At 36.8% G+C, this 279,259-nt stretch overlaps 4 protein-coding genes across 9 annotated transcripts; 2 read left to right on the top strand and 2 right to left on the bottom strand.

Annotated features, from left to right (window-relative positions):
* The first annotated feature begins 9,034 nt into the window (after positions 1–9,034).
* Positions 9,035–29,754, top strand: pja2 (praja ring finger ubiquitin ligase 2). 2 transcript variants are annotated; one of them, XM_041231493.1, is made up of 9 exons: positions 9,035–9,138; positions 18,675–18,875; positions 19,366–20,434; positions 21,553–21,735; positions 22,545–22,730; positions 24,204–24,315; positions 24,784–24,898; positions 27,903–28,018; positions 29,232–29,754. In XM_041231493.1, the coding sequence occupies exons 2-9, from the start codon at positions 18,677–18,679 to the stop codon at positions 29,355–29,357; spliced, it is 2,106 nt and encodes a 701-aa protein (XP_041087427.1). In that variant the 5' UTR covers positions 9,035–9,138; positions 18,675–18,676; the 3' UTR covers positions 29,358–29,754. The 2 variants fall into 2 exon arrangements, with proteins under 2 accessions (XP_041087427.1, XP_041087438.1); XM_041231504.1 differs by lacking the exon at positions 9,035–9,138 and adding an exon at positions 11,373–11,895.
* Positions 29,755–51,217: 21,463 nt separating this feature from the next.
* Positions 51,218–156,929, bottom strand: fer (fer (fps/fes related) tyrosine kinase). 4 transcript variants are annotated; one of them, XM_041231452.1, is made up of 20 exons: positions 156,568–156,921; positions 134,746–135,017; positions 132,348–132,521; positions 131,048–131,147; positions 129,691–129,711; positions 127,559–127,742; positions 125,218–125,355; positions 124,571–124,690; positions 123,011–123,133; positions 122,297–122,489; positions 108,896–108,991; positions 105,604–105,807; positions 104,143–104,265; positions 94,737–94,793; positions 93,460–93,575; positions 92,879–92,973; positions 89,666–89,789; positions 54,702–54,856; positions 52,590–52,712; positions 51,218–52,182 (listed from the first exon to the last, which is right to left on the bottom strand). In XM_041231452.1, exons 2-20 carry the CDS (start codon positions 134,953–134,955, stop codon positions 52,046–52,048), a joined length of 2,493 nt encoding a protein of 830 aa, XP_041087386.1. In that variant the 5' UTR covers positions 134,956–135,017; positions 156,568–156,921; the 3' UTR covers positions 51,218–52,045. The 4 variants fall into 4 exon arrangements, with proteins under 4 accessions (XP_041087386.1, XP_041087394.1, XP_041087404.1 ...); XM_041231460.1 differs by having other exon boundaries at positions 134,746–135,012; XM_041231470.1 differs by lacking the exon at positions 129,691–129,711 and having other exon boundaries at positions 156,568–156,920.
* A 6,568-nt stretch (positions 156,930–163,497) lies between these two features.
* LOC121301817 (atrial natriuretic peptide receptor 2) lies at positions 163,498–217,361 on the top strand. Of its 2 annotated transcripts, none has more exons than XM_041231431.1 (22): positions 163,498–164,541; positions 174,956–175,143; positions 178,346–178,459; positions 181,303–181,438; positions 183,306–183,400; positions 183,939–184,074; positions 184,879–184,963; positions 193,390–193,510; positions 196,511–196,585; positions 197,070–197,147; positions 197,630–197,734; positions 203,808–203,879; positions 205,106–205,265; positions 205,454–205,609; positions 208,018–208,186; positions 209,584–209,730; positions 213,145–213,268; positions 214,519–214,587; positions 214,671–214,845; positions 215,648–215,746; positions 216,004–216,095; positions 216,951–217,361. In XM_041231431.1, exons 1-22 carry the CDS (start codon positions 163,833–163,835, stop codon positions 217,011–217,013), a joined length of 3,168 nt encoding a protein of 1,055 aa, XP_041087365.1. In that variant the 5' UTR covers positions 163,498–163,832; the 3' UTR covers positions 217,014–217,361. The 2 variants fall into 2 exon arrangements, with proteins under 2 accessions (XP_041087365.1, XP_041087373.1); XM_041231439.1 differs by lacking the exon at positions 216,951–217,361 and adding an exon at positions 216,208–216,944.
* Positions 217,362–227,144: 9,783 nt separating this feature from the next.
* spag8 (sperm associated antigen 8) lies at positions 227,145–245,875 on the bottom strand. Its single transcript, XM_041231420.1, has 6 exons — positions 245,646–245,875; positions 241,372–241,546; positions 240,936–240,981; positions 236,036–236,150; positions 235,234–235,296; positions 227,145–227,788 (listed from the first exon to the last, which is right to left on the bottom strand). Exons 1-6 carry the CDS (start codon positions 245,718–245,720, stop codon positions 227,666–227,668), a joined length of 597 nt encoding a protein of 198 aa, XP_041087354.1. The 5' UTR covers positions 245,721–245,875; the 3' UTR covers positions 227,145–227,665.
* Between the last annotated feature and the right edge of the window lie 33,384 nt (positions 245,876–279,259).

The raw sequence follows: 279,259 nt of genomic DNA, 5'->3' as shown, positions 1-279,259 counted from the left end.
ATACAAAATTGGAGGGGGGGGGGGGGGCAGTGGATGCAATCTGTGATACTTTTTTTTTTTACTGTTTCTCCTGTAGTGCAGCAGGCAGGTGTGTGTGTGTGTGTGTGTGTGTGCAAGTGCGTGGCTATGTGAACTTGCCTCATGCACTGAATGCATGCCTGCCACAGGGCTCCTCTGGGTCCCAAATCCTGCTATTACAGACAGGAATTGCAGTAATCACACACCGGCCATGACTTTTGCAGACATTAAAGGTTTGCTGACATTAGGGGATTTAAGATCACAGTTTTGAGCAAAATACGGGAGAAAATCTGTCCCGGGAGATGTCTGGGAGAAGGGTCCAAAATACGGGAGACTCCAGGTGAATACAAGAGAGAGTTAACAGCTCTGAGATAGGGCCATTGTCATTTATATATATATATATATATATATATATATATATATATATATATATATATATATATATATATATATATATATATATATATTCCAATTACAGGTACATAAATGAATGAATCAATACATTATTGAATAAATGAATTAATCAATTGATATGATGTACCCAGATATTTGTATCAAGTTTAAACACAGTGTTTCTATGGTGAACCTTAATTTGGTCCTTTGGCCCATTAAGAGATTTTTACACTTTAATTTTATTAACTTTAACCTGGGAATGTGAATCAAAACTCATCTCAACATTAAAGACTTCTTGTGAAAATGTATGGCATTAAATTGTATGTGTTTTAGTATTACTACTGATTTTTTAAATATTATTTACCAAGGGTAACCATTGCCAGACAATGCAATTTTTAATTTTTTTTTTATTAAAAGACCATTGTTCTGTTTAAATGTCAACATTTAAGGAAATTTAGTTTAGTGTAACGCTGTAAAATCTTCTGCTCAGTTTACATATTTAAATGTGGTACCCAATGTAGTGTAGTTCTAGAGCTTGGGAACAAGGATTTGGCCTTCAGTATAGTTGATAGATTAATTAATTGTCATGAAGAACTTCTTGCTTTTCCCTCCTCTGATAATACAATTGGTCTTTATTTCTCACTTACAGTGGCACCATATGTTTGTTTAGGATTGCTGTTTGGATGCAGTATCCTTCCATGTTTTGAAAACAGACCTCATCATTCTCCTGTGACCTGATTAACAAACAGTCTGGCCAGATGTTCATTCAGCAATAGAGAATCTTTCTTCGTAGCCTTGCATCCAGTTGTCAAATCAAATGCTAGACTTTTGTGATCTGATGGAAATGAGGTATAAAGTGGGTTCACATATTGAGGTCTTAAGTTGCAATTAAAATTACTACTAAAGCAAATAGGTCACTATTTAAAGTTAATTACTAAACTAATATATTCGTTTTTAGTCATTTAAGTATCATTGATTATTAGTGACTAATACCTGTTTTTAAAATGTAAAATGATATCCTAGATAAAAGAGAAAAGCCTACCCATATTATGCACTGCTAGCAAAAGCCAATTTGTCAAATAAAACTCTAGCAAATTTGTCCATGGAGTCATACTGCAATTGTACAGTATCAATAAATGAATGAGTTTATCAATCCTATATATGGCTGCCTTAGCAAATCACTAGATACCCAGAGCAATTATTATCTATTTTCAACTCACTGTATGAACAGCAGATTGAACTTTCAATGAAATATTAGAGGAATATGTGGAAATATTTTAACTTTAGATACTAATACAGTATTAGAAATACCCCCTGGAAATTAGTATTCTTTGAAGTGGAGACTTAAATATATCCGGGGATACTGACATAGCTCTTAGTGGTAAAGGAGCAGATTTTTTTTAAAAGTGTGTTTACATCTCGGTAAAACATCAGCACAGTTCCTATTAGCTTATCTAAGTTGTCCTTCAGCATTACCAGGCTTTTTCCTGGCGCTTCAAAAGCTTTGCACTTATTAGAGATAAGCTGCTGCCTTTGAACTCTGTGTTGGATCATATCATTTAACAAGAATTGTGGCATTAAGTGGCTTTATCAACCTGTGCACAAATGTGAGCTGCTGATCTTTGTTGACTGTACACTGCTCTTCATGTATATGTTTTCTGTATCCAAATGCAAGGTGATCACATGTTAATTATGTTCTCTTCAAAGATCACAGTCTAGCCCTTTTCCTTCCTAGTGCTTCTTTCTTGTACCTTTTATCTGTTGTCTTCTGTTTCACCTGTCTATAAGACTCACATTCTTTATTTGTATTGCTACCTTGGGCCTTTCATTTCGCACAGTTAAACCTGAATTCCAATTCCAGAGAAATTCAGCATTACCCCTACAGGTCACTCCTGTTCTTGGTGGACTGGAACATGTGAGTTTATTTTCTAAAGGTAATTTTATATTGTGACCTGCTGTGAGCTGAACTTTACTGACAGCTTGTGGCTATTCGTCTATTATGAGTTTATACTGAGTTTGAGGTTATTGTTATATTTAGAATCTTGTTTAGATCCTGATGAAGAGCTCTAGTAGATCAAAACATTGATTTGACCTGTTGGCATGGTGTTTTGATACAATTATTTATTTTGGAGCTTATTTATTGTGCGGGTATTTAATTTCTTTATTCTTGTTTTGACTACTTCGTACCCTGCACCTCTTTTGAGTAATGGATGTACATATAGATACCTTTGGGTACTCTACAATACAAAATGATACCCACTCAAAGTCAGGGGAGAAAATCAGTGTGTATCTATATTTGTATAATATATAGTTAATAAGAATAATATAGTTAATCTTATGTGACTTTTTTTTTTACAACTGATAAAACCCACCTGATACAAATTGCTACCTGATAGAAAGAGTTTTGAGATGGCTATATCCCATCAATATCAGGTTCTGCAATATATTATCATGTATATTTACTTGTCCCATGGCCTGTGCTCTTTTTTGACATCCATTCCCTATACACATATTGGGCTAGATTTCAGCTTTTTTTTTTTTTTTATCATTGGCATGATTATCCCAGAAATGCAGCTAATAAAGTTACCATACCACAAGCCTGTCACAGTGCAAGAGCCAATGAGGACGCTGTTTATATTTGAGAGAGTAGGTCCTGAATTATTAAACCCTGCTCTTTATAGGCTTTGATAGGTTAAATAATGTTTGATATTCAATGTGAAAAAATGTAAAAACAAACAAAAACAATCGCTGAAGAAGCAATGTGTCAGCATGGAACAGATAAGGTGACGACTGCCTTGAACTAGTGGGGGGGGAGGGGGGGGGGGTGACATGACTGGAGTCACAAAACGTTTTCAAGGCATGTGAAGTAGAGCAGATGGCTGACAACAGTTACAAGCACTACCACTCTCTAGAGGAAAACGTTTGAATTTGTCATTGGTTTCACCCCTGTTAGCAGTGAGGTGTAGAAGTAATTGACAATGCTGATGACAGCTCTGGTATTTTGTGAAATAAAATAACAAAATACTGTTTGTCAGGATCAACTGAAGGGAGGCTAATTAACACAAACTCAGTGTATAACCAATGACAGTATTTAATCATCCAGCACCACAAACATGTAACACTATAGCGACTCTGATATTGCCCCCTGGTCACTGGCTATATTTGAGCTTAACTTGTTTTGAATAAAATGTCACAGGTAATTTAACTCTTTCTCCTTTTTACTTGCACCTTTTCACAAACCATGCCTGTTAACTCAACAAATTATTCTCATCTCTGATACATAAACATGATCCCTGCAGCAAACCATTTTGCAGTGTTAAATGCTGCAGCTGTGCACAACAGTTGCATCCTATGTCTATAACGATAATTGTATATATATATATTTTTTTTTTTATAAAACTGCACCTCTTCTGAGAGCTAAAGGATATGTGGTGGAAAGCCGTTACAAGCACCTCCATTTACAAAGCTCTACAACACAAGCTAAGCTTACTTCTTACGAACCTGGGAACAATGGTGGCTCGTCACTATAGGCAGGTTAGGCACGACCTTACCATTAATTTGTCCAGTTATTTTTTTTTTCCTAAACGAATACAATGAAACTGCTCTGAATTAATATCATCTTTCATAACGCCTGACCTCCGCAGCTCCACTAGCGCTATTCGCTGCCCTGAACTGGGGGCTATCAGTGGCTAGGCTGAGCGTTGCAACTCCCTTGAGATTTCACGCAAGCGCAATGTATCTAGTAAGGCACGGGGAGGGGTCGGTCTTACTCACGCAAGCAACTATAATGGGCTCCAATTGGACAGTTCCCATGACAACTCTTGGCTTGGTAAGGCACTGAGGGAGAGGTGCCTTACAAGGAAGCTGGCTAGCTTGGGAATGAGCAGACCAGAGGTCATAAGTGTTCTGTTTTGTGCATTTGTTTTGTTGTTTGTATTTTGTTCATTGAGTAGCTAATAAATTTTAACTAATGTGCAGTCTTCAGTTCGTTTTGTTAGGTGACTGGCTGGCTTAGCTAGTTAAACAGAGTTAATCAGGACTGCTGACAGCTAGCTAGCTACATAATCGTGATTCGTGATACCGTTACATTTCTGGAAGCGAGTAGCAGAGGAGTTATAATGCTAATGATCACCCCTGGACAGTTATTTCTTCAGTTTGTTTGAGCCATTATAGCCTTAGGCTATGTCTACACTAAAGTCTGTTTGTGACTGAGAATTAGGCCGAGCCCGCCAAATAAACTAAATCTGTCAAGAAATATCGTTGTGCACTGTCATTTGTAAGGATAACTGCTGATACAGATGTGTTTCATATCCTCATATTTTGAATGAAATATATGTGTGAATTTTGAATGAAAAATGCTCTCTCCATCTAAACACATTTGCTGCCATAACAAATGCATAAAAATGCGCACTCATCCATGCACTTTTTTGTTTGCGTGCTCACTTTGTTCCAAGTGCCTTACCAATGAAAAAAGTCCCCAGCCGCTACTGCCTGGGAGTCTATTTTAATGATCTAAAGAGAGGCAGATCTTTATACCACTGCTCTGTATAAATCAAATATTTAGCAGACACAATTTTTCATTATGTTAATAAGGTGGTAAAAAAAACAACAGGGGGAAAAAAACACCAGAAGCATTAATATTGAGTTATGGTTAAATAGACGCCCTGGCAGTCAATGGAAATGGTCCTTTAGCCATTATATGTGACTGTAGAATTCTCTGTTTTTCAGACTTTTTACCCTTTCAAATCTACACATATTTGACAAGGCTGTGTTTTTGTTTAAGATGTGGTTATTTTATTATTGGTGAACTAAAGCTATTCTGATTGGAACCTTTAACTAGTTTACTTTTGCTTTGAGCTAATGTGTCTTTCAGTGGAAATTGATTACTTTTGAGGTGGGAAATATACACATAACTAGAATAATTAAAGAAAAGAAATAAAAATGGTTTAGAAGTCGTTAGTAATGTGGATGAGGCAGTGAAAATCGTAATTTCACGCCACCCAGAAAGAAAATAAAATAAGGCAACACATTCAATTATTTCTCTGGGAGCCACTCTCCACAGCAAAGCAAAAACACTGAAAACTCCAAACGCAGTCTCTTTGATAACACTATGTAACACAATTTTTGTTCCTGGGTAGTAAGTGTTATTTCCTAATTGCTTATGCCTCAAAAGTATAGAAAATGGCTATTATTCCCCACAAACTTTGCTTTTGTGACCAGGAAAGTGATATTTTGAAATTTACCTATTTCCAAAGAGAAAACGGGCGAATTTGTGTCTTTTCGTTCACATAAAGTCAGAAAAAAAAACAACATATGAATCCAAATTAACATGTATTTATACTAAAGTAATACAAAAATTACTACAAAAGATTTAGAAGTGAGTAGTTTTTCGAGATTTACGATTATACTGTAAATCACTTTCACGAATCAGCCCCCAAATGTAGTCTCCCATCATGCTCTCGTTATACTGTCCTTGGTAGCGACGTTCAAAGTCCAGTATATCCTGGTGGAAGCGCTCGCCTTGCTCCTCCGAGTATGCTCCTATGCTCTTCTTGAATTTATCAAGATGAGCATCAAGGATATGGACTTTGAGGGACATCCTACAGCCCATTGTGCCGTAGTTCTTCACCAGAGTCTCAACCAGCTCCACATAGTTTTCGGCCTTGTGATTGCCCAGGAAGCCCCGAACCACTGCAACAAAGCTGTTCCAAGCTGCTTTCTCCTTACTAGTGAGCTTCTTGGGGAATTCATTGCACTCCAGGATCTTCTTTATCTGTGGTCCGAAGAAGACACCGGCTTTGACCTTTGCCTCAGACCCCTTAGGGAAGAAGTCTTGAAGGAACTTGAAGGCTGCCGACTCCTTATCTAGAGCTCTGACAAATTGTTTCATAAGGCCCAATTTGATGTGCAGTGGTGGCATCAGCACCTTCCGGGGGTCCACCAGTGGCTCCCACTTGACGTTGTTCCTCCCCACAGAGAACTCGGTCCGCTGTGGCCAGTTCCGCCTGTGGTAGTGCGCCTTGGTGTCCCTGCTGTCCCAAAGGCAAAGATAGCAGGGAAACTTGGTAAAACCGCCTTGGAGACCCATCAGGAATGCCACCATTTTGAAGTCTCCTATGACCTCCCAGCCATACTCATCATACTTCAAGGCGTCCAGCAAGGTCTTGATGCTGTTGTAATCCTCTTTGAGGTGCACCGAGTGAGCCAGGGGAAGAGACAGGTACTTGTACCATTATGGAGCAGCACGGCTTTGAGGCTCCTGGATGAGCTGTCAATGAAGAGGCGCCACTCATTCTGGTTACAGGCGATTCCGATTGCTTCGAACAGACTGGTCACATTGTGGCAGAAGCAGAGCCCATCTTGACGGGTGAAGCTGGAAAAAGTTTGGTGACGCTTCCTCTGATCTGCGACTTGCACACTTCATGGCTCTCTTTTCCCCTCTGTACCATCCTACAAAAATACATTTATTTCACCCATGACTAATGTGTAAGAGATTCTCGCAACATTTTTCATATAGATATATTTTTCAATAACATTGAAAATTGTAAAACATTTTAAAATTAAAAACTTTTACAATTTTAAAAATTTTAACAAATTTTATAACATAAAATTCCGAGCAACAATTGTCCATCTTACCTTCCAGAGTTTTTTTGCAGTGCTCGCAGGTGAAATGAGGTGCCCAGGATTTGTCTTGATCCCCGACAGGCATGCCGAAATATGCCTTGTAGGCCTCACACATGTTAGCAGATGCTTCCACGGAGTACTTTTTCGGTCTTGTCTTGATAAATTGGCCGCAGACATAGCAAAATGCGTCTGCCGGATGCTTGCAGCCTCTTGATGCCATCTCAGAAAAATGCAGGTATGTATCCACTTAGGCAGCTGGAATTAAACTGAACTGGTAGGCTTAAGGCCCCTGTATTTATACTACTATTTATATTACTGGAAAGTTCTAGAAAGTTCTAGAAGTTACTCCAAGTTTACTCAGCACTGAATCTATCTGGAATGTTCTGGAAAATAGGTAAATTTCAAAATATCACTGTCCTGGTCACAAAAGCAAAGTTTGTGGGGAATAATAGCCATTTTCTATACTTTTGAGGCATAAGCAATTGTTACACGGTGTAAGCATACACAGACAAAAGTGACAATGTGAATGCTGTAAAAATGAAGGACATGTTTATAATACAGAATGAGCGCAGAGATGCTTACTTTGGCAAGCCAGACTTTAACCCTCATCAGCAGACCTCACTCCTCATAAGGTAAGAATTTTTAAAATTTATATACAGGGTGTTATTTTGTTTATTGTGGTAAAATACTCTAAATCTATTAATACATTTTACATTTGTTCATTACAGAACTATAGTTTTTCAGAGTTTGTGTTCAGTATTAGTTGTTAGATGCAGAGGGATAACTGTGTTGCCCCCACTCCCCCAGGGGGTGAGGGTAATAACTGGGGGGGGGGGGGGGGGGGGGGGGGGGGGGGGGGGGGGGGGGGGGGGGGGGGGTAAACGCTTTTCATTAGTACATTGAAATATTATTTTGAGAATGCACTTTTTATTTTGAGCAAACATCCCATGAAGTGAAAGTATACGCAGTGTATAATCGCAACCATAGTCACCGGAACCTCCTAACAGTAGTTTACAATGGTCACGTGACACATAACCAAAATAAATAAATAAATAAATAAAATCCCTAAACAAACTATCATACCACCATTATCCATCATATTATCCTAGCGTATTATTGGATACAAACCACGGTACTCATGAAATGAAAACCACATATGAAATCTGTTATTTAAAAACTTTAATCCATGTTCGACAATCTGAATACATTGGCCAATTTATAACTACGACATACCCTTATGGTGTAAAAAAAAAGGAATCAATTTCTTGGAATATGGTGACCTACAAGGCCGGATTAATTTATACGGGAAGAGACGCACAGAAACCTGTTTTGGCTTCATTTGTCTCTTTTATGACGGTTAGGCATTTCTTCTTGATTACAGCTAACCTTTTTGGTTTTTCGCGGAAGCAGTCAGCTATGTACATAAACAAATACTCCACACCCCCTTTCTCCTGGAAGAGAACCGCCACTAGTCCTGCGTCAGACTCAGAGCAGTCTGCAGGTAAACTCATTTTTAAAATACCAGGTCCACTCCTGTGGACAAGGGGCCTGACACTGCAACCGTGACATTGTTCGAAATCTTCCCCATTTTTCATTTTTACCGACATGATTCAATTCGAAAGGTCCAACAGTTTTTTTTTTTTTTTTTTTTTTTTAGGTATTTGGAAAAGTTCTCTTGGTTCTCCTACTAATGTTTTGTCCCAATGATAAAACTATGTCTTGTGTGTGTATGCGTATTTTTTTCCTACAATTCTTAATATATTAAATGGAAGAAAAAAAAACAACTTTTAACTATGTATAATAAAACAGTCAATGTGTGATGTAATATGAAAAACAAACCACCTTTTCTGTTTCACTGAATGACCTGTTTGTTTCACACTGACACCGTGACTCACAACATCAAACTAAACAAGCACCCCCAAGACCAACCTCTTTTCATTCCGATTACAGACACGATGCGTTTCTTGGCGTGATTGGTTAAACCTGTATATGCTCCTCCTTCCAGCTGGCGCTGATTGGACAATGGATGCCAGGTGACTCAAAGATGTCTATGACGTTTCCTCTCCTGCTTGGGTTTGTGTTTGATACTGAGCTGGAAAACAGGTAAGATTTGTTTTACACGGTTTAATAGGTAAATAACGTGTAAATGTACACTTCAGGCGGCTTATAATAAACAAGTAAGTTATGACTGAGAGTCTAAATGAGTTTTGTATTTGCCATAAATAAATGTGCCGGTAGTTCTGTGTTAATGCTTGAGGTAAGACGGTAATCAGGCCTAATGTTTATTGTAGTTTTTTTTTTTTTTAATGGTAATGTATTCCTGAACAACAATAATTTTCAGCATGGCGTCCCGAGGCCGTCATTTTTTTTATAGCATATCCCCAATTATTTTAGTTTATAAAATATTTAGTTTAAAATATCATTTCACACTTGCCCGGCTGAGTATTGTCAATGCACAATAGATCTTCGTGATATGAATTGTAAAAAAAGAGCAGTAAAGTGTAGGCATTAATTACATGTGTTTGCAGAGCCTAAAACTTAATGGTGAATATCGTCAATACATAATAAGATGTGTAACAGGATGAGCAGACGGACAACTGTGTCATATATATATATATATATATATATATATATATATATATATATATATATATATACACACACACACACACACACACACACACACACACACACACATCTCCCAAGTATCCCAACCGAATGTTATTTTTTAATGAATTGCACAGCGTTTCTCGGGTATTTGATTAGTTCCACGATAGTTACGTATTTCTTATATTGTTTCATACCGAAGTATTTTTAAACTAGTTTTAATGAAAAAAAAAAGAACGTGTAATAAACGAGCCAACCTATAGCATATATAATCAACATGAAGAATTTAAGATCAAAAAGGCGTATATTCCCAATTTAGCAATGCAATTCAATATTATGAGTTAGTCAGACTTCCAGTACAGTAAAGAAAATGCATGCTGTTTTCAGTTTCTGAGGAAGAAAAGCTAAATATGTAGGTTGACCATATAAGGTCATGTGACTTTTTTAAAGGTTTCTACTGGATAGAGGCAGAACACTGAGATCCTGTCTTCATATTTGGTACACATCTGCATTAGACCCAACCACTCATAGTCACTCAGCATGATTGCAAACATCACATGTTACGTTTGTAACAATAACGTTTAAAAGTGGAGTCTACCGTATATAACTCTGGGGCTTGTGGTAGGAGTATATTCCTGCTATTGTGCTTTTAACCACTTCAACTCCAGATGTAAAAATGAAACCCCTTCCCAGGTACCAGATTTTGAAAATAATGTTTTCAAACCTGTAATTGCTATAAAATGTTAACATATGATGAATAAAACACAAATAAATGACCTAAACTGTGTTTTTCATTAACCCTTTATGCTCCTGTGTACTACATACACATGTTCAATATAGAGATAAAAACACGTTTTTTTTTTTTTTTTTTTTTTTATTTGAACAATGAAAAGAAAAATACTGTTAACAATAATAATCAAACAGTAATTCTAAAATAAAAAAAATCAAACATCAAAACGTGTGTAATTATCGACTTGCTCTGTGCCATTTATTGAAGTGTTCAATACAACAAAACCCGGGGTTGCCTTCGCAACCACTGCACATATTTCTTGTGTCCTTTTGTTTTCATTTCCGTAGCAGACCCTGCATGTTTGTTGGTCTCTGCTTCCCATGTGTTGGAGGGATAGTCACAAATGCATGTACAGGGCTACTTTGCGCAGGCATTGTGATGGATCTGGCTGCCGCAAATGCTTGCTTCATTGCCTTGTACCCAGTAATGTGTTTTGATAGTGTTTCATGACAGCACTGCCATTTCAAACCAAACACCTTCCCGTTTGCAGTTGGCTAACGTGTAATATAGCTGCATTCTCTCTTGTTTGTACAGTCACAAAGGTAAGTGATTAGCTTTTCGGGAACAAAAAGCACTCCAATGGAGAACGCACTCTTTCAAGTTCCACAGGGGGGGTGCACATCTGTGTAAACAGGTGCAAAATCAAATGATGGAGGACTGGTATCATGATAGGGATCAGTAATAAACACCCAGTCCCCTGCTGTTCTTGGCTCCACATCCTCTTCATCATCATCGCTGAGTGATAAGTCAGTATCACTGTCGCTGGTATCGAAATCCTCTGAACCAATTTTGAAATCTTCATCACTCCCATGGTCGCTCTCCACGTACTTTGCCATGTTTAGCTTTAGCTAAAAACTATATAAATTGCAACTAAACAAGTAAAAATAATAATAAAACAAAAATAATAATAATATATCTACAGATAGATTGGAATCTCTACACGACACGCAATTGGATACAAATGTCACCTGACCCTCCCCTGACTTTCATTTCCCATTCCACAGTGCTAGCACTGCCTTAGTGAATGAAACCTGAAACGCTAGACTGAGAAACTGCTCATAGAATAGAATAGGAAACTTGACTTACGCACGTACGACATGGTACTGTAAGAGGGTTTTCGTTTGGCGTACGTGCGTACGTCGTGGTGTTGAAGTGGTTAAGAGTTTTAACCAGTCCCTTGCCTTAATGTAATTACCATTTTGCATTATTCTGTTGCTGCACAGACACTTTCCTTTAACTAGCTTTCATTGAAATTCACTAATTCTTTGGAATGTTAACTTTCCATTGTCTGAATTACTCTTTCCTTAGTTATTTATCATACGTCTCGCAACTAACGACTCTATCTGCTCAATAGAGTAATATGACTTTCTGGAATGAGGAAATCAAGGACAACTGGATGAAAATCAACCGTTTATAAATCTCAGCATTGGAGACAAATAGTCAAAGGAAATATCTTGATGAAGGTACTTGCCAAAACATTTGTCTACTTGATTTAGTTCCTTAAGTTTTATATTAAAAAGAAAAAAAAAAATCCAATAGTGATCAGTTAGACATCACATCACCTGTTATAAGATGGCACTGTAACTGGATTTTTCAAGCATGACTTTAAACATAAACATCCCAAGTATTTCAGTTTTTTGCTGAAAACTGTTCTTGCCTTGATAGTAAGCTTTGGTTTATGATTTGCATTGTAAAACTGGCAGCTATCGGAAATCATAAGTATCCAGGTATTAAACACTTGTGAACGCAGCCGAATGGAAAAGCATATTTAAGTATTTCAGTAGGGAGTTTTGCAGAAATGTCACATTGCGTATGCAAATTTGTGTAATGACAGCTGTTGGAGATATGATGTAAACAAACTTTTCAGAAAAAAAAAAAAAAAAATTCTCATCACATGGATGGACCACAAGCATGAAGTCTATGTATAATGTACATGTCACAGTGATACAGCCTAGGTATTTTACAAAATAAGTCATACAATGTGGTGTTGTCGGCTGTCATGATAAATATTAATAAGCAAACTCATAAAAAACGGCATATGAACGGGACTGCAGACAAGAAGTGTTTAATTTGTTTGATTTTGAAAAAATACATTTTGTTTGGGGACATTTTACTGCAGTGGACTCTAAAGCAATAAAAGACAGTGTAGGGACAATAATCGCCACCTACAATATCATTCAAGCATGTGTCCGCCTTCCCACAGAGAGAGGCCTAGCTGCAAGCCTCGAGCTCTGTTGACTGAGAGTATGCCTTGCACAAGCAGCAGAATTACTGGTAAATCGCATCAAACAATTACAGCTTGCTTCACCAAATGCACTCCACAAAGAAGCAAATAACAAACCTTATGGTTGAAATGATAAACAAAAAAAAAAATACATTGACTATCAACACTGTTGTGTAAGCAATTGTTTATTTATTAATACATAGATTAAAAAATATAGTTTTGTAGTTTAAACTAGACTTTTAGTTTGACATTCAGGGCCCTATTCATAAATGTATTCGCCGACTGCCGTAAAAAAAGCACTTTATGAATGGATATACAGTTGTTCAAGGATGAAAATCCACCTGTTTTTGATGACATCATCAGCATTATTAATGTTCCCTGGGTGGCATTGGTAGCTGTTGCAAAAAGAAAAACAGAAACCTGCTACTGAAACCCAAGTCTGTAGCTGCCAGTCGCAGGCAGTTTGCAAAACCTGATTCCGATGCCCCTATCACGTCTGCCAAAAATCATTATGTCCTGAATAATAATAGTATCTTTATTTTTATATAGTGCCTTTTATAGTGGACCACCATCACCAAGCGCTTAACACTCATCCACAGGATGGAGCACAAGGAGGTTAAGTGACTTGCTCAGGGTAACATAGTGAGTCAGTCAGTGGCAGAGGTATTTTTTAAATAAATACTTTGTATGTTCATTTTGTTGGGCAATGCTGGTAAACACATTTCCATATGCTTTTGTATTCTAAAGGTAAGAATTGACGTCCTGGTTTTTTTATTTATTTGTTTTTCGCGCACATCCTCCCTGTAAAACTATTATGACATTAAGATCATTATTATTATTAAAACTTTTGAAATTTATAGAGTGTTTTAAAAATAATAATAATAATAATAATTATTATTTGGGACGAATTCCGTACCTTAGTCAGAGGGGCGAGTTTATGTTTATGTACACACAGTGGATCGTTTTGTGGGTGAAAAAAGCAAAAACAACTCCCTGTCAATCACTGGTCGAGCTTCGCACTGAGATTCAAGCCATGTTTTTTGCAATACCAAGCAAGGTCGAATTTCCGATGAGTGCATCAGCAGTACTGGTATACTGTATATTGTAATTCTCCATGAAAATAAACCGGTTCACACAGGCAGTATTCGTCCAAATTGTTTATTATGAACAACAGGTAAAATAAATAAAGAAAATTACTTCTGTCGGCTGCAGATCATGGCAAAGAAGAAATAATAATAATAATAATAATAATAATAATAATATAATAATAATAATAATAATAATAAATAACTCACTTCTCAGTCTCTCACTTGTTCTCCACTTCACAGCACTGTTTCAAAATGATTATGCCAGAGAATATGTTCTTGTGTGAGTATATATTTATATAAACATTTTCCTTTATATAATGGTACGGATTTATTATTGTTTTTCAAAATAGGCAGTGCTGCACAGTTATGTCAAACTGTATAACGGAACAAGTCTAGTAATAAAATATGTCTTTGAAAAGATAGTCTGCTGAGGCTGTCGTTAGACTTGACTGTAGAAAGCGTTCAATAACTCCTAGTTATCGGCAGCATTTTGCTGTCGTTCACTCTTATCAATAGCAGGTTAACGTTAGCTCAGGACCGATGAAAACTTCATTCTAATCAGGGAATCGTTAACTTTTCTCTCAATTCGTTAAAAATATGCCTTTGTAGATGAAAATGCATCTGAATTCTCTTCTGAATAGCAACTGCCGTTAAATGGGGGGCTAGGGACGAAATCCGATCATGTAATCCTGTTTTCTCATTTTGACTGGCGTTAACCATTTATGAATAGACCCCTCGGTGATTTAACGTCTACTCTATACTGCGTTGTTTATAAGGCTTCATGTAACAGAGCGTGGACTGTGAGGAATGTGCTGTATTCAATATGATACTGTATGTTACTTAATGTAAACATTTATTTATAGTTGTCCAATGAAGACATAGGCCCCATTTCACACTGGTGCTCCTACCTGGGTCCCGACTGGCCATGTCTCAATCCCACGTATAAAACCACGTACCTGGGTCAGCAGTGAAAAATCACGTAGCCGACCCGCATGACACCGTGTTGCGACCTGGGTAGACCATGCCAGTGTGAAAAGGGCTGTGATTTGAGTCGTCATAATTTGTATGTTATTACGTCTTGTATTATTATGTCTTGTTAATAAAAGGAGCTACTTATTGAAGTGTTGTCAAAGAGTAACTCAGTTGTTATTTTCTTGCTTACTACTGCAATTTTTATATTATATAAGTATTATTTTTGCCAGTGACACATTGCTGTAAAGTATAATGGTGTAATCGTTTTGTAAATTGTATGTATTTTATTATTAAAATACACCACACACTCGATATATCGCAGGTGTCGGTGTCCAGTATATATCCGATATACAGTGCCATGCAAAAGTATTCAGAACCCTGACCAATTCTCTGATATTACTGAATTACAAATGGTACATTGAAATTTCGTTCTGTTTGATATTTTATTTTTAAACACTGAAACTCAGAATCAATTATTGTGAGGTGACATTGGTTTATGTTGGGCAATATTTTTAAGAAAAATAAAAAAACTGAAATATCTTGCTTGCATAAGTATTCAACCCCTGTGCTATGGAAGCTCCCAATTTGCATCGGTGAAAGAAATTGCCCTAACGAGGACGCAATTACCTTACCATTGGCCTCTACCTGTGAACCATTAAAGTTGCTGTCACATTTTCTGGATAAAAACCCCACTGTTGAAGGATCATTGGTAAGGCTGTGAATCTGAAGGAAAATGAAGACCAAAGAGCATTCTACAGAAGTTAGAGAGAAAGTAATACAAATGCATAGATTAGGGAAAGGGTACAAAATAATATCCAAGAGTTTGGATATTCCAGTGAGCACAGTTGGATCAATAATCAGGAAGTGGAAGCTGCATCACGCCACCCAGGCACTGCCAAGAAAAGGCTGTCCCTCAAAACTCAGCGCTCAAACAAGAAGGAGACTTGTGAGAGAAGCCACAGAGAGGCCAACAATCACTTTGAAGGAGCTACAGAGTTCAGTGGCTGGGAGTAGAGTAATGGTGCATCAGTCAACCATATCAAGAGCTCTGCATAATACTGGCCTGTATGGGAGGGTGGCAAGAAAGAAGCTGTTACTCAAAAACTAACTCAACTGAAAGCACGTCTGGAGTTTGCCAGAAAGCATGAGAGTGACCCAGCTGTGATGTGGGAAAAGGTTTTGTGGTCAGATGGGAGACCAAGATAGAGCTTTTTGACCAAAACTCAAATCGCTATGTGTGGCGCAAACCTAACGCTGCCCATGCCTCAAGACACACCATCCCTACAGTGAAGTATGGTGGTGGCAGCATCATGCTGTGGGGATGCTTCTCATCAGCAGGGACTGGACATCCTTGTTACAATTGAAGGAAGAATGGATGGAGCAAAATACAGGAAAACACTGCAAGAGAATCTGCTTCAGTCCGCTAAAAAACTGAAGCTTGGGAGGAAATTCGCCTTTCAGCAGGACAATGATCCCAAGCACAAGGCCAAAGCAACATTGGAGTGGCTCAAGAACAAAAAGGTGAATGTCCTACAGTGGCCCAGTCAAAGTGCTGATCTCAATTCATTGAGAATCTGTGGCAGTATTTGAAAATTGTCATCCAACCAACCTGAACAACCTGGAGCAAATCTGCCAAGAAGAATGGGCCAAAATCACTCCGACACTGTGTGCAAAGCTGGTACATACTTACTCCAAAAGACTTAAAGCTGTTATTGCAGCGAAAGGTGGCTCTACCAAATATTAATGTGTGGGGGTTGAATACTTATGCAAGTAAGATTTCAGTTTTTTATTTTTCTTGAATATTTCCCCATAAAACCAATGTCACCTTAGAATAATTGATTTTGAGTTTCAGTGTTTTAAAAATAAAATATCAAACAGAATGATATTTCAATGTACCATTTGTAATTCAGTAATATTGGTCAGGGGTCTGAATACTTTTGCAAGGCACTTTATATCGAGGGCCACGATATAGTGAGACCCCCCATAGAAAAACAAATACAGTGCAGAGGAAGTTTGTGAACCCCAATGATAATGATGGAAATTCCATAGTTTTACCATGATAGCCTTCTTGAATCAAAACCAATCTTAAATATCCAATAGAGTTTTTATTAACCAATTCCATGTATTTTGAAACAAAATTATGTATGAATTAGACAAACGAATGAGTAATTAAGATTCAGGGTGTGTGAAAAAGTAAGTGAACACCTGGTTTTAACAGCTCAATTAAGGGGATAATTAGAATCAGGTGTTTAAATAATTAGGTATATCTTCAGGGGTGAGTTTGGGAGGCCCCACCCTATATAAAGATCAGAAACTTTGTGAGTTTAGCCTTCACCATACAGGTGTGGAAACATGTCATGCCACGATCAAAATAAATCTCTAAGGACCTCAGAAAAACAGTTATTAATGCTCATCAGTCTAGAAAGGGTTACAAAACCATTTCTAAGGATTTGGGGCTCCACCAATCCACTGTCAGACAGATAGTCTACAAATGGAGAAAGTTCAAGACCACAGTCAGTCTACCCAGGAGCGGTTGTCCTACCAAAATCTCTCCAAGAACAAACTGGAAAATCATCAGGGAAGTCACAAAAAACCCCAGAGTGACATCCAAGGATCTACAGGCTACTCTCTCTTTGGCTAATGTGCGTGTTCATGACTCAACTATCAGAAAAAGACTGAACAAGAATGGTGTTCATGGAAGGATAGCCAGGAGGAAATCACTGCTCTCTAAAAAGAACATTGCTGGAACACTTTTTGGCCTCAATGAGAAACGTTATGTTTGGCAAAAACCAAACATTGCGTTCGAACAGGAGAACCTCATCCCAGCCGTCAAGCATGGTGGTGTGAGTGTGATGGTTTGGGGCTGCTTTGATGCTTCAGGACCTGGGCGGCTTGCCATCATTGACACAAACATGAATTCTGCATTGTATCAAAAGATTCTAAAGGGGAATGTCAGGCCATCCGTCCGTGAGCTGAAGCTGAACCAAAAGTGGATCGTGCAGCAAGACAATGATTCTAAACGTACAAGCAGATCTACAAAAGAATGGGTGCAGAAGAAGAAATTCTGCGTTTTAGAATAACCTAGTCAAAGTCCGGACCTAAACCCCATTGAAATGTTTGGCAGTACCTGAAGCAAGCTGTCCATGCAAGGAAACCCTCAAATGTCACGAGTTGAAGCAGTTCTGTAAGGAGGAATGGGACAAAATTGGATGTGAGAGACTGACCAACAGTTACAGGAAATGCTTAGTTGAAGTCACTGCTGCTCAAGGGGGTGCCAACAGTTACTGAATCTAAAGGTTCTCATTTGTGAATAAATAAATGTTGAAAAAGTATTATGTTTTTGCGTCATTTATTTAATCATATTATCTTTTATTATTAGGACTTAGATTAAGATCTAATAACATTTTAGGTTTGAAATATGTGAAAATCCTAAGGGGTTCACAAACCGTCTTGGCACTGTTGCCTAACAAGTACTGTACAGCCACTCCCTCGTTTTATCGTGTGCGTCAGGGTCCAGTATAAATCCTCTGTTCAACCTGCTTTTTGTCATTTTTAGTATAAAAAGCAGCACACCGTTTTAATTCGTACAGTGGAGGGTAATTGCATATCCTCAACTTCAGTCTCCAATTAATTCCATGAGTCTTTCTCACCTTTCTTAAATGCACAAACCCACTGTATTGAAATAGTTCATTCCCAACAACATAGGAGGCTTGTTGCTAGGGAGCTGATGTCACTGCCTTGTGGCTTTTGCTAATGCGTTGCTGCCACACGTGATCAGCTCGTTGGCTAAAATAAAAACCACTTTATCAATTTCATTTGCTTTGTGTTATTGTGCAATACATGTGTATATGATAACAGTACGATATTAGTGCTTTGTTTTCAATTGTTTTGTATATTGTTGTTTGATGTGCAGTAAATGTACTATTTTTCATTTGTTTTTCTGAATTTTGTCTTATAGAAATGGGTCAAGAAGGAGGCAAGTCAGCCTGGCCCAAACCGGCAGGAGGCTATCAGACAATCACAGGAAAGAGATACGGAAGAAGACATGCTTACATTAGTTTTCGTCCAACCTTGGCCAAACAAGAAAATTCATCCAAAGAGAACAATGGGGAGTGTGGAGGAATGGAGATGAACAGTGTGCCCAAGGAGAATGCTTTATGTGTGTCCCATATACTTGTAATGTATATATCATGTATATGATCAGTTTTATGATCATCTAATGCTGACATGTTATTCAGACCAACATTCTGCGTTCTTTAACAAATGACTGGTATAAACTGTAGGAATTGATTAGATTTGAAAACATTAAAAAATATTTGCTTTCAAGTAAAGAAATCTATGTACCCCGCAGCAGCTTATGTTTGACAGTTTAATCAAGTTGTATTGTTGGTAAAACTAAATGGTGTGTTCAGTCTCTCTTCAGACTGCTTCAAACTCTTACCGTTATAACAATTTAATTGGAAACATTTCTCGTAGAAAAGGGTGTCTGAGTTTTTGTACCACTTCCAATTTGAAATAGGATAGCTACAGTAATAGTGCCAAGCTAATGAAATCTCTCTTTCTAAAGATTTATCGGTTTAAGTGAGAAGAGATCTGTCTTTATAATCTGTAGTTTTAATATGTGTGTATATATATATTTGTTGTTTTAGCATCAACTGGGGCCATCAGCTCAACATTGCACACTATATTCCCTGCAGCAAATAATTCAGTTGTGCCAGAAATTAACGGAGCAACAATATTCAAGGAAGGTTCTGGCAGGAAAAATGCAGTGTCAAAGAAAGGTACTGAAGCTGCTGGTTGCTCGTCTAAAATGTTGTTGGAGGATGAGCAAACTGTGTCCAATAATGCTGAGAATGGTTCCAGACCAAAGAAAAGTTCAGAGGCCTGTGCTTGGCCAACTCTGGAAGATAATGAAACCTGTTCTAGAAGCCCAGCTGGACTGGGTTTTGTAAATATTGACTCTTATGAGTCAGATAGCAGTGGTGGGAAGGAAGATGACTCATCTGTGGACTCATCAATAGGAACGCGTCCTGGACTTCAGAAGCGATTAAACAACATGATTTGTGAGTTAGAGAAAGAATTTGACTATCTCAGTGGTCTACACTCCTACTTGTACACAAAGTCATGTGAGGAAGTTGAACCTGTGCCGAAAAATGGGTGCTGTGGGACAGACCTTGAAGAATCCAATGAAAGCAATAGAATGTTTCAGGGGAGATTGTCTAGGCTAACTGAGGAAAGTTTAGATAAATCTAGCTTATGTGATATGAAACAAAACGAGTTAGATGGTGCTGAGGCAGCCATCACTCCAGTGAGTGATTGCAGTATTGAACTCTTTGATGGTAACAGTGACCAGGGGTCATTGTCTTCAGAGATGGTGGTGAGACCAAAAGTAAGGAAGCAAAATGGTGAAGACAACCTAGAGCGAAGGAAGCAGTCCCAGTCAGATGACTCAAAACATGGGACCAGCATACAAAAGAAACATTGGGATGGCCAGTGGAGTTCTAATACACCTTTCTTAATGACTCGCACAGAAAAAGTGAGTAAGGAATCCCGATGTGAATCTGCACATACTGAATCTGCCAGTAAAGGAGCAATGCAAGCTGAAAGAAAAAAGAAAGCAACAGAGTTGCTAAGTTGTAAGCTTGACGAAGAGGATGACCTCTGGGAAGATTTTGAAGAACTCAAAAAATGTTGTGCATCCTTTGGAAAGGATGATAGGTATGTTGATGCAATAAAAAATAAAAAAAAGATTATATGCACACGTTTACATTATCGTAATGTATTTTTATGTCCGGAACAGGCTGTTAAGACCCTTTTAAAAGTCTGCATATATCTAGAGAATTCATGTCCAATTGTGATGAAACATGTTAAGGATGTTTTATTAGCACAAGTTATTGGGTGTATGAGTCAATGGGTATATGGAGGCTATCTGCATATCTTGAATACAACTGAAAAAAATGAATGAGAAGATGCTGACCAAATATAATATAGTACTACTGTATTGTATTTCATTAGAAATGTTTATTTTCTTGACTTGAAAAGGCATACATTCTTAGTAATTCAAAAAGCAACAGACTTTTTAAGTAACTTGAGCCAAAATTCACTTGACATGCAAAAAAATATACCCTAGTTGCTGTTCTGCAGCAATATCAAATATATTTGTATTTATAACCTTTTTGGAGTTTGTTCCCCCTAGTAATACTAAGTGAAGACTTTTGTTAAACACTGTTACTAATGTAGTTTCTATGTTATACAAACTTAGTAGTAAAGGAAATGTCAGTTTCTTACATTGAAAGCATTGCTCCTGAAAATTAAATGAATCCATGTGGATATTCATAAATACTGTACAAATGTGCATAGATATATTCGGACAATATCGAAGACAGAATAACTTGAGACATCATCTACATGTTGTCTTCTGAATTATTCAACCAAACCATAACAATTTTGGTGTTCCAATTTTAACCATTTTTTAATGTGAAAACTAATTTTGACATTTAACTGGCTAGCAAACAGAAATACTTTATTAGCCAATCGCATGACTGTATGTAAAGATCATTGAACACTGCCTTTATCTGATTTGTTTAACACTGGCTTCCCATATTATTGGACACAGGAGACCTGAAATATATACTTTTAAGTCTGTTAGGAAGAGTTTATATTTAATTTACAATTACATTTATTTTGTGTAATTAAGAAATTGTAAAATTTCTTTTTGATGGTCAATGTAGAAGTGATTTAAATTAAAGAGCAAAAGCAAGTTAATAGACCCCTGCAGTTAATGCAAGTCATCATGTGCTACTGTAACACCGCTTAAGATTGTGTTGTTTTTAAAGTTCTGAATGCAGTGAAGGAGAATGGTCTCCTACCTGGACCTCTGATTCTGCTGTGGACAAGGAGCAGTCCTCCAGTGATGAAAGCTGGGAGACCCTCCCTGGATTGGATGAACCAGAACATGAGATTCTGAGCAGCAGCAGTAGCAGCTTGGATGATGTTCCAGAGCTCAACTTTCATTCCGAGTAAGTATGCCTGACCTTTAAGTGTCTGATTGTAATTATTATGCTTTCTGTTTATGCAAACAGAATTGATATCCAGAGAAATGTGTACTTCCCTTCAATTTCGCTATGTGGCAGAAGCAAACCTTGTGGACGGCACAAGACAAGTTTGCTTGTAATGTCGTCAACAATAAGAGACTGCATTTACACAAGGTGCATGTATGTGTTTTTTTTTTTTTTTTAAACATTTTTTTTATAAACAATGCCCAGTTATGTTCCCTCACCACTGCAATTCCTCATACAGGTCTGGAGAACTGAAGGTTCAGTGGGCATCCTCTGATCTCACAACCAAGCTAATTCCTCTTTTACGGCCCTGACGGTTTTGCCTCCCTAACCTGCGGGAGCGCTGGAGCATATGTGACATACTTGGTGGAATCCCCATCGAAGACCAGCTGCTTCACGTAGCCAGGACGCGAACCTGTGCTCTCCTAACTGAATGACTCGCACACCACATGGCATTGCTTTTATCGGATGAATCTCACAAGTTGAATGTTTCTGAACCTAAATACATGTATTGATTTCATTATATTTAAAATGGTCAAGCATACAGTAAATGCATTTGTCAAGTTAGTATTTTTTTATTATTAACTACAGTACCAGGAATGAACAGAAAATAACTGGTTTAAACCATCTTTGATTAATGACAGCTCTGGGCATGTTTAAACATTTTTCCCCCACTGTTGTGCTGTAATCCTAATTGAGACATGCTATTGTTCCATGCATGTGTTTTATGTGCATTTAACATGTTGCTATTTCTGCTGTGATATTTTTAGAGAGCAAGCATCCTTAGAAGAGGGAGAAATCCCTTGGCTTCCCTACCAAGAGGAAACGGATAGCAGCAGTGATGACGATACAGACGGAATGAGCCAGTTTCTTCATCCGGGTCTTTTTATGTTAGATGGGAACAACAATTTTGAAGATGATTCCAGTGTGAGCGAAGATTTTGATGCTGAGTGGAGGTAGGTTCACATTAAAAGGTTCATAATCTCTGAGGCTTTCAATGAAGCTCTGGGGAGAATTGTAAAAGTGATCTATTCAAATCTATTTTGCATAATCTTTTTGCAGAAATACTTCAGAGGATTTGTGTATATTCAATCCTGTTTTCACAATGAAAGGTAGTAGTAGAAGGATACAAAACTGTTATTTTGAAATGTGTGTCAAATTGCTATTATTGTGAAAGCTGAAATATTTATAAAGTCTGAAATTTGGCTATTTAGCTGTTTTTAATATGACTACTAGGTGTTGATATACCTAGTGCAATTTGTTTACAAGCTATTAACCAGATGGGATTTATGACAGTGTGCGCCAGTCAAAGAATTTATATCATGACATGACTGCTACACCCTGTTAGAAAATTGACTTTCCTGCATTTTTTTAATGCAAGACTGAATGTAAAAGTGTATGCGTACATTTGTTTTAAGTACTTGTCCAGAGGACTACTGAGAAACAGACATCAACTAGTCTTCATCAGATTTAATTTGCCTTGCGTGAGCGTGAGTTTCTAACCCTGGTTTAAATTCTGCAGTTTGCTGGTTTTCTTTTTTTTTTCCCTGGTGACTTTCTGTAGCAAAAACATACTAATCTGGTATTTTGTAAGAGAACCTTCTGATGAGTTACAATTGGGCATAACAATGCAGCATATTGTGAAATCTACAGATATCAGCAGGATGTTTGCCAAGCTGCACTGTAATTTTAATTTCTGCCATGACATATAAATCAATGTCATTAATGTTCTGTAATTACAGAATGAATCCCATGCTGTCCAGAAATATTAAATCCAGTGCTACAGTAAAAGGCAGCCTTTTTAGTTTTAATAAAGAATGAGACGTTATCATTATGATTATTTAAAAGTGCTGACTTGTCAGGCTTTAATGTTTTTTTTTTATTACATTTTAGATGTCCAGGGATATGAATTGGAATAATAAGCTACGCTCACACCCTTATTGCAGAAAAGGCATTTTTGCTGAAAGTAACATTCATTTGTCCTATTTTGTCTAAAGTTTCAAAGTGGAACAATTGAAAAGCAGTCCTGACAAACCTTTGGTCTGTCTGTCTTGGAGAATTTCTATTGCTTACTTTTAAAAACAGTGAAAATATGGGCTCCCATTTTGCTACATGTACTGTATGTTTTCTGTAATAAACAGTTATCTGCATACATTAACGTTACACTGTCACAAAATGAGTCTTCTGCTTCCATAAACATTGTACCATTTCCCACAAATTATTGTGTTTGAGTGTTTTGAGTTGACAAGTAAGTAATAAGTATTATGAAAATGAATGACCAGTAATATACAGCTTACCAGCTTCCTTTTTGACTGGCCATAGGAATTGAAGATATGTATTATGGTTTCATCTTTGGCTTGTTAGACTGTTTGTTGAACAGAGAAAGAATATGTAACACACGATTTAAATATTGGATGTCTTTATTGCAGATTACTAGATGAATTTGGTGAAGGTTTTGGAGTGGCTCAAGCTTTTTCCTATGTGGACCCACAGATGCTTACTTATATGGCTCTTGAAGAGCGGTTAGCTCAGGCTATGGAGGTAGGCAAAGTCCTTTTTCAACTGATATTACTGTTATCATACACAAGCATAATCTTTCATTTTTATCCACTATTTGAAAGAATCCCACATTTATATTGGCCTACTCTCGCTGCAAAACTAAACTATTTCAAAATAAATAAACGTATCTGTGGCTATTGCTTATTCTGGCTGGGTATAGTTTTTTTTTCTCCAGAAGGCTTGATGATAAATGTATTCTAAAACCATGCAAAATGCTCTCCTTAATTAACATTGAATGCCAGTAAATCTGTACAAAGGCTTTCACTAACAAAACAGTACAATGCAAAACTACATCTGTTTTTCAATATTGCAAATAGTTTTTTGCACACTGGTGGGTTTGACATTGTATTAATCTATACTTCTGTACTATGCATATTAACTACAAACATGTGGCAGTGTTTATTGGACTAAAAATAATAAGAAAATGATTTTCTCCTCTTCCAACAAAAGGCTGCCCTGGCTCATCTTGAGTCTTTGGCTATTGATGTTGAACAAGCTCACCCCCCAGCCACTGAAGAAATCATTGATCGTCTGCCACAGGTTGCAGTGCTGGAAGATCACCATGGTGAGATGAGAAAACGCACTGTAAACATCAAAAACATTCAGTAATAAATTCAAAGGTTAAACTTTTAAAGAAACTACGTCAAGCAGATAACCATTTTGGTTAGTTTCTTTATAGTTTTTCCTGCGATGTGGAAATATTTGTATAAAGACGTGCTAAACAAAATGGAAGTTTATTTATTTATTTATTTTTTTAGTTTAGGATAAAAAAATTAATGTCAAACAATTCCGTTTTAATCCACTGTGAGTGTTTGTGGTATAGGCTGGGTCAAAAGTCACACAACACTGGCTATGTTTACGACGACTTTCTAGGTTTACGATTTCATCATACCATCATCGTACTGTACCTTTCTAGATTTTTTAAATGTGCCTTCTAAGCGTGGAACTTCTGGACAGGGTAGGCCAGGGCCAGTTTTGTTTGATTTGACATAATTTCATGGGTCAAAATGCATCAAATTCCAAGGACAAATTGAAAGAATCATCATCTTGCTGAGATAAATACACTTCCATATCTTGTCATCCCACTACAAATCTTGTGTTTTGATGTTTCACACAACATCAAAATAACTCAAGGGCCAAGGAAAAATAAAAAAAATAAAGCCACAGAGCTACACCTTTGCTTCCCTGCGGTTGACAAAAGTACATTCTCAAGAATTTCATAGACTTCTCTGCATAATCTTGAAACAGGGTAGTCCTGTTTTGTAATATATGTTTTTTATTCTAGTATAGATTGCAAATTCAATATATAGTTGATGTTAGGGTTGTCAATTAATCGCAGTTAACTTTTGCAATTAACACATTCCTTTATTTGGAGATTAATTTATGTGTGTTAATCACACTCCTCTGTCTTGAACCTCTTCGCATTCTGTATTTCATTCCCTGCAGCACGATTTTAATGTACAGTAGGCAAGCACATGCAACGCAATGATTACAGACTGTGTTTGCTTAGAAAGTTATAGTCCATGAGCCAAAACTCAGAAAGCCCTTCGTTTTTTAATTGAATGTACCTCCCGTCAGACAGGTTTTTTGTGTTAATTTTGTTCCTTAATATATCTATATTCCATTTCTGCCTGTTGTCAAGGTGAATAGTTGTCTGTTTAGATGCAAAATAACCTATTCCTGTGCTTCAGACAGTAGAGTGCTGTCATGATTTATTTGATGTTTTAACTTTTTTTTTAAACTTATTTTTGTATTAATACAACAGGCTTTTATAAGCATCTAGTTTGTTTTGGCGCTGCGCCGATTGCTTCCCTACTTCCCCTGGCAGAGAGGGGCATGTAGGGGAAAAAAAAAAAAATCCTGGTTTGGAGTAAGTGTCTCTTTTTCTGTCACAGCTGATATGTGATGTAACAAAAGAATCATGCCAAACGTAGCACTGCCTGTTTTACACACAATATTATTCTCTAGTGAAATTCAACTCATAATTGCAGGTTCTTTTTTTTTTTTTTTTTTACATGTTGGCGAATAAAAACGTTTTTGGTAAATTAATGCTGACAGTCAATAAATTACCAGGACCTGAAAATGTATCGATTCATCTCAACCTGACAAATACTATGCTTGCAAAAGAAATAATATAGTCATGTATATTAATGTACACGTATGTGTGTGTTTTTATATATACAGTTTTCAAAGAAGTTTAAATTGAATTTAAAACACTGAATGCCCATACCTACAGATTGATTACAGATTGAGATCAAACATTTATGTATTTGTCAAAGTGTTCTATAATATGATCTGTCTAATGATTATTATAATTTTTGTATAAAATTTATTATAAACAATGATTGTGTGTGTGTGTATGTATGTATATATATATATATATATATATATGTATATAATATATATATATATATATTATATACTATATATATTATATATAGATATTATCACAACTGATTTTGACTATTAAGAAAAAATATGCAGTATAATCTGAAATGCATTAAGGCGAGTAATAAACTGACTCCATTGTGATTTAACGTTTGGTTCAAACAATTTAACAGCAAATGCAAGACTTTTTCTGAATCTGTGTAAATAAATGTAAAACTATAGACAGGGCAACAATATTAATCCAGAAACAGGAGAACAGATTTTTTTATGATGGGTTGTTTTTTTGAATAATAATAATAATAATATTAATGCAACGACAATACAATACAAATTTCACTTGTACAGCACTCTTCATGCAAGCATTCCAGGGCGCTTTACAAAAGAAATATAAAAAAAAATCTTGTGTCTAATATATAAATTATATATAATCCAGCTACAAATAAACAGACCCAAACAAATATGTTTTCATACAGGATTTAAAAGATTCAATTGTGCTAGCATTGCTATATGAATCCGGAGCAAGTGCCAACGAATAGGGGCATTATAACTAAATGCCTAGGCTCTGACAGAGTTCAAACAAATTTTGGGGACTGTCAGAAGATTGGCATTTTCCGAGCTTGGGGAATGAACAGGGGCATATGGGGTCAGCAGTTCTTGAAGAAAAGAAGGTCCAAGACCGCGTAAGGCCATATAGGTGATAAGACTAACTTTAAAATAAAAATGATAATATCAGCATCAGTAATAAAAGAACTGCATGAGGTGGATGCGGTAATTGTATCAATTAAATATGTGATTTAAAACCAAGATTAAAAAATGTAATCATGAGATTAATCGCAATTAATTTTTTTAATCGCTTGACAGTCCTAGTTGATAAACGCACACCTTCATACTGTTGCTGGTGAACTGCTGAAGTCCCAGCAGCAAGCTGAACACTCCATGTAGCTCCGTCAATAAAGCCTTATCTTGCAGTCCTTAAGATAATAGCATCAAATCCTGCTGTTAAAGTATAATAATACCAAGTTGCTTATTATGATTTATATTAGTTGTAACCGCTGTTTTGAAAATTGAATTGATTTGGTGTTCAGAATCCAGTCTGTTGTAAATGTAAATGAGATCATTTAAAATGGCTATTATCAGCATGTTATACTTGATTTAACCGTCAGTCTGTTTGCATTTTTCAGGCCAGGAACAGTGTTGCGCCATCTGCTGCTGTGAATATATGAAAGATGAAATCGCAACAGAACTTCCCTGTCGTCATGTATTTCATAAATCCTGTGTGACCCGATGGTTACAAAAGGTACAGTATTTTGAAAAGTAATGGGCTTTTGAAAAAGATCTTTTGCTAGCTGCAGCAAAAATGATTAACTGTAAACATCTTAACACAATCCAGTGTTTCACCAAATTATACATGTTAAGGCAAAACACTTTTGGTAGAATGCCTTATCTTAATTTTAATATCCCCACAGCAGACCTTTTTTTAAAGACTGAATTATTTTTGAAGTACAGTATAGTTCAAAGGAAGCTTTAAAATTAGTATTTTGAAATCTATAGGTGATCCCACTCTTCGCAATTAACATGACAAACATTACAAGACTAATTAGTACAGTGCTCACCCTTTATAACGCTGTAGTGGGGAGCCATCGTTACAAGACCGTGCTATTTGTGTTCCGCATTATAACGAGTATAAAAGGGCTACTGTAATGGCATTATGGAGCAAATGGGAGTCGCAACCCTACCGTGTTATAACCGATTCCGCACTATAATGAGGCGTGTTATAATGGGTGAGCACTCTGTATTTAGTAAATTTGTAAAAAAAATTATCATGATTTTATTATTCCTGAGTAGAACTTAGTTTGTGGTTGTTGAATGAACATATTTTGGTTGCAAAGAACAGAAAAAATAGGTAATAAAAAACAATTAATTTGATTGAAATATCAAAATTAATTCTAATCTATGTAGAATGTCCAATCAAAGGACTGTCTTAAAGTGGCCATTTTAACAACTGTCAACAAGGGATTCTTCTGTGAGCCAATTAGACGGGTCGTTCTTGATTTAGCTGCTAATCTTCACTCCGAGGGAAGTAGCTGGTTTGTCATTACAAAATACTTGCAGAGTTTACAAATCGATTATATTCAGGTGCATTGTTTTTTATTATTATTATTATTATTTTATTATTATTATTATATTATTACTGTTTTTGTCCTATGCCAACATCTCTCTAAAGATAGCTTTCCTTGCCGCATGGTGGAATGGTTTTGCTGATTTGTTAAATTTTTAACCTACAGTCAGAAAATGTGGTCATTCTGTATATAAATACATTTTCTGCCTCCTTTTATGTAAACTACTTTAACAACAGATTAATAATTGTTAGGTATCTTCCATATATTAAGCTTTAAAGAATGGCTTTGAATAAGATAGTTAGGCCCACAGTGGATGTATAATTCAGACTTCTGAAGGTGTGAACCGGTATGTAATGCAACAACTTTATCAAATGTTTTCTATTTCTTCAGTCGGGAACATGTCCGGTGTGCCGCCATGTCCTGTCCCCTGCGCTCCCTGACTGCGCTGTGGCTACAACCTTTGTGTTGGATCACGACACTCCTCCATCCACCCACAGTGCGGCAGGAACACGGTGAAGAACAAAAAACAAAGTTAGATTTAAAAAAAAAAAAAAGAAAAGGAGACTTTATAGTTATTATTATTTCAATGCTAGAAGATAACGAAAACATACAGACTAAGAAACCTCTAATACATGACATGTTTAATCATTGATTTTAGTTTAACAAGTGTGAAATATTTAAAATTGTGAAGTCTCAGTGATAGGCTGCACCTGTTTTCTGAGAAAATATTGTCATACTGTCTTTAACAAGCATTTGTTTATATTTTTGTTTTGTTTAGAAAAAAACAGCAACTTGTAAATGGTTAGATGAATTGGGCTTTTGTGATGCAATCTTACATTGAAATGTTAAAATAAGTTTAGTGCAATAAAGAGTATTACATTTGCTTTTACTAATAAATAAATTCACAGCTCAACACCCGAACAACTGCAGAGTATGTTTTTAAATTATTCACATATGAACCAGTGAACTTAGTAATTTGAAAAAGAGGCTGACTCAAACCCATTAGAGATCCTTTGTTTTCATAACTAACTGGACAATTCACCGTTTTGCTTTCTGATTTTCAGCTGCTGAACTGATCTATTTAAATAAGTGCTTTGCTTATTGTGTTCCTTACCAGTGTACTGGTTTGCTAAATGCTGGGTGTTAAGGCCCCAATGTTCAATAACGGCTGTAACTTTGTTTCTGCAGGTATGTTGTTGTGGATGTTGACATATGTAGTGACATTGTTTTGTTTAAGGATATGAAAATGATAATATAATGAGACCTGAGATCTGATTTGAGAAATAGCAATGAACAATATTGTATCCATATGTAATAGAGATAATAGTATCATTGGGAATTATATTGTAGAGGGCTACCTACAAGGTCACATTTTTGTATGTATTTAAACGTTATATGGCATCTACCCTCTGTGCTTGGACAGCTGGGTTAAGGGTGAAAGTCTTCATCAACAGGCCTTAAAGTTAAATTAAAAAGTAGTGTGTGTGTGTGTGTGTGTATATATATATATATATATATATATATATATATATATATATATATATATATAATATATATATCTATATATAATATATATATATATATATTATATATATATATTTATATATATATGTGTATATATATATATGATATATATATATTTTATATATATATATATAGATGTATATATAGTATCAGACAAATATATTGGCACCCTACCCTTAATATATTAAAAAAAAAATGTTAAATACAAGCATTTAGTGAACATTAACAACCAGTTAGTATGACAAAGCAAAATACCATTTCTGGTAGTTTAACAAATCTATAAAAAATACAGAAGCACAACAATTTTAAATATTTGTTCATGACAAATCAATCCATTTTTATTTTATATTGCATCTTTCATAGTGGACCACCATCACAAAGCGCTTTACAAGATGCAATAACAAGGAGGAAATCCATAATACTTTAAATACAGAGAAATGCATAATACATGATACAGTAAAAACAAAACAATGCATAATACATGATAGTAGCATTAAACATTAAATAGTAGTAGCAACACAGCAGCTAATGGCAGATATCAGGCTTAAAGAGCATGGAAAGCAAGCAAGAACAGGTGGGTCTTGAGAGTTGATTTAAAGTGAGTGACGGTGGGAGCATCACTCCCCAAAGCTGGGAGAGAGTTCCAAAAAGTCCTGTGAAGCTAAACGAGCATTCTCCAAGTGTGGTGCACTTTTGTTTGGGGATAACAAGCAGATCAGAATTGAAGGACCTCAGCTTGCGGGCAGAGACATAGCAGGTCAGTAGGTTGAGGAGGTACTCTGGACCTGTGTGATGAAGGGCATTGTAGGTGAGCAGGAGCGTTTTGAAAATAATCCTGAACTTTACAGGTAGCCAGTGCAGCTGGGCAAGATGGCGGTGATGTGATCAAGTTTTTTACATCCGTTAAGGATCCTGGCAGTGGCATTCTGAACTAGCTGCAGTCGGTTTATGGTGCATGCCAGGAGACCACCATCTAGAGAGTTGCAGTAGTTGAGTCGAAACGAGACAAGTGCATGACAAAGTATCTCCACATCTGGGAGGGAAAGGTAGGGACAGATTTGGAGATGTTTTGAAGATGGTAGAAAGATGATTTGACCATGCAGAAGATGTACAAATCAAAGGAGAGATTGCTGTCAAGAAGTACACCAAGGCTTCGTACTGTGGGGGAAGGCAGTAGCAGACAGTTTCCGAGGTTCAGGGCAGCTATATTTAGATTCTTAAGTTGAGTTTTAGATTGTACTAGGAGTTCAGATTTGCTAGTGTTCAGCTGAGGAAAATTGGCAGACATCCAAGACATCCGAGAGCCGGACCATGGCAGAGGGGTTACCAGGGTCGAGTTTTAAGCAGAGCTGAGTGTTGCCAGCATAGGAGTGAAACATGAGGCTGTGTTGGTGGATGAGGTGACCCAAGGGAAACATGTAGATATTGCAGAGAATGGGCCCAAGAACAGATCCTTGGGGGACACCACAAGTACTGGGTTTGCAACACCACTGCGTCCAGCATAAAAAACAGCGTGCATCTGGATAGGTAACAGGACATCTTAGGAGACAGGTTCCAGAGATTCCAGCATACATCTGAAGGCGGTCAAGAAGAATGCCATGATCTATGGTGTTAAAAGCAGCTGTTAGGTTAAGGAGGACAAGCACAGAGTGAACAAGGTGCTCTCACTCTAAGTTACGCTGCAAGGCCGGGACTGACCCAAAACGGGACTCTGCCTGAAAACAGACCCAAGAAGAGAAAGCAAGCTGCAAGCGAGTCATTACCACAAGCAACAAACTGAGGTGGAGAACGAGACCCAGCTGGAGGACTGTCGTAAAACTTAGAGACTGTTATCAGACAAGAAGTATGGGTCTGCGGTACACCTAAAACCACAGTATCCAAAAGAAACTGCCCTGATACCTGCGTGGCTAAAAGATTCAGCGAAGAGGACAGAGCGGACGAGCGCTGTTATGATCCCTATACTGAGGACTGAAGACTTTGTTGCAGCTGTTTGTTGATTCTATCGAGAATTGAAAGCTTTGTTGCTGAGTTTGATCCCACATGGGATTGAAAACTTTGTTGCTGAGAGGTGAGCATTTTGTACGGAATACTTCAACAGATTGAGTTTCCAAACCAGCAGACCAAAAGTCTAAGCTTCAAAGAACCTGTGAGTATAATTCCAGTTGCATTTTCCTTTCATAGAACTAAATTAATTGTAACACATTCAACACATTGTAACACATTCACATTGAATTGAACTGTTAATTATTTATTTTGTTAAATAACATTTGGTGAAACTTGATGAAGTAACTATAAGAAGTCTACCTCATATTGTTGTATGAAGAATTTCTTTAAAAGTAAACTTGCCATATCCTTAATCTGTATACCTTTGAGTTTAATATGATATATTCTAAGATTGTCTACATCATTTCAGTTGAGGCTCTGCTTGCGTGTGTGTGTGAGAGCAATTTACTAGCTACATCACAGCTTACTTGAGCTGCTGCAGTGGCTGCTTTTGTGTGTGAGGAGACAGGTGGTGTCATATTTCAATTGCCTGCTAGCCAGAATGCAGTGAGAGCTCTGGACTTGTGTTGTGTGCTCAGAGACTAAGATTTACATTCTGACTTTTCTGATTTCTGTTTACTGTGTACTTAAATAAAATACTGCTATTGATTAAACATTCCTTGTGTCTAAGCGTGTGTATGTGTGTTCATAGTAAATCCTCTATCTTTGTTACTAATAAATGATCAATTATTGAATTGTTCCTACAGCATGTAGACCTCGCTGCAAACCACTTTTAAAGAATATTCATTAAACAAACTAACATTTGCGAAAAAATATGAACAAGAATCGGAAGCATTCTTCAACAAATCTCTGGTCCAGTGAGACTAAAATCTAACTTTGCACCAGAAATGCACAACAGTATGATTGGAGAAAAAAAGAAGCCTTTAATGAAACCCTTGTAACTACAGTTAAACGTGGAGGTGGTTCAATCATGATAGGAGGGTGTTTTAGCACTCCAGGGACAAGACATTAATGTGATTGAAGATTAATTGAATGCAGACATGTATCAAAACATTCTACGTAGTAGTAAGTGCAGAGTGCCACTACTTTTGGCTGTGACTATTTAAAAAAAAAAAAAAAAAAATACATATTGGATAGATAGTTAAATTGCATAGTGCTCTCTGGATGATTTGTGTGCAGCCTAAATAAACATGTTGATCATTTCCATACACTACCAATGACACAACTATCCCATACAGAGAAGAATATGCTATATTTTCAATTCTCTTGTTATATCAGGTTTACTAAAAACCTTGACCTGCATCTAAACTCAACAGAGAAGGACCAGTCAGGAGTTAACTTTTTGTACTTTAATGATGTTACAATGATGCCCTTAAGCAGATCACTTTCAACAGCAAAAGAGAAGTCCAATAGGTCTGTGGTACAGATATTTCATAGATTTATTCTTCAGACCTAATACTTTTTGAAGAGCATTGTATAGTCATGAATAAAAATGTACTCAGGTGTTGACATTAATTACAAAGGCTTATTTTTTCACTTATTTTTGCCATTCTATAACTGGCATGCAATTACTACAGAATCAGAAAAGCTGATTTTTACTTATTGTAAAATAGTTTGGTTAAAAACAAAAGTACTGCTGTTTTTTCCTAATCCCTCTGAAATTCAAGACTGGAGGTCCTTTTTCTTCCATGTGGCTCTGCACTGGTAGTGATAAACAAGCAATATAAGTTTTGGGACTTTTGAAATCTTAAAACCTCGCTGCAACAGTGAACAAAAAGGTTATTGAATCCTAGAACTCCACAGGCTTTAAAGATGAACACGTTGTAATTCATGTTAGAAGTTAAATCTTTGTGGGAATGCTCTTGGCTGTTGTCTGGCTCATATAAAAGTCTTCTGGTGTGAAGCTGGAAATCGAAATATACAAATAACTGTGGCCAGAAAGATTGCACCATATCCGATGCCAAATGTGATGTACCAGTATTTCAATTGAAAAATCCAGTCTGTGCTACCAACCAGATGCTCACTCCAACCCACATTTCAGCAATTTGTAAACCTAATCTGATCTACTCCCATACCAAAAATTCTAATAAATGTGGTTACCCAAAAAGAACTAATGCCTAAAAGTTGAGTGTTCGAGCTGAGGGTTGGTTGAGAAGTTCAGTCAACTAACGACTAACTTGTGATGAGCAGCACCTATTTAGCCATTGAAGTTGGTTGGTTTTGACGACTTGTATATTTCTTTAAGTAAATGACTGCAGTTTTAAAACACTGTATTGATTGAATTATATAGAGGATCATTTGTACCTAAATTTAAACACGTATAATAAATATAGTATAATACAGTATGTACATTTTGATTTATATTTATTATGTTGAGGGTTGCTGTGAGAGGTCGGGCTGATTTATATTACGTAGTTGTGTGTGCAAGTACAGTCACTAATTTGTTCTCTTTGTATTGCAAATCACGTCCATGGCTTCCAGAAAAAGTCTATTTGGTGTTAAAAGTAAAGGAGGATCGACCTGTTCAATTTCAGCTTTGAAATTTCACGAGCCATTATTGTTTAGGATGACTGAATGGATTAAATATCAAAGTGGAGATTGGTGCTCACCTTTTTTGAAAGCAAACCCTTTTCACATTTGCATTTGGTGTGAATGGATAGTATTAACTTTAATAATGACAACTGAATGTGAATCATGTTTTTTTTTAGTATTGCTTGACAGTTTTGAAATAGGAAACTTCTAAGTGAAAATTACTGTAATTAAGCACTTTTCCTCATTAATGGAGTTATTGCACTCTGCTGTGATCTCTCAGTAGACAATAATAGTCAAAAGCTTAGTTTTAAAGAGGTAGGATATTATAAATACATAAACAGATGAGCCAGAGAAAGTTTGTCATCTCTAACATTCCCAAATGTGATATCCATATTATTACGCAAATTTACATTTAGAATATAGCTGGAAATTAATCTGGTTTCATCAAATGGTTTTACAATCAATAACATACTGACACATTTGTTTGTCGTCGCCCCCCCCCCCCCATTCTTAAAAGGCAATTTATAATGTAATTGTCCACAATGTACCATGTGCCAGCTGTAATACTATATTAAATTAAACATGATAAAAGAAGCTTTAGTAGTCTTATCAGCTTTCTACTTCATGTTGGTCCACACCTGTTAAAATGATATATTAATGTATATGATCCACTTTTTCTTAATATTTCTTGTCTGACCTGTTCAATATTATGTGAGTTCTTTATAACACCTTGTTTTTGCCAATTTAGACAACTATTTCCTATGAGCATCTGTGGGATGAGATGGAACAAGCTATTTGGAGTAGAGAGCCACTTCCAGCCAACTTGACACAACTGTGGGAAGCACTGGAGTCAACATGGCCAGCATCCCTGTGGAACGCTTTTGACACCTTGTAGAGTCCATGCACCAGTGAATTGAGGCTGTTCTGAGGGCAAAAGGGGGTGCAACTCAATATTAGGAGGGTGTTCCTACTATTTGGTTATCAGTTTACTGTAATAAAAACATGTTTAGAATTATCCTCTAGTGCCCAGGAGTACCCTGGATATTAAGAAATTTTGCATTGCTTGATTATAATTAGTCAATGGAAATGACTTAATATCTGTTGTATTCATTCAAGATCTACTAGATGAATATATTTTTTTCCACAGGACGAACTGAATATGTATTTGCATTTCATAACATGTTGCACAAACAAGTCTCAATATACAGGATGGATCCCAAAGAGCATGTCAAAACAGCTGCAGATTTTGCAAGATTAACACACAGGTGGACGGATGTACAAACCGATTGACACCCCCCGCTATATCCAGAATCTGAAACTCCCAATAGCTAAATAAGTTATTTAATGCTAAATAAGAATATTAGCAAACTTCATCACAATTTATTAAGAGGTTTTCCAGCTTTTGCAACAACGTAAGGGTGACATACAGATGGACAAATATATGGACATACAGACATCCTCATATATCCCAGGAATCTAATACGTTCAACTCATTCATGTCAAAATCTAATAAAACCTGCATTTATTTGATGTTTGTAACTCTGGAAGCATTTCCATTGGAAAAATCCATGCTTATTGAAATACACCATTGATGCTGGGGTTTTAAACCACTTACCAGTATGCATTGAACTGTATTGAAAAAGTCTTTTTGACTGGAGACAATCAATTTGGTCTTTTTACTTGTGCTTCTGTGAATATGAAAAGGATCAAACTGGCTGACTGTACAACCCATTTTTTTTTGTTGAACGAAAGAGAATCTCTAAGGTATCCCTGACAATCTGAATCACCACAGTGAAAAAGTCATCCTGAACTTTAAATATTTACAACTGTCATTGTATTTATTGTGGTCCTGACAGAAAAGATGCATTACAAAACCAAGGTATGTGAAAAACTAAAATAAAAAAAGCTAGTTTGTAGAAATTGAATGATTAAAAAATAAATAAATAAATAAATAATTGGAATTAAAAAAAAATAAAAATCTGTTTTGATTGTAAAATATCAAAACTAAGATCTAAAAGCTATTTTGCAAAAATACGTTTTCAATCTTGTTTTAAAAACAGTAAGAGTCCCAGCTTCCATGACAAGAGAAGGCAGAGCATTCTATAATTTGGGAGCTTTGCAATGTACCCAGGGCGTGGTGATATTTTTAAGCGATAGAGCCTATAGATACAGGCTCTACTGTATGGTAGATGACTGCAACTGGAGTTATGCATCCCGAGCCAAAGACGAGGGCGCTAACGGAAGTCAAGGTCATCTACCACACTGTAGAGCTCGGATTGAGAGGGTTCTATCTCTATTAGAAAATGAGTTATTTCTTTATTTTCTCTTTTAAAAAAAACCCTTTAAAACCTATATTTACTTTGAACTTCTGGTATTTTGTCGGGTAACCTTCCGCTGAGGAAAATAGTCCCTAACATAATTAGAAAAACAACATAGACATAGTGGAAACTGTTTTTATTATTATTATGACATTACCACCAGATAAATTAACTGTAGGGTTGTTGAATAGTCTGTGTAGTATAGAGTTAGACTCGAAACTTGTTGTTGGAGGCGTCATTCAGTCTGGCAGGGAGTGGATTGGCTGGTGCGGAAAGAACTGAAACAGGGTTGGCTGTTTGACTGGCTGGTTTTGAGGGAGGGTGTTGTTTGGATCCAGCTGATGACAGAATTGTGGACCAATTGTCTCTTTCCTGTTTATTTGCTGTCCAGTAGCTGCAAGTTGTGCCTTCATTACGGTTTCGTGTCACAGACATGATTTTGCTTGTCTCTAGACTAGCGGCAGAAAGTGTGTTTAAGTAGCTTTTTATGTTATCAGATTAGTTGCATATTAAAATGTTAAAGGAAAAAGTCTGTATTTATGCGTGGATTGATTTAAAATGTAATTCACAGTTAAGCACTTCAACATTCCAGCGGGCATCTATGCAAAATAGAAGCCTGCTAGATCTGGAAGCTGATTGGCTGTTCATACTCAATCGTTTTCTGAGTTTATCATACACCCTCTCGTGCCTTATTGTTTACACATTCATCCGCAACTTCAATTATCCGCGGCTCCCTAACGAGTTTTGTCTCTGAAATACAGTACATTATTGCCAATGTAGACTCAATGCCTGCATGCGTCTGTCTAACCCATGGAGTAAACACCAAAACAGCAGTTCTGCCAGGATTCATGTCTTAATATGAACAGAACGATTCTGTAAAATGAATTCTCCTGAGGCAGTTACTTAGTGAAGCCCAGCAAACATATTTTGCCTCACTGAAACAATATAATTGACTTTTTCAAGGTTCAAAAGAACGACTTGCAGCAGTGAATTATTTAAACAAATTGTTACCAAAAAATGATTTCTGTGATGCAGTTGCTTTGTTGGACTAAGTCACAAGAAAGTGCCAACTAAATATATGGCTACTAATAAAGATTAGCTTGACTGGAATGGAGGAAAACATTATACCTATCCAAAGCACATCATGTGTGGACCCTGTAAACCAATCTGCAGAAAAAGGTTTGAGATCTCTGGGGAATGTCACAGTGTCACATCGTTCATCACTGATTGATTACAAGTGAAGCACTTTCTGTACCGAATCACTTGATTTTTCATTATAAACATAATTTCCTTCCTTTTCTCTGGTGCAGTTTTAATTACTGTTGAAGCAACCTAGAGATTTTCATATATTTAAGGCACTGTTTCATGTGTTCATTCAATCCCACTACCACCACTCTCAATGTGAGAGTAGGTGGTAGTGTTCTTTTTAATTAAGAGATTTTCATCTGTGTAGAAATTCCTTAAAATACAATTTTATATGTAAGGTCCTAGGCAGACACGTTTTATTTTTTACTCATTACAGGAGGGATAGCTGTGCCAGGACATCGAAATTACTTAGTCACCACATTTATAGACCACCTGCTGCCAAATGAAGCAAAATAGACAATTTGGAGGTCAGCGAGTGAATCTGTGTGGGTGTCCATTGAAGGGCAGACCCATTAAAAAGAAAAAAAATAAATGACTAGAAGCACAGAATTCCACATTTACAATCCAGCTGTAACCAGGCAGAACCCCAGTTTACAGCACAGATAAGGGGCCTGGTCGCTCCCTACTCTTTTTATGTCAGCACATTCTCAATTCCTAATTCATTATATCCATTTTATACATTCCTGCCAGACTGCAAAACAGCTCAACAAACAATATGTCCTGCTTTAAGTATGTCCTATGATTAAGCGATAGTGCCTGTCTATAAAGGCTCTACCACAAGGTAGTTGACTGTAACTGGAGTTTCCCAAGCCGAAGGCGAGTGTGTTAACAAAAGTCAAGGTCAACTACCACACACTTTCATCCAGAGGGCACTATCACCAGTAAAAACCGACTGTTCTCATTATTTTATAAAAACAAAATAAAAAAAAAAAACACTTTAAAATCTAGATTTACCTTGAACTTGTAATGATTCATCATATAATCCTCTGCTGGGAAAAGTTTTAGGAAAATAGTCCAGAAAGTGTCCATAAAGGATTACATACATAATTAGAAATATAGAGCTTATAGTTTATCTGAACAGTGCCAGGTATCTTAATGGAGTGATATTACTAATAGTCTTTTTGTTGTTATTGAAAGATACTGAGCTCCAGTTGAGCTGGCAGGCTGTAATTGGTTGACTGCAATTACAGCTGGACTAATTGTGTTTTTTGTTTAGTATATGCTGTCCAATAGATGTGAACTGAGAGTTCATTATGGCAAGATAGAAGCCTGCTAGAGCTGGAAGCTGACTGGCTGATGGTACGTGTGGCAGTTTGGCTGGAGCGGGGACATCAGAACCAGGAAGTAATGGACACAGTGAGACTGGATTACGAGTGAAGCTGAGCGCAATGGCGGCACACAGCATTTATTAAATAATAAAGACTGTATATAAACAAACACAGCGCAGAACAAAATGCAGAAGGGCCAAAACAAAATACACAAACACAAAACAAAAGTATAAACAAGTACATATTACTAAAGAAATCGCTATAGAGATTATTCACAGACTCACGTCTTTGTCTCTCCTCCGACACTCTTCACCTAATGAGCCTGGAGTGGGTCTTCTATATTCTGTGGCTGGAACCTTAATTACATATTAATCAAATAATTACCTTATTAAGGCTCCAGCCACATTCCCACAAGATTTATACATAAATAAATACATATACACAAGGGATGGCCACCCCGTCACAGTACTGAATAGTTTTCTTGTTATACTTGTTATATGTTCACTTATGTGTTTAGGGCAAAACGCTGGTTGAATTTCTTGCAGAAATTGTCTGATTTCTATAAAGAATCCTTAAAATTCAATAAATAACACAGTGTAACAATTTTTTTTTTTTTTTTTTTTTTTTTTGTTCCTGGGTACTAAGTGTTATTTCCTAATTGCTTATGCCTCAAAAGTATAGAAATGGCTATTATTCCCCACAAACAGTGATATTTCAAAATATCACTATTTCCAATGGGAAAACGGGCAACTGTGTGTCTTTTCGTTCAGATAAAGTCAGAAAAAAACAACATATGAATCCAAATTAACATGTATTATACTAAAGTAATACAAAAATGACTACAAAAGAATTAGAAGTGAGTAGTTTTTCGAGATTTACGATTATACAGTATACAGTATAATCGTAAATCTCGAAAAACTACTCACTTCTAAATCTTTTGTAGTCATTTTTGTAAGATTAAGGTACATAAGATGGCATGAGAATGGTCTGCTCCATCAAAAACACTGTACATTATGTGACGTGTAATGTTTATTAGATTTTTTAACTAAGAAATGGCTGACACTCATTATGGTATTTCAGTATTAAAAGTATATAACAAAATGTAATTAAACATGTTTGGCATTCAGCCAGACAGACAGATGCCTCCACTATACCCGTCATTGGATATATGCATCCCTAGCTGGAAATAACAACATCGGCTTTAGTTGCAATCGTATAAGACCTTCAAGCAAACCACCCCCGCTGAAGAGCAAATGGCTGGAGAAGTAGGGTGGATTATGAAAAGATGCACACTTAAATATGCACTGGCAATCTTCATTAACCCTATTAGCAGTGTACAAACCACTTTAATGTGCTGTGTGTTGAGAATAAATTAAACATGTAGAAGTTTCTGCTTTAAATTCTCCCTATTTTTTATGCTGCAAACGACGAACTAATGGCATTTATTTAAAAAGGTAGATTATCCAGAAAGCGTTTGATTGAGATTGAAGTGCAGGTAAATTGGATATGCTGTTATGTGGAAGGATTAGAGGCTAGCAAGATATTGATTGAGTGAAAGTGGAACTTAATTTAAGAAGACTCTTCAAAATCAATACACTAATTGGTCCTCTTACCTTTAATTGGAGCCTAGCCGGCTATTTCATTTGATATATGCAGTCTGGCTTTAGAATAGCTTTTCATTTATAGTAACAACAGCACCCAAAGCTGTTTAAACAGTTGTACTGTATTTAGGATGGAAATACCAATTGCCAAAATAAAAACTCTCCAAAAACTGGGGGAGTGGTTGTTTCTGTGTCTTTTAGAACCAAGGCAAGCCTTTAAACCAAACAATCAGTGACATCTATAGTTCCTGCAGGCTCCTCTGGAGATTGAGCTGGAAAGTATAATTTGTTACCCGTAGCAGTGAAAGTGTCAGTTGCACTAACATTTATGCCACTGGTTCATTTCAAGGAACTGTAGATAACACTGCAGGCATTAACCAGGGGGCTATATCTTAAGCTGCACAGAATATGAAGTCACTGGCGATTTAGTAAAGGGTGTAAGGGAACTTGTGCATTTCTTCAAATCCTTTGAAACTGGATCAAGATACAAAAGCATTACTTTTTTTGTGAGGTCTGGGTAAACCTTAATTTGGCCTTATGTGAAAATGTGAAAATCCTATTACAGATAGGTTTGCAGCCTTGCTAATTCAGAGGTGGCAGCTGTGCTTGTACAGGTTGACAGGTCTGAAAGGTTGCTGATTGCAGACAGCTGACTGAAGTAGTAACTGTGCTTCTCCTGCTGAGTAGAGGTATGACCATGCCAGGGAGTGTCACTGAGTGGACATTAGGGATTTTCAAAATGCATTTCAGATGCTCTCCGGTGGGACCTCACAGTACACTCTGCTAAAGGTCAGTCATGTATATTCCTAGCATGTTGTGCTGCACAATATTGCATTAAGTATTGAAGGTAATATTGACCTTCCAGAAGCAAGATGAGAGGCTTTAGGGAAGAGGGGGCTCAGCTTTCTGCAGTCAAGCAAAGATCAACAGAATACTTATTTTGGTAGAAGTAAGTCATGATTTTATGTCATTTTTACAAGAATTAAAAAAAAAAAAAAAAATTGAAAATAACGGTAAACAAAATTACCATAATAGAAAAACTAACCAAAGATTATTTACATCATGATGAACTGAGGACTGATTACAGACGTTCAAATAATTAGCTAACTCAGTAAATTCATCACATTTCTCCAGCGGAACTCAACCAGTTTTATACAGCGTAACAGATGGTGAGGAACACCAATCTAATTCTGCTAGGCAGTACAGGCAGATATGTTGCTTGTTGAAACTACAAATCAAATCTTTTTTTTAAGGTAATCCTTTTATTGACACATACATCAGACAGTTGGATTTAGTTTGTAAAGTTACAAAAAAAAAGAAAAAAAAAGGAAAAATCAACACAGAAACAGGCACTACAGAAGGTAAAGCAAAAATAAAGTTTCAAAATGCTGAAGTCAGCCATCTCACTGCACGTGGTCAAAACAAGAAACAAACAGAAATGGCTCGGATGATTGCACATCACAACACTACCCTATTGCTGGTAGCAGGTACGATCTCTCAAGCATGTAGTGTGCTGTACATTCCTCAGATGGGCTCTAGGAACTGCAGTGGGACAGCTCTCAACGGCTCTCAATCAGCAGTTCAGGAAGCAGCCACTCGCGTCCATTCATCATCCAGTCTTTCTGCAGACGGATGCACCACGGTGCCTGTGTTTCAGTGCAGCATGTGGAACCCAGCCTTCCGCAGCTGGAGGAATAACAGTTCCAGACACCTGCTCCTGACTGGCAGGTCACAGGGGGTGGGATGCTCCTGCTATTCCTCATTATCTGAGATGCACAGATGGCTGTTGCAAGGAAGCAGGGTGTCTGATGTTGCTTGCCATCAGTGCCTATCTGTTCTCTTTGCCTGGTTCAGTGATAGGTGTGCCTCCCTTTTAACTGGGATTTACTGATCAAACAACAGTGTATCAGTTCATATTATAATATTTTACTTGTGTGTGACACAAACTGAGCACTGTAAGAGACCAGTGGGTTTGCTCTGTTTCTCATGTAGGTTGTGTTTCAGATGTCTACCCGACACAATTGTCTGTCACAGTCTTTAGACTCAGATTGTGACACTTTTTCCTCTTTCAGCTGCTTGATATTAACTAGAATATAAAGAAACCACAAAGACACAAAATGTGATAATTGTGTCAGTTACAGCACTTATTGAATTCTAATGAAATTGAAAGAGTTTACTTTCCAGGTTGCAATTCGAAAATAAGACAGTAGTAGAAAAAAATAATCACATGAATCCTACATATGTAAACGCCCTTGCACTGTGGTTAGTGGATTTGGACATTGTTGTTGATGAGCTTCTAAGATTTACATTTTGTTAATATATTTAGATATTCAGGACTGTGGAAGGTCAAGCTCACATCTCTGCTTGGTAGCTAATGCACTGTCTGTTGTGCTAAGCAAACAAACACATTCCACATGGGAGGTAATTGGGAAAAAAAAATATTTGTATGTATGTTTCCATTGTTTTACAAGAACGTAAGGGTTTGATTACATCAACCTATATATATATATATCCTGTGTTAGCTTGTGGTGATATACTGATTTCTGCAAAAGGTCAGTTACCATTTCTACTGTGGCAGTTCTCACTTTAGAAAATTGTTGTTAAGTTACTCTGACTCTAATTTAAACATATTATTTTCACTCCATAAATGTTATATATCTATATCTATATCTATATATATATATATATATAGAGAGAGAGAGAGAGAGAGAGAGAGAGAGAGAGAGAGAGACACACACACACACTGTTCTGATTTAAACATGTTGAAACAAACCAGTGGCTGGTTTATCATACCTTTGTAATGCTGAGGAAAGTCCTTATGAATAAGTATACCCCAAAACTACAGTAATCATATCTTTTTGTAATTAGGGGAGCCAAGGTACTTTTATCTGTACTAGAACATACTAAACTGTTTTTACCCAGAATGTTGTCTGATATCCTCCTTACAATATCTACCTGGCACACTGTTTCATACATTGTATGTTTAAACCAGTATTTTCTATGAGATGAACTATTTCCCAGCAGATTAATGCTGGGAGGTAGGGATCTCTTAACTGCCTGTTATGCAAGAAGCACCAGAGTGTCTCCACATAACAATGAATTATTTGTAATCACTGGGGCAGCTGTAAAAAATGAGGTTGGAAGATTGGTAAAGAAATAAAATAATCATTTTAGTACTCAGAAGCAATGTGCAGAGAGTGTCAAGTTTCTTCTTTCCATATATTTACAAACACCCCTTTCGCTTTATTTCATTACACTGTGTGAAGAGCGCTGAAATACCTTCCTAGTACACTCAGACAGAATTGGTAAAAAAATAAACACAGCACAACCAATAACCTTAATCTGGCTATATGATTGCATACTGTTGGATTAAAATAAAGTGACACCACTGGCAGGATATTCACACCATATTAAAGCAGGGCAGGGGTAATTACTTTGGGTGAATACCTCAAGCAGGTGGCAGTAGAATGGATGCAATTACCCAATTTGATATTGTTTACTATGCATACTCTACTGACTGGCCTGTAGAAAAAAAAGACCAGCAGGAGGCTCGCTACGTTGGTTGCAAAACATTCAGTGTCATCTGTACGGTTCAGATGGAACCAGGTTTGATCCCAAAACAACACAGTTTGCTGCTGTTAAAGTTGTGCTTGTGCCCATTGAAGGGTCTGTTGCCCGTGTCTCTCTGTGGCAACACACGTGAAGTCTTGATTGTGAGCACATATTAGAGATCAATACCCTTCTCTGACTATTCTTGCCACTCAGTGAAAGCAGTCCCAAACAGGGATTGTCACCCCATCCTTGTAGCAGCAACACTGGCTCATTCTAGCAATTGTGAAAAAATGACTTTAATAATCTAGTCACACTGCTGCTGGTCATGCAACATACAGGAGGCTCTCTTCAATTATGTCTAATGTTAGTCTTGCCACCTTGAAAGGTCATTTATGACAAAATGATTAAACAAACAACCCAGCTGGTCTCAATTAAGCTGCAAAGTACACTGGTGCTGTGCTGGGTATTGAACGTTTTCTAGCTTCATATCTATACTCTACATTTGAATACTTAGAATGATCACAAAACACTGCATCTTAATCAAGGTCTATTTATCCATGTTAGATGACAATATTTGTTAGACCTATGTTGCTGTATTTGCACTAGTAACATTCATTGAAGAAATTACTCATTAATTATAATTGAATTTGTAGTTAAAACACCTGTTCAGCAGTCATGCTCATTTGTAATCATTTGAAACATTGAGATCATTTGTATGAGCACTGGGTAGTTATCGTCATCATTCAAGAAAAACAAATACAGCACCCCCTTTATTTCCCTGTTTTTAATTTCAACTTTTTTTTTAATACACAATTTGTTAATATTTACATTAATATCCATTTGCTTATCAACAAGGAAATGGCTGCTGAGTTGTACATTTAATCTAAATGATTACACTAGGTTAAAGAAAGTTATTTTTTTCTCACCTTACCTTCCAGATGTCTGATACTGCTTTATTTCCTTGATGAAGTGTATTCTGATGTAATTAATACCAAACAACTTAAAACTTCTTAAAGGGAATCACTTGAAAGATTCATAAGAGTATAGGAACACCCCTATAATGCATTAAAATAGAAGTGAAACTGGGTGGTATGGAATTCAAACAGTATGTTTATGAAAAAAAGATACTGGTTAATATGATTTTTATAAAATATTTGTTTACCTTAAGTTATTTTTGTATAACTGAAGAGTAAAATGCTCACAGAGGACACATCTTGCTCTACAGACAGAAACTGATTAATTTGTGCCAGATCCCAGATCTGGTACCTTTTTGTCTGACAGGCGAGAATTATACAGTTCACAAATAATGAACCTGTATACATAACATGTACAATAAAAACAGCTTTCCTGTTCTATGAATTGAATGACAAAAGTGTGCTATAACCATGGCCATAACTAGACTAGCTATGAGGAGACCAAGGTCATGTCTTCTGTTGTTTTTTTGCATAATCAATGCTGATGCTCCTGTAAAAATTCTAGTAAAGTACAGAAGACTCCTTAATTTTCTCTGTTGGTTTGCTGTGTAACATAGATTTGGAGATGGAATAGTCAGTACCTAGCCGTCATATAAACACTGCAGCTACAGCTTGAAACCTGAGTTTGCCCTTGGTAGAACGCTCGCTCTGATTATGGCCCTGATTATAATATATATATTTTAAGATGCGACATCTAAGTAAGAAAATCATTTGTTTTTTTACACCCCCCAAATGGTGAAAAGTAAAAAAAAAAAACTAGCGTTCTTAACAGTGTTGTTGCTTCTGTTCATCAGATTAGGCTGTCCGCCACTGGTGTTGTTCAAACCTAAAGATTATGTTAAAACACGGCCAAGTGAAGATTGGCATGCAGTTACCGACACCAACAATAAAACACGAAACCCTGATCCACAAACAGATGAGAGCATGAAGTATATATGGGAGCTACTGCAAACCAAGGTCAGTACATCAGGCCTATAAAAAGAAATTCTATCCCTCTTCCTCATTATAAGATCTGGTACCTTTTTGTTTACAAATTAACCTCTGGTCAGAAATAACATAAAACCATTAAATCTAGTTATCCTGGTGAATACTACCTAATGTGAATTCAAAAATGTTTACATACCAGAGGGCAGTTCTAGAATGAGTATTTGGTAATTTATAGGAGTGGAAGGCAAGTGTCTGGCATACACTTAGAAACTTTCAGGCATTGCCCCTCATTTCTGTGCCAATGACTGATGGACAGAGGTCAGCTGGTAGGATTTGCCTCATCTGCTGCCCACGGTCTCAGGTGTTCAGGCTGAATTTGTACCTGGCAAACACATGAAAGGGTGACATACAATTTAATGAGATATCTATTCATATAGGATAAGTTTATATTTAAGTTTCAGGATGCAGAACAAATTAAAGACATAGGCCATGTTGGGAACATTTAAGACAACATTAGAAATATCAGTACCTTAAAAAGATCACTATGTCTGCTTTATGGTCCAGTCAGCACATGTAATAACTGCATTAGAAGGACGGACACTCCTAGCCTGCTGTAGAAGTTTCATATTGCATTAGACCATAATCTGATAAACTCTTGATTTTTCACAAATATCATGAGGACCCTCTGCATCTGCACCTGCAGGTTTTTGTCCCCATTAGGAATTACATTTTAGCCATGTTGGTTTGATAGATGTTTCCCGTTTGCACAGAGTTCACCTCAAGGTTTTATATTGCACTGCTGCTAACAACCATACATTTAAATTGCTCATGCAATGCCAGTCACATTATTTCACATTAGCCACGAATGAGAGACAATTAGTCGAGTAAAGCGAGACAGTCTCAGGCTATAAGACTGAGTTCAGTCAATTTTTCACCTCCTTCCCAGCACAACAAATTATTGTAGCATGCTACTTGCCTACATTGTACCAGATGTCAGTTGCCAGCTAATCAAAGTTCTTGTGTTCGTAAGTTTTGTGCAATAGTATCTGTATTTTAACTGTTGGTTGGTTAGTCAAAAGTATGTTTTAGATTGGCTTGCTACCTGTTTGATGTTTTACTGAGCAGTTTGCATCTATAGCCCCTTTTACACTGACATGCTCTACTCGAGTCGGAACCTACTCAGGTCGGGAACTGGTGTCATGCGGGTCGGCTATGCGATTTTACACTGCTTTTGATAAAGCAGGGTCTATTTGGGTGACAGAAGCAAATATACAATGTGCGAATCAATGCCCCGGAAGAAGTTTGTTACAGACACTTCCATCCAAGCTTCTCTGGATTGAAGAGTTGGCCCAAATGTTGATTGGAGCAAATGTTTCTTCATCCCTGCTCATTTAAGTGAGTGAATGCCAACTTGTTTTACAAATACTAGCTGATGTATTCACATGTTCGAATTGAAAAACATGAATTATGTGACCCAGAACCATAAAAAGATATGATACTGTGACAGAGATTGAATGATTCTTGGTGTAAGATCTCCCTCCCGACCTGCGAGGGCGCTGTGTAAAGGGAACAGAGTACCCCGGACTGGATGGTCCGACAATACGGTACACTAAATCATCGACCCGGAAGGGAAACTATGTGGCATCCGTGGATTGGAGGAGGGGGTGCACTCGTTAACCAAGGGGTCATGGTTGACGGTGTTTAAGGGGTCGCAGTAATGTGCTCTGTTCCTTTGTGAATGGTTAAAATTGCATGACCAAAATGAGAACCTGTGTTGTGAAAACGTGAGAGTTTTGTTTGTTTTGTTTGTCATTAATAATACTGTTTGTTGTTATTTAGATGGCTAACACGATCCGGAGCTGTCGCCAAAGCCCAAAGATACATAATATTATATAAATTAAAAAAAAAAAAAAGTACTTATATTGTTCATTTATTGCGTGCATGTGTAAAAACCTTTTTTTTCTTAGCACAAAATGCAATACTAAATAATCAAATACAGACACATAGAAAGACTATAAATGTGTTTTTATTGCAAGAATACAGTATAAACATGAACCTTAAAAAGACATGTTAACTGTGATTGGTCCATTACAGCCGTCATTACAGAGCAAACACAAACAACATACAATTACACTCAGAATATGGTAGCTTGGGGTTTTATGTGTAAAATCACTATCTTTAAAATATCAGAACAAATAAATAATAATAAAATGAATTACGTTAAACAATTTACAAGTAATGGACAATTCTACCTAAAGTATTTAGGGGCAAAGCACTAAAAGGCTCACACTATTTTCCTTGTACATGCCATAAGGGAGTGGGGAGGTCCATGTTTCCAGTGTTACAAATAAGTTGAGTCAAAATGTGCTCAAAACCTACTATCTGGTACAGACACGCATAACAGATCGAAGCTTCAATAAAGCCATAAACTATAGGCTACTCCTCGGGGCACAAAAGCATTATGTGCTTAAATTGTTTTTGGCAAGGAATCATCCTTCTCGCCTCCATTTTACTGGAGTGATAATAATGCATGTAGCTTTTTTTCCCCCCTCAATTCTGTTTTCTTACAGATGTTTTTTTTTTTTTTAATTATTATTATTTGAACACTTTCAAAATACTGATAAAAATAATGATTTTTTAAATGCAGATACCTATCTTTAAAGTCATCATGTCCACAGAATAAACATCTTAAAAAGCACCAGGCATGGATACATCCATCTAATGTTATTTCATTAATACAAATGAGGGCTGGAAAAGACATCACTCTTCACAAATTACGTGCCAGTGAGAAATAAACAAACAACTACGAACCAGCTAAACTTCTATTTAAACAAATAAAATGAACACCAAGCTCAGTAAAATAATTGGCTAATGTTACGTGATGATTTTTTCTTTTTTTTACTGGTCAGGTTGGACGATTTAAGTCAACGCTTTTTAAGCATATCGCGATATCGGGCTCTGGTACGATATGTATCACAATACACGTGGTTGTCCTGATTGGCTACCTCTATGATGCGTAATAAGATCAAATGGTAATTTAATGACAGACTATTTAGTTAAAAGATACAGATTAAATGCAGTAGGGAGAGTATGCATCCATAACAACTATAAAACACACCTATTCTTCATTCAATTTGGTCTTGGATCACGATACAAATGATACATACTTCTATTACGATACGATATATCATGTAAAGAGAGTATCATGATGCATCGATACACAATGAATCATTATACCCCTACACTAGGCTATATCAAAATCATGATTTTAGTTCAATAAATCAGCAGGAGCATATTAATCACTTGTGTGTTCATTTCTTGGTTTTTTTGCTTTCTTTTTTTCTTAGGGGTAGGGTTAACTGATAGTTGACTTAAACTACAATTCACCAAAATAATGTACTTTAGGATTATATATAGTTCTATAAAACACAGATTGGCTCCTACTGATTTTCTACAACTGCAGCTCCGCAACATATACGAATCAGGACATTTCATGTGCACAGAATTCCCTTTGAAATGTATTAATATAACTATATCTCAATGCCTTTAAAAAAAAATTAATGACCTAGTGTGCAAAACAAAAAGTAAAATATCACTCATCTAATGTTATTTACACAACTAAATGTACAAAATACTAAAACCAAAAAACACCAACATGCTGCACAATATGTTGAGAATACATGCAGTGCAGCATTGAAGGACTTTAAGATGATGTTTTATTGTTCTTAACGTCACCTTGTGTGGGGTGAATGACCCAGGCCAGTCCTGTCCTGTCAGGCATGTTAATGCTAAACAAAGTCACAGACACTTCTCAGTCTCAACATCACTTAAAGTTTTTGATTGTAAAGGTTTCAACTTTGTTTTCTAGGAAGTGTTGAAAAACAGTACATGTTTTAAACAATGTATTTACATATTTGGAAATATCTCCTAGCCCAGCTATCCACATCCAGATATTGCAGGTAACTGGCTCAAAGGTACTTGCAACGTGTTATATAAAAACAAACTCTTTGACATGAACATACAGCAGCAGCTTTGGTCCCTGACATCAATTTATTTCTAAAACTGCTTTCTACTTTTTGAAGTGGTTGGATTTTAATAAAAAGGCAAAAACAAAAAAGGTTAAAATGTTGCACGGCCAAATGCCTTGAAACAGCTATTGCTAACTATGTTTAACAGCTTGCTTATAAAATAACAGCATAATGTTAATAATTATATAACACAGTGTTATTGCTTATCCTTTTTATATCTAAAATGCACAAGGCTAATGTATTCCACGAGTTTAATTATATTTAAACTGTACGACAGACCATTGCTGTGAATGCCAATGCCAATGGTATTCAATAGAACAGCTCTCCGTAAACACACGCCTTACATCAAATGCCTTGCATCAACACTTAAAAAAAGTGGAAACATCTTCTATTGTTTCTATAATACTGCTGAAATGTGTGTTGGATGTTTGGTGTTATGGTAAAGAAGAACTAAAGCATGACACAGACTATATACGGTAATGTAAAAACCAAAAAAAACGTCTGCCTGTCAAGTGAGTTTTTATTTTGTAGAAAACATATGAACATGTATTTCAAAACCTAAAAATGCACCTTGTAAAATACCACGTTTTAAAAAATAAAGTATTAAAAAAAATGTGTTTCACATACTGTACAGGTAGTTCATTTGTATGACATGATGTGCAGATGCTGGGCTTTGGTAAATACTGGTGATAATATACATAAAAAAACAGATTCAGCAAACACTTGATAATTACAGTAACAAAAAGCTAGTTAATCACAGTTACAGACAACAGGATATATTTTGTGCCCTTGCATGAGGGTGTATTTCCTGGCATTGGTTTTGTGATCAAGAAATTACCTAGCCTGTCAAAGGTGCTAACTAGGATTGAATTCCAGAATGACTTGCTTATTGTAAACTTTGGGAAAACAACTCTAAGCAGGGAAATAACTGCATTACCATTTCCCATAAACATCTGGGCCGACGTTATCAATAAATTAGACAATAAAATAACATGCATCAAGGGCTTACCTCAGTTTTAATTCCCCATGCATGAAATACACCCCACTAAAACAGAACACAAATGGCACCTCTGACTTTAGGGATGGCAGAATATTTGGCAGCTGTGTTTAGGCTGTTTTTTTTTTTTTTTTTTTTCCTTTTTATGCCCTCAAATAGTTATAGGCAAACTATGACACTAGCAACTGGATACTAACATTATTACAAATTATTTTAAACCTGTTAATGCAGTATAGCATGATGAGGCAAAAAATCAGTGTTTATTCTGTTTGCCAAGATATAGATTTATATATAAGATAAGAAGTATATATGTTCCTGCCTCTATCTATAGTGTTATTTCTTTTTTAATGATGCAAGTTCCTTTTGTATGTCAACAAACTTGGGACGGTTTTCAGGCTTGTATTCCCAGCATTTCTGCATTGTTTTGTAGACCTCCTCTGGACACTTCTGTGGACAAGTCATTCTGTAACCTAAACAGAAAAGAAAGAAAACTTCAGGATTGTTGAAACATTTGAAATAGAAAAGTTATATAATATGGTTTTGTTTTTATAAAAAACAGCCAAGATCCTGTCCCATAGTTGACTGACCTCTGTTTGATTTCCCTCCTTGCTAAAGTGTTCCAGTTTCAACAAAGAGTATAAACAATCTGTCAGTTGCAAACACATCCTCCATTGCAGCAGCAGCACGCCAGAGGCTATTGCTGTAATCTCATATCTAAGTATCAGGTCTGTTTTGAGAACTTTGGTAACATTCTGCAGAGGGCTGGTGAATCTGACTATTTCCCACAATATGTGGCAAACAAACAAACAAACCTGGTATGAACATCTCAAAGAAAGAGAAAGGACATAAAAATCAGGCCCAGACAAGTACACAGTACCTTTTTCAACTTGCTCCCTGGCTTGCTGGTTTGTCATTCCGGGGTAGGGACAAACTCCTAAACTGAACGTCTCCCAGAGAAGAATGCCATAACTCCACACGTCACTTTCTGAACTGTATCTCCCTAAGAGACAAAAAACTAAATAAACAAGGGAACTGCACAGATTCAGAGTTGTATCTTATGAAGGGCACATAAAAAGTACTGTCAACATGGCCTAACTGTGAATGAAACAAATTTGTGAATTATTGACTTCTGAAATATTGAGGGAGCACTGTATTAAAATGCTCTAGATCACTTTCTATATCATAGGTATTTACATTTTGAAACAGGCACAATCCTACAGGATACTGCATTTCTGCGGGGCGATTGAAAAATTATGCACTGCCTTATAAACTTAAACTTAAATTATAAACTGTTATCTTTGAAAAGTTGCCCTGCTTTAAGGAAACAGGCATGCTGGCAGGGGATAAATTTAAACACCACCCAAGTCCTTTTGCGTGGCAAACTGTGAATGAAAGCAGGCTCCAACAGCTGTGTTCAGTTAGTTTTTGGGATAATAAAAGATCATCACTGACAGTGTTCTAACAGAAAGTTTTGTGACATTAACTGCAGGAAGCAATGAAAGGCATTGCTTTTTTATTATGTAGCTTCTACAATTCTCCCATTCTTAAACGGCCTTGGTTGTCTGCAGACCTTAAAACAACTTAGCTTTTTATAACAAAAGAAACTAAAGGCTTTTCAAAAATAGCTTTATTTTTCTTCCACTGGTTTGTCTTAGGGAAAAAAAAAACACTCTCAACACAGTAGAAACCCCCCAGGTGCTTCAATGTTATTTGCTCGTTGTTCGTGTCTAGATCTCGGATAATCTTCTTCACTATTGCTTTAGCAAGACACATACAAAAAAGAGGAATGAAAGGGTAAGGGTTACAACTGAATGAGCTTAAATGAGTGATATCTTACACTTTCTTACCTCTCATTCACTGTAGTATCACTGCCCTCCCCAATTCTTATTCTGAAGATTGTTAAACTAAATCCATATTATAGTGATTCCCCATTTATTTCCGTATAAGAAAATAAATCCTATGGACGCAACAGCAACTGTCATGTGCCTTCTTACTCTGAGTTTACGTATTTATTTAAATGGTACAATATATTTTGTTTTAAATTGTTTTGAATAACTGTGTATGTCTGGTATTTCCAGTTAGCTGTACATGAAGATGTCATAGATGAATTTTGTTAATATCTGCTAGAACATTTATTGCCTCACAGTAAAAAGTAGGTTACACTAATCTATTTGACATACTCCCAAAAGAGGTTTCTGGAATGCTACTGCCTGCAGCTCCTAAAAAGAGCCTGCTATACCAGCGCCTCCGCTAGGCACGACATTTCATTTCATTTTTTTGGCACAGTTCACATACAACAAAGCAGGTGTTGTGAGGAGGATTTTCAGGATTACATTTCCATTGTGATGCAAAGCACACTTGTGTTGTCTTTTAGGCTGCCTGAGCCTACTGCAGTTTAAAAAAAAAAAAAAAAAAAAACTTGAGCCTGAGAAATAAAATAGGTCTTTGAAAAGATAGTGGATAAAAGTGTTATTTCATACTCCTATTCTATATGATCCCTGTGACAGGGCCAAAGCTGCTGCTGTGAACGGTGTGGAAGGGGGAAGGTTGGCAGGGATGGGGTTAAATCTGTCCCAGCCAACAATCACTGGTCTGGTCATTCTCCAATTAGGTAATTGAGTGCTAATTGGAGAAAGGCCACCTGTATTAAAGGAGGAGAAATCCTTTGTGTTATGGCGGGAGTTTGGCGAGTGTAAGGCTACTCCCCAGCCTCAGGGTACATGTTTGTTTGGTGTTTGTTCTGGTGTTTTGTTTAAACCTTTTATTTTGGCCCTTGAGCCCTTTTCTTTCATTTGTGTGTAATACACGCATACACGCTTAAAGTGCAGCTCCTTATTTTCGAGTCTCTCATTCCTGGCTCTGCCCTGCTACCATCGCAAAACATAACATTCCAGCAACAAACAAATACACACTCAAGAAAGGGTAAAGCTATTGTTTGAATAACCTGTAACAAACAGCTCTTTCAAATGAAACGAAGACCTTCCTTTACCGTAATTTAGGGCCTCTGGAGCCGTCCATTTGATGGGAATCTGTTTCAAGCCGGATGATGAATAAATCCCATCATCCTCTTGCCGAGACATTCCAAAGTCGCTGATCTTCAGCAAGTTATTTTCGCCAACCAGGCAGTTCCTTGCAGCAAGATCCCTGTGTGTGATTGAAGCATAAAAAGAACAATCAGCAAACAACCAAGAACTACTTGAATGGTCTCTCAATTTGTTTTCATATGTGTGCGATTTCTTTTTTTAAATGTTGATCAGGTTTTTAAAGTGCCTGAGACATAAAAACTGAATTCTGTCTGGGTCATCAGAGTGCAATTATTCCCTGATAACATTGCGGTTTTCGTGTGCTGTCATGCAGGTAAAGCAATGAAATTCTGCATCTCGCTAATATACTGTATAATGGGAAATTTTTGGCTGGTATTAAATTTGGTATTTGCTTTCAATTTAAAAAAAACAAAAAAACATTCAAATTCTTATTTACTTAATGAAATCTGTCTTTAAAACAGTATCTCATTTACAAAAACTTGTTACAGCATCTACAATGTCACTGCAGCAACTTGGATAAGAACAAAGGCGGCCTTCTAAAAATGAGTTACAGCATTATTGTTGTATAGTCCTTAATTTTAAGATACTAGTAATTGGAAAGGATTAGTAGCTGCAGTACACTTTAACAATAGGCATTTACTAACTCAGTTTTAAAACGTAGCTCTGGTTCACTAACATAAGAGGAATGATCGCAATAGCATGTAGTAATTGTAGGACAGCCATTGCCACATGTGAAAACTTTAACAATAAAGCCAAAACAAAAATGCTTTAAATTTCAAAGTTAATAGACTACACTGGCAAAAGCAACTCATTTTCATATGATGCACAACTAATTTATTTTAACATATTGCTTAGGGGCGTTGCGATACCTGCACGGTGGGTGTCTTAATAGTATCTACAACGAATCGACAATAACAATCCAAAGCAAATTTGCTTTTGTTACAGACTTTCTAACTAGTCTGGAATAAACTATTTTTGCTGTTACAGTACTTAAATAAACCCTTGCAAAAAAAAATAACACAAAACTGCTTAACATAAAAAAGAACAGTCGTAGAGGTACCACATCAGCAGGAGCAGTTTACACTGCCTCTGAGTTCCTGATCGCATCATAAATTCCATTCATATTCACTTTGACATCCAACACATTATTTCCCTTGCCCAGCGCTTCTTTAACATGTGCTGCATACCAGTGTGTCAGAAGCCAGGATCACTCATTGTATGCCACACCCTGATTGGTGGAGGAATTATTGGTGAGTCAATCAAAACCGCCAATAAAACCAAATTAAATTCCCAGCCAAAATTTCCTGTCATTTTCTTTTTTAATATAATACCCAGTCTAAAGACAAAATGAACAGCCAGTCACTAAGAGCTTTAAATAAATGAAAGTCAGGAGTTGGGAAAATCAAAACCAATACCAGTATTAACCAAAACATAAATCAACTGTAATAATGCAGTTCAACTAAGTATACAGAGATGCAATCAGTAGGACTACCAGCAAATAAAGTTTATACAAAGCAGCGCTGTCTAGAAGAGCTGACAGGCAGTATTGTTGTTTAGGGAGTACCAGGTTTATTTCAAGAGTAAGCTGGATAAATTCCATACAAGACAGTAAACCACATCCATGTGAAGTTCAGATCTACTCAAGTGCAAATAATAATTATCCTATACATTTATTCTCTTAAATGCTATATAAATAAGACAGTTGACTGAAAACAAAAACTGAGAATAAACAGTTATTGGTTGTGAAAGATATGACTGATGGCACATGAACAATTGGCAAAGAGATATGCCCGACATGAACATGATAACCAACAGATACATAATACATTCACATTACAATTGACCCATGGCCTTATCCATTGGAGCTCGATAGCCGCCCCTATGCTTGCCGAGCTGAGATGAATGCAATACAGTGATTAAGAATGGCTCAGTCAGAGGGCAGGACAAGTGGCACCTTCCCCTTAGACAAGGTATGCTGCAGGGTGGGGGCAGGGAGGAGGAGGACCAAACAAAGAAACGACAAGGGTTTGTAGACAGAGAGACCTATTTAACTGGTCAAACTGGTAACATACGAGATTGATGGGTGGAGTATCCTTTCGGAAAAACAAGTTTCCAATTATTTATTTTTTTTAACAGTGCTAAATCTTGTACTCATCTGACATTTTACACGGTAATTTTGTATTCCGTGTAGATTTAGTCGATTAGTTTTGAGTCTATTGCTTGAAACACAAAAGTTTCACCACATAATTCTCACTCTCTATGTATCACTTCAGCCATTCCCTGTACCTGTCTTATATTAAGAAAGCTTGTGCTTATATGGTTGTATGCTTGGTTATGCAGGAGCAAATGTGGCACTTACATAGATCCCAAATCTGCAAGAGAATTGAAGCTCAATAGTTAGATGTGCACTGTACTGTTGAAAACCTATTAAACTTGCCACAAAAGGCAGATTGACATTCATATAAATATGCTACATTGTTCCTTGTTATATTTTATTTGTAGTAAAATGAATTTCCATTTAATTTTTCTTTTTTACTTTGTTTTTCAGAAAAACAATGGTGGTATTTTTTTTTTTTTTTTTTTAATATAAATAATGCATTCTACCTTCCTTCTGATAAACCTTCTTTATCAAACCAGCTGTAATAACCCATTCCCTAACCCCAATACATTTTACTGCACCTCACATTTTGCGTTGGAATAAATAAAACATGACTAAATATAGTATACAGACCTCTTTTATAATAATTCCCTTTATCTGAAATGAACGGCACAAATTCAATTTATTTTCTGTCCTTACAAATGATTCTCCAGTAGCACGGAATACTTTGCTTATCTTTGCCTATTTTTTATATTTCTGCATTTCAGCAGATAAGACTGTAGTTTCTGGATTATTACTTTAGTGCTCCCATACTTTTATTCAAGGTTAGTTTGCCCTTACACATTTATGTACCATTATAGAAAAATAGTACATCTCTGAAGCTTTGCTTTGCTTAAATGGACACCTGGAGTCCATGTACTGTATAACTGTCCCTACTTTCTCCCATCTCTCTAACTTAGCTAGTAGGTATTTTTACAAACCTTTCTGTAAGGGGGTGTTTAAATCTGAAAGATTGCTTCCTAAAAAATGTTTCTACTGTTGCAAATACATTCCATACAGATCAGCCCAGAAACTGTTTACTGCCCTCGCTTCAATAAGGTCTGAATACTAAATCTAGTCTGAATAACTACTTTTACACATTTTTTTTCTTTAAATCAACCAATAAAGTAAAATAAAAAGCAACTTAATATCAATGCTACTTTTTCAGAATCACATGACTCTCGTATAAAAAGCTACAGTTTCATGCCCAAGAGGTACAAGCAAAATATAGACAGTTTTCTTTATGTGACAACAATAAAATACACTGCTTATGACGGTTTTAGCAAATGAGAATACAAATGATAACTTCCAAGCCCAAACATGTACAAATTATGTCAATCAGACATGTGCATTCAAGGATACTGATAATAAATAAATACATAATTTAACGGTAGTCCTTGATTTACTGTAACCAAGGACAGATTTGCACTTGGCCAATACAAACACTCGCCTGTGGCAATAAGCTAGCAATGTGTGAAATGTACCTGTATGTAATAAATCAGTGAGTTCAAATATTAATCTCTTGAATGTCGTAAATTGATGATTTCTCAAGCTGTTCATGATACACGGCATTTGTCATACAGGGCACGACCATAACTTCAAATGAAGCCACGTGAGTGGTAAAATATATTTTCATTTTTTCTCAGGTGAAGCACTTCAACCTCACAAGAACTCTGGTGTAAGCTCCTAAATCCTACTAAAACTACAGTACATCTAGTCCATGTTAAGTAATCCTCTGCTAAAAAAAGGATTTAAAATGACTGCTGTGGAACATCATATTTCAAAAGGTAAAAGTCAAACATTTTCCAGAGTATTCAGAAATAATGCAACCCTCTTAAATGTTTGGCTTACCATAAAGCATGCAACTACAATATTGAATCTTCTTGCCTTCTGTAATCTGGTCAGATAATGATGTGAAGTTGTGTAGCACATCAACAGGAAATGAAGCAAAATATGAATAAATAAAAACTGAATCAATCAGAAGATGAATCTGTTTAGTTCAGAAGGGGCTTTCATTTTTCAGAAGTTTCTTAGATACAGTGGCTTGTGAAAGTATTGACCCCCCTTGGCATTTTTCCTATTTTGTTGCCTTACAACCTGGAATTAAAATGGAATTTTTGGGGGTTTGTATTATTTGATTTACACAACATGCCTACCACTTTGAAGATGCAAAATATTTTTTTATTGTGAAACAAACAAGAAATAAGACAAAAAAACTGAAAAGCGTAAGTAAGTATTCACCCCCCCAAAGTCAATACTTTGTAGAGCCACCTTTTGCAGCAATTACAGCTGCAAGTCTCTTGGGGTATGTATCTATAAGCCTGGCACATCTAGCCACTGGGATTTTTGCCCATTCTTCAAGGCAAAACTGCTCCAGCTTCTTCAAGTTGGATGGGTTCCGCTGGTGTACAGCAATCTTTAAGTCATACCACAGATTCTCACTTGGATTGAGGTCTGGGCTTTGACTAGGCCATTCCAAGACATTTAAATGTTTCCCCTTAACCACTCAAGTGCTGCTTTAGCAGTATGCTTAGGGTCATTGTCCTGCTGGAAGGTGAACCTCCATCCCATTCTCAAATCTCTGGAAGACTGACACAAGCTTCCCTCAAGAATTTCCCTGTATTTAGCACCATCCATCATTCCTTCAATTCTGACCAGTTTCCCAGTCCCTGCCGATGAAAAACACCCCCACAGCATGACGCTGCCACAACCGTGCTTCACTGTGGGGATGGTGTTCTCGGGGTGATGAGAGGTGTTGGGTTTGCGCCAGACATAGCGTTTTCCTTGGTGGCCAAAAAGCTCAATTTTAGTCTCATCTGACCAGAGTGCCTTCTTCCATATGTTTGGGGAGTCTCCCACATGCCTTTTGGCGAACACCAAATGTGTTTGCTTATTTTTTTCTTTAAGCAATGGCTTTTTTCTGGCCACTCTTCCGTAAAGCCCAGCTCTGTGGAGTGTATGGCTTAAAGTGGTTCTATGGACAGATACTCCAATCTCCGCTGTGAAGCTTTGCAGCTCTTTCAGGGTTATCTTTGGTCTCTTTTTTGCCTCTCTGATTAATGCCCTCCTTGCCTGGTCTGTGAGTTTTGGTGGGCGGCCCTCTCTTGCCAGGTTTATTGTGGTGTCATATTCTTTCCATTTTTTAATAATGGCTTTAATGGTGCTCTGTGGGATGTTCAAAGTTTCGGATATTTTTTTATAACCCAACCCTGATCTGTGCTTCTCCACAACTTTGTCCCTGACCTGTCTGGAGAGCTCCTTGGTCTTCATGGTGCCGCTTGCTTGGTGATGTCCCTTGCTTAGTGGTGTTGCAGACTCTGGGGCCTTTCAGAACAGGTGTATATATACTGAGATCATGTGACAGATCATGTGACACTTAGATTGCACACAGGTGGATTTTATTTAACTAATTATGTAACTTCTGAAGGTCAATGGTTGCACCAGATCTTATTTAGAGGCTTAATAGCAAAGGGGGTGAATACATATGCACGCACCACTTTTCCGTTATTTATTTTTTAGAATTTCTTTAAACAAGTTATTTTTTTCATTTCACTTCACCAATTTGGACTATTTTGTGTATGTCCATTACATGAAATCCAAATAAAAATCCATTTTAATTCCAGGTTGTAAGGCAACAAAATAGGAAAAATGCCAAGGGGGGTCAATACTTTCGCAAGCCACTGTACATGCTGACTGTTCTTGGTCAGATTTGACAATGAATTCAAAACTCTTTTCTGAACAGTTGACTTCCTGATGGAGCTTTAACCAGCTGGCACTCCAACACATGTATTAAATATAGAATCCCCCAGGATGACTTACTTTTAAGCAGAAGTAGATTAGTTATCTTTTTGCACAGGAGGAAAACCAATTCCAGAATGTTTTTCCAATATTACAACAGCAAGAGAACATTCAAAGAGGAGGTTAAATGTCTAAGAGATACAAATGGCAAAATCATAGATGAAGAAAAAACATGCCCCACATGTCATCCAGTTCCTATCCAGTTTTAAATAACTTCAGCATAACCAAGGCAGAAGTGTTAAAGGGACTAGGAGCTCTTAAAATATACAAAGCCCCTGGGCTGGATGAGATCCTCCCAATAGTACTCAAAGAAATGAAAGAAGTTATTTACAAACCGCTAACCAAGATCATGCAACAGTCTCTTGACACAGAGGTTGTACCGACAGACCAGAAAATTGCAAACGTAATACTGATCCACAAAAAGGGAAACAAAACTGAACCAGGTAACTACAGACCAATAAGCCTGACTTCTATTATATGCAAACTTATAGATACTATAATAAGATCCAAAATGGAAAATTACCTATATGGTAACAGTATCCTGGGAGACAGTCAACATGGTTTTAGGAAAGGGAGATAGTGTCTAACTAACCTGCTTGATTTTTTTGAGGATGCAACATCGATAATGGATAATTGCAAAGCATATGACATGGTTTATTTAGATTTCCAGAAAGCTTTTGACAAATTTCCGCATAAAAGATTAATTCTCAAACTGAACGCAGTTGGGATTCAAGGAAACACATGTATATGGATTAGGGAGTGGTTAACATGTAGAAAACAGAAAGTACTGATTAGAGGAGAAACCTCAGAATGGAGTGTGGTAACCAGTGGAGTACCACAGGGATCAGTATTATGTCCTCTGCTATTCCTAATCTACAATAATGATTTAGATTCTGGTATAGTAAGCAAACTTGTTAAATTCACAAATGACACAAAAATAGGAGTGGCAACACTGTTGCAGCAGCAAAGGTCATTCAAAATGATCTAGACAAGATTCAGAACTGTGCAGACACATGGCAAATGGCATTTAATAGAGAAATGTGTAAGGAAATAAAAATGTGCATTATAAATATCATATGGGAGATATTGAAATTGGAGAAAGAATCTATGAAAAAGACCTAGGAGTTTTTGTTGACTCAGAAATGTCTTCATCTAGACAATGTGGGGAAGCTATAAAAAAGGCCAACAAGATGCTCGGATACATTGTGAAAAGTGTTGAATTTAAATCAAGGGAAGCAATGTTAAAACTGTACAATGCATTAGTAAGACCTCATCTTGAATATTGTGTTCAGTTCTGGTCGCCTCGCTACAAAAAGGATATTGCTGCTCTAGAAAGAGTGCAAAGAAGAGCGACCAGAATTATTCCGGGCTTAAAAGGAATGTCATATGCAGACAGGCTACAAGAATTGAATCTATTCAGTCTTGAACAAAGAAGACTACGCGGCAACCTAATTCAAGCATTCAAAATTCTAAAAAGTATTGACGATGTCGACCTGAAAAATGAAACAAAAGACCAGGGGTCACAAATGGAGATTAGACAAAGGGGCATTCAGAACAGAAAATAGGAGGCACTTTTTTACACAGAGAAAATCGGGAGGGTCTGGAACCAACTCCTCAGTAAAGTTGTTGAAGTTTCAGTTTCATCCAAAACAGTCCGCTGAGAACTCCACAGAGCGAGATACCATAGTTGGGTTGCAGTGCACAAACTGCTTATCACAGCTGGCAATGCACATTTGCGAGTCCAGTGGTGCAAAGAGCACAGGCAATGGCCTACCGAGCAGTGGAGAAACGTGATATGGTCAGAGGAATCATCCTTCACCATGTTCTTGATAAATGGACAAGTGCACGTGTGGCACCAACCTAAATAATTGTACAACCCTGAGTGCTTGGTTCCAACAGTGAAGGGTTCTGGTGGTTCTGTAATGTTGTGGGGCGCATTTTCTTGGCATGGTTTGCGTGCACTCATTCCCTTAGAAGGCAAGGTCAATGCTAATCACTACTTAACGGTACTGAGTGATCATCTTCACCCCATGTTGCAGCATTTCTTTCCTGCCGGGGGGAGGGGGGGGTGTCTTTCAGGATGACAATGCCCCCATCCACAGAGCATGTGTGGTCACCCAATGGTTTGATGAGCATGTCACTGATGTTATCCATATGTCATGGCCTTCTCAGTCACCAGATCTGAACCCAATCGAGCATCTATGGGATATTTTGGAACGACGCCTGTGACAGCGTTTTCCACCTCCATCAACCAGACGTGAGTTGACTGACTTTCTCGTGGAAGAATGGTGCCGCATCACTCCTGCAGAATTCCAGAGACTGGTAGACTCTATGCCATGGCGCATACAGGCCGCATTGTGGTGGCTCAATGCCCTATTAAGTAACTTTACATTGGTGTTTCCATTTTTTTTGTCTACTACCTGTACTTGGCAAATTCTAGATGGCTTGTTTTATACATTTTATTTAAAATTGGTTTGCAGCAAGGTCTATACACACACAACTCTTCTGTGTTCAGGTTGCCTTTGGGCAGTTTTTTTGTGCACTGTATTGCTTGATGCTTCTCATGGCTGTTGAGCTTGGATTTTTTTTTTTTTTTTTTTTTTTTTGCTGTTCGGACGATTCTCCTACCTGCTGTATCCATCATTTTCTTGAGAAGTCTTTCTTCTTTCAAGTGTTTCTGTTGAATTTGTTCTGCGGTACTTTTTGATTATTTTCTGATTGTGGATTTTGGAAGTCTATATTCCTTTGACACTGTTCTATAGCCATTTCCTTTGTTGCAGTTTGCTATGAGTGCTTTTCTCAAACATGAATCCAACTTCTTTGTCTCAACCGTGTGGTAGATGACTTAGACTTTGATTAGCACGCTCCTCTACGGCTTGGGACGCATAACTCCAGTCGCGGTCATCTACCACACGGTACAGCCCGCATAGACATTGAACCTCTTTCCAATTATATTGATTCTTTCTTGAGACCCCATTTTATCGAATTACCTTCATATCTAGGGATACGGGTGACTTTATTGGTCAGTTATCCAATGTAAGATGACCAATGAAAATGTTATTCTAGCCACACTTGATGTTGTAAGTCTATATACCAATATTCCACATGTTGAGGCCCTCAATACTCTTAAGTTCTTGTTAGGAGAAGTGGCATCCATACACCAACTGCATTTCTACTTGAGATGGCACATATGGTTCTCACTAAAAATGACTTTCTCTTCGAGAAAGATTTTTATCTACACCTGACTATGCCAAACTCTTTATGGGATTTCTTGAATACAGTAATATATATATATATAGACTATATTATATATTATATAGATATATATATATATAATATATATATATATATATATTATAGGATAATATATATATATATATGGACATAATCCTTTCATAAATAACATAATCATGTGGTACCATACCACTGTATGTCTTGATAATGGATCACTATATACCACCTTGTAAACTAAACCGACTGAAAAAAACTGTATTCTACATGCGTCTAGATTTCACTTTGTACCACTCAAAAGGGAACACCCTTATAGTCAATTTTTGCAACTTAAACAAATGTTTTTTAAATCTGAAGATTTTAACACTGAAGCTGGCAAAATGTATGACCAATTTCTACCTAGGAATTACCCAAGGGTTTGGCTAGATAAAGCTCTCTTCAAAGTTCAAAACATAGATATAAATCCTCATGTGAATAAGAACAAAGAATTCTCTTCCATTTCTCACAGTCATGAGATTAAAAACATTATTAAACAACACTGGCATATCTTGTTGATACTATTGCTAGCAAAATATTTCAATCTATGCCCATTTTTACACACTACAGAGGTAGAAATATGCAGGACATTCTTATTAAAGCCGATTCTTTTAAAGATACAGCTAAAAATTTACTGAGGTACAGTCATAAATGAATTCTTTCCATGTCGGATATGTGCAGCTTGTGACAATGCTATTAAAACGAAAACCTTTACAAGTCATGTAACTAAAAAAAAGAACACAAGATTTCACAAGTTATTACCTGCACATTTTATTTTGTATTTTATTTAATTTCCTGCCCTTGTAACTTACAATATGTTAATAGTATTTACATTTTTAAATAGGTAAAGTAGGTAGGTACACATGAATTGAAGTAGTCTACTCAATAGATCTTAATTCAATAAATCAGTAATATGATGTATTTAACTGTTTTCTGCCATTGTTGTTTTTGCTATTTTTCAGTAACTTGTCCTATAATGACATTTTATAATAGTATTTAATAATATATTCCCTCTAATGTCTATAAATATATTAACATATTAACTGGTCTGTGCACATGTTGTTCTGTCTTCAATTGAATGCCTGACCTCTGACATTTACCTTGAATTCAATTAAGACCTTAAATACTCAGGTGTTCTCAATTCATGCGCACTGAGGATAGTCATACGACCGAAACGTTGGCACGTTTGCACTATATCACTTTTTTTACCTGTTCTACAAATTTTTTCACATAATTTTGATTTTGTAGTGGTTTTTTATTGCTACTCTTCAAACAGCAGTGTGTGGATCATTTTGGACTTTTAATTACCTAAAGAGAATAACATATTCTGGGAAAAGTAAGATTGCACTTGTTACAAAGTAGCAAGTGTAAACCTGTCTTCTGTAAATTGACATACTTGTCTGACAAAATAGTCACATTATAGCTGGTACAGTCTCAGGGATTTCAAGAGCAGGGTTTTTAATTACTATTATATTGAACAGTGTTACTACCAAGACACAAACTAGAGAAGTGTTAAAGCAATTTACATAAACACATTTTAAAAACAATTATTTTAAGTTAATTTGTAATTATGAGAGTCTAAATGTAGACATGTTATACATGGATTTACAACGCTGCTGTCAAGCTTTGTTTATGAAATTGACTATACATTTTATTAAATAGCAAAACTACCTCTAGTGTAGCAAATCTTATCCAACGTTTTCTTCTGTGACCGTTTTTAATAAGTCACCATTATTAACTCTCTAAGACAAAGCCACCTACTGTAACACTGCAGCAATGTCCCATGAGAATGCATTTCAGCAGATTTCAGGATAAGCCAGTGTTTTGCATGCTAAGCCTTTCCATTGTTACCAATTAACCTACACTTCACTGACTTTGGGTTGTTTTCCATCAGCGCCCTATAACCTGCAAACCACGGACAGCTGCTTACACTACATAAAGAAAATGATAAATACCACCACTTTAATTATTACACCATCTTTGAACTACCACACTTTGGAATAAATACCTTACATAATTATTACCAAAGGAACTCTAAAATCAGATCCATCCTGTTTGTTTTATTACCTCACAATAATCAGCAATACATGCCTATTTACATTTACAAGCCTTTCACTTACAATGCCATAAAAACCTCTATTGTGCATTATTGGATATGTTTTGTCGGGTGGTGTAATTCAGCTCATGAACTCCTTGGGGTTGGATTCTGTGCGAAGGGGAGTGAACAAGACCTCCGCCCCCAAACTATATTCACAGCACACAAAAAGGGATACATCACCATTTACATTACCATTTGGAAACTGTGAGGTGCATTAACAGGAAAGGAAAGCTATGTCACCTGGAGGTATGCAGAATAACAAGTATAAACTACTTTCCATAATGAGTATGCCGCTTTTACTGAGCATGAGCAATACAGTTCTTCTTTAGGGCACAACCTGTTCACATCCGGTGGCAAAAACACGTTAGAACTTTCTAACGATCATTGTGTCTTTAAGGCACTCGCAGTTTTATCTTCGTCCACGTATCCCTGAATACTCATAAAAGTAATGGTTCTTCTGCAGACTCCTCAACCAACATTGCAGATGTGGATGAGGAACAAAACTCTGACTGAAATGTCCAAAGGTACGCCTTGTTCAAGCTTTTAGATACAAAAGACTCTCCCAGTTATTAGCAACACTTTTTTGTAGTAAAGCTCTAACTTTGGAAATCTGTATGATCTGAATATACAACAAGCGCCAGGGCACAAAAGAAATCCAATTGGAATTGAGAATTCTGCAAGTACATAGATTTCCTGGAGACCAGGTTGCCCTACAAGATCATTTACAAATAAAGTAGTGAAGAACTGATAAACAGTTGTTGTGTAGAACTGGTGATTCAAGTTGGGGAGAACCGGAATTCAGATAATTATTCTGTGATGTTGAATTACTTTTTATTGGACTGCCAATCTACAATCAATGTGGTAACTCTAGTTACTGGGGATAAAGTGGTGCAGATATATTTGCAATTTTTGTGCCAGCTTTTGATTCACATTCACAGTTGAAGTTAGCATAATTAAAGGATATGCTCTGGAGTAAGATAATGTAATTAGCTCTGTGGCACACAGTCAAATAACTCTTGTAGGATAAGGAAATATCACACTAGTCCTGGTGGCAGTGCAAGGACACAAATACTGTATTTATTTTACATAAATCAGCATGTATTTACTACAATAGCTAAATACATTTTCTAGATCCAAAACTGCAGATATGTTAACCTCCAAGCTTTATTTTAAAAAGTCAGATACAGACAAACTGCAGACACCTAAACAACATTAACAAAAAATAAACAAAAAAAGCTACCTCTAACAATAGCTATAGCCACACAGCCAAAGCCCTGCATTAGCCTCTCAGTTTCTCTGTATGGTAACACACGTGTTCTAACCTGCTATCTAAAAGCATACGATTTAGAAGGGAATGTATAGGTAGTTAGGTTGTATTAATATTTCATGAAATAAAAAGTTCAGCCAATGTACCCTAATTATTAAAAAAGAGAAAATAAATCAGCTAAACTGAGGGTCAATCTTAAGTGGACCAAATGTTTGTGGCTGATGTTAAATTATGGTTCCAGGGTGGGTGTTGAGTGCATGCAAAAGACCTGTAACCCTTCATGCCCTCTCGACAAACAAACGCATGTAAAGAGATGGACAGACAGACGGCTTCTTATACAGTGCCTACAGAAAGTCTACACCCCCTTTCAAAATTTTCACCTTTTGTTGCCTTATAGCCTGGAATTAAAATACATTAAAAATTGATTTTTTTTCATTAATCTACACATCCTACCCCACAACTTCCAAGTGAAAAAAATATTCTAGAAATATGTAGAAAATTAAAATTAAAAATAAAAACTGAAATGGCTTGGTTGGATAAGTGTCCACCCCCCTTGTAATAGCAATCCTAAATTGGCTCATGTGTAACCAATCGCCTTCAAAATCACATACCAAGTTAAGTGGCTTCCACCTGTGTTAAATTGGAGTGATTCACATGATTTCAGGATAGATTCAGCAGTTCCTGTAGGTTCCCACTGCTGGGTAGTGCATTTCAAAGCAAAGACTCAACCATGAGCACCAAGAAGCTTTCAAAAAAACTCAGGGAGAAAGCTGTTGAAAGGCACAGATCAGGGGATGGGTATAAAAATATATCAAAGACCTTGAATATCCCTTGGAGCATGGTCAATACGATTATTTAGAAGTGGAAGGTATATGGCACCACCAAGACCCTGCCTAGATCAGCAAGAAGGAGACTGATCAAAGAGGCTACCAAGAGGCCAACGGCAAATTTGAAAGAGCTACAAGCTTTTATGGCCAAGACTGGTCAAAGTGTGCATGTGACAACAATATCCCAAGCACAAATCTGGCCTGTATGGTACGATGTCAAGAAGGAAGCCATTACTCAAGAAAACAAACTTCCGTCCAATAGGCCTTCTAGCACTGGGTAACAAACGAGAGTACAACATTTCTTGATATTTTGCAGCATTCATTGATCCTTCTACAATACAAAGGTCGCCAGTACGAGGAAGAAAAACAAGCCCACGCCATCATACAACCTCCACCATGTTTAACATTGGACATGATTAATTTTCTTTAAATTATTCTCCTCCCTTCCTCCAAACATGTTGTTGCTTTCTTGGTAAAAAAGAAAAAAAAGTTATATTTTGGATTCATCTGACCATAAAATTTGGATGAAGAAATCATCAGGCTTCTTCAAGTATTCAATGGAAAACCTCAATCACTTTCTTTTGTGCATTGTTTTTAACAAAGGTTTGCATCTGGGTTTTCGCCCATGTACATTCCATCTTGTTACGGTATTGTTTAATTGTTCACTTGTGAATTTGTTGACCATTTTCTCTCAATTCTTGCGTCAAACCTTTTGGAGTAATCAAAGGATTTTGCCAGGCTGCTCGAACGAGTCTTCTTCCATGTTTTGCAGAAATATTTCTTCGTCTTCCACACCTGGAGCTAGTTACAGTAGTTCCTGTTCTCCTGTGTTTACCAAGAATAGCCCACACAGTTATCTTCAGTAAACAGAGTATTTCTGTTATTTATCTGGTAGTTTCTTGTTTTTCGTTTAGTTGTGTCACTTCAATTTCGAGATTGTTGCTGTACTCTTAGTTTTAACCATTTTTCAAATTCCCCAATATTTTTCAACACTTGATGATTATGTATTTATTTATTCTAGAATTATCAGGTGGTGGTTTTCAATCATAATTGTCAATAATTAGCAAAGAATGGTTTTCATACGAAATATGTTGGATTGGCCAAATACTTCTGTCAAAGTATGAAATGAGTTTGTGCATATTATGTAATAATGTGTTGTTTTATCATAAAGCTGAACCTCTACTTTAATTTATATCTTTCAATGGAACTAGAAATTGATTTCTTTGTAGTTTCACTCTTATTTATTTTTTAAACTGCCATGGAAACTGTAACAGAAATGCATAATTGTGTATCGTTGGGGTTCAGAAAATCTAAGTTTAACTGTATTGTGTTTAAATAACAGTACACATTCAAGTCACTGGCCTCAAAACTCACAATATAGCAGTGACCGTAGTATTCCAGCTCAGTTAGAGATTGTACTGTTCACTGGTGCCGATATGTACACAAATTGTATTCTGTGTTAAAAAAAAAAAAAAAAAAAAAACTTTTCAAAAGGTATGTTGAAAACACTTCACATAATTGCTAGAATCTGAGTTTTCAATATTCAGGAAGTAGCCCATATTCTAATATACCTACAGTTTATCTTATCAGGATCGGCAAACAAATTTTATAAATCTTGCATCAGTAAAACAGTTATGATGAGGTTGTATAACACACTGGTGAGATCACACTTGGAATGCTGGGTCCAATTCTGGTCAACACTCCACCAAAAGGGATATTGTGTCCCTGGCGTTAGACCAAAGAAAAGCAATCAGACTAATCCCAGGACTTCAAGGACTGAGCTACGAAGAAAGGTTGAAACAACTGAATCTATCTAGCCTGGAACAAAGAAGAATCAGGGGGAACATGACTGAAGTCTTTAAAATCTTAAAAAGGAGTTGACACAACTAACCCAAACCATTACTTTAAGCCACTACAAAAACCAGGACCAGAGGATGCAACTGAAAATTAAATGGAGATAAGACTTAGGCCAGCGATAAGGCACTTCTTCAGAGAATGGTGAGCGTCTGGAATAAGTTGTTGAGACAGAAACAGATCTGTTAAGACCCATCTTTTTTTTTTTTTTTTTTTTTTTAATTTAGTCGTCTCCAATTTAGTGTGCCCAATTATTATCTGCATCCTCGGCTCACCACTCGCAACCCGCCCCCGACATGGGGAATGGCGGCTGGAGCATGTGCCCTCCGAAACGTGCTCCTGCCAATCCGTCATCTTTCGGAATGCGGATCCACAGCGAGGCCACCAGACCTATAGTGCCAGAGGACAACACAGATCTGGAGGCTCCACTACAGAACCACAGGTGCCCTATCGGCCACAGGGGTCGCTAATACGCAGTGAGCCATGGATTTCCCTGCCGACCTAAGCCCTCCCTACCCAAGCAGCGCTCAGCCAATTGTGTGCCACCCCCTAGGAACTCCCGGTCACGGTTGAACCTGCGATCCCCAGGCTATAGGGCACATCCACATGGAGCGCCTTTGCTGGAAGCGTCACTCGGGAGCTCGTCAAGACCCAACTTGACAAAGTTATGAGATCAATCAGCTACTAAGAACCAGTTAGATGGGCCAAATGGCACCCTCTCGTTCATAATATTGTCATGTTATTATGTGTCTAAAAACTACATTTTAACATACATGTTCCCTAAAGAACACAGACAAACAAATAAATAAATACATAAAACAACCTTTAGGAGTAAGTACAGTGCCAAACAAAACAAGATTTGATGAAGCATATGGATTACTAATTAAAAAATGGAATCACTGGAAATACTTAGTATAATTTAAAGGAATGCAGTCTACCATCATGATTAATCTCATAATATGAAAATAAATTCTCTTTTATTTCCACAAACTGTATAAAACCGTTTGTATTTTTAATTTGCTTGTTCAGGTTTCCCATAAATTTGCAGAATGTCAGATGATCAGCAAAAGTGGATTTTATACAAACTAGCCACGTGGTTTTCAAATAACTTGCCTTAAGAAATGTATTTATTTGTTCTATTTTACAGGAAGGGTGTATTGTGTACTGCTGAGGTACATGTAAATTATTTTTCAATCAGCAATTGAAAGGAAATTTTTTCCTCTGTTATACAAGTATTTATTTTTTTCTCAAGAACACATCGTCCATTGTTAAAAGTTTACACGTTTACAAAAATAAAATAAAAAGTGTAAACATGGCCATTATAACTATGAATATTCTAAAAGCCAACTTCCTTGGAAGATTTAAGGCAATCACTTGTAAATGTACATTACTGAACCATTAGATACAGAAACAATTATGCATCGAGAATTAGGGCACTTGCTGGGATTTAAATGGGTGAGAATACGACGGACCACATCTATGACAGTTTCCTCAAAGTACCATGTTTATACAGTAATGATTCATGGGATAAAGCTGGACATTTTAAGTTTAGAGGACAAGTACTGCACTAAATGCAATCCAGTTTAATAGTCCAGGCTTTGACATTTATAATAACACATATCCTGTATATCCCAAAGATCGCAGGAGTCAGACTGTCTGGGTTGTCCTGACCTTTATTTACAATGTAATTGCATCCAGATGCAACTCTTACTGTTGTGCAGACTCAGGTACTACAGACTAACAGAGGCATAATTTCTCCTCTTCAGCATCTAAAAGGATGCAGAAAACAGCATTATAAAGAATTGTATTTGTCTCCATTCATGAAAAGCGAAACATCTCAGTGGTAAGATTTAATCAAAATCTGTTTATCTTGTATGAGACACCGATATAAAATTATGTGCTATAAGGCACTGCTGTGGTTTATGGTTGCAAGTGTCCACAAATACAAGAGTCTGAGCAACATTTTCAGCTTTATCTCTGAGTGAAGAAAAATATAGTATAATTCACAGACTTAGACAAGAAAAGTTTGGGAATGAGGAAAAGTCATTCAGTCCATCAAGGCTTGACCCTCGTGAGTACACCATTTTCCCCTACTGAAAAGTACAGAATCTAGTGTTTTTAAAAATGTTGTCAGTGTTTTATGTATAAGCCTTTCCTGTATAAGACTTTGTCAAAGGCTTTTTTTTTGTGATCAAGTTTTTGTGTGTTTTATTCAAATAAAAAAACAGTGTAGATCTATGTACACCTTGTATACCCCCCCCCACCCCCCCCGTCACCCCTTCTTCGCCGTCCCCTCCCCCGGCAGTCCCCCTCATGCCTCCCAGCCAGCGCTGTACTATCAGTTTCTTTGAAACCTTGAATCATCATCAAGTCTCTCCCAATTATGCTGGATAGTATAGATGTCACTTGGCCCAAAACGAACTGACCTCTGGACATTCCCTGTGCATTAAGGTGCCAGGTGTTTTAACAGAACAGAGGTTACTAAGTGGGTCTGAGGTGATTCCCACAAGGTATCCCTTAAGAGGCATCCAGGATGTCCTGTGGCACACTTTGAAAAGAATTAGCTGATGATTATGATTTTTTGATTCATTCAATATATTATGTCGGCCTGTATTACAATCAATTGGCCCATCCTCTGAGATTAGATCTTTTTCCCATATTTTGGTAATAGCTAGTGGCTTATATGAAGCTTTTAGCAAATGTGAGTATGTCACAGAGACCAGCCCACTAGAGGCAGTTCCTGAGACCCAGTCTATTAGAGGACGTGCTTAAGTTCTGACCCCCAGGGAACCCCATAAACATGCAAAGTGTAGACTAATGTGAGAAACTAATGCTTCCTCGATTTCTCTCCAAGGAACTGCAGACAGTGGATGTACCCATATTTTTTGTGGACATAATGAAAAAAAACAATGGTACAGCTTAAAGTATGGGACTGCTAAGTCACCATCCATTTTGGTGTACTGTAGTGTATTCAGTTTGATTTGTGGGAGCATGCAATTCCACCGAATTTTCCGAATTAAAGAATCAACACAATGGAATCGACACACAATGGAATCGTAGCACTAATAAAATTAATTTGAGGCAGGATATTCCTTTTAAGCAAGTGATTCAGGTGTGTAGAGAGGTGGGCATCACTGTTTTCCTGTATGACCCTACTCGAGGCTTCATTGAGAGGCATCAGGGCAGATTTTGTCCAGTAAATTTTATAGCCCGATAAGTCACTGAATTCATTGAAAGCCGATAACATTAAGGACAGAATTTTGAATATCCACAATATACAACTGTATATCATCTGCATAAAGACATGCCATAGATTGATGATCTAAATTTAATGGGAGTCACTATTGCATTCTGCTGAATGTTCTGCGCTAGAGGTTCAAGAGAAAGAGCAGATAACATAGGCGATAAAGGGCAGCCTTGCCGGATTCCCCTGAGAATATTAAAGGGTTTAGAGTGTAAGCCACCAGTCAAGGCTATAGCAGATGGATTGGCATTGTACGCACCAAATTAATAAAATTGTCACCTAAACCGAATCTCTCTAATACCCTCCATAGAAAATTCCACTTAAGTCTGTCAGATGCCCTCTCTGTATCTAATGATAGGACCGCACAGTAAGTGTTCAAATCTTTGGCTTCATGTACTATATACAGTAGGTGGTGACGAATGTTGTCTGCAGCAAAGGTGCCCCTTCATAAAGCCAGACTATTCAGGGTGAATAAGTTTCCTCATATACTTTTCTAGACTAAAATTCTAGAATACAGCTTTATCAAATTTGGGACAATTTGCACACAACTTCCTTTTTTTAGGAATCAGAGAAATTACAGCAGTATCTAGATCATGATGAAATGAGTGTATTGTGTCCAGCCAGATTGGGCAGAGTATGTCCCAAAACAACAACAGTTCCAACGGGATGCCGTCAAGTCCTGGGGTTTTGCCTTTTTTAGCACTCTCCAGTGCCATTTTTAACTCATCCAGAGAGAGGGCTTTGTCTAATTCTGCTGACTACCTCAGATAGTTTTGGAAGGGTCAGATTTTGCAAGAAATTAGCACATGCCACCTCATTTAACAGAAAAAAAAACAAAAAAACGGAACGTTACACTAGCTCGAGATTCACTTTGCTTCAATTGCAGTCCAAGTAATCAGCTGGGTTTACTGCCGTGAAAATAATATTTTTGTAATATTAACTCCATGCATAATAAATTCTACCTATCGCTGCAATAAATCATTAAGCTCTGCCCTGGCGGCTCGCGGTTTTTCTTCATCAGCTCGGGTGTAATTATTCTTTTGTGTCTGTGTGGCAAAGTGCCCCGCCCCTGGGGTATTTACTTGTGTTGTATGTTACATGTAGTGTGTTAATGTTGGTGTATAATCATGGGTACACGGGATATAAATGCATCTGTGTAACACAAGTGTTTAAAATATATATTTGTATTTAGGCACGGGGATTGCACAACACTTCACATGCAGGTAAAATGTAATAATATGCGAGCACGAGGAATTGCACTTTATTAATTCACATGCAGTTGTACCGAGACTCCAATTGAATGATTGATTAGCAATCGAGCCACGATACAGCTGCATAAAAGCAGCATGTTTTCACTCACTCGGGATTGTGTGTTCATGAGTGGAGAACGGGTGTGGAGAGGAATTAAAAACAAAGAAAGGAAATATAACGAGTGCTGGAAGCACCAGCACCGTAACTGTTTTGTGTTCTGCGTTCGTCCACCCTGTCTGTTAATGTTTATTCGTTTTGTTAGTCTGTTTAATTTTGGCCTCAAGTGCCATGTCCTGTTTTGTTGTGCTGTTTTTTGTTTAAATCTTTTATTTTGTTTATTAAAAACTGAGCGCAACCAAGCGCTCAGCTTCACCAAACTGTACGTCTCTGTCTGTCCTGTGTTATTGTTTCGGCTCTGACGTCACCACCAGCCAGCCTTGTGACAGGACGTCACTGTTTTTTGTTTCTTTGTAATTAAAGCAGTCACAGTACTGCTGTGGATTTCCATCTTTCTCTTTTGGTGAATGTTTGAATCTAAATCAAATGCCAGTCAAGATGTGTTTCGCTAGTGATCTACAGTAACGCTGCAGGACATACAGAAGAGCTTACCTCCATCGCTGTGTAAACTCCTGCTGGATGCTGCTTTACGGGATCTGCTGCAGACACATTTTTAGCCTTTTTAGAGACGTCCATGTTCTTGTTTACAGTGTGTAGTATTTTAATTTCCCGCTTAGATTGCATACAGTGACATGACAATCTCTGCACAGCACTGTGTGCATGGCGAATATTACACACAGGCACACAGCAGAGCTGAACAGTTCTGTTAATGTGATATATTTTTTTCGGGGTTGTGTGTTCGTGAATGGAGAACGGGTGTGGAGAGGAGAAAGTATCAACGTAAAGTAAATCATAATTTCAGCTCACCGTGTTTGTCTGTGTAGTTTGTTTTTGTTTCTCTCTGTTTTGGCTGCCAGTGCTGTGTCCTGTTTTTTTTGTACTGATTTATTTTATAATAAACCGCACAGCAGCACATCCATTTATCATTTCATCTCGCAGTACTGTGTGTTTCTTCTGGTCTGACGTCTCCACTACAGCCGTCATTGTCACAGTATGCTTCAACAATTTTGTCCCATCTTGATTACTGCAACTCCCTCCTGGCCGGCGTCCCTGCCTCTGCTATCCATCTACTCCAGGTCATCCAAAACTTTGCTGCCTGCCTTTACAGGAGAAGCAAAAGAAGACGTATCGTCTCTTATGAATCCTTCTGTAGCCTCCCAAACCATATCTGGGTTGTTCACTGTGCTCCTGTTAATTTCTAAAAATTCTACTTGCTTAATTTTAAACTGGGCAACAAACTCTGGGTTTTGTAGTAAAGTTACATTAAATTGCCATCATGTTGATTTTTGCACTGTAGGACGGAATTGAAATTCACACTGGTACCGTTTCTCTGGTCTCCTGTAGAGAAACTTTCATTCATCCATTGCACCATTTACGGCCTTAGAGACGACTGCCTCAAGGGATTTGTGTTGCTTGGTCAACGCTTGGGAAATGGTGTCAGCAATACAGACCTCTGAAGGACTTTGTGAAGATGGTTTGAAACGCTTCCCAGTGGGGGTTGAAGCCATGTCTCTTATGCTCAGACATTGTGGCAGCGAGGAAAATAGAAGAATCGTTAAAAATCATATAACCTTGAAATTCCCCCCAAAAATAGGGATGGGGGAGGAGTTCTAGTTCACATTGACCATTGCATGTGTAGGTCACATGACCAGTCTGTCAAAGGCTTATGGAAAATCAAGATGCAGTATATCATAAGTGTTGCCATCATCTACACAAGCTGCAACAACCTCAAAAAGCATGACCTCCCTCTTCTGAGCCTGGAAAATCACTGTTGGTTCTGTACCTGCCCCATTTGTGAGATAAGAAAGTTTACAAACGAGAGGAGGCCATTCGGCCCATCTTGCTCGTTTGGTTGTTAGTAGCTTATTAATCCCAAAATCTCATCAAGCAGCTTCTTGAATGATCCCAGGGTGTCAGCTTCAACAACATTACTGGGGAGTTGATTCCAGACCCTCACAATTCTCTGTGTAAAAAAGTGCCTCCTATTTTCTGTTCTGAATGCCCCTTTGTCTAAACTCCATTTGTGACCCCCGGTCCTTGTTTCTTTTTTCAGGCTGAAAAAGTCCCTTGGGTCGACACTGTCAATACCTTTTAGAATTTTGAATGCTTGAATTAGGTCGCCACGTAGTCTTCTTTGTTCAAGACTGAACAGATTCAATTCTTTTAGCCTGTCTGCATATGACATGCCTTTTAAGCCTGGAATAATTCTGGTCGCTCTTCTTTGCACTCTTTCTAGAGTGCAAAGAAGAGTAGACAGAGTAGATCGAGTAGACCCGATCTACTCTGTCAATCACATCTTCAACTCTGGCACCAGCAGTGGTTAAAGTAGGGCGGTATGCGCCGTTATGCATACAGGTAAAAAAAAAAAAAAAAAAAAAAATTGGCTGTATGCCATACCGGCAAAAAATAAAGTCTTACTATTGATGCAAAATACAGATCTTGTTTTCCATCAACAGAATTACCTGAATCAACTTAGTTAACAACTTGAGTTATCATGGGTTGATTGACAGGAATTCCCTCCACTCATTTACAAATAGTCACTGAGACTGACATTCGCTCTAGCCTATCTGAGGCTTTGTTGAGTTCTTCTGTTCTTGTTGGAACTGGTGCAAGTAAAATTCATTTCGTTTTTAGTAGTGAGACACTGAGCCGAGAAATGCCACAAACTGGAGTGTGAACTAGTGTGGTGTGGTTTAATGAAATTATATCAAATTGGTTACCTCTGCTTTTATTTTATTAATTATTACAGTATACTGGTTTTATCTGCCGTGTGTAACAAAAAAACAAACATTTGCATTCCGCCACAAAACCGCCCTGTTTTGTCAAGATTGCAACATGGCTGCATTGTAAAGAAAAGTGCACGGATTAGCTTGCTGCAGTATAGCGGAGAATATCATGTTCTTACAGACAAGTGAATATGTAAGTGAAAAAAAAAAAAAAAACACCTTCAGACATTTTCATATTACTTTGGTGCTTGTAAATCTGTTCTGGAAAAAATCTATCAAATCCTGTTTCAATCACAGCATGTTAACCTGTCCCCAGCATTAAGTCCAGTTAACTGTAATATGCTGCAGTACAAAAGCCTAGTTGTAGAGTATGCAGGTGCACGTGGAGAGAACAGGACAAATCTTTAGCCTTTTAACTGTCAGATTATGCTTAATTATTATGTCTGGATTTTGCTTATGGATAAGGAATTGAATAAGTTGTTTACCTGGTTTTGTCCATTTTGACATATCTGTGTGTTGGTTATTGGAATTTTATGTTTTTACATGTGTGTTGGTGCTTTGTTGATTAGTACAAAGCAATACTATATTTCAACTTTGCCCCCTGCCCCCACGCATACTGGCACTTTTTTTGAACCACTTTAAACGCTAGGCACCAGGGTGACCTATAATATCCATCACAGTGTTAATATAACCAATAACCTAATAAATAAATATATAATTACTTCTAAACAGATTTCCTTGAAGAAACAAAACACCAGACCAAAACCCTTTAAGCACCTTGATATTCTCATTTATAGCTATAGAATGATTATGTCAAATAAACAACCCACTACATCTTTCATAAAGTATCACTAGCACCTCTTCATAATTTACCAGATTAAGCATCTGTTCTTTGCAGAACAGTATATAACCCATTTTACAGGGAAGCTTCACCATCTGTTAGGTTAAACCATCAGGGGAAACTCCACAAAATGTAGGTATAAATTGCAGAATGTTTCATTCTTTAATACTGCTGTTTATTATGTCAGAGAAATAAAGTGATAAATCATTATAATGCAAAGTAGTTGTTGGTTTTGAAAGCAATATCACGAGTCTAGAAAAATGTTATGACCATTAATCTTTATTTAAATCAAAATAATATGTCTATTAAATCAAATAGACAAAATGATGATTATTATTATAAATCATATTTATATAAAATCAGTTAAATGTTTTGTCAATATCACCCATTGATTAATTAAACTAAAACCAACAAAAAAAGGAGAACATGCTTAATGATGAATATATCTCTACATCTTTTTATGTACTCACCCTACCCCAATATTCTTAACCTCTTTCTTCACCCATTTTTTCATTTTGTACAAAATTCTTAAAATTTGTAAAGCATCTTGGTTAAAGGCGCTATAATACATGCTAAATAAATAAATAAATAAATAAATAAATAAATAAAATGTAGGCCCCCCTGATGTAGGCTCTTGTATGTGCTTCTCGGCTGCCTCATTATGCAATGTTGAATGCCTTTCTCTCTGAATTCTCCAACAGCAAAGATCTTTCCCGGGCTGTTAAGCACAATTATGATATGGCTTTTGTTCAGGGTCTCCATTTCAGGATGGAGAAGATGTCCTAATATAGCCTCCTTAATTGTATATTTGCAGATGTAACTGCTAATATACATACTTTTATTAAAATCTCAATGTGTTAAATAACAGTTTAACTGGGGCATGAAATTATAAACATTTTACAATAATACTGCCATAAGGAAGGTTAAATTAAATCATGATAAAAAACTGTGACCCATCCCATATATAAATGATAAACACATTTCTTCCACTTACAGGCACATGTTGGGATTATAGTTTTTAAAGCAGGCAACTGGAGGAAATCAAAATTCCTTTGTCAGGGGCACAGGAGAGGCTGCCACTTCATATCTTAAACATCAATACGTGTAGCAGATTTGCAACAATGATGGAATCAACCTGTTCATTTTTTGTATTTTACACAGTAATGTTTCACCCAGTGAGTGTAGAACTCTTTGTTAATCCTTTAAAAGGGTCGTGATTGTGTAAACGCAAATCATACTGAAGTGTCATTCTGGGCCCGTGATCAGGTAATCACGATAAAAAACACACTTCATTACTTTGTCTTACTGGGCCACTATACTTTGCAGTATAGCTTGTTAATGCATATCATTGGATAGGGCAGGGAATTAATTGCACTGCCTGTTTTTTTTTGTTTTTTTTGCTTGTCTCTGAGATGGTCATTTTCAAAGATAGTTTACAGCAGCACACAGAAACAAATGAGAGGAACCCGTTAAAAAAAAAAAAAAAAAACCTGGAAAAAACACTGTAAATCCGATGTTTGACACTTTTACAATATTTATATATATCAAGAAAGGAGTGGATATAAGCAGATTTCATGAACTGTATTTATTAGGTACGTTGCTTTTTCCTTATTACTGACAATAATGAAATGAAGAACTACCTTATTTATAAATATTACTGCTTATAAAGACAATGCGAATAAATGTTTGTTATGCAATTACAATCACGCAGGTTACAATGTCTATGTAACTTGCCCAAATACCAATATTTTTCAACAAAACTTTTAGGAAGTATTTTAAGGTCCCTCAGGTCATAGAATAACACATTTTATACATGTGTCTCTAAGCAGAACAGATAATAATAAAACAGACTTAGTTTATTTTATTTTTTTAAACAAAAAACTAAATATCATGTTGAAAAAACAAAACAAAACTTTTATGGTTTCTGTAAGTACTTTATAATGTTCCCCAGATTGTTCTGAAAAACAGATACCAATTCCAAGATGATACTGTAAAAAACTAGATTTTTTGTGAATCTGTATACAAAGATTGTCAAATACAGCCAATAAAAACCTTGGTCCTGGGGTAGCATCTCTTTGGAAAACGCTTGGTTCTTTGGTTCTTGTGTGCACAATCACACAACATACATAGGCTTTTGCTGGCTGACAGTGGTAGCAAGCACTCACTATCTTGTGTGCACTTTAAACAGGATTTCAATTTCAGTCTAAGCTGAAAAAATAAAAAAAAAATAATGTAAGCATCACTGCATCCAATTTATGACAGAGGACTAGTACATATGTCAAATTGACACTGACTGCGTGGCTAAAAGGGCAATATGCTCATGACTAGGGCCCTGTGAAAATCGACATTTTACAGGCTGCGCGGAAATCGTGAAATAGCCCAATACTGCAATTTTTACAATATTCTTAAGAAATAAAAATAATTTCATAATTATTTGTATTTCATACATACAAAAAAATGATCACATTAATGGAACTGTACAGCTCTGATGTGTGCCTGTGTGTAATATTCGCCATGCACACAGTGCTGTGCAGAGATTGTCATGTCACTGTATGCAATCTAAGCGGGAAATTAAAATACTACACACTGTAAACAAGAACATGGACGTCTCTAAAAAGGCTAAAAATGTGTCTGCAACAGATCCCATAAAGCAGCATCCAGCAGGAGTTTACACAGCGATGGAGGTAAGCTCTTCTGTATGTCCTGCAATGTTACTGTAGATCACTAGCGAAACACGTCTGTTGACTGGCATTTGATTTAGATTCAAATATTCACCAAAAGAGAAAGGCGGAAATCCACAGCAGTACTGCGACTGCTTTAATTACAAAGAAACAAAAAACAGTGACGTCCTGTCACAAGGCTGGCTGGTGGTGACGTCAGACCCGAAACAATAACACAGGACAGACAGAGACAGAGTTTGGTGAAGCTGAGCGCTTGGTTGCGCTCAGTTTTTAATAAACTAAATAAAAGATTTAAACAAAAAACAGCACAACAAAACAGGACATGGCACTTGAGGCCAAAATTAAACAGACTAACAAAACGAATAGACATTAACAGACAGGGTGGACGAACACAGAACACAAAACAGGTACGGTGCTGGTGCTTCCAGCACTCATTATATTTCCTTTCTTTGTTTTTAATTCTCTCCTCTCCACACCCATTCTCCACTCATGAACACACAACCCCGACTGAGTGAAAACATGCTGCTTTTATGCAGCTGTATCGTGGCTCGATTGCTAATCAATCATTCAATTGGAGTCTCGGTACAACTGCACATGAATTAATAAAGTGCAATTCCTCGTGCTCGCATATTATTACATTTTACCTGCACGTGAAGTGCTGTGCAATCCTCGTGCCTAAATACAAATATACATTTTAAACACTCGTGCTCGTAACCCATATTATATCCCATGTACCAACTACAATACGCCAACATTAACACACTACACGCAACATACAACACAAATAAATAGCCCAGGGGCAGGGCACTTTGCCACACGTCCATATTCCAAAAGTCCACTTATTACATTTTCACCTGACAGGCATTTGTTTGCGCAAATATCCCTTTTGAAAAACTGGACAACCAAAAGTTACGGAAATTGTTCAGACAGTGTAGCAAACAGTGGAGCGATTCCTTCATCAGTCTAGCTGAGACGTGAATACTTACCCAAAGAGCATGACAAGCAGAAGATTATGGAATTGGTAAAACAGTATGGTTACTTGTCAGTGGTCACTGATGAGTCGACTGATGCCTTAGATGAGTATGGGTTACACATTGTATTTGTTTTGCAAGACCTAAATGGTGAGGCATGCACCTGACGTACTAGAGCTGAAAACTGACCTGCAGATACACTTTACCTACAGGCTGTTAATTACAACACCGTTTCACAAGCTATTGTAAAGTGCTTGAATAACTTTGATGTCAGTGCTTTTATATGTATATTTGTTGTTTAAAAAAATAATAATCTGTACATGTAATTTATAACATATTTCCGTGCACATTCCACGAAATACCACATTTCACCCGTGACATTGCCGTGAATTTTAAAGACAATTTCCACAGGTCCTTACTCATGACTGTCAGTAGGAAGTTCAATATTGTGTGATTCTTCATGATGTTATCGCCTTGTAGATATCCTAGCACATGTCTTGAATAGTGTGTCTCTCTACTTCAGCATTTCTCTACCCATTCCAGGCAGCAACAGGTTATCAAATTCTTACAGAGCAGCTTTGCCATCATTTACCACATATCTGTGCCCTAAGATAGGGAATTGTAAAGCAAATTAATAAGAGTAGCAATTGCTGCACATAAGCAGAAAAACTATTTTTCTTTTAGGATGGGTTTCTTTAGTCAGGTAAGAGTAAGAGAGTAAAGTTAAAGCTTTCTCATTAGTATACACCTCATTTTTATATATCCTTCAGTTTTCCTCTTTCCTATTTTTCTCCCTCTCCCCCTTTAAAAAAATCCAATATTTCACATGTGCATGCCACTGCATTGGCTCTAAACATTAGGGGCGTGCAGATTGGGGTCGCACAGTGAACCATAACAGGTGTATGAAAAGATTATTTTAATTTAAATCAATTGAAAGACTACAAGTAAAAACCACGGTGCTCTGCTGAATTAATGATGGAATACAACAAATCCGAGCTCTCATTTAACATGACACCACCAGAACGTCAGTGCATTAGTTTAGGATCATCTTCACCATCATCTCCATTAATAGACAGCAACATCACAAGCATCTGTTAAAATGCCTACAATGTACAATACAACCTACACTGAAAGCACTAGGTCCACTTCATAAAGACAAACATCCCTAATGTGGAAAACAAAGGGCTCGGATAAATGATACATATTTTGGAGCCAAGGTACTCTCTTCCTACCGTTCCTTGTATTTATACTGATACAGTTGTTCCTAAATTAAAACAACATTTTACAGTAAGAGGTTGTGCATGAGCTTTCCAAGGCAGAAAGGGCAGCGTTCAACTGTTTGGTTTAAAATTAATCTGCACTTAGTGAACTGTTTTTAAAAAAAAAAAAAAAAAAAAAAAAAAAAATCTGATTTAGAAAAACTGGTAAAAATAATATGGTTTCCAAAACCTTTGTTTTTGTAATATTACTTACATAATTTGTAATTTGAAATACAAAACTTGTTGTGAATTTTAGTTGACCGAAACGTTTGCAAATGGACAATACTTTTGCAACAGTAAACACACGTACTTACTGTTTCGTGATAAATATTGTATCGTGCTGAACTGTCGAGACACAGTCCTACTAAACATACAGTAATCTTGCTTGATGATTAATTGGCTGGCAGTAATGCCATTTGTTTTACTGTACAGTATTATTTAAGCATGCTTTGAAGTTAATCATCTTTGACAACTAAAGCTGTTATTCCAGGCTAAGAAATGGTGTCTGTCATGTCCCAAGGCTAATATGACAAATAACCTTTATTATATGAAAAGGGGATGAAAAAAAGTATAACCATCACATTTGACCAGACACCACAAATCTATTTTTAGAGTCAGTATCACACCTGAGCCCCCCACAGCCTGTCACCAATTAAGTGTTTTTGCTGTTACTGTACACAATACCAGCTCATTTTAAATGTGACCACAAGTATAGTTATTAGTGCGCTGAACTTAAATTAAAAAAAAAAAAAAAAAAAAAGGTCCTTTGAGAGAATTTAAAATCTGAGATGATACAAATCAATAAAAACAATCCACTGTTTTCAATCTACTTTTATTTTGATAAAATTGTGTTCATCATTTAACCTCCTAGCTGTCCACTATAGATACTGCAAAAAATGCTGAACACAAAGAACAACAATAATACAAACTATAATATATATGATAATAACAATCTTCTCATGAAAAGCAAATGATCAGTGGTTCATCTTTAAATTAAATTTGCCTGACTGAACATAATTAGATTTTCTTTAGACTACAATTTAGAAACTCCCGCAAAGTCATCAACTGTTGCCATGAAAAGGCCTCTGAGCTCACAAAAAAAAAAAAAAAAAAAAAAAAAAAAAAAAAAAATACATAGGAGCAAAACTGCAGTTACTAGGGAAATTAACAAAATATACATGCATACATACATACAAAACTGTTGACCAATATCTAATCTAACAATAAAAAATGTAAAACTGGCAAACTTAAAGACCTGTCTGTCCCCCCCCCCCCCCCCCTTTTCTTATCACTTTAACTTCAGGTAAATAAAGACTGTTGTTTATTTAGCGCAACGACCTTTCCAAGATTACTTTTGGCACCTCTGTTTTTATGAAAAGGGCAAGATTAGTACTGGAAAAACAATCAAGATAAAATGGCAATACTTATCTGAACAGACAAATGGATCAAGAGCAGTGCTCTGAGTTCCAGTATCTTCGAGTACATCTATTTGCACTTTGTTATGGAACCCAGAAATGACAGGGCATAACACATAACTTATTCATCTCGAGTCTGGCCTTATCTCAAAAGAGCTTGTTCGAAAGCAAGACCCATAATCTCAGACAGGATTAAAAGGCAGAATTTGCTGAACAAATGCATCAAATCCCTAAAGCTCGACCACCATACTTCACTGCACCACAAGACAATCAGCTTTGATCAAAACAAAATGGCAAGATTGACTGGGATCAGGGGACGGTTATGCGACCGTCCCGACAATCACTTCATTTATTCGGTTAACCAATTTGTAGTTTAGAAGCACGGTACCATGCAGACATCTTTCCATCTTCATTGGCTGTGTTAATACATTGTTTAAGATGAACTATTTACCAGTTAACTGGGAACCACCAACGTCAACCAATAAAGGAAACTGTTGCAAAGACGACATTCCAGTGGACCAGATTCTGGAGTTTCCTCTATTTTGATTGATTATACATTAACCACATAGTATTGAGAAAGAGGTCTCACTTGATGACCTTTGACATTATTTTTCAAGGGATTTCCAACTAAAAATGTTACAGGGTCGAGCAACCTACCATGGTCAACTTAAACTGGAATGAACCAAAGCTTAGACAGTCAAACAGCATGTTTACATGACATCAAGTTTTCAGAAAACTAATGTATTCTAAAAACTGAAATCGGACAATTTTTTGAAAACTACATGGAAAATTTTCTGAAAACTACACTTTGTGTTTACACGACTTAGAACAGATAATCCAATTACACTTCTGATAAATTTAAATAGATTACATTTTTCAGAAAAAATAGTAGCAGTACACAGTAGTGACCGATGGGAACAGATAGGGCTTTGTTCAGTCTGCAGTAAGATTGTTGCATGAATTAACAAGTATTTTAGCACATTCTTGCAAACTCTTAAGCTGTATTCCAACAGATTATTATCCTGTACATCTCTCTTGTTCTAATTCCCCAGCATGTGCAAACTACCACTCCTTGCAACAGCTCAGTACCTTACATACGGTACTATAAATTCTCAATGCATTTTACCTTGCTAGAATTAATTTGTTGAGCCAACAGTATAGGCAATTTCTGTGATGACTATAGTTATAATAATGCAGTTTTCAAATACTCTATTTAAATGAATAATATAATTATCTGTAACTAAACAAATGTATCAGTGTAAACTGATCAGTGACTCAAATCTGACATCCAGGCAGGCATCCCAGAGTGATGACGTGAAGGCATCCTTGTGCAGTGTCTTGCAGGCATCCCCGAGCAATGATGTGCGGGGAGTCAGGACAAGCTGGGGTGCAGGTTTTGGCCCTTTTCTCATTCACTGCTGCTGGGTGGTTCTTCCCCGTGCTTCCCTCAGCAGCCTGTGCAAGGGCTGCTGAGAACCGCCAGCATCCAGTCCTGGTCCTCCTTCTGGTGAAGGGAGAGGCAGCTCCTGCTCCTCTCCCCCTGATGGTGATGGACGGAGAGAAAGCTCCAGCTCTTCTCCCCCTGATGGTTGGGGAAGTGATACCAGCAGGCATTCATCCTCTGCTAGTGTAAAGGGACCTAGCAGGCGTTCACCCTCTGCTGGTGGAAAGTGACCCAGCAGGCATTCACCCTCTGCTGGTGGAGGTGGCAGAGGCAGAGGCAGCTCCTGCTGTTCTGCTCCTGGCGGTGGAGGCAGAGGCCGATCCTGCTGCTCTGCTCTTGACGGTTGAGGTGGTGGAGACAGAGGCAGCTCCCGCTGCTTCTGCTCCTGACGGTTGAGGTGGTGGAGGTAAAGGAAGCTCCTGCTGCTCCGTTCCTGGTGGTGGAAGAGGCGTGTAGTCTCCTGGCGACAGAGGTGGGAGTGGCGTGTAGTCTCCTGGTGACGGAGGCTCTCCCTCACTTGCAGGGGACTGGTGCAGCTCTCCCTCACTTGCAGGGGACTGGTGCGGCTCTCCCTCACTTGCAGGGGACTGGTGCGGCTCTCCTCGTGCTGGAGACAGCAGCGTTGGCTCCTCTGTCTGGTGCTGGAGACAGTGGTGGGACTTCTCCTGATGAGACCAGAGATGGCGGGACCCCTCATATCTGCAGCCAGGTAGTTGAGCACCATGGCTGCTATGTCTCGGAGGGACACTGGGTGGTGTTGCTGTTCCCAGGTTTCCCAACGCTCCCCATTTCGAGCCCACAGCAGGTTAATCACCTTTGGGAGGTCTCTTTTCATGCCCCCTGAAGGGTCCATCAGCCAGTCCCAGATCTCCCTCAGTGGTGGCCCTCGAGCAAGCGGGGCTATTCCCACTGACGCTGGAGACGGAACCAGCAGGCACTCTCCCTCTGCTGGTAGAGGTGGGAACAGCAGGCATTTTTCCTCTGCTCATCGCAGCCTGAATACAGGTAAGATCACATTATATTTACAAAAAAACTGTTGTAACAGGGAGAGATCTGTGCTGACTCTGCTGGCGTGTTCACGGGCTGCAGGAAGAGGGCGGCAGTCGTCCAACAACCGCCTGTGAGTCATGGCAGTGACACAGGGAGGTGGGAAAGTGGGTGTGTAGACTTTCCCCCTCTCTGAATGGCTGAGAGGCGCGTCTTGGGAGATTGTTAGCCCTATAAATTAACGCTCCGTTGTTTCCTCAGGTCTGCCCACTTAGACGCTACGAGAGTGCGGGAGCACTGATCCAGGACCGGGAATCAGGCGAAACAAAGAGTTTCATAGCGAGACAGAGAGAGCGGGTAACCCTTGGGCAGACCCCGGCGTATTGTGACAGAACAGGCTAGTTAGCCTACAGAGTAGGACGGTGATCCGGGTCGTGCGGGTAGCGATGACCGGGATAACGCTGCCGAGTGCAGCACCTTTTATTTGTAGTTTTATTACTGTTTTATTTTCCACTGTTCTTTTCGCCTTCTGTTTTCATTATTATTTCTTTGAGCACCTGCGAGTGCACTTGCTGTTCACGTACCAGCTGTGGTATTTCCGTGGTGCTGTCTATCATCGTTGATAGGCAGCCCACGGTCAACAGTGCCCTCTGCCGGAAAAAGCAAGAACTGTTTGAAAATAAAACTGGGCACCTGTGTGGTGTTTTCAAGTACACCTGTCTGTCTCCTAGTCAGTGAATTACCCACACCCCTTCCGGTGTGACATGAACAAAAAACATTTATATTTTACACACTATCTTACATACTGTCATATCTATATATATTATATACTTATATAATATATATATATCTATATATAATATATATATAATATATATATACTAAGACCGGGCCCCCTGTCATAGGGGGTGTATTGTTGATGTTAAGACAAAAGGGGGGGTAGGGGCGTTGACTCAAGATGGGTGAAATAACAAGCAATATTACTGTAATATTTTTAACACTAACTAGACAGATTACGTTTACAATTAGGCATGTTTCAAATTCAAAAGGTAAAGCACAGCACACAGTGCTAAATAATCAGGAAGTGCAGTTAACATTTCTTAACACTAGAACCACCGCAGCAGTAATTTTTACAGTTCAACATTTTCACTTTTAAAATGTAAATTACTCTGAGTGTGTGAAAGATCTGTGGTTGTCCGTTCTTGACTTTTCCTAAATGCATGTATTAAATACCCTAATGGCGTTTGAAAGGCAGGATCACAAAAATATAAATAAAGTTATAATCCCTTCTACCTTTGACTGTCTTTTACAATACATGGTTTTATTTTGTGCAACCTACAACATTCTATTTTATTTGTATATACAAGCCTGTTGTTATCTCTACTGGACCTGGCAGCCATCAATTCCTTCGTTTTGTACAAGGAATGCACCAGGGAAAATATCAGTAGGGGAGATTTCATCTTGAAGCCACAGTGCTTTGCAGAAACATTTCGATCAGAAAACTACAAAGCAGCAGGCTGCAGCAGCTCAACCTGGATTCTGTGACACACACACACACACACACAAGAGAAAACATGCTTTCATTTTAAATTAAAACTGACTTTTGTTTTTATAGTTTTTTATGTACATATACCAGTCTACACCTGTTTACACTAGCTTCTTTTTAAATGTTTATTGTATTGTAGTTTTTAATTTTTTAAAGTAGTGCTTTATATGTGGTAAGTTAGAAAATAAAGCCATTTATGTTTAACTGTTCATTTAAATACAGTGTTTTAGCTGTGCAGATGTTTGATATGATGTGCTTGAATACAGCTTTTCAGTTGTATCTGATAGTTTGTGTTTCATTTTAGTATAGATGATGTTTATAATGTAACCGTCATAATGACTGCTTTTAGCTGTGAGTATAACCGTGGCAGTTCTAGTGTTAAATGGTGAAATACAAAGTAAAGGGTTTGCCTGAGAAAAGGGTGCTGCACAAGTCCACTGTAGTGCCATTTTAAATGTTCATAAAACACACATTAACCTTTAAGTTGATTGTTTAAAAAATAAATAAATAAATCAGACTCCCTGTATTGTCGAATCCAAAATGAAAAGTGCTTACAATTTATTCAATCAATGCACAGAGCAACTACTGTTCTGCACAGCCTGTTCTACTCACTTGAAGTGCAAGATTTGAAATCTCAGGCATATATATATATATATATATATATATATATATATATATATATATATATATATATATATATATATAATATCTATATATATTTGTACAAAGTTTCAGTCTTTACTCGTCTCCACAGAGGTGATCTGTGAAAAGTAATATTATCATTTAATTTTGCCAAACAGTCAAGAGTCAACCACGTGCACTTACACCTGATACATATATATATATATATATATATATATATATATATATATATATATATATATATATATATATATATATGAATAAACTTGGTGGAACTTGGCGAAACCAGCTTTATGCTTTGAATATCTGGGAAAACAGGTTTCTGTTTGACTTCAATATAAATGGATAAAAAAACTTGATTCATACCTGACTGAAACTGTATTTTTCTACTGAAATATAAAATCCACATAGTTATGTATACCACAGACCTGGCATTGCACATTAATTCATTTTATATTATGTTACAGAACTTAAACACATATAGAAAGAAGAGACATTTTAAGAAAGCAAAACATTGTTTTAAAGAGATGTTCCTACCTGTGGATACAGTTTTTTAATTCAAGATAAGCCATTCCTAAAGCAGCATCTAAAGCAAATTTCACCAGCTGTTTCGTTTTTAGGTCTTCTTTTTTCTTCCTCAAAAAGGAAAGGAAATCTCCTCCTAAAAAAATAGGCATAAAACAAAGCAAACATGGATCTCTACCAGGAATGCTGGTCTGCAACATAATGATAATCTATACTGAGTCTTGGAGATTGAGGCTAAGGAAAATGTTTCAGTTCATGCAAATTGTATAGTTAGGTAACTTTTAAATAAAAGCAGACGATCTGTTGAAAGCACACACTGAAGGCTATCCTATTCAAAATAACACAAACGATCGGCCACAAATGTAGAATATGTTGGCAAGAAAGTAAGTGTGACATGTGATCTACTAGACCTAGATAAGTTGTGTGTAAAACATTCAGCAACAATTAGGGAAAGCTGAAAGATTCATTGAATGAGTGGGTGTCGGTGCAACTGGCCTGTCCCTCAACCAACTGCACTGACCAAAATGTCCTTCAAGACTAGGTGTAACCCCAGCTGTTCCTGGAATCAGCAGGACACAAGCTGCGGATTGGGTGTTTTACACATTGAAAAATTTGAATTATGTATGATATTTCAATTGAATGCATAAACAATACGCACAGCAATGTTTCTGCACAGCTTGAGTTTCCCTGTTATCAAGCTTCTTGTACAATTGGTTTCCGACATCTCAGTGGTTATTGTGAATATACTGCATGTGGTAGCTGGAGAATAGATCATAGAAATGCTGGGGCAGCTAATTTTAGCCTGCCTGGGAATTACCAGAAACATGTGACCAATAAGTTTGTGTTTACAAAATTAATTTATTTATGTTTTGTTTTTTTTTTAACAAAAAATCCTTTGGAGTTCTCTGCACCCTCTTAGACCCCTTAACCTAACCTAACAATTTAACAACCTGCCAACCGAATTGTTAGAATGTAAAACTATATAATAAATACAATATTCTTGAGTCTGGTTTATATTGCTATAGCAAGGTGTTTAAAAAGGAATCCAATATTACCATTTCTTTATTTGCATTATTTCAGCATTGAATAATTTTACAGTCACCTTTAAGAATTAAGATATCTTTATTAAAGCTATAATGAAAAATAATCTTTATTAAAGCTATAATAAAAAAAAAGTAATCTTTATTAAAGCTATAATGAAAAATAAAATATTTATGCCAGACACACTATTACAATTGTTATATGTAACTAGTTACATTAATAAAGATTCTGTTTTTTTAAAAGCCCATTTAGTTGTTTCACAGAAAAAAAAAAAATGTAAATAAAATCAATTTTACTATTAGCATGTACTCAGTTGTGACTGACATACATGAATGACTTAACAGATATCAATTAAAGTTTTGAAAGGAGAGTAGAAAAGTTGGGTAAAACACTGAAAATCAGAAGCCCTAGAAATACCTCATAGTTTGGTAATTAATTGTTTGTATTGACTCTCTTAAAAATTGCTTTGTTTTTAAATGCTGTTTCTAAAGTATCTTGTAATGTATCTCATGTAAATGTATTAACAATTGCTGATGCATTTTATGCTGTGTGCAGCGCTTTGAGATGCTTTACAGGGAAGACACTATATACAAATAACACTGATTGATTGCTTGAATCCTCTGCATGTTTTATCCACCCAGGTAGCACGGTGTGTCACTGGAGTTAAAATCCTACTGGAATGTCAATTAATGACTGCTCTCGGTGAGTAAACACCTGCTTAACACCAGCTACATCTAGAACAGCTTTCTTTTGTCGTTGTCCTTTCCTTCTTGCACAGCTTTCTAAAAAGAGTATGTAAAAAATGTAGGTTTGGTCTTTGCTAGTCTTGACTATTCCAGCAATACTGCAGAGTTCAAAATCGCCTAACGTGTCACTGATTTCTGTCGGTACATCATATTGAAACTGTGGAACAGTGGCACGCTTCCCAAATTGAAACCAAAGAGCTTTCACCCAAGTGCAGTAGTTCACATTAAATATTAAAGCAACAATAATTTTATTTTGCTTTATGTTAATCTAGACAGCAGACCTGGGGTCAATGTAATGTTTAATTGTAACTGAACATTAGCACACCTGTGGAATTGTAATTATACCATATAATTGATCGATTACAGTTCAATTACACATTTATAGTTTGTCATTCAATCATGTTGAATTGTATTTTCAAACATTTTTGGTGACCCCATTTTTTTTTTTTTTTTAACGTAAGTTATATTGTATGTTTCTGTATTTGTGCCTGTGACAATTGCTTGCTTATTCAGAATAAAAAAAACGTGTTAATGTGTGTTGCTTCTTTTTAGTGTAACTGTAATCATTGCAGCATAATCGTAACTAATTGTAATTGAACAAAACAACAATGCTATTGCAATTACAGCAAACAATTGTGCTGTAATTGTAATTATAATTATGATTAACCCCAGGTCTGCTAGGCAGTCCTGCTATGGTCCAATAGGCAAATTAACTACTCATATTCCAATCTAACCAATTTATTAATTTTCAATCTGATTGCATTTTATTTAGTTTAATGTATTTATGACTTTACTCCATGCACCTAAATACAGCCTGTGATACAAAAAAAAAAAAGGTACAGGACTGGCAATCTGAACTTTGCATTTGGCAACTGTGTTTCCTAGCGAAGAGTGGACACCATTAAAGACGGGGCAGCTCAGGTATTGTAGCGGGAGCTTTACATTTGACCTCCAGCATCAAGACCTCACTGCAGATGGTTAAGGTTTTAACACAGCCTCCTGGGAGCCGTGTGTCTTACTGAAGTGCAATTGCATGCCTCACTGCCATACATACATCAATACTGACCCTGCACCGTGGACCAACAACCTATAAAAACTATGGAGTTGGAAGAATGCATGAAAATAATTCCACACGTCTGACAGATTAATGTTTCTGTAGTCTTCAGTTAACATGGCAAAACAAAATAAACAACAGTCCTGTCTGAACTGTGTTTGGTTTGGTTACAAATAATAAAAAAGATGATTTATAGCTTTAAAGTCATACAACAGCACATACAAAATCAAATGTCAGCTACACATTATCATCTAGTTTTTATCGTATAGGCTGTGCTGAATGATTCTTTGTTTTATTTTATGGGCTGTGCTGAATGATTCTTTGTTTGTTTCAGACCACATTACCTTTCTAAGCACAGACAGTAAACATATTTTAGATCCTTACCTGGAACAAGTTCCATTACAATGTAAATAGGCTGTCTTTGTGTGCAGACTCCTATTAACTTCACAATATTTGGGTGATCGTATTGCTTAAGTATCCTGTTTAAAGACAAGGCGCAGATGATTATTTTTCAAAAAAGAAATCCCACTTTCTGTCTGAATTATCATTAACTCATAATTACACTCAATCTGTAAAATTAATTCAAACATAATAAACATAACAAGCCCAAGGTGTCAAGGTGCAGTTCCTGTGTGACGTACTTTGAATACAATTTAAAGAGAGAACAGTGTAGTTTTTGTATGTGATTTGTCGTATTAGAGCTAGAATGATTTGCAACTGAAAATGGGTGGTCTGGAATGTCCCTAAAAATATTTTTACTTTTATTTAAAAAATGTTTTTTTTTTTTTATTTTGTTATCTTGGTGAATTTGAAAAGTTTTCTTAGACAGTGGATAGCTTTGTTACGATAATCCACTGTAACAAAAACAAATTAATAAAAACAACAACAAAAACTATAAAAAAGAGTTACAGGCAACCCTCTCTCTCACTGCATGCAGCGTTTACCCACATATAATATACACTCACCTTGCTTCTGATAAGAATTTTATTTTTAGCTCCTGTGGTAGATCTTCTTTACATGTTTTTACAGCAACTTGAGTTTTGTCTCTCAATGTTCCTTTGAATACTTCTCCAAAATTACCCTTAAAAACAAACAAACACATACCTGGAAGTATTGCATAAATGCTTGCATATCAACCAATTAATTTTTGCACTGTGGGACAGCATACAGCTATGGTCAAACGTTTTGTATCACCCTATAAATCAAAAAATGTTGCTTCATAAAGTCGAATGAACCCTGGTGAATAATGTCATGTTAACATATTGAATTGAATACCACTTTATAGTTGCACATATACTTAACTAAAAACTGTAAAAAATTCAAAAATGTAACATTTTGAAATCCAACATGAAAAACTGTACTACTATTATAGCTTCCAGTAGACTTAGATGATATAATTTTGTAGTTTCTGTGATTAAAACATCAAAATTATGTTTACATAATTTTTTTCAGTTTTATTTTGTATTATTATTATTATGATGTTTTAATCCTAAAATTTCTGGGTGATGCAAAATGTCTGGCCATAGCACACATACTGTTCACACTGTTAAGGCCTTCCTTTAAATCCTTTATAAAGCACAAAAATAAAAACAAACACACTAACAGGTTTGTTAAAAATTGGAACTGCATACTGTACAACAAAGAATTGCCAAGCTTGTCCTAAGCATCTTGGGCTGGGTTACGTGGTGAGGTAGCACACATTATTTTCTTTCATAGTACACATGGCACTACATGTCTGCAAAGTTTGTTAACAAACTGTGCATAACTGCAAGCTATCCTTCACTGAACACAAAGCAAGCTGGCAAAAAACTGCACTTGCTATTGCTACAGGTATATTTCTTTCTTCATATAAATATGTACAGCATTATAATATCAATGCATTTTGTCTGAGGTGTTCTGCAGGAGTCTGCTAAAGGAGATAACCAACTATTTAAAACACATTTTCTTACCTCTCATTAATGTCTGCTCTCCACGGTATGAAAAGTCGTTAATTTTACATTTGCTTTGATTCAAGTAAATTACTATGTTATTTATTTCAGGACACTTATTGTTTCAGAGTCCTACACCCACTTTCTATGCTTCTATAGTATGTTATGTTTTCTTGGAGATTGCTGATATGCTAATGAAAGGTAAGAAAAACATTTCAATCACTCCTTGAAATACTTTATGTCAATTTTACAACTATGGCAATAGAATAATTGAAATGATTTAACATTTTTGAAATAAAGACTTGAATACATACTTTGCCCAGTAACTCTGCAAGTGTTACATCTTCATGATTGAGAACCCATTTCTTATCCTGTAACAAGGAAAACAAATTATATATATATATCATTTATTATAAACCGGAGTGTAAAAATGTACACACATCATTCAAGACTTTGTAAAACAACCCTACAATTCTCTGACTTGAATGGAATGATGTTTACAAGGTTGTATTGATGAAGTAAACCACCTCTGTGAAGGGGAAAACAACAAGCACTTGCATGGTCAAATAACATTCAACACTGGAGTGTCAACATAGTTCCATTTACTGTTTCAAACATAAATACACCTATTCACTTATGTTAGTACAACAAACTATTCTACTGATCCATCTACTGTAAGCACCACTCATAAAAAGCTTAATTACAAATGGAAAAGTTTGAGTGATTTACCCAAAAAAACATGACTATGAAACTCAAGAGGACGGAATAGTGGGGATCAGCCTGCTCATACTTGGTTGGTCCTTGTTTAGCAGTCATGTAAATGAAGACTGCTTTTCCCAAAAATATAACAAGATACAGAATCATGTTTTTATTTTTAATAGCACTTCAAAAGGGACGGAGACCAAAAACGATGACTAGAAGTATAAATTGAGTTGAATTTATCAGAGTTCACCAATAATAACTAAAAGACACAATATAAGTATTACAAAATACACTGTACTAGGTACTGCAATGGTTTACAATAGTTCTTATTCAATTATACATGAATTTATAATTTAACCCCCCAAAAAATAACATAGCCTTCAATAGCACAGCCATTACAATGTTTTAATAGTCATCATGATGTTGTTCCATATGTGTGTGTGTGTGTGTGTGTGTGTGTGTGTGTGTGTGTGTGTGTAACATCATCTTGAAACAAACGTTCATGAAAGCTTCAAACTCAAACAAGCGTTTCACAACCAAATCACAATCCGGAACCCCTGCATAAGTCCCCTTGAACCTTGTGTCCAGGTTTTTCAAAAGATTGTAAAAGAGAACACTGGGATGAACAGTTCTCAGGAATCAGGACACTACTTTGCATTTTACAGTGTTATCAAACCTACTGAAAGTCACATCAAAATCACTGTATTTGAAGTTTGTTCCAGAATTGCCAACAAGAAACATGCAGCTCTCTGAGGCGTCAGGGAATACAGGAATGTTCTTTTAATTATTTAAGAAATTTAGATTAGTTACCCAACAGCCTCATTTGCCGATGCACAATAGGTCTTGTCTTTTTGTGTCACAGTGTATGTATTACAGGGGAAGTGACAAGTTAGATCAACTTATTAGGCCTAAGTTTATTGTTGTATAAATGCCTGTTATCAGAAATAGAAAGACTCATTATAAGCAAGCTACTTCTTGGTAATAATGTAAATGTGTTTACCATCTGTTACAGTTAAACAGAGCCTCATAATGTACTATTACTCAACATAGAGGATTAGGAATGATTTTTCTTCTACCAGGTGTACTGCAGTGCATAACTTTTACTTTCCCCGGGCATTCTATCTTTAGGCATCTTTCAGCATCTTGCTCACTGCGAGTCGTAAGCCTCAGTTCTGTTGTCAATTCGGAGGCAGCTAAGTTCCAACAGATAGCTCAGCAGGTCTATTACATAGAAAGCAATGAGATAGTTCATAATGACAGCTATGGCGTCTCATTTTCTGTATCACTTAGAAAATTGAGTTTTCCTTTATGGAACTGGAAATGATCTCTAGCCTTGCAATCACATTTCTACATGACAGTATGATCCTTTTTTTTTTTTTTTACAGCAATAAGACAACTCATTACTCCTGACAAAGAGGGAATGGGAGATTCTTCAGAAATTGGGTCCTATCATTGTAACGCAAAATGTATTTTATGAAAAACTGCCTTTCAAATGAAGCTACAATCTTGACTCCTTTCCAAAGTTGTTTAAGCTGTTATATATATATATATGTATTAGTGACATCGAAATTGTGTGTTTTGCGGCTGCTTGCACAGTTTAATATCACTGTTTAATTGACAGTGTTGATTGCTGTATTAATGTATTTAAGCACACCTGCTAATAATCAAGGCAGGTGTATTTAAGCAGGTATGGAAGGCATGTCAGCGTCTGTGTTAAGGCTAAGGCCTGAAAAGACACCTGCGTGGTTCAGACCTGGAAAGGGATGTGGTTCATTCTTGTCAAGTATTGGTTTTGGTGACTGGTAAACGGCTTAGCCGTCTAGTTGTAGTTAGAACTTGGGAAAAGTTTAGTAAGCACTTCTTGGAGGAGTTAGGCTTTTGTTTGTTTTTGTTTTGCATGTATATAAATATAAAGGCACTGTCCTGTTGACACCTCATCAGCTGTGTGATTACTTCTTTTACACCACAAGACAGGGAAAGGGTCCTTAAAAGTGGCTAGCTTACCCCGGTTTGCCACAATATGTACATATCTTCTTTTACTAAGGGCTCAGAAGTATTTATATTATGAATAATAAAGACATTTCTGTGAATGGTTCGCCAGAGTTTGTGAATGTGTTTTTGACACAATTCCCAACACTGCTGTACCTTTTCAAAAAAGAAAATGGTAGCCAGCACTAAAGAAGAATCCACTATCATCAAAAAATACAAAAAAGCTTTTAGTAGTACTCAGTTTTTTCCATCCTATTATGAGAATGAGGGGCAATCAATTTAGTCAAAAAAATAAACAAAAAAAACAAAACAGTAATGCACATTCTTAACAGATATAAGGACAAACATTTCCAAGTTTATGCCCCGATATGTGGGATGTTTACGAAATATCACTTCTGCTACAACACTGCAGTTTTAGGAACATTGTGACTGGTTCTCCATGTCAAGCCACGGCATCATTAAACACAATCAAATCAACACTGATTTGACCTCGTCTCTAAAAGCACGGCTGCTTTGTACTCACAGGCGGTTGGACATAACACTGCTAACACCTTTCTGAAGAGTAAGATTTTTTAAAACTTTTTTTTTTTTTTAATAAATTATTTCATGCCACAAAAAACCCTTTCATGCCACAAAAGATCTTCAGAGCAGGTCAAGGGTAGATGCACCATATGTATAGCTCAGGAATATAAACATGCTCAGTATCAAGTGACACATGTATCCAGATTGATAGCTATAACTTCATTCAGTCATCAGTCTCTCTCAAGCAGAGACTGCATATTGGTTTTGTGATTTTGTATTTGGAACTTACAAAGAGAACAAAAGGCAGTGCTTTGTGTGTGCTTGTCTGTCTATCTATCTGTCTATATATCATTTTTTTTAAACAGTTAAACAGTCCTTGATTCAGTCAAACACTTAAAAAAAAAAAAAAAGTAGAATAAGCATTGAAAGCAAACCTGTGAGAAAATGCATGGTGTCAGAGCTTTGGGTCTATTACCGCAACCTTTCTGTAAAATGTAGAAATCAGCCCATAAAATCAGCCAATAAAGAAACACTGGATGGAACAAAGACAAAAATAATAGGACACCTACTGCTCAATGCATTTACAGTAAAAAGGAATTTTGCTCAAAATGCCTTCTCCTCCACTAGCTTACCTTTTGTTAACAATCAACAAAAAAGACCAAATGTACTGATGAAATGCCATATTTACGAATGAACCCAAGACATTATTTTTTCTGATACTGTCATATTACAACACGTTTTGCTGGTTTGACTCAAATACAAACATGGTTCTTTCTATAAAATATCTTACAGCAGCTAAATTACAGTCCAAATGTTATTTAAATTACATAGACCTTATTTTGTATCAATGTTCTATTTATTTTTAAATCAAATAACCATGACATTACAAAATGAGTCGATTCATTTTATTTTTTTATGTACCTTTGAGTAACTAAATTTTTTTTTTAAATGGAAGCAAACAAATCCAAATAAAAGCATGGCTTGTCACATTTCACTTTCAGTTCATTGTAGCATGTAGCAGTTTGGTTTCACAATTTTTTTAATCTCTTACTTTAGTTCGGGATTAAGAAAAGGATGACTAATTTTATAAAAGGCATTCTGTATTTTAATAATATTTCATTAAAAAAAATCAATCAAAACGCTCAATGAAAATTACTGTACTTTGAAGTTATTTTGACATTAACCACCTTTCTAAAATCGATTAATATTCTGTAATTTGCAAATACAGTGCTCTATGTGTTGTATTAACATTTTGGCCAAGAAAGGGCATTTACTACAGTTTCCGCTTACATAAATGCTGAACTGGATTTTGTTCTGGACCAATATGTTTATCCATATTTTATATTATAAAAATTCACAGTACTATTACACTACATTCACAATGTCCAGTAAGTAGACACAGCCGGACTACCAGGTTGAAATGTGTTGCCATCTACTGACCGAGAAAACATGTTGTTTTCATTTCAAATAGTCAGGACCACGCAACTGAAAAGCCAAAGGTTATCGTGGGTCACACAAGTAAGTTTTTTTTTTTTGCTTGGTAGGCAAAAGGAAGAAATAAGTAAGGTTCAGAAATCAAGATAACCTGGAACTGGCAATAAAGCGGGTCTCGTTGAAAAGAGCTTCAGATTCCAAAGTGTTCACATGGTATGGCGTGCCAAAGAGAGCGTTACATGGAGAAGGAGACAAAAGGTCAAGGCTGGCAAAATCTGAATCTTCCCTTTAATGGGACAGACAGAAAAACATTCCCGGCACAAACAACAACAAAATATTAACAGGAAACACATTTTAGAGGTATGCTGTACCCCAACAATCAATATATATATATATATATATATATATATATATATATATATATATATATATATATATATATATATATATATATATACACACTCACACACACACTTCCAGAATTCCTGTAGATCACAGGAAGGTGCGAGTGATCTTTTGGAAAACAGCAAGGGCATTTCCTTTTGAGTCTTATTCTTGGAGTATCATTAACCTCCGACAGGCTGATGCTCTGCTTACTTACAAGATTACAGAACACCAGCAGTGTTTAGAAGAAAAACACCTTTACTGTATCCTGTATTGTCGGTATCGTCAAGTTATATGTATTTAATATACGGTAATCCTAACTGTTCTGTTATATTTATTCACACATCAGTACCTAATCAATAAACATGTTTTTCAGACTGCCAGAAGAAAGCGCTTCATAGTGTACAGGCTAGAGTGTCTTCAGCTCACCGCAAGCCAGCGACCCCTGTGGTCTGTCTGGGTGCCTGGGGGCTTGCCTGTAAGCTGCCCAGAGCTGCACTGTCCTCTGACGCTGTAGCTCTGAGGTGGCTAAAAAAGAAGCAGTGGGCTGAAGACATGCTCCCGAGTCAGTGAGGGATAGATAAAAAATAATATCTTGTCTATGGTTGGAGTAGCCTTGGCAAAACGCTTTCGCGACTGGTAGTGAATATGCATTAGTAAGGGGTACTGATCCCTGAAAGAGCATTTTTATATGCATAGCTCTCTTGTTTTGTTATGGCTGAATAATTCACAATTAAATGAATTCACAGTTGGACCATGCTGACAATACATTTTAGAAGAACAGTACAGTAGTTTTAATGAACTCTTAATATCTAATTTCCGATCTTCAATTTTGACATGTAACAAAGCAGCGTAGAAAGTACTGTTTCAGAGCTTCTCTATCAAACAGCTTATCACTCATGGAAACAAAAAATAAGTTAGATGGAAATTAAACCAACTGGATGAATACATATTTTACATTTCTACAGTGCTTATCAGATGCCAATAACACTATATATACAAAATGTTAGGGTTTCTGAAACATCACATATTAAATACATGTTACAATAATTGTGGTTAAGAAAATAAGCAGGTTCAAGCCCAAATAAACTCAAATGTAAACATGCAACCGCTTTAATGAACTGCTCATGTCGATGCCAGCAGTTGCTTGACTCGCAATGAAAAAAAATGACCAGTTACTTTTTAAAGAGAAGAGAGAACAAAGCACAAATAACTAAAAAATAAAAAAAATGCTGTTATTGCAGAAGTTCTACAGAGGTTTTAAACACATTTATTGAGAGAGCCACAGTCAACAGTAGAGTTTTATTTCCTAGTCACAAGAAACAATATTGGTGGAGGTTATTTATAAATTCAAGTTGGATATGCCTGCCAAGCATGACCCACTTGTTTTGATAAAGAAGCACTTCAGATTTTAAGGAAACCTCTATGAAGCATCAAAATGCAAAGCATAACACTGAGGTCTATTTAAGTCTAAATAGCAGGGGAATATGAATAATGCTATTTTCTAATACTATTTGAGGTTCTTTTGATCTGCTGCCACAGACCAATGGTTCACTACAAACCCATACTAAATTAGGAATTTTAGTTCATCCCTCTGAATGGGTGATTTCATCCAATAACAATACAAGGAACTTGTAGTCCAATACTTTAGACCAGTGTTTCTCAACAGGGGCGGTACTACACCCCAAGGGGTGATCTGAAGCCAAAGGGGGGCGTTTATATTCAAGAGGACGGGAGCGGGCATTTTAGCTAAAAAAAAAAAAAAAAAAAAAAAAAAAAACGGAGCGCTGTGTTTTATTTCAAAATATTGATTAACTAACTTACACACAATGTGCCAGTGATATACTCACTGACTTATGCACTATAAAGGTTGTGTATCAAGTCAGAAATGTTTGTTGCTATGCAGCAACGTCACTGCCCTTTGTGCTATCCGGTTTGTCATGCAAATGTAATGTGGTCCAATCAGAATGAAGCAGCCATTCCATTTATGCCTGATGCCATGTTACGATACGTCTGAATTTCACAGTTTATTCTTATTGTTATCTGCAAGCGAGTCCCGAAACAAGGGTAGACTACACGCCGCTCCCACCTCCGTCACCAGGAGGCTACACGCTGCTCCCACCTCCGTCGCTTCCACCGCCCGGGGCAGAGCTGCCTCTGCCTCCACCACCTCCACCGGCAGGAGCAGAGCAGCAGGAGCTGCCTCTGCCTCCGCCACCTCCAACGGCGGTCAGCAGGAGCTGGCAGAGGGTGAATGCCTGCTGGGTCCCCATCCACCGGCAGAGGGTGAATGTCTGCTGGGTCCCCGTCCACCAGCAGAGGGTGAATGCCTGCTGGGTCCCCATCCACCAGCAGAGGGTGAATGCTTGCTGGGTCGAGAAGAGGGCCAAAACCAACACCTGAGCTTGTCCTGTTTCTCTTCACGTCTTCGCCCAAGGAGGCCTGCCGCGCTTCGCCCAAGGAGGCCTGCCGCTCTGCATCGCCTGGGGCTGCCTGTTGCTCTGCATCGCCTGGGGCTGCCTGTTGCTCTGCATCGCCTGGGGCTGCCTGTTGCTCTGCATCGCCTGGGGTCGCCGGAACTGCTTCGCCAGGGGTCACCGTCAGCTGCTTGGCCGCAGGGGTCAGTGTGGCCAGAACCCCACCAGAGGGAGCTGCCAGCTATGAACACGAGTTTAAAATTGTTCAAAGTTTTAAAATGTATATTTGTATTTAGGCACGAGAAATGCACAGCACTTCAGGTGCAGGTAAAATGTAATAATATGCGAGCATGGGGAATTGCACTTTATTAATTCATGTGTAGTACTGCGATTCCAATTGAATGATTGATTAGCAATCGAGTCTCGGTACAGCTGCATAAAAGCAGCATGTTTTCACTCACTTGGGGTCGTGTGTTCGGTGAGTGGAGAACGGGATTGGAGACAGAGGTTATAATAATAATAATAATAGTTACATTTCAGCTCACTGTGTTTGTCTGTGTAGTTTGTTTTTGTTTGTCTCTTTATTTTGGCGAAAGTGCAGCGTCTTGTGTGTGTTGTCTTTACAACCTTTTATTGTTTTAACCAATCGCTCAGCTTCACCAAACTCCACCGCTCTGTTGTTTATTTCCTGGTTCCTGTTTCTGGTCTCACGTCACACACTGCAGCCATCTTTCTGACAGAACCTTGTTAACTGCAAATTTCACAAAGTTACAATTAAAAAAACCTTTAACCACATGCAAACAGGCCAGTGTATTTTAGGATCTCAAGCCGAAATACGACCCCATCAGCTTGGGGTTAAATTACTTTTTTAGATAGCTGAAATCGTGTCGTGTTCAGCTTGGGGTTGTCTTGCGAATGATCCCCTCGAGGTGCAGAAGATTCACTTTACCCAAAGCATTTTCATCATTTTATGTAAAAGTGAGATGGAATTATTCTCCAGGGAAAAAATAAAAAAAAAAAAAAAAAAAAAAAAAAAAAAAAAAAACTTTAAACCCCCCATTATTTCCGTCATAAATATTTTGCTTTCATTTATCTAAGTGTGGACATGCCAATTATAGTTATCAAATGTATTTTTGACAGAAATGTATGTTTTAATAAATCAGTTTTACTAAAAACATAATAGTGCTCAGTGCAACCGGATCCCTGATACTTGTATCCAGTTCGTCAGTTCCAAAGCAGGAACCAGTTCGCATATCTGTATTGCTATCCACAGCAGTGCTTACAATGGTACGACAAAATGTTCCTGTCAGGACAGCTGAAGAAGTCAGCACCTCCGGTCAACAAAAACGCTTATTCACTACCAAACATTAACTACTTTAGATGTGTAATGACTGCAGTATAGGATACTGATCTTATGGTTTCGTGTAGGGAGAGGATTATTCATTGTTTTATTAACAATTGACAATAGAGGGCAGTGTCCTGACAGGAGAATTTCTCGTTACCTTTGTAAGGACAGCCTCTCTACACCATGGCTCAAGCAAAGATGATATGTCAGCAATATTCCATAATAGTAAACATTTTATGTATGTAGCTACATGCTGATTATACCAGTGACTGTGGTTTAATTTTTTTTTTTTATGAATCATTTCAATGTAATTCTCAGAACTAGTGGAATTAAATGTAATTTATAATTGATGTTAATTAAATGGCATTGTTATCCGCAATAATTCTTACATGTTTTTTATTTTCTGTGGCAAAGGGGCAATGACTAAGCTCAGCTGATCCTTAGGGGGCATTGTTAAGAAGAAGGTTTAGAAACACTGCTTTAGACATTTGGTCTCCTGCAAACACTTACAGCTAATCATACCAGTGCTCACTGTAAAATAAGAAGCAAAAAAACAAGCCATATTAAACACAATTGCTGGGAAGTTAATCAGAGGGCTGAGGGGCACTGCTGCAAACAGCCTAGACTAAGCTTAATTTAGGCTTAATTTATCTCTTAAGGTAAACTGTATCAAGGTATTTAATATGCAAGAGGTATAAAAGTGGAATAAAACACAGTGCTTCTACATTAATTCACTCGTTGGAGGGTAGTGTATTTTTAATTGCATTGGAGGGCTCATCTACAGTTCTTGAACCATATATTCTAATAGTACACAGCTCAAGTACTGTATGAGTTAGTTGATGAATGTTGTTTTTGAAACATAGTAAAAGTTAATTCAATACAGATTTAAATAACATTCTCTTTAAATCAAATAATCTGCTACCATACCTTGACAACAGGATTCAGTAGCACCACGCCCGACTTCTTTGTAATAACTTGCTTTGTTGTGTAATGGTGTTCTATTAGCTGAGGAATAGTTGGAAAGCCAGTGCCTTCAAATCGATACTGATTCTGAGGAATTTGAGTACAGAAAAAAAAACATGACAAAGCAAATGGGAATAACTTTAACACTGATAAGGAAAAACACAGACATTTTCAGTAGCAAAACAACAACAGATCAGCCAGAAGTAACATTTGTGGGGTTTCATTGTAGAATAAAGAAATAATTTCAATGAATGGGACATTATAAACAGCCTCCGTGAGCAATTATCAAGATCAGAGTTATCAAACATTTATAATGGAATAAGTATTTAATATATCTGAAGAACACTCATGTTTTTTAAACATTACAAGCTTTACTATCAACACAATATTTCTTTTACAGCCTTTTGTTGTTGTAGGTAATGCTTGTACTTACTGGCCAGCAGTGATGTTTACAACTGAAGTGCTAATTCTCTTCTCACAGCCTATAAGGCATATTCTGTAGCGATACTGGCCTATTCTCTACTGCCAATATAAGTGACTAATGGAATAAGGTCATATGTAGGCGACAGCTAGGCATTACCGTTTCCCACAGTGCTTAGGACCTCAGTGACTTCAGTGATGGCAGCATTTCAGTAATTGTAAAAATCAAGCGATCAAAGTCCAAGGGCCTGATTCAGAAAATTTATCAATGGTAAGATCAAATTGTATTATGGTTCACCTGTATTTAGCAAACACCTGTAAATAATACAATTTTAACACCTTCCTAACTTTTTTTTTTGAATTGTATTTACTTTTGTGATCAACATAGAAAATGTATGTTTGCTTAACAATTTCTTTTCGTGAATGTGTTTGTGTACAAAATCTTTAAATTATGTACGGATATTCAAAGCAGTTTTTGATGGATATTAAATATTGAACAGTTTGACGTTGTATAATACCTCCAGGCCAGAACCTCTGCAAAAACAATGAATATAATAATACAATAATAAAGATGGTGTAATGCAGCTGTACTGGTGTTCTTACAACATCCGAGGCCTAATGTGTTTTCCAGATACATGTTTATTGTGCAGAAGTTTTTTTTTTTTATAATAAAGATCAACAAAGCTTTGATATTTCTGTACCTTAGTAAAAGTGTCTTTAGGACCAATTTGCCTTTGTTTGGAAAGCCTCTGGATTCCATCAACCACCTTGTTTCAGGGAGCAGTGGTTGATGTAATCCAGGGTGATTCCCCAACTCTATAAAATGTTCCAGTTCAATTCAGCTAATTGTCCATTTACTGTGAAATTAGGCACATTGCCCACTTTAACGCTGATGATTGACAATGATACCATTCCAATTATTTCCATAAAACACAATAATATACAGAAATACAAAAACATTATTATTTTGATTATGCACCCCCTTGTATCTTGTCCATTACTTACATCTGCATACTGTATGATAAAGTGTCTTCGCTGTCCCTCTGAAAAAACAGAGAGGACATATTCACCCGGTTTGCCATGGCTTTCCCGGACCAAAAAGTCTCCCTGTTGCTTCAACAGCTCCTGAGCTTCTATTCTTGGGATTGCACCATGGTACCAATCCTGCTCTCCTAATGGCTTCTCGCTGGTTGGTATCACATCAAAGAACTGTGGGGGAAAAACCAACACTGCATTTGCATAGTACATTATGTCTTGTGTCTTCTTACAAGGCTCCTCTCCTGACACACAGACAATGACCGAATATCGAAAGCAGTTCAATTACATTAAAAAAACACAACAAAAGAAAACAACCAACAGTAACTTTAACCATTGTTTGAGATCTTCTTGTATTCTACACGATTCAAAGCTAAATGAGATCCATCCTTAGAAAACAACAGACATTTTGGAGCAGATGACTGCAGATAACAGAGGACTGCCATGCCAATTATATTTTAGTTGTACCATAAATTAGTGTACAGTAAAATAAGGGTTTGCTTGTATACCACTGCCAGAGTCTGGACCTCGAAAGGAAAACAAAGACATATTAATAACAGAGCTCTACCAAAATTGTTACACGTGCTGTCTGACAGAAATTGATGGAAATAAGAAATGTGTATCATGTGTTTTGCCTTGAACAACAGAAAATTAACATAGCAGCCCTTAACCTCCTTTTTAAACAGTTTTTGACAGCAAGAAGTAAATTGTCCAGATTAGGGTGTGCACATAAACTAAGCTGCCAAATCTATCTAAGGTGTTGTTCAGATTTGGGAAGGGAGTCGGAGATACAGATGCAGATAGGTAACTCCAAAGCACCCAACATTGGCCCAATTAACAATGGAAATGTAATCTATATTAATCAATGTTTTGTTCTTAACTTCTGTTATGGGAATGTAATAAAGAAGAAACCAAACTCTGAATTTCTTTTTTTTTGTACAACGCTTCCTTTTTTCACATTTATTTGAAATGACATAAGTAAACGTCAGTAATGCTATTACTTTATGAAAATGTGTCTTTTTCCAGTTTGTTTATTGTGTAATACAGTATGCTTCACAATGTCAGGTAAAACACAAACTGCTGTATTATGTACTGTCTCTCGTAAATGAAAACTGTTACTTGTGCAATGTCAATGGCATGGAAAAGATACCAGAACTGTGTGTGTAGCTAATGCAATAAACAGCTAAGTGAATAACTGCATGTAACAGCACGCCCTAACTTGTCATGCTCAATCCACATATGATTTGATTTATTCCAGGATGTTAACTGTTATGCTAAATCTCATTATGAACCCTGATCTAAATGATACACAACTAATTAGAAACCTCTTGCAGCGCATCATTAATGCAACACAGTTTGTAACAAGCACTTGTCTTAAACAGATCAGCTGGAAAAAAAAAAAAAAGTCTTTCTATATAACAGGTGAAAAAAAGCAAACAAGAACATTCATTATTAGCATGTCTTGGTTACAGTTACCCAAAGTAGCTGGTTGAATACAACCGTTAGCAGTATACCAACACAAGCAAAGCAAGAAAATGTATTGAAAACCAGACTGTGAGGTAGCTCTGGCTGCAGATTGTGTTTGCTTACATATTGTCTGCTGAAAGCATGCATGTTCAATTCAGTGCTGCCCAAGTGTAGAGAAATGAGTCTATGCACTTAAAACAATGAAAATATTTTGAACAGATGCATGGGTGATGTGCTATACAGCAACACATAGACTGTGTTACTAATTTTTATTTATTTTTAACTTTAAAACAACATGTCTACCACTCCTCTAGACTTCTACAGAACGACATTAATGGTTCAATTGCCTGTCAAAATGTGCCTTTCTTTTGAACCTCCCACACAGACAACATCAAGCTGTTGATAAGCAAAAAACAGTCAGACCAAAGGCAGTCATGACAGGGAGAGAGGACCTTGACTTGTGCATGACTGACTTCAAAATTAACCCAGCCTCATACTTCCCTTATTCCAACCGCATAAAAACGTCAAAAGCAAACATTCCCAAAAATTCACAATAAGTAGGCTATATAGAGTTGGATGGAAAACTACAGCAACCTGAAATGATACTGTGGCCATTTTTCCTCCTAAGCAATAAACGATATAACAATTCGGGAAAACGTTCATAACCCTGGTTCCCTTAAACAGAAACCTATATGGTAATGTTTATATTTTGTACTTGATAGAAAATGGAGAGACATACATCTTGTGGCAAAAAAATCATGCTTCCTGAAGCAATACACATGGGTACAGTATAAATAGGTTAATTTGGACAATGAGGGTCCTGCACAAATACACAAGTTGTTTACAGAATATAGGTATATAGAAAAACAGTGCAATCCTTTCAATGCATGTAATAGAATGTATGTTTGTGTCCTGGAACACTATATAATTAATAAAGGCATGGATCTGGATCCCAATTTCTACCACATCACTGCTAACAAATATTTCTAACTTGGGAAGCTGGGATCCATTAGTCTCAACTTCAACTTCAAGAGCATAACTGCCTGACTTGGCACATGCATCGGGAGGAAAATAACATTTGAACAAAGTATTTGGCAGGAAAGAATACAAGCTGATGCAGCTCTATTGATATTAGGGTTAAGAGGTTAACCTCCTGTAGTGTTTATGACACACACTACTTTACCTTTACTGTACCCCTTGATTATTTTCAGAAATGCTTTATAAGCCAGATGTGTGGACAAATATACCAAGAAATGACTGCAATACATAAAAGATGGGATACAGTAAAGGTAGTGTGCTACTTGTCAACACTACAGTCTTCTGTAATTATTCAACCCCAAGTCTAACACCAACTGACCAACGTTTCAGCCATATATCTTCTTCAGTGGAGATTCAATGGATGGTTTTCTTATTTATATGGTGGTGTATTTCCTAACCACTCCAACTGTAGACGAAATATTGGCCAACAAAACAGCACCACCTTCTGTACAGCACTACAGCAATATGCAAAATAATGTCATTACTTGTCATTACTATAACATGTGCACTCATGAGTTTCTAACTGAGAATACCATGGCAATTGTGTAAGCTACATTACTTGCAGTTAGAAACAATAAAAGATGTTCCTTCAAAATAATGCCCTTTTAACTTTACAAAATCAGGGAAACCAAAATGGCTCATCAAGCTGAACTGTTCCAGTCACTTTAGCCAATCACTGAATTTGTTCAGCTGTGAATGGAAGCCACTGGGATTTAAAAAAAATAACGTTACTTCAAAGAAATGGTCAGGTACTTACTGAAGATGAACCCAAGACTGATTTTGGAGACCGAATAATCCCAGCAATAGAATGCCGTAAGGTGTCCAACTTCGAGACCTTGTCTTTTCCTTTATCCTGGAGAGAAAAAACAAAAAGATCATGATGTCATGAGGTTGTTTTTTTTATATGACCTGATTTTAAATGTAAACACAGACCCTATATATGGCATCTGTAACCCTCTGCTGATCCATATAGTAGCAGGAGGCCAGGTGCTTGAAAAGGGGAAGGATGAAGCTTGTGTATCTGAAGTTACAACTAACTACCTGAGGATATTTAAACAGTAAGACAACAATGTCTGGTTTCTGCTAAAGTATATTCACAAAGGTATATTATTTTGATGGAAAACTCAATAAAAATAAGTTAGATTTTTCCTCGTCTGCCACAATAATTTATTACAAGCATGGCAATTCAAAATGCATTCAATTTGTGCTCAAACAAATACAGTCGCCACCATTTAGAAACAGGCGTGTTTGTGTTAATGTGATTCCCCCGCAGTAAGCGATGGACAGAATAAACTCCCGCACAATAAAGTGACATTCAATATGTCCTCCAAGAAAGTACAGCAATCAAAACAAACAAGCGTGTATGTGGTTAAACATCTTTATTAAGACACTCATTACACTAATAAAAAAATATGTATTAAAAACTAGGGGTGGGCAATGATATGGAAATTGTACATCGATATCGTGCATGTATTTCGATAGATAATACTGAAGTCTTCCAAAACACAGAAAACTATATCACAATTGCAATATGAAACATATACACATAGATGTTAACAGGTATTTACATAAAGAAAAGCAATAACTTTCTTTAACTTTAGTATGTTAATATCCATGGAGAAAAACAAGGTCTTGTTATATTGTTTTACTATTCTGTGCCATCATCAGCTACCTCAAAACCAAAATATTTCTATACTGTACTTCACTGTGCAGACTAGCCAATCGGAAAGTAATTTAATTTTCTCTAATGCATGACACATCTAAAAGTATTAAGTACGGTGTCATACTGAATGTTGCATTATTTTTAAATGTGTTTTGATGTTTTAAAAGTACATCTCACTTATAATACCGAAAGTTCACCTTTTAAAAATACATTACTAATAGTGTAAGTAATCACATGGAAAAAATGCAATGAACCACTGACGCATGCGTATATCTCAAAATAATCCTAACAGTGCTTAATGCAGCATGCAAATAGCGTTTGGTACCTTGTGAGCACATTCTGAATGGAGGAAAAAAGTATATATATATATATATATAAATTATTTAAGCCAAGTTTCCTGTTTATTATGTTTGTATTTAGTTTGTTTTTAGGTGTGTAACCCTTTAAAAATGACAATCCTGTTTATTAGTTGATGCACTCATTTTTTGAAAACCGGATATAGTTTCTAGGTATTGACAGAGTTCCAAACATGCTTTAGCAAGCGCACTGTATCTAACAGACATTTTATTTACATTGAATTTTCAATCATTTCACTCTTTCCAGCCATGCTTGCTGTTGTAGCCAAAAAGTAAACATGACACTGCGTATAGGTGGTAATCGCTCAGTAACAAGGTGCAAACAGCTGACTGATCAATCTGTCAAGCTTTTACTACAGTAAAGTGCTGCCTTTTGTATTGAAATCTATGCAAATGGCAAGGTAATGAGGTGAAAACAGCTGATTGGTGGATTAGTAAGAGCGATTTCTACAGTATAAGCAGTGCGTTTGTTATTTAAATCTATGCGAATGGCAGATGATGAGACCCAAACAGCTGAGTTTGCCCAAAATATACATCGTGCTTAACCCTTTGCGGTCCTATGTCGGCCCAGGTCTGATATTACAATTTTCCCTTTCCAGTCCGGTGTCATCAAAAAGACGTCAAGCACAAGTCTCTAGTCATTTTTCTCCAGAAAAGGCAGAGAAAACCTTTCAATGGCCGAATGAGACCAATAGGAGCCAAATGAAAACGAAAAAAAGAAAAACAAAGGGCGTATCTCATAGCCCCAATGCATTACAGAGATAACACGGACATAACAAAGGAGGTAGCTGCTTCTGCATCCAGCGCTCAAAGAGTATCACAGACATTTACAGAGCTTTTTGATATGGTATAGTAATAAAATAATGACTTACTGAGGAGTTTGGTGATAAAACGAGTGATCAGGAGAGGATTTATCAGTATGCACGTCTACAAAGAGGTATGTGAAAAATACAGCGAACAAAGGGTGGGGCTTGGCTGTAGCTACAGTCCTTTTGCGATTCAATGCCTTTTAAACCTGTTTTACTCAGAAAAAAAAAAAAGTATTTTAAAACAGCATGTATGAAATAAACAGCGCGTGTGAAAATAAATTGGACCTGACGCTCCTGACGAGCGCTGAAGAGTTAACAAGGTATAAACGATGCCTTTGTAATCTAAATAATTCGGAATGGCAAACGGCAAACGCTATTTGTCCGATATAAACGGCTACCCAAAATAACCCTGTACAGTAAGTGGTGGACACTGTATCATGTGGACATTTAGTCACCAGCCGTTAAATTTAAAACTGTCACCCAATGACCGCCCGTCGGCAGCCTCGCCCGATGAACTTGACTAGCCCCCCCCCCCCCCCCCCCCCCCCCCCCCACACACACACACACAAAGCAAGTGCTTCCCATAGTCGACGAAGCAGCAACTAGAACAAGTAATATATCTGCAGGCATCATTGTTGCTGAAAACTGAATTCATTTACAAAGCAAATCTGGAATCATTCTGGTCTTCCAATATATGTCCAGACAATGACAACTACTGCTCGCTCTGTTTGTGCTCTCCATGTTTGGATCTACTTACACATGTGAAGTGGCTTATTCGACAATTAATCTTTGGAGGACTGCCTACGTATCGTCGTCACGCCTATCCCACCTGGTGTTCTAAAGCTGATCACAGAATGAAAGTGCCATTTTTCTCATTAAATTACGCAATGAAGCTCTAAAAATAAAAATGTATGCTACTTTTGAATTTTGTTTTATGTTATTCTGCGTTACTGTCTATGTAGGAGGGTGTTATTTTTCATTGAATTTGTCATAACATAATGAAGCTTTAAAAAAACAAAATGTTTTGAACTGTGTTCCAGTACCATAGCGAGGCATAAATGTATCATCACAATCAGCAAGTACTGTACTTTGGAATCGATATTGCAAAACACAATTTTCTGCTTATTCACAATATATGAAATCATACGGCAAATCCCCAATGACAGCCCCCTTGTAGTGATATTAAAATGAAGTTCCGCTCTCGCTCAGCCCTTGATACAGCTCTGCCAGGAGGAATCCGCGGCTTTGGCATGTGGGCCGCCATTTGCCGACCACTGCTGTAAATAGATGCTAAAGTACATCACAGAAAATGCACTGCAATGGCTGTTGTAAAACACCTTTTAGCAAACCTTTCATTGTTTTTTTTCCCATTCTGAATAACCATCAGTTGAACAAATGTTTAAATGTAATATATTACTAAATAACTAAAATGAATTAATAAAAACAAATCTTGGGGTTAAACATTAGACCTCCTTCTAGATCCACTGCAGTTCAAAACTGGGCATGTTGGCTCAGAATTACAAGCCTTGCAAGATAACAAACAGGGCCTCCCTCTTGTCTGTTGACAGGTTGAGTTTTAGATCCAGGGATTAAGTGGCTCGTTAAAAACTGCTCATGGCGTCACCACGGATACAGAGGCATCTTTTCGCTTGCGGGCCTGCCAGGACTCATTTCACGCAGCTCAGGTAATGACAAGATAAAGGGGCTTCTTCAGATAAATGAGTCGTGGGGATTAACAGCAGCTAAATGACTTCTTCTAGAATTTACAACTGGAACAATGTGTGCATTCTGATGAGCTTCCCACCAGTACACGCTTGAAATGGGGTTTAACTCTCACATCGCCTAAGCTCAGTAACAGGCTAGTTTGGCTTTTGGGTTTTGAGCCGTCCTCTTTATTAACAGGGTTAGAAATCTGTCAGCACATGCTGTTTTCAGTGGAGTCCTGGGTGTTATTCTTATATAAAAGAATAACATATGGTGAAATCCATCTGTGAATAATCAACATAAAACTGTACTGGTCCTTTTTATCTGAATATTTAAAAAAAAAAGAAAAGAAAAAATAATTTTAAACCACATAGTAATTAAAATGTCTTGCAAACCTGGCTTTCTAAAAACTCTGAAGTACAGCAGACCCTCACTAATATAGACACTGTTTTGCTGTACATTCAGATATGCTGGAACAACATATGCCCCTCAATAATAACCAATTAACTGTGACAGCTGTTCTATTGACAGCAAAGACAGGATGAAAATAAAACGGAAGAGATACAAGTAGCCTGCTAAATCACTAAAATTAAGAACATGATTAGAAGAGGGCATAATAACTCATACGCTACAGAGTTTAAACTAACTGCAAATCCAACGGTTGATACCGACCGATTCTGAATTACGTCTTGAATTGCTTTCTGAAAGAAAAGAAAGTCTGACTCATACCAACAGAAAACAAAAGCAGCAGGTAGACTATGTGTTTTACTTGAAGCCACCCTGTAGCAGGGTAGCGTCACAGCCCAAGCTGTTACCGGCAGGAAGGAGACTCAGAAGCTGGAAAGCTGCAGTTTAAGCACTAGAGCGCACGTTTATTAATCCCACAGGGGGACAAAACAACAACAAACAAACCAATACGGCACGAGGGCCAAAATAAAGAATCAAAACACAAAACTTACAAGCCTGGCTGAACTACGTCTTCACTGGATTTCCTTCTCCAGACACCACCCCAAACAAAGGGTTTTTTCCTCCTTTTTTATACAGGTGGCCATTCCCGGATAAGCACCAATGACCTCATTAGGGGATGATCACATCTGTGACTGTTGGCTGGGACAGGACTTAAGCCCATCCTTGTCACACACCCGTACATTGTAAACTTTTCTAAGTGCATTTAAATATTTGTTATTTCTGTAACGTGTACGGTATATATAAAGTACTGTATCCTCTCAAAGTGTCAATGAGGAACCATGATCTATTTTGCGTTCATTGTTTACTAAGTAGGCTATGCTAAAAAATAAAATAAGCTAAAATAACATTATTGTTTACAGTAATGTAGCAGCATGATATATTTTGTGTTACCAGAAGTCCATAGGCTAAAGTAAAAAGAAAGTGTGCTAGGTATTCATTTGATTGTACTACTGTACTGTATACACTACCAATCGGCCTATTGTACACATTTGTATTTTTACATACTGTAATGTGTATCGTGAACACATTCATGTTATTTCAACGCAGTGATTTAAATTGAGGACTATAAATGTGTGTGATTTTTTATTTTTAACCAGACACCTTGTTATTTCAAACACAAAGTCTGTCTGTTTAGCAAGGGACTGCTGGACAACTTTAGAATTTGCTTTATTGCTGATGCAGTTTTTGGAAACTCACCCTTTTAAACTGCAACAATAAATATTGCATGCAAATTGAAAATGTATCTTAAATGACAATTTCTATTGCCGTTGTGTACTGTATACTGTAAGATGACATATTGTTACTATTTGATTTTAAAGGTTGCAGGCAGTCCTTACAAAGTCAACACAATGCCAACCAGGACCACAGTTGTGAAATGTATGGATTGTGTTCACTGTGGTGTCCAAATTGAGCCTGCATCCAAAACCAATTATCCTAAGTGGAGAGGTACAATACGTCTTGATTACTGTAAAAACCGGTGTATAAGTCGATTTTCTAGGCATTTTTGTGGGGTCCTTAAATGTGTGAGCAACTAATACACCAATGTGACGTATGAGCGGAGTGTCTAATGTGCCGTTTACATCCCCACACCCTCACGGTACGGGTGTATTTACACAAGCAAATACCCGAGCCAAGCCAGAACCAAACCATGAAACTCCAGCCTCGCGACATATCCGAGTCTGGCTCGGGGCCGAAGCAGGCTGTGGGCGGGGTTATTGCATTTCATCATCACGCTCAAGCGTCATGCCAAGAGAAAGTGACAACCCCCAGGACCACAACCGCTAAATGCTTTCCTAACTCCTTACCTTTACACTGTGGGACACATAACAACATACATCTGACTAAAATACAAAATAAAATAACTCCCTCTCTATAATGCACATATAGTGAAGCAAAAATGTAACTTTCAGTGAATTAACCATGCATAAGGCACCATGTAATCAGCACTATATTTTTTACAAAAAAATAAATAAAAAATACTCACTCGTGGGTCATTTTATTTAGCAGTTTTTAAACTATAAATAGCCTGGCTAAACGGCGGTCGGGAGTTCAATTCTGAAACATCTCGTCTCCCAGAGAAAGCTGCAGCTCCTCTCGCAGCAAAAAAGTAAATAGATTAGGAAAGATAACCATGTAATAGGCCTAATATTTATTATAAAATTAATGCCGAATAAGATGTCTGTGTTATAAAGTGCCAGTGGAGCTTTTCTTCAGTTCACATACTGTATCAAAAGGGAGCGACAGAAACAGAAATTAGACTGAGAAGTTGTTTACAGTTTGAACACCGGTACTGTATTTACTGTATCACTAGAAGGGAATAGGGGGACATGCTGTATCCAAGGCGAGTTACAACCAAGAGTATTTGTACAGCGGGAAGTTTAATGCAATTGTAATGCACCGCATGCAACACTAAAATGTTTTGTTTACTGGTTATTAGATGGTGCATATACTTTTTTTTTTTTTTTTTTTTTTTTTTTTTTTTTTTTTTTTTTTTTAACTACAAGGATGACTAACTTGCGTCCGGCATTACAGCAGAGTTCAATGGGGTATTCACACATTTGAAATGTCTGTATCTCCCCTTCTGCACTCCCTGAAGTGATTGATAACTCATCCAAAAGCTAAGAATTGTGAATAGTTAATCACACTAATTATTATTTTTTTTTTTTTTAGGTTTTATTAAAAAAAAAATAAAAAAAAAAAATACTTCTGGAATCCTGTGTGTGTGTGTTTCATTGCGTGCAGGGCAGGAGATGGCGACTGAGGCAAAAAAACCCCTAAGTTTTATTTTTATTTTTTTATTGTTTTACTGTTATTTTAATTATTTGTTTTTACTTTATTTTACATGCTGTTTTGAAAATATGCTTTGCATGCATCTAATGTCTAAATAACTTGGGTGTAACTTCAATATTTTAATTATTATTAGTGTACTTTCCCTATGTTTTCTTAATTTCCTTGTGTGTAAAACAATGGATAATTATTTAAATGTAGTTATTAGTTTTATTATCATTTAGCTATTTTGTATTGGTATTGTCTTTTTTTTTTACCAATACAGAAGCATACTGTATTTGCAAGTTTTTTGCTTTTTGAATAATAAATAAAAACCAAACTCAACATCTTGGATTTTTTTTCCATTTATCTACTCACCATACTCCACACTGTTAAGGGGGGAAAAAAGTTTTCTTGAGAAAAAAATGATATGTTAAAAATACAAAACTGAACTATCATAATTGGATAAGTCTCCACCCCCGAGTTACTACTTGGTGGAAGCACATTTGGCAGCAATTACAGCTGTGTGTCTGTTGGGATAGGTCTCTACCAACTTTGCACACCTAGATTTGGCAAGATTTGACCATTCTTCTTTACTAAACTGTTCAAGCTCTGTCAAGTTCCTTGGGGAGCGTTGATGGACAGCACTCCAAGTCATGCCACAAATTTTTCAATTGGATTTAGGTCGGGGCTCTGACTGGGCCACTCAAGGACATTTACCTTTTTGTTGTTATCCACTCCAGTGTAACTGTGGCTGTGTGCTTTGGGTCGTTGTCATGCTGAAAGGTGAACTTCTATCCCAGTTTCAGCTTTCTTGCAGAGGGCACCAGGTTTTCCTCAAGGACTTCTCTGTACTTTGCTCCATTCATTTTCCCTTCTATAGTGACAAGTGCCCCAGTCCCTGCCAATGAGAAACATCCCCACAACATGATGCTGCCACTACCACGCTTCACAGTAGGGATGGCGTTCTTTGGGTGATGCGCTGTGTTGGGTTTTCGCCAAATATAATGCTTTGCATTTAGGCCAAAAGGTTCAATTTTAGTTTCGTCAGACAGACAGACCACAAAACTTTTTGCCACATGGCTACAGAATTTCCTGAGTGTTTTTTTGCATACTTCAAAACGGGATTCAAGGTGGGCTTTCTTGAGTAATGGCTTCCTTTTTGCCACCCTACCATACAGGCCAGATTTGTGGAGTGCTTGGGATACTGTTGTCAGATGCACACTTTGACCAGTCTTGGCCATAAAAGCCTGTAGCTCTTGCAAAGTTGCCACTGGCCTCTTGGTAGCCTCTCTGATCAGTCTCCTTCTTGCTCGGTTATCCAATTTGGAGGGACAGCCTGATCTAGGCAGGGTCTTGGTGATGCCATACACCTTCCACTTCTTAATAATCATCTTGATCGTGTTGATATTTTCTTACACTCATCCCCTGATCTGTGCCTTTCCCAGGATTACCCTGAAGGCAAATGCAATCCAGTATATATATATATATATATATATATATATATATATATATATATATATATATATATATATATATATATATATATATTATATATAATTTATATATATAGGTTTTTTTGCAGTGCTAATCCAAATAAAAGTACTTGGAGGCTGAAGTTGACATCCAAGGGTATCAAAAGAAAAATCCAACTCCACTCAGACTACTAACTATACACAGTTTTCCCTGGCTGCGGTTGGAAAAGGCTAAGTCGTTTATCCATCAAAACAAAATAAATCAGAAAACACACACTGATCTATACTGGTTGCAGTTTCCAATGTGACAAATGTTGTTCTGACTTGCACAGGTTATCTGACGGATTGTACTGCTACAGGGTTACTTTTCCAACAAATAATTCTCCTTTTCCTCAATTATTAAATGTTCTCCTTTCACCCAGTCGACACACAGGTCTCCAAACCATCTATTCGCCAACAGCGAGCACAAAGAACCCCTTTAAATATGTTCCTTGTTTACCAAACTGCAGTCAGCTTAACTTCAGCTGCTCCTACATTGAGCGGTAACACTTTACTTTAGTGATCAGCTAGAAGTGATTCCAAACAGTCTATAAATATGTCATTAATTATGCTGTTAACAATTACAGAATATGATTACAAATAAGACTATTATGCACTTCTGCCATTGTCTTTTTTGTCAGCCTGTGTTCAGGTCTGTGTCTATGTCTCTTTTTTTACTGCTATCGTTTATAACCACTTATAACAGATCCCTAAACTAAAGTGTTACCCAATGAGCTAATTAACCCTTTGAGAGACAAGTTCAAGTGCCTCCCGACTCCTAGTGGACATTTCTAAGATTACCATTATAAAAACCTGATCGCTTACACACATGTATATAACCAATTACATTGGTACAGTGTATTGTATACATTTATAAGGCTGTTTAGGTACTTTAAGTAGATTGCTTTAAAATAATCTTCAGATGAGTTATTGCAGTTACGCTGCACACCTGTATTTTCAACCTGCCTCCACGAATGACATCTCACAAGATTTCAACTTCCCAACAAGAGCAAAACAAGCCCTCATGTGGTCAGATGGCGCACTGTGGTTTTAAAGAGACCACACCTATTTTTTGTACATTGCACACTGGTACTGTAACTATTTTTATGAAAAGACATCTAGTAATTGGCACATTAGGAAACGCAGTAAAACGACAGGGCACTTAAAAATAATACAAAAATCAATTTGTGCAGAAAACTACAGAAATGACTTGCAAAGCAACAATATGAATAGTTGGATCAGACTGCTATTCCTAGTCTCTCTCAGGAACTTCAGAAATCCAGTGTACTCTATTAGAAATAATTAATTATTCCCTTAAGAGTAAGATGTTTTTCATGTACCATCTCAAAGCTATGCATCTATGCAGATGAAAAAAAGGAAATCCTGAAAAATATAGAAAGATGCAGTTATTTCTAGCAACTACAACGTAATAATATTAAGCTTAAAACAACAATCCTAATTCATCTGCCAGTTATAATGCCTTTAGTTAGGTGCAATAAACATTTCAATTAGAAAAATACATTACTCCTTTAACAATGTTTCACATTTTTTTCTATATACAATTGAAAAGACAACTATTAAAAATGTCCACACCAGGATGCCAAAAAAAACAAAAAAATCAGTGGACATTTCTCACTGCTAGCTGCATAACAATGCAATTCCCAGGAACAATACCAGCACTAATGTTCCTGCGGGTTATTGAAATGTTTAGGTTGTAATTAGCTGCAGTGCTTTATAGCTACGGTGTAAAAAATAAATAAATAAATAAATAAATAAATAAATCCTATATGAAAAAGAATAGACATCACATCTTTAAAACTCCATAACAATGACAACGAGTGGATCAGAGGTACAGCATCTCAAGCATTAACAGCAGCAGCACAGCTTGCTGGATTCTTTAAGTATGTACTGTGTTCACAAATGGCAACTGGATTTTGTTATGTACAATAAACAGCATCCTGGATAGCATGCTTTACAATCACGAACTAAACACTTAATTTTCTTGTTAATTATTTTTCATTTACCAAACCTCAAAACCAATGATGTCAGTGGAACCCATGTTTAACTTTTTTACAGCTAATGTGTTACCTATTCTGAAACACCCACGACTATCTAACACTGCCCCCTACTGACCCCTCTTTTGAATTGCATTATTTATTAATTTATTTATTACATTTATTTTTATAGATTTTAGTTGAGTAGAAGTATTTTTGGAAATAATCATATATAGTGTTGCATTTAGAAGCAATTAAATAGTGGCCTGTATTAAGTTATGGATCTTTATGTTAACTACTGCTTAGAGTGAAAAAAAATACATAAAAAGGCACTAAAAATAAATAAATAAAATAAAAAATACAAATACGTGTGTTTCTTTATCAGAAGCTGCCATTTCCTGCTCTAACCAAACGATTCAAGTACCTCTGCAATGACTGAAATATTTCAAACTAGTCAAACCACTGTTTTTTTTGTTTTTTGTTTTGTCAAAAGGGACAACAAAACTAAAAATATGCAGGGGCAAAGACCACATTAAGAAAAAAAAACGGAACTATTAAACAATGACTATCCGAACACCATCTGTTAACATTTCTTCTTCTTCTTCCTCTTACTATAATAATAATAAGAAGAATACTTTATTTTTATATAGTACCTCTCATAGTGGACCATCATCACAAAGCGAATTACAAGATACGAGACTAGGGTGTGTGAACTATGCATCAGCTGCAGAGTCACTTGCAACAACATTTTACCTGAAACATGGCGCACAAGCAAGTTAAGCAACTTGCTCAGGGTCACACAATGAGTCGACGGCTGAGCTGGGATTTGAACAGGAGACCTGCTGGTTACAAGCCCGTTTCTTTAACCACTGGACCAGAGTCTTCTTGTGCGACATGCTTTTCTGCCCTGTTGCCCTGTCTCTGGATAATTTACAGTACAATGCAGTATAGCACATTACATTTTTTAAAAGTGCGTGGATAATATATATATTTTTTAGACTCATTTTAAGAGGTTTCTTGATTGCGTAATATGAACATTTTCACATTTGGGTAATCAGGCTTTCACTGTAGATATCAAGTAAAGAACAGGACCGAAGAAAAAAAAACGAAAAAAAAAAAAACCTTGTGGTCACCACTAATAGCAAGAACCAATTCAGTTATAATCAGTTAGATTTCAATTGTATTACAATACAAGTGCAGATATATTTAAGAAAATAGAACACAAATATATTTAAAAAAAAAACTAATTTCAGAACATTTTGTTCCTTGACACTTTTCTGCATAAAAAAGCTAATCTAGTCAATTATGTTGTGTTTAGTTAGTCCTTTCCACTTAATTAAAACTTATTAAACAGAACATTGCATCACTGCTTTGGTTAATTGGTCTTACAATTTTTTAGGAATTTGACAAATGACAATACAAACTGATCAAAATGACTTGCCACTAATGAAGGCACTTGTTTGTCATCTACCCCATAACAAATAATTTAAAAAGCAATAGGCAACAGAAATTGCAGAGATTCAAAGATGACCAGTCTACAGTTCAGTACAGCAAAGTAAACTGTTTTATAATTAAGGAATAAGATGTCTCGAAAGAGATTTACAGCAATGGATTAAATGTCAGGCCAGGAGAGAGACTCCTTGGCTAGGTTACAGTACAATATGGTATTTTACTGATCTGTCAGAGCTTGCGTAATTTCAGTTTAATTCATCTTCCCCCTCCTCTGATCTCTCTATCTCCATTCCTCTGGAGTCTACCATGCTCTCTCCTTCATCATCAGCCAAGAACCTCTGAGTAACCCTTGACCCCTGCCTCTCCTACTCCCAGCAGATCTCCACTCTAGCATGCACATTCTTCCTGAGCACCATACAAAGAATCCGACCCTTCCTCACCAACTACTTCACATAACTCCTCGTCCATGGCCTGGTACTCTCCCACCTAGACTACTGCAACTCCCTCCTGGCCTGGTGTTCTCTCTACGCCGCTTCTCCCACACTACTCCACTGCTCCAACTCACTCCACTGTCTCCCGATCACTGCTTGCATCCAGTTCAAGACTCTTGTATTCGCCTACTGATGCCTTGACCAGACTGGACCCAGCTACCTCCAGACCCTCATCTCTCCCGACCGCTCCGCTCTGCCTGCACTAGAAGACTGGCTGTACCTCCTCTACACTCCCCTGCCTCCACAGCCCGCTCCTTCTCCACCCTCGCCCCGCAGTGGTGGAATGTCCTTCCTATGGATGTCAGGACTGCCCAGTCCCTGACCACCTCCCAGCGCCTCGTCAAGACACACCTCTTCAGACAACACCTGTAAAACTCAACTCTTCCCTTCTGGACTATTGTATCTAACCTCGATGTAACTATCAATACTTACCTGCTCTTGACCTGCCCCTATATCAAACTGTACGGTGTTTTGTACTTGCTCTTATCAGGACTGAAGTCATTGTATTTTGTATTGCTCTTAATTGTACTATAATTCCTGATATGTATTTTTGTACACAACTGTAAGTTGTCCTGGGTAAAGGCATCTGCTAAGAAATTAATATTAATAATAATAATAATAATAATAATAAAATACATCAAGTGGTTTAAAATTCATATAAGCAACATTTGCAACTTTAGAAAACCTCTGAGACTGACAAGTGTCATTTTGTGTATTAGTGTCACTGGTGCTTGATTAAAACGTTCTTCAACAGTCAAGCCATTCAAACGATAAACAACCCTGATGACTTTTCAGTTTGTTTATATTGCAGGTGGTATAAAAGTATAGGTATGCACAAACTATGGGCATCAACAGGCGGAGTCACATGCATTTACCGCAGTGTCTCACCGCTTGATGTGTGTCGCACGGTGTTTGCTGAATGTTTTAAAAGATGAACATACCACGGAAGCAACAGATCTGACATCATCCTCTTCGTAATTTACGACAGGAGGGGGCTCTTTGCCATCATTCTCTTGCATCTTCTGATCCAGTAACTCTTTCTGAGCGGCCAGCTTAGCCTCTGTGCACCTCAGCAATTGTAATGTCTGCTTTAACTCTTCCAATGCCTGCTTCTGGCTAAGCAGCAAGACAACACTGGCAGACAGAAAAAAAGAAAAAAGAAATAAATAAGACAAAGGATTATATACACATGCTTAGTTAAGAGACCATTGAAGGCTTCATATTTTGGGGGATAAAGTCTTGTCCAGAATTGAGTTACTGTGGCCCACACTAATACTATTTTGTTCTAAATACTCTGCTTGTGGAACTCATGACTCTACAATGGACTCAAAGGTGCAGGAACAAAGCTGTTTTTAAAACAGTGTAGGCCACTAAACCCTAGAATTTCCTTGGAATTTAAAATAGTCACATTGTCAGTTTTATCATTCCTCTGTATTTTTTTTATTTTTATTTTTTTAAACAAGCTAAATCTCAAACATAAAAAAGCTAGTTAAATTTATTGCAGTAACAGCAGGCCTCCACTAGATAGCAAAACAAAATGTATCAAATGAAGTTCACATGGTCACATTAATTCCAAAACATAAAACCCCAGACAGATTAATTTTCTGAGCCACTGAAGTGAAATGAGCCACAAACTCATTTTGCATGATATATACTCCGATTTATTTTCACACGACTTGGCAGATTCTTCAATTTTCCTTTCTAAGTCCTGCATCAGTTCTTCTTTGTTAAGGAGTGTCTGTTGAGTTTGGGCTAGGTCATCTGTTGCTGTTTTCAACCTATCAAAAAAAATAAATAAACAACGTTTTAGCATTACCAAACCATCAACTCAAGATGTTTTTTTTTTTTACTGTTCCCCTTTCCCATATATGGTCAATGGAGACTAATTAGAAATACATGCCATAGTATAGCAGGGGCAAACTGGGGATCAGTTATCACAGTGCTTGAACTCTGCGGAAGTGCCAATAGCAGTTTTACATGCACTGCTCACCACTCTAGCTGACAGATATGTAAGTGTGTCCCAGCTGACATACTTTAAAAAGCCAGTATCACATCTACTGTACAGAAGTTATAAAAATACCTGTAAGATATACTGGATCTTACTGTGCGGTTTCATTCCTGGATTACCTGAAATAACATTCAGTACTTTATCGGAATTCTGAACTGCTTTGGGCAGCTCCAACCTTTCCCGGCTTGGTGGCACGGTTTACATCTTAGATTGCAGTCCCAGAATTAGTTCTGTAGTTCTCTCTGGTCTGGTAGCAGCACTCAAGATTTCCCCCAAGCTAATTTTTACAAACAGTGGCTTACAAATTTTCGCCTTGACTAGTGTATGTGTAGACGAGCCATTATCTTTTAGATTTTATTTTGCCTATACTGTATTTATCCTGAACTGTGTTCAAGACCACGGAGCAAATGTTTTCAAAATGCTGCTAGTATTACTGTTTTTTTTTTTTTGTATTATTTTGAAGAACAACAACAAATTTGATGTTTTGCATATCACAAAGACTAGTTTCCCCAAGAAGGAAATGCAGTGCCTTTGTTTAATTCTCTACATACTATAAGATGCTGTTTTAATTTATGAACATCAAATTCCTATGCACAATAAGCTAAAATGGAATTCCTGTGCATGGCTCTGGTATACAGATATTAGGCACCACCATGGGAAGCATGATTCAACATGCATGATTTTTAAATTGTTCTGAAGTTTACCACCTTGCACAGGGATTTTTTTCCCCATCTTTTAACGCCAGCTCAGCCCCCTGATAGACCTGTTGTAATTCCCATCATGACTTGAAACAGAGAGATACAAAATGTACATCAGGGGTCCAATTTGAATAAAAAAATCTCTCAGGTATTTTCATTTATTTTGTCAAACACCTGTTGCTCTAAGATTATCACAGTTTATCAAATCTTCTTAGTTTTAGTTTGTGTGTCAAAAACAAACTACAAGATATGTACATTTTAAATAATCACTGCTATGACAACTTGTACAGAATAATGACAGTACAGTATGCATTACCAATGTGCATTATTGGGCACACAACTGCAGACTTAGATAACAGACAACTATGTAATGCAGGACACACCCCAAGACACAGGTCTGCCAATACCTATAGGCTACTTGAAAAAATGACGTTCAGCACAATGGTTCTGAAAACTAGTAGAACAGTTTGCACTTGGTATGTAATGTTGACTTAATATTGCAAACTTACATTGCTTGTAAACTATCAGCTGTTAAACTGTTCCACAAGATTTCATTTGCTTGAAGGTTTTCGGCTTCTTCCAACAGAGAAACATCAAATTCTACGCTTGGTTCCTTAACTTCGGGTGATCTGTTTTAAAAAAAAAAAAAAAAAAAAAAAGAAAAAGAGTTTGATATGTATACAAACTAGGCTTTTTTTCTTGATCTAGACTGCAAATACTGACTGTAAATAAACTTATCTTATTGTTATGTTTATTTTTTATTTTAGAACAAACATATTAATATTTGTACATGTTTAGGCATGTCATTCTAAATGAAGTTGCACTGCTGTGCTTATCAACAGTCTCTTAAAGCAGTGTGATTAAGGTACATAAAGCACAAGAGGCAAGAAGCATTAGTAAAACTAGTGCAAATGCACACTCTGCCTGCCAAAAATGATCAAATCTATAAAAAAAAACAGAAAGCCATTTATTAAATCTTAACTCACTGGCAATGGAAAGTGCTGCTCTCATCAGTGCTACAAACTCAATAATCACATCACTTACAGTCCACGACCATGTCTCCTAGAGGTGTACGCGTTTCAATCCATTATAGTAATACAAATCCTTTAATGTGTGGCTGCTAATAATATTTCATTATTTAAGTAAAGCAACTCACCTGTGAACTTCAATAAAACTGTCATACTCTACAGAGGGGTCAATCTGCTCTAGAGAGGTGTGTATGTCTGCATGAAGCTTAACTATTTCAACTGTTACAAAACTGGTGATCTGGCTATATTCTTCCAAAATTCCTTTCCTAGAAGAAAGAAAGAAAAATAAAACAAAGGTATAGTCCAACAACAGAAATGAGCACTAGAACCATGTCTGCTTTTACAAAGCTTTTGAGTGCCCTCTGCTGTACAGTATTTACACACTATATATAATAATAAAAATAATAATAATAATATCTTTATTTTTATATAGCGCCTTTCATAGTGGCCCACCATCACAAATCGCTTTGCAGAGGTAGGCTGTGAACTGTGCATTATATGCAGAGTCACTTACAATCAGACAGGGACATGCAACCTGTGGCCCATGGGTCGCATGTGGCACTTTTATCGTCTGACTGCGGCCCAGCAGTGTATTAATTCCATTTAATTTATGAATATATCCTACATATTTTTTTTTTTTTTAAACATTGTTGACTTGCTTTTTCTAATTTTTCGCATAAAAAGCAGCACACCATTTTAATTCGTACGGCGGAGGGTAATTGCTTCTCATCAGCTTGTCTCCAACTAATTTTACGAGTCTTCCTCTCATTTCTTCAATGCACAAACTCACTGCATTGAAAGAATCTCCAACATAGGAGGCTTGTTGCTGTGGAGCTGATGAAGCTGCCCTGTGACTTTTGCTACATTGCTGGCTGCTACAACTGAACAACTCGTTGCTAAAATAAAAACCACTTCAGCAAGTAGATATTTAATATGCTTTGTGTTCCTGTGCAATGCATGTGAATATGGTATAACAGTACAATATTAATGCTTTGTTTAATTGTACTGTATGTGTATTGTGCAGTATGAAATAAAATTAACAGTAATCCTACGGGAAATTGCCATATCTATATCTATATCTATATATATATATATATATATATATATATATATATATCTATATCTATATATATATATATATATATTACATTGCAGCTAAGGGTTTAACTCAGATTATTCTTTAACAATGTGAAGGCCGCTATACACATGGGGTTAAACTAGTTTTTTGGATATGCGGTCTGTGATAAAAGTTTGGTTGCGCACCTTTGTAATAGGACATTGACTTAACATCTCTTCCGCAGGATGGAGCACACGGGGATTAAGTGACTTAGTCAGTCAGTGGAAGAGGTGGGATTCGAACTGGTAATGTTCTGGTTACAAGCCCTGGACTTTAACCACTGGACCACACTATACTCAGTCCTTAATCACACAGTAATGTTGTGTACTGTAAATATTATATTTTCAAAGAGTTTCCTCCTGTTTTTAATTAACTTCTAATTTTTGAAAAGACAAAAACCTATTGGCGTTACAAAACAAATATAAAACATCAAAATAACATAACTGGAGGCATTTTAAGCATTTTCAGGTTGTTTGTTTCTCAGTTTTGCCCATTACTGTTGTTTTTTCATCTTTTAAAAAACAATACAAGTTAACTAAAGTCCGGAGAACGCTTTGAAAATATGACCTGAAGTGTTTTACTAAACTGAGACAAACTCATGCTTGCGTTCTAAAGTTATACAAATTCTGCAAAGTGGTCTCTATACTGCAATTTAAGATGGTAGCGAAAGTTTTCCGATACGATTGTGTTAATGGCATTCATCCCCTGCCATGCATTTATTAAGAAATTAGAGCCATCAGTATCAATAAAAACAGACTGCCATCTACATCCAACATCAGGATATGCAAAACCATGTCTCCAGTCTCTTAAGAACATGCGAAAAAAATATACTAAGCAAGCCTTGTAATTTGATAAGCAGCTCTCTGGCTGCAGTAATGACATATCCGCTATATACCTTGGGGAATAGAATATATAGCCTTTTTGGGCGTATTGATACAAATTGTTGAGTGACAAAGAATATTACACAAATAGAAAATGGAAAGACTGAATGGTGATTTACACCAAGTTTGTTTTTATTTGCAAAAATATATATGACAAACTGTACTAAAATACACTGTAAACTACAGATTTCTTGTGTTCCTGCAAAAACGGAACAGAAATAAGTCTGCACTTGTCCCTGAAGCTGCTATCCTCACTATCCATAAAGTTATTTGTTTATAGTAATTTAATTAATATACTTTGGTAACAGTGGAATCTTCAAAACACAAAGACATGAGGCATCTGTGCAATGTGTGAAAAAAACATTTTGTACGGTAGTGGATGGCAAACCCATGCAAACTCACTGTAAACAGACACAAACATGCAATTGTGTATATCTTACATATAAAACGAGAGAGACATTTTGATCTTACAGTGCTCTAATCATTTCTTCCTGCATTTTCTGTAAGGAGTCCAGTAGCTGCGGAAGAATAGTGTCATAATAATGCTCCTGGTGCAGCTGGGCCCCCTTCACTGCTAGCACATATTGGTTATGGAGATTGTGGAGTTTCATTGTTGCTTTGTCATACCGGTCTCTGGCCTTTTCAGGTTCCTTGCCTGTGAAAGTAAAGAGTTTAAAAGGACATGAATCAACAAGACTTATTTGAATAATGCCCTTTAAAAAAACAACAAGACAATCATTTTATTTTTAATACACTAATACTGGACACCTTTATATTTGCCCAATTGAATTTCCTCCTTACATTTGCATTTCTTAAACTTAGTTATTATATGTGGCTCAGTGCACTGCATATTAAATTCCCCAAAGACTATAATCTTTCCTGATTCCTACCACACCATAATACTGCTCTTTTTACAGAGGTCTCCAGAAGTTATTTTAACTATAATGGAAACCACTGGGCTTTGTTTTGGGGAAAACCAAATATAAATAAAAATATATAAATATTTCCAAAAGGAAAAGCATTTAAAAGTTCTAACATTTAAATTTCCCAGGTTGTTGGTGCATGAGAAGGCACCGAGACTATTCTGTTCAATGCCATGTCTTGCTCTTGTGTCTTAAGGTCACTAGAATTACTAAATTCCAAGACTCACATGTTAGTTTACTATGATTACCGTTGCTTGGCTGCAAGAGTTGTTTTCTATTGCTGGCATTAATAAACATCTCCTCCAGCAGAAAGTATTTTTTCAGGATACAGTATGCCATAACCCTGATGTTTACATAGCCCTTGCCAAAAAAACAGTCAGCTTATTTGGCCATATGATTGAGTTGGCATGACCTAATTTTCCCAGCATTTAAGAATGTGTACTATGGTTAATCAGACAATGCCATCTGTTTATCACTGCACTTGAATGAGAATCACTGTGATGGGACTACCCATTCTTTATAAAATAATACTGAGGGCTAGGTGGTGCAGCAGCACACAAATCCTGCTCATGTCTCCAGACAAATGTGTTTAGAGGTTCACCAGTGGACATCAGTCCACATCACATAACCAGCCTAGTAAAACCTTCCTTCTCTAGCCCAGACTCTAAATGGGGTTTCTTTCAGCATTATCTAGTCATCATTTGTAAAATGTCTAAGCTTTAATTGATAAAATACATTCACACATATAAACTGATGTGTTCGTCCAGTTAGTATTTCAAAAGACAAGCGTGTGTTAAATCACAACAGACAGAATAGCTACAGTAATGTAACAAATGTTATATTAACATCAACTTGGGAGAAAAACATAAATTATACACAAGCAGGCCATGCAATGATCACAATTAAAGCCAGTGGCAAAAAGTCTCACTTCTTGAAAAATAAAGTTAGTTTTAGACAGGATATAAAGCAACATATACTGTAAATAGTACCAACACATGAAACTTGTGTTCTATGCCTACAATAACTCACGAGACTTTGAAAGTTGTAGATAACACATACTTGCACTCAAGGCTCCAATTGTCTTTATTAAGCATATAAACAGGATGTCCACTTTCAAAAAACATTTCAATGCTGTTATAACCGTAGTGATGCATGAAAGTCAGCCAGAAACTGAATTAGTAAATCCAGCCATGGTAAAGATAAAGAGCAACAATTACAACACACATCAATGAATACCTTATTGAAATTTGGTTTTGTGCCTTTAAGATAACATTAAACATTTAATAACTTTAACACTGTCGCACCATAAAATGTTTTTCTATGAACCAAAGCGTGCATTTGTGGTATTGCAGATTGTTTGTTTTTTACTATGCGACAATTTGTCAAATTGATTGCACTGTATAGTACAGTTTTAAATTATTGTTATTCTGCTGAAGTTCAATCATTTTTAGTGACAGACCTTTACTAAAAACAAACAAGACACATGCCAGATTTTGCATCTCTCACAGTAAAGGCTCTGCATGCAAAAAGACATGAATTTACAATGTTTGTATTACTATGAACTAAAAGGCTATTTATATATAATATATTCCCCCCCCCCCCCCCCCCCCCCCCCCCCCCCCCCCCCCCCCCTAAAAACAACAACATTAACTGGTCACAATCAATCACATTAAAACTTACCTGGAGCATTTAGAAGTTCATCTGCTTATTTAAGAGTAACAGACAAAGGATGTTAATTATTTGGGAGAAGAAATTAAGGACATGTGATGATTCTAAGTAGTCAACACAGTAATAATTATATTTTTGTGTTATTCACGCAGAACCATTATGTTTTGTTTATTCTACATAAAAAACAATTAACTGTATGTAACCAAGGAGCCCTTCCCAAGGACATTATGTTTATACGAAAAGGCATCCTGAAGATCTTAGACCACAACTCTCCTATCTGCTACATCAAACATGGAACTTTTCCAAGTTACAAAATCAAGAAAACCATCTATTCGTATGCCTTGACCATCTGCTCAACTCAGTCTGTGGCCATGGTTGGATGGCCTTGATTTCCATCAGCTCCTGGAGCTTTACAGCAAGCATGACAGTCCTCTCCAGATCACACCAAATCAGACACTGACTGTGACGCAATCTCTGTGTTAAATGAAGGCACAACAGAATATGCTGTTCTTTTTTGGTTAAAAACAAAACTACATTTACTGTACTCTCGGCTATTCCCCCCTGCCCTCGGTATGTCACTGACAAAGTGTTACCCTTTAGCAGTTTATTTGTAATGTGGCAATTGCAGATTTCCATGCCATTTAAAACTATTCCCTCCATTCTCCCATTTTCAAACTAATAAGGTCGGCAGGCTAATTACCATCAGCGTCCAGTGTTTACGTGATTTTCTGTTTGTTAGGTATGTGAAGTGATATCCTGTATAGTTCAATGACAGGAGATTTCCAGTAAAATGCCTCTTTTTAAAAAACAAAAAAACAACAACACAAAACCTGTAAAACCACTGGATTATGCTGGAACACACCAGGTTATACTATAGCTGCAGATGCGCCACTGTGTCATGTTCAATTTTACAACAAATCAATTAATCGGTCTACGTTTATCATATTCTTCATGGTTTAGCCACCCCATAATAAACAGATCTAACTGTCCACTTCACCTTGTTTACACTGACCATAGGAAGTGCTAGTTTTAAAGACACAAGCTCCCCACAATGGAAAACCCCTCTTTACTCAACATCACTCAGTTAGCTAAATAGGCATGCTTCTGCTTCTACTGTACTTGAGGGGTGTTAAAAAATAAATAAATAATCAAATGTATTATAGCTCAGGAAGCAAAAGTCAATGGTGCTTGTTAATACAGTTAGTGCTTAGTAATATGGCTCTATACCATAAAACTTTCTAGCTACTGGTTTCTGTGGTTCAAGCTCTAAAATTAATATATATATATATATATATATATATATATATATATATATATATATATATATATATATATATATATATATATGAATATATAAGTGATACATTACCTTTCATAATAGCTTCTTTATACTTCTCTTTGGCACAATTGGCATCTTTTGTTAATTGTCTGTAAGTGCCTTTTAATTTTTCCAGCTCGTTTTTTGTTACCTAAAATAAAATAAAAAAGCGTGTTATAATTAAAATAGGCTATAGGCTGCCACCACCATGCTTCACAGTAGGGATCGTGTCACCTGTGTGATGTGCTGTGTTGGGTTTGCGCCAGACATAACGCTTTGCATTTAGGCCAAATAGTTACATTTTTGTTTCATCGGACCACAGAATCTTTTGCCACATCTTTTCAGAGTCTCCCACATGCCTTTTTGCAAATTCAGAGCAGGATTTTACATGTTCTATTATCAAAAATGGCTTCTGTCTTGCCACTCTTCCATACAGGCCAGATTTGTGGAGTACCTGAGCTATTGTTGACACATGGACAGTTTCTCCCATCTCAGCCATGGAACACTGTAGTTCTTTCAAAGTTGTCATTGGCCTCTTGGTGGCTTCTCTGACCAATGCCCTTCTTACCCGGCTGCTCAGTTTATGACGACGGCCTGCTCTAAGCAGCTTCTGGGTGGTGCGGTATACCTTCCACTTCTTAATGATTGACTTGACTGTGCTCCAATGGATATTCAATGCCTGAAGTGAATACTTGCACTGTACATAAACAAAAGTGCCTGCTGCTGCTAGTGGTTTTTCATTCATATATACTGTTGTTACTAATAGATGCTCTATGATATTTCATTAAAGTTTTTCCAGATTAACAAACAAGTCTAATTAATTATTATAAAGGCTGTCATATTGGTACGCATGCCTCCACTATACTCCCCAGCAGGGAAGTAAAAAAAGAAGATCTGGTCCTTGTAGTTCTTTCAGATTCTTCAACAACTCCTAAACTCTCATTGTCAATTGTAACTTATATTTAAAATAATTCATGTATATGGACTAAAAACTAATTGTATCTATATCTTTTTTATTATTATTATTAAAAAGGGACACTTCATAATCATTACAGTTAACAATACCAGCACAAATGTCCTTTTTTGAGTAGACTGAAAACAGTCTATCCACAGTTTTACATACCTTGACATAGATGTTGTATTTGTAAAACACTTGGTTGCAAATATACATATCTATTATATACCCAAAAGTAAGAAATATTAGTGTCTTGGATTGGTTGTAAAGCATGTTCTCTTGTTCAGTGCTGGGTAATTGTGGAGACTGATATTGTCATCTAGGGTCATGAGCATTAACGAAGAGAAACAGATCAGGTCAAAATTGTTAAACCAAGAATCATGTAACATGGCTTACCTTGCACATCTCTGATTCGATTTGCTGCTGTAAGCTATGATAACTCTTTTTCACCTGCTGCTTGTCCTTTATCATCATGGTGAGCCTGTGGAGAGGTCCTGAGTTAAGGTCCTCAGCGTGTGACTTCATTATCTTGCTTAGCTGTTCTGTCTGGTGTACCATATATGCCCAAGACTAAATAAACAAACAAAAAACAGTTTACACTTTACTGTGCCATACTTTAGCAGGGTGGGTTGGTTTAGTAAGTCAATACAGTGCCACTTAATGATCTGCAAAGGTTCTCTATTCTGATGAGCTCTTTAATCAAACGTACATAGGAGGACATGGCTAAAAACCACTGCTCTCTCAAAAAGTTTAAAAAAAAAAAATTTAATTAGACAAATTCAGAAACTACATTGAATCCCCCTCATAATGTCAATGTGAAGTGACAGAAGTGTACATATTGTGCAGTATCCCGGTCCGAGGATATTTAAAGACAAAAAACTTAAGTTAACTTTATGACAGTTATTGCTTGCTTTGCTATTTGGTACTTATCAACACTAGAACCACCAGGGTAGTCATTTTGACAGTTTGCTCTTAATGTGTGAAAGTTATGCGGTTGTCCATTTATGACTTTTCCTAAAAACATATACTAAATACCCTGACTGCTTTTGAAAGGCAGTATCGAGAAAATAAGGCAGTTATAATCCCACCCATCTAGAACCACCAAAGCAGTAATTTTGACTGCCTTTTACAATACATATTTTTATTTAGAATATAACCTACAACATCCTATTTTTTATATACTAGCTTATTGTTATCTCTACCCCCACTGAGCTTACAGTAGTATATCTTTGAATAGAATATGTCTCTTGAAGTCTAGATATGTGTTATCCAAAGATCTATTGTAATGCTATCAATTCCTTGGAGAGCTGCCGTCTGGCTGTCTATGGGAGCTGTCATACAGTATTACTACTGTACTCTCACAGGTACACTGACAGAGACTAGGTTGAAACTCAAAATGGCTCAAAGAAGACACATTGCCTTCAGACAGATAAATTTGCCATGGCATCAGAAATTTGGAACGGCTTCATTGAAAACAGCATTTCCTGCTACAAGCCAGGAGAGAACCTCATAGTGGACAAGCAGCGGTTTCTGACAAAAGCATGGTGTCGCTGGACACAATACATGTCAAACAAAACTGACAAATATGGAAACAAGTTTTGGCTGGCAGTGGATGTTGAGTCCAAATATGTGGTGAATGGTTACCCCTACCTGGGCAAAGATGAAACTCACCCAGCTGGTCAGAGACTGGGCGACAATGTGGTACTTAGGTGGTGGAACCGTACTTAGGAAAAAGGGAGGAATGTTACCACTGACTTTTTTTATTTCACTGTAATTGGCAAAAGAGTTGAAGAAAAAAAAAACTGCCTGGTTGGAGCAGTGAACAAAGCAAGAAGAGAGCTTCCACCATCTGTGCAAATCTTGCAACTACAGCTGTACTCCACTACAATTTTGAAACACAAAGACTGTTCTATGCTAACTGTTTACAAGTGCAAGCCGAGAAAGAATGCAATTATTCTTTGCTCCCTTCATATGTCAGTTGCCATCAGGACTGTTGAAAAGAAAAAGACAGGAGACTGTTGATGGACCTGGCAGCCATCGTTTCCTTATTTTTATACAAGGAATGCATCGGAGAAAATCTCTGTAGGAGAGATTCCATCTTGAAAGTAGCCACAGAGCTTCGGCAGAAACATTCAATCAGAAAATTACAAAGCAGCAGTCAAGTGTAGCTCAACCTGGATAAAATGATACATGCAAGAGAAAACAATGCCAGGTAGCTAAACGTTTATTTTATTATAGTTTTTCATTTTTTGAAGGAGTGCTTTATATGTTGTAAGTTTGAAAATAAACTCTTACGTGTTTAATTGTTCATTTAAAAAGTGTTTTGGATGTGCAGAGGCTTGATATGAAGTGCTTAAATAAAAAAGGTTTATCTTTCATTTTACTGTTGAGGTTGTTTAAAATGTAACCTCCTTAATGACCGCCAGCGGTTCCAGTGTTAAAAAAAAATTCACGTAACTCAGGATGGTAATATGACGTTGGTTTCAGTCAAACTGAAAATAGGAACCTGGACTAGTATTTTGTCACCGCTATTACCTTACTCAGAACTTTAAATAAGTGAGTCAGTACATAGGTTTCGCAGCTTAAGTACTTTGAAATATAAAATGAACCTAACCTATGAAATCACATTATTCCCACTGTAGAACACAGGTGTAAATAGCGGTTTTACTATGAGTTTAATAAGGCACATGAGCTTGTTACCTATACACTGTGGCAAATTCAGCTCATATTAAAACCTGGAAATGGTGAAACTGCTATGCAATAGGATTTCCATCCCTGCAGAAGTTATAATTACCTTGGAAACGTTGCTGACATAATCCACTTGCGAGGAGTTATCATGCTTGTCTACTTGTTGACTTATATTTTGAAGGAGGGATGAATATTCCTTGTCACTTTTAACCCGCAAAGTCATAAACTTCTTTACTGTCTCCAGCAGTTTTAACTCCCAGTCCTGCAGCTTCAACAGTGCATCGTGGGAATGTTGAAGATCTCTTCCAAATCCCATTTTCTTTAAGGCACAAATCTCCACAAGGTACAGAGAGCGCCTTCAAGTCTGCATAACCTATTCTTTGGGGAACAAAAAGAAGGATGTTTTAACATTATTTGTAACTGCCAGTAGCTCAGAAAACCTCTACTATATAATGTAAACTTGGATCACTTCTTCTCTGGCAGGCGTCACTTCTCTTTAGTAGGAACAAGTAGAAACAATTTGTAAAATAGGCTGGGTGGCTTAGTGCACCAGCAATAAGATAAGGTTAACACATGGGTTCAGAGGGCAGCGAGAAGATCAATAATCCAGTCACTTATTCAACAGGTCACAAACATGCATGGCAAGTGAGTGGTCACATGCAGGTTACAATTAGCTGTCTCTGCATTCACTAGTCACCACTTGCAGTTGACCATTGAGATGCCAGGATCCAACAAAGTGCAAGAAGCTTGATAACATGCAAACTCAAGCTGTGCAGAAAAATTTCTATGTGTATTATTTACGCATTCAACTTAAATATTATATGCATATGTTTTCAATGTGTAAAACAACCAGTACGCAGTTTATCTAGAGCTCTGGGTACAAGCAACAATACAATGAGTGCACATATTATTCCTTGGTATGACATATTATAAATTGTAATATTTAAATTCTGATTATTAAGCATTCCACAGTGCTTAGGTACAGAGACACAAGACCTGTAAAGTTTCACAGTAAACACTGCATGGCGACTGCTTGTTTCAGAGTGTGCTTCAGTATTAAAACAAGGGTTTTCCAGCAAGCTACAACTGAGCAGCTTAAAGCTCTGTTTTTACAGTATCACCAGCTGTTGTTAATGAGCGGCAAGTGCACCAGCGAATTAGCTGCAGGTTTATAACCACTGTGGAAACTATTAGGCGCTAAGCTCAGCAGTGCAGCACAAGAAGCTAATTCAATCAGGGAAATGATACAGTTATACAATGCAGTCATTGCACACAGTATTATTCCTGACCTTGGTATTAATCGTGACCAAAAAAAAAAAAAACTACCGTACAGTCTTTTTAATATTTAAATCTGGCACAGAATCTTCCTCACTGCATCAAAATACGCCAGAATCCACTTAATAATAAGCACAGACTCACAAACCACTCCTAGCTCATCCACCCAAACTAATACTGTCTAAGACTCGGGTGCAAATAATGCATACAGCCTACTAACAGATCACACATATTACAAAGTGAGTGGCAGATACGTGAACAAGTCATAAATTGCATTTGATATCGTCAGTTAAAAAAAGTAACAAGACATGGGGCAGCAGCTAAATTAATGTATAAACTGTCCAGTCTCTGTTTTTGTCTGACACCATGCACTATGCATGAAGAAAAAACTGGGAGGAAAAACAAGCAAAACCAAACACTTAAGCATTTAACCAAACTAAATAAAAAAAAAAAAAAAAAAATACAACAGCCACACCTTAATACAGAGGGTCTAGCACAATTGTTTGACTGATAATTTGTCCACCAGGAATTTTCTCTATGACAATATTTAGCCATGCTTCATAACATTAAAAATCTTAAGAGTTTGTACATCTTCTTTTTAATCTTCATTTCTTCCTCACTAGCCCTGCTCTCCACTGTCTGAGGACAATCTTCTCTTCATAGTCTCCCACACTTCTGACTCCTGCTTTCTCTGATGCAGCTGCTGCAGACGAGATGTCCTCTATTGGGAGTTCATATTTTCTATAAATCACTACATTCCAGGACAGATTAATCTGTTTTAGTCAATAAAAGAACATCACGTAGAATTGCAACTGTCCTTACGACCTGGAAGTTTAGAATAAAGTTCCCATTTCCTGTAAAGAAACTCAAGTCCTCCTGCAAATACAGTTCCGGTTCTCACTTGGCAGTAAACAGTCTGTAATAAAGCACAATGCAATTTATCCAAGACAAAAAAAACAAAAAAACAAAGAAATAATACAAAACAGACAATGTTACTGCTTAAGTACAGGCTCCTGATGAAAACTAAGTCTGAATAATAAACATACAGCATATTAATTACATCAGACTTGGGACACAAAACAAAGAAGCGTCCATAAAATGAACCAAATGCCCCCCCCCCAAAAAATGTTACATGTGAGATCTGCACAAAATTCTGATTTCGACAAGAAGATAACATGTCTAACTTGTGTTTTCACTGAGAACTGTTTCAAGTTGAGGCACAAAAGAGTTTGAGGTCTATCAATTTGCTGCCATCAAATGATATGCAACATTGATAAATTTAAGGAAATGATACATAATCAAAAAGGAATATAGCATTTAAAAAAGAAAAGAATACAACTCTATAATTAGTGTGTGTGTATGTGTGAGAGAGAGTCAAGCTTACATTGTTTTTCAGAAGTTACTAGTTCAACAAAGGTGGAAGTCTGGCATAAAAAGGCTGGTGCTTACAGGGCTTTATTGTGTATGGTGCACTGCTTCTGAAATCTGCTTTCCACTGATCAAACATCAAGAGTGCAAAACATATACAGCAAGAAAGAAAATCAATCCATTCTTGAAACAGTAGAAAATACTGGTGTTATCAAATTAAGACAATTGTGTTTTTTTTATGTCATTATATGAGGGATTGTACAAATCCTGCAATATTTATGTTTTAATTATACTATAAAAAAAAAACTATGATTCATGAAAATTACGCCAACTGTCTAAATAAATAAATAAACCATGGTCCAGATTCACAAATTGCAAAGTATTTTGCAGGCAAGTCTAAAAGTGAAAGACATTTCTATTACAATTTCAGCACCAACATTGCTTTAGAAATTCAGACTGATTGATAAAATGTGTTTATATGCAGCATAGTGTGTTCATTTAAAATAGAAGATAGTTGACAATGAAATATCAGTGACAGTTATCCGTCACATATGTGCAGTGCAATGAATAGCACTGTGATACCACATTGTGTGTATTCAGGTTTTTTATTTTTATTCTTTTATGATGGGACTTTGAATTTGGAGGTGTTTTTTTTTTCTCGTTATAAAAGAAGGTGCCAGAGCTCATCCTTTGATGATGAGTCTATGTGCTGTAGGTTTGTTGTGTGATGAAAGTGACAACGCCAACTGTGTATGCTTTGCTGCCGTGCAAAATCAACTACAGTGGACCAGTTTACAACGTATTCAATGCAGCCAAATCAGCCAGCTACAATTACAGCACAATAAGAACCATAGCAGCCAAGAGAGAATCAGACTGTGAAGCACCTCAAGGTTGTTTTTCCATTTGATATTTTACCTTTTTAAAAGCAATTAGAAGGAGCAGCGTATCACAGTCTATCACTCTACCAAGTAATAAAGTGGAATAGTTGTATGCCTTTGTCTATGTAGGTACTCACTTCAATTCAGGCCACTAAGACATCAGTTTACAAAAGCTCCAAAACCCTATGTTGACAAGTATGTCGAATACAATGCTTCTATTTATGGCTGGATTCAACAATTTGAAAATAAATTGAGTAATTATTGATATATTTCCTGATATTCAGCGAAACAAGGTTTACATTATGAAGTTTCTCCATGGTTATTGCTATACAGTAAAATAATTGTAATACAGTAATTACAATGAATATTATTACAATTAACAACTGCTTAAAGTGCATAATAATACACTTAATATTTACTGCAATCTTTTCTCACGACTTACCTTAACAATATTATATGCTTGCAGTTCCAAGAACCTTGTTTGAACTAACTGATACAGGAAAAAAACGTTTTATAAATCGCAATATGAGCAGACAGTATGCATTCGACACAGGAAGAGGGTTTCTATCGTTACAATTGAATCAGTGGACACTTATGTGTAGCCCTTATATAGAGGTACCCCCCAGAAGGAACATGACAGAACCTGCACTATGTTTATTTCTTACACTTATTTTTATTTTTCCATGGTAAAGGCTTATGTCACTTTCTCTCAGTCACAATGAACATTACAGTCTGTATTAATAATGTGATAAGGATATACCTATGATGCTGAAACTGCAAGAAAGAAACCTTTTGTACAGCCTCTCAACCGCACAGTCTAGGCTTAGTGCCAAAACAAACAAACCGAAACCATCTGTAAAAATATGCACCCGACGGTGATAACAATCAGATGAAGGCGGATGTGCCAAAAGGGGTGGTTGTACAAACGTACTGATGATTCATAACATGTTTGCATTAAGTTACGATATTAAGAGAGTAAATAGAACTACAGTGCAAGAAGATATTTAACTGTGATTCCCTAATAATGAAGTATATGTTTTCCTTGTATATCTTTACAAAGATCATTACCCACAATCTTACCATCAATGTAATCCAATGCTAATGCTGTTACTATATATTATGGGCAGAAGTCAACTTGCTTTAGATTGATTTGTAGCTTTCTCTGAAAAGAGCTCTCTGCTAAGGAACCTTTTACGCTTTTGTGCTAAGGGGAGACTTCTGCCATATTACGTGAGTACTGAATAAAACTACCTGTTGATTTCATCCTTAAATCTCTTGTGGACATTTTATTATTATATGGCATATGTGAATTGAGACAACTCACTGACTCAAGGAACTAGAGTATAACTGGTAACCCTCTTAACAGAGGGACCCCCAACCCTAGAGGCTGAGGGGAGTATAACTCTTGTATATTGATTTATTCTGGGTATTGAACTATTATATGATGTATTAATGATATAGTATGTCATACCGTGGAACCTGAATTAATATAGTTTAATAGCTGTTATTGTAAAACATTTGGCGCCCGAACAGGGACTTGACGTATGGTGGTCTCATTTTCATATAAAATCAAAAATACTTGTCCACTGGAAATAGGGAATATCTTTGAGACTTCTTAAATTAAAAGGGTGTATCTGTGACCACCACCATGCCTACCAAACAATCACCTGGAAAGGTGACCATTGATTTATTAAATTGTGGTGAAGTAAAAATTATACATGATGATGGTACTAATAAACCAGTAGGTCTACAATGGAAGGCTCAAAATAAGAAAAAGAAAGTAAAAATCCATACTTTAATGCTGACAGCTGATACTCAGTATGAGGAAGGTAGTACTGATGAAGAAGCTAATCCTGATGAAACACAGAACCTTCAGGATAAAACCATTCCCCTCCTACAGTATCAGAGTTTAACCCTCCAACTCTGTAGCACAGATTTAACTAAGATTAAAATAGACACCCTCATAGGTGTTTGGCCACCATCAGGAGAAGCAACAAAATGAATCAATTTGTGGTTAAAAGACAATCACCCAAAAGCGTATAAAGAAATTAAACAAGAAATGGAAGATCCATACTTACTGTACAGTTGTAAAACACTTGGTAGGGGAGGAATTCAGAACTGTATTATGGTTCGAACCAAACCACCTCCTGATGTAAAAAGTCTAGAAGACCCTCTCCTTTCCCTGGAATACTTGTGTCTTGAGGTACTAGCCAAAGGAGCAAGTGGTGGAGCTTCTATAGCTTTACCCATGCTGCAATCCACCAGCAAAGTAACTGCGGTCGACCAAGGAGCCATATTAGGAAGGTCGGCTGCCTGTCTTGTGGACTCCATAACCACTAGAAAATCCATGCACGTAGTATGGAGTTGTGGTAATTGGGAAAATGTTAATGGGTCAACATTTGGTTTGATGAGAGGAATGGATTGAAGACCAGATGACCTTAAGCAAAATAAACAGGACATAAAACAAAGAATAGAAGACGATTTGTACCACTACAGCCAGCAACATCAGGCTAACGCCAAAGCTGCCGCAGAAAAAGCTGCAGCTGCTAAAGCAGAAGCCGAGAAGGCTGGACAGGAAAACACAACACCAGGTGGGAGCAACACTCCTACTGGTACAGGGCTTAGTTGGGGCGCCAGTGGTAGTACCTCAGATCAGCCTTCTGGTAGCTCAGGGACTGTACCTAAACAAAATATAAAAAGGTCTCCAGGCAAGCCACGGAAAACTTTGATTGAGGGAGTGGAAGAATTAGAGCTCTCTCAATTAGAAATTCAACCTGACGTTAGCTGTGGAACTTGCAATACACTGGCTGATCAATTGGATAAGATACAAGAATTGTATAACCAAACAGTGATAGGAATAGTCCGTCCGCTAGTACGCACTAATCATGGGATGAGGAGCTCCACGTTACTAGAACAAGATAAAACTAAAACAGCCACTAAAGAAATAACCAGCTTAAAAAGGGAGATTCAAGATCTGAACAAAGACATAGTACGATTGAAGAGTGACTCTGGTTCACAGGATATAGGGTTTCGGAACCTTCCCCCATCAGGGGAGGATCACCCCTCTTCCCCTCTGGATGATGACACCTCTCAGGAAGAGAAGACAACCCCAAGAATGTTCCCTCTGGATCTGGGGCACCCGACTGGGAGCCTACCAGGTCAGAAAGGGGATCCAAGTCATGATCAAAATCTCGATCCAAATCCAGATTGAGATCAAGATCTTGTGCTAGGAGACATAGGAGCCCCTCCCCATCAGAATCAGAAGCATCTGACTCCTATTCAGAATCTGATGAGGAACATGAATCAGACCCTCCCAAGAGAGGTAACAAACTCAACCTAGATAAACTCCAGTTTTTGTGCACTGCGATAGGCAGGGCAAATAATTCGGCTAGCAGTATAAACACCAAATTGGAAAAAATGATTGTGCTCACAGGGCCCCACCGACTAAACTTGGCTATGATTTACAATCTAATCTTGGCTTTAATGCCTCCTGAGGTGTTAGGGCATATGCCTCCATCAGAAGCATGTACCACCCTATCAGGAGAAGCTAAATTGTTCAAAGCTAGCCATTCCGGTGGGGGATCACTGGCCGATAAACAGCAAATTATGAAGAGCTCAATGCCCACAGATCCCATATCCTGTAAAACAGTGTTGCTGGCCTTTCCCTCCAACATGCGGTGTGATATGCTAATGGGCAGCTGTACCACCTACCAGAAAATGCTGATGTTGTCCCAGGGGGTCACACCTGGAACTGACATGTCAGATCTCCAAGTGCATACAATGCTAATGTTGCTGAATGCTCAGAGACATTGTATGCCCCGACACAACCCTCAACAGGAGGGGAAGGGGGGAAAGAAAGGTAAACAAACTGACAAAAAGAATGGTAATAAAAAAGACTACCAAAAGAGAGGAAAGAAGCCTTGGCAAAAACCCTGGGAGAAGAAGGGAATTCTTCCTCCGGAGGACAGGTACAGACTAACCGTGCTGGTCCTATACCAAACAAAGTAAAAACTACCGCAGTGGACTTGCCAAAAGCAATTAAAGAACAAGCTGAAACATCTACTTCCCCTGAGGCAATTACACTATTGTTGAAAAAACACATTCAGTACTCAGCCGAAGACAAAAACCAGGCAGGTAGACTCCGGATTAAACCTGTCAAGATAGAAGTAGCTACGCACCCTCGTCAAAGACAGTATCCTACTAACCCCAAGGCAAAGGAAGGGTTACAAGCTACCATTGACTCATTACTTGCTCAAGGAGTAATAAGAGAACAGCCATCCCCCACTAACACACAGATGTTAGCTGTGGCTAAACCCGATGGGCGAAGGCGCCTGGTATTAGAGTACCGAATGTTAAACAAATACAGTGTACCAGTTGCTACACAAAATTCCCATATGAAAGGTATGATGTTAAGCTTACCTAGGTTTAAATATAAATCTACACTTGATTTAAGCAATGGGTTCTGGGCAGAACCCACTGATGAGGAATCACAATTGAAAACTGCATTTACGTGGGCTGGCAGGCCCTACGTATGGAATTGCCTCCCACAAGGCTATTCCAACTCCCCCGCCATCTTTAGTGCCGAAGTCATGGGAATTTTAGCTCTCTTGGGGAACAAAGTCCACTGTTATGTGGATGACATCTATTTCCCCCACGACAACCAGGAAGAGCATTTGGCCTGTATGGACCAAGTGCTACAGTTGTTAGGTGAGGCAGGCCTAAAAATAAATGTGCCAAAATCACAATTATCAAAGGAAGAAGTGACCTTTGTAGGTTTTGCTATAAAAAGTGAAGGGGTGGGGGTAACACACACTTACAAACAACAAATTCAATCACTCACACCACCCACTACTTTAGTGGGGGATGGCTGTTCTCTTATTACTCCTTGAGCGAGTAATGAGTCAATGGTAGCTTGCAACCCTTCAGTTACAGGCTGTAATGGGAGTATTTTGTTCCAGGGTTTAGCATATTTGCTGCACCTTTGTACAAAGCCATGACAGCCAAACCCTTTGTTTACTGACCAAAACTCACAACAAATGGAGTTATTAAAACAATAATGTCAGAAGGCTATAGACTTGCACACACGCACGGTTGGCCCACTAATCATAACTTTGTTCACATACTCAATCTCGTGGGTAGCCATCTTTTCAAATGATGATAAGAAACCCATTCGGTTCACTGGTGCAAATTGGGCACCAGCAGAGTTAAAATTTACAAAAGCCAAAAAAGCATTGGTGGCAGTAGAAGGCCTGAGATCTAGCTGGAGAAGAGAATATTAAAATATACTCAAACCATGCAGGATTAGAATCTGCTAGTAAAGCATCAATATCAGGGGCTAAAGCCCTTAACTCACAATGGCGAACATGGTTATTAACACAATTGGACCCAACAGTCTCCTTCCATGCTGTAGACCTATCAACACTAGAACTTCCCCCTTGGGAGTCAGACTTGACTGAGGAACCAGTACCTCTGCCTAGTCCACACCCTTGGGATTACGACACAGTCATATTCTGTGATGGCTCCTGCAAAAAAATACAGGATAAGAAACAAACAGCCATAGGCATTGTGGTGGAAACACATGACTCTAAAGGCGAGTTAAAAACAACTCAATCCTTAGGAGAACAGGGACCTGGTAACTCGGCTCAGATAGCTGAAGTTAAGGCCCTATTAAAAGCCCTTCAGATGTCTGGAGAAAATGAAACATTGGTGGTTATGGACTGCTCCTATGCAGCCACGGGTTATAATGAATGCCTCCCTATATTGGAGAGTAATTTGTTCCATGACCATAGGGGGAAGCTGTTAACACATGCTCAGTTCTGGTGCAGATTGCAGCAAAGGAGAGACCCGGAGTCACTGTAACACATACAAAAGGTCACCAGAAAATGGGCATGCGTGCCGAAGGCAATGCAATGGCCGATTCTTAGCACAACAGGCTGCATCTGGAACTCCTACTCACCACATTATGGCAGTAACGAGATCTCAAACCACCCTTAAGGATCCAGAGCTACTTGCTCTGTGGCAAGGATACCAGTCTACTGGTACCAGTCCTTTTAAGAAAGGTACTTTAACCTGTGATAATGACCAACTGTTTATCACATTACCTGGAGAAGAACCAAAACAAATTCCTCCAGTAAGCAGAGGGTAGCCTTAGTAGAGCTAGCTCATAAGGGATTTGGGCCAGGTCACACGGGAGCAAGAGCGACTCTTTATCATTTGACTAAATACTGGTGGCCCACTAAAAATAATGATGTAGCCGCATATGTATCAAAATGTCCCCAGTGTTTCAGGGTGAATCGGTCAAACCAGCCCAGAAACACTACTTACCTGAAAACCCCTGTGACCTCTCCCTGGCAACGATTGTATATTGATTACATCGGACCTCTAACCAAATCAACAAAAGGATATGTGTATTATTTGGTGGTAGTAGATCAGTTCACAGGTTATACAGAACTGTTCCCTACAAAATCAGCTACAGCTGCTGTAACAGCAAGAATACTAATTGGAATTAGTACCCGGATCTGGAATGCCTCAGTATATTCACTCGGACTGAGGCACCCACTTTATAGGAGAGGTTTTCCAGACAATGTGTGAGACACTACGAATTAAACACACAATGAGCACATCTTATCACCCCCAGTCAGCTGGGGTGGTAGAAAGAAAGAATGGTATTATAAAAGACATGATCCGTAAACATATTTTACAACATAAAGCTACTGAGCAATTATGGCACAATGCCATTCCCTTCGTAAGAATTGCAGTAAACAACGTAGTCAGACAAGATGTCATGAAAACTCCTTATGAGTTATTCTACCAGAGAGAACTACGCCTGCCCATTAATATGACTCCTTCTTCACTCACTACAGACACAGCGTACCAAACCATTATTGAAAATAATGCTGTACAGATTGTACCTAATGTTCCCCCTCCACAGCCTGGTGCCTGGGTAACTTACAAATTGCCTCCTCATCGGAAAACACCACTGGGTCCAGCCTGGTCTGTTCCTTATTGGATAACACAAGTCCTGAACCCCAGGGCAGTAAGACTTTCATCAGGACAAACTTTCAGTATAGACTCCTTGAAGGTACTACCAGCTCATCATGGGTTTCCCCTTTTGTCCAAAAAAGATGATTCGCAAGACCAAACGGTCAAAAAAGACTAAAACACGGTCCATAAGGAGTGAACGGATATGTTGCTGTTTCACCACTGAAATGTGCTTTTGGCTGTTGAAATATGTCTGTATGACGTTTGTGGCTGAGGCTATACTTGGTATAGACCTAACTACTATGTCTGGACAATTAGTAGACCTGACCAAACTCACTGACCTTACTGGAATAACTAACTCTACGCAAATGCACCGAACCAAGAGAGAAACCACCCCATCTTCTACCTATACAGTTGAAAGAAATGTCCCCAGTGGCGGCGTCTAGGGGCCAGAACCAGCTGCGGTAACAGAGACACATGGACAGGTAATAATACCCGTACAAATAAGACTAGATCTTGGTCTGAGTTTCCAACAAAACCGGATTACAAATGAAAAAGTAAGGGCATCAGCTACTACAACTGCTAGAAGGCTGATACAACGCTTCAATCAACGTATCCTCACATGAAAACAGGAACCCTTCCAAGTACCCACTAAAGATGAAATCTGGAAACAGCAAATGTGCAGGTGCTACAGCTCATTGTTATGTGGTACAATTCTCTGGACCTGTAACTTTGCCATCCTGTTGGACCCAAGATCAATGCTCTCCTAAAATGACTATAAAACTCCTCGGGATAGAGAAAAAAAACCCTTGCCTATTTTAAAGTTATACTTTTTCCTGAGCACTTTAACATCTTCATAGAAACTACGAACACTGCTTTCAGAATAAAATGCAGCAATGTTTTATTTTATTCTTATTGCAGTAATGCATACAGATCTCAGTGTAGAGTTGTTCTGTTTGAATGAGAGATCATAAAACAGGCAAACATATGTTAGCTCAATTATGTAAAAAGGAGTTAATCTCTACCACATAGAAACTCTAAACTCTACATCCATTTAAATAAACATGGATATGGCTGGCTCTGGTGCACTTTTGCGCTTAAAAGGCAACACAGATAATTCACTGTCTATTAGTAGTATACTGTATCTGTTAAAAATCTTTCTTTGCCATCAGCCCGGATGGCTGTGGGCAGTTAACAAACTGCCCAGGCAGATGTCGAAATGGCATAAAATTCTATGCTAATTCGGCATCTGCCCACCACAGCTGTGCACTTCGCCAACTGCCCGGGCATTTCAGCAACTGCCGGATTTCAGCGTCGGTCCATAACATATATAAATAACTACAGCTGCAATTGAAACCATTGTGAACCTGAGGAAGACCTGTTGTGTTGAAACACATAGTTCTACCATTCTTTTGTTTGTTTGCTCGTTTTAGTAAAAACATGTTGTATCTAATAAAATGAAGAAAATCTTTTTTTAGAAGACTACAGTAAATCCTGTCCTATTTTTTGAATGTGCGACCAATTGGTCTCTGGGACTTCAATCTACAAACTAAGGTCGGTGTACCTAATTGAGAAGTGAGCGTAAGCCCAAACAGACTTTCTTTAGTTTTAATATACAATTGTCTTATATGGTCGGCAGCTCATTGTGGTTAAGCACTGCAGTGTACTGATGTTTCAATGTTTCTATTTTTCTAATTATATATATATATATATATATATATATATATATATATATATATATATATATATATATATATATATATATATATATATATATATATATCTGATAGATAGACTAGTTTTCAGTCTCTAACAATGTTCTTTGAATGACAACCTCCCAATACAAACACCTAATTCAAGTTCAAAATATGAATAATATGATAATGCTGTTGTCTGGTGTAGAGCGCTGTGCGAAAATGTCAGCAGAAAACAGGTACAGCTTCCCATTTCCTTATAAAGACTGTTGTCCATGTATTAGTGCAGTACCACAGTGCTGTTCTACAATATAGCCAGTTTGTTTTACCATTAAAAAGGCGAAGCCGATAATCCCTTTGTGGTAATCGAACAGCTGGAGTTGTTCATTTTACAGCCTACTGACATGACACTCCATATGCTACATCTAGGATTTTACAAGAGGTGCATAACCACCCACAAATTGTAGGATATAAACAAAATGACTGTAACAGATAATCATTTAAATAAAGTACAGCAAGTGGCAGTAGAACTGATTCAGACTTGGCCAAAACAAAATGGCAAGCATTGTTTACATTTATGAAAGAACTACTCAGATACCATTAGTGAAGCTGAGGTATATGCAAGGATTTAAAACAGCACTACAAGTACTATAAGAAAGCAAGGCACATTATAAATCACTATAATTTAAAATGTAATCCGCAAATTAGACTGGTACAAAATGTGAATGTGCAGACGTGTTCATATAAACACATAGCTGTGAATCTAAAGTACTGTCCCAAAGAAAGCTGGTATGCTCCTGATGAATTCTGTCATATACTTTACATGACTGTTCACCTTACGGAGCAGTGGTTTTCAACCTTTTCATCTCAAGTACAAGTATTTCCAGCAGGGACCACCAGGTGTACCAGTATCTATGTGCAATTTTAAAGGGCTGCTGTAAAACTGAGACCTACCCCATTACAACCAGGGGGTCATTTCCCAAAAGCTACATGAGCCAAACCAACATTGCAAGACCATCGCAAGATCTACGTTTAGGAACCACAGTGTTCCCCGAATAGCATTGTATCCAGTAGCTCTTGAACTACTGGAGTTCACGAGTAGTCTGAGCTAATCATGAAATACTCGTGCAAAACACAATAGCTCTGCCGGAGTAATATATCTGCCCAATTGATCTTTCAGTTTGCTAAATAAAATCCCCAATGCTCCAAAATTATGGAAATCCCTTCCCGTGTCGATTAGGGATGCTGTGTCAGTGAATAGCCTAATTTTATTTCATGTCTAAAACCATTGTTGTTTAGAATGGCATTTTGTTTATCCCGGCTAGATTTTCTGTTACAGTTACGGTATTAAATACACCACAACAAGCACACTGTCATATATTTTCATTAGCACAATAACTACGTTTAGTGAATGGATTTTTTTGTTTGTTTGTTTTTACTGCAATCAAGTAAGCTGCAGTAAATAGTATACCTCCTAATTACAGTCCCAAGTATTTCTGTGAGTTCTGGTTTCATATTTTCTTTAAATGGTCAGTGTGAGAAATAAACTTTGGTTTTCCCTGCAACAGCTGACCCTGCTTTAGTACAAAACTCATGTTACATTGCTCTTTTTCATTAAGGCGGCGCAGTGGAGCCAGAAAGTCAGAATGTGGTACGTGTACCAAAACGTGACTTGTGTTAGGTCAAAAAATGTCTTAATGCATGTGCCAATTTATGTACCAGTTATTTTGTGTACCCAAGCACTCAACATCAGATATATATATATATATATATATATATATATATATATATATATATATATATATATATATATTATAATATAGATATATATATTACGAATATTACACACACACACACACATATATATGAGATAATAATGTCTGGAGATAAAATAATGTTTGCAGTATACCTATTAACTCTATATAGGAATTTGACCATGTAAGTGGAAGCAACGTTAATATGTACAGTTGACCCTGGCTCTAATAGTATCAGAGTGTCATTTAGTGCGACAAAGAGCCATTCGTTTTTCATCAGGGAACTCTATTGGGTATATTTCCTGACTCCCCTCACATGAGATTATGTCATAAACGTGACTAAGGCGAGCCATCGAAATTTGACATCAAATCAAATTAACCTCATTCTTGACCCTTTCAGGATCTTTTACTTTATGAAGCCTAATCAACATGTCTACCGTGTGTTGAACTTCACTGCAGTCCACAATACCAAAAACTACGAAAACACCTATACAATATTTCCATTACATATATTCATTGAGGCAGCATTACTTGAATTATTGTTATTGTTCAAGAGTACCGTGCTAATATTGATGCATGAAATGCGTAAAATATACAGAATATTAAAATGTTTGCACAACTACAGTTTACTGCGTCCCTATGATAAAAAAAAACAATCAAAAAGAAAACAATCAAACAAAAAACAGCGTGGACTGTTACTATGTCCGTTTGCAAGAAAAAGGCTTAGGGAGTTTCCTCATCGGAATAAAAACAGCATGCCACGAATATATAAAAGATAATTTCCATTATTTAAAATAAATACAAAATTTTACAACATTTGGTTCAATACACTCAAGAGCACACTGCATTTGTAAAATGCAGTTATTTTTCAGAGAAGTAGTAAAATAAATAAAATAATAAAAATAAACATTTTTGTTGATACCATCCAAGACATGCAGGGGCAATGGGTAGAACAGTCAAGAAAAATGTCATTTAAAAAAGGCATTTATTAACTAGCTAACACAGGGCTGTAAGCGATTGGAAAAAAAAAAAAAAAAATTCTGCTCAGAGTTATCGTTGTGATCTTAGTATAGCCCTATACCTTTAAAGCCTATTGCACTTAAAATACACATCTCTTATGACAACAATTTAAAAACTTATATTGGTACCTTTTAAAATTAGATCTCCAGCCACACTCTAATTAAGGGTACACTGATTCGGAAGCACTGTGACTGACGACTGCATAAATAAGACAAACTGTAGATCACCCATAAAATCGTATATATGTTTAGAATTTTTGATAACCCAGTTTGTTTCTCATCAGTTAAAGTAATATCAATTTGATGAACTGTGAAAAAAAATTATATTCAAAAAATCGTTAAAGGCCAAACTCAGCACACTGTACCCAGTTTAGATGGGCGTTTCCTTGTTTTGTGAGCTAAAATCATTTGTACATGCCCAGGCAGGAGCAATACATGGCATACCACATTTTAACATGTACAGCAAAAAAATACCACAAAGGTACTCTTAAATTACCGTGCCTGCTTTCTTGGCTGAAGAGATATTAACTGGGGAATTGTGCGCAATTAAATCTCCTGACGGTAAACAATGTAACTAAATCTATTATGACTGGGATGCAAGATGCAACAGACGTTTGTGTTGACTGAAAGCTTTATTTAAGCACTGTATGTTTTGACTGCCGAAAGATAACGTTGGTTTATTTGAACTCACAAAGATAACTTTTCTCAGCTTGGTATGGTAACCTTTTCACTTCCTTCTTTGTTTAACTGTTGAACTTACTGCTGCATTACAGCCCTTCATTAATTAGTTTCTTTATTTAAAGTTTCACAGGGCATATTGTTAATGGCATGTGTGCAATACACAAACCTTATGTGTGTATTTTTATTTTTCGCTGTTCTTGTTCTACATTTCCTAAATGCAACTGTTCATTTTAAGCTACATTTTTGCTCAACGTTACCTGCACACATTTGGTCACAACCACAACTGTTGCAAGAAACTTAGGTTCTCGTATTCTACTGATGTTAATACCTCTCTGCACTTACAAGCATTTGTATTCGATCAAATTGTTATGGGCCTTCTCGCATCTCAGTTTATTAAAGCATGTGATATGTTTTTTTTTTTTAAAATACAGATGACGTCATGTCGCATTCATAAATAGCGACACATGCTTTTAAAGGGGAGAGGCAGCATTTTTATGTCTAACCCCTAAAACTCCCTTTGTTGTTGCACTTGCAACCATTTAAGTTGTAGCCTGGACCCCTGCATCCTAATTTCTAATTTCTCTGTGATTTCAGTGGTACAAGGAGATTGACATATTCCAATAGTGCATTTAAAGGAGTATTGTGTTTGAGGAATCATAGCAAGAACAGCTGCCGGTGCCTACCAGTTGCAAGCCTGTCACGCACCAGTACTGGTGTGCCCACAGGCTGAAAATCTGAAGGTGCTGTGATCCACTTACTAGTACCATATACAAGGTGATTCAGAAGTCACTGAACAAATGAGATGAAGACATTAATTAACACATTACTTATTAGTTACAGCTTAAACATGTCCACTTACCCATTGATGTTTTTTTTTCTTTCTTTCTGGAGGGTTGTATTGTAGAAGATGAAATACTAAAACATCACAATTTTAACCCTAGAGCTAGTTAAACAAACTGGCACACGTCAGACATGTGGCTTATAAACATACTGAATTCAAAAAGGCAGCATATAGAACATAGCCGCACAAGTGCATGCATGAAGATTCACAGAATCTTTAAAACCAAACCTGATATACATGTACATTGCATGGCCTACATGTATTTTTATTTTTATAAGCCTTTTGTGGCATTCCAAATTGACTGAAGCACAAAAAAACAACAATGTAAGCAATTTAGACAAGTGCGTCAATGAGAAATATTTATAGATATTTGCCTAAATTGTACAGTATTACGCTTTATTATTACTACTGTATGAGCGAACATACTAATTTGACACATGTTGCAGCAAATTAGTAAACCACATTTCTTTACCTTTAAATGTACCTTCAGTTTCACTGTTAATGCAAAATCATGGCAGTATCTTTGATTTCATTTTACATGATTTACTTGGCTCAGTTCCCATCTTCCATTCAGTAAGTTCTACGGGATGCAGGGACTGCATGCAGTACCACCTATCAAACCTGCCTGACTCCACACTGTACTGTACAGCGCAATAATAACGACCTAAGGTTTGGGATATTCAGAGTGCTGCCACAGCTGGGAAGTGATTTTGGTCAAATGATTAACCACTATTGAAGCACATCTGTTCTCAATGCCATGCCAATCCCTGCTTTTCACCCAATAAACCTACAGCAAGCAACGGATGTTATGAAGTTGCAGAATCCTAGATGGGAGGAAAAGCCGAGGGAGTCTCCCCCTGAACTGACCAGTGGAGGGCGCTGAAGCGTGATGAGGTGCACAATCCTCAGCCGATTTTCCTCCCTCCCCTAAAATCAACGTCGCGAACAGGGTTCGAACCAGCTTGCATGGCTCCCCTTTCACATATACCTGGTGACACTGTGGACATTTACCAATACAATGAAACAATTTCAGACATAACATATTAGCTTTCCCAATGAGTTTGTAAAGCAAGTGTTTTTTTATAAAGCTACTTATCCAAACCACATGCTTTATGGTCTGATACATAGTGGACTGAGGCTGAACTAAAGTCTGATGTCACAGATATTTCCTAACCAACGGTTGTGCCCAATGAGAATTGCAGATTTCATATCACTTTGCTCTCTGACATATACTGTACATGAAAAAAGAAAACAAATGTAGTTCTGGTTCCCAGAAATGCTATTCCTTCAAGGGAAGTAAACAGAACTGTGCCTTCAGCATGCTGCACTCAGTGACTGACCTCTTTTACATTGGATATGTAACAATGTCTGAGGATTTCTAAGACAAAAAAATATAGTATGTAGGGTACCAAACACCGGTCTACCAATTTAGGGATTCTTCTGTCTCTTTATTCTCTCTAATTATCACTAAAATGAAAACAGTGAAACCAAATCATGGTGATAACATGAAAATCACTTAATTATAAAAAAGCTGAACGTGAAACAAACACAGGCCATACTGTATGTACTGTACAGTACATCTACCACTAAATTACTTTTTTTCATAATGTTATATCAATATGAACGTCACCTACCATATGTACATTACTGAACATGTAAAACTGATACTGTGACATACCACCAGGTCCCTCTATACTGTATCTTCATATCCTGATACTGCTATTTGTGAGATGTAAAACTAAGAAAACAACCTATCCAGAATAAGTAGTCAATATAATATACTGAAATACATGTTATGTACTAATCTGTTTTCTGGCATTTGTAAACAATGTGTTAATATAAAATTGGGAATATTCTATAAAATGCAGGAAACTTTGGCCTCTGGTCTAAATAAAACCACAGTACAGTAGAAACCAATGCTAATGTGTAAGCAGTGTTGTTTATTATTGCCCTCTTTCTAACAAACCTTGTTTGTGTTGGCCACACTACACGGTGAACAGAAGCCAAAATGGTATCTTTTATCCTAGATTCCTATAGACTTTTGAAAATCCAGGATTTAAAATGGATTATTATTATTATTATTGTTTTCAAATTATGAGGGATATCCAGGTGTGTACACTTAATTTACACTAAATCTCCACTAGCAGAGAAAAAGATCATTTCAAAAAAGAAAAAAAAAGTTGTTTCAGAACTACATTTTAAACACAGAACAGCTGGTCTGTTCATGGTCTTTTTTGGCAAGTTTCACTAAAAAATTGGATACACAGTTCTGTAGAAATGTGTAAAACTCAGTGTGACATACTGTACAGTGTTTATGCACGGATGACTGGAATACACTGTATCTGTCACAAGGTTAATCAGAGGTGACTTTTATAGAGGAATAGTACCATACTGTATACCTCCAGAACAATCCACACACTTTGCAAGCATGTCACATCAATCTGTGCCACCCTGGCTGCCCACAACATATTGACAATATTTTGGCAGGTGTTTTCCATGTTTGTTTGTTTTTTTTTTTTTTTTTTTTTAATGACATTGGAAGAAATTAACCAAAGCTCCACTGTCAGATTATGTGCCTCTGCAACACTAAGTGCTCTTACACATTTTAATATATTCTTAAGATTACCAACCATTTTTGTGCTCCTTTATTTTACTGTGTAATTTAGTGCGCCTGAAACACGAGGGATGATGGCACTGGTTACAGTCTGCCCGGATGGTTGCAGGAGAGTTAAGCTCACAGCTCTGCAAGCACATCTCAATCCTAACCTGAAAACCATCTGCTATTCAACATAGACTGACAATTGCCCTGAATTGTGTGGTGAATTTGTAATGTGGACTAATGTCACTGGAGCTAGGTTGAGATCAACTAAATCATTTCAACCTGTGACCCGAGTTAGTTTTAAACCCAGTCTTCGAGACTTGAAAACACATGATGTGTTAGAAATGAACCTGCTCTGTCACTGAGCCCCTAGCTGCCTGCCTTCGCATAGTTCCCTAAAGTGACACTAAGCATGAAGGTAGAGTAAGTAGCAAGAAATATAGGAAGAGAAGACCTGTAAGACTATATTTCTATTCTAGTTACAGAAGCAATATTCATTAAAACTCCAATAAGCTTTTAAACTCGGGAGGGGGTTAGGGTTGGGGAGCATTTAGAAAAATAAGAATTCAAATACAAAAAAAATTAAAAAAAAGAAAACAAGGATAATTATGTTAATATGTTAAGTCCAATTTGCTCGACATTGCTTAATCTGTTTTTTGCATTCACTTATATGTACTTGTTAATTGAATAGGGTCCATGGAACCATCGCTTATTCTCTATAAATTCTTTACAAGTGTTCTACATGTTTACTCTTCTAGTTTTTGTCTTATTGCTCCAACTGAGGAGTAAATGACTGTCATACAATTAAGTTCTTACAGTGGGAGTTCAGCTAAACAAGATTTGCTGTGAACTGTAAAACCAACGTGTGGGGGTATATCGATTTGAATACTGTAGTACAAGTGGAATTTCAATGGAATGATCATTATTAAAGCAGCTGTAGTAGTTCTAAGAATTAACCTTCAGGTCTGTAAACAATTTAGCTAACTCCTTTTTTTGCCATTATGGTACTGCTCAGAGTTCGATTTCACATATTGTCAGATTACTGTTAGTTGCATTTCTGCATCGACTTCTAAGCTGACTATATTGCTTCAGATGTTTAATTACACAGCCCCTTGTAATTTATAAACACATTACAACCCCCTGCAACCAATGCCAGAGGTTTAATGAATACAAGGTTTGTGCTGAACTGAAAGCAAAGGATTATTTGTGTCAAAGAAGTTAGTGTCTACAGTTAAAAGGCTGAAGCATTTTTACATCACATTCCATATACTGAATTCAATCATAATATATGTAGGTACACATAATGTGTACGTATTATATATTCATATAATTTTCTTGTGTTACAAACAAATGGTTCTCAAACACATTTACTGTCTATCGTGTTGCAATAACAATGTTTAAGAGCAATGGTTCGTCTCATAAAGAAGGATATTATAAAACACATATTTTTGTAAATGTACTGTGTCATAAAAAAGGAAGCATTCCCATAGAATATAGGCAAGACATTTACAGTTATCCATTTTCAACGTTTCCATGTGTAGATCTGGCCTGGCAAGCACTGGTCAGACTCTTCCTCTTTTTTTCAGTATAACTAGTACAGAAGTAGGTATGGCAAATTGTAAGCACCAGAAACAAAATAATGTTACATGTGCATTACATATTGTATGTACAAAATACTGCTTTAATCTTTGAAAACATACACCTGTAGCACCACACCTGAACAGGAATCAAGATACTGTTGATATACTGATATAAAAACATTAATGGTTAAGGAAAAACAAAATCTGTTTTGCTTATAGTCCTTTCTTCACACTATTTAATACAATACAGATATACTGTGAATTGGTTACACAGGTACCACACTGGAGTACCACAACAAACCCTGATGAACTTTGGAATGAGTTTGGTCAAAAAAAAAAAAAAAAAAACTGTTGCATTTAAACCAAAAAAAAAAAAAATCTACTTTTATTATCAGTAAGACTTCTGTACAGTCAATGTTAAATAAAAAAGCAACTGCTTGGTTTTGTTATTTGGGAGACAACCAATATTTTTCAGGGATCTCTGCTAGAGGTAAAAAGTGGGTACAGTATATTCGAATATATATATATATATATATATATATATATATATATATATATATATATATATATATATATATGTGTTATGGTGCAAAACTGTGTCTCTGTTGTCAGTCTGACATGGGAATGCTGTACTGTATGTATGTGTGTGGGTGGAACCCACACTTAATTGACCTGGTGAGAAGTCCAGGCCAGCTCTATACAGCATCAGCGATTTCTGTGCCGCTTCTCAAGCAGCCCCATCTTAACATGGCGACCACCAAAACAATTGAAACTCTAGCAATGCACGGGATGGATACATCAATGTAACACGGCTGTGGCAAAATAAATTAAAAAAAATAACACAAACTTAAACATCAGCGTCACTGTAGCTCCCTCAGCGTTGTCAGCGCAAGCATGCACAGACACGAATTATTGCATTTTTTTTTCTTCTCTTCACGATTCTGGTTTACACAATAATACAAATAACCAATTATTATATGCAGCACAATCCCTATACTAACCCCCCCCCCAAAAAAAAAATTCTAGTAATTTTTCAAGTGTTATATTTTTAATATGGTGCTTATTCACAGGACATAAACAGCAAGTCTAGCGTTGCGGTAAAGATTTTCTTTGTTTCTTATCTTATATTATCGACTGTACTGAGCAGGCGAGCTCTGTGCAAAGTTGCAACCCCAAACACACACGACACAGATGTTATCAGTTTGTGTTTACTACATGCTTAGCGAACTAGAACTCCGATATTAGTACTGGTGCCTACCTCTCAGGCTCCTTGAAATTCAGGTATTGGGAATCATTGCCCGGTCGGTCCAGTTCTCTTATAATGTCGGAGCACCGATGGACGCTCGATTCAAAACATAAAAACACTGTTACAAGAAAAAAATATTCCGAGTTGTTGTACAGACAGTTTTATGTCAATGCTACGTTTTTCTTAAGCGTTTTATTTGCTGTAGTTTTCTTGTTTTATAGTAGAATGTGCGTGTGTTTCCGGGTGGTTTGTGTTAATTTGGTTGGTATCCTTTTTTTTTTTCTGTGTCTGTGGGTCCCGCAGTCAGGATTCGGGAGGAGTTTCCGCTTTGGAACTAACTGCTCGCACTCTCTCCTAAGGATAATGACGTTCACGGCATAGGCCGATGAAGTACTACACAATACTAGCTTCGACATAGAAACAGGCAGAACCCCGCCGGTCCTGGATACGGCGAGTCGATGGAACAGCATGCTATGACCAGTAAGTGGTTAGGTCAGAATGTTAATGAGACTGCCACAGTATTTCAGGGTAGCCATCACTGAAAGCATAGCAGTTGGCAAGTATTCTACAGGGGCATGAAATGTCTACTTCTTACAGTGGAAAATGTGGTACAAGTTCCTTGTTTTCTTCTGTTGATATTTCGATTTCAATTTACATTCACTATTGATGGAGCCCATTATGTTCAGCCACAGCACTTTGTTCCATATCTTGCACAAAGGGAAAAATACAAATAGCTTCAAGCTAATGAAGTCTTCATAGGACTTTATCATAACAAGTTATTGAGTGTATCCGAATCAAGGGGCAAATGGAAGTGCCTGGTCTGTACATCTACATGCCACACTAGATTTCAGCATACAGTATAGCTGAAATAGCATGTATTAAGTTGTGGTGAAACCTGTGCATGACATTTATGACAAGTTATTGGGGATAGAAGAGTCTGGGAGTGTATTGATCCATGCGTTTGTAAGTCACAGTTACATTTTACTTTTCCACATGGTGGATGCAGGATATGTGAATTAACTTTTGTATGACAGTGATAAGTCTAGTTTTGTATACAGCCATTGCATGGGGATATTCTGTATGTCACCGACATACTTATTGATTTAAACCTTCAAACCATTATTTAATTTAATTTATATATTAAAAAAAAGTGGTGCAGACTTTTCACAGGAGCACAGTCTTTCTTATTGTAGCTCAATGCTGTGTGCTTCATATCTCAGTAATCACTGATATGTGTCATGTCTCACATCCAAGATCAAATGATCAAGTTGAAGAGAGAAGTGGGACTCCACAACTCACCACCACAATGTGCACAAATCTGAAGGGTGCTTATGCATCTGTCTAATTCTATTCAATACAGGTTTCCTGGCTAGAAGAAAGGTGATGCACAGGATTATAGAAACTAGAAGGAAACTTGGAATTGAAGAAATTACCATTCAGAGACATGGACTGTTTTTTTTTAGCAAGCTGAAATGGGAGGAGGCGTATCCCAACCAGTAGGGAACATATTTTATTTATCAACACTGGAACCTTTATTCAGGATCTCTGTGTGCCAGCTCTTACTGATAGTGAGGAGAGGCAACTGGAGGTTCCATCCCAGGATCACAAAGTATGTCATTCCTTGAAGCCAAGCAGCCAGCACAAGGAGGTGTGGTCTATCCGGAGGTTGTCTGGAAAGTCGTTTTACAGCCCCCTTTTGTTCAGTGTCTGAGGAATACTTGCAACATCCTTCACAAATTGGTGGTAGTATGAGGTCAGTCCCATGAAACTGCACACATCTCGGACAGAGTTGGGAGTGGGCCATTCCTGCACAGCGGTCTCTTTCTCAGAATCCATAGGCACGCCATTTGCCACCATGATTTGTCCTAGAAGCCCCACTTGGCGGATCCATGCAAACACAGTTGTAAGGTTCCTACAGCCCCTGCGAAAGTGGATGCATGTACCAGCAGATCGTCCAGGTCACGACACTCACTTTGCGTAGCACAGAGGCAAGCACCCCAATTAGAAATGTCCAGTCATTGTTCCCCCTGCTGCGGCAATTTCCCCCACAGCTCAAAAGAACTGAAGGTTTAGTGGGAGTCCTCCAATCTCACGACGAGTCAGCTTCCTTTTTTACACCCAGGAACTTGAGAGCAGATGTCAGTGAGCTGCCGACCTCTGGAAGACAAAAGCCAGCCCTGCAGGTGTCTGCTTTTGAACTCACTGGGTGCCTGGCCATCAGGGTTCACTATAGTGCAGTGAGGAGAAACAGTCCCTGACGATTTTGCCTCCCTAACCCACCGGCGCTCCAGAGCCAATGCAACACTCCCTTTGGAAAACCCCAGTGAAGACTGTCTTCTTCGCACAGCCAGGATGCAAACCTGTACTGTATGACACCCTGCACATCACACAGCTGTGCTTTTACCAGATAAGCCACTCCGGGACCCAGGTAAAAGCAGTTTTAGGAAAAGTTTTGGGGGCTAGCGCAATTTTCACAGTATCCACTTCTCAAGTCCAGTGAGCTAACACTGCGATCCTGTAACACATTACAAAACGTCATCAATCCAGGGGAGCGGATAGGATGGCTGTGGCTGTTGCACAAGATTAGGGTGGCTCGATTAAGAGAGCTGCTGGCTGTCTGGTGAAAGATGCATGTGCAGTGGCTTTCTGGCAACTGGGGTATGGTGTCCACCTGGATAGGCTGTTGCTCTGTCTCCATTGCTGCTTCTGGAGGGGTCCTCCATCGCCGCCTCCACATGCAAGAGGCGGATGTCCCCTGTGTAGAGCTGATCCACAGCCCCTCCACTCACATCCAGGCATTCCTCCAGCCTAGTAAGCAGCTCCATGCCGATACTGTAGTCGTCCCAGATTGGCACCAGCCAAAATTCATGCTGTACGGCATGGTACCCAATCTGAATAGACATTACTTGTCAGCCCAGCATCAGCATCAGCTTTCCAGTCATCATTTTCATCTTCGTGGAGGTGGGGCACCGGGTTGAACCAGACTGCTGGTATCGACCATGGCGTGACACACCACTCCGTTGAGCTGTAAGGGAAGGCTCAGGCTGCTGCCCTGACCAATCTGACCCACAGCCGCTGCCTGGTGATTTTTGCCTCAGGGGTGGTAGGAGCTCGGACTGGCGATTCCTCCTGTACGCAGTCCGGCTGTAGCTTCCCACCGGGGTCAAGGGTAACTCTTGCTGGATAACGGAATCGGACGCGATGGTGGCCGGGCTGGCTGCAGTGCCAGCAGGGGTTGTCGCTCTGAGGTGTGCGTCCCTCTACGGAGAGTCTGTGTAGTGAGTTTTTAGAGGGCTAGTGCTTATGTTTCTGTACTGCTTGGCATTAAAAGAGAGCATATTAGCGTCTGGTGTCTGCTTATTATCTGAATCTCGCTAAACTAAAAGTCTGTACATTACAGAGGCAGAGAGCGGCATCTTTAACTAAACAAACAAGGTGGCAGGGACAGGCACTGCGCCTCCCCTGGAACAGTTGCATGCCTCATAGTTTGAGAACCCCTGCTTTACACAAAGAGGTCAATAAATACTGTATTTGTTTTACAGCTGATTTAAATATTTGAAAACTTATTAAAAGTTTAAATTAAAAAAAATAATTAAATGTATTTTGAAGTTTAGCTATAAATGGGTAGAGAGGTTGTGGAGTATACCACAGAAGTTTTTCTTTAATATCTGATGTTTCATTTAATGTGTCTTTGCTGCCATCAACTGGTAAAGCATTAAACTACAATCGTCGCTGTTGGAATAAAGGGTGGTTAAAAAAAAAAAAAAAAACCTACTGTAACTTTTTTCAAAATTGCAAATCTTAGGTATTGCATTCACTGACATTACAAATATTTCATTTTTTATAGGAACATTTTGTCTTCTTCAGTTCCCCCCCTATGGCCACTAGCGACATAGCGGTATAGAGCCAGTATCATGTCCATATAAGTTATAACAGTGTTTATAAGATGTATCACCATTTGCTGTGCTGTTTCCTGTCTTTTGGATCACTTGAACTAACTTTCAGTAGTTTTTATGAATTCTGAACTGCTTCAGGCAGTTCCGGAGTGTCTGGTTGCTTCGTGGCACTGTTTATGTCTTTGGCTGCAGTTACAGAATTAGTGTCTTCATTCTTTCCGGCCAGGTAGCAGCACGGTGCACCCGGATGAAAGTGTTTGAATGCGCCTATTCATTATTCTCACCCGAGAGTTACCCCGAGCTAACTTTTACAAACAGTAGCTGCAGCTTGGCTTGTAGCACATGCAGCTGTGTATACTGTGAACGTGTCTCCCGATGATACCAATTACAGTACAAACTCTTGCTGGCAATAGGTGTCATCTGGGATGCAACTGATGAATGAACTCAATGGCCTGTCGGTTTTAGAAATGTTTTATTTTTGTATATTTATGCACCATTGAAACATTATTTTTGGATTTCTGTAAAGTGCTTACTGCAACGGTAACTGTACTTCTTGGCACAATTGCACTACTGTGAGAGCTGATTGCTGAAGATCTCGAACATAAGTACCCCTGGTCCGGGACAAAAGGGAGCATGAAGATCTCAACGCAGTGACCACCGAATACCTTCCTTTTATACCCTTTTCTATATGACACGCTAGTTTGTGTACCATATGGTCCCTGGTGGCACCACATGGACAAAGCTGTAATTAATTACATAGAAAACCTTCCCAAACCTCTTTGTCGAATTTTTTCAATGTGGCTACCACCTTCAGATGGGGCAATTTCTGTGTTCTTGAGTGTACATATTCATATTCTCCAATTAGAGGGCCAAGGGAGAAGGTGAAAACACTGAAGGAAGTGCAGGTTTCCATGTAATGAGGATGTACAGGTTACCTGGGTAATGTAGGCGATTTGAAAGAACAGGTTACCCAGCTAATTGGAAACATTTCTCCAACAAATGAAACACCAGGTGAACCAGCTAAAGGAAATGTTTAATCCAATTTTGAACTGTGGCTCAGCAAGCACAGGCATGGTTTGTCCAAAATGGTTTGTTTTCTTAAAAGGTTTATTTATATATGTTGTGCTTTTTTGTGCTGATCTGATTGTGTGCCCCCAACCCACTGAAACATGAACTATTCCAGTGCTATAGGCAATGTGGAGTGATAACCAAGGTTTTGCAGTCTGTTTTGTTACCTCTTATTTTGTGTTATCAGCAGTATTACTGGTCCCACCTTTATTGTGTAAATAATTCAAATACAACACTATGTAATATAATACATGTTTGATCAAGTCTTTTGGCTTGCTACATTACTAGTTTGATATCAGTGCCATATCGAATTTAAAAAACATTACATTTTCATGAATGGCCCATCTCTTTTTAATTCAGAAATCTGTTTTCTTCTAAACACACAATAATAATAATAATAATAATAATAATAATAATAATAATAACAACAAAGTGCCTTACAATCGTGAAAACAAATCTTCATAAAGATGACAAACATTTATAGACGTTACCACCAACATGACCTCTTATGGCTTATTGAATGCTAAAAAATGATCATTTATTTCCTCTCCACTTTTGCAGAACAAGTAACTGTTTTACACCCTCACAGTTATAAAAGTGAAATTAATTAGGTGACATATATGAAGTTAAGATTGATAAAGTGACAGATTTGGGAAATAGTTAATTGAAATTGACAGATAATTCATATAAGCAAGATATAGCAGCTCAGTAATGTTTTATATAAAAAACTAAAATGCTGCAGTTTAGATGAAGTTTGATGGTTTGACCAGCAGATGGCACACTAGTCCCCATTATTAATGACTGTCCAAAGCAGCAACTTTGAAATAACCAGATAAATGCTAAAAATAAGAACATCATTTTGTAGGTGTTTAGAGCCTACTCATACCTTTTTATTGGTTTTAAAATAATCTTTATTCAATCTTTTTTTTTTGTTGTTGTTGTTATTTTACCTTAAACATAAACGGGATGATAAATCTTGTTACTCCAATGTCGGAATGTATTGGGGTTAGTTGTAACACTGCCTACCCCATACCTTGGAATCAGGAATCATTTATTAAGCGCTCTATGAGCTAGTTAGGAGCAGAATTGGATGATTTTAGCAATTAAAGACATGCTTGTAACAAATATCTGGACGAGAAGGTTGCCTGTCCCTGCTGTTGAATACAAGGGTGGGGAAAGCCATTTGTTATGCACTCAGTCAAAGTGAATCCTGAACTGTGACACAGGCCAGACAGGGAAGAATCTCTGAGGATAGGCCTACACTAAATTTAACTCAAGGGTGCCCATTTCTGACCCCTGAGGGTTACCAAAGGGTTAAGAGATATAAAAAAAAAAAAAAAATGAAATACTTAACTTCTGTAGGATGTGGATGAAGTCTCTGTGTGTGCGTGTGCGCGCATGCGTGTGTTCAGTGTAATTAGTTTAAATTGGTAAACATAGAACAGGGTTGGAATCAAGTAAAACAGCTTTGCTCAACTTGGCCTGAAGTGTATGGGGCACAGTGATAATAATAACAGGCCTCCTGAATGTAAGGCAAACAAATTAAGAACTCTTTTGGGATAAGGACATCTCTCCAGTTCTACAGTACTTGAAAACAAGGCTTGCAAACAGATTTCATTCACTGAGAGTATTGCCATATATTTGAGCATGTTCTCTGTAACATGTTTCTTTCAAAACTGCACATCTGAGGCATATTGTAGTGAATGGAAATTCACAATATGTAGATTTATGGGGTAATAGCCTGGTTTTTAAATGTGCATTATTATTTGTAACAGTAGCAGAAGCTTCAGCAGTGGCAATAGTAATATCTGGTGACGGCAGTGTTTCTGAAACTGCAGTACAATCATTTTGTTTTGGGGTTGTCCAGCAGATGGCGCCGTTAATCTATTTTATTTGGACTATTGTACCTGCCTTTGTATGACGTTTTGAGGCGGGCAGAGCTGAGCGGTTAGCTGATGTTGGAGTCCTCTGGATGGATGCTAACACACACACAAGACAGGACTCGCTGAAGAGTAGCGAGAGAAGCGTCTGAACTGGCAACGGGACACATGTCAGTTACGGCCTGCAAAAACTTCTGCAAAGAGTTAAACGGAACCCGGATGAATTTATTTTAACCTGAAGGGAAAAAAAAAGCTGTGGAATATTATGAATAATATATATTGTGCATTTAATTAAGACACAAAAGTAATAACGTCTGCTTTTGGACTCTCAGTTGCACTTTATTTTTTAAGTCAACGTTTGTGTCACCAGGTGTTTTTTTTTTTTTTTTCCTAATCTAAGCCTAATGTGAAATCTTCTACCTGCTCTGTCAAAATGGGTTTTGGATACCAAATGCAACTTGGATATGGCTTACTTTTAATGTTCATTTCTTCTCTTTTGACAACTGGTCAATCAAATCTAAAAAAGAACATCACAATGGCTGTGATGTTGCCCAACAATTACAGCAAATATCCCTGGGCTCTCCCAAGGGTCACCCCAGCCATTCACATGGCAAACGAAGCCATTCAGAAGGACGACAGACTGTTGAAGGGTTACAGCATCAACGTGGTGACCGAAAGCACCGAGGACGAAGGAGGATGCTCTCAGACACTGGCCCAAATAATCGCGGTGGATTTAAAGCTGTACACGAACCCTGACGTTTTTATTGGACCTGGGTGCGTCTACTCTGCTGCTTCGGTGGGCAGGTTTGCCACCCACTGGAAACTCCCTCTGATCACAGCTTGGGCTCCCGCTTATGGGTTTGCCAGAAAGGATGAGTACAAGACTGTTGTGAGAACGGGGCCCTCCACTACAAAACTTGGAGAGTTTGCCAATTATGTCCACTCTTATTTTAACTGGACTTCTCGGGCTGTTATAATCTACCATGATATCAAAACGGATGACCGTCCCTATTACTTTTTAATTGAGGGTATCTACAGCATCTTGGAGTTGGAAAACATGACTGTCAGTTCCTATCTTTACCCTGAGCCACAGAAGATTGATTACAAAGAAATTGTCCAGCTCATAAAAAACAGTGGAAGAAGTGAGTCTGGGCATATTTGCATGCTTTCATTAAATTAAATCTGTCCATACATATACATAAACCTACACAGCCCCGTATACATACACATATATAGCCCTTCATACATGCTTACAAATCGCCAAATATCCATAAATATTACCATCTCATACAATATATTCGTTTATTCAGATACTTTGTCAGGTACACGCTGGCCTTATCTTCTGTGTACAAATTAAATGTAATTCGTGTTTTTGAATCAGTGTGCTGATTACACTATGTAACACAATTTTTGTTCCTGGGTAGTAAGTGTTATTTCCTAATTGCTTATGCCTCAAAAGTATAGAAAATGGCTATTATTCCCCACAAACTTTGCTTTTGTGACCAGGACAGTGATATTTCAAAATATCACTATCTCCAATGGGAAAACGGGCAAATGTGTGTCTTTTCGTTCACATAAAGTCAGAAAAAACAACATATGACTGTGGATACAGTATAATCGTAAATCTCGAAAAACTACTCACTTCTAAATCTTTTGTAGTCATTTTTGTATTACTTTAGTATAAATACATGTTAATTTGGATTCATATGTTGTTTTTTTTCTGACTTTATGTGAACGAAAAGACACACATTTGCCCGTTTTCCCATTGGAAATAGTGATATTTTGAAATATCACTGTCCTGGTCACAAAAGCAAAGTCTGTGGGGAATAATAGCCATTTTCTATACTTTTGAGGCATGAGCAATTAGGAAATAACACTTACTACCCAGGAACAAAAAAAACAAAACAAAAAATTGTTACACGGTGTTATATATCCACAAATGTATGTGGTCATATAACATCACCACTAGCGGTCACACGTATATCTATTCATGTTTTTCTTTTAATTTAGGTACCAATTTGTTGAAAGTTTGTATGCAGTTGTTGGGAACCTTACTGTTGTACAGACTGCGTGTATGGAAATGTGTTACCCTGGATATTAGATACCAAGTACAGTAAATGGAATAGCCAAATAGTGTGCGACACTCTTAAAAGTGGCTATAGTGGTACTATATTGATTTTGACCATCTGCTGATGTTCTGTAGCTTTGTCTTTCCATCCAGTATTTATTGATGGCACCTTGTAGCTGGAATGGAAGTCGGATTCTAACACGTCAAAGCGAAATGTATGCTGTTTAAACGGTCTTTGGAATTTTCAAAGTGTATTTATTACATGGGAGTAACCTTTTGATCCTCATGATCGCTGACACATTAATAGCAGGGTTTATTATGCAGCTAATGTAGTCTTTACCCCATTAGATAAAAGGTTTTGCATTTTTGATTACTGAATTCGATATATCTTGACTCCTGCTACCACGGTTTATTACTGTTATGTTAATTGTATTGTTTTTAGTACTTATTATTATTTATTTTTTTAGAATGAAAACGAAAATATAAACGAAAAGGCTAAATAGTTTGGAAGACTGTAAGGCAAATCTGAACAAACAAAGACTGTAAGGCAAATCTGAACAAACATTAAACGAAGGATTGTTGTTATGTTTTAATTAGTTATTGAAATATTGAAAAAATATCCATTATTTTTGCAAATATACGTCGACGATCTATACAAAGTAAACAGTAATAATAATGAACATTACACACACACACACACACACACGCACGCACGCACACACACACACACACACACACACACACACACACACACACACACACACACTACCAGTACTACTACAAGTAATTACAGTAGTAAAATAATAAAAGGCGACAATGGCTTTTTATGTTTACTAATGCAATCAATCCAATGCGAAAAATTACCTTAAAGACCAGGGAAAACTTGGTGTAATTTATGTAATGGAACTAAATATAAAGTATATGACTACAAGGGCATATACAACACTTTGAATTTTACTTATTTCGCTATACTGTAATATACTGTTTAACATTTAAAAAATCAACATTTTCTTTGACACTTTGTATAAGATTATAGCATAGTTGAGATGTAATAAACCTCATGCATATAATTTAACTATTATTTATTATGCTGCTAAAACATTTTAAAAAAAAGCTTTCTTGTTTTCACAGCTGCAAGTCAAATACCACTCTGAGCTTCTCATTTGTTATATAGACAATTTTTATGTAAACATTTTTTTTTTTTAATAAGTCCTCAGTTTGAACCTAGTTTTGATTTTCAAAATTCCGCAGAAAACCCACATTTTGATGAAACAACTTCAAATGGGGAAATAGAACAAAGCGTTTGTTATTTCCCCAGCCACAGAGTAAGTAGCCGCTTCCTTATTTTAACAGTTAGATTTGCACCTATACTCGCAGGATCATTTCACAAGCTGATTCAATAGCTTTCGAGAACTTCCGTTTGAAAACGAAAACAAACTATTCCAGCAGCAACTGCTTCTAAAACGACAGGTGAAGGCTTATTGTGAGGAAATGAGGTGGGGGAAGCATATTCGTTTTGTTCTGCTCAGTCATAGATTAAACATTTAACATTTTAAATTTTAAAACGATGATAATTTCAGAACTAATATATATATATATATATATATATATATATATATATATATATATATATATATATATATATATATACATATACACACACATATACACACACACACACACACACACACACACACACACACACACACACATTCTAAGTTTCACAAAGATTAACTCACATTAACAACTGACATTAGAACTAATGTCCCAGCATTGATTCCTTGAATACCTTCATTAAATATAAATAAACTGCACTTCACAATTAGTATTTTAGTAATAAAATAAAATGAACCCTAAACTACCCATGACTGAATATCCACTATGTCATTCATAATGTGGCTCATGATTACATAGAAAAAATAAAAATAACAATTATGTCTATAAATGATCTTATGATCCTGACATTATGACATGAAATGTAAAAAGCCCTAAATAATGGAGCATATTCACTAAGTATTTAGCTTGTTGTTGTTAAAAGGCTTAAAACAAATAACTCGGGATTCTAATTGAAGTGTTCATACGTGCGTCTTAGTCAGGATTTGGTAGTTCTGTAACATTATAAATTCATTTTTTGTTTTACTAATGCTGCAAACTTAGCACGGTGGTAAATGCTTTATAAATATGGTCTAGTTTATCTTGTGATCTCAACATGACTATGATATATATATATATATATATATATATATATATATATATATATATATATATATATATATATATATATATATATATAATGTGTGTCTGTGTGTTGTTGCTATTTAATGAGTTATTTTATTCTGTTGTGTTGCGTACTGCACAGCTAACGTGGTACTGTAGCTTTAATTAGAAGACCGACGCACACTGTGACGTAACTGCTCACTGCTTGTGTTATCAAATGATCTTCTTGTCGGGTTCGAATTAAGTGAATGTTCTGAATCTCTATGGGGTCATTCGCAAGGCAACCCCAGCCCGAACACGAAAATAATCCCAAATTATCCCAACATACACAGACAGAGGAAAATTATATATATATATATATATATATATATATATATATATATATATATATATATATATATATATATATATATTTTCCTCTGTCCATTAAGCAATTGTAGCTAACAAAATAATTCCATGAATTTAATTGAATGTGCACTTCGCTTGGAAGATCTCAAATGTGCAGTTTTTAAAGAAACACATGCTATATAAAATATGTATTTTCGTTTTAAAATGTGATATGTGCTACTACATTAGGTTAAAGAATGTTCAAAGTTTGCTTTCCTTATTTGCAGGAAATCTGTTTTACTTCAAAATTCCTGGCAGCAGTGCATGTCATTCAATAGGTGGGAAGCAGCTGGTTGGTTAATGACAGGGAAGACAGAATTGAAGGGGTGGGGATTATTTCACTCTCCAAGTGAAGCACTACCTGGAAGCAAGGTTTGCAAATAGAGATCTCTTTTATCAAGTGGAGTACTTGTGTTTTTTTTTTCTTTATTAAACTGTATAATGTGATTAAGATGTATATAGAGAATCAAAGTACATATATGGAATTACTTTAGTTAGCTACAGACACTTTAACAAGCCATTGTACATTCAGTTCTAGAAAAAGTGTTTCCTGTTTGATTTTTTTTTTTTTTAATGGATGAATTCCCACGTGTTTACTGAGCAGAATCGCCTATATAAGTTATTGCAATGCGTGTACTTTTACATAAATATGAACAACAACTTAATTAGAATTAGCAGACCATTGTTCAGGAATGCTAGATTAAACAGGCAGCTTTGACATGTCTAGCGTTTCAGAGGCAATCAGATCTTTCAGTGATAATAGTAAGAGACTTGCCAAAAGCACAACCAGACATTTTTCAAATTCTTCTATTCTGGCAGCTGTACCACATTCAGAGTGTTTTTTTTTTTTTTTCAAAAGGGCAAAGTAAGGTATTAATCCGTCAAAAATGTTAACCAATGTTGTTAAACTTGAAATGCGTATTTGCCATGAATCACTGGAATATTTGAGAGCACTGTACAAGCTACAGTACCAACATGTGATTATTTGTGTGATGGCATTAACATTCAAATAACATTTCTGTTTTTGCTTAACATCTATTCGGGATGCTCCCAAAGATCAAGGTATTTTCACATGTGCTACAGCTTTTAGGCTGCTGGCAGGTTCATACTTTCAGATTTACTTGACGTTGTCTGTGAGGGAATGCGAGTAGCGCAAAAATACGAATAAAATGCCCCGTAAAAATAGTTTTGCAGCTTCTGCTTTAATTAATTGTATTTGAACTGAAAACAACATATTTGAACGCTATGTTAACTGTATATTTCAGTGTTTTAATGATAAAAAAAAATTATGGTGCTGACCATGTGCCCATAGTAATTACGAATTCTAGTTTGGTAAGAGAGGTTTGAGTTTAATGCATAATGAGTCTTGCAACACATTTGTATACAGTAGAGCCTTTCATATCTGATCGTGTAAGATGCGATACCCTGCATTAACTGATGGACCTCTGGCACGTGTCACATGCTGCTACCACCTGACCAGTACTGATATAAACTAATTACATTTTATTAGGGGTCTAAAACAGTACATTTAGCTCATAGTAGGGCAGGATGGGTTCAGCTGCAGGTAAGACAGTACATTTGGGAATTCAGCTTTACTTTTGTACATGTTGTCACTTCACTTACAGTAACTGCCCAGTTTAACAATATTAACGAAAAGAAAACAAGGGATTCGTAAGATTCAAATAAGATTGTTTCGCTTACCTCCAAAGCCAATGTGTGTTCGTGTGCGTGCTTTCTTGTTTTGTTCCGGTCTCCGGGTCAACACACGTGGTGCAAGCATTTCTTTTTTAATTGTCGATTACTTTGTCATAGACTGAGAAAGCATGGTTTAAAAACTGTTTTGTAAATGGCCAAATACTGTATTGCAGTGCATAGTTTTGCAATAATATTTTCTTTGTATAGTACAGATATGGCCAAAAGTCTAGCATCACCTAGAATTTCAGGATTGACACATACCAATATGAATAATTTAGATATTTTATATAATATGTTATGTAATCAAAGAAACTACAAAATGATATCGCAGAAATCTAGGGGAAGCCATAAAAGTAATACAGTATGTTGGATTTTGAACTGTCACATTTTTCAATTTTTTGGTAGTTTTTCGTATATGGAAAACTACAAAGCGGTATGCAATTCAATATGTTGAAGTAACATTATTTAGCAGGTTTAATTTGACTTTATGAAGCAAAATTAGTTAATTCTATAGTGTGATGCAAAACTGTTGTCCATAGCTGTATACCGTTCAGTATGTGTTTTGGACACACTGATGTACCTACATGGTTCTTTTATTATGCTCCAACATTCCAAGCAGCTGGGTTCCAAAACATATAGCCATATACAACCTTATACATATAATTTCTGTTTTCATTGTTAACATGATGACAAGTTTTTACACTTATAACTTTAAAGTCTGTTTCAAAGATATTTTCAAAATGTCCGCTCTAGTGCACTGGGTTCTAGTGCTCTGTCCTCTAAATCACTGCAGTAATGCACAAACAAACATAACAACAAGTGCTCTGGCTTTTGTGTTCCATACCACATCATGGATTGTTATTGCTGTGTTACCTGTTTGACAATGTGGACAATAATCCTTACACTATCAGTGCACTAGAGCGGACATTTTGAAAAGAGCTTTGAAATAGACTTTAAAGTTATAAGTGTAAAATGTTGTCAGGATGTTTACAGGTACCCAACACCTGGGGACATGTAACACTATATTTTTCAGAACCTTGCTACTTACTCTTTAAGTACTATGTACTGCATGTATGAATACCGAAAAGCTGTCATTTTATAAATCTGACGATGCAGTTGAAATCTAAGCATGGCATGTCATGAACAGAATGCACCTTTTCAGAGATAGAAATAATGCATTGCAGGTGTCAGTACTATGAAACTTGAGGTCACTGAGCATGTGGAACTGCTTCTCATAACATGTTAATTTAGTTTCATCAGCAAAAACAGACATGTGGTTCCCAAGTTTAGCCTTAGTAAGATATATATTAAAAAAAAGAAAATAGGTCACCGTGGCTTACATTTATAAAATGTGGAAAGACACATTAACCTAACTCATTCAAAGGTCATTGTGCATGATCTAATACTAGTCAAATTTTTTTAAGTTAAGTCTATACCAAGTTACATCAAAATTGTGTGCGGTTATGATATGCTGTATATACTGTATATGGTATATAGTTTAAAGTGCCTCTTCTGTATTCAGGGATATTCATTAATGGATCTGAGTCAGTGTCAGATGACATTCAGTCCAGCTTTAATTGGCAGCATGCTGTCTAATGGAGCTTTTTGTTTTTTGGCAAGACCTTGATATGCTTCCCATGTTGATCTATCTGACACTTAATCAATTATAGTCTGTACTGTCAACAATTACCTACTGTAACTTTCCATATAGATTTTCTTATATTAGTATCAGCCTGCTCTCATTTTGTAAGGCAACTAATGCTCACTTCTTATTGTAACAAGTACATTCTTGTAATAAACCAGACCAGTTTCCCAAACTATACTAAATAATATGCCTTCCTCTCTGACGCCAACAAAAAAAAAAAACTAACTTTATATACTGTAGGTTTTCTGGGGCAAGGTCGCTCGCATTTAACGCCTTCACCTATGGAGGCTTTTTGTGTTTAAAACCAACAAAATTAGGACGCTGTGTGGTCCATTGGTTGAAAGAAAATGGCTTGTAACCAAGAGGACTCCAGTTAAAATCCTGGCTCAGCCACTGACTTAACCTCCTTGTGCTCCCTCTTTCTGGTGAGACGTTGTTGTAAGTGACTCTGGTGCATCATTCACACACCCTAGTCTCTGTAAATCTCCTTGCATAAAGGTGCCTGCTAAATAAACAAATACTTTATACCGTTGAAATTAGTTTCAGGTCTCCCCTTTTGGGGGCCTGTGGCAAAGTTGTGAGTACGTGCAGGTGAGTGCAGTGCAGAGCGGATTAATCACATAGACAATGATTCACAGGTGCAAGGGTGTATATTAATAATTATAATGACCAGAGCCTTAGGGCAAAACCAGTAAATAATAATAGGGATGGAAGTGGTACAGCGGCATGTATCACTTGTGTTTTGTAACTCCCACTGGTTTGACCTGCAACCAAAAGTCCCGTTCTTTTTCACCCATACCAAACATAATTTAAGTGCTTGTGGTGAAAAGACAGTTCCTAGTGACAAGTGCAGTGCTGGTGTCCTGGTTTGATGCTGGCCTGCGGCTGCAGCTCCGGATCGTGTTTAATCTTGAAACAAACAATGACGACAAACAACATTACAAGATAGACGTAACAAACACTCACGTTTCACTAATTTGCAGGGTATCCTTCTAAGTTGTATTCGAACCATTTACAAAGAAAAAGATCACTTTCACTATGCCCCCTATTTATACCCTTGCTCATGACCCCTAGGTTAACGAGCACATCTGCTCCAATCCTCGGAAGCCATGCCGTCTCCTGTCCGAGTCATTGAACTTTGGTGCCATAGCTCAGCCCCCTTCCTAAATGACTGACTCCCACCTACCCTAAGGAATAAATTGTGGTGCCATTTAGTTAAGGGTACTCTGTTCCTTTTACATAGCTCCTCACAGGTCGGGAAGGAGATCTAACACCAAGAATCATTTGATCTCTTTCACAGGGCCACAAGTGGATGTTAATCCACCAGACACCATGCAAAGCAGTGGAAATCTGTTATTTGTAAACAGTTAAGAGCAGTCTCTTCAATGAAAGACCTAGGACAGAATGGCAAGGGTAATTAGAGTACATGTGTCTTCAGGGGTTAATTTGTAAACAGAAAGGTACCAGATCTCATAATTAAGGAAGGATAGCATTTTTGTCTCTAGGCGTAGTGTAATGACCCTGATTTACAGCAATTCTCATGTGTGCGTCAAGTTCTCATCTTCTTGTTGGTTTCCTGCCTTATTGTTGGTGTCGGTAGCTGCATGCCGACCTTTGCCTTGCCATGTTTTAACATATCTTCATGTTTGAACAATACCAGTGGCGGGCCCACTAATCTGATGAACATGACCGGCAAGCTCTATTTATTTTGGCATTTTGCGGTTTGGGTTGTGGAAAAAATAAGTCATCTTCTTACTCTTCGATGTTGCAACCTAGAATATATGGTTCCAGAACACTTTTGTCTTACAATTAATGGAACAGGAAACCTTTTTCATTGTACGTTTTATGGACATAGAGTTCTATTTTGCAAAAAAAAAAAAAGAAAAGAAAAAACAACCTTTTTTTCATGGGTTCATCATTTGGAAACAGTTCAATTCTAGTCTGTCAGACAAAAAGGTATCGGCTCTGGAATCCAGTGAGACCCGGCACAAGTAAACCCCTGAGTCAATCCCTATCACAAGCACTACAAATATATAGTGGCCATAAAACAGAGATAAAAATGCCTTAAAAGGAATACTTGTATTTTTGGACATAAATCAACCATGTCTGACTAGAAAGTTTTTTTCTCTAACAAAAGGTCAAACATTTTTTGAGAGCCATTACAGTTTTAATAGGAGGTAATTTAGTCTAAGGCCTGCCTACAAAAATAGAAATCGAGTACCCAGTAATGCAGTGTTCTTGGACTGCACAATCATGGTACAGTAGCTACAGTATATCTGTCTGGTGATTTTCTTTTTTTTTCTTTTAATTAGGTATATTTTAGTTAAACCTTAAATTGTTGGAGGTTTCCATGTATTTACCTGTGCCAGGAAAAAAATGAAAACAGATCTATTGGAACAGTAAAACCTGAACATTAGTCACATTGTTGGCTTTACATTAGTAAAATGCCAATGAAGGAGAAGTTTTTTATGTTTAAATGCTTTTTTATGATTAAGAATGCATTTTGACTTAAGACTTGCACTCCATCTATAATATACAGTTTCCCCATGATTTTCCTTGCAGACTGTCATTTTGTAAAATGCACCGTGGAACAGTAAACTGCAAAAACCTATACAGTAGATAAAGCATTTTTTAAAAAAAGTACATGCATCATTACAATTATATCATATTCATGTGTATCCCTATATCATCACATGTTGCTTTCATATACTTTTATTAACATGCTCATAAAAGTTATCTATCCTGGTAAAGTGTAGCTATGGTGTGCAATGAACTTGATGCACAACATCGCAGACAACAGATGACAGGTCACGGAACAGACAGTTCTCTTTTTATATATATATATATATATATATATATATATATATATATATATATATATATATATATATAATATAGTTTTGTTATCTGATTATTATATTTATGGCATATTTAAGGTGTTGCATTGGCCTTAGATGCCAGGGAAAATACATTTTTGTCTGGTCTGTTATTAATTATGGCATTTTAAAAAGAAACGCAAACATGAGGCTTTTTGTTAACCAGTACCATAAATAAAAAAATAATTGAAATAATTTGCCATGTTGGTTAATCAACAGCATTATGTTGTCTATAGCTTTCTGGTGTGCTGTGTGTGTGGTTCATTTACAATTTGGCAGAGCTGTTGAACCAAAATATGCACAAGTGATGCTTTTATAGCCCCTGCAATTCAGCACATATACAATAGTTTGTAGTTGGGATTATAGTAATATCACAGCAGGAAAGAGTGAACTATGATACACAAATGAAATTGCTGTGTGTTGTCCCAATTTACGCTGAATAGCTTTGCATTACACTTATGTTAATTTGTGTCTTAACCAAACAAATAAATGTAAATATAAATGTACATATCTAGATTCGGATATTAGCATCCCATATTCTGATAAAAAAGACAGTATTAATTTGCTTTATACATTTTTAAATAAGACAGATTAATGGTATAGAAAGTTAGTTGTTTTATGCAGATGGTAATGTTTAACATTATGTATCTTCCTGCTCCCCCCCAAAGTTATTTATATCTGTGGGCCTTTGGATACCTTCCTGAAGATAATGTACCAGTTTCACATAGAAGGGCTGTCTACAGAAGACTATGCCATTTTCTATGTGGACGTCTTCGCAGAAAGTCTCAAAGGTGGGCCCAACAAGCCTTGGCAGTACACAGAGGACCAGTGGCACAACCCATTGGAGGTGTTTAAGGTACAGAAGCTCTCATGAGTCATTTTTAATAATTCATTTTGTACAACATGCCTTCTATAATTGTATTTTTTAATTGAAAACTGAAAATATTCTTATACAACCTATACAGAGCATGTATGAAACTATATAAAATAAATATTTAATACTATACAAACCTGACATCTGGCAAACCTTGCCAGAACAGTCAAGCCATACACTACATGTGATTGCAGAAACTTGCCTGAGAGAACCTAGCTCTAACATTGAAATTAACACGTAAAACAGTTATTCTGCAGTGACAGCCGGAAGTGACACTAGTCAAATTAACACAATGATCATCAAGAAGCCATTTTAAGTGTTTATAGTTACTGTCATAAAAACAACCATTATCAAGAAAATGTATTATTGTTACAAAAAAGTTAAAATGTTTGTGTTCTGCCTGCTTTTATTCCTTGTTATTTTCTCTTGCAAGGTGGCCCAATAAAAAAAGAAAACAAAAACTTTTTTGTAAAATCTTCAACAAGAATGTAAAATCAATATTTGACATTGTTTTCACATTTTGTTGGTATATAGGTGTGGCACGGTAGCCTCCTAGCCCAGATGGTAACGGCAAGGGCAGAGACTCAGACACAGAAAGCTGCATATCTAAATGCGCTAATGACTATTTATTCAAACAAAATAAACAAAAACAAAACGGTATAAATACTAACAAAAACATGAAAGGCACAAGGGCCAAAACAAAAGGTTTGACAAAGACTCACGAAAATGTAAACAAAGCAGACAGCACAGCACGAACACGAAATACAGAACACAGCCCTCCACCTCTATCACCAACTTCAATCCTATTCCTTTCTAATTACCACCCGTGAATACCTATTTTATACACCCATGGCTGGAGCCAAATTAATCACTTAACCATTTATTTGTCGGCTCCAGCCACGTGTTTTGAAAGGGAGAAATTTAATATATTTAATATATAAAACAGTGTGAAATTACTTTTTTTCAGCTTCACCAACAATATTTATCTTAGTCAGAGCTGACTGAATTGAAGTGCATCAACCACCAGAGCCATATAGCTGATTTATTGTAGGCAGAGGAAACAAATTATATATATAAAATGTAGTGTTGTCAAAACAATAGCACTTGAACTGACTAAAGGTCTATTTCCTAGATAATCTATACAAATATGTGCTGCAGCTCGACTCTAGCAGTTAAATGTGGTGTTTGTTAGCTTGGATATAAAATAGAGACAATAAATAAACATTGTATTAGGAAAACCTTTCTGTGCTTGTTAGAAGTCCCATTCAAAAGAATTACAGCTGCTACACGGGGCAATGGATTCATAGAATCTTCTGGAATGCTATTCCACTTGCCTGTCTGAGCAGTGCATACACGTGCCAGGGGTGTTGGTACCTGCGGTTGCTGACAAGTTCAGTCCTCCAGTCCTTCACTGGCTTGAGAGCAAGGGTCATGGCAGGTTTATGAGTTCTTGTTCTTTGAACCACTCATAAATCATGTTGGTGTTTTGGTGAAACACAAACTGTCCATCCAGTGATGTATTGTGGGCTGTACTATAATGTTCAGATATGCATGGGCATTAACTCTAAATCATGTCCCAATCATATTCAAAGGTGCCGTGTTGCATTCTGTAACAAGATGTTTCTTTTGGTGTATGTCTGTAAATAATTACCCTGCATTATAAGTTATGTGTATTGTTTTGCTGGGTAGGAGTTGCTCATACTTTATTTAAGGAATTAGTCAGTGTTTCAATTTTAGAATTAGTCAGCGTTTCAGATGTTACAGTTTTGTGCAGATGTCATTCCCAGTCTTTTGAGAATCGCTTCCCACTATATTCTGACCACGGTTGAGTCTCCGGAGATTTACCACTCAAAGACAGCATTGCCCTTGATGTCACAAACACTGATTCCCACACCCTTTACGTCTTTCAATGTTGTATGTAAGCAGCTACCACTCAGATTACCTTCCATGTGACTCATGACTTGATGAAGCCTTTTCACATTATTTCCAAATTGGACTTCACCAACACTTTTCAGGGGACGTTACTAATAAAGCAGCTAGACTGTAAATGGTGTGTAGAATATTGACTTTGCTGTTGAAAGTAGGAAGCATGGTGTGCCAGTTTATGACGACTGAACTTTAGAGATGGTGAGGGTAAGTTTAGTAACAGAGTGCTACATATTTAATACATAATAAACACTAATAAGGGCTATTTACCACTTTACTTGGACTTTATTATATATTCTTTTGCAAAATTTACAAGAAAATAGCCTCTGTATAACATCTGTTCATTTCTAAGAAAGTATTACAACTGTGACCTGTTGGCAGCATTCAGAGGGCCAGCTTTAGTGTTGATCAGGCACCATCTACAAATTACAAGCTAATGTAAAACATACTATAGCTAATGTTAATACATTCCGTTTTAATCAGAAGTACAGATGTAACCTTAAGAGAATGTTTTTTTGATGCTCTTCTGCTTGTCCCTTACCCATAGCCAGAAATGATAATGGCATCTGAATGGAATGATTATTGACTTCCGAAATGGAACAGAAAAGGGCACATTTTGGTATATTTGGTACTGAAGTTTGGGTTTGTGCACACCCTCCTAGTTGTCTGTTGCAGTTTAGGATTTCTCTGAAAGCTGTTCATTCTGTAAGTTTATTGCTGTTTCCATCATTTACCAAGCTTCTGGGAATAAGCCTGGTTTATAATGATCTAAGCAGAAACAGCAATCGATAATTATATAAAACACACATAACAGGACATTAAACTGGTAAGAAATTAAATATTCTGAAAATAATATACTCTTCAAGCCACAACTCATTTGTATTAATGGTTTCACAATGATTTTCTATGTATTTCAGTAGGTTGTTATTTAATACATGGGTTCTGAAAGTATCCTCTCTGTAAATGTTTACTGTACAATGTTATAATTGTACAGCAAACCCCTAAAGAACAATACACAGTATATGAACTATGTACAGAAGTTACACCACAGTTACTGTTTACTAGTATTTGCATGTACTGTATTTAGCGCACAATTCTGTGATTGTGAAGACAAACCCCCCCACAAGTTATTTTTGTGATCATATATTTATATATAATGTATACAATAATGTAAGTGTTAATACAGTGAAGCTATGGTATAGTTAATGTATGTTTAAAAAGTCTATCTGATTTTTTTTTTTTTTCTCTTTTCTTTTAGACAGTATTTGTGATAACATACAGGGAACCAAACAACCAGGAATACTTAGACTTTCAGAAAAAACTTCATACCAGAGCAAAACAAGATTACAATGTGAGCCTGGAATACTCTCTGGTAAGAAATAATAAAATAATGAAATGATAAAATTTTTTTTAAAAAAAATCCTACTCCTGGAACCTTGGGCATCTAATTCTTGCACATTGATTTATCCTAAATAAGCTTAGTGGCTTAAAACCCAACACCAATTTACAGTAAATGCACCACAGCTTTGAATATAAATAAAGCAGCATACCAACTGTCTATTGGAGCTTTCAGATAACATTGGGGATTATTCCTGTAATGTTTCCCTGTTACTTAAAATGCCGGACATGTCAAATAGAACACCAGATATTGATTTTAGGACAATGTTGGTATTATTTGATTTGATTTTCTTTTGGGATCCTTTCTTTGTTCAAAAAGAGTGTCAGCTGTCCTTGAACATGTAATTATCTTAGTTTTTTAATTAACGCTTGTAGTAATTGTTAATTGTGCAGCGGGTTACAGCAGCTTCGCTACAGGAGTGTAAACGGTGTCTTTTGCATCTGCTGTTTATCTGATACTTCAGTGAGGAGGGCTGGGATTTTTAATTCAAAAGCAAAGTGGCACTGCTCTGTGATAAGTGCTTCTGACAGAACATGAGAGAGTAAAACCACATGTAATAATAACGCCTGCCTCCTTGTTTTACCTTAAAGCTGCTTTTAAAACAAATATGTGTATTATATTGAAGGTTCAAGGGTTGCAATATATTGCAAAAAGGATTTGAAATACTGTATTACTTCAAATTAACGCTGCCCTCGAATTAACGCCTCACTCAGATATCAGCTTTTTTTTAACAGACGCCGCCCTCGAATAAATGCCGCTCTCAATCAAGAAACGTAAAGGTATTTTTTTCAACCCCTGCTCAAAAAAGAAAGAAAGAAACGCGCAACTCTGGCTAGTGCATGTGATGCCCCAGAAGAGACTGCAGCCTCAATCCACCGTGTAATACAAACTAACGCGCGCACACACACACACACTTTAGTAAGCAAATTTTATTTTATGGTACAGTCCCGAAAGACAACCCAAGATGAGCTGCTTACAGCACAGCAGTACTTCACATCTTTTTTTCCAGCAGAGTTCAGTACCAACACAGCAGGTGATAAAACAAGGCTGTCTGTTTACTTCGCCCTCAGCTTGGATGGTGAAAACTTAAACAGAGGAACTTAGAGCTTTGCCGGTCACTCTAAGCACTATCCGAAAGCTGGCCGAAGATATCTTCTTGTAGGGAGTTTAGTTGTTTTGTTTTTTATTCAATTGGAATCCTGCACAATTACATAAAAGAAAATTCGCTTACTATATTTGAGAAAATTTAGTTTCGGTTTATCTTACAGATAATTTACAAACAAGCAGGTAAATTACCGTGAAAAAAAAAAAAAAAAAAAAAAAAAACGAGCAGGACATATTTTAGTTTTAACAGAAATCAAACAGATATCCAGAGGTAACATTTTTCATTAAGAAAAAACGGCATCACACTCAACTGTTCTCTTTCCTCTTCTTGTCCCGCCCCATAGCAACCAGTACACACTCCACTGACGTCCCAACCCCCACCTACGAGGCTCTCGTTAAATGTCAGTAAATGTACTGTGTACAAGCACCCCAAAACACACGAGATTATAGTGCTGCAGATCAGAGCCTCTCACGCGCCGCTTCTAAAATGGTTTAAATCATGTAATAAAATATTGCAGCGTTTGTAAAGCATAGTATTAGTAATGAAGGTCGCCGTCATATAATCGTCGACCTCGTTTAATGTCCGCAGTCATTTTGAGCTATTTAAAATAAAAGCAGCGCCAAATTGAAGTAATACGGTATTTACACTTGGCATAATAACGGCATCTCTTTTTTTTTTAAACGTGCTGTTTCTTTAAGAGTGGACCACAGCTGTTTCAGCAGTATGTCAACATTTCTGCATGAGGGAATTAATCTAGAGCAGCTGATTATAATTATAAATATTAGTTCCAGTATGCAGCTGAAGTACATCTAACAATAGAAGCACATCAGTATGCAAAATAACTTCACTACTGAAGAGCAGGACAACCAAGAAAATCTGCAAAATATGCTGTAAAAACTAATATAACATAACTCATCCAATCCCTTTACAACAAGAGCTAAATTACTGCCCTGTAACTACCCACCACCTCCTACAAAAGGTAGATTGTGAAAGAATGGGCATGAGTATTGGAATACAATTTTAAATTCTAATAGCCCTAATACCTTATTTACACCACTAAATAATAAACAGTCAGCAGTTTTTGAAACTGCATGATTGCCATTCACTTCATTCACAATCGTTAGATGGTGTGAATAGTGTATGTATACATTAATAGTGTAAGTGTTAATAGTGTTTAGTGTATCTAGGGCTTCTGGGCGAAACTTGAAGTTAACACTTTTTTTCTGGCACTGTTTTTTTTAGCCTTCGTCCAAAAAGTAGTCTCACTCCTCCATACGCGCAGGCAAACTCAAACTTTTTGAAGTTCATACTGCAAGTTTTTTTCTTTCTTTTGTAGTATGTTTTGTAATTAATTTTCTGTTAAGTCATAGAATCGCCATTCAGCCATTTTATCTTGTTGTTGGAGTGGAGGTGGAGGGCGTTACTTTGAAAAAGGACAATGATGTGAACGAATCACATGACAGGTGGAGACTATTGTCCGGTAGTGTAAGAATGTTAGGGCAATAGTTGAATATATTTTTCCTTCTATGTTGAGGCTTTAACCAATCACAGGCCAGAATTTCCAACCACTGCCTATACCTATAACAAACTGCTTCCCGCCCCATTCACACAGTGCATACTATTCCTTTCATGTAAGAAATTAGTTCATTATTATAAGCTAAAGGGAGTCAAGGATTTTATATGAGCATTTAATTCTCATATTTCATTGCAGGTGGATTTTATAGCGGGCTGTTTCTATGATGGAGTCATGCTGTATGCTAAGGTTCTTAATGAGACTTTAGCAGAAGGGGGTTCCCAGAAGGATGGCATACAGATTACACAGAGAATGCGAAACCAGAAGTTCTGGGGTAAGTTCTAGTTTTACAGTGGTTTTAACCTGATATGTCAGCCATATATATATAATACTGTGCATGTTACATGTACGTTGAATTTACTGTACTGTAAAGCCTGTTTGTTAGCAAAAAAACAGCAAGTTTTCTTCAGTACTTTTCTTGAATCTTTAAATGTCCCGACCCAACCTGCTTTGCAGCCAAAATTACAACAGTTGGACGATACTCTTATTTGACATCACCTGCTTTTGCCAAAAATGAAATTAGTAAACCAGCAAGTCCTTGGCAGGCATGAGTAGGGGTCACCACCCCTTAACAAAAAGTAACTCCCAATAGTCTTTCTCACAGAAATGTGTTTCTAATATGCCAGAAGTCAGCACCTAAAACATAAAGTATGATTGCAGCGGTCTGTGAGCTGGGCCTCCACATCAGCTTTCCGAGTATGTGTTTCCTGCAGCTGTGTCTCCCGGAGTTTTTTACAGCCTGCAATGAGTTACACTCCATGTTAAAAGACGCTGATCTCGTAGTCAATAAAAGATAATGGATGTGGATTTTGGAAATGTACAGTTTATGATACCAAAGTGTTTGCTGTGCAATATTTTCTAATGTGAGGTTTAAATACGAATGGAAAAATGTAGTCCAGGTTGAAAATTCATAAATAGTTTAAACAGCGTGTTGAAGATAGAACCGCATTTAGAAAGTGTGTGGGTAGGAGCCATTTTCCTCCCTTCTATTTATCAATTTTAGATAAATCCCTGGTATTTGTTAGCACATGAATCAGTCTGTTTGCACTCTTCACAGTTTGCAGGGGTAGGCAACTCTGGTCCTGATTCTAATCTGGGTTTACTTCAGTTTAATAATAAAGGACATGGTTGGAAATGCTAGCCCAGATACACTGTGGTCCTCTTGTGTGTCTTTCAGCCCATTCCAAACCATGACCCAGTACCATCCAGGTCCTAAAGTATTCAACACCAAGGCCCAACATAGACCTGGTTGGAACAAGACTGTGGATTGCTTAGTTCGATAATTATAGACATGGCTAGAACAAGATCTGGGCTGGAGGAATTAAAAGAACCACAAGTGAGGACCACTGCCTACTAGCTGAATGCTAGACCATATTCCTCCCTGCTAGTCTGGAAGTCTCTGGGGGACTGTGTAAGGTTATGTGGGTGTGCAATAAGCACTAAGTTTTCTTTTCAGCCCTCACTGATATAAGCAGAGACATCTATTTTTAATCTGCAGTTCCCGCAGAAATGTAGGTGAGCACTGGCTTATTGAAGTGAGCATGGCAGCCTGACATCAATGTAAAACACTCTCTGTGTGTTTACACTTTTGCTGCGATCAGCAACATAGAAATATATGGGGAACGTGCCAGGCCAAAGATCCCAGTGAGCTCTTCTTTGAAAGAACCTTTGTGGTGATTCTTGGGTTGTCTTAAATGCAGCTTTAATTTGAAAATGGACTACTTATGTTTTTAATAAAAAAAAAAAAAAAAAAAAAAAAGGTATGTTGGTTAAAAATAAAAAATAAAACACAGATTGTTGTAGATATATGAGTTCTATACAATTATGGGTGAAACATAAAATATAAGTGTTATTTATGAGCCCCATTCCTACAGGATTGTGACTTACAGATACAGAGTATGCCCGGTGGCACTAATCTTGGACTAACTAATTGTACCATAGTTAAGGTTCAGCACTTTAGTCTAAGAGTAAGTGCTAATTGTAAGTATAATCTATCTATCTGGCTGACTACAGAGTCATTTGAAAAATAAGTTACATTTGTTGTCTGTGTGTCTGTCATTCTTAATGAAAAACATACCTCACAAATAGAAACCCATCTAAATGTGATATATTTTTTCTGTATCTAATTTTGTACCTTACAGGTGTCACAGGTCTAGTGAGCACAGACAACAACAATGACAGAGAGACCGATTTCAATCTGTGGGCAATGGCAGATCACAAGACCGGAGAGTACAGGGTGAGTTTTATTTAAGGGTTATTACCGACATTATACTATAGGTCATATGCATTGTGCCTGACATGATAACATATTAAAGTGTTTGTTTTATTAAATGTATACAATGGTTACTTGATATGAAATATGTCTTTCAAAAAAGTATACATTAATATAAATGTAATACTTTCTCATAAAGTAAGCATATATTCTGTATGAGGAATGCTGCTTTGGGTTAAATGTTTTGTATAACATGCACCTTGTATATAATAGCCACACCATGTATAATCTGCACAGCTTGTATATAACCCTATTATAACCCTATGGAATGTACAGTTCATATATAATGTTCACTCAGCTTGAAGAGAAAATAAGTAAATACATAAATAAAACCATTGTGTGTTATATTTGGAATATTATGGTAGTGTGCTCCCCCTCACACTGGATGCCTGTGCACATTGTATGGAATAGTACCAATACCAGTGTTCTATGGATTTGAATTGTTTTGATTGAATTGATTAAAGAGAGTATTTGAAAGCAGTTCCTTTTTATTTCAATGCAGATAGTTGCTCATTTTAATGGAACAAATAAACAAATTATCTGGGCACTGAACGAGAAAATCCAGTGGCCAAAAGGGTACCCCCCACTGGATAATCCTCCTTGCGTATTTGATACAGATGACCCCTCCTGCAAAGAAGGTTTGTAGGGCACTTTGTTTTTCTTGTCATTAGAAATGTAGTTTAGCAATTTGAGCACCAGAACAAATCCTATACAGTAAGCATGTGAGTAATACCTTTTTAACCTGACTGTAACCACCAAAGAATCAAAGGACAGTAAGAATACTGATTATTTAACTGCTGAGGTACTAAACAAGAAAACAAGAATAAAACAGTACAATACATACATTTTTCTTACATAAAGACTGGAATAGTTTTTTTTTTTTTTTTTTTTTTTGTATTTTTATTTTGTATCCAAATATTTTATCAGGATATGGTAAACTGAGATCTAACATCTCGTTTACAAGAACAAAAATACACAGGCTTTATTTGTAAGTGCAAAGACAGAGACGAAGGCATCTTTTCAGCAAGGTATAAAAGGCTTAGAACAATAATGTAATTTCTTCTTGTATTACCTGCATTGTCAGTACTCAGTACAGTGTTAAGAGAAACATTTTTTGGTTTTCATTGATTTGGTTCCTCAATATAGAGACCTGTCACCCCCCAAAAAACTGAAGATCTGCAGATCTGTAAATTTTAGTATTTAAATCATTAGGTTTGGTGTTGAGATAAATATTGAAAGAATAATTCCCACTTTTGTGGTTTGAAAAATAAAAATACACCCCTAAGTAGTTTTTTGCCTTTCCACTTCAGAATAAGGGTGAGGCTTTCCCATGTATATGTATATCTCTATGCTTAGCTCCAGGGTTGCGATGCAAGCAGGTATTTTTTTCAAAGTTTGGATGTCAGCCAACAATATTTCAAACTTATTTTATTTCTCTCCAGGTAATATATCAGTGTTTCAGATTGTGGCTTTGGGAGCTGGCCTTGCGTTAACAATTTTTGGAATATCCAGCTTTTTGATATACAGGTATGTTCTTAGTTATATATATGAGAGAGAGAGAGAGAGAGAGTATATTAAAATAACTACATATGAATTGTGCATACTGTAAATCATGGGAATTAACACCATGGTTTTATAATATGTTTTATAATATGTTCATAGTAATATGGCACTGCTGGGTATAATATTGATGAGAGTATTGTTGCTTGGGTGTTTTTGTATTTGAAGATATTTTATTAAATGCTCTATAATTAGGTGGAGTATATATGGCAAAACCTATTTTACCTAAATTATAAGCTTTATCATTTACAAATATCAGGTTACTGGCAATGGAGTTCTGTTTTGGAGGTCACAAGGAAGTACATTTTTTGCAAATATTGCCCTTCTGTATTAATACAATTTGCATTCATCTTTTTATTGTTACAGTGCTTGGGCAAGAACTGAAAGGAATAAATAGGTAATAAAAGGGAAAAAAATAAATAATTTCAGGGAATTCAAGTTAACTCATGGTTCAGAATGAAATGGGCATTAAGGTTTCCTCAGTGGAATGTATAGCTTCCCCTTTATATGCACATGCATAAACAAAACACTCATAGCAGAATATTTCACATGTATTATGCGTGGAAGACAATCTGTTTGGTCTGAGTTGCAAGCTGCTTGCGGACTTGTTAGCATATACATTGTGTGGGAGCATCACACACAACTGTGCCTGGCAGACCCCCTGAGCATTGATCTTCAAAGATTATTCTAAGGAGGCAGTGTCAAGTTAACAATCCGCAAACTATTTTAAAGTAAAAGTTTTGCAGCTCTACCCAGTTGAGCATGAACATTGCTGGGGAGCAGGCTAGGCATATCATATAATTGACTATATCTCGCATTAAGGGTGTTTTCTGAGGGTTATCACAGGCATCACTTGTCAGCTTAATAAAGCCTGAGCTTTCGCACTGATATCTGTCAAGGTGTGTGGAGGGCAAAAATGGGCTTTAAAGCCCCTTACACACCAGACGCGAAGAGCGACACGACAAAGCGACGCGAGAAAATCAATAAAACCACTGCTTTTCAATAGCGCCCTTCACACCAAAGGTGACACGACAAGCGAAATCGCCGCTGCACAAATTCCAACGCGGGCGATGAAAAAAAATGGAACCTGGTCCTATTTTTGCAAATTTGTCGCGCGACAACTACACAACTGAGCAATCAGAGAACAGCTTCATGTCATGTGGTTTGAAATCAAGCCCTGTTTCACTTTGTAACGGGTGCCTACCCATTGTATGTATTTTATTATTTATGAAGGTATTCATTTATTATTATTATTATTATTATTATTATTATTATTATTATTATTATATATTGAGTTAATGTGAGGACAGACGGAAGCCGTCCGACATGGTTATTTATTATTTAATATGACGGCAAAAAGCTCTGCGTTTATGTTTTGTTTATTTATTTAAAAACCTCGTGCAGAAGGTGACCATCTCCCAAGTTAATTAATTGATTAATTGTTGCCAATCGGAAGATGATCACCTGTATAAAAATCTGAAGCCTTGTGCACCCCAGGAAAGTGTCAGAGGCAAGACGTGAGTCTAAATTAATAGAGAAAAAATTGCTATATCTCAAATATACTTGTTTGGAATTGTTAGTGTTTGTTTTACTTTGGCCAGAGTACCATTTGCTTTGTGTTGTCTGTTCAAACTGTTGAATGTTTGTTTAAACTGTTTATTTTGTTAAGTATTAAATACGAGCGCAGCAGCGCCGTTTTCCCAGTACAACCATTGCTATTGTTTCATTTCCTAGTCTGACGTCACCATCCACACGCACCACTCAAAGCAAAGGGCACGCTTTTTTTTTTTTTTTTTTTTTTTTTTTTTTAAATATGGTTCACCATTTTAAAACTGTTTTTTGACATCTGTCAGAGAGACAGTCTCCGAATCCAAGTTTGTCCAGGTCCAGTCGTGTTTAATTTGGGCACACACACACACATATATATATATATATATATATATATATATATATATATATATATATATATAGGATTCCTAATCCTAATTTACTTTTACTTGTCTCTATATACAGGTAGCCAAACCATGAGTATTTGAATAACAGAACGAAATACAGTAACTATAGTGGCAAGTTATTACCTTTAGGCAAACACAGTCTGCTTTCTGATTAAGTGGAGTGCGCAGACTGATAAACTGTAGTATTAATAAATAGGCACTAATATACATTTACAGTATGACTTTCAAAGATTTAGCTCTGCTCCATTTTGTGGATGTTAATATGCCCCTGTCTCTCGTAATGATTTTATCATTTTAAAAAGTACCTGTGTAAATTAAAGTGTAAGCTACATGCTGTACACTGCTGTGTCTTAGACTTTTGCATTTTTCTACTCTGATGCATTATGAGCATCAACAATTTACTCAAAGCCTCCACTAGTGTTTTCTACTATTATAACAACCTTGACTTGCATAATGAAGGAAAACCATTGAGTGAAATAGCTTGCATCACCCGATTTTCAAAGTGTGGTATCCGAAGCATAATCAACAAGTACAGAGAAACATAATCTGTAATTGAAACGAACCCAGGACTGGAAGACCCAAAAAGCTGTCTAACAAGGATGATCAATACTTGAAGAGAATATCTTAAGGAATAGAAAGAAGACAAGTGTTGAATTGACAACAGAGCTGGCAGAAGGCACAGGTGTCGTTGTCCATCAAATCAACAGTACAAAGGTCACACTTGAAATCAGGACTTAAAGGATGTGTTTCAGTAAGAATACCATTGTTAAGAAAGGGAAACACTACTAAAAGGCTAAAATATGTACAAGAACACAGAAATTAGACTATGGAACAATGGTCAAAGGTGCTTTGGACTGTCGATGGATAGACAACAACACCTGTACTTTCTGCCAGTTTTTGTCAGTTGTTCCTTCATTATGCAAGCCAAGGTTGTTATAATAATAGAAAACACTGTTGGAGGCTTTGAGTAAGTTGATGCTCATAATGCATCAGAGTAGAAAAATGCAACAAGACTTTTGCACAGCAGTGTTTATCAGGCTATTTTTAAAATACTCTTTAAAAAGTTTCCAAGATTTAACAAAACATCCCGGCTCCCTCTAACCTGCTTTAGTAGCTCATTTTGGAAATGGTGAAATTATCAATTGAATAGAAAACCATCGTGGACAGTCCAAAATGATTGACATTGATAACACTCTGTTTTATAGCTTGCTCTTCATTGGAACTAGGTGTAAAACAATACTTCTAAATGGACTTATGCTCCTCTTTTTGGATTGAATGTTCAACCTTAGCAACACGTGCACTGAGAAACATTAATGAGGTGCATGGGTAGGGTTGCCACCTGGCCCCATAATTGCAGAACACTTCCGGGACAAGGTTTTTAAGTTGCCCTTAAACTGAAAGAAATAAACGTGAACTGAGCACTAAACTTACTGCTTCTTAATTATCTGAATCATTGTGATAATACAAATCTTACAAAATAAAAAAAGCATCTTGAATAAACATATGTTTAGGCTTATTCAATAAACTTTTTTTTATTTTGTAAAATTAGTATTTCAGTTATCAATATTTAAAAGTTATATCCTGTTAATTAGTAATATATAGCGCTAATTTACACTGACTCTCCCAATTAAATAATAACACTGATCAGGTGTTCTCGCTGTCTGGTGTCAAGAATAGCGAACAGCTGGTCAGTATTAATGATTTGAGCGGAAGAAGGTGATATACTATTAGAAACTAAAGAAACTTTAAAATATATTTTTAAAATATTAATGCAATAAATAAATATTGATTGATGGTACTTATTTATTTATTTAATTTGTTAAAAGCTATTATTGTATTGTCGTGTTGCCTCGAGACAATTAATCAACAGAATCAATTTAGCAAAGGTTTAGCGCTCAATTCACATGTTGATTTTCTTTAGTTTAAAGGCAACTTCAAAATCCTGTTCTGTCTCCCAGTGTTCCGGAATTATGGGGCCAGGTGGCAACCCTATGCATGGGAGCAATGGAGCCAGGTGAGCAAGTGATTGCTCTGTGTTAAAAAAATAATTTTCAAAATATTTAAAACATTTGACTATTAGCCTCTTGTCAGGGCTGAGGCACTGCACTTGCAAATATTGTGTATGTAACTTGTGTAAATAAAGTTTGATATATTTTGAATGTGTGTTTGACAGGGATGGGGTTAAACTCCCATCCCTGCCAAATCCATGTGCAAAATGGGGCTGATTGATTAATTGAGGGTCAATTAAGCCCAGTCACATGGTCTAAAAGAGAAGCCAGATGTTTTGTTCTGTGTTGGTTAGTTCAGGGAAAGGACTAGGGGCAGCAGGATGTGCTCCCTGTCGCTCTGCTGTGATAGCATAGCTTGGGTGCGTTTTTAATTAGTATTTTGATTTGTCTTTTGTCTTTTTTTTGGGGGGGGGGGTAAAAGTACGTGAGAAGCGCTGAATTGCAGTCTTCCACCTCCGTCTGCCATTCCTGCTGCTAGCCAGCCTTGACAGCAATGCTAGTTTACCACAGCCCATTAATGTTAGTGTAAAACTGACCATGTTTATGGGAAACGTCAGTTTTAATAACAAGTTTGTTTTGATTTTGAGATAATCCCAAAATGTATTACTCTTATGTAAATTTTACCTCCACGCGTGGTTGGTTTTGTAATCTCCTTTTTATGTTTTATTTCCTATTTTCCTTTAACCCCATTATAAAGTTTCACATTCTTTCAATGGTTTATAAATAAAAGATTTACTTTGAAACCTGGCCCACACTTGATATTGGTTGATGTTTAAAGAGAAACAGAGGTTTGCAATTAAATGTGGGGTTGGTCTGTTAAAGGTATTCACATATGGTATCTATGAAACAAAAGCCCCAGTGTAGGGTACAGTATTTTGCAGTGTGCGCGCAAAGTCTAGGTTCAAGTGCTGCCAATACCTTTGAAACAAGTGCTTTTAAATAGAAAAATATGTGCTTTGTTATGAATCAGTTTAATAGAGTTTCCAATACAAACCTCTGTCAAGTTAACCACAGCAATGGTGCTTTTCACTTTTACTTATCCTGGCTTTTCTGATTTTCTTAAATTTAAAGATTGTAAGATAAAACAATATACCTACGTTACTGGAATAATATTACTTTTGTAAATAATGTGGTAACGCGATAGATTTTTGACTATAGCTGTACATGCAAGACAGAAAACAGTTGGTTTTCATTGGTGTGTAATGGATAGATGATCCTTTTTCCTACTTTCACCTGAACAAGAGATCTTTGAGGTCTTGAAAGCTTGTGATTAATTTTTGTTTAGTTAGTCCAATAAAAGGAATCACATCTCCTTCTCTGTCTATATTGCTGTGTAATGAAACTGTATTACAACATCATGTTCCACCAGGTGCTGTAACATGTTGTATCGCTGATGATATTAAGCATGCCTTACTGGCTGAAGCTGAATGTCAATTATAGGTTCTGAACAGCAACAAAAGTTTCTGGTATTTTGTGCGAGCTGCATATGAAGAAACTTTAACACAAACAGACTCAGTCCGTAACTTAAAATATTCAAATGCTCTACTTTATTATTTGAAAGCGGCAACAACCAATGGCTATTGATATTCAAAACAGCACAGCACCAGCAGGCATTTTAAACCATGTTTCCATACCTTGCGAGACAGTTATGACAGTCACAACGACAGATCACGTGCTTAATTAGACTGATAAAGACTCCAGGAGAAATCTGTGGTTTACGCGGATTACACAAACCATATGAATATTGTTTCTGTTTGAGTTGTTATACAGTAGCTTTACCTCAGAAGTGTGTTAGCCATTGCACTGAGAATAACATGGTAGGAGGTGGAGATGCGTTACATACATTAAAAAGGACAGCAATGTAATGGATTCAGTATAACAAGGACAGACTCGGTGTGTAGGGTTTGTTAATTATTATTCATTGTGATTTGGATAAAGGCACTGATGCAGTGTGTCAATGTCTTTTATTTTTAGTTAGAGACAGCAGTTCTCTATTGAGTTTTCATACATTTCTGGCACAATACAGAGAACAGACACCTTTAGAATACCCACATTTTCTCCCTCTGAATTTATCACAATTAAGAAAATAAGATTTAAAAAATAAAACTCCATGCTGTTTGAATAAAAAGGAAACTTTGTTTGTGGAGCTTGATTTAAAAAAAATAAGATTTTACTGTATAATGTGATATAAAGTGATATTAGCTAATTGATTAAATACTAAAACAGCTTGCAGTCAGTTAGCCAAAAAAAGGAGTAGAAAGAAATGTGTCAGTGATTTGTGGCCATGACAGCGCTGCCAGCATAGCAGGCTTGATTGTCGACAGAGGAAGTGATTTGAGAGGGCAGACAAAAAAGCAACATCTGCAGCATAGAGGCCAAACTGGTGATGTCATTATTGAGTTAACCCTTTGAAAAGTCAGCAGTAACAAGCCAGTCTAGGCAAATCAGTTCGACCCACCACAGCATTACTGCAAAGCTAAGCAGTGAATTTTGAATACATATTGCCAAGTGAATATATTTAATTATATTTACTGTACTCGAAACAAGAGATATTCCATTTAAGTTAATTTAATTCCATTTAACCGAGCTCTTAGTTACTTAATTGCACAAATTATTGTCTTAATTAGTGAAGATTAAATTCCAGATCTTTAGCCATTGATGGTGTAAAGACAGCTAGCAAGCCTGCATTATTGGGTCTCTTCAGGACCACAGCTGGAGATTCCTGCCATATATTTCTATAAAAGAGCTTTCATTTCCATGATTTCCCTCAGGAGTCTACTTTATTTCCACACTGTGTTTCCATTGTGCCTTGAATCTGATGCCTGGGATGATTCGTATCATCTTACTGGTTTATAAATCAAGTTGTATTTGTGCTGATGTGCTGTTCCTGCCTATGGTCACGGTAAACTCAAATTAAAATGCTTACACCCAGTATCTGACTATTGAACAGGACAGATAAATAATGACATGCTATTAAGTCACAGAAAGTTGTTTTTCACATATGCCTCAACGTTGTGGTTACCATTAAAAAGAGTCTGTGTTGAAGTCAACAGTAAAAAACTGTATTTAGTAAAATCCTTTTTAAAAGAATGTCACATTAGCCACATTATCTTTTAGGAATTCCTAAATGGGAGGAAATTTTGGGAAACTGCATAAAACATGATCATACCAATTTAGCCTCAGATTATTGCAGTCATGGCCTAATTTTTAATATTTTATTACCTTCTTACTTCCAAAGCATGGTTTTGTATTTTTATGTTTTTTAAAGAACTGTTACAGCTGGCTTCTGGAATGGTGAACACGTTAATGCTGTAGTGGGGTGATGTTTTACATAAGGAAGATTATATTCCATTATTGCCAGCTGGGTCTAAGATCAGAAGCTCAGCTCACAAATTAGGCAATCGATCATGCATAGCATGACATACAGTACAATCTGGTTGCATTGCGACTCTGGCTTGCTCTCTATGAAAGCAAAGCACCCAAATGATGATATTGGCTGGACTCTTCATTGCTATCTACAGTATCGTTTAAGGGCTTATTGATGATAGAAGCTGGGATTGGAAAGTGCTTTCCCATGAAATTGTTTATGGTAGAACAGTACACTGCTATACAACCTGATTCATTTGACTGGGCACTGGCAATGCTTGCTTTTCACCTCTTGTAACTTGAGTTACATCTTTGCGTTGAAACTACACAAAATGGGGTTCTTGTGATACAGGCTTTGCCAATTGTGGGCCCTGATCACAAAACATGAAGGACTGTTAACGTTGAGAATAAACTCTAAAACTGCTTATGGTTTTACGAACTGCAAATTTGATGATTTCATCAATATGTGCTGGACAAAACATTGTTTAAATTTGTATAGCTATATTTGTAACAATTTCAGTGCAGTAAATAGTATATTCAGATTATCTTTTTTCTTTCATAATATTGAAACCTTACCATTTCCTCGGTTATTTTTGACACAGAACAACGCTTGCAGCGCATCTAACTGGGAAACTAGTAGAAGCAGTTGTAATAATATGCCACGCGAAGTAAACTTGATAATCTACTATTGGTAAGGAGTGTAGCTGATGCTGGTTGTGAGTGAGCTATTTTTCAGTCAAGAGATTTTCAGTATCTCTTGACTGCCTTGGATTTGCTTCTTTGTGTGAAGCAAATCCAAACAGGATCCTGGCCAAAGCTTGTGGCTTGATGGGAATTCTTCTTAAGGGATAACTAAACATGAATTCTTTGATAGATCACCAAAGTTACCTGGTTCTTTCTAAACATTTTTTGTCGCAATTAGCCACCTAGGTAATTAACAACTTCCTATGAAAGTGCTACACTAGAAAAAAAAAACCTCTCAATTCATTAGTGATGCTCTTTTCTATGCTATTCCTTGCCAAGAACCATCTCCCATTTACATCTGAATTATTTATTAAAACAGAAAGCTGAAACTGGAGAAGGAGCTGGCTGGCATGTTGTGGAGGATTCGCTGGGAGGAGCTTCAGTTTGGAAACCCGGAAAAAAACCACAAGAGTGCAGGCAGCAGACTCACTTTATCTCAGGCGAGTATTGAATAATACCTTTAACATGAATCTAGAAGAGTCACCTAGAGTGTTGAGATAAGAATATAAATGTATTATATTGTACAGCACAGTATATAGCCCAACCCCCAACAACTGTGAAACCCCTTTAGAATACACAGTTAACGACATAAAGCGGTAAGTGTGGTAGATTGTATTTCATTGACGCAATTCTAGGTTGAACTTTACTGGTACAATGAAAACGGTGGTATAAACCTATCTGCTGGAAGGAGGTGGTGTGTTATAAAATCCTGCATGACTGTATTAAACCAAGTCATAGAGGACTGGAATCCTAATGAAGGTTTATCCTTTAGAATTATGTTGTGTTTAGTCTGTTAAAACATTATCCCCTTCAAGACCTTAAAGAATCAAACTCATCTGAATCTGGAGGTATCTTTGGCAGTTAAGTACAGTGTATTTTTAAGTACAGACACCACCCCCCCCTCCCTTTGAAATGGTAATACTTTTCTTTCATAAACTCTAGAGGTAAATGTTGACAGTCCAACAAGCTGCATGCTAAATCAGCTGCTATCCTGTCAAGCACTGTTTAGATATTCATCAGGTCGAATCAGAAAGGATCAGATCCTCTTTAAGGATTAAATGTTGTTCTGTCATATAGGACCTTGTATGAGCAAATGTATGCAATATATTACTTATTAGATAACCACTACACCAACAGGGACTGGATGTAACTTTTTCTGCAATTCCTTTTTCACATCATTGAGATAATTAAACCATCCTACCTAGAGGTTTACCTGTCTTGCAATCTAAGTTATTTTGTACTCTTCCAGATGGCACATTTTAAGCCTCCGTGCCTAATTTTCACCTAACAAACATTCTAAATGAAGATAGAGGCATATTAATATCAGCTATAACTTCTAAAAATTTGAATGAAATCTATTGGGGTTGTACAATACACACACGTTGTACATTACACAATCAGCATAATACTCAGTGATGTTAAACTGCCATACTATTTACCTCATTTTTCTTTAACTATTTAATTATATAAACTGCTCAAACAAATATAGTATAAAAAACTATAAAAGGGCACTTTTTGATTAGAATGAATGAATGTTGGTTTAGTTTAGAACCTTATTTTTGAAAGATATTTATCATTTTAAGAATTATTTAAAATGTTACGTTTATTATGCTATAATAATGATCTTGTTAAAAAACACAATTTCAGATAAATATATATTTTTAAACTTTCAATAAAGTTCACTATGTGATTCTTTGATTTTGTGTGATATTATATATATATATATATATATATATATATATATATATATATATATATATATATACACACACACACACACACACACACACACACACACACACACAAACTATCATAATAATTATTATTATTGTTGTTATTATTTTTTGATTTAAGAAATTTTTATGAAAGGCGCTATATAAAAATAAAGATATTATGAGTGACAGAAAATACGGCTTTTTTAAAATTTCTAAAAGGGAAAATACAAAGAACTGAAGACATGCAGAGGTAATAACATCTGGTGGAGTAGAAGGCTCCATGTTATTTTTTTAGGCTGTGTGTTTTTGTTACTGGCTAATATTATACAAAATGCATCTGGATTGAATTGCTAGATAATTAACTACAGTGATTCTTTGGCTCTTGAGACAAAGAAGGAAAACAAGGTTGATTCTCGACCAGGTATATTACACACTGTGAAAAGGTTTTAGTACCATGTTAAAAATCACATAAAGTGCTTGGAACTAAGCCAGTGACTGGTCCAATATTCTGCTGCATGGTAACCTGGTGGAGGAGTAATGGGCAGTAAATTATATCCTATTGGTTGATATGCACTATGAGGTAATAAGTAGGCAATTGACAATGTGTGCATTTTTGTGTCTTCTGCACGCATTCCAATTGAGTTCTCAATTACTTAATCAAACCCTTAATTGAATTAAGAATGTGCTTAATTAGACATTTTAATTGTTCTCAGCTCCTAAAAAGTCGCCGATTTCAAGTTACTTATAAAATTGTATCGTTAACTTGAAATCTCCAACTGTTTAAAAGCTGAAAACAATTAAAAATGTCTAATTAAGCTAATGAATAGTTAAATTAAGGGTTTGATTACATAATTGAGAACTCAGTTGGAATGAAAACCAGCAGACACAGGGGTCCCTAGGACCAGGACTGGGAAACCCTGTTCTACAGTACTCACTCTGAGAAGGGAATAATGCACAGTATATTACACAAGCATATGTTAAATGGTCATAAGGTCCAACCAGTGTGGGCACGACACTGGCTTGATTGCTACAGTGGTACAGGATACTGAATAGGGCTACCTCTCAGCTCCAAGGCAGGTAGTACTAAACATAAATACTTCTATTTTTATGTTTATTTTTATTATGCATGGCCACTTTATGAACAACCATTTTTGTTTTAGATTAGGCGAAAGATTTATTTTATCTTTTTTTTTTTGCCTACATTTATTTTGAACTTTTTTGGATACAACAGGATTTTCAATTCATGTGTAATGTCATACTGACAACAAGATAAAAATACAGCAGCAGCCTCGCTTTTTTATTTGAAAAACCTGACACAAAGATAAAAGCGAATTAGGTAACTGGTCGCTGACAGAATAACTCGAATGACAGTAGAATGCATCGTCTTTCGTTAACTGAAGGGTCATGTTAATTTATGCTAGGGATGAATTGATTGTCTGGCTTTTCTAGCAACGAGAAATTCAAAAAATAAACCACCTGTCTGTATTTAGATGGTTTGTGCATTTCACGTCTTTTAAAATTTTTTTTTTTTTTTTTTACTGTTTTTGACATTTTCACAAATAATGAACAGGAATCATATCAACAAATTGTCAACAGCATCAAAATGTTGACATAGGAGCAGCATGTATTGTACAGGGTAATTGAGATTTGCTGTGTGTGTTAGTCCCAGTCTCATCTGATTTACAGAGCTGTGTTTAATTAACTGCTCTTCCTGTTTTATTTTAGCGAGGCTCCAGCTATGGCTCCATAGTAACAGCACATGGAAAATATCAACTTTTTGCAAAAACTGGCTATTTTAAGGTAAGTTTATTTTTAGTGTTTGAACATGTTGTCACACACATATACAGTAAACCTACTAACACCCCACAAGTAACTTACATTTGAGTTGTATAACAGCCTTTCATCAAGTAAAGAATACGTCTTGCATTGCGCAGTTTGTCAAACCCAAAATCACTCAACAAAAACCTGGAATATTTTCATTCATTATAGTTCCTGCATGAATACACGAGTCAATAAGCAATTCAATAAGAATGATTCACAAGGAAAACAACTCTGTTGCCCCATATTCCTAACATATTTAAAATGGCTTCATTTTATGTGCTTTGTAACATTTTACCTACAGTGCAGAGCTGCTGTAGACACAACCTAGCATAGTGTGGATAAAATATTCCAATGATGTCATTTTAATGTTCGTTTCATATACTGTATTCAGAGAGATTACCGCTTGAAGTGTTTGGAAGTTCAATGAGGCATAATATCCATTCCTCTGCTTTTTCCTATTCAGGGTAATTTGGTTGCAATCAAGCATGTGAGTAAGAAGAGGATTGAACTGACCAGACAAGTGCTATTTGAACTAAAGCATGTAAGTTTAAATTTAAACACCCTCACACAAAAGAGTATTCATGCCAAACAACCAAACAGCTTATGCATGCTTATGTACAGTACTGACTCTACTCCAGTGCTTCCCCTCTATTACCCTGAACTAGAAGTTATATAAATCCGGTACAGAATTCATATTCACAGGGGAAACCGTTACTTGTTGTATAATTATATATGTATATATATATTACTGGTGGTTGTTATAAAGTGCTACTGTACCCCTGTAATAAATGAAAAAAAGCCACAGTATCCACTTCAGAAGTAAGTAATTTGCTGTCTTTGTAGTCTGAGGTTACATTTTATATATATATTACTTTTACTTGAAGCTTTGGTTTGACGTTTAGAAAGACCTACAGCTCAAAATATTATCTCCCAGCTTTGTTTCAGGACAATATCCAGTTATGAGGAAAAACAAATTAGTAAGTGAAGAGAAAATATGAATAAGGATTTATGTCATGTTTTCAGATGCGGGACGTCCAGTTCAATCATTTAACCAGGTTCATTGGTGCCTGCATTGACCCACCAAATATCTGCATTGTGACAGAGTACTGCCCACGAGGAAGTCTGCAGGTAAGGAGCACTGTGGAAATCTCTGCTATACCTGATATGTATTACCCATAGAGACAAGTGAATACTGCTATGTGGCAAGCTGTCTTGTGCGGTAACGTCAGACCTGGATGAAGCGCACAGTACTTCACGTGAAATGAATGCACTGATTGAGCGTTTTAATAAATAAACAAATAAAACAGTTGAACAAAATAAAACACTGCACACAAAACAAAATGAGACGTTGCCCAAAACAATTTGACAAAACACGACGAGCACTAAACACACAAGCATCGCGCTGATCAATGTCAGCATGAGTAGCGATTTAGTTTTAATTTACTCTCCTTCTCGTTCCCATTCTTTCACCCTGAACACCCAACCCTGAGAGTGATTCTTGCATCTATATATACAGCTGTGCTGAGATTCAATTACTAATTAATCATTCACTTGAATCCCAGCACATGAACTAATTTGTGCAATGACCATGCTAACATACTAATACACATTTTATCTGCACGTGAAGTGATTGTGCAATCCCCGTGCTTCAGTACAACTTATACATTTTAAATCATTCGTGCTACGTAACATAGCCCACATTGTACCCTGTGCACCAATACATGCAGACCACATGCAACATTAAACACAAAAACTATGCACAGGGGCGGGCACCCACCACATGCTACTGTAATTACTAGTAGCTTTATGGAGTGTTTAATTTGTCTGTAAAGAAAAGTTCAGATAAAATGAACCCACGACTTCCTGCCGTTCGTGATGTTTATTTTAATATTTAATGAAAGCACTGTATAATAGAAATAGTTACTTGTAGTCTTCACTAATTGCATTCAACACTAATATAAATACATTTCCAGTACAAAGACGTAAAACGTGAATGCAGTATGTTATAGTTACAAGCAAAAAATCCAAACGTAAAAAAAAGACTTATCACCGTGCTAACACCTTTGATTCAAATAACACTGAAGGCTTCAAATAAATAACTATTTAAGAGCCCCGACTTGCACAGTGGTTGTTTTTTTTCAACTGTTTGTTAATCTTTTTTTTTTTTCATTTTAATAAAAATGCTTGTGAGTATGGCCCAACGAGAATAACCCTGGATATCAAGAGATATACTCAATTATGTGTTGTCTTTTAGCCATTTATACATCATAAATAATGCTGCATACATTTAAGTATGTTTTAAAATGAACAGAACTGATGCTTTAAGAATACATTTAAATATGACTGGTATATAACTGAAGCCAAAAGTTCCATACAGCCCTTATTACCACTTACTTTATAATCCATCCAAGTCATGCAATTACCAAGGCTGAAATGGATGTATTAAACAGTAGTCAAAATAAGTGGGTTTTAATGTACTCAACCTAAATATTAACAGACTGACAAATGTGTGATCTCCCCATTTTGCAACAGGTGGAATGAAAATGTCATAGCAGCTAAGATTTAAAATGCTGGTGTTCTACAGCATCATTAGCTTTTTTGATGTGGAGTTTTTTGTTCTATTTTTCTAAAATGCTGCTTAATCAGTTTCCATGGCTACACCACAGGAAATTGTTCTCTGGCATGTAAATAATTTTACTGCAGAATCATAAGGAATTAGAAATAGGGAGTTAGAGAAAGTTCATTGGGCTCTGAATACCTAGAACAAATTATAAAATGGAGGAACAGTAAAAAAAAAAAAAAAATATCACTTGGGACCATTTTAAACGGCACATTGATATATATTGCCACTGCAACTTTATTTATTTATTTTTACCAACAATTACACTAAAAATTCAGTGGTTCTTTTAAAATGTGATAAATTAGTAACTGTAAAACACATACCATCAATGTACCAACCTTGTAACCAATTCATTGAATTAAAAATAAAAACAATTCCAAATGTATCTACCCTTTAGCCCATTTCAGATTTTATTTTATTTTTTACTTTTTAGAGTGACCAATTATTATTTTGATTTAATTTAGCCCTGATTTGGAATTTCCAGTTATGTTTTTTCTCCTCACCGCAGTGAGTCCCCCCACAGCACTGACATTCTGAAGGCATGTGAGCATCCTCTGATCTCACAAGCCTACAGCCTTTTATGCCGAACAATCCAGAAGGGAGGTGGGCGGTCTACCGATCTCAGAGAACAAGGATCAGCCCTAGAGCCTTGCTACGAGCCCGGCGGGACCCAACAATAAGTGTCGGGTTTGGGTTGGGTGTAGTTTGTGTATTATTGTTCGGGTTCAGGTCGGGTTGGGTTAGTGTTATCAGTGAGTGGATTATAGTGTTTTTAATTTTAAGTCAGTATTTTTTTTTTCTTCCTCTGTGTGCGAGTGCTTCCTAAAACTCACTTCCTGCTTCATGATTTTTGAAAAACTGCTCTTTAATTCACCGTTAGTTTTCTTTCTTTTCTGTCACTCGTAATGCGCTGTCATAGGCAACTCTGAAACCCGGTTTATAGCATGACCCGCTTTAGGATTGCCCGCGTGGCAATCATGATATAAAGCTGCATATATCAACTGGAGAATGTGTAGCAGTGGAGTGTTCTGTTGCTGGAAAGGGTACGTCTAAATCCACTGTTTGGAAATATTGCAACATTGTTGTATTCAGCGATAATAAAAGTCCTTGTGACTTTGTACAATGCAAATCTTGCAAAATATGACAGTAAAAAGACAGAAAATTAATCTCTGCAGTGACACATTGAAAAGCAATGTACTTGTCTTGTAGCTGTTTTGTGGTGTAATATTTGTTGTTGAACGTTAACTTAGCGATTTCATATGATATAGGCTTGTCCAAAATGAGTATGCGAATTTGCAAGAGCATCTTCTTGTGTGGATGTTTGTGGTAACAAAGTTTTGAAGAAGCCTGTTGTTGTCTTCGTTTAAATAGTGCAGTGCTGAATTACTAGGAAAGGAAATTAATGAGATCTGATTATAACTGGAAATCAGTAATACTCTGAAGGTACTTAGTTGCAATAGCGTATGTTAGGAATATATTTGTGGAGATGGTCGGGTCGGGTATGCAAATATTTCAGAGGTCTCAGGCTCGGGTCGGGTTTATATTTTGTCAGGTTGGGTCGGGTTCAGATCAGGTTTTAAATTTAGGCCTGAGCAGACCTCTAATCATAACCGCCTTTTATCTACTCTCAGTGTGCTTTGTGTCAGGCCAGTAGGGTTCGCTGTTGCACGTGGATGAGTCCCTTCTGGTATCCCATCCCCGACCCTGGGAGCGGAGGCAATGTGATGCCGACTTCAGAGTCCCCAGCAACGTTTAGCCTCTTTGCACAGCCCGGATGCAAACTGGCAGCGTCCAAGCTGTGTGACTCATCCTGCGCTCCCAGTGGCAGTGCTTTAACTGGATGAGCCACTTGGGGCCCCACCCATTTGAGATTTTTAATTATCTAAACAATGTCAGAACTAAAAACTGCTGCCCATAAATTTATAAAACTGATTTTTCATAGACCTCATTTAATTGTATTTTTACTGCATATACCTTTATGGTTTAAATAGCATCGGCATTAAGATTAGCTGCTGTTTAGATTATCAAATTAGAACCCTTTGTTTCTCACATGAAGAACCTGGCTTTCTGATGTAAAAAACAGCATTCTGTTTTACAGACATTTAAAGCTTTGAGCGTGATCATGCAAAAAAGGCATTGCAGTTATTTGATTTAGTGTTGGTTCTGTATGAAACGGTAGTGCTCACAATGCTTTTTATAAGAATTAGGTGCAGTATATGAGATATGACAAGAGGTATTTGCGAAAACATCATCAGCCTTTATTACCCCACGTTTAACAACAAGGGGACTATCAATTCTTCTGGCTACTTTCTATTTCCTGGAATGTTTTTAGAGCATAAACAGCTCAAGAGTTGCCTTTGGCAAAAAGACAAAGCAAAACCTTCATCTAGAGGAATTGCAGCGTTTACAAGCTGTATAATCCCATTTCTGTCCAGTGCGTGCTGTGAATACCAGCATACCTTTGGTGTTGCTCTGTAAATGTTTATCTTATTTTATTAGTGATAACCTTTGTTTGTATATAATATTTCCACTGAAGAATGTATCTACATTATGAAAAGCAGTGCTGTGGTGTTGCAGTCAAGGCTGGCCAGCGGCAGAAATTGCGAACCCAGAAGCGAAGATGCAATTCAGCGCTTTTGCATACTTTTATTTCTTCACCAAACAAACAAAAGGTTTACACAAACAAATCAAAAACAAAACAGCACCCAAGCAACGCCTGTCTGTGCAGGGCTGGAAGCTCAGCCTGCTGCTCTCAGCCCTTCTAAACTCATTTTTTTCCTCCCGCCACCAACAAATATTTCTTAGTTCTTTTTAAATGGTGTGGTGCTTTCTCCAGGTGGTTAATTGACTGACCAGACAACCAGGAACAGCATTCTCAGGCTGATCGTCAAACAATCGACCTCCCCAGAAAGACACCAAACCACAGAAACTCATATATTTTAATGTGCAAGGCGTGTCAGAGGCCCCTATTCAGTAGCATTATATTATGGGGATATTCACTCATTTCTAAGTATTTCCAAAGTGCAACACACTCAAGATATTTAAGAAGTCTCATAATTATTCCCTTAACATGTGGATTGTATAAGTGTGTTAAATGCATTGCATCATATCGTAATTGTGACATTATGAGTACACAGGCAAATCTACTAGTTTTAATTGGTTTCAAAATATAACCGTTGGATCACCAACTAAATAATTAACTAATTATATTGCAGTACACGTCTATAGTGGAAAGCAACCTTGCAATTCACGAGAGCTAAGAAGTCACTTTACATACTTAAGGAAACTGGACATTGAAGTAACTTGCAAAAAATGATGGTGATTAAGTAGATTCAAGAAAATGCACAGAATCCTTTTCTTCAATCAGTTGCCAGGTTTATTGAAATATGCAGGGAGTCTGGTCCCAGGTACAGGACAAGCAGAATACTCATCATTACAATGTTTGCATGACATTAAATACCCTTCTGTATAGATGGTCCACCTCCCCTTTCTCTGACACTTAACCAATGGTCAAGGTACAACACATTATTCTGTTAATTTAGTGTGTGTGTGTGTGTAGTCTAGTGTGACAACCTCTGAACTCAGTGCATTCTTCACACTCCTGGAGAAAAAAGGTCCATAAATCTGCCCCTTTGATCCCAGTGGCATTATCTCTTTCGATCTCTCTGAGAACCTCTGGGTCCAACGCCAGTCCCTGGGAGCCTTTTAGCCCCTTTATGCTTTGCATTCCAAAGTCTTACAGCCTGGCCCCTTCTGGTCCACAGCATTGTTATCTTTTTAGCTTGCAGTCAATGCTGGGCAAGAAACTTGTAGACGCAATGTCTCTATCAATTGTTAGCAGTACATGCAATTTGAACCAAACAGTCTGCTATCTGCAATATTAGTCTCTTTTCAGAAAAAAACACCAGTATTGCTCTGCCAGTCCACATGCGTAGCAAACTGCTAATCAATTCTCGATCCATGTTTTCCAACAGACATGAATTGCCTTTTCTACATTTTTTGTTTTGGTGCAGCACACAATTTTTACATAAATTGATATACTGGTATTCATCTTTTATTTAGCTAGGGAATATTTAGCCCTGATGTATATATTGAGGGGGTGAAATATCAGGAAATATCGAGACCAAAATCGTTTCACAATGCAAAAACAGTACAATGGTCATGACATTAATCATGGCAAATGATAAAAATATATGTACCTATTGTATTGTATAATACTTACAAGAGCTATATTCAAACAGAAAATACACCTAGATTTAAGGAAGGAACCTGAATAATCAGACTAAATTTAATAAAAGGGAGTGGGTGCAGTTTTCAAGAATACAGTTAATATTTTGCTTCTGAGCTGCAATGCACAAATAAAAGCATTTTTTGTTGTTTTTTCAGGATTCAGTCAACCAATTGCAGCCGTTGTTTGTGTATACACTGTATGTTGTCATTTCATATGGCATAAACCCCTTTGAGCATTGAAATGAATCCTGTACAAAGGAACCGTTGATTGGAAATTACTGCCCCTTATTGTCAGTGACTGTGACATTTACGGAAAAATGTCAGCGCCACTGTTATTCTTTCTTTTTTCAGGACATACTAGAAAACGAGAGCATTAACCTTGACTGGATGTTCCGCTATTCCCTCATTAATGACATAGTAAAGGTAAGAGTGATGGGAAAAGCACAGTATGTGTAAGTCTAATTTGTTCTGCTAGCTCAAATAACAGGTTTTGACACAAGTGCAGTTTCAAATGAATCCTTTTATATGCAAGGCAAATGTGCTACCATACTTACAGCTTCAGAGTCAGACCTATTTTCATTGGCACACGCCCATTACCCACCAAATATCCTTTGGGATCCCCAAGGTTACTTAAAGGGACAACAGTAATATACAAAAGACACAGACTAAAGTTGAATGTAAATAGCACCATACGATATAGAAGGGCAATATGGTCATTTAAAAACGGCATCTGAAAAAAAAGCAGGGCATTAATATTACACGTGAATGTATCTCATCTTGCTTTACATGTTACACAGTTGTATCTATTAATATATATATATATATATATATCCAGTCTCTTGCTTCATTTGTTCTTAATAATCTCTCGATTGATTGATGAGGTTCCTGACAAGTCTTTGGGACTTGATGCCTAGAACTAGAGTTACACGAGTCAAGCCAATTTTATTTAAAACTGAATAAATAGTTTACCTTGGGCCATCAGTGTGAATCACAAACACCACATCAATGGAAACTTTAGTCTTCGGTGTGTTCTATTGGTGATTTCAAATCGGTCAGAATTTTCAGGACAGTTTAAGCCTGCTCAAATTCTTGTTGCTTTAAGTCTGTTAGGTGCTGTTCAATGTTTTTAGCTAATGCACAGGGGTGCATTGTCTGATTTTAAAAGAAAAAAAAAAAAAAAATTAGAAAATGTGGTTTTCTTTTTTTTTGTTTTGTTACCATACTTTTATTGATTCCTTCATTAAATCCTAAACCACCAGTAAATGTGAAGATTTGGACTGACGGCAAGGAGTGTTATTTCTTCAGTTTTCTTACTAACCGAAGTAATGTTTACTTCCCATTGGGTATGCATATGTGAAAATATAAGCTTGTAATCTCCTTAGTATACATTAAGTGTAGCAGAATCTGTGGATAAAAGGAGTGCCTTCCCATCTATATTTATGTCTGTATGTACAGTAGGTCACACATACATTTTTACATCCAGTGTATCCAAAGAACCATGTATCCAATCATTATAAAAAGTACTTGTTTTTATTTCAGGCTGCCGAGACGCAGTGAAGGGTGGAGAAAGGTGTACAAGTGTTTAGTGTTATTATTATTATTTTTTATTATTTGTTCCCAATTTATTTTTTTATATTTCAATTGACTAGGGAATGGCATTTTTACACAACAGCTACATTGGGTCACATGGAAGTCTGAAATCATCGAATTGTGTCGTGGATAGTCGATTTGTATTGAAAATAACGGATTACGGACTGGCTAGTTTTAGATCTTCAAATGACAATGAAGACTCATATGCACTCTATGCAAGTAAGTTTACATATGTAAATAATGCAATACAGTTCTGCTCAATGATTGTTTTTTAAGAAGGCCATCTACCATGGGACCAATCCTTATGCCACTCCTTGTAACAGGGCAGATACCGTATAGCTTATTAGCTTAGTATTAACCTGTTATGAGCATTTTTGTAATGATTGCAATATGTTGTTTCCTTTCAGAAAGGATTTGGACAGCTCCAGAATTATTGAGATATGGAAGACCCCATCCACAAGGCACCCAGAAAGGGGATGTATACAGCTTTGGGATAATCCTACAGGAAATTGCACTGAGGAATGGGCCATTTTACATTGAAGGGATGGACCTTAGTCCAAAAGGTAACAATAAAGTTAATTACAGAACTTTACTCTTTGAATGCATTTGAAAGCTGTATGCGACCAGGGAACATGCAATACAATTGCAGGAAATCAGTCACGCTGCAATGCTAACAGTGAGGTTGCCTAACACAGTTAATGACACCGGTGTGCCCTTTTTAAATGATTATGCTCACACTGTATGTCTATTAATACTGTAGCCCAGTGGGTAGGCGTTTTCTGTGTTTCAGGAGAACACGTTTTCAAATAAATCCAACACCTAGAGAGAAAAGATCTGTTTTTCAAAGTAGCTGGTACATATGCAAAAGAAAAAAAAGGAATTTGTGAAATATGGAACGTAGCATTGGCACAGTTTAAATAGGGACCAACCAAATTAGTCACAAATCAGGGTATTTGTTTTCATTGGAATTTCTGTGTGGTGTATAAAAAGGAATATCCAGGGGGTAATGCTTAAAACGCACTGTACAGTTCTCCAGTTCTCACAGGGTGAGATTACACTAGGCAATTATTGCTAACAATTACTGCTAGCAATAATTGCTAGCAATTTTTTCTAATCTACATGTATTGCGGGCAAAATTGCTAGCAATTTCATGGCAAGTCAACATGGCACTATCAAATTCAGTACATTTGTATTTGCTATTTAAGTAATATACGAAATGTATGGTTTAATATTACATATAGTGAGGTTGCATTTCAAATTGACAACACACAGGCAATGCATTGAACCCTTTGCAGATCCCCAATCTCAGATGAAATTTGTATCTGTGTGGGATACGGTACTGTTTCATACTACATGTTACCAAACTATTGATAAAAACAAAACTTATTACATTAATATATGAATCTATTAAGAATTCCCCCATATTAAGTTTTTGCAATGCTGCATGTGGCTTATGGTTGCAGTGTCGATATGGGAATAGCAATAGCAATTGCATCTCCTCCAGACCAACCGCAAGCTTAAATAGGAATAGCGAATAATTGCAATATTGTTGTCGAGCTCATATGCGATAGATGAGCTCATTAACATAAACTGCAACACAGCACAGCACATGTATTTTACTTTGCTTTAGATTATCTCAAGGCACAGCACACTTGACAAGACAAGATGCAAAGCTTTAAAAATATAGTTATTAAATTAAGCCTTGTGCTGCCATAACAGTTCTGTGAGGCATTTCAAATCTAGCCCTTTGTCTTTGCATAAACACATCAAGACTACTGTGTTCTGTTGTCTAATTAAGCAATAGAGCCCATTGATGCAGGCTCTACAGTGTGGTAGATGACCTTGACGTTCGTTAGTCTTTGGTGTGGGCGCTAACGAAAGTCAAGGTCATCTAACACACGGTAGCGCTTACATCGAGAGGGCTCTATCGCTATTAGAAAATGACTCATTTCTTTATTTTCTCTTTTAAAAAACTTTAAAACCTATATTTACCTTGAACTTCTGATATTTTGCTGGGTAACCTTCCGTTGAGGAAAATAGTCCATAACATAATTACAATATAAAAACGACATACACTTAGAGAAAACTTTATTATTATTATTAAAATTATTACTATTTATGTAACATATTTATTTATTGGGGTCTTACTATTTCTTAGTATAATTTATCTGGACATGTACAATTGTTGAATAGTCCGTGAAGTATTGAGTCAGACTCGAAACTTGTTGTTGGAGGCGGGACATTATTCAAGCAGGCAGGCAGTGGATTGGCTGGTGCAGAAAGAACTGAAACAGGGTTGGCTGTTTGACAGGTTGGTTTTGAGTGAGGGTGTTGTTTGGATCCAGCTGGTGACATAATTGTGGACCAGTCATGTCTTTCCTGTTGATTTGCTGTCCAGTAGCTGCGAATTGAGCCTTCCTTACACTGTTCTGTCACCGACATGATTTCGCTTTTCTCTAGATGAGCGTCAGAAAGTATGTTTAAGTAGCTTTTTATATTATCAGATTAGAATGTTAAGCGAAAAAGCTGGTATTTATGGGCAGATTGGTTTAAAATTTAATTCACAGCTAAGCACTTCAATGTTCCAGCAGGCATCTTTGCAAAATAGAAGCCCGCTAGATCTGGAAGCTGATTGGCTGTTCGCACTCTGTCATGTTCTAATTAAAATTTATTCAATTTTTTTTTTTTTTTTTTTTTACAAAGAACATTGTCTGTAATGTCTGATGTGTCTGAGATTGTGATGATTCACAACTGTTGACAACACATGCACATGATACATTATCAACTTTTAATCAATTAAACGTATGAATAATATTAATCAAGGTCACTTTAATAAATCAAGGGTTGGGCAACAATGCTGTGAAAATCCCACCCTGTTAATAGCCTGTGTGCCTTAAGACTGAAAACGTCTCACTTTACGTAAAAATACCAACAATATTGTTTTGTTGTTTTATCCTTTGCTTTTTTCCAGAGATTGTGCAGAAAGTAAGGAATGGACAGAAGCCCTACTTCCGACCCTCGATTGACACCAATTTTCACAGTGAGGAGCTGGCCATCCTCATGGAAAGATGCTGGTCTGAGGACCAAACAGAGCGGCCGGAATTCAGCCATATAAAAATATTCATCAGAAAATTTAACAAGTGAGTCTGTCCCTCCCAACGTCAAAATCAGTATCTTTTCTATACATGAGATGTGTGGCTCCACGCTGGGAGACAGTGGGACCAAATTGTGAATTGAACAATAATGTCAAAATGCATTAAGATAATAAATGAATACTTCAGTCATTCATTCATTTATTCAAATTATTTCAAACAACACAATACACGAAGTAAAAAGAGTCAACTTTTCCATCACTTCATAGGTCTCACTTATATTTGTATTTGATTTTTAATGGTACTTTTTTCAAGAACAAAGTAAATGTGCAAAGACAGAAATCAGTTACTTAGAAGGAGAGAAAGTGTGAGGCTTCAGGGCAGTTTGAGTATTTACAAAGGAAATTCAAAATTATTATATTAACAAATAATTTAAGATATATCGATATTTGCTGGAATTATGTTCTGAGCTCTGTTTTAAAACTGATAGTCAATAGTAAGATGCTTTCACCTTATTATGAATGTACTGGCTCACACATAATAGCATACTGTACATATTTAAACATGGTGTATGTAATTTGTTTTTAGATAATTAACATGTGGGTGTATTTGTAGGTTTGTGGTAAATTAAGATTGGAGAGAATGGCAGTTTAAAATAAATGGCAATCCATGTATTGCATGCTGACTGAGTTTGTACACAGTTTTGTTTAACACTAAATCTTTTCCAACCACTTCTGCCAGCATATTAAAAATAAAATTGTACAAGCATATCATTCTGTAAGTTCAGTTTACAAAAATATATATGACAGTCAGTTGTCTGTTTTGGGCACTTTTATCTGTCATGTTAAAAGCATGAAGAATTATCAGGCACCCTGGAATAAGGTTCTCTTGTACACTTGTTAAGATGCTAATATGGCTTTTCCAAAAAAAAAAAAAATCAACATGAATCAAGATGCACAAATCGCCCTCAAGGCAACCTCGGCTGTCTGGACTGCTTGCGGTAAACAATCAGCATGTTTTGTAACACTCTCATGAATACTAATTCAGATATTATTGAAATGCCCAGATATAATATAAAATATATATATATATATATATATATATATATATATATATATATATTATATATTAGTATAGTATGTTTTTACAATTAATAAAATTTATTGTTTTTACTTTAAATATAATACTGTATGCATCCCAAATTTCAAATATTTTAGGTTATATTGTTTTTAAATGATTTTACATTTCTATGCACTTTATAGCTTATGTCTATGCATGGAGCAACAGTTCTGTGGGTATGATGTATTGTATTTCATATTTCAATCCACTTGTATAGACAGTACTGTGCTTCTAGAAGAGATGGTCTAACTATACTTAGTTACTATTTTTGAGTTTTTTTTTTTTTAAATGATGCCTTCATTTCAGAGTTGTGCTCTGTGTTTCAGAGAGGGCAGTACCAGTATCTTGGACAACCTGCTGTCTCGAATGGAGCAGTATGCAAACAACCTGGAGAAACTGGTTGAGGAAAGAACACATGCCTACTTGGAAGAAAAAAGAAAAGCAGAAAATCTACTTTACCAAATCTTGCCTCAGTAAGAAAAAAATCATCTTTATTCTGCTTCATATTTTAGAGTAATATATAGAAGAGATGGAGAATGGTTAACACCATGTCTCTCTGTGTACCAAAGCTACTTGGCTTTCCTGAAACTTATAACCGTGCCTCATGTCTCTCTGTGTACCAAAGCCACTTGGCTTTCCTGAAACTTATAACCGTGCCTGCAGATGTATTCCTGATGACATCCTTCAAGAAGTATTTCTAATAAATCAGATCTCCTTGTCAGTATGTCTTTCCAAGTAGGATGTATCTACGCCCTGCTCTGGGTTTCAACCTCTTTCACCATAGTAATCCACATACTTGGAGACACTTCTGTTAACTGCATGCCAACACTGAAGATAAGTTAACCCAGTAAAAACAGCTGTTCTAATGAACTGAACCAGCACCCCCACATGCTTTATTTTATGTCATTTGCAATAGCTATATGAATTGCAGTATGAAAAGGTCAAAGGGTATATATTCTTCTAATGTCATCCTGGCAGTTTTATATTCGCCAAGTTCATGCAGCGTGTACTGCAGAGAAATTAAGCAAGAGGCATCATACCACAGCACTGAAGAAGAATAATATGAATAATGATAAATCATGGACAGCAAGTGCATTTAAAATGCATAGCTTAGGGATACATCTTACACTGAGTACAACTAAGCAGGAGCCTGGAAAATTCACTGTATTTTTTAAAGAAATTCACGAATGACAATAAAAAAAAAAAAAACAACGAATTTTATGGAGTGTCAAACATAACTCACCAGAAAACACATTTTCTATTTACATGATATTCTACTGATGTAAGTTTCCTAAATGTGTTATCATTGATAGAACATCACCCAAAAACCAAGGCTGAAACATTTTAACATGTAGCCTAGCTACTGAGTAATCTCTTTAAAATGTACATTGGAACAATGGAACTCGCGTTGCTATTGAAACAATCTTTAAAAATGTAACAAACTTCTGCTGGAAACAAGTCGTCTGCGTTGGCTGAAAAAAAAAAAGTAAGAAGCAGACAAAAATAGATTTAAAAAAAAAAAAAAAAACAACCTGGAATTACAAATTCAGCAACAGTTTTGAGTTTTGTAAACCTTTAAAACTTATGTTGACACATTAATTAAAATGACTTCCCATAGCCTATGTTTCTGCCTCTAATGCCAAAATATTACACAGGTGAGAAATGTTAACTGCAAACCTGAAATGACAAAATCGAAGCTTTTATGAGGAATTCACCATTCATGAAGCTGGTACCGTAGTTTGACCCCATTACCATAGTAGCCAAATGCATGGCATTGACGCCGGACCGTGTACAGCCACTGTAGCGCTGCTTCTACTTGATAAGTATGAAATGATCAGGGGAGATGAAGAGTAATGTAAAATACTGTAAGGAAAATAAAATGCATATTTTTCACGGTTTCCATAAAATTTGTGATATTGTGATTTTTCCGGGGTCCTACTATAAGAGACAAATAATAATTAAACACTGCCTCCCTGGCCTTGTAAATTCCATTCTTCTGAAGCCGCCTTATAGTCTGAGCAGTGAGCCTGGTTACGTTTAATAAACGCTGCTGCATGCAACCCAATTGGTCCTATATTTTATCTAAAGGAAATGTAGCCTTACTAATTCTGGGTGGTAATACAAGTACAGTACTTAGTGTTCTTCAATTCAGCAATGTTGATGGGGGGGGTTTGCTTTCTTCACAATCCACTGTGGATTTTCCAATCATTTCCAATTGTTGTATTTAACAAGAAAAAAAAAGAACCCAGAAATAACCAGCTGTGACAGGGTGCTTGTGTCACATGTGTGGGTAACCGCTGCTTAAGCAATACAGAGAGACATGGGAGGTGGAGGGGAAACACCAGCACAGGCACGCAGGATTTATCAATACAAAAGAAAGTAAACAAAGTGTTCATGTGACGTTACCAGCGATGGTAACGCACAGAGGACACATACAGCAAGCTGTACAAAAGGCAAAATAAAACATACAAAAACTACAAATAAAAGGTGCCATACAGGGCGAGCGCTAGCCTTATAAACCAGGCGACCCACTCCAGGAACCGGCTACACTACGTAACCCTCGCTATACATTACATGGGATCACTATCCCCTAAACTAACCTACTTATGAGCAGGTGTTCGTATGACGACTCCTGCTGCTTCATACGGCCTTGGCTGGGCATTGCCTTCACAAGCACCACTTGCAGTTTCAGGGTTGCGTAGCTGTCGTTCCTGCAGCGCGGACCCTCTCCTCCTGAGTATACACAGCTCCCCTCTGTAGCATGGCATTACAGTCGCCCAGAGCCATCTTCACCGGATGTTTTTAAACTGACGGACACTCGGTCAAGGCACGCCCGCCTGCTGATTGAGGACCAACACAGCCAATCACTTGCTGCCCTTCCCCTCAACCAAGCCTAGGAGGCAGCAAGTCTCAATCGAGCGCCTGTCTGTAAACAATAACTGAATCACACAAATCAACTAAAAAAAGACACACAATGAATCCATTCCCACATACATGTTACACCAATACTAATTCCAACCTGTGCAGGACAATTGCCCTGCCACACCAGGTCAGGCATTTAATGTAGGGGCTTGTAAGTAGTCTATAGTGTTTCTTATTTGTTTTGGAATTTAATTAAAAACGATTTGGAGTAAAAAGCTTTGAGCATTTCTATTCTTATTTTAAGCCAATTCACGATTCAGGTATTTTAATCCAAAGTGTCACTAAAGCCAATTTTTCTGTAAGTATGAGAATCGCCAGTTTATTTTACAAAATTAGATATAAATAACTTAACAGAACTCTGAATAGTTTATTTCCAAGTTTTAACACCAATGGGTGTTTTCTGCCATCAGAAAGAAAAGGGGCTGATGATAGAGGGTAAATTTCCCCCAGCCATTGTTAGGGGTTTATTTAAGTCTAACCTAAATCTAATACTGCCACTCCTTTACTCTATTTAAATCCTTGTTGTGTCTTCCCTTGGGTCAAATTAATATTACTACAAATGGTACAGAACAAATACTACCATCAAACATCAAGCTTATATAACACATAGCTCAGGGATTTTGCAATGGCCATTATGCAAACAGTAACCATACAGTAACCCTTCGTGGTCTACTGACATCTCGTCAAAAGACACTCAAACCTTCCTGAAGAGTTAGATACAGTAGGGTGTCAGTTCAACTTTTTCATTTCAGATAGTGCCCTACTTTCTCAAAAAAAATAACACCCTTGTATAAGTTTAAAGATCCCAGAATTCACCCATCTCATGTTATTGATATAATCTGGTGAAAAGTAGAATTTGCTATAGAAATCTGCAAGTGGCCAAACAAAAATAACAGGATACCTAGTCTACTGTATATCTCATAGTATGCCAGTTACCACAATGTAATTCTGTTTTCCCTTCCTAGTCCTGTGGCTGAACAGCTGAAGCGAGGTGAGTCAGTTCAAGCCGAGGCTTTTGACAGTGTGACAATTTACTTCAGTGACATTGTGGGATTCACGTCTATGTCAGCAGAAAGCACGCCATTGCAGGTATGGTGTGGGGCCAAAGTGTTATTTTCACATTAAACACAATCCTGACACATTCTTTCATAATTAAAAGAAAGCAACACTAGTCATCTGTTTAAATGAAAAAAGAGAGAGGCTCATAATTTGAAACTACACAATGATTTTAAATAAGGGTGATAGGCAAAACCTAATCTGCTACAATTTTAAAGGCAAAAATAGTGAAACTTGGAAACCATAGTCTACTAAAACATGTTGCCAAGGTTAAAACCCCATTGTTAAGCAATCTTTCTCAAAATAGTAAAGAATCCAAAATGATTGTGAAACATTGGCTCATTCGATTGCATGTCATGAAGTATATGGAGTGGAATATGCTCAATAGCTCCTCTGCCTTTTCATTTGTTCATCCAAAAGTCAGAAAGCTGCTTCATATTAAAGTTTATGTGGCTTATACATTCCTTGTGTCAAATAAAAATAATATATGTACTAAAAATAAACTTTGTTTTATGTAGTATCCAGACAAACAATTCAACATGAATTTGAAAGAAATTGACATTTTTTTAAAAAATGTATAACTAGGTTTTGGTTTTGTATAACTGAAACAAAAAAGGATGGTGGACCACTGAGGAAAAAAATAAGTAGAGAATACTAAGTATTGTTTTTATAATGCATTTAGGTTTTTTGGTTTTGTTTTTTTTTGTCCTTAATTAGCCTAATTTATATATATATATATATATATATATATAATATATATATATATATATATATATATATATATATATATAATCTCATTAAACAAGTATGTGAACTTTAATCTGTGAAATTGTCCTATTATACTTCAGTAAGTAGAAAGCAATACCTTCTCTATCAGTTATGAAAAAGAAACAAGACAGGGTGTTCAAATGTGGTCCGGTATCCACATGCCTTTGGGTGTAGTTCAGAAGGAAGTGACGCCAAGTACAGTCACACAGCCTTGGCCTGCAGATTAAGCTGCACATTGAACACCCTGGAGTGCGTTATTGTGCTTATAAAATAGCACCCCACCCCTCTCACAGAGAATTGGTTGACAAGTGAATTAGGCAGAGTAGTTCTGAAATGAGACATATCTGAACAGGTTGGAACACTTGTTAGCCAGGAACATTGCTGTCTCTGTTCTTGCTGTTTTATAAAGCAGTTGACGTGAACATTGTGTTTAGTAATACTATGGTGTTTGTATTCCAACAGCTCTATACATTCCACTTTATCATCCTGCATATGTTTTTGTGTGTTTCTTTTAGGTTGTGACCTTGCTCAATGATCTGTACACCTGCTTTGATGCCATAATTGATAACTTTGATGTTTACAAGGTAGGTCAAATAAAATTGCCCATGATAATTTACCGCTGAAATGCCTTTCCTGATTTCTGTTTTTATGTGCTCTTTGTATTCAGGTGGAAACTATTGGTGATGCATACATGGTGGTGTCTGGCCTTCCTGTAAGAAACGGCACGCTGCATGCACGGGAGATAGCCAGCATGTCATTGGCATTACTTGAAGAGGTGAAGACATTTAAAATACAGCACAGACCCAACGACCAGCTGCTGCTACGGATAGGAATTCACACAGGTTGCTTTCTTTTTAACTTCACTGATAATCTCATAACTCTGCTGTTTTGTCATCAAATGTACATTATTTGGTGAATTTGGGGGCCATTTGTCTCACATGGTCTCCATATTCTTTGATGTCCTGAAGCTTTTTTTTTATATTTAATGCTTTGGTTAGAAAAAGCGAGTGCAGCTCTGGATTATTAACTACAGTCTGAGGGGTTAAAATCCGACCTGGATTGTTTTCTCACAGAAAGACTACAACCTAATTTATTCATGTGGTAGTCCTGTAGCCCCGCCATGACCTTGTAAATATAATCATTGGTCTTGTTCTTAGTAATGTGTATGCAGTATGCATGTTACTGTATTTTCTCAAAGGAGCCTAGCTAAGTGACTCATTAAATGGTTCAGTTTCACACCTTTTGTTTAGTGCGCTGTATGATGAATGTTCCATTGGTACAGCAGGTAGTCTTCGACTCTGACGTGGGCGGGACGGGGATGAAACACTTCCTTTGTATATGTGATTTCCTGTTTGCCTAACTGAAGTGTTGTTTTTTCATCCTGTATATTTGAAAATCTTTGTGTTACATACCGGTATTAGAAATGTGCCAGATTGATTTAACATGTTGTTTCTGGAATAAAAATAATAATAAGCTAACATGTTCTTGTCTGAAGAGAGTCATGATTATATGAATTAATATACTAGGACAACCGTATATTAATACTGTATCACCATTGATTATTACCATAGAACATGCTGTTTATAAAGAACTTCCAAATTAGCATAAAAAGCAAGTTATTATTCCTTTCTTTTCTTTGGTTAGGTACGGTTTGTGCAGGTGTGGTTGGTTTAAAAATGCCCAGATACTGCTTATTCGGTGATACTGTCAACACAGCATCTCGGATGGAGTCAAGTGGAGAACGTGAGACACCATTTTCCTTTCATCATCCTAATATACTGTACTTAATTATATTTTCTTGTATTTCATAGCAGCCTGCATATTTTTCTCTATTTTAAATTCAATCATGTATAATCATTCAACCAATTGTGGCAAACAGCCCTTTGTGCTATTAAATATTCTTATTCAGAGTAACGTAATAGCTTATAGAGAGGAACAACCAACAGGTTAGTTTTTCTTTTTACAAAAGGTAGCCTAACAGACTTTTTTTGTTTTTTCAGCCTTGAAGGTTCATGTTTCCTCAGCAACCAAAGAGGTATTGGATGAGTTTGGTTATTTTGACCTACAGCTGCGTGGTGATGTAGAAATGAAGGTAAGAACGTCTAAGATGACTGCCTTGTGCTCCTCAGTTTATAATTAATTTGCTTTTGGCTTTTCACAAAATGCTTATTTTTTGCACTTTGGTTCCATTTGTGGATTTTCAGCCATTTGAGTAACCTTCACATCGACGTGCTTGTGCTGTAAGCAGACAACTCTACCAATCAGGATCACATGAGGTTATCAAGAAAAGTAAAATGACAAAACTGCCTTTACTATGAAAGTTATGGTGGCAAGGAGGACATCTCTTAATTTATGATTGCTGAAGTCCAATTTTTGCATAAAAAATTTAACTGGTCTATCAATTTTGTATTTTTTTTTTTTGGTGTAACAATCCTATGGGCCACATTGGTTAAAGGAACTCCTCCAACCCTCTTCCAGCCACAACAGTAGCATTCTTACATTACTTTTCTGAATCCATATAGCAGCTGTTGAGTTAATAATAATTGCTACTCAGTACATTCTCATGGAAGCGCTACATATTTTCCTCAACCCCAAAGTTAAAAGTCATTTCTGTTACAAAAGGTCCTGTTTGGTTGCAGGAAAAATGCTAATGCTAAAAAGCATTTCTTTTTAATGTTGTTTTTTTATTGTTTTCAAAATTAACTGGTGCCAGCCCTCATATAAAAACAAGATACTGGTTTGTCAGAAGGTTTCCCAAAACATAGGCTTGTTGAATGTCTATTTTGTATTTTAAGATGTTTTCAGCGGACTTTTACCTTATACTTTTGCTGTTAACTCTTGGTCTCTCTTTCTATCCATCTTTTTATAAAGAAAGTTGTACCAATGTCTTTTGATAAAGTAAGTCATACCAATTGTTTCATTGAATACATTTTGTGCATCTTTGCAGGGTAAGGGCAAAATGAGAACATACTGGCTGCTGGGTGAAAGAACAGATGCTGATGTCATGTGATAATTTTACCATCTGCAGAACATTTGTACAGAATACTACAAATAGTATAGGTGCAGGCTATTACTGTATTTTATTTGTTCTAAAATAAATACTGAATATGTTCGTTTTTGAAAGCGAGAGAAGAATAAAACAAATTTAAAAAGACACCTTTTAACCCAAAAGGTATTTTCCGGGTATATTTCATACCTGTTCAAAGCTGCAAATATGTAAAGAAATGTTTTTTTATGGAAATTTTTTTTTACTTATGAAAGTGAGTACTAAACTCTTATTTTTTGTGCTTTCTACATTAAGATTTATATAATGTGTTTAGAAATGAATTATATATAAATATAATATTTTCTCCTTATACAAGCTGTATATATATATATGTGTATCTAAGATATTGTTAAATATTTTGTTCAAATAAACTGAATAAAATGCATACTGTCACTTCATTTTATTAACTCTGCAAAAATAATTACTGTTGGATATTACTTAAGATGATTAATATAAGGTAGCTCATGAATAATAATGTTATGCCATTGCATTTTAATGCATCGTCTCCCCAATGTTGTAATTTTCAAGAAATCTGTCTGTAGGATTGGTTGGCTTGGGCCAAGTGTAAAACTACCACTTTCACCTACCACCTAAAGAAGCAAACCAGAACAGCATGATGTATAATTTATCAAAAAAATATATAGTTTTTATTTTTTAAATTAAAATAATTATACATATTTTAACATTAAATGACATGAGTACAGGCGTAGAAACACAACGTAAATCATGGCACCAACAGCACTTTACAGATCAGTCTCATAGATCCCTTTTGCACCAACTAAGAGTCTCCAAAGCTAACATATTTTGCTCTATCATTAGTGCTTTTGGAAACCCTGATATAAAAGAGTTGTAACATTAAACCATGATTTTGTTTATGTTCCTTGGTGAAGCAGGTATCTTTGCTTTTTTAAATTGATTGAATCATCTTTCTTTTTTGTTGTCATAACAACGAGTGGCATAACTTTGGTTTCAAATGTGGGGGGAGGGGTGGTTTCTGTAGCTGGGGATGCATGAAGATGATTCTAGTTGAAGTAAAACAAGTATAATAAAACGCTGCATCCCTAGTATATCTAATTAAAAGATCTGAAGACATTCCAGCGGCAATCATTCATAGCAGTATGTTATTGGCATGATGTTGTTATGAGTGTGTCAAGGAATTACGAAGCCCTGACTTTAGTATTTGAAGAGCACTGAAGTTCCTCTCAGATCGGAACCTAGAGCCTGTATCCAGGATCGAATCCCTTTTGCACAACGTGACCCTGAGGCAGTATTGAATGCTAGAGCGAGTGTGTGCTGTAAGGGTAAAGAAAAGGGATGCAGATGCACTTTGAACCTTAAACCTCAAACCTCACCCGCATAGACAATGAGTTCCAAACTTTAAAACATAAGATAAGAGTGAGAACTCAAAGTCCATTTGGCCCATCAAGCCATTTTCCTGTTGAGAACTCAACTATACTATGAATATGATGATATTTGTTATGGTAATTATTTGTTTATTAATTTAAAGAAATGTTTAGTTAAACGTGACCTAGAGTGAGTTTTTTTTTTTTTTTTTTTTTTTTTTTTTAACAGTGATAAACTTTCAATAATGAAATACAAATGTAGATGCGAGTCTGCGCAATATATTTAAACACCCAGAATATGTTTGGATAAGTAATATATCATAATTAATTTGGTATAATAATTGTGTAAAACATGCTTGGTAAAGTATTTCATTTTTATTGACATCTATATTTATTTGCACCAGGCACAAAGGTAATTTTGCTGAAAGATTTATAAAGTTTACTTTTTCAATTTAAAATGAAAGGTTAAACTGTAAGTAGCCTTACTGTAAACCTCAGTGTGATGACTTTAGTAAATAACACTGAGCTAGGAAGAATTACAAACATAAACCATTATCCAGTTTACATAAAATAAGTTGTTTTGGATACAGCAACATAGCACATCCTCCTCTATCTTTGCCATTTCCCCCAATATTACTGTGATCTCAGGCTGTTTACAAATTTGTCAGCTGGTGTTTAAACTATGTACCATATCGGACCAACATTACAGATCAGTGGAGCCTGATCAAGATCTGTGTAGTACAAAACCTGATCGCAGATCCGATCCCATTTTCTGAAGACAAATCAATTAAAAATAAAAACTTGAAAAGTCTTCATTGGATAAGTATTCACCCCCTTTGCTATGACACTCATAAAAAAGCTCAGGTGCAACCAATTGCCTTCAGAATTCACACAATAGGTTAAATGGAGTCCATCTGTGAGCAATAAAAGTGGTTCACATGATTTCAGATTAAATACACCTGTCTCTGTAAGGTCCCACAATTGGGTCGTGCATTCAAAGCAAAGACACTACCATGAAGACCAAGGAGCTTTCAAAACAACTCTGGGATAAAGTTATGGAAAAGCACAGATCAGGGGAGGGTTATAAAAAGATTTCAAAGGCATTGAATATCCCTTGGAGCACAGTCAAGTCGATCATTAAGAAGTGGAAGGTATACGGCACCACCCAGAATCTGCTTAGAGCAGGCTGTCCTCCCAAACTGAGCAGCCGGGTAAGAAGGGCATTGATCAGAGAAGCCACCAAGAGGCCAATGACACTGTACAGCATTCCATGGCTGAGATGGGAGAAACTGCCCATGTGTCAACAATAGCTCAGGTACTCCACAAATCTGGACTGTATGGAAGAGTGGCAAGAAGGAAGTAATTTTAAAAAAAAAGCCCATGTAAAATCCTGCTTGGAATTTGCAAATAGGCATGTGGGAGACTCTGAAAAGATGTGGCAAAAGATTCTGTGGTCCGATGAAACAAAAATTTAACTATTTGGCCTAAACGCAAAGCATTGTGTCTGGCACAAACCCAACACAGCACATCACCCAGGTAACAACATCCTTACTGTGAAGCATGGTGGTGGCAGCATCATGCTATGGGGATGCTTTTTATTGGCAGGGACTGGGAAGCTTGTCAGGGTAGAGGGCAAAATGGATGGAGCTAAATACAAGCAAATCCTTGAGGTAAACCTGCTTCAGTCTGCAAAAGACCTAAGACTGGGACAGAGATTCACATTTCAGCATGACAATGACCCCAAGCACAGAGTTAAAGAGACACTGAGTGGCTTAAAAACAATAAAGTGAAAGTCCTAGAGTGGCCCAGTCAAAGACCAGACTTGAATCTGATTGAGAATCTGTAGCAAGACTTGAAAATTTCTGTCCACCAACAATCCCCATCCAACTTGACAGAGCTTGAACAATTTTGCCAAGAAGAATGGGTGAATATTGCACGATCCAGATGTGCAAATCTGTTAGAGACTTACCCCAAAAGACTCACAGCTGTAATTGCTGCCAAAGGTGGTTCTACCAAGTATTGACTCAGGGAGATGAATACTTATTTAACCAAGACAACGCAGTTTTTTTTTTTTTCATTAACTGTTGTTTCACAATAAAAATTATCTTGCCTCTTCAAAGTGTTGAGCAGGTTGTGTAAATCAAAGGAAAAATAAATCCCATGTAAATGCATCAAGACATCAGGTTGTAACACAACAAACTGTGAAAGCATCCAGGGGGGGTGAATACTCCCTATAGGCACTGTATATATTAAGTCTATGATAACAGTAGAATAGCATGAGGTAACGACTGGAGATTTAACTACAACATTTCAGTCAAGAACTACAAAAGTGTTTATTATTATTATTATTATTATTAAGCACTGTTACACACCCCTACATCTTAAATAAAGGAGTTTTCTAGTTGTATTTTCTACAAAGAGTCAGCAGATGTATTTGAAGTGAATTCACACAGTTGTGGCTTGTCAAGAGTCCATAATCTTGATTTCAAATTGCTACCATTAACAGTCTGTAACTGGAACTTTTTAAAACAAAAGGTATTGATCCTGAAGACCAGTGCTTTTATTATTCTAGTTATTACTGGTAACAATATAACAAAAGTTTTTTGTTTTTTCTTTTGGAGTAGGAATTGTTCAGCATCTTGTGCTATTCATTCTGCTGTGAATCCTGAGAATAAACAGCCTGCTTGAACAGTTTAAAAAAAAAAAGTAGCTCTGTTTGAAGCCGGTTCAGCATATTGGGAAAATCTAACAGTGTTGTAGTGAGTTGCATATTGTTTGAATTGGTATAAGAGCATTATGAAACTGCAATTCATTACCCACATGTTATTACTGCTATTTAATTATAGAAGCATTTAGCTCTTTCTATAAGTGCTGGCTTTTTCATTTTCACTGTCCTGCTTCTTAAGTCAATGTTTTTTTTTTTTTTTTTTTTTTTAGAAAAAAGAAAAGGAGAATTTGCAGCTTTTGGATAGAAAAGACACAATTGAACCATCATTTTTCCCTTTCCCTTTACTGAATCTCAAAACTAACCAATCTGTATCTAAAGCAAACAATCCTGTGCCTGCCAACCACCTCAGACTGACAGGGTCAGCTCGACTGAACTTCATGGTTGTGTGCTTATGTACAGATATTTTTACTAAAATATTTCAGGTTTAAAGTATTGTATTTTCTTGATAAAGAAAATGTCGTCTTGCAGTAGTGTATATAATAACATTCTAATTGGTTTGCATTCAGTAACCAAACTCAGTCAGCGTGGTTGCATGTTGAAACTCTCTCTATATAGTGTTAATTTCTAAAGTACTTTCTACTTTACTTTCTATTTGGCAAGTACACTGTTTTGATTTAAATCGTAATAAATTACAGTAATTTTTTTTTTTTACATTTGTGTTATGTTCCCTACCGTTGCCTGGTTACTAGCTGCAGTACTGTTTGAAAAGATTATAATGCATGATGGGAATAGTGTGACAGCAGTAAAAACAAAGGTATTCTTTTAATAGAAATAGGTGAAAGGTATTGCAGTACTGCCTCATTATAAGTCAGCCCTGTATACTACAGAATGGGTTATATGGTGATACAGCCATGGCTCTTATTTACTCCATAATGCCATTCCACAAGTACTTGAATTGTGGTATAAGGTTAAACACAAATAGCAAGGCTGTAGATGTGGCTTTCAACAACAGCATTATAAAGGGATTGACAGAGACAGAATGATTCTTGGCAGTAAATCTCCCTCTTGACCTGTGAGGGCACTGTGTAAAGGGAACAGAGTGCCCTGGACTGGACAACACTGCACTTGTATCACGCTAAATTGTATTTGCAGCAAGAGCACTACAGCACTCTTTGGACTGGTGACGGTGTTTTTATATTGTGGGTGTATTAAAGGGTGTTTATTTTGGGACTGAACCCCTGGGTTAACCTGTGTAGTACACTGCCTTGTGTACTATCATTCATTCGTACTGTATTTACCATGGTCAATTGAGTTTGGATTATAAAATAAAACACCACAGCACCGGGATTATCGTTGTCTGTCTGTTATTGATCAACACATCACTCCTGCACCTGCACATTGTAAACCACATTGCCACAAGGGGGAAGCACTGTACATGAGTGGGTTACTACAATAGTTCTTTTCAGACTCAGTATATGCCATGATAAACTAAATGTCATAATGGCCTTCACTTTTTTAAACTTGCAACCACTGAATGTATTTTAAAAGGGCTTGTCTAATATATATATATAGGGAGGGAGTTATCTTCCCTGGCAATATATATAGGTTTATTTCAGGACATAAGCCCTTCTTCAGCTCTGTAGAAAGTAAGTAAACACAGATGAGCTCACCTTCCCTTTGTTTCCAAGCAGCATTTGTTCCATAGCACTGACCTATCCCAAGACAGTGATTAACATTGTTGAAATGTTGGGATACTGGAATTGTAGAGGTGCTGATTGAAATGCTTCTTAAATGTTCCATAAAGTGGTCTGCTAAACATCTTTTAATTTCCCCAGTAGAGTTGTGACAGGCTGGCGAGTGGATAGAGGCCCAGAGACAGACTGCAGTTCAAAAAAATACTAATTTTATTATAAGTAACACAAAAAACATGCACACCAACACCAACACCAACACCAACACCAACACCAACACCAACACCAACACCAACACCAACACCAACACCAACACCAACACCAACACCAACACCAACACCAACACCAACACCAACACCAACACCAACACCAACACCAACACCAACACCAACACCAACTTGCTTCCTCAGCTCTCTCCTCCTCAATGAGGAAGCAGAGGCCTCCTTTTATGTTAGGTGGCTGGGCGCTGATTGGTCATTAATTAACCTAATCAACTAATCATCCCCAGCCACCTGAACATAATAAACCCAGGCAGGTAGGGGAAATTAACCCCATTCCTGCCAATTTAAAAGGGCAGAGCTTTGCTCTGCCACAAGAGTTTTTTGCATGTCTTGCAGATAATGCAGTATACTGTTCCTTTAGAGGTGCATGGAAAAGGTTAATGAATGTTGAATGATGGCTTAGTGCCTCTGAGCTCTGTTTTCTTTCTACACAGCTGAAGGGCTTTTGTCCAAAATGTCCTGAAATAAAACCTTTTTTTTTTTAAAATCATTTAAACCTTTTGTGTACATAAAAAATAAACCTGTCTAGGTTTAAAAGGAGGTACAATTTTTTTTTTATGTACGCAAAAGGTTTAAATAAAAAAATTCCAACTTGAGCGTATTTGGATAATGTACTTTGAACTTAGCTTTAAAGCATAATAAATAACCCTTCCAATCTGCCTATGCGGTACTGAAATAGTTTTTATTTTACAATTCTCTGATCTCCAGACCCTTCTTTTGAAAACATTTCTAACAAAACATACTGCAGCATGTTTTTATAGCTGAAGTATGATGTCGCCACAGTTAACATATACTTATGCTCACATGTAAAGAATGAAAGAATAATTACTTGAAATGTGCACTGTTTGACAGAACAAGCATCTGAAACATCACAGCTGACCTGAACTGGGGAATTGCAATTATGTAATCTGTTACTTTATTAATAGACTAGGTTGCCAGCTCAGAAGATAAATACTAAATATTACTGTGTACTATGTGTCCACCTGGTTATAAAACGATATTAGATAAGGTTATACGTTTGGCTACAATACATCTGAAAGTAATTGAAGTGCTGCGCAGGGTGATGACACTCGCCTCAAAAAACTGTCCAACAAATCTCAGAGGAAATCAATTGAAGGTACATCAGTTCAATTGAAGATCATACACACGTGAAATTTTTGTTTTTATAACTGAAGCTTCTGGAACTAGTCATATTTTATTTTTTTTTGCCATACAACTACTGTAAAATAATGCTTTTTGTAAACCTCTAATTAGAATTCGGTCCTGTCAGTTTTTACTTTCCCAAAGTTAAGAGTTCATTGCGCTTATTATAATGATGCTAAAAAAAGGAAAGAATCATAGATCAATCTTTTTACACCAAAATGTATACATATGAACTATATTAAAAGTAACAAATTCTTATACTTCTTTTTACAATCAAAAGGAACACTACATGTTAATCATTTTCAGATTACAAAAGGGCTGTCAGTCAGAACAACTGTTTGTGGATGTGCTGTAATTGTATTGCAGGCAAGATGTCGGTAACAGTAATCAGAACCAGCTTAAAATCGCAATTTAAAAAGGAAAGGGGGTGTATAGTAACTGTGTTTAAATTGTGTGGATAATGTACAGATCTGGCATCATCTCTTCAGGGACTATACCTAGATTGGTGGCAATATGAATCGTTTGCTTGGTCTACAGTAAAACATATGAATTCGGACAAGACCATGGTTTGTGTGTGATTGCCCTCATTTAGTGAAATCAATTTCTAGCACAGGCAGGGGTCTCACAGAAAGAGACTTATTGTTCCCTGTGAGTGCAGATAACAGGATGGACTCAATCAATTGAATCCAGGCCAGGCACACCTGGGAAAATGAGATGTGTGTCTCAAGGGTTCTATCCTGGTTAAATAAATAAATAGATTTTGAGGTAATGATGCAGTGTCACAATAATTCTGATCGTGTTCTGCTGCTACCTGCTGCAACAAAAGTTTCATGGAGGGAAAAAAGAAATGACAGAAGCACACCCCTAGTGGCTATTTCTCCAATCACTTTTACATTAGAAATTCAGCTTTTAGAATGAAGCATTTTGGAATAGTAATGTCATCATGGAAAATAATGTCAGAATTCTAACCACAGAATTATAACAAAAGAGAATGGAACACACATAATATGACACTAAACATGTAAGACATGTAATATTCTGAAAATCTAAATGGTATAAATGAATCCTTTCTCTCTTGAAGCTGCATGGTTAGTTGAAGACTAGTAAACGGCTATATTAGCTCTAGCTTCTGACCAGGTGCTGGTCATCACTCTATTTCTAGTTTTTGTCCCACATCCAACTTATAAATGTTGCTATACCTATATTTAACAGCATTAAAATGCCTATCTGCATCTTGACGTCAATTCTGAAAACTTAAAATTCCAGTGCAAATGCCAAATTTACAATATTTAAAAATGTGATGCTCATTCCAATTGTGTCACATGTACGATAACCTAAGAACAATATGCACTCAGCAAAACAAAGGCTTATAAACTCAGTTTAAGGTCTTTCCAAATACACCTCGACTATTTAGACAACAGGTTTGATACATGCACAGGTACCATATTCAGCAAGGCATTCACCCATACTGCACTTACTGTACCATGCACTGCACCTAAAAGTACCAGGATGAAAACATAGGTATTAAAATCTGAGATTGACAGTAATCTTACAATACGTGTTATAGCTGACGACTTTCTTGCTACTGCACTATCTAGTTTATTTGCCAAAGGACCTTGAGGTCTGAACGTAAGAATGGATTTCTCTACCTACTGTACAGTAACTAACCTTGCTGTAATTCCTGTGAATATATCATTATTTCTTAGAAATGTGTTATATATTATTCAACAGTGAGAAAACGGCCATGCATTTTACTTCCTGGAATAGATTTTTTTATTTTTTAGAAGTGTATGTTTCAGCTTCACATTCTGTAACAAAATTTAACTTTCCCCTCCATTCCAGCACAGAATGAGAAAAAAAAAACCTCCCATGATCCCAAGCCTTCAGTGTTTGGAATGCAAAGTGACGCCAGACTCCAGATATAAGTGACACATACACAGGGTCATTCTGACATTCTAGAAGCATTTAAAGAAAACATTACCAGCTGCTAGCAACAATGCCATTCTGTATGTAACCCTGCATTCTTACAGACCATAAAACCAGTGAATGTCTCCATTATTTTAGAGCCACAATTTAGCTTTAGGTCACTGGAATGTGCAGATAGACTTATAGCCTGTTACATCTATAGCTTTGGCACTGACCTAAGCACCAGGTCAGGCAAGCACAAACATATAATTATGCAATGACGCTTCTTTGAGCAGCTGCCTACCTGTGGGGTAGACTCCTGTTATGGAATGAAGATGAACATTGGGGTGATTTTTATTATCTTCTAAGTTTGCCCTGGGATAAAAAAAAAAAAAAAACAACTACATTGCATTCGATGAGTTTCCACCTTGATATAATAGGACAAGCTATATAGAGAAGTACAGCAAAGTTTTTTTCTTCTTTTTCTATATACATATTGTAACACGACTGCACCTCACCACGGTTTGTTGCCCCTTTAAGCAGGACCCAGGACAAAGAAATGGAAGTTTATCAGTGCTGATGCGCTACTTTTAATAAACACAAAAACAAACACCAAGCTATTTTCTGAGCACTGACTAGCAGGAACCTAAACTATAAAACAAGACAGCTAAGCTGTTTACCTGTTACACAAACTCTAACAACACAAAACACACAAAAAAGGCTTTCACACAGTCCCTTTGTTTTTAATTTTTTTTTTTTTTTAAATATGTTTGAGCACACCTTCAACCTGGCTCCTTCACACAGCAGCAGCCCAAACTGGCTGCTTTCTTTAAATCCCCTGCTCCTGGCTCTAATTTACAATAATCACAAGGTGCATGGGATAATTAATAATAAAAACAATTAACACAAATATAATTAAATTAAACCAATGTGCATTTGCACTTTTTTTTTCAGCAGGAAGGAAATTAACCCTCTCCCTGCTCACAATATATATTATTGAATATAAGCCTGATATTTTGTTTAATGTAGGGATGTGTTTGGGCTTAGTTTTACTATGTCTTAAAAAAACATGATGAAATAACATCACTAAACATGTAAATGATATTGATCTTAACGGAGTGGACATAGATGTACAGATCAGTTATAATGCTGTATAATGGTGTTTTTTCTCTTGGTGTTGTTATTCCAGCACAATTAAAATAACACATTCACTGTAGTATTATTGGTAATGTAAAAAGACAGATCAAATGAATAATATGTTCTGAAATGATAAAGATAAAAGATTATGTTGAACACTTGACTTTGTGTACAAGCTGTTGAAACGTGACAATTGGAAATCGCAAACAAGTCGCAATATTTATTTTACTTGTGATACACATATATTTTGTAGCCGTTTGTAACAAGGTTCTGCCACTGGCAACTGCTTACAAATGAGATAGCTGACAGCTTAGTTGCCATGGAAGCATTTCCAGTACTTTTCTCTCTAAAATTCTAAGACATGATGCAGCTACAAAAATTTAAAACAGTGAAAGATTCCTGTGATATGATCTATGTTCAGAAATGTATATTTAAAACTCAGTAACTCCTACAGATTAGGATAGTTCTCCTCTGTGTAAGGCATAGGATCATCAAGGCATTCACTGATAGGCTTGCTGAAGGAGCTGTTCTTTTTGAATGGCGTGTCCCTAGTTCGGACAGCTGTTACACCCTGAAAAACAGAAGAAAAAAAAAACACTAGATGAATGTAGTTACTTACTGTTACCTTTACATTAACTACAGGCCTTAGGGATTTCTGTCAACTGTCATTTGTAACTGACAGAATATTTTTCCCCTTCGAATACATGTCAAAATTTTGGACATTAGTCCTAGCACTCAATTATTATACAGTCAGTGCCGCTTTATCGGGACGCCTCAGGAGAAAGAAACATATCCTTAATAAATGGCTGTCCAAATTTAACGAGGCAGCTGAGTCCACCTTAGTCACACTTTTTTGTTTCTTAATCAAAAGAAAAAGAATGAAATCACATCACATTATGACTACATGTTAAATACATAATTTAAAATACGAGTCAATGTTTTTTTTATTTTTTATTCTTAAACAAAATTAGTCGCTGTTTTTTTATTTCTACATAAAATGAAAAATTTATGAAATCACATCTTATCACAAGGCGAGGCACCTGCGATGTTGACAGACCAACCTTCAGCAGCCTGAGAAATCACAGGAGACGCAATTTACGCAAGTCACACTGTAATCATGTACTCGCTGCACTGTGCTACGCGAACCTGTCCTGCTCTGAAAAGCGATCGCCGTTCATCATTTGAAAATATTGTATCCCAATTAAACAAAGTGACGTCCCAATTAAACAAGATAAATAGCACTGGCAAAAAAAGTCTCCCAGAATTGTATCCCATTTAAGCAGCAATCCTGATTATCAGGATCCCGATTAGGTGGCGTGGACAGTATATAATTTTTCCTTATTGAAATGTATTTTACTGTACAGTTAACTGTGTTGTACATTATTATTACAACAAGACTGAGAAAATGTACCATACAAAACTAATAATAATAATAATAATAATAATAATAATAATAATAATAATAATAATAATATAGACTACAGGTCTCAAAATGTTACAACCCTAGAATTATTAGGCATATTATATAAACATATGTAAGCAATCAAGGATTATTATTTTTTTTTTAATTGCTGTTTTGACCATACCAGCACATGCTTTGTAGGCTTTCAGAAAATGTCTAATGTTGGAGACATTTTACAGTCTAGATTCACAGAAATCTGTCTTAAAACCAGATTTCCCATTCTTGTCTCTAACAAACACATTTAGCCTGATTGATCAATTACAAAAATAACTAAAATAGGATGTTGCTATGACAGTCAGGAACATACATTACTGATTATAGGTTTTAGTGGCTCTGGAGACAGAGCCAGCTAAAAGCAGCTGGAGCTGGAGCAGGGGCTGCTGGAGCTGGAGCTGGAGCAGGGGGTCTCAGTTATGGAGCTGAGCTACGGGAGCCACTCCAGAACCGGAGCTAGCAAAGCCGGAGCATGGCTCTTTCTATTCCATTATCTACATTACAACTTTAGAAGATTATATACATATACATACATACAGGTACATACAGGTACTTCTTTCAAAATAATGTTCAAATAAAAAAACACATCCTTAATAAGTTTTCCAAATAGTAATTTTATTTGTGATTTCCATTACATGAGAGTAGATGTTAAAACTTCATGCTGATTTGAACCCGGCTCTCGCCAAGATAAGCACCAACTAAGACGTAGCTTTACAATAAACTAATGTGATCCATGTGCCTCTCCATCCATTTGCGTTTTCTTCCATCTGATGATGTAGATATCCTTCTGCCTGGTGTTGATGGCTGAAGTGTAATGCTGGCTCCAGGGATCAGTTTATTTTGCCTCCCCAGCCCATCAGCACACACAACGGCTGTGATGCTGGCTCCGGGGATGAACTACAGTGCAGTCTCCCGAGCGCATCAGTATGACAACTGTCTGGATTGAGCTGGCATCCCAGCATCACCCCCCTCAGTCCCCCACCCAACTCAACCCAGCTTACTTACCCAAACATCAGTATTTCCTTCTTTCTATTGTTCTTGAGATCCCTAACCAGAATTTTTCCATCTCAATCACACCCAGGTGCTGCTCCTCTCTGCTGCTTAAGATAAGTTCTTCACTGTGCGACACAACTCTTGGCCACTGAATCCGACATCTCTGAGAAACTGGGTTGTAGAGTGTGTCACAAATCCTCGACAACCCACCTCCACTGGGTAAACCTGGACTCCACATCCTTGCACTTCCGCTTCAGCAGCTAGTTGAGTATACTGCAGCTTCTTCCTCTCATATGCCTCATCTATAGCATCATTACAGCTCTGTTAACTCTACCAGGTGAACAACATGTGCTGATCCAGACCACAAGTCAATATCTGGTCGAAGGTTAGTGGTGTCAATCTCAGGTCGAAAAATAAGCCGTTGACCAACATCTGCCAGCATTTTCCAGTCTTTAGCAGCTTCCAGTTGTCCTGGGCGAGGCTTGGTTTTAACACCTTTTCTTGATGGTTGCTCTCCTGGGCAGAGGAATGTTTGTCTTTTCTGTGTAATGTTTTGATGGAACTGGCGGCAACTTATTGGCCATGTTACGCTTATCTTCCAATGCAAAGGCCAAGCATCACAGCAACTGGTCATGGCGCCAAGTAAACCGTCCTTGGCTAGGACCCACCTTGCATCCTGTGAAAATGTGCCTCTCCCACCCAGAGGTTTAGGTTCTGTGGTGATGGGAGAACATCATATGTTGACCTGATGAGGAAACTGATTTGCTCTGTTCCATTGTCCATAGGTCTTGTCAGCCAATCTTGTATTGTTCCACACTCTCCCATCTCGTCCATTCTCCATGCTTGGCCTGGGAAATGGCCTTTACGCTCCTCATCCTCTCCTCCTGCTTTTGCACATCGTTGACTACCAGCTTCCTCTGCTGTATTTATTTGTATAACTTTTGAGTCGTGATTTATTATACGTTTATATAGACAGTTTCTGTAGATCTATCAGTATTTAAAGTGTCATCATGCAAGCATTGTCCTGTGTACAGTACAGAGAGGCTCATATAACTACACTGCATTGTTATTATGGTTTCAGTGCTTTGAAGACGTTGGAAAGGGTGAAAATACAATTATTTCAACACAAAACAATAATTTCAACACATACCTTAATATAAACATTTTTTTCATGCTTTGTCTTTGCCGCCATCTGTGGTGGTGACAAAATAACTTCTGAAGGCTACTAACATCATAAACTAGTTTTGCAATTGAAATCATGTAAATATGAAAATTAGACCCCTTACAAAAAAGACTCTGGTCTCACTTGCTGTGTTTAATTTGAAATCTTAAAACAGATTTCTCCTTTGAACCTCAACAGGCATTTCTAGTTCTCCAGGAGCAAGCTATATAAAATTCATTCACTACAAACTCTTTGAAGCATGGGTTTGCAGATATTTAAAAAGCTCATCTTAAAGTACCAGAAATATATATATTTTTAGTTTATACAAATTAAAAAAATATAACATCTATATGAAGGAACTGCATTTCTTCTGACTGCATTTTTTCCTCCCACTCATGGAATGCATCTTTTTACACAACATATGGTATATGGCTGTCTGAAGAGACATGTGTGAAGTTGATTTGATCCTGAGCAGTTGTGAAATTGCTTTAATATACTTAGTATATAGTATATAATAGTATTTTGTATTAGAGAAGGCACAATACAGAATCGTGTGGAGATATGACTCAAAAGGATATGCTCTCAAATCAAACAACATTCAGCAGTTATAATTATTGGAGTATTTAAAAAATAACCTTAAGACAATATATTGTACAGGTTTAAATTGCTCAGATACTTTGGAATGTTTAATAAGGAAACTTGTATTGGCAAAGATTAGGAATCTGGTGTTAATTTGTAGTCCATAAATAAAACCACTGAAACATATTTAATTGCAAACAGAACGTCCGCAGAGGGGGGTGGCTGCATACTGTTATTGTTGTATCTAAAAGCAAAACATTTAGTGTGTGACTCGACCATAAAAATCTTCATGACGTATTGCAGCAATAAAGCTTTAAATTTCAAGGGAGCCTTAAAGACAAAATGATGTTATTTTAGGAAGCCCCGGGAACACAAACTAACACAGTTGCTCAACTTGCTTTTGCACTAGTGAGTTGTCACTTTGCACTGAAAGGGTATGGGTTTACAATAGCAAGGGTATGGGTTTATTGTTTGCTAGTAGAAATGAACTGAACATCAGAAAAGCTTCAATACTGACATTCCTGCCACTCTTAAACAAAAACAGCATATCAACTGGGGAGTGGAAGTGCTTTCTTTAAGCATTCAGTGACCCACAGGGAGGCACTAATAAAACACTGGGAGCTGTGCTATCAGCTTCACTGTTATTGAGTAGTACCACTTATTGCTGTTGAAATAATCAGTAAAGGACTAGAAACATAGATACTGTATAGCTATTACGAATACCAATTAAAGTACACACATATGGCGGTTTAAACCTTGTTGCAACCATGATGCTTGTTACTGAGTAACTATGGAAACCTGGCAACTTGAAATGGGTTAGTCTACAGACGGTGACATTATTATTCTAATGCATACTGTACTGTATTAAACCAATATTAGACCTCCTGAAAGTTATTTACAAATCATGTAGTTCACCTAATTAGCTTTGAAAAATATGTTTTACCAGTGCAACCATAAACAAACTGTAGTCTACTTATACTTAAATTACTAACATGAAAGGGTTATTTTTCTTGTATGTTGCCCACAACAGAAAAATATTGAAGCAAAGCATAGTAAATCATTTTTTTACATTTGTTTTTGCTTGTTTTATTCAGTAAATCGTTGCATGCTATGTATATACTATCCTTTTGTACACTTTTAACTGTTCAACTTTCAAATAAAGAACACATTCAAAGTCCAAGATATTACATAAATATGTGACCCAGAAAAAAATAAACATTAGCCTGCAAGTAATTTTCCAAGTATTTACTGGCATGACAATGCTTAGCGAACACTGCACTTTGTTCTCAACCTAACATACAAGCCTGGGTAACAGTCATAACACTGTTCTGGTAATGTTAAACTTAGTAGTTTCCTTTAAAACAAGGAGTAAAATGAAAATGACTTCAGATGGTTTATCATCCACACCATGGCTCAGAGACAGACATTAAAGTCATTTAGTAGACACATGTTTCAATAAGCTGTGTTTTTCAGTGTCTAATTGGTTAACAGTTCCTTTGTTGGCAATAGCCCCCTCACTCAGCTGGCCAGCGGGACATGAATGGACATTATTAATGTTTAACGTGTTAACATATTTTACCCCATGCCTGTATTTAGAAACTGCTAATAGATCAGGGTCAGCTTCTGAACTTCTGTACATTTTTATCATTCAGATAATACCTTTTTTTTTTTTTTAAATAAAAACAATGGTTCGCAATACAAGCAGTAATTAATTAGACTGTTCAATTGGAATACCAGTCTTATGTTTTTTCTTTTTAATTATTTATTTTAATTTTTTTTATCTCTAAGCATACAAGAAAATGGAAAATACTAAATATTTCATAGCTGCTTTCAGAGGTTAGCCGATTTATTATTTGTCTATTCAAATGTCAGCACAGTATGATAATGAGGCACTTAAATTCAACTGTGCAGTTTTAAATCATATTCTTCTTTTTATGTAAGCTTTTGATTTGCAGATGACAGGATACACTCAGAAAGGTTAAGTGACCAAATTTGGTATATCAGCATTTTTCTTTTTTAAAAACTGTTAATTTCCCTCAAATTAGAGGAATATTGTTACAGCAAAAAAAAAAAGGGAGTGTTATGCCGTTGTCTTACTTTTGTCAAAGACAAAAAGTGGCAGCACGTTTTTTTTTTTTTTTTACCACTCTACCAAACCTGTTGTCTTTCTTTAATGCAAACAATCCAACCAATCATAAAATCTGACATCAAACAGTATGAGATTGCTGGTGTGATATCACTACATTAGTATTTATGTGTTCTTAAAAAACAAACATATTGTATTTTTTTTTTTTAATCAAATCTGATAAATATATTCATAAACTAAAGGCATTCTACAAAAAACAAAACAAAACAGTGTCCACATATCTTTACCACCCATCGATAAGCCAATAAAGATGCTAGGAAAACAGTCCAGTTTTAATTTTCAACTTTCATTTTCAGGTATATTAATGCTATAGTATACATGAATCAGGGCTTTACTGTATGTCTGGCATATCAAGACACTGGCTTGATATATTTCTGTCACTATCTTAGTTGTAAGCATTCTCATATTATGATAATAATAATGGTAATCAGATTATTTTTATTATTATTATTATTATTATTATTATTATTATTATTATTATTATTATTAGTAAATGTATTTCTATATTATTTAAAAAAAAATGTCAGATTTATTATGTTTGTAAGGTGGAGGACTTATTTTAGCACAGCACAGAGCTTGAGGACTTAAATCCTGTAGCACAAGCAACCGTAACTAATCTAAACTAAGGGGAAGGGAAAATCACAGTTGTTGTTTTTGATTTATTAGTAGACACTGGCTATTTTTACAATAACGCGACCATCAGAATAGCTTCACTGTAATATGAACTTCATTCAGGGTAAAACAAAATGTGTCTCAAAAAACATACGATTCAAAACTCCAAAACAATTAAATTTTCAAAGAAAGGCTTTAACTACTTATAATTATTATAAAATACGTACTTTTGTAATTAATTCCTTTCCGACAGCAAGAGATTCAATGCTATGATCTTAAGGACTGCATGACAAGATTTGAGCTGCTTGGAGAGTTTGGCTTGCTCTTGAGATTTCAGTGGTTATATCAGCAACTTTCTGGACGTGTGTTTACCTCGAGTTTATACCGTATTTGTATATATTTTTTTAAGTATGTACAGAGGGTGCATTAAGTAACTGTGCGGCTCAGGACGAGTGGAACTGAGCATGACGTTGAGTGGGTTCTTTCACCGCGTTGAAAAAGGTAATCAGGGCTTTGATATCCATATACTTTCCCAAAATTTTCAACTGCTAAAGGTTACATTCTTACCAATATTCAGTAAATTGTTGGTTGATAAATCAGGTCTCAAAACCTATTTTGTGCTCTACATGCTTTAAAGGCTTGTCATGCACTAAAAAAGAGGGTACAAGGTGTTTACAATGTCTGTTATAAGGAAGTGCATTTCTGTAAGATGATCATTCAGCAATTTGTCCCTTGAATTTTAAGCATTTTGACCCATGGAATGAGGTTAATCATATCAAACTGGAACTGGTCTACTGACTCCCGGCGTTCCATGCTTGGAATGCGCTTTTCTAAAATCTAAAATCTAGAAAGTTACAGTACAATAACAGTTTGACAACCACAATTCTAGAAAAAGAATGCTCCATTACGGATTCCAAAAGTAATTGTAAACATAGCCAGTGTTACTGCCTTTTACTCACACTGGACTGACAAATGTATTACTGCCCATTTATTATATCATACGTTATTTTTAATTCCATCTGAATATTTTGAGAAAATATGCAAAAATAAAGAAGAAAAAAAACTTACTTGTATTTTATGAGAATTCTCAGACCAATAGGTTACTGGCTGCTCTGTTTTGTAGTCATGCTCCTTTAAGGACGATTACAATAATTAGACAAATGAGAATATGCTTCACATCGTATTTGAACTTCATATATACAACAGTATATTTTTTTTTTTCTGGAACTTTATTATACTTAGGGTATAGGCACTCTTAACTGCATTAATACATATACAGTATTTGCATGTGCTGTAAGCAATGGACTTCAGAACAACAATACATAATGACTAAAGTAAGTCTTTAGGATGGCATAGCAGTAAATGTATTGCTCACATGAATGTACAATTTGCATGACACATGAAACAAATGACATTCAATTTAGCCATTCTTCAACAGGTGAAAATATGACCCAGGAAGTACAGTGTGTTGTTTGAACTCAAGAACATAACCAAGACCTTAATGTAAGCTACCAAGAGAAAGTGTGCAATATGATGCATCATTTTATTTGGTCTTCTTAATAGTTGTATATTTTAGAATATATGTACCAGTTTTATTAAACTCAAATAAAAAGGACTTTCTTTATAAATGTGTTGAAAGGACTGTTACAATTAAATTCCACTTCAAATTTGAAATAATTAACCAGCTTAATTAAGTTAAAGCTAACCAGTAAGGGTGCACTGCCTTATGACAATCTAAAGCTGCATTCAATACTTTATGTCATCCTTTATTAACCAATGTCTAGGTGACCTGGCCTTCTTTTCAGTTTATTTTAAGCAGGATCTGAACCACAAATGTAAATAATCCAAGACTGTGAGCACAGGCTCCTACCTTGGTGGGGGGTGGTGGGACTGACTTAAAACCCTCAATGTTATAGTCACGTTTCGTTACTGAGATCAGCTGTTCCAATGGAGGAGGAGAGTTAAACTCATTTAACACCTCTTCACTGTAAAAACAGACATAGGAAAATTAATGCAAATACATTTTTTTTAAAGCCTACCAGCCTCAATGATAAAACAAATAAAACAAAACAACTCCTGTTATTTTTTTTTTACTTGCAACCACAGCGGAATACGTGAAAGGGTCACACATATGAATTTGATTGAATGACACCATAGAGAAAGGAATAATGTAGCCATGTTGTTTTTTACTGAATCTACTCTTATACTGGGCATAATTAAAGTACAATAAACATATTAAGGTATGCACTGACATGAACATATTATAACCAACAGGGTTCACATCCAACAGCATGTGTCCCTGTTTACTGAGATAAAGTGGCTGGATTGACTCTGAATAAAAATGCTCTTGGAAAGCCAGTTTCATTAATACAACAGTAATTATGAAATACATTCCAAATAGACAGTTTCTTCTGTGCTCGCTCGTGTCATTTGAAAGCCACCCACATCTACAATAATATTTACAAGAGTCAATAAACAAATACATAGAAAAATGAAAGACCCTGGATTAAAGTAGTACTGTGCCAAAGGTTACATTCTTACCAATATTCAGTGAATTTGTGGTTGATAAACCAGGTCTCAAAACTTGGTTTCTGCTGAATACTCTAAAGGTTCGTCATGCACTAGAAGTCAAACAGGCTGTGTTTACAATGACAGTGCATCTGTTATCCCCATCACAGAGAGAAAATACAAGAAACCCAAGCAAGTAAACCAGACAGACACCTCCAATTTCTTCATAGGCTGCAGCAGATGGTTCACATATGGTCTTCACAGACTGCTACTGAATCTAATTTTGCTCTAGGATTCTCCCATAAAAGGCACTTGCCACATCAGAATGGATAAAAAAAACAAGTGTCCCATAAATGCCTCAGGAGAAGAGAACTAGGGGTTTGTGTTAACAAAAAAACTGCACATCAAAGTGAGTGCCAACTTAAAGCAGATGTGTAGCGGTGAGTTTATGGTAAATAGAAATTTGAGGCACATACTGTTTCTTTGTATGTGGCACTGTATTTTACATCTTACATACTATAGGATCATTGAGATTTGATTGCCCCAAAAAGGGTCTGTCTTTATGTGTTTAATGGCTTATTTCTAAAATATCTTTTAATGTAAATCCACAAGATATGTTGGTAATCTTATTATTATTATAACATTGGATCACTCATATTTATTGTACACATATGATACCTACAGCAGAAAGTAAGCATAAATAAGATGTTACCCCAAAGCAGATAACTTCAAAGGAGTAATTCATCAACTTAAAGTAGCAGTAACTTTAATAGTTTTATATATATATATAAGAGAGAAGTTTAAAAGATTAAAAATATATTTATTTTCAGGACATTTTGGGCAATAGCCCTTCTTCAGCTGTTTAAAAAGAAAAATAAAAGCAATGCAGTAAACTTGTTGTTGTTCAAGAATTGTAATTATACAAAAATTCTGTGGATGGTGTCATGGTTATTAGAATAGAATGTTCATTCCCAGAGGTTCCAAAGTTCCCAGTTTAAAGATAAGCTTGTTCCTTTTGTTTCTGAGCAACATTTGTTCCATAGCACTGATTCATCACACAGACTGTGATGTCTTCAGCTGTGTGATCGTCACTGTTGAAGTGATGGGCTACTGGAAATGCAGTGGCGTTAATGCGAATGCTTAAGTGTTCTACAAAACGATCTGTTAAACGCCTTTTAGTTTCCCCAATATACAATTTGTTGCATTTCTTGCAGATAATGCAGTAGACTATTCCTTTAGATGTACAAGCAAAATGTTAATGATTGTTGAATGAAGATTTAATGCCTCTAGAATGAATGTATTTACAGGTATTACATTGTGGTCTATTACATGGATATGTACCTTTCAAAGGTTCCCCAGAAGGACAGGTAGCACTGTGTGCCACATATTCTCTTATATTCTTGTCTCTTCTATATGTCATCAAGGGGGGAGTCTTGAAAATAGGCACTGTAGATGGGTCTTGTTGTAAAATTGTAAAGTTTCTTTGCACAATTGTCTATATCTTTCTATTTACATTTGAAATACAGGATTTTGATTTAGTGATGTCCGGAAAGCCACAATTTCCAAAAAACACATACATTTCCTCGCTTTTGGTGAAGAAATCTTGATCATCGCTGCAAATACATCTGAGTCTTAATAGTGTGAATAAGGAATCGAGTCACGACAAGCCTTAGGGTGTGAAGAGTCATACTGCAGATATGAATGCAAATCAGTTGGTTTGTAGTAGACAGTGATGTTAATGGTGGAATTCAAAAAGGTGATGGAAATGCCAAGAAATATATACTATTGCCTGTTTCTGATATGTTCCATGTGGAATCCAGGGCTGGGTGGAAATTAGTTACTGACTGAATGAACTGTTTTAAATCCTCACTAGAGTTGGTGGCAATTCCAAAGATGTCGTCAATGTACCCAACATATAGTTTAGGTGTGTTTCCATTACATTGCTGTAAAAAATTGTTTTCAACCAATCCCACAAAAAGACAAGCATATGATAGTCCCATTTTAGCTCCCATGGTAATACCCCTTACTTGAGTGTAAAAATCACCATCAAAGGAAAAACAATTCAATGTGAGCACAAGTTCAGCCAGTCTCAGAAGGATTTCTATTGGAGATTCTTTCACTTTCCATTCCTCAAGAAAGTGTTTTATTGCAGTTAACCCTTCATTATTTGGTATAACAGTGTACAGGCTTTTAATGTCCACTGTAAAAAGAATAATATTATCACAAGGGTGCTGTTCTTCGAAATTATCCAATTGTTTTAGAAAATGTGTAGTCTTTAACATAGGAAGGCAGTGATTCAACAAGGGGTTTGAAGATTTCGTCAAGAAATTTGGAGATCAGTTGTATTGAACAGGAACAGGCTGATACAATTGGGCGGCCTGGATTGTTTGGTTTGTGGATTTTTGGAAGTAAGTAAGAATGACTGCAGCAGGGGTTTTCCACTATTAGACAACGTGAAAATGTGGGTAACAAATTGTTTGAGATTGCATTAATAGTGGAAATGACAGTGACTGTAAACAATGAGTGAGATCTTTGTAGTTCTTAGTGTAGAAATTAGTGTCAGAAAGTTGTTGTTGGGTTTCTTTTGTATGAGGTCTTTACTCCAGACAACTACTTCTCCTCCTTTGACAGCAGGTTTTATTACAATGTCATCTCGGTTTTGTATGTTCCGCAGTGCAATGTGTACCTCTTTAGATAAGTTATGCTGTTTCATAGGTTGGTTAAATTCTATCTGTTGAATTTCTCTTTCACATTTGTTGATGAAAAAATAGTGCTTGAAATTCACCTGAAGGGATGTCCAGGTTGATTTAGTTTGTTTGTACTGATGAAAAATATCAGGATGCATGGTTGTGAATTCATCAGCTACTTTTTTTGTTGGTACAAATCTTAGTCCCTTTGACAAAACTGACGTTCAGCACTGGTGAGTGGAAAGTTTTCAGGAATAGTAACTCCTTTCTTTAGTTGTGTTCTAGTTGTGATGTCATAATATAAGCGAATATGTGGTACACAGTGCTACTTGTCCTTCTGGGGAACCTTTGAAAGGTACATATCAATGTAATGGACCACAATGTAATACCTGTAAATACATTCATTCTGAAACAGAGATTAGAGACATTAAATCTTCATTCAACATTCATAAACATTTTGCTTGTACATCTAAATGAATAGTCTACTGCATTATCTGCAAGAAATGCAACAAATTGTGTATTGTGGAAACTAAAACGCATTTAGCAGATTGGTTTGTAGAACACTTAAGAAGCATTCGCATTAACGCCACTGCATTTCCAGTAGCCCGTCACTTCAACAGTGATGATCACACCGCTGAAGACATCACAGTCTGTGTGATCAACCAATGCTATGGAACAAATGTTGCTCGGAAACAAAAGGAACGAGAGTTTATCTTCAAACTGGGAAATTTGGAACCTCTGGGAATGAACATTCTATTATAACAATCATGACACCATCAACAGAATTTTTATATAATTACAATTCTTGAACAACAACAAGTTTACTGCACTGTGTTTACTTTTCTTTTTAAACAGCTGAATAAGGGCTTTTGCCCAAAACATCCTGAAATTAAAAGATTTTTTAATCCTTTAAACTTTTTGTATACATTTTTAAAAAACATTTTCTTTCATATGCCTTCAATTTTTTACACTGCACATATATATATATATATATATATATATATATATATATATATATATATATATATATATATATATATATATATATATACACACACACAGGTTTAATTATTTATGGATCCTCTGTCAGTCATGCTTACACTACTCAGACCATTACACATGTCTAAGCAAACCCTAGATCAGACGAAAGATGCTGTCAGCTGCTACAATTACAGTATTTTAATGACAAAAAGAATCTAAATCAAATCAGAAACCAGACAGTATTAAATATGTCATGTCTGATTGAATAGATGTGGTATAACTGCAATCATAGCCAAGGGCTAAAAATATATATTTAAAATAATAAATAAATGACGGCTTCACCGACAGTATAAAGCTTGTTTATTTCAAAGAGATGAAAGCCAAGAGTTTGAATGTGTCTGTGTGCATATACTGCTTAAAAACTAAGCCATTAATGTCACAAGTCAACTGATGATAAACTCCACATGTTGAAAAATGGTATTTCAAGCCTTTTTTGTTTTTCACTGACAAGAAACACACGCTTTGAATTGTAAATCTGTCAATATGTATTCATGTAAGTTTCACTGATCTTGTTTTTAGAAAAACAGCAATTACCTTATCTTCTGGTATAGGTATTTTTCTAAAAGTTCTTCTTTCATTCCTGTAACATAAAAGCATAAAAAAGTACTGAAATAATGAAGAAGCCCTTTTCTTATCTTTACTAATGTATGCAATAACATTTACTTTCTTTTCAGTAACTAGTTCCTCGGCAGAGTGTATAGTGTACAATTGTCCAATACAATGTTTTTGTTTTGCATATATCTAGAGTACAAATGAGATACAACTTGCTTAGAACCTTCTTTATCAGGTGTATCATAATCTGGGGGTAGCCTTTCTGTGTAATAAATGCCAGTAGGTTTACACTGTATCTGACCTGTTCATGGAAAAGCAGTAAACCCAGACAGATTCTATTTTTTTGTACTAAAAATCCATATATAACACATGGTTCTTTATGAACAGCTTTTGTGTATCTTTCTATTACTGTACATACCTCTTTGTCGTACTCCGAGACCCTTTGGAACAGTATATGATTCTCGTGTAGTTGTTCTATCTGTAACTTCGCACAGGAGATCCACAGAGAGAATTCCTCTATGCCCTTGTTTATGCAAAATGGCTTCACTTCTATCTATCTGGGATCCATCATTATCCAGTGGCCCTGTAGCTCTCTAAATAAGCAAAACAAAATTACCCAAATCAATACAGATACTGTAGTTTCTTGTCAGTAAATGTACTCCAGAAATCAGAAGTAAGACCTGAATTAGAAAACGGGGTTACTGTGGGTACTCATCTAGCAGGTAATGTCTAGATCTGAAACTACATATTCTTTAAAATGTTGTTTGTCCTAAAAAAATTGAGTATCAGCAGTTACCAATATCCTAACCATGGATTCTTGAATTACAGTTATAAAACAAAGAGGAAAGACTAGCTAACATAAGATGCAACTACAACGCATTGTAGTAAATTTAAAAAAATGATGATACTGTGTCCACCAATAAAGCTTATTCTAATGCTGTCCTAATAGAACGTTTGAAATCAAAGCAGGTGAAGGAATGTTCTAAGATGATAATGCGCTATTCCATAATGCCAGGATGGACATCTTAACGAGACATGTTGCTGTGGTGTCAGAGAACCAGTTGCAAGTACAAGACTGACCCCTGTAGTGTAAATGAGGTAATGCACAGAAAGGAGCGTATACCTGTAACAGACCTCACAAGAGGCCCTGGCTCCTGGTCCTGGGTTCACACCCAATGGCCTGTACCTGCCCGTAACCCTGCTACAAATACATGAGTAGTTGTTCTACTGTAATGTATACTGTTAAGGAGTCGGAGAGAAAGATCTTTGGCACATTGTGAATTGGTGAATAAGGTGGAATCGGCTATTTATTATATTCAACCCACCAAGCAAAATGCTAATAGGCTGTTCTCTTTGTCAGCCATCAGTTTTCTCTGGATGAAACAGCAGCATTTAAAAGCACAAAAAGATGTGGAATTTAAATATCTCCAAAGAAATCATGCAATTTTTGAGATGTTGTTAAATTACTACTTTTTTTTTTTAATATATAAACTTAATAGTCACCAATTGATTTTATCCCGTTCTTCTCCCAATTTGAAATATCCAATTGTATTTTTTAGGCTCAGCTCACCGCTACTGCCCCTGCGCTGACTCAGGAGCTGTCCTCCGAAACGTGCGCCATCATCCAAACACTTCTTTTCACTCTGCAGGCCCGGCATGCTGCCAACCCAGAGCAACAGCGTCAGAAGAAAACACAGTTCTAGGCAGCTTACAGGCAAGCCTGCAGGCACCTGGCCAGTCTACAGGGGTTGCTGGTTGCGGTGAGCCAAGGATACCCTGGCCAATCTAAGCCCTCCCTCCCCAGGTGGAGCTCGGCCACCAATTGTGCGCTGTCCCCTGGGAACTCCCGTCCAGTCGGCAGTGGAATAGCGTGGAACCTAAACTGGTGACCTCCAGGCTATAGGGCGCATCCTGCACTCAACACAGAGCACCTTTTCTGGATGTGCCTCTCGTGAGCTACATTTTCTTAAAGGAATAAAGCAATGCTCTTCATTATTTATTTCTATTTCTGCACTCATGGATATTTTTGCATATTTTTAAAACAGTCACCAGCATATTTTTTTACTCTGGGACTGTCTGAGCAAGCCTGAGGAAGTCAGACTTTCTGTAATTAGGTGATCACAATGGGTGCACTTGCTGCAAAAGCAACACATAACTGTTTTATTAAAATCTTGGACCTTACAAAAGTAAACTCCAAGGCAGTTGCCGCATCATAAAGTAGATATAACTGCAAAGCACAGTGAGGGTAGGCTACTGGGAGACAATCAATGCTAATGCTCAAAATTATATGCTTGGAACAAGGTACTAAATGGTGAATATCAGGTAAGTGTTAAATACCAGTGTTTTCTTTATTGATCATCTTTATGGGTTCCTGATAAGAATATGGTCATATTTCAAAAATAGGAATGCAACAGACAATATTAAAATTTAAATTATTCAGTCACTATCATAACACCATCTATCCATTAAGTCACATCTATTAAGTTTATATTTCGAAATAAATGTCAACATATACTGTAGTCTATACATAATTTATAGTGGATTTATAACATACATTGCCTCTAGAGAAATAGACATTTCAAAAGTGTACATTAATTAGTAAATATACATAAATTAATATATTTGTATGCTGTTTACAAGTCAATTAATGTTAGCCTCAAGGTGAAATTCGGTGGGCGGTAGCTGGGCTGCTTTATTAATTAACGCCTATCATCATTAACTGCCTATTTAAACCCCAGCCTATTTAAACCCCATCATTATCTGCCTATTTAAACCCCAATCTCACATTCCTTCTCTGTCGAGTGCTTTGCTTTCTCCTTCTCCCCTCCTCCTCTCTCTTTCTCATGCCTTTGCATCAGTCTCCCGGGGGGGTAAGTGCAGATCTCCCCCGACTTCAGGTCAGCCACACTACCTCGTCCTCGCACTAGGGGCGTTATCACTGAGTGAGTCAGAGGGGACCCCTGGCCACACTATCCTTACGCAGCTCATGCGCCTTTTCTACCTCACCACATGAGGCGCTGTCCTTCCTTCACTTGGGACATGGCCCGCTTTACACTCTCAGTGCCCAAGTCACAGACTAACCCATCTATCTCTGTTGCAGGTTCCCCGCGGGACGCCTTCCCGCTCCCGGCTTCGGGGGCCTTTGCCTCACCTCATGCGAGGGCAGCACCAGACCAGTCAGGGAACCCTTTACTATCTCTCCTTTCAGTCCTAAGCTGCTGGACTATTACTATCGCCCCGAGAGGCGCCTCTGCCGAGCAAAGCCTTTTATAGGAAAGTGACCTTCGACCAAGTGCTATCCTTGGCAATAGGAGCACTCGTTGGTCAGGATCTCTTTTCTATCGTAATTTCAAGCCCGGGCCTCTCCAAGTCCGCACCTAATTCTTAGCTACGGGCGCGTCACTCGGCCCCAAGCGTCCTCCGCTAGATACTGTCTTACTAACAGCTCGTATCTGCTTCCTGTGCTCTATCCTTGCAGCCCCTGCAGACACCCCGTGAAATGACTGATACATTTCAACTATACAGATCACAATTTACACCTACATGCAGATACAGTTTACTCTTCAGTTATCAATTTAATTTTGTGGAAAAATACCAATGGATTAAAAAAAAAACAAAAAAAAAAAACGGTATTACAATTGCAAAAAAAGGTTAGTTTTACAATGTTCACAAAGATTTCTTAAGACATGACAATTGTTTTTGCTATGGGATTATTTGTATTTATTCATTTTATAAGCTTTGAAGTTTATATCAATCTTCCATATTTGCGTTTATGTATTTATTTATTTTATTTATTTTTTTGGTACACCTTTATGTATCGTTTTAGTTTTAACATTTTTTTTCACACAAAAGTAATAAGAAAGGAGGATGGTAAGTTATGTGTATTTCATGGGTTGTAGCTGTTTTATGCTTAAAAGGTATCATTCATGAAGCTTTAAGGAGTGCTTGTATATATTGCTTAACATTAAATAATTCGTTGCACAAGGTTTCCTAAGACTACATAAGACATGATGACACCGTTTTTGATTAGGGCTTACTTTTTATTTATGACTTTAGAAGCTGATGTTTTTATGAATATTCACAATTCCTTTCATATTGATATTAAAAAGTGAAGAACCAACAGGAACAAGGTTATAACGATAATAAGGCGAATGAGAGATAATACGTTCTTTTAAGTGTTGGTTAAGCCCTCATTTAAACACTTTGCACAAACTGCTAATTTATTTTTTGTATTTAAGTATGTCCAGCATCTGCTACTGAAACGAAGGACTCTATATATATATATATATATATATATATATATATATATAGAGAGAGAGAGAGAGAGAGAGAGAGAGAGAGAGAGAGAGAGAGAGAGAGAGAGAGAGAGAGAGAGAGAGATTAGACTTTAAAAATTGATTTGCGTATCAAGTTTTTAATATTCTAATTTGTGTTTTTTGTTACGGTTCTACTAGTTATGTAACTGGAATTTTTAAGCAGTCATTGAGCAACTGTGTGTAGACATATTAATGGTTACTATGAATGTTTTTTATTTATTTTTTTGTCATTATGTAGTGGGACTTGGATCTAAATATTTATCTGAGGTAAGTTAATTGCTTTTAGTTTTCCAGCGAATACTCAGCATTTTAGGAATAACAAAACAGTTTTCAAAGAGATGAGAAAAAGTAATGATCATGTGTCGGTTCTTCTTACCTCCTCTACCCAGTTATACAAAAGACATTTTGCCGGGGAGCGACGCCGGTTTCTTTCCATCGACACCTCTGCCATATTATTTTACTTTGTACTCCTGCAGTAAAAAATAAATAAATAAATACAAAGTAAACAGATCCCTTAACAATGATTTAAGTTTTATAATTCAGTCTTCTTCATACGAGCTTCATGTGGTCAGCGTGTGGTGCTGGGCCTGACGTTGCTTTACTTGTCTACGCTGTGTCTGGAAACAAAACAATGTAGCCATGGTAACTGTAAACAAGAGCATTGTGACTGCGATAGTGTAGAACGAAAGTGAGAAAGACAAATAAACGACAACATAGAGACATCTCATACCCATGTGCTAACTTGTCACTTTGCTCGTTTTGTTCATATATACAGTAACATTTTTTCTGAACTGTGAAAGGAGTGTAACGTTTCGGTCGCATAAATAAGTATACAAATGAAGCACATTGAATATCAGAAAGCCTAGATGGAATAGATTTTATGGATATTAGATTTAACATATAATATACATGTTGAATATGGGGGAGAACAGGGCACATTTTCAGCCATAGGGTACATATAATAATCATTTAATTTTTTCAGGAAAAGTTTGTAAGACAGTGTGAGCAACATTGCTATTTTCATACAAGAATACCCTCCCCAAGGGGTGTCACTCAAAAACAAAGCATTGGCTTGGGAATTGTGCAGTAATCACTTCACACCCCCAGTCCCCATCTGTTACACCAGTGACAATATTCACTACATGTTTGGTTAACAGTTGCAACATGATGCTGGATAGCTAACGAAGCAGCGGCAATTTGGGTAAATCCACTGGCACAGGAGGTCTGTACTGGAAGCAAACGGTTATTAATAAGTATCAATGGTGAGGATAGATCTTACTTAAGGATTCCTTAACTTATACTGATGTTAAAGTAATTGTAGCTAACAATCAAGTTCCATCAAATGTCTTTACAATGCACATGTATTTGATAGGTCTCCAATGTGCAGTTTTGAAAAAACATGTTATAACAAACATGTATTTTGATTTCAAAATATGATGTCTGGTACTACACTGGGTTTAAAGGCAACTCTGCCTGGAAGCCATGATTCCTGACTGTCTTGTATTTGGGTCATTTCAGCTGAAGAATGAAATTGTCTTCACCACTTCACTGACTGCTTTCTTGTCAATAACCAATCAGCTGCTTCCCTTGTTGACTGACATGCTTTCAAAAACACACTTTTACCCAGAAGACACTACTGAGGAAATATATGTGCGAACAGATAGCCCAATAATAAGGAATATAAACTGAGAGTTTCCTTTAACATAAAGAGTAGTAACAGATGTCATATTTTAAAATGAATATGTGTACTATAACATGTTCTTTTTTTTTTTTTGGAGGGTGGGATTATAGACTAATGGAATTGCAAAATGTCTAAGATTTATATAATTATTTTTTTTAAGTACAGTTGTTTTAAAAATAATAATGTTTATATCATGTTACCAGCTGCATAATGTCTGCTTTCTTGTGTTGAAGATCTATTGGTTCTTTGCTTGCTTCAGCAACACCGTAGATCAAAATAAATCAAACTATTCCTTTCTGGTATTTAATTATTTCCAGTGTGCCAAAGGTCTCTTGGCCTGATTTTAGCTGGATCATTAGAGTGAAACAGTTGTATCCAGGAAGTAGCAGCAACTTTTAATTCATAGCGATGTCTTTGAAATATCTGCCTACTCCAAATTGCACAAATTCAAAAAGTATAAAATGAAAGCGACAACTATATTCAAACGTAGAAAAGGGATACCAGTGATAATATTGCTAGTACACCTAAGAGGTAAGAAAATGCAACCTTATTTAGCACTGTGAATTGGGCATATTATTTAACGTGGCTTAAAGTTGCACAGCCATAAAACAAAGTGTATCTAAACAAATTCATTCCTATTTTGTTATTTAATCCTTGCTTTGCATAATCTTTAATTAGATATAGAAAAGCATGGCAGATGCATTCATTTAATAATGAAGCTGTGCTGTAAGCCTATGTGTGATACATACTGTATCACACTATTCAGAAATTTCATTGGAAGGGTATTAAACCCATACGGATGGAGCTGATAAAACACACATAGGATGTTCAGAGCTAATAATAGGGATGATTGCCATGGACATAGATCAAAAATATAATATTTATAATACAGTACTTCTTTCCAAAATAACCAGTACAGTTTTATCAATAGCATGTGTATACAATGTAAACTGTAGTCTATTTCCCACTGATCCTAACTCTCTGCTGCAAAACACAATAGTTCATGTCTATCCATTTTTAGACATTTAAATTTGATTTAGTTTGAAGCTTTGTTTGTATGTGAGCAGACTAGCTTTTGTTGATTAGCAGTTAATGGAGCTGAAATGTCAAGTATGACGTGCTGATGGTGCATATTATTAGTGGTGTTGAGTTCAGAATGATTGGATTACACCCCGACTTCATGGAGCCACAACCTTCTCCATAGATGCAAGTCTATGACAAGAACTCTACTGATATCATTCCTTTCAAATATTTACTTACTTCACTAGCAAAGTGGATGCTTGCATTTTCCATGTTTTGATGCATGATCTTTTTAAAAGGTTATTCAGGCAGTGATGGCAAAATGTTTTTATGCCCTGTTACAACATCTTTGACATTCACTTTCATTGGGACTCCAAACAGGCTTGTAACTAGCAGGTACCCAGTTCAAATCCCAGTTCAGCCCCTGACTCATTGTGTGACCCTGAGCAAGTCACTTAACCTCATTGTGCTCTGTCTTTTGGGTGAAACGTTGTTGTAAGTGACTCTGCAGCTAATGCATAGTTCACACACCCTAGTTTCATATCTTGTAAAGCGCTTTGTGATGGTGGTCTACTATGAAAGGTGCTAAATAAAAAATAAAGACTATTATTATCCTGTGATACCTGGGCACATAGTTTTGATAAATAAACATCACCAAGGCTCCCATTCACAGCATACTGCAAAAGGCACACTTAGAGAGGAAGCAGCACAAAACCGACTTTTTTTTGTGAAAATCCAGTCAAAAATCTCAACTCCGTCTCAGATTGTATCCAATCAGAAGGCTGTTACCTCCTTATATGCTCAATGCTCCCTGTAGTTAATTTAAGTGATAGTGCCCGTCGACTAAGGCTTTACCGTGTGGTGGTTGACCACAACTGGAGGCGAAGCCCGTTAGAGCTGGAAGCTGATTGGTTGATGATACTGAATTGTTTTCTAATGATTAATACAGTTATGCCAAAGAAAAAGGTATTATTTATTTTGCTGTCTGTATTAACACATTTGCCTCAGGTTTTATTTAACTGGTTCTGCTGGTGCACTCTTATTGTATTAGTAAATCTCAGCTCAGCTTGTAATCTTTGTGTGAAACATTTTAAATAAATACTCCATGTTCATAAAGCTTGCAAGGTTTTCAGGCAGGAATTTCTATAGTACAAATGCCTGGTACATTCAACATTCAAGTTCCCATTAACCTATAGGTATATAAACTTCATTGTTGGCTTCAGAGTTTCCTACTTGCCCAGCTGCTCAGTTTGGGAGGGCGAACACTTTAAGGACCTCTTGTCTAGTAGAATGCTAAAACTGTGTCTCAGGGTGCTACAAGAGAGATCGGAGCTGGCTTGAGAGGTATTATTGTGTATCCAGGGCCAGGCTGAGGATTCAGGGTTATCACGGTTTTATTTGCATGTTTTTTTGATTTTGAATGGATTTATTATTTCTTTTTGTAATTGTGTTTGGATTTATGTTCACTGATATTTGTGTGTGTTATTGGAAGTTATTTTGCACAAAATGTATTTGATTTTGTTATGTTTTTCATTTTGATGTTAGTTAGTAGTAGAATACCCTGTATCTGCTATTGATAGGAGAGATAGGAAATACAATCCATGACTGAAAATCTAGTGCAATAATTTAGCAACTCTAGTGCAATTCTATGTCAATTCGTGCATTACTCTGTTAATTCTTGTGCATATATTTAACACATTTTGTGTAGTAAAATATAAAAAAACGTATTTGTTTAATAGAAATCTTGTCTGTCTCGGATGCATCCTCCGCTCTAATAAATGTAGGGTTCTGGTGAACTGTTGCTACACATACTAGAGGTTTTACATCTTGCTCAGTAACAAAGTACTAGTTTTCTATTAATTCGTTTCTTTCCAGTTGTTTTGTTTACACGCTGCTTATAGTAGCTCACACAATACTGGCTTAGATGTATATTTATGAATAAAGAGAGAGGCCAGCGTGTTCTTTTTTTGTGTTTTTTTTTTTAACAATTATTTTTATAGATTTTCCCATTTTTTCTCCCAATTTTTGAAATGTCCAATTATTATTCAACCTGGCTCACCTCTGCAACCCCTGAACTAACTTGGGAGAAACAAGGACGAGCACTCACATCCTCCGAAACAAGTGGCGTCAGCCATCTCCCATCCTTTTTTTTCACTCTGCAAGCCCGCCGTGCAGCCATATAAGAACTTACAGCGTTGGAGGACAACTGAATTGCATACAGGCCGGCCTGCAGGCACCCAGCCCGCCACAGGGGTTGCTGGGGTGCAGTGAGCCAAGGACTCCCCAGCCAACCTAACCCTACTCCGCCCGGGCAGCGCTTGGCCAAATATGTGCCGCCCCCTGGGAACTCCCATCCACAGTCGGCAGTGGCATAGCTTGGATTCAAACCAGTGATCTCCAAGCTATAGGGTGCATTCTGCACTCTGGGTGGAGAGCCTTTCCCAGCTTCACCACTTGGGAGCCCTCTTGTTTGAGTTTGAAAGGTTGAAAGGTTAATGATGTCACGCATTGGGAACTGCCTATTTTATAGTACAGTATATGTAATAAATATATCTATATATATATATATATATATATATATATATATATATAATATATAAATATAGGTTGAATATATATATATATATATATATATATATATATATATATATAATATAATATATATATATATATATATATAATTTACTCTGTTTTCTGTCTAGACATATACTCATACTGTATACATCATCTGGACATATTAGATATATTTGCACTAATTGAAAACAAGTGTGGTGTACTTCAGTATAACCAATGTAATTAAAAAGAAATGGAAAAGAAACCCCTGCTGATGTCAATTAGAAATATCCGGTTCCTTTTTTTTATGTTTTTGTTTCAGTTAGTCGAGCATAGAACCATAGCACTTGGGGCTTAATTTACAAGATTTTACTTAACTGCAAAATCTACTCCATTTAATTTTTTTTAGAAAGGAAATAAAAACAAGCTGTTAATTTAGGAAAACTAGAACACAAACAATTCAGAATATGAAGTCCAATTATGGAACCCTAATACATGCTTGTGGCAGGGCTGGGGCTCAGCACATCTAAATAGTGTGTTTTGTTTGTTTTTATTTTTATTTTACAAGTTAGTACATTGTGTCTCTTCTTGTAAATCAAATGTCATCGTGTGCAGTCTGGACTTCTCAGACTGTGCCAAATGATGTTCTCATACACACAAGAGACACACTATGACGTATTAACTTATTATAAATCACACGAATGGAAATTGTGCTGATTCAGTCTAAAATCAACATGTCATGTTTAGGGAGTATATTAAAAACAAAAGTGCAGCCGGAGAAGTTTTTAAAAGATTGTTGTGATTTTGGTAATATTTTCTTTGGAGAAGTTAATAGGATGCTCCATTTTACAAATGGTATTGGATATGTGTTTGTGTTTTTGTTTTACTTTTTTTTTTTTTTTTTAAACATTTAAATTAGTTGTGCTGTTCTCTGCACGGGATGACATCTGTTCATAGGATCAGGTGCTGCAATTTTGGCAAATACTGCACTTTGGTTGATTTCTGATATGTCATTTATAAATGGTTTTTGCTAAATATGGAAGGACTGGCGTTGGAATCAACTCCCTGCTAAAACATGTGTGATATGTGGCCAGGTGCTAATTGATTTATTGATTAGCAATTGGACCTGGCCACATGCTATATAAAGGAGCTGGAAAACCAGTTCTTTTGTTCTCTCTACAAGCCTGGAGGTGATGCCCTGCTGTGAGTGTGGCAGTACCAAGACTAAAAGAAAACCAACAACCAAGGATTCTTGGTGTTTAACAAACATGGAAATAGTTCAGAGGATTTTGATTCTACAACGAGTGTAGACTGTGTGTCTCTGTAGAAGGTTCCTGGAGTGGGACCTTAGTGGGAATAGCGTTCAGATACTGTTGCGGCGACTTTTATTTTCTTAGCTTTGTTTTACAACAGTGTTTTGTTTTGCATTTTCTGTTCAATGTCTGGTGTGTGCTAATAGACCAATCCTCACTACGACTACCATTGCCCTAGTGGTGGCTAAACACTGTGTAAATAATGTTCAACCTGTGAGGGGTTTTGACTGCAATCAACAGATTTCCACACCCGTTTTACAATGTTGTGCATATTCTAAATTAAAATAATGTCTTTAAAGGTTAGTATCAATTTAAAAAACAAAATATGATAATGATGAATAACACCCCAGGTAGGTGAAATATGAACTGCCTCAAAAAAAAAGCATTTTGTTCATTCTAACATTGTACAAAAACCTGACTGCAGAGTAGGAGGGAGAGCAGTATACTTTAGCGTTTGTTTAAATGGTTTTAAATGTCATTTTGTATTGGATTTAAGGAGTAAGCAGCAGGGTTCTGAAAAATAGTGTTATACTTTCCCTTGTGTTGCTACAACTGTTTTAATTAACTTGCCTGAATTTTTCCTTTCACTGTTAACACAATGACACAGTTTTACACTTATAACTTTAAAGTCTGTTTCAAAGCTCTTTTCAAAATGTCCACTCCAGTGCACTGGGGTTTGAAATCTGTCCTCAAAATCACTGCCGGAAGAGCACTTAAAAAAAAAAAAAAAAACATAACAAATGCTTGGCTTTTCTGTTCCGTACCACATCATGGATTGTTATTGCTGCGTTACCGGTTTGACAATGTGGGCAATAATCCTTACACTATCAGTGCACTAGAGCAGACATTTTGAAAAGAGCTTTGAAACAGACGTTAAAGTTATAAGTGTAAAACGTTGCCAACATGTTAACAATGAAAATATAAATTACAGGCACATTATTTAAGCAGTTGTAGCAGCACGTGGGGATGTGAAAGGGTATATTTTTCATAACCCTGGTACTTACTTTAACCCTTTGAGGCATGGATATGACCGCTTTGTGTTTTAACGATTCTAGTTTGGCAACCTTGAATCAGAAATTAAAACCCAATATTTCTGCAGAAAGGCCTTACCTAGCTGTTTCCAGTTATATAATGTATTCTGTTGTGGAATGTATTAGAACATTGACATTGCGAAATTTTATGAGGATTTCAAATAAAAACCGTTGAGGAGCTACAAGATTTTGTCCAAGGCATGGTCTGTATGACAAAACGACTCTATTTACAGACACTGCCAGATACTTTATGGAAGTAGTCCTGACTAAGCAAAATATCACAAAGTACATTGCCAAATCATATGTAAAACCTTTTAACCATGAACTGTATGAATAAATACAAGGACAAAATGCAGTTGTTTTTATTAAATGATTCAATCATTTTGCATTATAAAGAAAAAAAAATCATATTTATATACAAACATTATAGAATTCAGTATATCCAGGAATATCAATTGTTTAAAAAAAGTGTATAGTGTATAGAAAAAATTACTATAATAAGAACAAAAAAAGTATATAGAACAACAAACTATAGTATATGGCAACAAAGCAGTAACCCTAAATATAGTGGACTACTGCAATAAACATGCCCACCACTGTACAGCAAACAAATAGATAAATGCTTTTCATTTTTGGCATATAAACATAATGTACTGTATATTTCCTGATTTTTAATAGTTTTACATTATGAAGAGAAAGTCATATTTATATACAAAAGTTACAGAATTCTATTATAAGCACAACCAGCAAACCAACAATAATAAAAATAAAGTTCAGAGAAAAACTAACTATAAAGTGATCATAAAACAGTAAATCATTAAGATAATGGGGTGATACAATACATGTGGCCACCACTGTAATCAAGCAAACAAATAATTAAACAAACAAACAAACAAACAAATAAATAAATAAATAAAAGTGATGTAGTGTGGTGTACGTACTGTGAAGTAAAAGCCTTCTCTCAATCTCGTCCTCCTCTTCCTCTACGTTGGTAGATGCCTTTCCTGTGTATATGTTTTTGAAGTGTATCGTCAAACCTGGCATGTAGGGATACAACTTTATGTCTAAGCAGTAGGCTTATTAGGGCCATGAGACATCACAGAAAAGCGATTGCGCCATCAGTATTCAAAACCTGAAATTAGAGCTGTCCGGCACATAAGGGTTAACTAACTATCTGTACCTGTACAAGACTGACCCCTGTGGTGTAAAGGAGGTAGTGCACATGAAATGCAGTACTTCAGTTCTACAACTGCTTGTGAATACAAGCCTGGCTCTTCTGTGCAGTGGTTAAGATTGCATACTTGGAAGTGCTTGGTAGTGCGTTTCCAGCCTTGTGATCCCCACATCTACAGATGGAACACTATTTAGATTACAGAGAGGCTCTCTGCCATTTGAACTTAAAAACCACCTAACTAAATCAGCTGCTGACAAAGAAATGTCTTTGTAAATGGAGATTGATTTGCTGTTTCAGTTAAATACAATAATAAAGCCCATGGTATATGTAGCAAGTAAGTAAAATGTCAGCTACATTAAAGTGGACTAAAGTACAAATAGATAACTCTTAACAAGAGATGCTTCAGCTGAGTTAGAGTGAGAGTAAGTAAACATTGTTAAGTTGAGTGTTATACTATGAAGTTTTTCTTTTTTTGCTATATTAATGACAGTTTGTCAGTATCAAGGAATAACTAATACATTAACCTTTATAAAAGCTTACCACAATAAAAAGACAGAAAAGTAAAGGCATAGTGTTAGCGTGGTAAAGCACAGGTATGGTTAAGCAAATTGAAAAACATTGCAAACCATGCTACACTATGATAAATGCATAGCCATAGGAAAAGCATGAGAAAACTGCAAAATTATCTTGCAAAAAAACAGCTGTAAACTTTTATAAGGGAACAAACTATGTTGCCTCTGATGGTCTGTAATGAGTTTTTATTATGAGAAGAGCTGAGTCACTTAGATAGCCACGTAATTGAGACAATGAGGAACCCAGTTGCTTGTAAGATTAGTAAATTGGAGCCAGGTGCAGGGTATTTAAGAGAGGCAGCCAGTCTGCTAGAGGCTGCTGAGAAGAGCCTGACTGTGTGTGAGTGAGAGCAATCGTATCAGAAGAAGAAATTGTGTGAAGCCCGTGTGAGTTTTGTGTGTGTTGGTGTTTGACAGGTAAACGGCTTAGCCGTCCTGTGGTCAGTGAGGGACCAGTCTGTGTTTAGTTAGAGATCCGAAAGGGAGTTAGGTGTTTGTTTCTGTTTTGTTGGTTTTGTTTATTCATTGGTGTTTATTAAAAAGTGTGCGCAAGCGCTGTGAAAAATCCATTTTGAGTCCTGGGTCTGGTCTTAAAGGGGCAATGAACTCTGGAAGTGTCGCAATCTTTTACATATGGTGGCAGCAAGTGTGGGCGCCCCTAAAGACCCAGAAAATTGATTTTAAAGATTTGTTTGATTGGCTCCAGAATTGGGCAGAAGAAGTCCTACGGTCTCCAGGTCTCAAGAGGACAGAAAAGGAAAAGATTAGAGAACAAAAGTAAAGAGCCAGAGAGAAAAATGAAGAGGGAGGAGCCGCCGCTCCCAGAGCCCAGAGAGGAGGCGCCGCCGCTCCCAGAGCCCAGAGAGGAGGCGCCGCCGCTCCCAGAGCCCAGAGAGGAGGTGAGGTGCCCACCTCCATCACCCCAGCGAACCAGTCCAGCACTGACAGGTGCGGTCCCTTGCCCCATGCTCCTGGACACCCTGCCAGTACTCCTAGACCTCCCTGCGCTGGACCTGGAGCCCAGGAGTCTACAGCATTGGCCACAGCTTTTCCTCTGGTTCCCTCCTCCGCTCTTTCTGAACGCCCAGACGTCGCTGGGCAGCTGCCAGACATCGCTGGTGCTCCCCCTGTTCGCTGCTTCGCTTCCCCTGGGTGATCGGACATCGCTACGCCGGTTCCCAGGGGAAGATCTCTGCCCACTGCTGCATCCTCCTGTTCCCCGGTCGTCGCTTTGGTCGGCCCTGTCATCCCGATGGGGTCCCTTGTCACCGGTTCATGGTCCCTTCCCGGAGGTGCCGGAAGGACCGATCCACCCTCAAGTCTGCCCGTGGAAGAGGGCGGAAATGGACATTTCGGGACTTGAGTGTGGGTGGTTGTGTTTTAGGGGAGGGGGTGGCCTTGGTATAGCCAGTCAGTGTTGCACACTTGGGGGGGGGGGGGGGGGATGATGTGTAAGATAGCAGGGAGGGGGTTAAAATTCCTCCCTGCTAAAACCATGTGAAAATGCACTGTGGGTGAATTGGGCTAAGTGTTTGAATTGTTTTAATTGTTTAATGATTTAGTTAATCCCCTGCACCTGGTGGTAATTATAAATTAGAGCCAGGTGCAGGGTATTTGAGAGGCAGCCAGACTGATCGGGGCTGCTGAATGAAGAGCTCGACTGCGTGTGTGTCCAGTCATATTGAAGAGAGTGCTGAGTGAAGTCTGTGTGAGTTTGTGTTCGCTGTTTGGGTCAGGTAAACGGCTTAGCTGTCCTGAGTGCTTAGTTAGGTTCCCGTTAATGTTAGTTAGAGCTCCAAGAGCGAGCTAGGTGTTTGTTTCTGTTTTGTTTGTTTTCATTTTGTGTTTATTAAAAAGTGCGCGTCAGCGCTTTAAAAATCCATTTCCGTGTGCTGGGTCTGCTTTTAAAGGGGCAACGAACAACATGAGTAGCGACAATCTTTCACAATATATACATACACTGAGTATACAAAACATTAGGAACACCTGCTCTTTCCATGAAATAGATTGACGAGGTGAATCCAGGTGAAAGCTATGATCCCTTATTGATGTAACCTGTTAAATCCACTTCAATCAGTGTAGATGAAGGAGACAGGTTAAAGAAGGATTTTTAAGCATTAACACATTGGAGACATGGATTGTGTATGTGTGCCATTCAGAGGGTAAATGGGCAAGACAAAAGTTTAAGTGCCTTTGAATGGGGTATGGTAGTAGGTGCCAGGCGCGCTGGTTTGAGTGTGTCAAGAACTGCAATGCTGCTGAGTTTTTCACACTCAGCAGTTTCCTGTGTGTATCAAGGATGGTCCACCACCCAAAGGACATCCAGCCACTGGAAGGCCAGTGGTCGAAAACGGCTCATTGATGAAAGAGGCCAAAGAAGTCTGACACGAATTGTGCAGAGCAACAGATGGGCTACAGTTAGTCAACTGACAGTCCAGTACAACATTGGTGCTGAAAGACCCATAAAAGAATGCACAACTCGTCATACCTTGACACGAATGAGGTATGGCAGCCGATGACCTAACAGAGTTCCACTTCTTTCAGCAAAACACAAGAAACTGTGGTTGCAGTGGGCTAAGGAACGAAAACACGACACTGGAGGATTGGAAAAGCATTGCCTGGTCTGATGAATCCTGGTTCCTGCTGTTTCACGCTGATGGGAGGACTAGGGTATGGAGAAAACCACATGAGCACATGCATCCATCATGCCGGGTGTCAACATTGCAGGCTGGTGGTGGTGGTGTGATGGTGTGGGGTGTCTTTTCATGGCACACATTGGGCCCCTTGATAAAAGTGGAGCAATGTTAGAATGCCACAGCATATCTGAACACCATTGCCAATCAGGTGTATCCCTTCATGGCAGCAGTGTGTCCATCTGCTAATGGATTTTTTCAGCAGGATAATGCCCCAGGCCAAAGGACTAAGATTGTCCAGGAATGGTTCCACGAACATGACAGTGAATTCAGCTTACTGCAGTGGCCTGCCCAGTCACCAGATCTCAATCCAATTGAGCATCTGTGGGATTAGATGGAACGAGCTATTTGGAGTAGAGATCCACTACCAGCCAATTTGACACAACTGTGAGAAGCATTGGTGTCAACAAGGGCCAGCTACAACAATTACTCACTAACCCTAATACATGGACGCAGTCTCCTCCCCACTCTTGTGAACGCACACACCTCTCAGGGTGATTTTCACTGCTTAATAACAAATTAAAAAACCATAACCATGTAAAACAATAACTTGAATAATTATCACAAAAACAATAATCATATATTTACAATAATTAACAAATAATCGCATTTTCCACACAAAAATCCAACCCAAAGCATCCTTTGCAAGCAACCAATTTTACATGAGTCTGCTCCAGCAATATCCATATATGACAAATGCATATATAAAACGAGCAAGATGGGCTGAATGGCCTCCTCTCATTTGAAACCTTTTTGTATTTTAAATGTATGTTAAGTTTGTTGCAAATATATATTGATAACAATATATAGTAAAATATATTTTTAGTCAGTTAAATAAAAAGTAATGCACAAATACATTTAAAATATCTGGTGCATTTGAAATATATTTTAAATACAATTTAATCTGTGAGCCATATATTTATTTTATATGTTGAAACTATATGGTAAGGTTATAAATATATTATTCATATATTTAATATGTTTCCCATTCATAAAAAATATTTTTTCTTTTCGTATGGGTTCCTAAGAACCAAAGGAGGCAGGATTTGTAATAATAAAAACTTTACTTTCACAAAAGGGGTCTCCAGAGAAAGTCTTTAATTAGGCACTACAAATCACCACAAGGGCAATGGCAAAGTGCAAAAATACCAATCACGAAGTAAACATTTCAATGATACGCCGCATCATCGTACCCATCATATCCAGTTACCCAATCGTCGGTAACGTATACGAGTGACATGGTAAAAAAAGTTCTATGCAACCATACAAATAGAAAAAAGTCAATGCATAATAAGCAATGTGAAATAACCCAATAAACTATAGGTATAAAACGAAATCAAAACTGGCAGAATAGCAATACTCAAACTTCAGACTGGAGGTAACACTTTGAAAAAAGTACACAGGTTTTTCATTGTGAGTTACTCATGCATCCTCTTCACATTTGGAGGGCAGTGAGGTCTGAAAATGATGACGGTGATGCTTTACAATAGGGGTATTTCTACAAACCTGACCTGGATCAATGTGTGCAAGACCCAGACAGAAACACACTGTTTTTACATCATACCATGCAATCTATGCTACTGTTGATCGTCAGTCCTGGTCTTTTAATTTACAGTGGTGGTGTGCACAGGTTAATCTCCAGAACAAATTGACAACCTGCAACTAAGCAACTCATTCAGCATTTGTGAAGGCATCAACCAATTCAAGTAGCTCAACATCTGCTCTGCGTGCCAGTCGCGCAGCGTTTGAATACCCAATAGACAACTGCCAAAGACAGGCTTTTGAAATATCCATAGCTACTGAAGCTGGAAGCAATTAGGCCTTTTGTCTGGTTGTACATTATTTTGGTCATACAATGTCAGTTCGCTAGTCTGATGTTTATTCAAAAGGACACTGACTTTTCTATTCTTCTAAAAAGATTCCTCAAGGTTGACTGTGAGAAAGTGAGGATGGGAAGGGGATATGAGAATATCAGAGTGGTGCATGGAAGCCTGTCTAACACTACAGACATGCTTCTCTGCCTTACTTCCAAACAGTCAGCGGTGAGAAGCCTTTTCAGAAGAAACTTTTGCTGAAATAGTTTAAGGCATGTGACATTATGATCCAAGCAGAAACAACAATCCAGAATCATACAGAACACACAACGTGTAATAATACATTGGTGTATATATGTATTTATTATTAAATATTAAGAACATGTAGATGAGATAAAATATCTTTTTAAGTGTAGAAGGTTAGAATTGCCTTATAGTATTTACAAAATGTACTGTTATGTTCAGATGATATTGTTATGCAGTGCATGGAGTCCCAGTCTGATTATGGGGGATGTTGTTAAATGCAAATTTAGTTACATGTTCATCAGTTCAGTTTCAAAAAATATTCCACATATTTCAGAAAATATTCCACTGTGAACTTATACAAATGGTTACAGACAAATCATAGGCATTTATACTGTTTTCGTTTTTATTTTATTGTATTACAATTTATATGTTTACCATGATCAGTACTGGTACAGTAAATCTGCATTGTGTGATTACAAATGCTGTTCAAGCACAATGCAATAGCCATGGTAATCAGGTTAAAAACACAGTAAGAACAAAAGCATTTTAGTTTTTTCCATATCAAATGAAAATGTGAAAAAAAGTCTAGACATGGAAAACTCATGCTACTGTCTTCCATTACTACTTCCTTTTCTACATCCTCAGCCCACCACTAAACCAAACTCTCATGGTTGCCAGCACCAAATACAAATAACACTTATGACCATGGCCACATTAGTTAGTCAATGTGAGCCGCAATGGCTTGTGAAGAAATGTATTTGTGGCCAGATTCATTTCTGAGGTCACTGACAATATGTTTCCTTTCAAAACACACCCCAATGTAGACTTTTGGAATTCGATGACTGAAGGTTGCAGAAAGCCGAGAGCAGCAGCTGCGAGGAAGGTATTCTGATATTTAAAGCTGATTTTTTAAATGCATATGCTGTACTTTGGGTCAGAATGTGCTTTAGGAGTTATCTTTATTCCAAGTCTTTAATTTGATAGATTCAATTTTGAGAGGTTTGAGAATTGCATCACAAGCATGGCATCCTTTAATAGGGTCCCAGATTACCTCCACATGGGATTGTTTTTACCAAATTGCCTAACAAAGCGTCAAGCCTGACTCATACTGTATGTCTGACAGTATGTACAATGAGATTATTGTCTAAGTTAGTATACAGTACTAGTGACTGTTACTGTATCATTTAAGCAGAGTGACAATGAAATCGGCTCAAACTACTGGGTCAACAAAATATACTGTAAAGACTCGACAGACTTTGGAAAAGATTCGACCAATGGACTGACCCCACGAAAAAGGTATTAATAGAGAAACTTTTTTTGATCTGGGGTAATCAGTTTAAATCAGGACAAAAGAATGTTACAGAAGGGCAAAATATATATTTTAAAAGAAGAAACAAAAGTGTTTTTTTAATTATTTCTAACAATTTATATTTAGAGAATTGTACTCAATCCATCCTAGAGGTTATAAGATTCTCCTTTAGTCATCTAAACATTGGTGGATCCACAGCAAATACCCCCATCCTAAAACACATGACCGTGTTATTTTACAGATGTTCTTCTGTAGTATTTATTGTATTCAGTGATTATAATACAAGTGGTGGTTTGTAGATCTGCTGCTGTTTAGATCATTAAAATAGACGACATAGTCTTGGCTGTACAGAATGGTTCAAAGTTGAGTTAATATATACAACTTTCCCCCGTCTTGGGGTTCGCTAAAACTCCTATCTCAAATGTTCAACCAAAAGTCAACGTAGAGGGAACACTGCCAATCAGCACGCCTCATTTCATACATTTTCCCAATAATATAAACTTTTTAATGGCACTGACTTGAAAATAAGTTCAGTAAATGTATTTCCTGGTCCCCTGAGATCCTGCTTCCATAAAAGTTGGATTCAGACATAGTGTAGGCCTATAATATACCATGTGTTATCCTTTATGTGCACTCATATAATATACCATGTGGTATCCTTTATATGTTCTCATATAATATCCATGTGTTATCCTTTATGTGTACTCATTTATCCATGCAGAAACAAAAAATACAGAGTATTGTTTTTAAACAAGGACTTAACTGACATTCTTTTACATTACCGTGTAATGTTGACCTCTCTTTAATTAAGCATTGCCCAGACTGCATGCCAATCAAGATTGTTAAGCAATTTATGTGCAACCATTTGTCAAGATCAAGGTCTACACATTAAAACTAGTTAAAACAAACAAACAGTTCACTGTGCTATGTTTGTCTGTCCTTTCAAAACAAGAACTTTAGATCAAAGTTGAAATATTTTATAAATCAAACAATTCTGCTGCGGAAAGGTTCCTCTCTTAATATATTAACTTATTCACTTGTATGAATTAAATTAAGTTGTTCAAGACTGTTGGTAAACAAACTAACATCAGTGTAGAACAGTTATAATGAATGTCAATCTTTATTTAATCCATTAAAATAAAAAGACTTGGGATAAAATATTTAGGTTCCATATATTGCTCTCTCTCTCTCTCTCTCTCTCTCTCTCTCTCTCTCTCTCTCTCTCTCTCTATATATATATATATATATATATATATATATATATATATATATATATATATATATATATATAGATGGGCTTCAGTGAGTTACAGGAAAATAATTCCATCTAGGGTCCCTGTGATGTCATAAATTACGAGACCGAAGGTCGAGTTTATAAACTGTCACAGAAACTTGAGATGGATTTGTTTTCCTGTAACTCACTGAAGAGGACTATCTATTATTTTTATGATACATTGATACCCTTGTGATGCTAATATTAAAGAAGGTGAGGTTCAGCATTACAGTTTGGCTTTTCTTAAATGTAGTGTTTCAGTGCTGTACAGACATTCTATGTCATTATCCATTAGTGCTTCAGCTTTATTTGATTTATTGCCTTTGCCTTGTTTTAATTTCCTGTTCCTCTCCAGTTTGTCTGAGATATGAATGTACCAGTTTTACATTATTATTATTTTTTTTTTTCTGTATTCTCGTTTTTTTGATCATTAATGAAAATTTCTGATGGTTTCAAGGAGTTGAATGGGTCAAAGTTCAAGTATGTTTTCCTCTAGTGGAATTATCGGTTTTTGATCTCACTACTGTGATTATATACAGTGCCTTGCAAAAGTATTCAGACCCCTGACCAATTCTCTCATATTACCGAATTACAAATGGTACATTGAAATTTCGTTCTGTTTGATATTTTATTTTTAAACACTAAAACTCAGAATCAATTATTGTAAGGTGACATTGGTTTTATGTTGGGAAATATTTTTAAGAAAAATAAAAAACTGAAATTCGTAATTCAGTAATATGAGAGAATTGGTCAGGGGTCTGAATACTTTTGCAAGGCACTTATATATATATATATATATATATATATATATATATATATATATATATATATAATGTAGTGATTTGTGAGTTTGTGTTTCCTTCCCTGTATTCCTGCTGTTTCTAATGTGTTTACATGCTGTAATTGTGTTTCCCGCTCTGTTTGCCCGCCGCTGTGTTTACCTCTGTATTTATAAATCTAGCCCTGCTTGTTTGTGTTCTGAGTCTCCTGTCTGTTTCTAGTCCTGTTTGTCTGTATTCTGAGTCTCCCATCTGTTTGTTCCCATTGGTCCTCGATAGCCTCGTCAGGCATTACACGTCATAAGGCCCTAATCAGTCCAGAAGGGGCATTTCAATCACTTGACTCCTATAAAGCGCTAAAGAATTTATGTTATGGAATTTCAACAAAATAATTCAATTTGTGCTCTTTAATATGTGCCATTTATCACTGCTAAAGTAAACTTCTATATTTACCTAGCTGGAATAACACTTCACCCTGTACTCTGCAGCCTGGCTTCGAATGTTGTTTTAGAGAGGTTCTCTGCTGTGTGCCGAAGGGGCCTCAGCGAGGGCCTTATGTGAGGGGCACTGTCTCCCCTTGCTGCTCAGCTGGGGATGCTTTCAAGCGAAAGCTGAGGCCTCTGTTTGGTTTGGCACCGTCTGGAGTAGTCAGCTGGTCTGCACATTTGGATCAGCACTCGAAGAAACATTATTGCTATACAGTTTTAGGGTGGGGCACAGGGATACCTTTCTCATCAGTCTTTCTTGAATGCTATGATACAGTAAATCTTTCCTCCATCCACACCTAGAAAGATTCATGTGCACCACATTTTATCAATAGTCAGATAGTAAATTTATTGTTGTAAATGCCACTTATGCTGCGTTTACACTGCCACCTCTGACCTAAGCCAACTCAGGTCCAATTTATCACGGAGATTCTTATAATTTTTCATGTAGCGTTTACACTGAGGTTGTGTCCTGAGCTGGCTTAGGTCTGAATGCACATGCATACCATCTAAATTACAATATGTGCTCGGTGACATCGTAACAACCACTGAAGGGATGTTTTCCCCTCCCCAAACCACAAAGGCGGAAGAGGCAGAGTGGTATTACAAACAAATAATATTGCAGGGACTCATCTTAAAAAAATATATACTTATCTTGCAGTCTACGAGAAAAATGGTTATTCGTTAGACAGTGTTTGATACAAAATAGTGGTTCCTGATCCATTTGTTATGTGAAGGATTCCACCTTGAGTATGATAAATAAATTTGCTGTTTATTACTGTAATAATAAAGACCTTTTTATTTTCAATATAACTCCATTTGGTTTCTTCACCAATATTATCTCACCTTGTATATGTACATAACTGTATGATGCATGAGTCCTTTATTTTTTGTTACAAAAGACTAAGCAGCCACAGGAATACCGGCGAAAAAACATTTACTGTATAAAATTGCGGTTAACAAATTTAATGTTTTCAAATTAGCCTTGTTACAAATACTACTACTGCAAATGAATAAATAATAATAATAATAATAATAATAATAATAATAATAATAATAATAATAATAATAATAAGTACACTATCTAAATTATTTGTAATTATTAAAAATATTTAGTTCCTTTTTTAAAAAGAAACAACTAAATGGCAGGTATCGCAACTAATTAAAACAATCTTTATTTAAAACTTAGAACGCAACATGTAAAACACAATTGTGTAATAGATCAACTATAATTAAAAAGTGCACAGAGGGGGTTGCACAGATCTGTCTTTTCTTCAGTGCTCAGAAAATAGCATTTTTCATAATAACTACGTATTGTCATAATTTGCTAATGTTGTCGTTTTCTCCAAAAGGCCTTGGGCAAATGTGAAACCTACTTCAAAAGTTTGATGCATTTTTTTAACATGGCTTTCAATTTGCAGCTACTGAACAACAAATCATCAGGGAAGACACGATTGGTCCACTATTCTGCCATAGGCTGGATCCAAACAACACCCTTAAAACCAGCCAGTTGTTTTTTTTTTTTTTTGTTTTTTTTTTAAATAAAAAATATCTTTGTTTATGATATTTTCATAAATGAGCCCCCAGTTCTGTTGTGCATATTTACATTGTATATCTAGGGTTTATGTAACAAATCTGTTCTCGCCAATTACCATTAAAGAAAATACCCATTATAGCTAGCTAGCAATTCTGGCTTAATTATCCCTAGATTCATGATGAAAAAAGATTAACAATTAATATTATGTATGTTTAAGTATTTCAAATGAATCATAAATGTATATTTGTTATAAGGCAAAAAGAAACCTAACAATCCAAATTATTATTACATTTACTGATATTCTCAAAGGAAGAAGAATAAAGTTTAGGCTTCATAGGTAAAAACATGTATAAAAAAGAAATTAAATAAAACATTCAAGGAAAAGTAAAGCATTGTTAAATGGTCATAATATATCCTTGATGTGCTCTCTGGTCATAGAATTCTGCATTGGTGAAGCAGTATTAATAGTTCATCATGCATTGTTTGGTTGAGTCACACATTACATATACATGCACCAGCTTCCACATGGCTAAGTGTGCATGTACAATGTTCAGCATCTAGTTGGATAGACGCTCATTACGTATTGTGACGATATCAAAAGCATGGCTCCAGTTTAGTTACTTGTAAACACACAATATAAGTTTGATTCTGTTGGTGCAATGTTTAAAACAAAGTCTTCTTAACATGGTTGTCCTCTCTGTAGAAGTTAGTTGTGCAGCAGCACAGTGCAGTGTCTCCGTGAAGTCTGTAGGCAAAAGTTTTCGTTGTTCCGGAGGGAGCCTATCTTCTCCGGGACAGCTTTGAAGATTACATCATTGTATCTTTGTTGAAGAACTTCAGAGTTTGATGAGTTGAGAGCTATGAGATGTTTTGAAGAAAGACCAAATCCAGCAAGTGAATCCAAAGAGCGTGAATCCAGAGCATCCAGAGAGAAGAGAGAGTGAAAATCCTTGTTTTTAGTTTAAATAACATGATATATAGGCATTCCCTTGTACTGTAAACAAGTCTTTGTTGGTACTTCCATTGGTTCACAGTATTTGATAGACAGTTGCGGGTCACACAAAAAGGGTGTGTTAGAAATGGAATGTAACTGCCTATTTCGTTATCAAAGGATTTTACATTTATCATTTAAACCTCCTATTCAATATAACTTTAGTTACATTCCTTAGAGAAGCATATGAATTTCAGTTTCATTCTCTATAAAAAATTACGATTACAAGTATATAAAACACATCATAATACAATCAAAGGATAATATTTAAAAATAGTTATTAGTTTATAATATTCATTTAAAACACAAAACACTTCAGATTTATTGAGAAAGTTACTTAAAATAACTATTAAACTTGTGTTCACAAGTTATGTAATTAAAAATGATTCTTAAAGCATTTTAACACAATAATGGTACAACTGCATCGTCACTATAGCTTGCTTGGTAGGTTTTCTGACACCTTAGGAGGCCAGACAATCAGATAGCATTTTGGAAGGCGAGCTTCAAAGAGTTAACACAGTTTGTGTCCTGTGCCTTATCTACAACCTTTGAAGTAGATGTGGTTAAGAATGTCCTGGATCAGTGTTAACAACTCAATCCCCACAGCATATCAATACAGACAACAGAATTAAATATCTGAGAAATGCTTATATTAAAATTAATTTAACCATGAATTTCCTTGACAACAACGCTCCATACGTTTGCATTTACACTGCAGAAAAAAGACCTGAAATGGACCTAAGCCATCCTAAAAACAGTCACTGTAAATGCAACATTAATGGAATTTCCTTCATCACCCTTTTCCCACTTTGAATGAAAGTGCCAATGGGTTTCATAAAGGGTTGTTATGGTTAGAAAATCTTTCACTTGGATTTTGCTACATATTTATTGACACTGTATATAATAGTTACAGGACCTGATTGTCAGTGTACTGTACAGGTTATAGTGACAACAGTCTCTGGCCATTCAATTTTACTTGCTCCAATAATCACCTCTAGATACACTCTCGCCTTCCTATGACCTATATTATAATCTCCACTGATCTGCAGGGTAGAACATGTTACATCATTATTTTCTTTCTGCTGCTTAAATTTTTTTTCCATTGGAAATAAAACCCTCTGGGTTTACTGGAAGTGGCCATAGCTTTTGTCCTGAATAAGCAAATGTTGCTGTTTATCTTTATGTGTTTCACTTTTCAAACGTTTGTTTCATAGCTTTGTGATTTATTTATTTATTTATTTATTTATTTAAAATCTGGTCTTCATAAACTTCTGAATGTGTTCTGCATGCCACATTCCATACTCATCAGTGTGCAATATATTGCTGGAAATGTTTTTTGGGGTTTTTTTTTGGCTCCAAATTATTTGTTTGCAACACACAGCTTAGAACCACGTCAGAACATAACCTAGTCAGATCAGACTGTCCTCTGTTGAGGCATAAACTGCAGAATAGAAAGAAACTCTTGTTTACCACAATTAAGCACTGTCATTTTACAGGATCAAATTTGTACACTAAAGGCTGGCTTGAAATACTACTGCATGAAGAGGAAACATCATCAGACTAAATCTATATGACACAGAGACCAGCCCTTGAATCACACTGACAGGTGTGTGCCAAATAAGGAAACAAATAACCATACGGCGCTCTCTTTGCTTTGACTTCAGCAATGTAATGTTAATTACAATCATCTCTGAGAACTAATACTCACAAATGAAATTCACCTTCACAGTGCCACCTCAGCTCTAATATGATGTGACCTGCTATTATGAAATGTGATCCATGCAAAATATTTAAAGGCCAGGGCAGAATGATGCCCCTTATAAATATGCATTCTTATGATGGAATTAATGACAAAGGGCTGTGAAAGAGGTAATATACATTTGCTGTATGGCCTTGTTCACAAATGGAAGCCCACAGATGGTGTTGAGCTATATAATATGTATTCGTAGAATATCAGTAAAAATAAAGATTTGGCAGACTAGTATTTGCAGATGTAACTTGTGGATATTGTAAAAAAAGTGTTTCCTCACACATTTTGATTTATATATCATTTATATAAAAATTGTTCTACAATGTTAGTGAATAAATCATGTTTAAAAGCTTGGTCCAAACAAATTCTGAAATTCAGCCAAACCTACAGAAAATAAACACATCCAGAAGTTATCCTTGGCATACTCGTGCATTTACTTTAAACCAGGACAAGATCACATTGATACGATAAAAACAACATAAAAACGTCTAACGTCTACCAGCTGACTATTTTTGAGGTGTGAACAAAAATAAATATAGAAGTCCCCACAACAGAGCTAACACTGATCTCACCCGGTCAACCCTGAATTGAAACGCAAGTATTGTTACCCGACCTGGATATATCACTGTCATTTTAACCCTAGGTTTCGCTCGTATTTTGTATACATGCCAAATATATTCAATTTATTTACTTTACTGACCTTCTCATGAAGTTATTTGCTAACTTAACTGAAGTGCCTTAAAAACCAAACAAGTTATGTTTTACATCTATCCAGGAATTTATTAGGTCTGAATATGATCTAAGGATATTGAAATAACTCAGGTAGTGTAAAGATGGGAGTAAGGAGAAGATCCTGGCTTGTTATTCTCTTTACTCTGTTACCATAGTTACTTCTATTTTTTTTGCCTTTTATCACCCAGCTGCAAAAACAGGTGGAATGAAGACCTCACTGCAGATGCAATGGTGCATTCTATAATGGAACCCGATTTCTGTGTGCACAATACATAAAGGACGAAGGTATTCCGAAAAGAAAAAAAATGATGTAATTCATGTAATGAAGATGGAAGCTATAGCGTCAGAGGGGGTCATAATATCATTCTGTGTATGAAAGTAACAGCATTGAAATATACAGAGGGGAATCTTAAACTGTTCTCTGTGTCTTTTTGGTTTTTGGTCACAAACTCCCCCACTGACAAAGAATGCTTTTAGAAAGAGTTGCATACCAACTGCTGGACAAGTGTTATCTTTTCCTCTCATTAAATGAATCATTTAGGCGCCAGCAGTATCTCGCAGAAGGCACACCAGACAGTTTTGAGTATGCTTTGACACCTCGGACAAAAAGCAGTACCCCTTGTAAATACAGCCGATAGGTTGAAGCCATGGACCAATTGAGAAAAATGGACTGTCTCTGAATGAGAACAACCAATGAGAAACCTCCCACGTGGACTCGGGCACAGCCCAAAATAATCAAACTAATGTGCGACTTTCAGAAACGCTTGAGTTTGCCCATGAGTGAGCTGGAGTTTGTCCATGCTGGAGGTTGCCAATGCGGGAGTTTGCCCAATGAGAGAGCTTCCCATGAGCTCCCCACTCTAGAAGTGTGTCCCACAGAAGGAACAGCACTCCAGACAAGAGAAAGAAGTGAGCTCCACACACTAGGAGTGGCTTGCAGTTCAGAGGAACGAAATGGAAGCTAAACTGCTCTGAAGAAAGTTTCTGAGTCATGGGAGCATTAAGTACTTGAATTCACGAAAGGCAAGGAAGAACCAATGTTCTGAAGAGCAGCTAAAATCAGCTTTGAAGAGAGCCATAGCTCTTTGCCCTGCTAGAGACTGAAAAGGTGAACGGAAGCATAGCCAGCAGGTCATGTACTAGTAGTGTGGTCAAACATAGTTTTAAATTTCTGCAACAAACAAAACTTAACTTAAACATATTTAAAATTAAAATAGAAAAAAAAAAGATTTGTGGTGGCCATCTTGAATTTAAGTGTAGCACTCTGCTAACTTTAGCTTTCCGAATTTAAAAAAATAAATAAATAAATAAATAAAATAAAAAATATTTAAACTTTTCAAAGAAAAAGTTTAAAAGGCTTTTAACGCAATAGCCTGCCCCTAAAAATACATCTCTCCCTCTGTTAGGACCCTGCAAGGCGTGGCACCGACGGACACTGTGTACTTGCAATAAGTCTGTGCTGCAAAAAAATGGATAGGGGTAATTTTTAAATACACAGGTTTTGTTCATAATGTATCAAAACATAACATATTGTAACGTGTTTAAAATTGTTTTTATTTGTCTGTTAAGAAATTATAATTATACCAGTTTTGCAATATGTATTATAGTATTTGTTTAGGGCTTAGGTTTAGGGTTAGGGTTATCGTCCTGCTTGGGGCTAACTGTGGATGCAAAGGTTTTATAATCTAGTGTCCAGCTTGTCTGTGAGAAGGCCTCTCTAAGATAGCTGTTAGACTGCACCGACCGCTGTCACAGGAAATAAACAGAAAGCATGCCGGCAGAGCCCCAGCCATGCACATGATGTCACACTCAACAAACGTGTTGAGTCACATGTATTAAGAGAATATTTGAGTTGAGAGTGGCGGATCCAGAGGTTTTGGTTGTGTTTTTCTTAATTTTCATTATTCATATATCACTGAATACAACTGAAATTTAACAACAGACTGATTATGCAAAGAGGAGAAGAATGCTTCTTAGAAAGAACAGTAATGTGGATCTGACAAGCAAGATAAAAAAATTCAGCATGGCGAATGAATCGAAGCCACCACTAAATGGAAGCAGGATTTTTTTTTTAGTAATCTCAATAGCAACTGTGCAGAAAGATGTTTTTTGGGTCCTGGTGAAAAAAACCATGGACCATTATAAGTCTCTTTTAAAAGCATCAGATGGCATTTCACCATCAATTGAAACACCAAGTAGCCTGTATGTGCCTGGTTTCATCTCCACTGTACGAACAAAACTGAAAATAAAAAGTAAGACTGTTGTAGAGCACAAAGCAGTAGATTTAACTAAACTTTACATTAAACACAGGAAAATCACACAATGTTCAGAGTCTTCTTTACCATTTAAAGGGGCACTGATGCAGGGCTGAGGCCTGCCCCTGTAAATAGTATGTTTTGTTTTGGGTTTCTAAATAAAATATGGTTTTGGTTTGGTTTGTAAATAATAATGTGTTTAATTGGATGGCAGGGCTGGAAGGTTAGACCTCATTGCTTGCCTAATTAAAATGAATGCCAGTTTCTTTGTTCTTCTTCTGTTTCTGTTTGTTTCATGTTGGGGCCTGTGCTTTGCAAACCTAGATGGGGAGGGGGAGAAGGAGACCCCTCACGACTGCAGGTTTAACTGTGATCTTTAGTACCAGAGGTATGGATTCATTTAGGGTATTTATTAATCCTACCCAAGTTTATTTTAGTTTCTGCAGAGAGAAGGTTTCTGAAGCGGGATGTCGCATTTAGTGGGAGTAGCGCTTGGCCACCTTTTATTTCCTAGTTGTTTCTGCACAGTGTTTTGTTTTTTATTTGTGTATTGTATTGTAAATATCCTCCCACCGCACTATGGCTGCCGTTTCTGGTACCCTAGTGGCGACCACCAACCACTGCAACTGGCTGCAATACTTCTGGTTTATAAAACCTGGATGCCTGAGCAGCGTTTCAACTACAAACCCTCTGTGTCTCTTACGTTCTCTCAGCGGATACCCACACTGTAACAGAACACCCCTGTTACAGGCACATAAATTATTACAATTTATATAAAACCTTACTCTGTCTACAGTGAGTTCATGTTACTACAGCCTTGTGTTAGATCATAATACAGTAGAGAGACAATTATCCGATCTTCGATCAACCATACTGTCTAATCAACCGAACGCACCTGTAATCGATGAACTAGGTGTGGTGTATTACGCACACAGCTTTTGCTGCTGAAACGTATACTAGATTTAGCTGCCAAAAAAGGACGAGCAGAGTAAGGCAAATGAAAGTTACAGGATTATTCAGACTACCAAACCCTTAGATGGAGCATTGTATGCTTTAAATTGTTGTAGTTCAGCAAATTAAAACAGTCACCTCGTTCTTGATTTTTCTTCTATTTCATCAGTAAGGACTGGAGATCCTGCCTATGTTATTGATGATTTTCAAAGTTTGGTATATGGTGTATTTAATTATAGTATTTCATTACCTAACTGTAGGTGTTAAAGTTTTACTGAATTGCATTAATGTGAAGTTTTCCCCATTTGTTACAAGGGAGAGTTCTAGCATATTTTGTGTGCGGGACAGCTGTTTCTCTGAAACCCAGATAACGTCAGCCAGCCACTGGTTTGTTGTCTATTGTTTTTATCTGGGTTTTTTCACTATTTTTAACTGTGTCATGCATTATTTAAAGCTCTCTTTCATTTTATGTTGAGTCCTCCTTTTGTGTATTAAAATAGTAGTGTTTTGAGATTAGTTTCTTAGGGGGAGCTTAGTAGGCTGGGGTGCTGCATTGGGGACAGGTGTGTGTGTATCCCTCTCTTTCATCGCTCTGCTCCTGGATAATGCATGTGGGTTGGTTCTTTTTATTAGTATTTCACTATCATGTTGCTTGTTCTTTAGGCACAATGTTCTATGTTTTGCTTATGCACTAAATATATTAGTTAAGAGCACTTGGCACTATTTTGTTTAGTATTGTGAGCACTATTTATTTCACTGAGTGATATGTCTGGCCAGGTCTGGTCTGGGGTTTGGTGAGTAGGATGATCAAAGGTGAGTTCACCTGGTAAACGTTGTCCCCGGGTTGTATCAGTGTTTGGTCTGCCTGTGCTCACTCTCGCTTTTTGTTTTCTAGTTAAAAATAAAAACTGAAATAGCTTGGTTGGATAAGTGTCCACCCCCCTTGTAATAGCAATCCTAAATTATCTCAGGTGTAACCAATCACCTTCAAAATCACACACCAAATTAAGTGGCCTCCACCTGTGTTAAATTGTAGTGTTTCACGTGATTTCAGGATAAATTCAACAGTTCTTGTAGGTTCCCTCTGGTGGGTAGTGCATTTCATAGCAAAGACTCAACTATGAGCATCAAGGTGTTGTTGAAAGGCACAAATCAGGGCATGGGTATAAAAAAATATCAAAGGCCTTGAATATCCCTTGGAGCACAGTCAAGGTGATTATTTAGAACTGGAAGAACATAAGAACACAAGAAAGTTTACAAATGAGAGGAGGCCATTCGGCCCATCTTGCTCGTTTGGTTGTTAGTAGCTTATTGATCCCAGAGTCTCATCAAGCAGCTTCTTGAAGGATCCCAGGGTGTCATGTTCAACAACATTACTGGGGAGTTGATTCCAGACCCTCACGATCCTCTGTGTAAAAAAGTGTCTCCTATTTTCTGTTCTGAATGCCCCTTTGTCTAATCTCCATTTGTGACCCCTGGTCCTTGTTTCTTTTTTCAGGTCGAAAAAGTCCCTTGGGTCGACATTGTCAATACCTTTTAGAATTCTGAAAGCTTGAATTAGGTCGCCACATAGTCTTCTTTGTTCAAGACTGAACAGATTCAATTCTTTTAGCCTGTCTGCATAGGACATGCTTTTTAAACCCGGAATAATTCTGGTCGCTCTTCTTTGCACTCTTTCTAGAGCAGCAATATCTTTTTTATAGAGAGGTGACCAGAACTGAACACAATATTCAAGATGAGGTCTTACTAGTGCATTGTACAGTTTTAACATTATTTCCCTTGATTTAAATTCAACACTTTTCATAATGTAGCCGAGCATCTTGTTGGCCTTTTTTATAGCTTCCCCACATTGTCTAGATGAAGACATTTCTGAGTCAACAAAAACTCCTAGGTCTTTTTCATAAATACCTTCTCCAATTTCAGTATCTCCCATATGATATTTATAATGCACATTTTTTTTTCCTGCATGCAGTACCTTACACTTTTCTCTATTAAATGTTATTTGCCATGTGTCTGCCCAGTTCAGAATCTTGTCTAGATCATTTTGAATGACCTTTGCTGCTGCAACAATGTTTGCCACTCCCCCTATTTTTGTGTCATCTGCAAATTTAACAAGTTTGCTTACTATACCAGAATCTAAATCATTAATATAGATTAGGAATAGCAGAGGACCTAATATTGATCCCTGTGGTACTCCACTGGTTACCACACTCCATTCTTAGGCTTCTCCTCTAATCAGTACTTTCTGTTTTGGCACCACCAAGACCCTGCCTAAATCAGACCGTCCCTCCAAACTGGATGACCGAGAAAGAAGGAGACTGATCAGAGAGGCTACCAAGAAGCCAATGGCAACTTTGTAAGAGGCTTATAGGCTTTTATGGCCAAGACTGGTCAAAGTGTGGATGTGAAAACAATATCCCAACCACTCCACAAAATTGGCCTGTATGGTAGGGTAGCAAAAATGAAGCCATTACTCAAGAAAGCCCACCTTGAATCCCATTTGAAGTATGCAAAAAAACACTCAGGAGATTCTGTAGCCAAGTGGCAAAAAGTTTTGTGGTCTGACGAAACTAAAGTGGAACTTTTTGGCCTAAATGCAAAGTGTTATGTTTGGCACAAACCCAACACAGCGCATCACCCAAAGAACACCATCCATACTATGAAGCATGGTGGTGGCAGCAGCATGTTATGGGGATGTTTCTCATCGCCAGGGACTGGGACACTTGTTAAGATAGAAGGGAAAATGAATGGAGCAAAGTACAAAGAAGTCCTTGAGGAAAACATGCTGCCCTCTGCAAGAAAGCTGTAACTGGGATGGAAGTTCACCTTTCAGCATGACAATGACCCAAAGCACACAGCCAAAGCTACACATGAGTGGCTAAGGAACAAAAAGGTAAATGTCCTTAAGTGGCCCAGACAGAGCCCCGACCTAAATCCAATCGAAAATCTGTGGCATGACTTGAAGATTACTGTCCATCAATGCTCCCCAAGGAACTTGACAGAGCTTGAACAGTTTTGTAAAGATGAGCGGTCAAATATTGCCAAATCTAGGTGTGTAAAGTTGATAGAGACCTATCCCAACAGACTCACAGCTGTAATTGCTGCCAAAGGTGCTTCCACCAAGTATTAACTCAGGTGGGCAGAGACTTATCCAATTATGATCTTTCAGTTTTGTATTTTGAATATGTAATTTTTTTCTCAATAAAACCCTTTTTCCCCTTTACAGTGTGGAGTATGGTGTGTAGAAAAAAATCCTCATTTAAATGCATGAAACTCTGAGGCACTGACACACAAAATGTGAAAAAAGTTCAAGGGGTTGTAGACTTTCTATAGGCACTGTATATACATTCTTGAAACTGAAAACCACTAAATTTCTGAAAGTTGAAAATTCCTTAGGCTATTAAACTAGTTTTGCAATGGGAGTTGTGGTAGAAATGTCCTTATCTAAATGTCTTTTTTATGAATACAATTAAAAAAGTACACACACAGTGTCCACTTTATGCCCAGTTGAACTATTGAAATGGAACAACCATTTTGTGGTTAGCCAAACACTGTTTTAGCTGGAAAAGAAAGGGTTTCTACCTCAGAAGTAAAAACAAAATTTCATCTGAGACACAGCAGGTGCCCTTACCCACAGGAATGTTCCCATACACACTGGCACCACAGGTATTTTAGTAATAACCTTCCATCTTTGTTTTTAAAAGCAAGCATGTTTTTTAAATACTCTTCGATTTATTGGCAAAAATGCAAACCCAGGGTGCTTTTGTTTCGCTTCAAAATCAGATAAAACTCTATCAGCAAATTTTCTTCTTTTATTATGGTTTTCTACAGTTATAAAATTATTACTCATGCTTTAATGTTTACATAATTCCATTCTTCAGAAGAAAAATAGTGACATCTTTGTTTTGTTGGGTTTCAGTAAAAAACAGTTGGTGCCAAAAGTAATTTTCTTTGCTTTTAGTAGCCTTGCTGTCTGAAATGTGCCCCAGAATGATAGATACTTTAAAAACCTTCATTTATTTGAAATTGGAGTTGCAGGATGAATGCTGACATTTTGTTATCATCAGATCTGTGCATATGTGAATAAATGTTCTTTTAAAGATTTGAAAACTGATGACAAGCGATGACGTGAATCGCATTGTATATATTGCACAGAGTAGATCTGGTGTTAATGTAAACTGTAACTTCTCAAAGCTATAAATGAAGCATTTGTTCATGAAAACAAAAAGATTCTCTTGAAAATTAGGCCAACATACATGTGGTGCACAGCTGTTTGCAGGTAACCACATTTACCATACTGCAGGGGAGCTAGACTGACAACCAGCAGGGTCTGTGCTCTGTTTAAAGTTTCATAACAACTGTATAAACAACATTACGATAAAGTAATAGAGGATTTTAAAACATGAAAGGAAGAACAATGACTGACTTGTAAAGCTGTTTTTTTTTTTTTTTAATTGATTGACATTAATTGTCTTATTATGTAAGAGTGGGTGAAATGGTTTGTGTAAACCAATACTACAGTTTACAGGAAAATAAAAGATGACCTGGGGCCTATTTTGGAATGCACAAGCGCAAAGACAAGAAAAACGGAAAAATATATATATATATATATATATATATATATATATATATATATATATATATATATATATATATATATATATAGTGAGTTAGAGTGTGAACACAGCAGGGAGGGGTTAATATCCTCCCTGCATAAAACGTGTATTTAATATGATTAATTATCCCCTGCACCTGGTGATTATTGGAAATTAGAGCCAGGTGCAGGGTATTTAAAGAAATGTTCTGGGCTGCTGGTGTATATAGGAACCCGCTTGATAGTGTGCTCAAACGTAGAAAAGAAAGGTAGTGTAAAAACCTTTGGAAGTGTGATACTATGTGTTTTTGTTTGTTTATGTATCAGGTAAACGGCTTAGCCATCCTGCAAGATAGTTTAGGTTCCTGTTTGTGTATTTAGTTAGCTCTCGGATAAAGAGCTAGGTGTTCTGTTTTGTTTATTTTGTTTTTGTGTGTTTATTAAAAATAGCGCGTCAGCACTGTAAAACCTCAATTCAGTGTCTGGGTCTCCATTTAAAGGGGCAACAAACGTGTGTGAGTGGTCGCTCCAGTTCCAGTTCATTCAAATTCTGAGGACTTCTCTTGTGTACAACATTCTTCAACTCATACGAAAGATTCTCATTCGGGACTTTGAATAGGCCATTCCAGAACCTTGATTTTATTCTTCTTAACCATTCTGAAGTAGATTTTGATGAGTGCTTTGGATCGATGCTGTGTCGGAACATCCAGTTGCGCTTTAAACCAAGTTTTGTGGCGGAGAGTTTCAGCTGATTGTCTAATATCTTTTGGTATGCTATGGAATCCATTGTACTAAGTATGAGAACTAAATTTCCTGTGCCATTGGAAAAACAGACCCATAGAAGGATCTTACCACCTTCATGCTTAACACTAGGTATGGTGTTCTTTTCTTTGTACACCTCACTAGAATTTCTCCAAATGTAAAGACTATCAATTTTTGTTTCATCACTCCCTCAAAACCTTTGACCAGAACTCACGTCCATCATTCAAATGCCGTTTTGTGACATTTTCCTAAGAGTGGCTTTTATCTTGGCCTGCGCCCATTGAGACCTTCACCATGCAATATTCGACCTATGGTTGAAATGGAAACCCCAGTCCCACTTGCAGCCTATTCACTTTGAATATCTTCGGCAGTCAATCTCAGATTGTTATTAACCTTCCTCACAATTCTTCTACTTGTTCTTGGTGAAAGAACATTCTTTCTTCCAGACTGAGGGGGCATTGTGACAATACCATGAGTCTTGCACTTCTTGATAACAGAAGTGATAATTGAAATTGGGATACTCAAATGCTTGGAAATCTTCTTGTATCCTTCTCCAGCTTTGACAACAAATAATTCTGCCTATGGTCTTCAGATAGCTATTTACTTTTTCCCATATTGACTTATTGGAAATGACAGCAATCATCCTATGCCTAACCCTTTTATACTCTCTAAGAATGTTCACCTACAATCCAGCATTTACTAGACTTTTCTAGAATTAGGTTCTGCAATATATTGAAATATCCAGCATCTTGTAGACAATACTATCATAGCATCAAAGGGTATGAATACTTCTGAATTAGCACTTTGCAAAAAAAAATTGCTGAAATAAATAATTGTAGACATCTATTTTTTGTAACTTTTTTTCCTCATCCACAAAAGCAAAACTTTTGTTACAAAGGATTTTTCCTAAAATTCTTTGTTTTTGAGAAATTTCTAGAAGTTATACATTTCCATCGGGCTATGTACACTTTTGACTATATAGTTAAACCACTCAACATCACTCAAAAAAGCATGTGCAATTCAGTGGAAATGCCTGTGCCAGCTCATTCAGTTTTTCAGCTGTATACCACACCAAAATAGAATTGATGGATTAACAAATTATAACATCTCTAACCAGATATATTACACTTGGAATGAATGATATGTTACTTTAAGAACTTGATGTGTTCATGCTACTTGTTTTTTATATGTTGTAAATATTCGTGCCATCACATATTTACAATAATGTAGATTTAAAAAGAAAAAAAAAAGGATATGTATGTTTATTTGAAAATAGGAAAGGCAGACTTATTATGTCTGGAATCAATGTGACCCTTCATCAATTAGTTAATGAAATTAACTTGGAAAACACATGTGTATCAAGGGATGGGGGTATTGTGATTTTCAATTTCTTAAATGTGGTTTTTCACTGCTGACCAGTGCTAAATTGCTTTGTGTCATTGATCCATATATACTCCATGTAATCGCTAAACTCATCCACACTTGTCTGTGAACAGAATTCAATAATCTATCAGTTAATTTATTCTTCACAATAGCCAATACCTACTACAGTGTGAAGGAGTGATCTTTCCCAATATGGAGTCAATTGTAATAAATTACAAAACTAACAGGTTTATATTGGTACATGATTAACCCCAAAATACAAAAGATTTGATTATGTTAAAATAGATTACTATATACTTACGTCAGTAATCAGTAATTTGTGTAGTCTTGGCTACAGGAGCAAATGCCACATAAGTATGGCAAGCCAAATTATCATTTAGAGATTTATTTAAATCATTTCCAGATAGCTCCAAATGGAGCTTTAAATTAGATATCTAAAATGCATTTCCAGATATCATTAAATATTTTTCAGATATCTCAAGATGTTTTTTTAAATAATTTTCAGATATTTCTAAATAATTTAGATATCTCTATATAACTTCCTGATCATTTAAAGATATCTCAAAATGAGGCTCCGAGTTCCACATCCGGTAAAGGCACTCCGCCCGGAGTGCAGGATGCACCCTATAGCTTGGAGATTGCCTGTTTGAATTCAAGCTATACCACTGATGACCGTGGACTGGAGTTTCCAGGAGATGGTGCACAATTGGCCAAGCGCTGCCTGGGTGGGGTAGGGGTTATGTCAGCTGGGGAGTCCTTGGCTCACCGGACACCAGCGAACCCAATGGCTGGCCGGGTGCCTGCAGGATGGCCTGTACACAATTTGGAACTGCGTGGTCCTCCAACACTGTAAGTTTTGAATATGGCAGCATGGTGGGCTTACATCTTTAAAAAATATGGAAAACATGTGGATTTTGCTAGCATGGTACACCAAACTATAATTTTAGAGATATCTTAAAATGAGAGTTTTAAAGATATTATTATTATTATTATTATTATTATTATTATTATTATTATTATTATTATTATTATTATTTATTTATTTTATTAGCAGACACCCTTATCCAGGATGACTTACAGTTGTTACAAATT

Source organism: Polyodon spathula, chromosome 2 (assembly GCF_017654505.1).
Source record: "Polyodon spathula isolate WHYD16114869_AA chromosome 2, ASM1765450v1, whole genome shotgun sequence".
In the NCBI taxonomy this organism is placed as follows: Eukaryota; Metazoa; Chordata; class Actinopteri; order Acipenseriformes; family Polyodontidae; genus Polyodon; species Polyodon spathula.
This window is presented reverse-complemented; position numbering and strand designations above follow the sequence as displayed.

Bases quoted from the DNA above. Each gene is read 5' to 3' on its own strand.
- spag8 (XM_041231420.1), bottom strand. From the start codon at position 245,720: ATGGCAGAGGTGTCGATGGAAAGAAACCGGCGTCGCTCCCCGGCAAAA. The intron at 240,982-241,371 runs GTATGTACAGTA...TTTATGTTACAG, and splicing joins TCTCGGAGTACGACAAAGAG to GAATGAAAGAAGAACTTTTA. The intron at 227,789-235,233 runs GTAAGTTTTTTT...TCTGTTTTTCAG, and splicing joins AGAATTCTCATAAAATACAA to GGTGTAACAGCTGTCCGAAC.
- pja2 (XM_041231493.1), top strand. From the start codon at position 18,677: ATGGGTCAAGAAGGAGGCAAGTCAGCCTGGCCCAAACCGGCAGGAGGC. The intron at 21,736-22,544 runs GTAAGTATGCCT...TGATATTTTTAG, and splicing joins GAGCTCAACTTTCATTCCGA to AGAGCAAGCATCCTTAGAAG. The intron at 24,316-24,783 runs GTAGGCAAAGTC...TTCCAACAAAAG, and splicing joins GGTTAGCTCAGGCTATGGAG to GCTGCCCTGGCTCATCTTGA.
- fer (XM_041231452.1), bottom strand. From the start codon at position 134,955: ATGGGATTTGGAAGAGATCTTCAACATTCCCACGATGCACTGTTGAAG. The intron at 125,356-127,558 runs GTAAGATCAAAA...TCTTTCTTCTAG, and splicing joins GAAGAAATGATTAGAGCACT to GAAAGGAATTTTGGAAGAAT. The intron at 93,576-94,736 runs GTATGTATTCAA...TTTGTTTTTAAG, and splicing joins TTGCAGAGTTACTGGGCAAA to GGTAATTTTGGAGAAGTATT.
- LOC121301817 (XM_041231431.1), top strand. From the start codon at position 163,833: ATGGGTTTTGGATACCAAATGCAACTTGGATATGGCTTACTTTTAATG. The intron at 184,964-193,389 runs GTATGTTCTTAG...TTATTAAAACAG, and splicing joins TCCAGCTTTTTGATATACAG to AAAGCTGAAACTGGAGAAGG. The intron at 215,747-216,003 runs GTGAGACACCAT...TTGTTTTTTCAG, and splicing joins GATGGAGTCAAGTGGAGAAC to CCTTGAAGGTTCATGTTTCC.